The sequence below is a fragment of the Pteropus medius genome, unplaced genomic scaffold (genome assembly GCF_902729225.1).
Source record: "Pteropus medius unplaced genomic scaffold, Ma_sr-lr_union100, whole genome shotgun sequence".
Classification (NCBI taxonomy): Eukaryota; Metazoa; Chordata; class Mammalia; order Chiroptera; family Pteropodidae; genus Pteropus; species Pteropus medius.
Window position 1 is genome coordinate 23412013 of NW_024349802.1, and position 288358 is coordinate 23700370.

Here is a 288358-nt window from a genome sequence, read left to right on the forward strand (position 1 = left end):
TGATGATCTGAGGTGGAGCTGAGGCGGTGATGCTAGCGCTGGGGAGCGGCTGCAAGTACAGATGAAGTTTGGCTCACTGGCCTGCTGCTCACTTCTTGCTGTATGGCTCAGTTCCTAACAGGCCATGGACTGGTACTGGTCCATGGCCCAGAAATCGAGGCTAGAGAATCCTTCAGGTCCCTTTCAACCTCTAGTTTCTATCATTCTCTTACTGGAAGGAAGGAAAAAGTCAGAGCAGTGTTCGCAGAAAGGTTCAGGGAAAAAGAGAGGTAAGAAATGGGCCTTGAAAGGTCAACAGGATATGAACAAAGTGAAATAAAAAGCACTGCAAATGGAGCAAGGGGGTGGAAATATATACTGCAGAAACACTGCTTACAAGTAGGAAGTCTCGTAGTTGAAATTCCTCGACTTGGACACCACCCTTCCCTTCCTAGGGGCACAGGTGATGAATTTCAATGTGGATATAGATGTAGACATATATAATATGTAGACATATTAGCCATATCAGGAGAACATATTTCAGCTGGAATATCTGGTATGACAGGATCCAGCTGATCTTGCTTTTATACCCTCTTAGGAATCTCAAAATCAGCTCAATGGATAATGACAAAAGTGTTAACTTCTGTTACACCACTCTCTGAAGATGAGACTGGGATGTTATCAGGTGTGGCATTAAATGCCAAGCTGAAAAGAAAGTAGAAGAGACTGATGTGGTGGAATTCAATGCTACTGGACCCCTGAGAGAAGCCCATTGTCATTGCTCAGCATTTGTAACATCTGTAATTCATTAGCCATTCCTCAGCCGCAGAACCCCACGAACTAGATTTTTTTTTCTTTTAAATGAAGAAACAGGAAGAACATCAATGAATAAGCTCGAAATAACTAAAATATTTTTTCAGTAGTAATATAAACAAATATTACCATGGGTCTGAAAGCTAGAGTTCTATGGTGGGAAAAACCGTATAGACCCTGCTAATTCTAACCAGAACCTTGACTGTGTTTACAATAATAAAAATTAACGGTATCTATATTTTACAAAGTGCTTTCACGGATGCTACCTTATTCAAACTTCACAAAAACACAGGACGTAGATAAGGCAAAACTTAAATCCCTTTTTCATGGAGGAGGAAACTGAGGCTCATAGAGGGTAAGCCCTGAAAGTCACCTGGCTAGTGAGGGACTGAAGTCAAGCCTTTTAATGCAAATTCCCATTCTCTGTTTATTACGCCACCCTGCCATCTAGCTTACAGCTGCATGAAACGACTTGATGGCCAACTCTGGTTAGTCTTAGAGTGTCCAACATACAAGCCAATACATAGATATGTAATTTGTTAGAATCTCTATAGATAAAGTAATTCACTTACTCATTGAATAATTATTTACTCAATACCGACCATGAGTCAGGCTCAGTGCTTTGTGTAGTGGATCCAAAGGGAAGAAAAATGAAATGGTCGGCACATTGCAGCTGGGCTGGGATCACAATGGAGACTGAATATGGGTGTTGAGGCCTTGGCCTACTGCTGGTCAGTGGCCTATAGTCTGAGGATGGGATATAGAGTGGGGAAGACTGGGGCAAACTGGAGCCACAGGCACCTTCGGGTCTATTTCTCACCACTGTTGCTTCCCTGAGCGCTTTCATTCCTGCAGTATAAATTTCATTGGACTCCTTTTATCAAACAGTTAAAAATTTAACTAAAAGACAAATATTCACACATTTATATAAGCAAGGGTTCATTCAATATTATTCGTGAGCATAAAAACATGTTCCCTATTAAAAACAATTAAAACCATAGGCAAAAGTTACATAGTGTAGCCATCAAACTGTTGTTTTTAAGACTAATGTTAGTGAGGGAAAGATTATCATATAATATTAAATGGAAAAGCATGTTATTGTGTGAGTACACCAATGATGTAATTTTTATAAAAATGTTTACAGACACATGCAGAAAAATGACTGGAAGGAAATACACCAAAATTTAAGTGGGGGATTATGGATGATTTGTATTTTCTTCTTCCTATATTTTTCTCTGAATGATTGTATAGCAATAATTTTAAATTGTTTAGTGTGCTTTACTCATTCATATAGGCTTTTTAAATGTTTGTTGATGTGTGTGTATTCTAATACATAAGATACCTACAATTAAAATTCCTTGCCCTAAACTCTCTTTTAAAAAAGATTATGTTAATACTTATTAAAGAAATGAGGAGAAAAATTTCAAATTTTTATTCATCAACATTTCATGAACAGGGAACAGCTGGTCCCCTGTTCTTAACCTCAGTAATGCAGTAAAAGGGGCCAGGACAGTCCCCCCTCTAGAATGGTCAACTTTGATGCTCAGAGCCTCAACCTTTGGTAGGGAGCAGCACTGCCTTCTATTCCCCTCTCTCCTGCCACCCGCCCCTACATCTCCCTTCAATGCAAGAGTGAGTGGACCAAGCCAGTCTTGAGACTCTGAAGCATTAGACAACTGAAGATCCTCATCTTCTATTGGGGTCATGTTTGTGGGTGGCTTGGCACTAAATTTTTAGAGAATAAAGGATGGTGAACTATTTCTCTCACTCTCATTCTTGCTCTCTCCTGCTATCCTAAAATTCCACCTTGTTTCACCAGAAAGAATTCCCTATAATTTTCTAAGTCTGATGCCCATTATGCTAGTGGCCATGATAGAGTAGTTAGATGTGGAGCAGGAAGACATCCTGGAGGGACAGCCTAGTTATACAAACTGGGGAATTATCACTGGGCTGCTCTCGCATTGGTTCATTGGAAACCCTGACATGGGGAAGGTGCCCAGCAATGGGGAAAAGAAGGGCAAGAGATTCATGCAATCAAGCAGAGAAATTTATCAGTGGAAGTCACAGCCTCCCGTTTTTTACCCACTGATGCATACATGATAGGTAAGTGTGAGGAAGTCATGTGAAAGTGGTTTGGGCTTAGAACGGTTTCCCCTGTGGTTATAAGGTTCCTAAACATTTCACTGATGGGGAAATATTACGTTCTATATGTTTTAATTCCCCAGCAATAAGATCCTCATCCAATTTCAGAGTCTCTGCATAATGCCAGCTCAGTTTCTCGCTGGGTGTCTTGGAATAACACACATTTGGCACAATTGGCTAAATCATTTTCATCCTCTTACCAGCAGGTTCCAATCATGGCAACCTAATCAATCTTCTGGCCATCTACATTAATCCCCAAAATGACCCAGATAATCCGATTGGCTGCAGTGTGGCCCAGTCACGATTTACATCAGACCATCTGGTGACTCTGTCTCCTCCAAGGGTAGCCCAGAAGGACCATCTGCTTCGATGCTCCATATGTCCTGCTGAAGAGGCAAAGGTTGAGGCTGACCACACACCAGCAAGTCATTTTCCTCCTACCTTTGCATGAACCAAAGAAATCCTGAAATGCACTGTAATTTAGCTGTTCACATCCTGCAGAGCCTGCTTTGCATTCTCGGTGAACACATTGTAATATTCAGAATGCAAATTAAACTTTATGGGTGCCGTAACCTTGGCCATTTATTGCAGCAGATTCGGTAATTGCCTGATGCTGCTAATAAAGCCAAGACTACTTTCGCCTTTTTTTTTTTTTTTTTTTAACTTTTGCAGATAGAGCTGCCATGTTGATTAAGCAATCCGGGTGTTTCTTTGCACTGTTTCTTAGGCTAATGTATTAGTTAAGGTCCTTTTCATATAAGCAACCAGGGTCGGTCTCTGCTAGAGATGGACAGCAAAATTAAAAATAAAATATATTAGTACGCTCAAGTAGTACTTGAGAAATGAGTAGAGTTAACATTCTGAGAGAAAATAGGTTTGCACCAAAATACAAGAGTTAGTAAAAAAAGAGGTCAGTTTAAGACCAACTGGTGCCTGCAAGTTATACTAGAAGATAAAAGTTGGTTCTTTGAATAATTGGAACCATAAATGCATCTGTGGTTTACACTAATTAGGAAGAAAATCACCCAGCAATGGGTTATCACCGAAGAAGAATGAAGAAAGCCAGGGCTACTACTGGCTTACATGACATCTGCGTGTGAGTTAGAAAAAGGTCCCCGTTCCTCTGGACAGACAAAACTGGCCCCTGACATAGCATATTCCACTGTGATCTTCAGCCCGTGTGGAAGCCACCGCCAAAGAAAATGCCCCAGGACAGCAAGCCCCTACCCCCGTATTTTAATGATGTGGTGATATCAGGAGGTAGATGAAAGGCCTAATTTGGATATAGAAGTAGGGACAATTTCTAGAATGTTCTGGGCTATGGATTTCCCCAATGAAGGTAACAGGCAGAAACTTGGGTGGACTTAAAGGAGGAGTTTAGGAGTTTGAATAAAAACTGAACTCCAAGCATGTGTTTGGGGACATCCTGGATTACAAGACACTTGTTGCCCCTCCCCCCCATCCTAGTGGACTGCCAGTATAAATATATCAGAGTTGGGTTCATTGTCTTTTGCCTCTTCTACCCAGTGTCATGGCCATGAAAATTACATCTTAAACTAGGACACTGTCGAGCTCGTTCCTTTGGCACTGCTTACGGGCTGACTTGGGAGTGCGGCAATCTCAAACGTGCCTCTTGTTACTTCTGAGGTGAGGAAAAGAAGTAAATGTATGGAACAGATATGGGGGAATAAACAATCAATACAACCAATATTCTGCTAGAGTAGCATGGTAGATTGCATGAAAGGCCCCAATGCTTTATGTCTCTCTGTGTCATAAGAGTTTGTCATTCCTCTCACTAAAGAGGCAGAGTCTATTTCTCCACCTTTGTATCTATGCTCAGCCATCTAACTTGTTTGGGCCAAACAGAATGAGATAGAAATGACAGCGTATCTATCTATTCCAAGCCTATACTTCAAGAAACCTTGCATATTTCTGCTGTTCTCTTGCATTTGTGCCATTGCCATGAGAACACGCCTGAGCTAATTCCCTGTCCCATGAGTGGATAAGAGATGTGGAAAAGAGCTGTCCCGGCAAGATCAGAGCCCCAGCCAACCTTAAGATGCATGAGTGAGTCTAGCAGTGGTTAGACAACCTATAAATGTGTGCATTACACTAATAAATGATTGGTGTTTTAAGCCATAGGGTTCTGGGAGTAATTTGTTACATAGCAATAGCTAACTGATACACAAGAACTAGGCAGAGACTGGAGCCTCAGCATTTAAGTTTATGGACCTTTTCAAAAACAGCTTCCATTAACCTGCAGCAACTCCTAATTTCTGCTTCTCTGTTCCCAGTTCCAAATTCCTGAGAGGGACAAGTAGCCGGGAAGAATGTAGTCGAATCTCAAGGAACAGAAATTTCTTTGTGTTTAGTGGCCCGAAAACCTCCCCAAAGATGGCTGCCACAGCTGGCCCTCTTCCCAAGTCATACACTGTGAGTGATATCTCCTCCAACCTGTATCTCTTGCATTGCTGATTATTAAACTTCTCATTCAGTTCCAAACACAATGTCAGTAATCAAGAAAAGTAAATGATAACAAGAACAAAATGCTGTTGTCATCTCTGCTGCTTGTTCATCCATTACTGGAATTTCCTGTAACCTACTTTTTCCCCTCGGCACAGCCAGTTATCATTGATTTATCATGGCAAAATGTGATCACTGGGCATCTATGTCCTCTTATAAAAGGTTGCTTCCTGGACAAACTGGGACCTGGTCCTTTCTACCCAGAAAGACAGCTGCTCTGTGCCCTCTGTATGCTACTCAGCTTGTGCAGATTTGAACCCTGTCTGTGGGCCGCTTAAGCTCCTCCACAGGCTTCATTTGAAAGCCTTATCGCAACCTCTAAAAATCCAAGTAAATTACTTTTGCCAAGTCCTGTGAAATAGGATACAATTTTGGTTGACTCTTTCCCAGGATTTAATAACTAGAATGCTTTTCCTTCCAGAAGAGGGTCTATGTGCTTACCTCTTTATTCTTTCCCTACATTGTGTTATGAGGTCTTGAAATGATATCTGAAAAAAGCTTTCCTGGAGCCTGGAGGTAAAACTCACTGCTCTATCATTTTGGAGATCACCTTATTCTTTTTTTAAAATATAAAATTAATTTTGGCCTCGTGGTCATTTTAAGTAACATTTTTTTTTATAAGAATAAATGAGTATTTCCAACTTTGAATTCCCTGCCTTTGCACTTTAACTTAGTTCCTTTTCAGTAATAAATACATTTGAGACCAAAAGAAATTTTGATGGTTAATTTACAAAAATTAAGGACTTGCAGTTTAAAAAAAGGAACAATTCAGAAGTACACAAAATTATAAATGAAAGTCCATTTATCTTCTTACAAACTGGAAAGTAAATACACAAACTAACCTCACTTAAGCTGTTTAGTCGATAGCTCTTGAAAAACTACACTGCCTTTTAGCAATGGCTTCTCCTTATCCCACCTCCTGTTTTGGAAGCTCATAACAACTTTTCGCGTAAAATTACATGAATAGAATGTGCTCTAAGGAGTGATTATTTCAACCTTACCATTGCAAAGACATGCTAACTAATTAGCTAAACAAACAATTTCTGTTTATAGAAGATCATATGAAACACATTAAAATTGTGCATTATGTGTAGACAAAACCAAAGTGTTTTGCTTTCGCTCACAAGCTAAGGGACAATACAGTGGTGGCCTTGTTTACAACTTTTCAATCTGCTATGCATATGCACATCTTCCATGTGTTTTGACACACTCACATTTCCAGGCTTTATTTGGCCCGACGGTTTTTTTTCTATTCTATAATATTATTTTTAGGTTTAGTTTGACTTCGCAATAACCATGAATTCCCACGAGGTTGAAAACTTGGTAAGTCAAGATGCAGAAAAAAGAACGCATGTTCCAAAAATAATTTTCCCATTTCACTGCACCACCAAGGTGGGTGGGAAAAGGGACTGATGCTCCCTTTTAGACAACAGTCCCGGAGGTCACTGGGAAAGCCCATGACAGTTGAGAAATGAGCAATCTTCGCACTTGCACTTTAGGCAACAATTAGCCACCATCACCGATCAGCTCTGTAAATGTGCACTTGAAGTCGATGGGGCAGAGCGAGGCACACTGGTTCTGTATCCATCTCTAGTCACCGCCATTAGTATAGTTAGTAATCACTAAGACTTCAAATAACAAAGGAAAAAATGCAGAATTGGTAAATTATGTACACTGGATAACCCAGAGAGGTGGTATATGTAGTGTTGAAGGCCAGGGGCCCAGAGCCAGATTGAATTTGAACTCCTGCTCTAAAATCTCGGGCAAGTTACAGAACCTTTTTGTGTGTCAGTTCCCTCATCTTTAAAACATGGATGACAGCGGCACCTATCTCAGTGAGTGGCTGTGAGGATTAAATGTTTTATTAAAAGCTTACACACCTAGCACAGTGCCAGGCATATAGTGTTTAATAAATGTTAGCTGTTATCATTCATGTAAAGTGGAGTGTCAAAGCAAACAGACAATGAGTTTGAGTTTTAAACTCCGAGTAATTTAGGCCTTCAAATCGTCATTTGCATCAATCACAAACTTTGTTTTACTTGAGAAATTGCTTTAACAAACCCACTTAGAATAAAGCTCTTCTTGATTGCCCATCATAAACCTACAATGGTTGTTATTCTGAAATAAAATAGAATGTGTGTCAGAGTAGCAGATGCGTGTGTATCTCACATCACTTTGGTCCTGACTATCTCAGGCCATTCTGGTGTGTATGGAAGGCCAGAAGCATAGGGAGGTACATCCTCCAGAAGCAGCCCTTAGCCAATGACCAGTGGGTACTGGTAGATAAATACCCCAGCTTCCTTACCCGCTGGGTGGGAGAGCTCTGAGGTGTGTGCCCTATGCTGACTCCCAGAGTTCCTTCAGGACAAGTGAGCTCCAGCTGCCTGTAGTGGGAACTTACTGACAACACAGCTCTAGTGAACCCTGTCCTTTCCCTGTCTCACTTCTCACCCCGCTACCACTTTTTCTGGCACCACCTCCCAAATAAACCACTTGAGCCCAAATCTTGTCTGGTTCTGGAGGGAACCCCAACTAAGACACTCAGTAGTACACATATACAAACTAAGAAATGTGTTTTTAAACATATTTGTCTCCAAATCAAAAAATTATTAAAACGCACACCAAGCAAATTCAAGAAATTCCAATTTATTCTACTTAGTGGAGAATTTAATTTGGACTTTAGCTATTTAGTGGTCTTAACGGAACATTTTACTTTTTAAAATCTTTGGCTCACAAATGCTACCACACAGTGAACATTTCTATTCTTTATTTCAATCTCATTTGAGACAGGAAGAATGGCTTTGACCTTGTTTAGAATCACTTGAACTCTGTGGGCTCCAAGCTAACTTTTTCTCCGGCACCCCAAGCTCCATTTGGTGCCAACAAAACATGACTTTCTAGTTCAAATAAAAATTTCTTTGAAAAGGCTTATAAAAAACTTCATAAGATGTGTCAGTGTTTGAAATGGCTCCGAAATGTATAAATGAATCAGGAACACATATATTGGTTCCCTTGAAATACAGCGTTTCTGAAAGAAAGGAGTCCTTGGGGGAAATTTGTGAGGTTTTACTGCTTTCTTTTGTTTGTTTGTTGTTTTATTTTGTTTTACTTAAGATATCTGAAGGATTGTTGAAACTTTTTCTTCAATAAAATTACCCCTGAATTCTCTTAAAATTGCCATCAGGAGATAATCACTTCTCTGTAGAATGAATATTTAAAGTTTTTTCTACTTAGAGAACCAAATTTTCGAGTTTCTGATAATCTAAAAAAAAGTGTTTTGATGACTTTAAATCATATATCTTTAAGGATGGTACAATTTAATATGAATAGACTTCAGCATATATTTACTTTATGCCAAATTTATAAGGTCATCCGCATCATACCTCATGGAAAATAATTCTTAAGATTGAAATTTTGTAAATTCATTTGCTTGCTTTTGTAAATTCATTTGCTTGCTTTCCATCATTTAATATTTTTTGATAAATTCTTATTATATCCAAGTGTCCCCATGTTTTAACACTTCATATTAATTAAATATGCACCAAAGAAAGATTTTAAAAAATACCTTTCCTTATACATGACTAGGCTAACAAAAATATTCTGTAGAGATTTTAAAAACTCATTGTTTTCATAACCTATGCTATACAGTAGATGCATTTAGAGCTGAGAAAAATTATTATGATACTACACATGCCCGGTCCCCAAATATTTGAAATTAACTTGCTTTGATAAACGTATACAGTAGTACGTTTCCAGGTAAACTATTTATTAAGTGCATTTCTTTTTAGCTATTTTGCCTCACTATTTCAATGGCTTCTCATTTTTAAGAAGAAAAACACATAATTATTTTAGTACTAATCTTTTTTTAAAAAGAAATAATGTGTTCTTCCCTCCCATAAACAAATCCCAGACTTTATTTTTTATTTATTTTTATTATTTATTATTATTTATGCCTACAGCACCTGGTCTTGCTAAGTGGTCTCTCATCCAAGTACTAACCAGGCCCAACCCTGCTTAGATTCCAAGATCAGACATCAGGCTTATTCATGGTGGCATGGCCGTAGACCATGGACTGTGGCTCCACTGGGGCATGAACCCAGGACCTTCTGTGTATAAAGCAGACGTGCTAACCGTTATGCTATGCAACCAAGTCCCCAAACCCAGACTTTAAATAATTGTCTTTTTCCTTTCTGGTTATATCTCAGTGGTGATCTCCCTACACATGTACACACACACACACACACACACACACACACGTGCACACACTCAATAGGATTTTTCTCTTTGCATCTCTATTTCTGTATCTCTCTCTTTTTGGTTTTCTCTCTTTCATTCTTTCTCTCTACCCTACTCCCCAGCCCCCCATATCTCCCTCTCTCTGAAATCTACTCTTCAGAGTTAAAGCATAAATAAATTCATTCATTAATTTGCCAAGATTATGTTTATAAAGGGGAGTAAGCAAGAAAGAAAAGCAGTCCGCTTTAGAGCGAGAACGCCAGCTGCTGCCATAGGAGAACAATGCAGGAGCCCTTGTTCACATGATAGCTTAAAATGTTAAATGTGAGCTTGAGTTCTGTATTATATCCCTAAGAGGGGATTTTACCCATTAAAGTAAGGATAAACTTGTTTATCTGAGGTGAGATGCTGATTTAAAAATTAGAATGTCTATGAAATGGCAAACATGAACGATTTCATTTATTTATGATCACCAACATGCCGTAATCAAGGAGGAACTCATGATTCAGTGATCATTCGATTCATTGTGACATGTGTTTCTTTCGGCAAGAGAGGCAAAAGAGGTGAAATCCACAGCAGAGCATGACAGAACATTTAGGAAACAGAATTTTATTTGTTCTTCTGTTGGGAAAGCTAATTACTCATCGATTTGAGACCTTATGTCTTGATAAACATATATTGATTGAGCCTGATTATTTCCTGCAATGTCAGAAACATTTAAACATATTCGTGTTAGTACAAAAGCTATATAATTTATTGGTGGGCGCTAATGGCTTTAATGAAGTCAGAAAGCTTCAAGTGACAGAAGTAATGAAAGGAAGATTGCAATCAGTGCATTTTCTAATTCTTCATTCCAGCTACAAATATTAGCCTATTTTGACTCATTAGCCATGTTTATATGTTTATATAATGACTCATTTACATAAACAGATCTGTTTAAAGTAGACCAATATCTGGTGCCCTGTTCAAATTCAGAAAACAAGGCAGAGGGGTCTGAGTCACCAAGAGAGATTTAAATCTTGGAAAGTTGGACTTGTGGGAAACTAAATGATAGTTTAGTTTAGTTTAGAAGCTAAACTAGTGATAGCTTAAATAAATAGTGACCTCAGCCTTACCCATATTGGCTTTATTGAACGTGCCACACATTTCCAGTCTCATGGCATTGGAACTTGGGATGCTCTTTCCTAGATACCTGCACAGCTGTCTGCTCAAAAGTATCACTGGAGAAAGATTTCCTGACATTCTATATCATATATGACAAGGCATCCCCTATCTTTGTTGCATTTTTCTCCTTAGCTTCTTACCTTCAATGACCTAGTCCATACCTGTTTTCTAAATTACCGTATGTCTTATTCACTAGCATTTACTTTGCTCCTTTTTGTTTACTGCTTCCCTTAGCTCCTAGAAGAGTTATCTGGTAGGCATTAAGTGAATATCTGTTGATTTGACTGGAAGGTAATTGTGACACATTAACATCATTTATTTTGACTAATACTATCTCAATATCACTCAAGTCACTGTAAGAAATAAAAGATATGGTCCTTTTCTTCAAGATGCTTATAATCTATTAGTGAGATGAGCCTGTCACATATTATATTAGCTACCTATTGCTGTGTAACAAATTATCCCAAAACATTAGTAGCTTAAAAATATGAATATTTATGATCACATATGGTTTCTGTGGGTCAGGAATCTAGGAGTGGCTTATCGGAGTGGTTCTGGCTCAGGGTGTGTCGTGAAATTGTAGTCGAGATATTGGCCTGAGCTGCAGTCATCTGAAGGCTTGACTGGTGCTGGAGGGTCACTTCCAAAGAGCTCACTCACATGGCTGTCAAGTTAGTGCTGGTTGTTGGCAGGAGGCTTCTGTCTCTCACCATATGGACCTCTCTAGAGGGCTTCTTGAGAGTTCTCATGATGTTCAGCTGAATTCTTCCAGAGAAGTGATCCAAAAGAGAGTGAAGTGGAAGCCACAATGTCTTTAATGACATTGCCTCGGAGGTCACCCTCTGTCATGTTTACGATATCTTAATGGTTACACAGGTGAGCCCTTCTATATGTGGAAGGGGACCACACAAGAGTGTGAATACCAGAAGGTGAGAATCATCTTGGAGACTAGCTACCACACACATGAAAAGTAACAAAGCATGCATGCCCATGTGTAATTCAATGTTAAACTGTGAAAACATTCAAGGCTCAAAGTGGTTTGAGAACTTGGACTTATATAATTAGAAAGGCTAAGTTAGATGGCAAATTTAATCCTTATTTGGTCAAGAGTGTTTAATCCAGATATTTTTTAACATAAATTTCATCTGTTCGTTTGTTCAGCAAATATTTATTAAATAAATATTTATAAACAATATTTCTTAAGCCCTTTCTTGCTGTGTTAGGTCCAGGGATTATGAATAAAGCCCAGGCATTGGGAAGGAAGTACTCATAGTCTATCGTGTCTAAGGTCAAAATTTTGAAGCAATAATAGTTTTGAATAAATTTAAATACTTTGTGCAGGGCGGCAAGAACCATAATCCAAAGCTAGTTTTTTCTCTGGGCAATAACAAGAGAAATTACAGCTATACAAAATAATCACAAATGTGGATGGAAAATAAAATAGCCTTTATGCTATCATTATAAGCGACTTCAATTTAATACAAGAAAGGTGAATTTTGGAAATAATCAGCTAAGTATTCTAACATCAAAAAATTCTCCGATCATGATTACAAGAAGGAAAACCACATGACCACCTTACTAAAACGTATCGGTAGAAAGTAATCTTGTTCTCTAAAGCATCTCTACTTCCCTGCCCAAATTGCAATGTAGCTTCCTAGTTTTGTAAATTTATCAGTCCACCAAAACATTTTCCACGCCAATGACACTCCACTATTGTATGTCACAACAATGACTGACCAAAAGGACATTTAGCTTCTAAATCAAGTGACCATTCTTTCTTTTAACATTTCTCTTCTCCCTGTTCACTGCCTGATTTATTATTCTTATCTCTGTCACTTTCAGGCCCAAGTCTATGTCCTATGTCAATGCTTATGTTCATCCCCGTCTAAGGAATTAAGGAAAAAAACTACCATCTCATAATCATTTAGTCAATGTTCTTTAAGCCAGAGATTAACCCAATGCACTGTCATAAGTAACATGAAATTCAAGTAGAAACCAAACCCCAGTCTAGCAGAAAAACAGACACTCTCATACACCTCTGGTGGAAGATAATAAATGATAGACATAAAAAGGCTTTCAACGGTGCAGATGCTCTTACTTATTAATTTCTCCTCTAGGAATGTCATGAAAAAAATGAAGGTGCACAAAGATGGAATGATAAAGAAGTTCATGGCAAAATGGTTCGTAATTGTGAAAACATGAAAACAAATTCAGTGTTCATCAAGAGAGTATTTGATTGTATGAATAAAAATACAAAAAAATACTGAGCAATCATTAAAAATTATGTTGTAGAACAATATTTTTATGGCGCGAAAATGTTTATGATATTTAGTTAAGAGAAAAAAACAATGTAAACAACTATGTGATTGATACTCCATATGTGCTTTCAAAAGTACATATTTACTGCAACCACCACCTTAGGTTCAAACCGATGGTGACAAGAGAACTTGTCAGAAAATAATTTTGAATGGGGAAGATTGGAAGAAAGTTTAATATCAATATGAAAATAGAAGGGATGCTCTAACCTTTGCAAGGCACTATGCTGCGGTCTGGGTGGGTCACAGAGAGGAGGACACACAGCTCCTACGTCCCGGAACTCACATCACAATAGCAGGAATCCCTCTTGACACAGATACCACTCTGAGAGTTACCAACAATTGTATTAATATGCTGCAGCACCAAAGAGCTTTAAATTGCTGAAGTTGGTTAAAAATGCATTAGCTCTTCTCTAACATGATTCTGAGAGCACAGTAAAATCAAAAAGACTGCTCTAGCCGCCCGATGAACTTGAAGTAATGAGGTCTCTAAGTTGACTTGAACAGAAGAAAATGATATTAAGCTTTCATGGAGGACAAATGAAAGTATCTACCTGTAACCTTTCTGACAGCTAGAGATTCTTTGCCATTTAAGACTCTGCGGCTGTGGTGTATTATTTCCAGGCAGCCCAGAGTTTAATAAGACTTCGCGGAGACACCTAACCTTCCAGTCCCTGGCTGCCTGCTGGCAACCCTAAGGCGCTCATTGTGGAAGCTGACAACCTGAACTAACATCAGGGCACAGATTTCCTCAGACATAGGGGCACAGGTTGGCATAGTAATGTCTGCCTGCTGCCCTCCCCCACCTTCTCCATCCATGCAAATTGAAGAATAGTCTGATTCTAAGCCAGTCGCAGCACACAGCGCCCTTGGGTGTTTAAACCAGTAGATTCTGGGGATCGTTGTTCTTCTTTACTGTATAACCTGGCTCTCCTGCTGAATGAAGGGCTGCCCCCTTAGTGTGATATACAAGGCTTACTTTGGGCAAAGCCTAAGCTGCCTGGTCCAGCCTTAAACCCCACTGTTCTTCCCATCACAGTCTCTACCCGCTGTACTATGGTTATGCTGGTTAGGTGTTTGCTGTTCCTGCTTTTCTCACCTCTGTACTTTGTTCAGCCTGAGACTTTCATCCTTTCCAGCCAGCCCATGTTTTTATCTTCCAATTGTCATGTTGCTTCACAAGTCACTCTCTCTCCAGCTTGACTGTAAAAATAGTAATGATAGTTCCATAACATGCAATGTCTCAGGCACTTTGCTATGTGCTTTGCATGCCTTAACTCATTTTACTCTGCTCAACAACTATAGGATATTAGTATTGCTATGACTATTATTATCATTACCATCACCTTCGTCCTAATTTTCAGATAAGAAACGTGAGGCACGGAGAGGCTAAAGCAACGTGACGAAGTTGGTATCAGGTTTATGGGGTCGAAGGTCATGTATACCGTGTTCGCTGTTATATTACTAGTGTCTAGCACAAAACCTGGCTCATAGTACTGAATGAAGGAATTAATGACACGTCTCCATGAAGCTGTTCCTGCACTCAGAATTATACTCACTCTCCTTTGCTTTCATAGCTTCACTCTACTACTTAACGCATGAGTACTTAATCTAATAAGGTTAGACCGCAATTTCCAAAAAATTTTCACTTTTGCACATTGTCGCACATTCACACCCTGACCCTCCTTTGCTTGGAAGAAGTCTGGCTTTTGCAGATGAGGTAATTCCCAGCTCTGGTTCTGCCTGAGAGCAGCTGCTGCTGAGAGATGGGGCCAGGACTCCCTGAGAAGAGGTGAGAAGAAGCACTGTGGGCTGCAGTTGGCCAGCCCCCTACCCTGCAGCACAGCTCTGCCCCCTCTGTAGTGAAGGGGTTCCAAGAGCTTGCTGACTGACTCAGAACCACCACTCAAGATGAGCGTCCCTTACTAACCTCTCCGTTATGCCTCCCACATCTTTGCTTGGTCCACAGTAGTAGGGCAAATTGTGGAGGTCATGGAGAAACGGGGGGCAGTGGATTGCAGTCAGGCAACTAAGCAGGAAGCTAGAGAGGGGACATGGTGGTCTTATGGTATACCCGGGGTATGATCTAACTGTGCTGGTTAAAGCAATGAATCCCCTCAGTCCAAGACCTAGTGAAGTTTAAAGGTCAGATGTCATTGTCATTGGCCTTCTCCAAATCAAGAAGAACCAAAGGAAGGGTTTGGGAGGGGAGTCTTAGTTCTGCCTTGACTTCTTCCATGCATAGCTGTTGGCAGCCCAGGTCTAAGGCTATGTGTTGACCTCAGATTCTGTGATGTGGTTTCTTACCTCTGGCAGGGGACACCTGAGACTAAAGGAATTGCATTAATAGATTTTGTAACTACTGACTCTTAGCTAGCTGGGAAGAGAGCTCCCTTCTGCTTTCAGGCATTCAATATTCAAATGTACTTTCTGCTTTGAGGACTACCTGTATTTGTTTACATTCTCCCATCATTAGATTTTAAGCTCCAGAAGAGAGAGATGTGGCCACATTCACATTTGTCTCCTGTCTACTCCATTCTCTTTGGAAACTGTAAGAGAGCTGTTTCATAACATTTTAAATTCATGAAATGTAAGTGCATGTCAAAATAAGCAAGTGTCACTGCTAACATAGACTAATTTTGATCAAATATTTTTTGGTGAGCTTCCTGGCTTTCAAAAGATCTTTAGAGCCAGGGCCCAAATTCCAACTTGCTGACGGAAGGAATGCTTGAGCACAACACAGACTCCTTGTGAAAGGCAGTTATACATTTACTGGAATACATCCAAACGACACAGAATCCTGCCACTACCCATCAATATTAAGACTTTCCCCCCTTTCCTTTTCTAACTGAATGTCTGTGAAGAAAGCTAGGTGATTTAAAGCCATTGATAAAATTCAACAGTAAGCTGTCCCTTAAAAGATAGATGTTACTGTTAACATACCCATCAGAGAGAAGATCATAATACCGTTTACGATGGTTTCCAAAGATTAATTTTAAGAAAGAGAAACAAGGACTTCTGATGTTGACGACTAGTAGATGGAGTAAGAGTAAGACAAGTGATCATTTCAAACGTGTAATTACATTTTATCTTAGTAATTACTAATTGCATACTCAGTTTCCTTAAACACATACTTGGTTTCCTTCTAAAAGAATAAACAGAAGATACGGTTGATTTACAAAGCACTTAAAAAATCTCATTTACTCCTCAGGACAATGTTTTTCTTTAGATAGTTCCATTCCCATTTTATATATGAAGAAACTAAATGGCCATTCCACCACCCAGCTAGTAACCAGATCATTAAATGATATAGACAGTTATCAAGGGCATGGGATCTGGAACCAGACAGAAATATACTCAAATTCTGGCCCTTCCTTTTACTGGTTATATGATTTAGACAGGTTGGTTAGTGAGTAAAATCTGAACCCAAACTTAGATTTTGCAACTCAAAATCCTATGACACACAACACCAAAGTACTAAGAAAGGCATGGGAAACAGAAGGGTGGTGGAAATACATGCATACTTTAATTTGCCAAATGAGACATTCCACCATTATGGGTATATCTCCACTCTATGTGATTATTATAGAGTCTGAAAACACTTAAAAGAAGTGACCCACTCTTATGAGCCCTTAGTGATATGTTGTATGGTGTTGGTTTTCTATTTATTTATAATAAATATGTATGCTGCCTCCACAGAACTCACTACTGTGGACTGGGCAGGGAATGAGCTGAGCCCCATCAGTTGAGGGTCCAGTATGGGCAAGATCCAGACAAAGCTGAGAGGGTCATTCGGCAGAGGCCTGAGCTAGCACTCTGAGTCCAATTCAGAGTGCAGGACTGTTTTGATAGTAGTTCTGCCCTAAGGAGAAAACATCCTATGGGCCAAGTACAGCTGGAAAGCTGCCACCATAACTGGTCTGTGAACTTGTTGCTGGAACTCCGAAGCCAAGTACATCATTTAACTTTTGGCACAATCATGTTGTGTAATAAATCACCTCAAAACTCACTGGCTAAATACAACAACCTTTATTCTATGGATCTATAGATAACCTGGGGCAGCTCTCCCTCATTCTGAGGGTCTGTGGGTTTGAGTTTTCTCCATGGCCTTTCATCCTCCCTGAACCAGAGGGCTCGCTGGGGCATGTTCTTTTTAAGGCAATGGCAGAAGTACAAGAAGAAAAGAAGAAACACACAAAGTCTCTTAAGGCCTTGATGAAAAATTGGCACCATCAATTAATTCAGCTCTGTTTCACTGATAAAAGCAAGGGGCCTGGGCCAAAGTCACAAGGCAGGGAAGTATGTTATGCCCATGCCAAGGCCATGATAATGATACACTTCCGGAAGACAGAAAGAACTTCAGTCAATCAATCAATCAACTACTATCTACCTCCTTGGCCACATTTCACATCCCTCCAATCTGAAAACATTCCCATTCCCAACAGAAGACACTCAGAAGTCTCACCCAATCATGGTATCAGGCTGAACATTTAGGACTTCATGATCTACATCTGGTCCAGATGTGAATTGGACCTATGAACTAAAAAGACAAATTATTGGCCCATCCCTTCCCCCACATCCATACAATATTCAGTGGCACAACAGGGATGGAATTATCACAATAAACACTCCCATTTAAAAGAGGAAACCTGGTCCTTGGCAATTCTGAAATCCTTTTAGGAAAATGAGCCAAGTTCCCTTGCCATGGGAGTAAGACATGTTTCTTGATAAACCTTGGAAAAGGAGGCCAGCTAAGAGCTGTGGGATGAGGAGGATCCCTAGTTCCTTGTCCTGTACTGGTTCTGGCTCTATATTCTGAGACATTCTTTTCTATTACCTTCCTTATTTGCTTCTGAAGAGGATGTTCGAACTTATACCTTTTTTTCCTGATGGCTAAGTTTTCCCAGCCTGTTTCCTATCTCTAGAAAATTGGGGGCTCAGAGACCATTTTTCACTCCCAAACAGCTTCAGTCTCTTTTAGTTCAAGCTGGTAGTGCTTTGTCAATATCGCTTTCTCTACAACTGAGTGGATTTTCTATGTACTTGATTATAGTTCATTCCACGTGTCAAAATCACATTTTTTTTTTTCTTCAAGACCTGCTTCTCTCTCCACATTTAATTACTAGCTCTTTGGGCACATCAGATGGCTGGCTGTACTACCATGCCTTTAAGCTTTATAGGAGGTTTTGTTCAGCTGAAAGATCTACTAAAAGCCACTGTGTAATATTTTTCAGTGTTGTAGCCACACTTCTGATTGGATCTTTACCGTAAGACCATGATTTCCTGTAAAACATCTGGTCTTTGTCTCTCCTGCTATGATTCAACAACCATGCCTTGGACTTGATATTTGTCCACAGGCTATATCTTAACTTGAGAATATTTTTCTGGCTGGAGAGCATAAAGATAAGTTTTATTTTATAATCTGGTAACTTCCGGGCTGCTTGCGAACTGTATTTTGAGGGAGGTTCTTGTTTTTCTTTTTGGTGGTTTGTTTTTGAGCATATCTCTTGCAGTACCTTTCTATATGTATTTAGAAGCAAACTACACATCTCTCAACATTTTTCTTGGAAACCATTTTCTCTTCTCTCATTTGCCCTTTTATTTGATTATGTTGCTCACTCCTTTGAGTGTTTATACCACATAACAAATCAGTGAGTGTAAAAGTCCTGAAATTTAGATACGTGGACATAGAACGTCCCACTTGTACCTTAAGACCAAATTTATCTGTACTAACCAATTCTTCTAGAACTCTATTGAGAGTCATCAAGAGTTGGCTCAGCCCTAAAGAAGTGATAGAGCAGGATTTGGATACTTCTAGGATTTTCAAAATCTTACTTCGTCACTTGGAAGGGCCACAGGTATAAATTCTACTGGTCTAGAAGTATCTGGAATAAAACTCTACCATTTATCAGCCCCAGTAAATGGTGGAGTCATGGATTATCAGCTACTTAGTAGCAGTATTAGATAGCAGAATGGTTTGGTTCTATCAAAAGCATGACACAAGTCACCTCAGGTTCATGAATGAAAGGTTCCTCCAAAAAGAGCTGACTACCAATTTTTTTCCACAAAGGTTCTAGACCAATTTACAAAGTTTCTGATAGTTCCTAGGTCTATTAGTGGATGGATTAAAAATATCTGCAGCCCATTGCCCTCTACTGGGAACCAGTAAGTTCAAGGCTGTACACACTATAGGCTTTTGCAAGTACACATGAGTACTTCTCTATATATCCCACTGGTAGCAACAAGAGACTAACCTACCAAAGTACACAGCCTGTCTCCAATAAAGATAGAACTAAGCTGCTTACCACTGAAAATCTCTACATTAATTCAACTTCTAGGATGAGGCATATGGACCAAGACTATCTGGAATATAGAGTAATAGAGCTGGCTTTGGTGCTCAACTCTCCAGGGTCTGGAGATCTAACTGGAGACTCAGCTCCCAATGCACCCAGACCTTCCATAAGTTCATGGAGACTGCAAATAGGAAGGCCTGACCCAATTCATTCCAAGGAAGGATCTGCAAGCCACTCAAAATTGTCAAAGCAGAGCTCTTATTCCAACCCGATGGTTGGGCAGAAGGCCCTGACATATTGCCTTACACCTCACATATCAAACTTGGTACAGCTGGTGTATTTAGAATTTAACCTCCCTTGATGGGCAGACACAATTTCCTTCTGGTGTTCTCCTTTGGGCCTAGCAAGAGGTTCTAGCTATAAATGTATGGTACTGCCCATGTCTAGGCCTGACCTAGGAGTCAGCTAACCACACACAGTTCTTGGCCCCAGTCCCCCAGAAGCAGGTGTGTCACTTCAGGTCCATTGATAGGAGCATTTTAGTTCAATAGGCATAGAAGAGGTATGGCAGAGGCAGTCAGAAGAGAAATGCTCTGAGCCCACAATAATCAGTCATAACTTGCATAGTTTTCCACATGTTAGAATTGTCATATGCACGTTATATATATTGTTTCCTTTCACAGCAACCTCCACTTTCCAGAAAAAAATAAAATAAAAAAGGCCTTAGCTCAGAGAAGTTAAATAACTTGCCTCAGGTCTTCTAGCTGGGAGATGGTAGCACCAGGATCTGAGAGTAGGCATTCTGTTTCCACAGTCCCACTGCTATGCCCTGGTCTCTGTTATGCAGCTTGCCTTTGAACATGGGATTCCCAGGCATGATTCTTAGCCCTGAGGACAGAGATGTTAGCAGGCTGTTCCTTCATCCCTTTTTGTGGGCACAGTCTATCTGGAAATTTGAAAGCCTATATTCTCACATGGATAGAGGTTTCCGCAGCCTTTCCTTGGAAGGAGACTATAGTTCCCAACCCACATATTTATTCTCAGAACCATTCTGAGCTGCTCATGGACACAAAGTCTATGGTGAAAATTCCAGATTTCTACAACTCAAAACAAGGCGAAGATGAATTCAATCTGGAAATTTCAGTACCTGATCTGTGAAATCTGACTTGTGAGCATAGGCTGTGTACTAAAAGGAATTACTTGCAAGGGGTCTAACTGATATACTTAGATGGGAGTTTATGTCAAATACTTGAATTGTGGTTAAAGTCTTTCAAATACAATTGTAGTCATTTTTTTATAGTTGATTCTAAGCAGTAACAAAAAAAATGGGATTAATTGCTTCTCAAGACATCTTGTAGGCTGTGAATATAAAAATCTTATTGCCAAAAAAAAGAGGAAAACTTTTCCTGAAATGCTGTGGAGTCAATTCAGCTGGAAGGAAAAACAGGAAGCCTTAATCTTCACTGTTTTACATCACTTAGAATTTAAATATTGATATGTTGAGAGATTACTCTAGTCACTCTTGGTTCTTAGAGTGGCACTGAAATGCAGGCTTTGTCAAAGCATGAATAGCTTAGAATCTCTGTTGAACTCACATGGTTTGGTCCAAACTTGATATTTGTCCCACATTTCTAATCTGCATGTATTCCTGTCTCAGTGGACAGCACTGTGAATACTAGAGACCTGGAATCAGCCATGACTCCCATCACTGTCTCCTCCCTATATCCAATCTCTAAATCCTAATAATCCACTGATGTTAATAGCTTGAATCTATCCAATTCTCTCCATTGCAGCACCACCATAATTTGGGCCCTCAAAATCTCACATCTGAATTCCCAAAGTAATCTCCCAACTGGTTCCCTGACTCCCTCTCACTCCATTCTCCACACTGTTGTTCATGTGATCTTTCTGAACTGTAAAAGGAATTCCACTCTTCACTTGGTTCCTAGAGCTAAAAGCTCCTAGCCTGTGTACACAGTCCTCCCAATCTGCTGCGGGCGACCTTCCTGCCACCACACATCACTCCAGCTACTTCAACTAACAGTAGGTCCCGGATGTCTCTTGCTTTTTCTTCTCCCCTCAAGCTTTTTGTTTTGTTTTGTTGTTATGTGCTTAGAATGTCCTCTTTCCTCACCTCCTGTCTGCAGGGTGAGAGACAGACATGGAGAAGGGGAGCCAGAGCTGGAACTAGAGATGGATGTACATACACACACATTTTGATGTGTACAGAGCATGATCTAGACGGACACCACTAAAACTGTTCAGGGCAATCCCTAAAGAATGGGGTTTCAGGAGAGATGTTAAGAGAGTAGTATTGCATGATGTACTTTTTACTTTTCTATGTTGTTTAGATTTGTTTTATACTGAATATGTTTAAATTATCTCTCTATATTTTTAATTACATCAGCCCATCCTCCCCTCCAGAGATATTGATTCAATGGAAAAGGGTCCAGGATTCTGATCTTCTAAAGACTCCCACAGACTCTGTTGATCAGTTAGTTTGGGGAACTATGGTTAAAATGATTGTTTCCAATATAATAAAGCCATTGACTTTTTTTTTCTTCCTAAGGAAAGCTACAACTCTATTATGCAACCATTTTTTTCATATTTCTTTTTATTTTGTACTACCTTAATTCCACTACAAATACACATTTTCTAAGTATATTTAAATTATAAGAATTATAATAGCCTTGGCAACCATTTTAACAGCCACACTTGAGTACAGGGCTTAAATAATTATTGTAAAGCATGTGTTTGTATAGCAAGTTTCATAAACCATTTGAAAATTAGGGCGAACAAGAAAAAATCTACAATCAGGATTTCTTAAGTTCTAAATTTTAACACTAACTTAGATATCATTTGGTTGACTCTCAAAACACTAGATAGTCTCAAAATATGAAGTAGAATGTTATTACAAATATCAACTTTGGTATGATACATACCTATTTCACTAAACATTTTTTTTAAGTTTTTGATTTTGGAAAAATATGAAGACGTAAATGTTTTTATAATTAACATTTGAAGACATTTATAATGCTCTAAAATTCAGACATCAAAGCATCTATTTCTTTAAACTTGTTAGTTATACTCTCAATACATTCCCCAGCTTTTAATTTTATCCCATCAATTACAAGATAGTCTTCTTCACAGTGGTTTTCGAATGGACTGCATGCAGAAGCTTCAGGGCTGCATTTAGATAACTGTAAAAATAACCATACAATTCATCAGAACTACATATAATTTACTTCAAGATGAGGCTAAATTATTTGAACAAAACAGAGTAGTCAGTAACTCCTCGAGCCACAGCCGTTACACAAAGTTTTCTGTTAGGCCCGTGGTCAAAGAATGATACCCATATATAGTATAATGTATAGTTAATGTGTCAGCATAATAACTTTTATTTAGGTCTTATCTCTAGTTCCCAACATTAGACATTTTCAGTTTTAATTTTATGCTTTGAAAAAATTGTGATCATTTTAATGCTGTGAGTTTTCCATATTTATTTTTTAAATTATTGTTATAGAGAATACAACTTAAAACTGCTTTAGTCACATCTTCTGTGGTCATCTTCTCATAAGCATCTTACAAATAGTGATGGTTTTCTCTACCTTAGTGGGACAGGACACTGGTAAAAACAATGCAACCATACATATACACGTAGGAGATTTATAACTCTGAGGTTCATTAGAGGTAGAGTTAACTTCCCATGAAAAAAAAACATACACGTAGTTTATACAAGTATTTTCACATATCAAAAATGTACTTTTAAATACAAATAATTATTCAGTAAACTCTGTCTTATTTATATATGTATATCTAATTTTTGAGTTATTCAGATCAATTTTATTAAAATCTGAAATTAATTTCCTCCCATTGCTTGCCAAGTTAGGGCGTGCCAATCAATGTTAATATTAGCTAAAGAAGAACGTAATTAGGAAATTGACTCTAGTGAGCAAAATAATCTCATAAAGTATTTCAATGACAAATAGAAATAAATTTTGATTATCCATGTGTGTATGCTTTTTTTTTCCATGTTGCTACTCTCATCCCTTGATATAAATTCTTGAGAGAAATCAACTTGAAAACTGCTATGTGAAGTGAATAATGAAAACATTATCAAATTTACAACTTTGAAAATAGCTCAACACAATATCTGCTTCGAGAATAAACACACTCAGAATTTAAAATGATCAGGAGGCTCTTTAGTGTGTTACCTTATAAGAGGCAACTTTCTCCTAAAAACAAAATGCATCTCCTGTTTTAAGTGGAGTAACCTTTGGAAGCCATATTAATTTTTTCTACTAACTAAAAAAAAAAGAGAGAGAGAGAGGAAAGATATCCATGAGGTGATCATTTCTTTACTTTTAAACTGGAAATTGCTCCAGCTTTGAAAGTTGGCTTCATTGCTATTCTTTTCATTTAAAAGAGAACAAGGCCCTAAACATCGTGAACCTGGTGTGAATGCCAGACTTACAAAGCTGAGTATAGAGAGTGGCTTATAAACTAGTCAGCAGGAAGCACTCACCTGCCTGCCAGCAAGTTAAAATGGTCAATTTTTACAATTCCTAAATGTCTTTTGAAAGCATATAATATTACAAGAATTTAAAACAAAAAGCAAGCTCTTGCCTGGTGATATAATAAAACTACGTATTTTACCTTAAGAAATAAAAATCAGAAGTAATTTTCTGTTTTATCAAGTTACTAGTTGTAATGGCAAAATAGAAGCCAATTCTATGACTGTAAAAGCTCCAGGACATCTCTATAAAAATCAACCTGGCTGTATTTTTGAAAAGATGAACTGCAAAGACTGAAAAAACACTGCACAAAAAAACCATATGGTGCTCAAAACACACATTTGCTAGGAAAGAAAAATTTGTATGTTAATTATATCTATATATGACTTATGTCACCAATCTATAGATCTTGTTATACAAAAGATAAGACACGGATATAAAACAAATTAAAAAAAAAAAAAGAAAAACTCTAAATGGAAAAATGGCATTTACAACCCATGGAAATTCAGATACAAATTGGTATCACTGGTGCTGATTAAGAAAACTATCATGTTTTTCAACTCAGTAAGAGTTTTTAACATTAATTTTATTTTCTTTTGATCTCCTTAACTGTAAATTCTGCATATATTTTCTTGATTTCTAACTCAACAAAAGAGATGTTTAAGAATTATCTTTATTTTTGCTGAACTTCTGAAATGAAATCATGGAATTGGGTAGCCTGCCAAAGTGTGCAAACAACCTTATCCATTTACAAATCCATCTTTTTCTGCATCTGAGAACAGAAAGACTTACGGGTTGGGAAGTTGCTCAAAGTGAGAATGCGAAAAAAGAGATAAAGCAAGGAACTCTTAGCATTTACTCTCTCTAGTGATTGCCATCACCAATTCTCATCTGTAATAATAGCTAACTTTAGATGTTGGTTACTATGCAAAGAATTTTTCCTGGTTTGCCTTATTTAACCTTCAGAACAATTCTCTGAGGCAAATGATAAGCAATTTTGCTAAATTACACAAGTCTTCAGTGGCAGGACCAGGACTGGGACACAGGCATTACATTGCAGAGTCAGTGCTCCCAACCCCTGTGCTCTCTTAACTTCAGGCCCACTATATATCTACGTGAATGAATGACAGAATGAATGAGGCCTTAGGAATACATGACTCCTCCCTGCCATTTTTCTTCCTAACTACTCAGGGAACAGCTGTACCGCCTTGTGGAAGTGTCTGCCTAATGACTTATTTTTCTCACACCTATCACACTGCTGCTCTGTATTAACGACCTAGGCTTGTACTCTCATTTTATTTGCAGAAACATGGAGTTCATGTGCTACATAGTTTGCCAACCAATTTAAATTTTTGTTGTTAAATATAAGTATTGAATAGGGTAAGCACACACGGCCTTTCTCAGCCCAACACATTTGATCCTAAGGGGAAAAAAAGATAAATCTAGATACGAATGGCGAAACGCATTCCAATAAAAAAATTCTACCCCCAGTATTTTAACAATGGGGTTTGTCTTGGGAGAGCTTATATCTGTGCATGAAACAGGGCAGATTTCCCAGCTCTCTGTCTTACCCTGGCTTCTTCTCCAGGCTGTAAAGATTGGCGATAGCGGGGCGGCCTCTCTGCAGTGGTGCTTTCTCAACCACTGTGATCCTCTCCCCATCTGTCGTCATTCTAACCTCAAAGATCCAAAATTAAAGGAGCTCCTCTGCTAAAACACAGATATTTTTTCCAAGACCGATAGATGTATTCTGATTTCTCAACAGGCTACTAGTTTATTATTCAGCTCATGATAGACAAGAGCTCAAATTTCAGAAGTGAAAAAAGTTGTCCATATAATTAAAATGTATAACCAGAAACAATTTCTGCCATTTAAAGAATTTGAAGTTGCTATATATGTCTGATAATAACCAATAGTAACTATCAATACTACCTTTTCTCTTGCATTTATTTCCTCTCCACATTCCTCTTCAGACTCATCAGGTATTGCTGTGGGCTCTAGAGCTTGCTGTAGCATCTGCTCCAGCTCTTTTAGTAACAATTCTGTTTCAGAGACAACTAAAGAAACATCATTAATAGAGTAAAAAATGCTACATCTTAATTAATTCAATCTAGTTCATAATCTTAATCACCCTAAAAGAGAAAACCTTTTAAATGTTACAAGATAAAAAAATAAATATTTTGTATAATTTTCACATATGGCCTCTGTTCGATGCAAAATTATTATGGATTTCCCGGTGAATATTTTAAAATTAAACCTTAAAAAATGTCGGCGACATTCTTGCCATGTGTAGACCGTAAAGTATTCCCCAAAACAACAAAAGCACACTAGAATTTTTTTTTAAATCAGGAGCCAAAGGCACCAAACTATATTATTTATAAACCAGGGATCAGCAAATTTTTCTCTGTGAAAGGCAAAACAGGTTTTGTGGGCCAGATGGCTTCTGATACATCTACTTAATTCTGCTGTTGTAGTGGAAACCACAGATATGTACATAAACAAATGAGAGGGGCTATGTTCTAATAAAACTTTATTTACAAAAACAGGCAGTGTCTGGAAGGACGTGGGCCACAGTTTGCTAATCCCTGCAATAAACCATTAAAACTACTGTTTAAAGGGGGAAGCCATGTAAGTAAGTAGCTAGGCTAGACACAGGCTAGTCTATTCCTAATCCAATTATTGAGACATCTTAATTGCCTGATATTTTTTAAAAAATACAAAAATTTTATGCATATTTGCTACTGTGACAATAAATATATAAGTAAGCAAAAATGTGGTAATTCACTGAAGTTGCTGAGATAAAATAATACCCCCATCAAAGAAATAAACATTTATTATAACTCTATAGTCTCAAATACTGATTAACAATATGTAACTAAATTTTTTACTTAAACAAATATTTTCATTTGATATAGAGTTTTGTTGAAGTAAAGATCAAGGAAAGGAAGCCACGTGGGTTCTGCTATCCTACACAACGGACAGATGGAGCATCTGAGAAGTCCTTCCAAAGCAACATGATTCAAAGATAAAGACTATGAATACACATCCCATCACCTTCCAGCCTGGATACAAAAATCTGACATACTACCTCCTATTATCCACTCCCTGTTCGTTGGCAGGTAAACAAAAATCACATTAGGTAGAGCAGCTGAAAGTTCATGGAACATGAAAATAGACCAAGCAGGACACACACTTTAGAGCAAAAATGTTATCACTGAACACAGAAGCAAGGTGTTCTCAGCAGTAACATTAATTTTTAACCTAATTGTCGAACATATTTAAAATTTTTATGATTAATAACTTTTAAGAAGAATGCATATGATATACACACCTGTACACACACAGATACACACAGACAGGAATCCTTGTAAACTAAGCAAGTTATAAGTAAAAAACAGATTATTAATATAAAAAGTTTTCCTCTCCTGCAGTTCAAATGAATTCATATTTTATTACATCTTTTTTATAATTTTCTCTTACCTATTACTCATAAGAAGGAAATATAAAAATTCTGCTAAAACATCGTTTATTAACTAATAGTGTCAAATAAAGTCATGGGAGGTTATTAAATAGAAAGTTTTCCTTTTTTGGTTATCCCAACAGTACTAGATAAATGATTTTTAGTTGACATTTTTCACATTACAGTTTTGTCTACAAAAATAATTCTTCTGTTAATATTTATTGCCTGCCCCAAACAATGTTATATTCAATCAACAATTATATACTGTGTGCCTACTAGGGGCCAGAGACTCAAGAGAAGAGGCAAAGATCAATGAGCTTTCCTGGCCCTCATCTCTTCCCAGCGAATCTTACATATTTTCTATGGTAACTTTCAAAACAGTTTGGAAGTAGCTTTTTGATAAGCCATTCCACACTTAAGAACCAATTCTTATGTTCCAAAACAAACAAAAAAAAACACTATGACCATGCCACCCTGAACAAGCCTGATCCTATCTGATCTCGGAAGTTAAGCAGGGTCGGGCCTGGTTAGTACTTGGATGGGAGACCTAGTTAGTACTAGGAAGACCAGGTGCTGTAGGTGTAAAATATAAAAAATAAGAGATTGTAAGCTGACAAAGTTCTTGCAATCTGTGATGTCAACTAAGGATTGCCTCTCAAAAAAAAAAAAATTGGGTCAAAAACAAGAAAACAAAAACTGTAATTGACATGTTAGTTATATCCATGTAGATCTGCGCTCTATGGTCATTGCTAAAGCTTAAGAACACAGAGTATGAACTATTACTTTCTAGAACAATGGTATTCAAAATTCGATAGGAATAAAAATCACCTGGCAAGTTTATCTAAAAATATAAATGCAACTCTATGTTTACCGAATCAGGATTTCCTAGAGGAATGTATATTTTTGTTAAGTAATTTTTTGAATGAAATTAACCTCTCTGTTATGAGAGACTTCTTACTTAGTAACCTGTTATTTAACAGACAACTACTTGCGGCTATCTTCACAATGATTCCCCAGTCCCCCTCACTGATGTTGTGTTTTCCTACTTTACATTCTGAGTCTATGGATATTGATACTGACATTTAATGCACGGTTGAAAAGATAGATTTTGAGCTATGCTATAAAGGAAAAATGGCACACAAACATCTTTATATTTCTAAAGCTACGCTAAAATACAATCAATTTGTGATAATGAATGTCATTGTTGAATGGCATTGTAGGCTCTCTGTTTTCAAGTGATCTGGAAAAATATGTACACTGCTTTTTGATCAAAGGGTAGACAAAGTAATGGATGACTTCATAAATCAACCAGGGTTCATAAACACCAACTTGACTAATGTCAAATTCTGCTTCCAGAACAATGAGAGTTTTGCTTTTCTAAAAAGTTATTTCTATATTATAAACTGATAAGAGTTCAAAAATAATTCTCAAAAAAATAGCAGTTACTGTAATCTACAAACTAGGTTATCAAAATTGGTCAATGATATCTTCTGAAGATAGAGACAGAATGAATGCCTTTGTTGATTGCATGACCAATCATCTTCTATCAATACCGATTATCCTGCAGTTTTCCTGACTTCTCTGAATTCGTTGTTGAGAGTAAAGTGGTAGTATTACAGCTGTTCTATCACTCAGAGACAAAAAAAAAAATCTCATCCTAAAGTCCATATCTGGTGTTTAAAAATGAATTTTTGTAAATAAATCAGTGTTGTTTTTCCAAAATTCCTGATAAAAGCATTTAAAGCATTCACATGTATATTTATGGAGTTTTTCTTAAATTTTACTATTCTATTAAATGTTTAAAGAAGCTGTTTCCTCCCTTATATAAAGAGGTTGCTGGTTGGGTTATCCTAAAGCTGGCACTGAAAGACATTATCTTAGGTAAATTTGCAGGGCCTTTTCAATGTGGAAATTTTGAAGGCATTCTTATAGAGGAGGAAGAGGAGGATAAAAAGGGACTTGGTTCTGTTTTGTTTTTAGGTAACCACTAACACTCCTCTGTGTGCTTACAATTTAAGTGTAGAGATGAATTAAATATAGGCTGAAACATAATGAAGAAGAGAGCTCCATTCCTGAAGACATGAACAGATATAGTAGGCACAGGGCTTTGTAGGAAAGGGGTATGAAGGCCAACCACAGCTTTCATCCTAGAGGTGAAAGATAACTCCAAACCAAGAGTAGGTAGGCAAAGTTTGTCTTGAGTAGCGAGACATCACCTTTCTCCCTGCCACCCCTTCTATCTCTCAGACACAGGCACCAAAGACCTTCATGCTCCCTCTACGGCTCAGGCCATGATCCAGACCTTTCTTATATTAATCATTTTCTTCCATGCGTACATGTTCCAGGAGGTTGATGAACACATTCTTTGCTAATTTAATAATGAACGATAATAGATTATTAGTTTTTCTTGGGTTATATATCAACTTTTTATTTGATCAAACTTTTATAGACTATCTACTCCCCAAAAAGAAATTTGCTATTTACCAAATAGTGATACAATAAAACAAACGACAAAAACTCTTGAAGACTAAGAGAAACCAAAATCAATTCATTAAAGGGGATACTAAGGGCAATAATTACATTTAAAAAACATTTAGACCAGTGCTGTACAAAAAAACATAAATTTAGCTTTAGGCTTCCTGGTACTCAAAGCAACAAAAGAAATAGCTGCACACTTTGATTAATTTAAGAAGCTATGTGATCTTAGAAAAGTCATGTAACCTCTTAAGTGCCTCAGTTTACCCCTTGATAAAATGGGAAATATAATATCTACTTTATCTACCTCATACAGATCTTGTGAAGGTTAAAGAAACTAAAAAATATATGAAATACTTAAAGCAGTGAGGACACAGTAATTTTTATAGGTATTGGTTATCATCATTATTATTTCTATTACTTTACATTATCACAGATGAATTTTCTTGTCTCTAAATACTGGGAAAAATGAATTATAGGGACAATACAAATATAATACATGATATTCCTGGTAGCAGTTTTCCAAAAAATGAAAACATGTTCCACAAATAGTTATTTCTCAGATTAAATCTTTATATAGCCATGGGCATATAGTTTAAATTATTTAATGATTCCTCAAATTTTTCTATTAATTTCCAGAAATGGTCCTCTCCCTATTGGATAAGCAGGCTTCCATTGCATCTCTTTATTACAGAAGAGGAAACTGACACTTGGAAAGTAAAGTAGCTGCACTTTATTAGCTCTCTTCCTGATCTCTAAGATGGGGTAGCGGGGAGTGGGGGTGGGGAGAGAGAGAGAGAGAGAGAGAGAGAGAGAGAGAGAGAAGTGATCAGTAGAACAAACTTACGAAGAAACATCAAATCTGGGGCAGTAGACTAACAGGAGACTTTAGCACTGGAAATGTAGGGAAAGCAAGTCCAAACAGTAGGGCTTTCAGAGATTCAAGAAGATGTTATAATTTTCCTCTATTTCTTGATCTAGAGCTGATCCTACCTTCAGAGGAAATGAGATATCAGAGGCCTGGATCTAGGAATCCACAGAAATATGAGTCAGGGATAAAATATTTGACAACAAACCATTCTTTCAGGAAATAGTCAGCTCTTGCAAAGCATAGTGGACTTGATGTTTCTGCTCTTTAGGTGTTCAAACTGGGATAGAGTAGCAAAACACAGATTAGCTTAACTATTTGAACGATTAACGATTGAGACTTTTAGAGCCATAGAGAGTGCAAGACTCCTGAAAAGGCTTCCCTTTACATGGATAACTACCGAGATGTAGTCGACTGCTCATTTACATGGAAGAGTCATTTCCAGTCAGTGGACGCCCGGCTGCAATGGGTCTCTTCCACAGTATCCCTTGTAAGTTAGAGGGGAGAAGGATCACAGCATTGCAGCCCTCAGCTGCAGTGCCAGAGTCTCCTAGTAGAAACTTAGTCCAGGGATAAGTTGACTTTTGCCTTTTTACAGGAATATTTAAACTAATCTTGTAAGGCTAAGGGACTAAAGAGCCAAGAATAGGCACCTTAATTAGCAGGAAAGCAGCAGCAAAATAAGTTTAAGAAGGGGTAGAATCAAAAGGATTTTGTAGTGATTTAGGAGAGGAACAAAAGGATTAAAAAAAATAGCTACTCCATTCTTCTGTCTGTTCTTTTTATTAATGAGACTAGAAATAAATGGTTATTTAGCCAATTGAAACGCCGTGCCATAGGATCTGGGGGAGGCTACAAGGGAGAGCAAGTATGGCACGAATAACTTCTTGGGGCTTAATGTGCTTTAAAACCTTTTTGCATGGCTGCCAAAGTTCCATCCTGCAAATAAGCATTTGCTTGCTTTTCAAGACTAAGGAAAATGTAGAAAGAGTAAAGCACTTTTGAAAACTAAAACTTTCTCCCTGCATTCCACATTCACCCTACTGTGTTCTAATACCAATGGCAATTAATTCAGCTGGAAGCCCCAGGCTGCTGCTTTTCTTCCTTCTCTCTCTTTGGCACCCCTAGGACCCCAATAAATTTGGAATGGAGAGGTCTGGTTTGAAATGCACTGATGCTGGTATTTCTTCCCACAACTGCTGGTGCTTTATTTTTTTTAAAAAACTTCAATACATGACAAAGCCAGAGAAAATTTAATTCAAAGAAACAGAAATCTAAAGACAACTGAAAACTTCTAGTATGTAAATTTATACCAAAAATGACCCACTAATGTTTCTCAGATACATATATATGTACAACATTTTTTTCCTTTAAAGGACTAAAACTATATTTGGTAGAATTAAATATAGGTAAAAGAACTAAAAACAGGACAAACCTCCACATACCCATGTTTTCCTTTGATAAGGCATCATCTGAACAAACATTTTCAAAAGAGTATTTTAAAATAGCTTTCCTAGAAAAAGAATTTGACACATTTAGTTTCAAAAGGTCAATCATGTATATTTAAATAATCATCCATGTATATGCATTGGTAATTGTAAATTATGAATATTTATTTCTTTATCTTGAAGTACTTTTTCTTGGTTGTTTTATACTGTAAGGCAGCATGCTACTGTGAAAAACCAAAGGGAAATAACATTTATTTGAGCTCACACTAGGTGAAAAGCACTAATGATCTACACCAAACATCTAACACAGGCTTTTTTATGTAATCTTCCCCCCAAAAAGCTACTAAGTAATTGTTACTTCCATTTTATAAAGAAACTGAGGCTCTGAGAAATTGAGAAATTTGACCATAAAGGTAAACGGTTCAGCATGACATAACTAAATTCTGTCTGACTGCAAAATCCATGGTTTCCACTACACAATGTTGCGAATTTAGTCAGAAAACATTTGTTCAAGTGCGTTTTCTCTAACCATAAGATCTTGAGGAAGCCACTTAACTTCTCTAAGCCACAAATTCTTCATCCTTTAAATGAAGATGATTAAAATATACCCCCTATCTATTTGATGGGGTTACTGGGAAGCGTAACTGAGATAAGGCAGTGAAAGTCCTTTTTAAAAATTTAATTATTCATCTTCTGAAAAAGGACAAAGAAGGGATGGATTAACACATTAAAGTCAGTCTTTGTCTTTGAGTAGAACTCCTTTTAACACAGCACTGATTACCATTCATTAAAAATAAATAAACAAACAAACAAACAAACAAACTCTATGGCTGGTTCAATGATAAATACTAAAACTAGTCATTGGTGGCTTCTTAGATCATTTTAAAACTAAAAACCCACTTTTCATCTGGCTGCTCACATGATGTTAATCTTTGAAAATTCTGGTTCAACATATTTCTATAAATATAAAACTTTCTCCATACTTCTAAGACTATTACTTATTTTATTAATTCTTCTAGAAAATTTTAAATATAATGTTTCCCTAGAAAAACAGAACCAAGAATCAGGGGGAAATGTCATATAATAAGTACATCCAATACACATATTTCGATTTTATCATAATATTTTTTAATTTAAAAAAACATACCTCTTCTTTTTTCTAAATTTAGACCTTTTCTTTTCAGTATTATTTTTGGAAATTTGCATCTGTAAGATAAAAATAACAAAAAGATGAGTTAGTTCATATGGCACTAGATGAGCTCAGTACAATAGTAGATCGCATATGGTCCAAGTAAGTTAGCCTAGAAGAAAAACTCTGGACTATAGCCCCAAACAACACCTGTAACTCTAAGTCAACCACTTCACACTCACTGCAACTACACTGATTTGCTCACCTTCCAGGAACGGCAGGCTGATCCAGTATGAATGCCTATCCCCTATATCTACTACCCGTATCTTACCTTCACGAGTACATAAAAATGCTAAAACAACTTTTAAGTTTTAATACATATATGACCTCTAAAGAAAGTAAAAGAAATATTCAGATGCCCAAAACATGTGTGATGCAAAGCTTTATAGGTGGGCACTGACATGGTGAAGGCCCACAAGAAACTTATACCAGGCAATAGGGCTTGGGATTGGAGTGTTAATGTCTAAGCAAAGACAAGATGATGAATGTGGAGAAATTAGAACCCTCATACATTGTTGGTGGAAATGTGAAATGGTGGAACCATTTTGGAACACAGTTTGACACTTCCTCAAAACGTTAAATGTAGAGTTATCCTATAACCCAGCAGTCCGCCCCTAGGTATATATCCAAGAGGAACAAAAACATATATCCATGCAGAAGTTGTATATGAATGTTCATAACAAAACTTCCTTAATAGTTTCTACTTTCATAAAAAGTAGAAACAACCCAAAAGTCCATCAATAGATAGATAATAAGTGGTATATCCATACAGTGGAATATTATTGAGCCTTTTAAAATAATGAAGTACTGACACATACTGCTACATGGATGAATCTTGAAACCATTATGCTAAGTGAAATGTAAGAAAAGTCAGACACAAAAGGCCACATGATTCCATTTATCTGAAAGGTCTAGAAAAGGCAAACTCATAGAGACAGAAGTAAGACAGTGGTTGCCAGGGGCTAGGGAGAGATGAGAAATGGGAACTGACTGCTAATGGGTATGTGGTTTCCTTCCGGGGTGATAAAATTTTTTTTCTAAAAATACTGGTATTAGTTGAACAACTGTAAATATACTAAAATCCACTGAATTGTATACGTTAACAGAGTGAATAAATTATATCTCAATAAAGGTATAATTTTAAAAAATCTTAGTGACATGGATAATTGAAAGTAAGGCAATAGAATACAATATATCAACAAAAGAAACCTGATATAGCAATATTACTGTTAGAAAAAAGCAGATGTTAAGGCAAAATCCATAATCAGAGATTAAAAGCATTATAACAGTCCCGAATCAGTACACACCTAAAATCTTAACCTTAAAATACACTACGTGAAAAGGTTACTACAAGGGGAAATAAGATTAAGGTAACAAAGTGCAAACTACTTCATAGTTATTAACAGAAAGAAATACTGTTAAACAACTACTATAATCAGGAAGATTTGTATTGGAGATGGGTTCCTTTTCTACTTTGTTAAATATTCATATCGGCCAAAATGAACTCATAGGTATTGGCCAAAATGCCCTGACTTTCCTGCCCCAAGCTTTTGATAAAGTAGGATGTGGTGAAGAGCACCAAAGTAAGAATGACAGGATCACAATTTGAATGCTATTTCTGACACTTACCAGCTGTATCACTGTAAGTTACTGACTACTCTGATATCTAGCAAGAACCTGGTATAAAGTAGACGCTTAAATATCTTCTTACTAAATGACCCTTCTGCATTTCAAGGTCTTCTTTTGTTACACAATGCTAAAAAATTTAACTATCTCAGAGCATCTAGGGGAAGATTAAGTTAAATAACATGCCAAAAAATATCCAGTAGTGCCTGGCAATTAGTTGATGTTTGGTTATTGTTCAACCTGTAATACTAGTCCACTGGGCCAATGTCAGAATTCTATCGTTTTTTGCCTTAGAGCATATGACAGAGAACTTGGCACTGTGGTATGGATAGACTTTAGTAGTGTATTAGTTTCCCAAGGCTGCCATAACAAATAACCACAAACTTGGTAAAGCATAAGAAATTTATCATTTTACAATTTTGTAGGATAGAAGTCTGTCTCTTATAAAATACTCATCTTTTAATTTAGGGCCCACCTAATCCAGGATAATCTCATTTCAAGATCCTTTAATAATATCTACAAAGATCATGATTCCTACAAAGAATAAGGTCACATTCTTTTTTTAAATATTACAGGTGACATTCAATATTATATTAATTTCAGGTGTGCAGCATAGTGGTTAGACAGACATTTATATACCTTACGAAGTGATACCCCAATAAGTCTAGTACCCATCTGTTACCACACATAGTTAGCATATTGTTATTGACTATATTCCCTATGCTGTACTTCATATCCCCATGACTATTTTGTAACTGTCAATTTGTATTTCTTAACTTCTTCACCTTTTTCACTCAGCCCCTCAACCCCCTTCCAATCTGGCAAACATCAGTTTGTTCTCTATTATCTATGAGTCTGTTTCTGTTTTTTTCTATTTTGTTTTTTAGATTCCACATATAAGTGAAATTATATGGCATTTTTCTTTCTCTGTGTGACTTATCTCATTCAGCATATACCCTCTAGGTCAATCCATGGTAAGATTTGATAAGATTTATGGTAACAGTTGTCACAAATGGTAAAATTTCACTATTTTTTATGGCTAAGTAATATTTCATTATATACATGTACCATCTCTTCTTTATCCAACTGTCTATTGATGGACACTTAAGTTGCTTCCATATCTTGGTTATAGCAAAAAAAAAAAAAATGCTGCAATGGACATAGAGATGCATATGTCTTTTTGAATTAGTGTTTTGGATTTCTTCAGATAGACATCCAAAAGTAGAATTGCTGAGTCATAAGGTAGTTCTATTTTTAATTTTTTGAGTAATCTCTATGCTCTTTTCCATAGTGACTGTACCAATTTGTAATTCCACCAACAGTGCACAAGGATTCTCTTTTTTCCACATTCATGACACTTGCTGTTTGTTGATTTATAAATGATAGCTGTTCCGACAGGTGTGAAGTGATATAGCTCATTGTGGGTTTAATTTGCATTTCTCTGATGATTAGTGATGGTGAGCATCTTTTCATATATCCATTGGCCAACTGTTTGTCCTCTCTGGAGAAATGTCTATTCAAGTCTTCTGCCCATTTTTTAATTAGATTGTTTGGTTTTTTTTGGTGGTGTTGTATGAATTTATACATTTTGGATATTAACCACTTATTGAATGTATCATTGGCGAATATCTTCTCCCATTTGGTAGGTTGTTTTTTCATTTTGCTCGTTTCCTTTGCTGTGCAAAAACTTTTTAGTTTGATGTAATCCCATTTGTTTACTTTTTCTGTTTCCCTTCTCCAAGAAGATATATCCAAAAAATATTACTAAGAGCAATGTCAAAGAATTTACTGCCTATGTTTTCTTCTAGGAGTTTTATGGTTTGGGGTCTTCAATTTAAGTCTTTAATCCATTTTGAGTTTATTCTCATATATGGTGTAAGAAAGTGGTCTAGTTTCATTTTTTGCATGTATCTGTCCCGTTTTCCGGACACCATTTACTGAAGAGACTATCTACCCCATTGTATATTCTTGCCTTCTTTGTCATAGATTAATTGACTATGTAGATTTATTTCTGGGTTCTCTATTCCATTTCATTAATCTATGTATCTGTTTTTATGCCAGTACCATGCTGTTTCAATTACTATAGCCTTTAGTATAGTTTGATATCAGTAAGCATGATACCTTCAATTTTATTCTTTTTAATTCTCAAGATTGCTATGGTTATTTGGAGTCTTTTTGTGGTTCCATGTAAATTTTGATTATTTATTCTAGTTCTGTGAAAAATGTCATTAGTATTTTGATAAGGATTGCACTGAATCTATAGATTGCCTTGGATAGTATGGACATTGTAGCAATGTTAATTCTTTCTATTTATGAGCAAGGTATATGCTTCCATTTATTTGTATCTTCAATTTCTTTCTTTAATGTTTTATAATTTTCTGAGTACAGGTCTTTTTCCTCCTCGATTAAATTTATTTTGAGGTATTTTTTAATGTGATTATATTAGAATCATTTTCCTAATTTTTCTTTCTGACAGTTCATTATCAATGCATAAAAATGCAACCGATTTCTGAATATTGATTTCGTATCCTGCTACTTTACTGAGTTCATTTATTGGTTCTAATTTTTTTTTTTTTTTGGTAGAATCTTTAGAGTTCTCTATATATAGTATCAAGCTATCTGCAACTAAGGACAGTTTTACTTCTTCCTTTCCAATTTGGATGCCTTTTATTTCTTTTTCTTGTCTGATGGCTGTGGCTAGAATTTCCAATACTATGTTGAATGAAAGTGGTGAAAACAGACATTATTGTCTTGTTCCAAATAAGGTTACATTCTGAGGTTCCTGAGGACCTATCTTTTGGGGGCTACTACTCAGCATACTGTAAGTAGATATTATAATCTTTATCTATGCCATCCTTTCTACTTTCCTTCCTATGTTGCACAGCTGATTCTCCTATGTTGTCTAGCCCCATGCTACTCAGAGAGAGTGCACAATGTGACAGAATCACCAATACCTGAGAGTTTGTTAGATATATAATTTATCATGGCCACCCTAGGCCTACTGAATCAGAAACTGGGACTGAGGCCCAGGAATCCGTATTTAAATAAGCTCTTCAGGTGACTTTTAAGCAAACTAAAGTTTTCCAGGGACTTAGAGGTCTACCCTACATCCATCTACACAAATACAATGCTTTATAAGTGTCATTGATTTTAAAGAAACCAAAGCAAGCATTAATTCTTGTTGAATGTAAAAAAACAAAGATGTATATGTATAGAGTGCATTTGCCATTTACTGGAAAAAAAATATATATATATACACACATATATATTTAGTTATAATTAAGATTGCTGACTACGATGGAAAATAATAGAATTGACTTTAATTGCAAAGAACAGAAAATCCATAAGAATTGTATTTACATCAGATTCATATAATCTACATAAACTGACTTGACATTGCTCATTTCCTTAAGTCACTATTCATATAAATGAAAATCTTTTTATTGTTAAGCAAGAAGTTTGTTAGCTGTGTTAAATCTGAAGGTGTAAAATTCTGATTCATCATTTTATGCTCATAGAAGACAGAAACACATTTTGTAACCTTCTTTTGAGAGTAATTGTCAGTCAATAATCACTAAAGAACTGCCTACTTTGACAGAATTTCCAAAACCTGCGCCTGTGCCCTGAATAATGGACACACATTCCCTGTCAAAAGTTATCATATAGAAGTAAAAGCCAATATTCTTATTTCCTTTTGGAAAATCTGCGGGGAAAATATGCTTGGAATAAAGATGAAAACTAGATTCACAGAGTACTGTAAGTGATAGTCATTACTTAAGCTAAGTATCTGGAGAGTACAAATAATAAAATTAAGTCTTCAAGCCTAGATAATAATTGTTTTTAAAAACTATTTGAAAAAGGAGGAAGGCTGAACGATCATTTTCTAGCCCTATTTTAAACGTGATTTCAAAAGATGATATATATATATATATATATATATATATATATATATATATATATATATATGCATAAATATCAGTCAATTACCATATGCTCCAATCTAGTCAATCTTTAGTAGAGTCCTGTGAGATTTGGACAGTATCAAAGATCAGTCCCTGGCAATTTGACCTATAAATATCTTGCTGTCCCCTGCCCAATTTCTTCAGCCATGTGTAAGTTCACACCAAAGCACTATAGATTTCTATTCTTTGAGGGGCTTACCAGAGAAAACACTGGCACGTGTTTTGAAGCAGTGAGCTGAGACACAGGAGAGTATGTTTCCTAAAAATAGAAATTGACCACTAGACTGCCAGAAAGAGAAGGCACAAAATCCTTCTATTAACAACTGCCAATTCTGACTGAGTATAGAAGTAACAGGACATTTCAAGAAGCTCTACGATTATGTACTTCACTGATAATTTTTAAAGCCTAGGACTTAATTTTTTTAATGATCTATGACTATCAATTTATAACAGGGAGAGAACAGAAATTCAGGAAGTTTTTGTTGTTGTTGTTATTGTTTTACGGCACAAATTTCATCTATAAAGAGCTTAAGAATACTATGAACTAATCAAAACAGGATGTCCTGGGAGGAAAGATTCCCAATAAAAGAACTAATATTGCAGTTGTTTATCTAACTGAATGGAGCCAGTAAATTAGATTATTTGACCTCTAATTAGAAACTCTCTAAAAATCCAAGTCTATTGAAAACAATTCTTATTTGTGTATAGTTTTTCCTAAAGTCTCTGGATATTTCAGCAAGATGAATGTTGGAAGAAGATAACATTTTTAATAAAGACTTCCTAAAATTTATGTATTTCAATTATATTTTAAAAACTTGATGCACATAGAACACTTAATTTTTATAGTACTTATACTTTTTTTTCTGGAAAAAAGAATGAACATTGAGAATTTCATTACCTGTTTTACCATTTTTCTCTCCATCAACCTGAGTAGTAAGGATAACAGGCCTGATTCTTCAACCCATGAATCATTGTCAAATGTTCTGAGCATTTATTGTCAGCATTGTGTAAAAGAAGATGATCTCTCTCCTACATATAAATAGACAGACTCTACACAATAGCACATGCACACAAAAAAAGATTATTCTTTTAAAAAATGTATCTGGATACAAGTCTTTATATCAATTCTCTGATGATTCTAAAGGTTGAAATGGAGGATATCTACTCTTGCACCTTGATTCATGGAGGCTGTGAAAGATATACCTCCTTTTGTATGATCAGAATGATTGTGTTCCCCGAGTATGTAACAGAGTATACACATTTAAGAAAAACTCATCAAACTCTATGTTTGAGACCTATGCATTTCATGTGTTTAAATTGGACCTCAATAAAAATTTAAGAAAAAGGAAAGTCAAATCAAAGACAACTATAGTAACTAACAATATAGAAATTGGCAAAATGGTGATGGAATATTTGACTGACTCAAGTTTTGAAAGGTAAATGAAAGTAAATGATGTCCACAAAGTAGAATACAAAAGGAAACTGAATGAGTGTTGAAGCCTGACTGACACTCTTCCCAATGGGTTCCTCTGCTTATTATTCTTTTCTGAGATTTCTCTCTGTCTGGGGCTAGAAACCAGCAGTAGAGATCTATTATAATGTTCATCTTTGGGGAAAGATGCATATAAAGCTAAGTGAATCAAGTGAATTGCAGTATATGAATTCCATATTAGTAAGCAAGCTTATGAATTAAAACAAATATTCAGACATCTAGTCATAAAATGTAAGCAATTTATCTTGCTATTGGGCTAATGAAAATGTCCTGATTTTGAAGAATTTTTGCAATATTTTTTTATCTGAAAATATAATAGCCTAAATTTCTCATATGTAAATGTATAAATCAAAAGAGTGGTCATTAATTTTGTCTTTCAAAGTATATGTTAAATTATTGGCATTAATAAAAGTGTTAGAAAAAAGATACCCATGAATACACACATAAATTCTATATGTAAGCCAGAATGAAAAAGAGGTCCTTTTACCATTAGTAATAAATAATTGGGATAGTCTTATTTAGAAATATGTAAAATTCTACATTAAAAAATTTAAAGCAAAATGAACAGAGACAATCCTGGCTCTATCACCCGACTCGTCTTTTTTACTTATTTTGCTTCAGTTTTTTCACCGACGTATTACGAATAGCAACAGGAGAAAGGTTAAGTGAATCATAACATATTTTGTTTTAATGAAAAAGTAGTCATTTAAAGCATGTTACAAAAGCTCTGAAGCCCCCAAAGAAAAGTTTTACTATATAAGTACAGCAAAAGGACTACAAAAAATTTAAAAGGAACTGAAAAAAATGTTTGTAACATATTGACAAAGTATTAACTTTGAAAGAGAAGTGTTAAATGGCTAGAACTGGCAAGCTAAGGCAGTCTAGACATTTCCTTTAATTAATGATGAGACTGTAATTTGTACAATGTTGGGAGATTTTTTTGGTGGGGGATGTTCAGCAAAGAGGTAAAATTTTAAATGTGCTTATTCTTTGAACCAGCAAGCCTACTTCTGGTAATTTTTCCTATAGAAATATTTACACAAACATTTATTACGATCTATGTACAATGATATTGCTGCTTTTTTATTTGTAATTTTGCAAATCAAATCAACCTAAATGTCCACAACATGGTTCAATAAGTTAAGACATTTCCATAAAATAAAATGCTATGCAACCACTGTAGATCTTTGACTTGAGAAGACGTCGACAAAATGTTTATTAAGTGAAAAAGGAGAGTTTAAATTCATTCCATTTATGTTAATAAAGTACATATACTTATACATGTTTTATATAAACATACATCTCTAAAGATATGCAAAAAAAATGACATCAAACAAATGCATCATATTAATAAAAATTGGCTTAATTAATGTGATGGATTATGGATGATTTTAAAAATTCTATCCTCCAAATACAATGCTGTTGTTTTGAAAAAAAAAATCGTGATTAAAATATGGGACTTACTTAAAAAAAAGACTTTTAATCTAATCTTAACTACCTAATAGAACTACAATACTATTACAAGTCTGAGAATTTTTAAGTGTTCTTAAATTCTTACTTCCTACCTCTTTCTGAGAAATTGGGGGAAAAGTGTTGGCATTTATTACACAAGCACCTACTAAAATATAGCAACTATATGCTATTATAATTGCTTTTCATATTAATCTTTATAATAATCATACAAGGTAATTATTATTGCTCCCAACGCAGAGATTAATTCAATGAGATGCAGGGGTGTTAATTTGCCTAAGGTCATACAACTACATAGCACAACTAGCTCTTGAAGGCAGATCTGGCTCACTCATAAGTCTGTATTCTATCCACCACAATTTACTGTTTCCTGAATATTTATATATATTCAAATATTTTTCAGAGTCTATAGCAGGCAACACTGTCAGCTATTCCACCCAACTTTCTGACACACTACTGTTTTTATTCTTTTTTAAATTAATTAATTGATTTCTTTTTTGGCTAACTGACTCAGATACTTACTCTGATCTGCACAAGACTTTTTGACATCTGAAAATACTTACTGAGCTGTTATAATAGTATATACATATATATTCATGGATTATTAGAGCAGGAAGGGGCTGAGAGCAATCTAGATCTTCCCCTTCTTTTTAAAAATAAAAAATAATCAAGCGGGACTCAAAGAAATTGGTGTGAACTTACTCAGTCTCTTTCATTCCGACTGTTGGTACTGAGCAGAGACATAGGTCAGGCAGGTGCACCTATCCTACTCACATCTATCTTAACAGGTAGCCAAATGGATGAAGAGCTGAAGGAGAGGGACTATAAGAATGGCAGAGGCTTGTAAGTTAGAGATCTCAGTAATTGCACTTCTACCTTTTATAGCTAAATATATCGTTGAAAATGTTAAAATATGTTGAGTAGAGAATAAGTAAGTTATTCAAAAACTTCAAGAACAGTACATTTACTTCATTTCAGTTTCCTTCTGCCTTCTAAATTCTTTGGCTTTTTATCTAATGTGTTTCTGAATTATTTTGCATTATGTCACTGTACAAAGATATTTGTAATTCATTGAGGCCGGCAGTGTATTCGAAAGTCATGACAACTGTTGGGCAGTTCTTGTTATACAGTTTGTTCCATGCATTGCAAGATATATAGTATCCTTAACCTTTGCTCCTCAAGATTCCTGATAGTCACCCAAATTACTATAACCCAAAACATTTTCACAAATTTCTAAAACATCCCAGAGGGCAATGTCTCACAAACTACCTGTGGTAAAGTACCATTTGTCCCCTCTAATATGTTTAAGATGTAAACTTTTAAAAAATTACAAAAAAAAGCCACTAGGAAAAATAAGGACATAAGAAAGACATACAAAATACAAGTTCCATTTTACTGTTACATTTAAAAGACAAAAATTATGTCAAATTACTAAACAAGTTTCTAAATAGTTACTCTCATTTTTTTGTTCCTATCTTGTTGCAGACCAAAAATAAATAGTTCGCAGACCAACTCTGGTCCATGGACCACATTGAATAGCACTGTCCTAGGAAAGGACTCCCTTTCTTGAGTATCACTGGTAAAAATAAAGCAATATATCGTAATGTTAGTTATTACTGTCTTTATCATTTTTGATTCTAAATATCCTTTAGTAGAGACTGAAATAATTCCATCCACATTAACAATCTTGAATTACATTACATATTCCTATCCAAATCTTCAGGCATACACACAAGTCCTATTCCCTTTCTTTTTTAAAGGGCAACATTATCTTCTATAATATTGAATTCCTCTCTGCAAAGGTTCATCAACATTATTTAGCCAGTGAAAAGCCAAAAAGCAAAAGGATAAAACGAAAACTGATTTTAAAAGAACTCATAAAATATACGTATTCCGAATACAAAAATAATGCGCACTTCATTACTTATTCTTCTATAGGTTCACGCCCAACGTCGTTTTCTGTTCCCCCAGGTTACATTCGACCTTCCCTGGATGCACCTGCACCAACCCCACCACTCAACACAGGAAATACCACAAGTGTAGGCTTTCCTTTCAATCACAATTCTTTTTCTTATGACACCAATGTCTTATTTGTCCAGAAGAATTTAAGCATTGACTATTTCTTTTTTTCAATAGTCTTGTTAAGAATATTGTCACCTGAGGAGAATGTCAAGGTTAATCCTATCCCACTCATAGTTTGACAGTAAGTAGAGTTAAATATCTCTCTGCATACAATATACAGAATGATGTGTTAAATTTTAAATTCTTTAAAAATGCTATTGGCTTTATAAATTATGATTAAAAAGATTCTAGGTTTAGATTCATTCAAAAGGCTTATGTTGTTCTCTACTTAAATTTAAGGTTCTAGTTTTTGATAATTCTGTAACATTGACATAAATAACCATAAATATTAAATTTCTAGTGTCAATCTAAAAAAGGAAACATATACTCAAATAACATTTATAAGAAAAAAATGACTATATGTTATTTCGCTTTTAAATATTCATTTAATTTTCTTTTGAAAATAGCATTAATCAAATAGAATTTGATGTTTGTATACTTTATATGATAAACATGATCTTACCCTTTTCTTGGCCACCACTGCAACTCTGCCATCTGTTTTGGATTTATCTGTAAGATAATAAAATATAACTGCTTCAAAAAAGTACCTACACTCCTGTTCAAATAAATGAAAATTTACACAATCAAAATTTCCTGTTTTTTCATACTGTGATATGTTTTCAGTGGTTCTTTTGATCAAAATGCTAATAAACTCAGTTTACCAGAATTGACCAGAACAAAGTAATACAAAAGTAGTAATAATAATGTGAAGGATTAGTATACTTATTTAACAAAACTCCTTCCTTAAATCTGACTAGTTAGTTGGACATACCCTAGCCTCAAGTATATCTTATTTCTAGATTCCGGTTGGCTTGTGTTCTCTGGAGTATATAGGATCTGGAATTAAATCTCAGCTATCTCAACTTCTGGCCAAGATGGCAGAAAAGGTAAACACTGTGCCCGATTCTTCCCACAATCACATCAAAATCACAACTAAACTACAGAACAACCATCATTGAGAATGGCCTAAAGACAAGCTGAACAGAAGTCCTACAACTAAGGATATATTGAGAAAGCCACATTGTGAAACTGGTCTCAGAGGTGGAGACATGGAATAGGTTGGTCCCACACCCATGATGTGGCAGTTAAGGAACAGGAGGGTATCTTAACTATGGAAGTCCTCCTCTGAGGAGCAAGGGGTCCCAGCCCTAATTAAGCTCCGCAGCCCTACATTAGGCATCCCAGCCCAAGACTCCAGTAAGGGAAAAAGATGTCCCCATAATTTCTGGCTGTGAAAACCAGCTGGAATTGTGGCTGAGTGAAACAGAGGGCCGCTGGAGTCCCAGGCGCTCCTCTTAAAGGGCCCATGCATGAATTAACTCACCGATGAGTCACTCATTCTGAGCTCCAGCACTGGGGCAGTAGCTTGAAAAGCACCAGGTATATATGGTGAAGAAATGAATTGTCTGACTTCAGGGTTAGAGTTGGAGGGATAGTTTTCTCCCAGACAGAAGTGCCGGCAGAAGCCATTATTCCTCTGTTGAGCCCTGCCCCCACCCACTTTGCAGACATAGGCAGGCACCCAGGCTGCGTCTCCATCACCTGGCCCTGTTGATTTCCTGAGATTCCACCCCACCCAACTTGTGGGCCCACCTAAACTTCAAGTGGCTTTTCAATACAAACAGTATGTCTTGTATTGAGCTATGGCCTTTCCTAAAATCTCTCAAAGGTTCATAAATCCCAAACAAGCAGTACCTGGCCTCAGCATGACCCTCAGAATGTACCTCTTGCTAAGTGGCCCCAAGCCTAGTGGTAGCCAGTCTCAATTTGCAGCATAGCCTCTCCCAGATGCCTCCAAGCCCAGCACAAGTGGCAACCATCTGCAGATCACTCTGTAGCTCATACTAGGTGGCCACAGGCAGGGCACCGGCAGTGGCTGGACTTGGCCTGTACTGGAGCTTCTCCCAAGAGGCCCAAACCCAACATACCCTGTGGCCAGCTCTAGACTACCACTTTCACAAATGACACACCCAAAGGACAGACTATGCAGGCACCAGAGCCCTGCTAAAGTGAATCCTGCTCTGTGGGATCAGCCCCTGCACACAGCTTCTCCACTATAGTCATGGCCATCCCTAACAGCAGTCAACCTGAGAATCACTCTCTCCCACTGAAGTGCCAACACCAATCAAGACTCAACAACAACAGGAGGGCACACACAACCCACACAAGGGACACACCTGGAGCACCCAGCTCAAGTGACCAGGGAGACTGCGCCACTAAGCCCCACCTGCTATATAAGGCCACTCTACCAAGACAAGGAGATGTAGCAGATCTACCTAATACATAGAAACAAACACAGGGAGTCAGCCACAATGAGGAGATGAAGAAACATGTCCCAAATGAAAGAACAGAACAAAATTCTGTTCTAAACTAAACAAAATGGAGATAATATATCACATGCAGTTCAAGAATGCTTAGTGAACTTAGGAGAAGAGCAGATGAACTCAGTGAGAATATTAACAAAGAAACAGAAAACATAAAAATAAAGATAGAAAAGAAATAGGAACTAGTTAGAAATGAAGAATACAATAACTGAAATGTTAAGAGGAAATTCACAGCAGATTAGATGGAGCAGAAGATGAAACCAGAAATTTGGAAGACAAGGCAGCAGAAAACACCCAATCAGAACAGAAAAATCAAAGAGAATTAAAAAAAAAATGAGGATAGTTTAAGGGGACTCTGGGACAACATCAAGCATACTAATGTTTCCATCATAGGGGTACCAGAGGGAGAAGATAGAGAGCAGAGAATTGAAAACCTACTTGAAGAAATTATGATGGAAAACTTCCCTAATGTGATGAAAAAAAATAAACATATAAGTCCAGAAAACTTAGAAAGTCCCAAATAAGATGAACCCAAAGAGGCCAAAATATATCATAATTAAAATACCAAAGGTTAAAGACAAAGAGAGAATCTTAAAAGCAGCAAGAGGAAAGCTGTTAGTTACCTACAAGAAAGGTAGGTAAGCTGCCATTAGACTCAGTAGATTTCTCAATAGAAACTATGCAGGCCAGAGGAGATTGGCATAAAATACTCAAAGTGATGTAAAGCAAGGACCTACAATCAAGATTACTCTACCTAGCAGGGCTATCATTTAGAATCAAAGGATGGATAAAAAGCTTGCCAGATATAAAAAACCTAAAGGAGTTCATCACCACCAAACCAGTATTACAAAAAAAGTCAAAGGAAATGCTTTTTAAAAAAAAGAAAAACAAGATTAAAAATATAAATAATAAAATGGCAATAACTACATGCCTATCAATTACTTTAACTGTAAATGGATTAAATGCTTCAATCAAAAGACATAGGGTGGCTGAATGGATAAGAAAACATACATACGCTGTCTATAAGAGACTCACTTCAGATTAAAAGACACACAGAGACTTAAAGTAAAGGGATGGAAAAAGATATTTCATGAAAACAAAAACAAAAACGAAAACAAAAAAAAAGAAAAGCTGGGGTAGCAATACTTATATCAGACAAAATAGACTTTAAAACAAAGACTATAACAAGAGACAAAGAAGGATCAAGCAATTTCATTTCTGTGTATTTAGCCGAAGAAACCCAAAACACTAAAACAAAGAGACATATGCATCTCTACATACATGGCAGCATTCTTTACAACAGCCAAGATACAGAAGCAACCTAAGTGTCCATCAACAGACAAATAGATAAAGAAGAGGTGGTGCATATGGAATATTACTCAACCATAAAACAGTAAAATCTTGCCATTTGCAACAACATGGATGGTCCTAGAGGGTACTATGCTGGCTAAAACAAGTCAGACAGAGAAAGACAAAATACCATATGATTTCACTCATATGTAGAATTTAAAAATATAAATCCAGGCTATCTCTACTTGTACATCTACTACATGTCTACTACAGACATATAGCCATTATTTTATTTAATACTCATGATAATCTTGCAAGATATCTAGTTCATCCTCACCTCACAGTTAAAGAAGTTGAGGCTAAGTTAAATACCCTGCTTAAGGTCATACAGTGGGGCCAGACCCATCTGACTACAAGTCCTCAATCTTTCCGAGATGTCTGCTGCCTCCATTTGGGACCCTTGAGCTGCCAACAGTACCTCAGAGAAAGACTCAGCAAGAATGAGAACTATCAGTGCCTTTACTTATTCTACTGCTCCTAAAACCAGAACAATTAGTAACCAAATAGAATATAGAAAATTATTTCAAGACACTACTTTGACACATGCAAAATTATGTGTGTGTGTGTGGGTGGGTTTGCACATCTATGTGTATGTGTATTTATAAAAATTATTGGTATCTGGTGGATTAAAAAAATGTTTAATCTATAATTCTATAGCTAAATAGGTTATATAAAAATATTTATTCATAAATACATTTTTAAAACATTAATATTGTAGTAATGAAAGACAGAACAAGCTATGGATATTAACAATAAAGTTTTAGGGTTACATTTAACATTAAAGAAAAATACATCAAAATCTAGAGCTAAAATTCACAATGAATATGTAAAACAAAAAATAAATATCCATGAATATAAAAGTAAATGTTTGTTATCTAAAAGCAAATTTTGTAATTATATATATACACATATATATGTATGTATATATGTGTATATATATATACACATATATATATACACATATATACATACATATACATGTATGTATATGTAATATATATGTAAAATATACATGCATATATGTATATTTATGCACATATGTACACACATACATATAGGTTTAAATAATACACACACACACACACACACACACACACACACACACACACACACACACACACATATATATATATATATATATATATATATATATATATATATATGCATAAAACAGAAATCCAGAGGCACAGGTTATTATATTTATACCTACAATTGACTGGATATATATAAACTGCCCTCTTTCCTATGTTCAACTGTGTGCTTGAAATAATCCCTTCTTCTAGAATAGCCTTTTTCACCATTGATGAATGTACAAGACATCCACTGTCACAGATGTTTCCTCCAAGAAGTAATGCCCACCTCTTTTGTAAATCCACAGTCATCTTAGGTCAAAGAATTTTCTACTTTGTACTATGCTGACTTCTACATATGTCTAAGTACTCTGCAAGATTACAATGTCCCTTAAAGGCAGGGAGCATGTTTTATATGCAATATGTGCTCAATATTTTTTATAATTAATAAATGTATATGTATTTTATTTTAAATCTTATGTGGATCTGAAATATACATTTTACCTGAACAAATTAATGTAAATTAGACTGTAAGATATAAAACAGTATGTTCTCAGAATTTCAGTTTCTTTATTGATAAACCAGTAGTAATAATTATTACTTTATTGGTATGTTGTGAGATTTAAATAATATAATCCATGTGAATAAAACTTCTAAAACAATGTTTGGCAGATAATATTTAATCAACAATGTTCTCTTCCATTTTAGTTAATAAAGACATTTTGGTTAGTGTGTGCATGAGAAAGAGTGAGAAAGAGAGAGAGACTCTTAACCCCTGGAATACCAGGAAAAATAGTTTAGTCAGGATATAATTCACTATTGGATCATCTTTTTAAGCGATTGCGTCATTCAGCATTTAAATAAATAATTATTTTCATTTTTTTAACATATGGGGAACAACTGATAAGTAATGATAAAACAGCAAAATATTTCAAGATATAGGGAAAAAATTAAGAGCATTGAAATCCCACGATATATTTTAGATGCATAAAAGGGCCCAGTAGAACTTGATAGTAATTACAAGATAAAATAAATTTTATTGTACCAAATTTTTTTCTCCTTGTTTTTTAAAGATCTCTAATAACAATAAGTCATGATGAAATATTAATCATTACAAATAGTTAAAACTGCATGCAAAAAAATTCAAAAACTAAAATTAGATTTAATAGACCCCGATTGTATGCTGTCAATGAAAATAGAAATTTGTTATGCTTCTCCTCAAAATGTATGCCATTCTTATGTAAAATTTTCAGTAGGGAGATTAATTGGGAACAGAAATATCCAAACTGTTATTCAAAGGACATTTTGTGATCAAAAGTTGCAGAACCATCTCCCAATGCTACAAGGGAGTGTTTTCGGGAGTATCAACAACCTGATTTTCAAATGCTAAAGGAAAATTCTGATGTAATACTTTAAAATATTACAATTACTAGCGATTACCCTATTAATAACAGTAGGTCCGTGTTCAACTTCAGCAACACCAACCACTTTCTAAAGGCTGAATTTTCCCTAGTGAGAAAGGTTTAATTTCCTCCTATCTCAGCATGTAGGGACCCTCACATACAGAGTGAAAAGCAGTTACCAGGAAATGTAGATTTGGATAATTAAAAGGGCCTTTATTCCTCTTCAGAGCTATATCCACATCACGTTTTTAAAGTGTAAAAAAGGAACTATACGTAGAAAATGAAAATGTTCTAAATGAGTAGAGGTGGTTATGCTTCATGACACATAAGGACAAATGTTTTTTTATTTACAACCTTATAATAGAGGAGAACAAATATTATCATGAATCAAATTCTCTTCTTGAAATAATTTTTTTAAAGCCTGTTCATTCATGGCCTCCTCAGAAAAACCATCAGTATGTGCTTCTTTAAAAGTGACAGCTGAGAGCATTTTCTTAAAAAGATGGAGGCAGTCTAGTTTCCAGTCTGGCATGGAAGGAGCTTAGAAGTCACCACTCTGCCTTAACGACAAATAAAAGCTAAACAAACTGAAAATCAATAATTCTTCTTAGATCCTGCTAAGAAGTAAGGCCACAGGGAAGACTACTGCCCCAAAATTTGGAGGGACAGACGGGAGAATACAAAGAATCAAAACTTATATGAGCAGAAACTTCCAAAAGAACCAGTGCTAGAGTAGGAAATCACTAGTGTAACTGATGAATTTCTGGAGCCTCAGTGTGAACAAGCCTGAGAGATAAAATTCTAGCAGAATCTAGTCTTAGGGTAAGGAGATGAATTTTTGTGAGTACCTCCAGGAGTTCTACCAGATTCTCACACTAAAGACTGGAAGAAAATCCCCTTTTGCTCAGGCAGTAGGAGAAAAAAAAATAATAACCATTTGAAATATGCCAGAGCATTTGGTTTTTCTCAAGATAAACTATTTTACTTGTACCTAACCTATTGTGTTTTTTTCAAAATCTAACCAACCTGGGTGAAAGGAAATACCCAAATCCAGCCTGCTCTAGTCTTCTGTGAGTGAAAGGAAACACACAACCCCAACCCCCTTTAGTCATCCTTTACTACCTAAAGGGGCAATAAAAAAAAAAGAGAGAGAGAGAGAGAGAGAAGTAGTTGTGAAGTTCAAAGATCAGGATTGAGACCTAATCACAGGACTACAGAATCCCTCTCCTACTCTACACGCCTTACCACTACACTACTAAAGGACTATTTACTATACAGTTCCTTTTGCCCAGTACATCATGTTCGCCTTTCCACCAAAACTTGTAAGGCATACCGAAGGCAAAAAAAAAAAACAGCTCAAAGTGACAGAGCATCAAAAGCAGATACAGGTAAGTCAGAGGTGTTGGAATTATCAAATTGTGAATTTAAAACAATTATCATTAATATACTAAGGGCTCTAATGTTATAAGTAGACCACATGCAAGAACAGATGGCTAATATAAGTAGAGAGATGGAAATTCTAAGATAAAATAAAAAAGAAACACTAGAGATCAAAACACTATAACAAAAATGAAGAATGCCTTTGATGAGCTTATCAGTAGACTGGACACAGATGAGAAAAGAATCTCTGAGCTTGAGGATATAGCACTAGAAGCTTCTAAAACTAAAAAGCAAAGAGAAAAAGACTGAAAAAAAAAAACCAACTAGAATATCCAAGATCTATGGTACAACTACAGAAATGTAACATGTGTGTAACAAGAATACCAAAAGGAAGAGAGAATGAAACAGAAGAAATATTTGAAGCAATAATAATCAAGAACTTCCCCAAAATTAATCTCAGATATTAAACCATAGATCCAGGAAACTGAGAGAATACCAAGCATGATAAATGCCAATAAAAATATACCTAGGCATATCATATTTAAACTACAGAAAATCAAAGATAAAGAAAAAATCTTGAAAGAAGAGAGAGGAGGAAACATACATTACCTATAGAACAGCAAAGAAAAGAATTTTATCCAAATTGTCCTCAGAAACCACACAAGCAAGAGCAGAATAGAGTGAAATATTTAAAGTACTGAGAAGGGAAAAATCACCAAATTAGAATTCTGTACCCTGTCAAATTATCCATCAAAAGTAAAGGAATATGCACTTTGTCAGACAGAGAAAAATAAAGCAATTTGTTGTCAATAGATCTGCCTTGCAACAAATGTTAAAAGAGAGAAGGAAAATGATATAGGTCGGAAACTCAAATCTAAGTAAGAAGAGATTAGAGAATGACTAAGTGAAGGTAAAATAAAAACTTTTATTTTTCATATTCTTAAAGTATCTAACAGAAAACAATTTGTTCAAAATAATAGCAACAATATATTCATATACATATATAGAGAATGAATGATAACAATGATACACAAGGGATTGAAGGATGAATTAGGAAAATTTTGTTATTTTAAGGTATATGCATTACTCATGGAGCAGTATGGTGTTATTTGAAAGTGAGCTTAGATAACTTGCAAATGAATTTTCTAAACTCTAGGAAAACTACTTAAAAATGTTAAAAAGAAAGTAAAATTGATATTCTAAGAAAGGAAAGATAATAGAATTATATAAAATGTTCAATTAAAACCACGGAAGGGAGAAAGAATGGAAGAAAAAAATAGAAACAAAGAACAAGGGAAACAAATAGAAAATAGTAACAAATATGATAGTTATTAATTCAACTATATTAATAATTGCTTTAAATGACAATGGTCTAAATACACCAAATTAAGACAGAGACTGTCAGAGTGAATTGACAAACAGGACCTAATTATTTGTTGTCTACAAAAACTCACTTTAAATATAGGTTAAAAGTAAAGGGACAGAGAAAAATATACCATGTTAACACTAATCAAAAGAAAACAGAAGTTGCTATATTAATTTCAGACATAGCGGACTTCAGAGGAAGGGAAGTTATCAGGAAATAAAGAGGAGCATTACATAATGATAAAATGGTCTATAGTCCAAGAAGACATAATGATCATTAACATGAATGTTCTAACAGAAGAGTGTCAAAATATGTGAGGCAAAATTGATAGAACATAAGGAGAAACAGATGAATTCACTATTATAACTGGAGACTTTAATACCTCTCTACCAGAAATGAACAGTTCCAGCAAGCAGAAAATCAGTAAGGACATAGTTGAACTCAATACCATCAATCAACTGGACATAATTGACATCTACAGACTATTTTATTCAACAACAGCAGAATACGCATTCTTCTCAAGCTCACGTGGAATATTCACCAAGACAGACTACATTCTGGGACATAAAATACACCTATAAAAAATAGATACTACACAATAGTCTGCTCTTAGGGTACAATGGAATTCAACTAGAAATCAAAAATATTTTGAACTAAATAAAAAATGAAAATACAGCTTATAAAAATTTGTGAGATACAGCAAAAGTAGTGTTTAGAGGAGAATTTATAGCATTGAATACATATTATGAAAGAACAAAGATCTAAAAATTAATAATCTAAGCTTCCACCTTAGGACACTAGAAAAAGAAGAGCAAGTTAAATCTAAAGTAAGCACCAGAAAATAAATAAAAATTAGAGCAGAAACCAATGCAATTAAAAACAGGAAATCAATAGAGAAAATAAACAAGACCAAAGTCATTTCTTTGAAACTATCAGTAGAATCAATAGGGCAATATAGCTAGATAAAGAAAAAAAGAAAGAAAACATAAATTATACTAATATTAAAAATGAAAGTGAGGAAATCACTATTGATCCCATGGATATTAAAAGAATAAAAAAGAAATGCTATAAGTAATTCTATGCCCACAAAGTTGATAACCTATATAAAATGGACCAATTCCTTGAGAGACACAATGTGCCAAAGGTCTCACAAGAACAGACGATCTGAAGAGGCTAATATCTATTTTAAAAATTGAATCAGTATAATAACCTTCCAAATAGAAAGCATCATGCCCAGATGGGTTTACTGGTAAATTCTACAAAATATTTAGGGAAGAAATTAGAGCAATTCTCTTCAAACTCTTCCAGAAGACAGAAGCAGAGGGAATACTTCCTAATTCATTCAATGAGGCCAGTATTATCCTAATTCCAAAACCAAATAAAGACATTTCAGGAGAACTACAGACCAATACTTCTCATGAACATAGATGCAAAATCCTCAACAAAATATTAGCAAATCAAATCCAACCATGTATAAAAAGAATTACATATCACAGCCAAATGAGATTTATCCCAGTTATACAAGGCTGGTTCAACAGTCAAAATCAACAGGCTAAAGAAGAAAAGTCACATGATCATATTAATAGATGCAGATAAAGCACTTGAAAAAAATCCAACACCCATTCATGATAAAAACTCTAAGCAAGCTAGAAATAGGGTGAAATTTCCTCAACTTGATAAAGAAAATCTACAAAAAAGCTCCCTATAGTTAACATCATACTCAATGGTAAGAAACTCAAAGCTTTCCCACTAAGATCAGGAATAAGTCAAGGATGCTTCCCCTCACTACTCTTTCAATACTGTACTGGAACTCCTAGCTAATGCAATAAGGAAAGGAAAGTTACACAGTGGAAAAAATGAAATAAAACTGACTTTGTTCGCAGGGTACAAGGTTAATACATAAAAGTCAATCACTTTCCTATTTACCAGTGATGAACAAGCAGAAATTGAGATTAAAAACACATTACCATTTACATTAACATACTCAAAAATGAAATAATTAGGCATAACTCTAACAAAATATGAACAAGATCTACATGAGGAAAACTAAAAATTCTGATGAACAAAATCAAAGAACTAAATAAATATAGATATATTCTATGTTCATGGATAGGTAAGCCTCAATACTGTCAAGATGTCCATTCTTCCCAACTTGAACTACAGATTCAATGCAGTAAAAATCAAAAGCCCCGTGATATGGGATGTTGATAGTAGTGGAGCTGGGTGTGGAAAGGGAGCATGTGGGAAATCTATACTTCTGCTTAATTTTGCTGAGAATCTAAAACTGCTCTAAAAAAAGTCTGTTTTTAAAAAAATAATTCTGAAAAAAAGTAGGAATAGTCACTCTAAAATTTATAGCACGTAAGAAAATATTAATCCTAAAAATAATACAAAATCCTAAAGCTGAATTATGAGGAGACTATTCAAAAATACAATTTTAATAAATATTTCTATATAAGAAAAAGCTTTCTATCCTCAGCTGAAAAATCACTCATGTGGCGTAATAGTTAATACAACAAAAACAGGACAACCAAATCATGTGGACAGGACTAAAATTTGTCAGAGTATGACTGTGTCTGTAGTTACGTATCTTTTACTGACCCTACAGATTTCAACAAAGAGTTGCGTCAAACATAATAGTATGCCAATTTTTGCAGGGTAGGAAGAATTGAGGCCAAAAAAATTAGTAGTACTTATTTCTAGGTTGGAAGAAATTCTGGGGTAAAGAAATCCTCCAAGTTGCTGCAATGAAATAAATGGGTTGCCTCTAAATTTTGTAAAATATCTGAATAATGACTAATTATCTCTCAAAACCACTTTGAACACAGTAAAAAGCTGAATTCGTACTAGAATTCATTTTGGAAGCTAAGCAAATATAGGATTAAATTATCTATTCTGGAGATAGTGAAGAGTGCCTATGAAGTGAGTGAGATTGCTACAGCAAAGACTGAACTACTGAAGGCCTCTTCACTCCCATTCATTTTGGCTACTTCAGAGAAAATGAAAGTCTTTAGGCATAAGGCTTTCAATAATTAGGCTGAATTACATCAAATTGTGCATGTAAAAATCACCAGACTTGTCACAAGAAAATGGTCTGTTGCTGCAAAACTGATGAGAAAGAACCCTTCTCCAGAGTCTCTTGACAGTCCAGCATGCCAAAGGACCCAGACATAAATACTTGGCATACAAAACAATGGCAAAGGCATAGTTCAATAACTTATGAAGAGTGGATCTCCTGCTAGTGTGAAATAGTTGCAATATAACTTTAAACAGTAAATGACTATATTACTTCAAAGTATCAATGTTTAAAAGAACTAAATATTTCAAAGTTTATTTTGGTTACACAGAGAAATGTATAGCTCATGCAAAGTATAAAACTGTATTCGTGACAACAAAATGAGTTCAACCTTTACTGCTGATAACGAAGACATTATATTTTTAACACAAGGAATAAAATTGCATTTATGGTAATAAATGTCTCCTTTCCCGGTCTCAGAGTAAACTAGAGTAGTGTTCTTGTCATTCGTTTACTACTCTTTTCAAACCTACTTATTTGCTTTAAAATCTAAATTTAGGTAGTTGGGTTAATATTTAAACTTTTTCTCAAATAAAATGTTTTCACATATAAGTTTTTAATTATTTTTAAATTAGTAATTAATAAGTTTAAAATACATTAAACTTTCCATAGGTAAAAAAAAAAAAAATTACTGTTACTTAAATTCAGTCAGCAGCAAAGGTCAGATCATCCTACAGCGTAATCTGTTTTAGAACTTAAAGTGTTAAAGTGAAAAAGGGCTTCATAAGATAGAAAATTATTATGATCACTAAGCAGTGATCATAAAAACATATTTATTGAAAAATCATCATTTTTATGTGATAATCGTTTTTAGTTTTAAAATTTTATATCTACTATAATCCTTATAATGAATTCATTTAAAAAGCTGTCTATAAACCATAATATTTATGAGCCAAGAGAACTTTCTTTGAAAATGACCTAAAATATTCTCATTTGTTTCACCTAATTAAAAAGAAAGTTGAAGATTATCTTTTATCTCTGCTTTGAATTTATTTAAAAATAAAACATTTTGAAAAATACTTTTTCTGAGATAATAGAGCGTATCCAAGTGAAAGTTTCACCCCAGGGATACATTTTTAAGCTGTGGCTTCTAATTTTTGAAATACATGCTTTGAAATACACGAGAGGACCTATGTAGATAATCTAAGAGCACAGAAGATGACAGAAGCGCTAATTAAAACCCCTGTATTTAAATAGAGTGGATGTGTATTAATCGAAAATAGTTTCAGAGAGTAAAATATATACTGTCAATCCATACAAAATTGATTTATCAGTGGACAAAGATGTGAAGAGAAAGATTTTTTAAACTGCAAACATATTTTGGAAAGCACACATCTGAATAAATCCGTATTTTGGGGTGACAAAAAGTTAAAAATTCATATACCCTCTTTTGATAGGTAGCACATTTCCAGTCTTTGCTCAGGAGAATATCCATAAAGTAGGTATGCTTCTTGTAGTGCACTTTTATACCACTTCTTTTTATTCTTACATTTTTCTGGCTAAAGAAACACAGAAAAATAATAGGATGCATTATAAATATATAATTTTGTTTTAACATTCATTTGATTTAGCTGTTGAGCTGGAACTAAATCTAATTTAAACATTGTACGATATATTACTTAGACTTTAGTATCTGATTATTAGTGCATTATTATTTTAGAATTTAGCAAAGTTGTAGTAATTTTGCATATCAATAGCCATAGGGTCAGATTCTTGACTCACTAAGATAATATTTTAATATGATTCATATCATACTTATAAAGTTATAAAAAGTTAAGACTACTAATGTAACAAAGTAGTCAATATTAATACATTAGAATAATGCTGAGTCCCTTTTTAGTAACATAGCAATGATACAGAAGTAGTAGAAATTGAAAAGCCAAGTTTCTAATTGTAAGGAAAGAAATTCAAATCACATCTAATTTTGGTGTTATGGCTGACAGTCAAAATATTCATACAAGTTCCTTAAACTTTCCGTGTCTCAATTTCTTTATCTGTGCAATGTAGATAGGAGTACAAACCCCTAAAGGTTTCATGAGTCTAAATGAAATAACAGATGTCAGTTTTCTGGAATAGAAAGAAAGCACTCAATAAATGTTATTCTGCTTGAATATAGCACTTTCTCTAAATGCTTAAGTTTTTTAAAGAATATATTTTGAAAAAGAAAATCAGAATCAAAGAACCTTTAGATTAAAAATGGCTATAAAAATTATCTAGACCAATGTCATTTCAGAACTTGCTCAAAAAAGGTTTTAATAATATTTTTAAATGGTACGATTTATAAATGCATGCCACTATTTTCTTTTTTCAAAAAGTTTACTATCAAAAAGAATAGAGGTGCTTATTCTACAATTTACGCTTACCACTTGCATATGATGATCATATCTTTATCTCAGATATATAATTTGCCCTTTACCCAGAAATGTAAATCTATATAACACCAATATTCAATTCATTCAGGGAATGAAACTATATATTTAAAGCTCTTCTCCAATACCACCTTATTCTTGGAATCCCCAAATTAATATGAACTATCTGGTTCCCATTACACTTTATATTTTAATTTAATTATTTACTATATTCTGACTTGTATTATAGTTATTTGCATTCATGACTGTCTCCACCCATAAAATGAAAGGTCCCTGAAGACAGAGGCAATAAATAATATTTCATTTTTGTATCCTTCGCAGTATCCATTTGCCTAATCTCTGCATATTATATTAGCATTGAGAACACGGTTGTTAAATTGCATGTGGTCCTGGACATTGATTTATTTTGGTATGAAAGCAGTGAAACAAAATAATCAAATAAATCTACTTTTATATACAGAATCTTTAAATTCCATTCATTAAGCGATTTCATAGGGAAAAAGACAAAAAGATAGGCAGACACAATTCAATAAACATTAGAAAATTTACCCGAATATAAGGATATCTAATCTAGAAAGCATTTGCAGATTTAAGCCATTTCTGCAACTCAAATGCTATAATGATGCTAAGAATTACAGATAGTGAATAATCACCTGAAAGCTGATATAGCCCTAAACAACTGAAGTTAAGAAAATTTTTTAGAAAAAAAAAATGCAATATATAGCTAAAGTAAACTTTGGTGAGTTTGGGAACTGAAGAGCTTTTTTTAAAAACCTGTGTCTGAGGGTCTTTAAGAATCTATCGGTAAGTATGTGCCACCTAGTGGTAAGACATTAAATATCTAAGAAACTCAAAAAGTTAAGACTCTAGAAAAGAATTTTGAATTCCAGATTTAAGCTCAGCTGTGCATTGCATTTTTCAACTAGTTTGTTTTTTAATTGAAGAAGTGATAGGTGTACATTCTCAAAGTATAGAATATGCCTCCCTACCCAACCCTGGTACTGTTTCCCCCAAAAGACACCATTATTACCTGTTTCTTTCACAGTCTTCTAGCAATATTGTATCCATCCACAAGCATTTACATCATTTATATAAATATATTTATTTTTAAAGGATGTTATGAATATACACTTTGAGTTTTTCAATTTGTCTTGAAGATTGCTTTATTTATTTATTTATTTATTTATTTATTTACTGATTCAACATATTCTAGACCCTCAAGATCTATCATTGAAGAAAACAGACAAAGCTTACATTCTAGCCAGTGAAACAGACAATCTACAATAAGCATAACAAATAAGGCCACAGCATGTTCTAAGAGGTCATAAGTACTGTGTAATAAAGAAGATGTAAGAAATAAAGTGGTCAGGGTAAATCTCATTAAAAAGTTTACATGTGAGCAAAGACTGAAGGAAGTCAGTGAGTTAGCCTTGCAGATATACAAGGAAAGAGCATTGTGGGAAAAGAAAAATGCTATATGGTAGGAGAATACAAGTATATTCAAGAAGCATCAAAGAAGCCAACATGGCTGAGGCTGAATGAGGAAGAAGGAAAGTAACAGAGAATGATGTCAGAAAATTGACAGGGACCAGATCTTGGAGGTTCTTTCAGGCCATTGGAGGGACTTTGGCTTTTACTCTGAGTACAATGGGAACCACTGCAGAGTTCTGAGCAGAAGAGTAATATCTGATTTAATTTCATATTTTAAAATAATCATTCTGGTTGCTTTGACGAGAACAGATTATACAGAGACAAGTGTAGATGTAGGACGATGAGCTATTGCAATAATCCAGGCAAGAAATGATTGTTGTTGCAGACCAGGGTAGTAGCATCCACTGTGGTGAAAAGTGGTAGGTTTCTAAATATAATTTGAAAGTAGAGCAAAAAGAATTTCCTGACCAAGTGAAAATTGGTTGTGAAGAAAAGCGATGATGGCTCTAAGGCTTTTGGACTGAGCAAATACAAGGCTGGAATTTGCCATCTACTGAGATAGGAAAGTCTGTCAAGGAAGTGATATTTGAGGGAAAGATATGGTGTCAATAATATTGTGATAACTATGCATTGTGCGAGGTGGGTATTAGACTCATTGGGGATATCATTTCTTGTTATATAAATGTCTAACCACTATTCTGTATACCCGAAACTAATATTCAATGTCAACTGTAATTAAAAAAAAAAGAAAAAAAGTAATTCAGATATGTTGAGTATCAGATGTCTATTATGACATCCAAGTGGAGATTCTGAGTCACAGTTTGGTAAGGGATTCAGGGGAGAGAACTGAACTGCAGATAAAACTTAGGAATCATGAATATGCACAGTATTTAAATCCAAGGAGCTGGATGAGAGAATCAAGGGAATATTTATCACGTATTTATTTGACAAATCCCCTAATTTGACGGACATTTAGGTTGTTTATATGTAATTTGAAACTGCTGCAGTAAAAAATTTTTGTCATTTTGTCCATGTGAAAGTGTACTGAAGAATAAATTCCAGACATTAAATTACCAGATATAATGTATGTATATTTTAAATTTTGGAAGTTACTGTAAAATCATTACTGAATGAGGTAGTCACAGTTTACAATGCCACAAACAATGTGTTTCTTTGCACCCTGGGTAACACTTCTGTTACCAAACTTTTAGATTTCTGAATATTTTTAAGAGAAAAATGGTATTTCTTTTTAAGTATCATTTCTACTTCTTGAGTTCAGTAATTGTGAGCAGTTTTTCATATTTTTCCAGCTTTATTGAGATACAACTGACATATAACATTGTTTAAATTTAAAGCGTACAACATAATGATTTGATACACATATATATTGAGAAATAATTACCTCAATAAGGTTAGTTAGCACTTCCATCAACCTTAGTTAGCATTTCATCACTAACCTTTGCGTGTGTGTGTGTGTGTGTGTGTGTGTGTGTGTGTGTGTGGTAAGAACATTTAAGACCTACTCTCTTAGGAACTTTCAAGTACATATCACAATATTGTTAACTATAGTCACCACGCTGTACATTAGATCCCCAGAACTTATTCATCATATTTTCATATTTTTAAAAGCCATTTATATTTTTTCTTTGGAATTATTATTCAAGTCCTATGTTAATATTGCTATTGGTCTTTTTCCTATTGATGTATAAGAAATTTTTATATATTGAGAAAGTAGTCTTTTGCTATATGTCATAAAAATCATTTCCTGTTTATAGTTTATCTTTTAGCATATTTATATTTTCTTTTCTGTTCATTTAAATCTTTCATCCTTCTAGAATTAATTTGGATGTGCAGTATGAGTTACAGCTTCCACCTCACTTTTTTCAAAGTAGCTAGCCATTTGTACCCATACAATTTATTAAATAATACAACTTTTCTTTAAGCATTTGAATACAACTTTAATCACTAACTATATTTCCAAGTACGTTTGAGTCTAATTTTGAATCTTACATTGTTCTATTATTCTGTGAAATCATTGTTAATACCAAACTGCTTTAACTAATGGAGCTTTATTGTAATTTTATATTTTATAGGCCGAAATCCATTTTCTATGTTTAATTTTCCTAAAAATTGTATTATTTTAAATCCTATTTAAAAATCAAGAATGCATTAAAATAAAAAAAAAGTTAATTTAGGAAGAAATAGCATTTTTCTATGAAATCTTCCAAACTAAGAAGTGTTTTATATCTTCCCATTTATTTACATTTTATTTTCTGTCTCTTAGTACCATTGTAAATTTTATTAATATAGATTTTGCACATGCTTCTTAAGCTTACTCCAGTATATTATATATGGTTTGTTGCTATTATAATTGGGAACTTTTATCCTTTTATATTTCCACACCGGGTACCTCTGTATAGTAATTTTATAACTGCAGCATAACTGAATTTCTTATTGTTCAGTTTTCTATTCTTTATAATAGTTTTATTTATAATAGTTTTTCCATTTGAGTTCTATGGGTTTTCCAGGTAAATAATCAGCTATTAATAATAATTTTGCTTTTTCCTTTCCTATATGTGTACTTTTGCTTCTTTCTCTGGCTATTTATATTAACCAATTCTGCCAGGACAATTAAATAATAGTAGTAGTTCCACAGACTTTTTTAAAAAACCTACAATTTCCTACCTTAACAATAAATTTCTTTTCTGATTAAAAATAAGATTTTCAGTTGACTGAGTTCATGTATTTTTTAAGACATGTTGAAGTGACTCACATGTATTTAAATTAAATTCTTCTGCAGAAGCTACCAATGAAATGTTTACTTGTAATCACCTTCATAAACTAAGCTCTTTGAGACATTATCATAATCTTTCAACTGGAATCTGCCAAGAAAAGGTTTTTGATTGACAAGAAAGAAACGTGATAGATTTATTCTATATACTAATTACTAGGGTAAAGTTTGTGAAGAATGAATGAATATCAAGCTTAAATGAATTGTAGAATAATACTGTGATTAAGTTAAATTTTATTTATTTATTTATTTATTTATTTATTTTAATTTTAAAATACTATAGTATTTAAAGAGATGTTCAACTTGAAGATTTACATTTTGGAAAAAAGTTGGCAAAGGAAACATTGTTGTTTTGAATAAACCCAAACTAAGGGAAAAATTATTTAAAGGCATGAAAACGTTTATACTTACCTTTTTAGAGAGAAGTCAAATAGATAATTAACTTCAGATTTATAAAGAATTATTCAAAGCCAAATACTGTTCAAAATAGGATTCAAATTCAAGCAAACAGTAACTGCAATTCAAATTCACTCTTTCAACTTGAATCTAGATATTTCTTAACCCTTAGATGAATCTACAGCAGACTCTATAACTTTCCTGATAACTCTCATATAATAAAACATCCTACAGTTACTTATTTAGTAGCCCATAATTCAAAAACTAAAATGTCTACTTGCATTAAGAGACACAGTTCCAAATTTTACTTCAAATTAAAGCTTCTGTGCTCCACAAGCTGGATCATATTTCAGGCCACAGCCTCCTTTTCCTCTACATGCTTCTCCTTCTCTCCCCATATACACTAGGTTCTCTGGGATTGAAAGCGTTAGGTGTGAAGAATAGAAAAGAAATTGCAGAAAATGTTTTCACTTGACTGCTATCATGGTGATCTGGGGTTGGTGCTTCCTGGGCTTGAAATGTTTTTTATTATGAAGCGCTTTGTGGGTTTTTTGGAGAATGTTACCTCCCCACTAGAAATGGCTCCCTTGACAGAAGCAAGGTCTTTCTTTTAGATAGTTTCTTTCAGCCACCATCCCATTACCATTTTTCTGCATCTTCTGCTTAGATTTCGTGGGAACCGGAAGCTGCCTTGGATGGGGACCCATCTAAAATGACTCCTGACCTTTCTCTCACGTTGCCTGTATCGCTGCTTCAGAAAACTGTGAGAATGCTGGTCATTCCCAGTGCCTCTGGCTCTCTTCACTCTGCTGTCAGACCTAATAACCAGAAACTCTCACTCTCTAGATTTCTCAGGGGGAAGGTGGACACCAGTACACCGTGTTGCTCACACTCCAGGGTACACACATCAAGCTCTCAAAAAATCGCTCATACACGAAAATGACCATCCTTCATTTTTCCATGATGGGGAGGGAGAAGGTGTAAGGGAAATGCCACAGTACACCATTCTTTCCTCCCATGAAATTTCTGTACGTTCAATCTCAAACCTTTTATATCCTTATGTAAATTGGGTTATGTGGTGCCAAGCCAGTTTTGGCACCTCCTTTGTAAGTCCTGCAAACATAGTCTTGTACCTCAGTTTGAGTTGCAAAAATAATTACTGTCTTCAGATTTTGTAGTTTTAAAGACACGTCTTTCACTAAATCTTGAATATATCTAATAATTTTAGAACTTTGAAATCACCCCAAAACAAAACAAAATACAGACAAGTTTAAACATACTTGTTTAAGAAGGACATTTTCAAGGCAACTCTTTAGCAAATTATCAAGGAGCAAAAAGCTTATAAAGTCAAGGATTAAGGTCAATGACTTTGGATGAGATTATAGAAAAGGCTGGGCATCTTCAAATTCCGGTAAATTCCATGATCCCAAGAGGGAATATCATATCCTTCATTAATTTTATATTACTTTGGCAACTTGAGTTTTCTCGGTTTTATTAAATTGGAGTAAAAGGAAAAATAAGTAATCACCATGGAGAGAGAAGGAAAATATACTCTAAAAATTTGTGTGAATTTCTGAGTGTAAATAAAATAATTCTTTAATTCTTGCCAGATGTATTCTTGATAGATGAATAAGCATGTAAATATTTGAAGTAAGGATGAGGTTTGAGACTAAACAAATGGTTAGACAGGGAACAATAATATCCTACGTCTGAGAAAATTCCTGGCTATGCCCCAAATTGAAAAGTTTGTAAACGACTGTCCTATGTGATCTTGTTTCAATCAACTGTTACTGGCTGATGGAAGGCCTTGATATCATCTTTACATTTCCCAAGAAGTTGAACATTCCACCTCAGTATCTTTTGACTCACTGAATAAGGCTGTTTCTACTATCATATACTAACACAGAGTGGCAAATTCAAGGAAAGAATACATGCGTTTGTCCACTCAGTAGAGCCAGTGGAGAGAAATCTGCAATGTGGCAGAAATTCATATCTTTCATTGCTTTGAATTTTAAGATTGCTTCTCCACATGAGAATTAATCAAGATATAATAGCCTGGAGTTGTAGCTGCATAAATTTTACTCTACAAACTTGAAAGTGTAAGCAATGTCATGTTACCTTATTTTCGTTACATAAAACTGAATGAGACAGCCTTCATCTATCAAGGATGAGTAATCTCAGTTATTTTGAGGACTACCCCTAACTCTCCATTGGTTCACATAAATTGTAAAAAATATATGGTGCCTGAAGACTGAGGGCAAAGCATTACTCTTCAACCTGTAACGGTTCCATGAATAACATCTTTATTCAAGTCTCTTGAAGTCAGGCAATCTAACAGCTTCTTTACCAGACCTGGACAAAAGAGTCTTTTTAGAGGTTGGGAACCCTGATGGTATGGATTCAATCTCCCTGGGTGCACCTGCTATCCTTCTCTGAGGTACTGCTACTACCCAGGGCACTGACAGACTTGTCCTCTTCTAAGTCTGGCAGAATCTCTTCTCTGCCTGGCTGCTCCTGCCTGCCACTCTCGGAGGCACTGGCCTCTCCATTCCCAGTCCACTCTTCTCATCCTGATGGAACATGGAAACACTAGGGGTCTGACTACTTTTTGAAATAAGTGAGAGAAAAAAAATATAATCAAAACAAAGTATTATTAACCAACCATTGGCATTTGGTTGACTGCAGAGAAGAATGACCTAGCTAGGGGACCCTGAATATTACAGTAACAGGCAGGTAGTGGTCTTTCTTTGCCACCCCTTGGCATCCTACTCCTTTACTCTAACTATTGCTCTTCCTTAAGTTTTCCCTGTAGTTCTCAGCAACAACTAACGTACCATATCTTTATTTATTTATTTGCTTGTGTACTATATAGTCTTATCCCACTAATTTAAGTCTCATGAAGGCATTTAAATTTTCTCTGTTTTATTCACTTGTGAGCCAGAAAGAGTCACAGATAATGGGAGCTCAGTCAATATTTATTGAGTAAAGGCATAAATAGGCTGTTTAATATTTTTGTCAGGCTGTCATGGGTAAAACCCAGTCAGGAATTGGTGATGAAAATAAAAGGCTGCTATATTTTAAACCTTAAATTATGTGATTACCCCTAGAAAGGTAAAAGAAAAATTTATAAATATGATGACCATCTGGCATTATTACATAGTGATATTACTTTTAAGATAATATAGAACTTATTTTTTTTTAATAGAATTCAGATCTATAAAGTACTTCGTGGGTCACTGATTTATTCTATTATATTAGTAGTATTTTTTCTTGAAAAAAAAAAGTGTGTCTAATTTTAAGGACTTTAAATGGTATGTAAAAAATAGAAACTAATTTTAAAACTAAATTAATTCAATCAAATGCTCCTTCATATGCCCTATTGGGGGAACGGTACAGCCTCACTACAGTCTCTTAGGTATAATGATAGCATATACAACCCAAAATAACCAATTCAAATTTAGATTATATCAATATTAAAGTTAACTGCAAAAGAAGTACTTACAATTTAGAAAATTTATCTTTAGACACAATGGTGAGCATATGTTAAAAATCTAGAAAACCAGAATCATAAGTACTTAGCTTGCTTTATTGAGCTTCATAAATTCATTGAAATGACTTCAAATATTGACCATTACTTTAAGTTATTTCTTATATAATGTGCCTTTTAAAATATGGGGATATAAGCCATGGATTTCATAATCTAAAGAAATATATATTAATTTTCTTTTGGAATGCATCCCCACTAAGTGAGGATCGACACTACCGCCTATTATAAAGTACTCTGCTTGGTGATTTATGTCTACTGCTCCTACTTATACATTCAAACTTGCAGTGTAGCTCTCTGGCTAACCATGTATCGCCCTGATGCATCATTCTATTTACTATCATGCCAAAGCTATCGCTCTACTCCTCTGTTGAGCAGATCGTTTTCACTTAGAGCAATTGAGTAGAAAGTTAATCGCAAAGATATCTTGTCTTCCTTGTATTGGATTTCTGCAACAGCAACCAATAATCTAGACAGTAAAAGCACTCCCGTTCTTTTGATGCAAACCAGAAGATAGTCACATCACACCCATGCGTACCGCACACTCCCTGGCTTCCCAATATCTGCCTCTCCTTCCATCTGTCATCTTTAACATAGGTTTGTAAAAGCTTCAATAATCAACTCTGGATTATTTAGACATCTTATTCAAATTATTGAATACTTGAAGCAAATATTGCTTTAAAACACTTACTTCTTACTCTTTTTTTAGGTTTCCTTAGACATAAACATGGATCCTGCTCACTCCAAGTCAGCAAGATTTTAAGGTCAAAATAACTTCTGAGCCCCACTCCCACACCACTAGAAAGTGTGAACCAGCTAACCTGACACAAACACACAAACGTTCTGGCTCTATTTAGTCAGATCCTTTACATCTGTCTGAGAGATAATACCGAGAATGCAATAAGTATTAGGGGAGAAATAAGGCAGACAAGAAAGAATAAGGAAATTTGAGAGCGGAATATTTACAGTGTGATTCCATTACTTGGCTTGAAATACTGGAATTTTGTATTCAAATTCTAGACAAAAATTACCACTATAGGGATTGAGTACTCCCTGCAATACTGGGGGTGACAGGAAGAGTAGGAAGCCGAGCCATTTAATATAAAACAGCCCCAATGGACAAATCAGAAAAATCACAGGCTATGAGACAAGATTTTATTAACCTAGACTTTAACGTATATTTATTAAGCATTTTGAATACCTAAACTCTCCTATCAAGATGGAACAGACAACTGCTATATGCTGTGGTTGTTTTGTTTCAAAGAAGATATATTTGACATTTTAGGTTGTTCTAGTATCTGGATTGGCATCCTTTAGAAAACAATTTTTATAAAACCAATACATCAGTCATGTAGTGTGATAGACCTGAAATCAAATTTTGAGAGAAGGAGAGAGAAAGTAAGAGATCTCTAGTTGTCACAGCAGTGGGAAAATTAGCCATCCCCAATGAGAAAGTATTTTAAAGGGCCAACAGAGTCTAACATCACAATTTCATTGAAGATTTGCCTAGCTTCTTTAGCACCAAAAACTCATAGATTCGTACAGTCCACAAAATAAAAACAATATACATTTTCATAAATATTGTCTTTAGCTAATTCTAGTAAACACAGAATATAGGTATTTATGGGAAAATAATTTGTTATACAGTGGTTTTTGAGATTCACTGAGAAATTAAATAGATCCTCATAACAATCCTCAGTATATAGGTTCAGGAATGTGTGTGTGTGTGTGTGTATCCAGTTTTATTGAGAAAAATTGATATACATCACTGTATAAGTTTAAGCCATACAACATTATGGTTTAATTTAAATGTATTGTGAAATGATTACCATAATAGGTTCAGCTAACATCTATCATCTCATGTAGATACAATAAACAGGAGAAAAAGGAAAATACTTTTTTCCTTGTGATGAAAACTCTTAGAATGAACTGTCTCAGCAACCTTCCCATATATCATACAGTAGTGTTAAAAATAGTCATCACATTGTGCATTACCTCCCTAGGACTTATTTATCTTATAACTAGAAGTTTGTACCTTTTGACCACCTTCCTCTAATTACCCCCTGCCCCCAGTAGCCACAGTCTGATCTCTTTTTCTATGAGTTTGAATTTTTTTTTTTTAGATTCCACATATAAGTGAGATCACACAGTATTTGCCTTTGTCTGAATTACTTCACTTGGCATAATGCCTTCAAGGTCCATCTATGTTGTCGCAAATAGTAGAATTTTCTCATTTTTTTATGGCTGAATAATAAGGAATAGATATTTTTAAAGAGCTCCATGAGAGAATGTGATAATGAGCAAGTTTGAGAACCAATAGTAAAGTAAAACAAAAACAAAACAAAACAAAAATATAAACCTTGGCATCTGTATACCAATGCTGTATTAATAATAACCAATTACTTGCTAAGGTGACAAGGTAATGAAATAAATACTAGTTTTAATGACAGGCATGAAGAGGCCCTAAATCTATGGTTAAGAATCAATATCCTAAATGTAAAGAAGAGAGCTTTCACACCTTTGTCCAACTTTGAAAAGTCATGGTTAAAGGTTAATTAATCAAGTTGGCTGAATTAACAACAGGAGATCAATAAGAAGGATTTTGCAATTTTCCAGTTTACAGATGATAGCTTATGAATTTGGTATGCTTATGAAGATTTGAAGCAGATGGCCCAATGTAAATTTCAAAGAGGATGACATATTTGTAATCCAAAGACCTGGGCTTGAGTCCCACTTCTGCTACAGTGTGAGCACAGGCAAGTTATTTAACCTGAACTTTAACTTTCTCAACAATAAATGAGGATCGCATGAGATAATATATGTAAAAGTACTTTAAAAATTTAAAGTATTTTTCAAATGTTAGCTTTTAATATCATAAATGATCAGAACATAAACACTTATCATTTGGTCTCTGTAGGCCAAGAAAATGTTTTAAGAATTCTATTCACAGTCTATGGCCATGCCACCCTGAACAACCTAGAAACCGACTGATCTCGAAAGCTAAGCAGGGTTGGGCCTGGTTAGTACTTGGATGGGAGACCACCTAGGAAGACCAGATGCTGTAGGTGTTAAAAATGAAAAATAAGGGATTGTAAGCTGACAAGGTCCTTGCAATCTGTGAGGTCAACCAAAGGTTGTCTCGTCTAAATAAATAAATAAATAAATAAATGATTCTACTCACAATAGGGAGGAGTTGACTGAATACATATTTTATTTCCATAGGAGTTCTACTATTAAAGATTCCATTGCATTTTTAAATTTAATAATTTACCAAATGTTTATATAGTAGTAAGTATTGGATACAGTCTTATGCACTCTACAAACAATTTGTTTTAACTTCCTAACAAGATTATGAGGTAAGTATGATTATTACCTTCATTTTACAGGTGAGAAAACCGAGTTACTGAGTTTAGAACTTACCCAAGTTCACATAGCTAATTAGTGATAGAGGTGAAATTCGTACATAGGTAATCTAGCTCCAGAACTCGTGGGCTGAATCACTATACAGGCATACCTCAGAAATACTAAAGGTTCAGTTCCAGACCACCACAATAAAGCAAACTGCATTAAAGCAGCCATACAAATTTTTTATTTTCCAGTGCATATAAAACTTATGTTTACACTTATGTGTACTGTAGTCTAAGTGTGCAATAGTATTATATCTAAAAAGTATACATACCTTAATTAAAAAATTATTTAAAAATGCTAACTATCATCTGAGTCATAATCAGTGAGTCATAATCTTTTTGCTAGTGGAGGGTGTTGCCTTGATGTTGATAGCTGCTGACTAATCAAGGTGGTGGTTGCTGAATGCTGGGGTGGCTCCAGAAATTTCTTAAAATAAGACAATAAAGTTTGTCTCATTGATTAACTCTTTTATTCCTGAATGATTTCTTTGTAGAATGTGATACTACTGTTTGATAGCATTTTACCTACAATAGAATATCTTTTGAAATTGGAGTCAGTCCTCTAAAACCCTGCTGCTGCTTTATCAGCTAAGTATATGCAATATTCTAAATTCTATGTTGTTACTTCAACAATCTTCATAGCATCTTCACCAGGAGTTGATTCTATCTCAAGAATCCACTTTCTTTCCTCATCCATAAGAAGCAAATCCTGATCCATTAAAGTTTTATCATGAGATAACAGCAATTCTTCAGGATCCACTTCTAATACTAGTTCTCTTGCTATTTCTACATCTGTGGTTACTTCTTCCACTGAAGTTTTGAACTTCTCAAAGTCATCCATGAGGGTTGAAATCAACTTCTTCCAAACCCATCGATATTTTTACCTCTTCCCATGAATCACAAATGTTCTTAATGGTATCTAGAATGGTGAATCATTTCTAGAAGGCTTTCAATTTACTTTACTCAGATTTGGCAGAGGAATCACTATTTATGGCAGTTACAGCCTTATGAAATGTATTTCTTAAATAATAAGACTTGCAAGTTAAAATTACTCCTTGATCCATGGCTGCACCATGGACGTTGTGCTAGCCGGCATGAAGACAACACGAATCTCCTTGCACACCTCCATCAGAACTCTTAGGTGACCAGGTGGATTGTCAATGGGCAGTCAGATTTTGAAAGGAATCATTTTCTCTGAGGAATAGGTCTCAACAGTGGGCTTAAAATATTCAGTAAACCATGTTATAAACAGATGTGCTGTCATCCAGGCTTTGTTGTTCTATTTATAGAGTATAGGCAGAGCATATTTAGCATAATTCTTAAGAGCCTTAGGATTTTCTGAATGGTAAATGAGCACTGGCTTCAACTTAAAAGTCACCAGCTGCACTTGCCCCTAATGAGAGTGTCAGTTGAGCCTCTGAAGCTTTGAAGCCAAGCACTGACTTCTCTCTAGCTATGAAAGTCCTAGACGGCATCTTCTTCTAATATAAGGCTGTTTTGTCTACATTGAAAATCTGTTGTTTGGTGTAGCCGCCTTCATCAATTATCTTAGCTAGATCTTCTGGATAACTTGCTGCAGCAGGTACATCAGCACTTGCTGCTTCATCATATACTTTTATGTTATGGAGATGGCTTTTCTCTTTAAACCACATGAACCAACCTTTGCAAGCACCAAACTTTTCTTCTGCAGCTTCCTTGCCTCTCTTAGCCTTGACAGAATTGAAGAGTTATGACCTTGCTCTGGGTTAGGCTTTAGTTTAAGGGGGAATATTGTGGCTGGTTTGATCGTCTATCCAGACCACTAAAACTTTCTCTGAATCAGCAATAAGTGCTTTCTTATAATTCATGTATTCACTGGAGTAGCATTTTTAATCTCCTTCAAAAACTTTTCCTTTGCATTCAAGACTTGGCTAACTGATGCTAGAGGCCTAGCTTTCAACTTATCTCTGCTTTCAACATTCCTTCCTCACTAAACTTAATCATTTCTAGCTTTTGATTTAAAATGAGAGATGTGCAACTCTTCTTTTCATTTAAACACTTAGAGGCCATTGTAAGTTCTTAACTGGCTTAATTTCAATATTATTATGTCTCAGGGAATTGGGAAGCCTGAGGAGAGGGAAAGAGACAGGACAACAACCGTGGAGCAATCAGAACACTCACATTTATCAATTAGGTTCACAGCTTTATACAGTGTGGTTCATGGCAGCCTAAAACAATTACATTAGTAACACTGAAGATCACTGATCACAGATCACCATAACAAATATAATAACAATAATAAAGTTTGGAATATTGCAATAATGACCAAAATGTGACACAGAAACAGAAAGTGAACAAATGTTGAAAAAATGGCACCAGTATATCTTCAAATCATAGTAAAGCAAAGTGCAATAAAATGAGGTATGCCTGTAAAATATTATTTCACTAAAGTAGGTAATTTTGTTGCACAAATTTCAAATATGCTGTTATGAAGAGCTCATAGCCTATATCATAAGAAATAAACTGTGTTAAAAATGATAGGAAACTGCCATCTGACATTTTCTATATTGAGTCATATTCATATAGCTTAGGAAAATTTTTTTCTAGGATTATTAATCAGTAGTTAAAAACTTAAATCACTGCTGAATATATGGTTAAAATGGCAAATTATGTTACATATATTTTATTGCAATTTAAAAAAAAAGAATCGAAATCTAAAATCTTATTTACTTATTGTGTACAGCTTAAACTATTTTACATATTCTGATTTCGAGTTGTAGAATTTTTAGTTTGCAAAACTGAACATATCATTAAATGTATAGCAAAGCAGTTGTAAACATCACTGTGTAAAATGATTGTGAAGTATTAGTAATATATTGATAAAATAAAGTGCAAGAAGCAATTGAGCACTGAGTCAATAGATAATTGTTAAGGCCTTATCTAAAGTGCTTATCTAAAGTGCTGCTATCTCCCACCACCCTAGCCAGACTGACTGCTATAGCTGGGGGCATTAAATAGAACTGGGAGAAGGGGTTTAAATCAGCCAGGATGATAAGCATGTGCTCATCTGTTTGGAGCCTTTAAAAAAGTCAGGATTGGCTTAAAGGATTTTAAGCAACAGTACAAATTTGCTTGTTTTTGATGGAATATGTGTTCATGGAAAAACAATGGCTATATTTATTACAGAGAGATGCTCAGATTCAGTTTAACAATAGATTCATAAGAGCAGGTGGGAGATCTAGGAGAAGAGGACAGTTAAAAATATGTGACAGAGAATCTGTACATATTCTGTGAGATAAGCAAAATGATAAGGAAGTGTTAATTCTGAAATTTATTTTCAAAGTTTAATCAGAATTGTTTAGAGTTTATAGATAATGGGTTTTGCCTAAGTCATAGCTTTGCCCTTGGTCATAAGATACTAAAACAAAACAAAACAAAACAAAAATGGTGGGAGAATTAAAAAAAGGAAATGAAAAAGAAGTTAATATATCAATTATAGACTTTCAGTTATATGATTATGAGTTTTAGATGTCACCATTCCCTAATGGAAAAATGTACCAAAAAACTCTACATCTATTTATTTATTTAAGAACCCCAGTATAAAAAATAATTATAAGGCAGCCTTATTCATACAGGGTATGACTCTGAAGGCAATTTAGTGAGCCTAGTATTTTGGCTTAAGAACAATGATCTGACACCGGTTTAGGAGAAAATAAACACTTCTAGAAAACAGAGAAAGCTATATATTGGAATTTCATAGAAGAGATTATTGCTATTCTACTGAAGAGTCAATATGGGAAAACTAGTTGAAACTTTATACATTTTTCATGCATTTGATGATGTGAAAGGTGGTCACCTTTGCATCCTTAAAAAACTGTGCTAAATTGGTCATCTTATTTGGATTTGGACGTTTAACTTCACTACAAGTTCACTGCTGTCTAAATTTGTTAAGAGATGAAGTTGGGAGATGACAGAGGTGAATTCAAGAACATATTTGGAGAAGCAAAGTCAGCATATATAAATGTGAGTGAATCAAAAAAGCAGAATAGAGATAGGGAAAGAAACTTTTCATTCAGTTCTAAAGAACATGAAAGATAATATCTCCTATTCCCCTTCCAAATTCCATCGAACAAATGAAAAGTATTCTTGAGGCATTGTTGATATTACGGATTATTCATTCACCAAGGAGTCAGATTAAAAAGGCTCTAACCTATCTCCTGCTTTCAAGTTCTTAGCACTCCCGTTCCCCTTAAACTAGAAAAGCACTGCAGCAATGGCCTCTTTCAGTCATGCACTGAAGAATCAAAGGACAAAATGATCAATTAGCTCTATTTCCCACAATTTCTGGGAGAATTGTGTTGGTTGATAATAAGCCACTAAAATCATGTCACTTTCATATATGATCTTAGTCAAAAGAAAAAATACTATTCTTCACCTTATTTTTCTTGGTATATTTTTGGTACTCCCTTCTGTAGTTATAGGTTTCTAGGTAAAGTAAATGAACACTTTAACTGTATATTTCACCTGCATTTCTAATGAGTAATATCAACTAATGTTTATTAAGAGCCTACTATATGACAAGCCATATGCTAAATGCTTTACATTTATTATCTCAGTTAACCCCTACAACTTTATGAAGCAGAAACTATTACAGCCTCCATTTTAAGATGACATATGTGGAATTTGCAAAGGGTAAGTGATTCCCCTGAGGTCAAATGTCTAGTAAATAGCATAGCCAACCATCAAATTCAAAAGAATCTGGCTCTAGGGATTGCCTTTTTAACCACTATGACAACTTCTTTCTTTTCCTAATATACATTACTAAAAAAGTATCCTTTGGCAGATTATTCACAAATAGGTCACAGTCATAGAAATTTCCTTATTCTAATTATCTTAACCTTTCCCCAGGCCAAAAACTAAAGGAAGCAAACAAACAAAAAGTCTTAAACTAATAATATCAAAATTATAGCAAATTTTATATCAAATATGAAATCTGTATGATAAAAATTTACTGAGAGTTTGGCAGGAGAAACATGGTGCAAGAATATCTTTGAATCCTGAATCCAGTTTAAGCAAAACACTGCCTGATAATGTAGTTTACAAACTAATTTGTTAGACCTTATTATAGACTACATTCTTAAAATTTGTATTCTAATGAATATTAGAAGCAAAACATTTGCTCAAATAGATGTTAATCCAGATGCACTTGTCAAATGACTACTGAAAATGTAATTGGAAAAACTCAAGAGTTTTGCTTGGTCACCAGTTCTCCAGAGGAGAACATCAAGTTGCAAATAAAGAGCAAGTCTACCAAAGACTGTCGTCACTCAACATGTATATCAGAATTGAAAGGTGAAAATTTTCCTTATTTTGTAGGTACAAGTGTGGGAAAATATTCAACAATAAATTAGACAACTGCTTATGTGTATATAAATTGGCATGGTATAGAAAGAGAAAAGAATTTGGACTAAAGTTAGACATCTCGATCTAATCATTGTCCCATCACTCAGTAGATGACTGACCTTGGGCTAGATAAATAGACTGAATCTCAGTTTCTTCTACATGTCAACTCACGGCTTCCTTTATGGGGTTGCTGTGAAACTTTAAATATTACATGAAAAGGATTTACCCAATCCTTGGCCTGTGACAAAGACTCAGTATATGGCTGCTATTTGTGGGCTAGTTATTAGAGTCATCATAGTGCATGCTGACACCAGAGCTCATTGTTGCAGGATATTTACTAGACCAAATTTATATTCAGTGTATGAGGGATCAGTTGGCAAATTCTATTCATAAATTTATCATTATACAGAAAAGAAATAAACATTTGATAAATTACCATAAGATAACAAATTGTGTTATTTTTATTTACATACTAGAGAAATAAGAGTAATGTGATTTCAGTCATTTAGCCATATTCTGAAGAGTGCTGAAATTTTAGGAATGGCCCTTCTAACAATACAGGTTACAGAGAACTGTGACATCTTCTGTGTTATCATTAGAATATGTTAGAGTAATCCCAGGGGCTTAACATAAGGCCTATAGCTTCTTCACATTGCATATCTGTTAGTTTTTGGTTGGGAATTGGGGAGGAAAGCCTTTGCTAAGAGTAGTCACTCAGGGATCTGGGCTGAGAGCGTAGCAAACCAATATTTTAAATATCATGGTGCTACAGGGAGAAAAAAGAACTCTTGAGGATGTTGCTCTAGATGCAGTTACATGCTCAAAGAGGTGACATTCATCACCTTCACTCACAACTCACTGGCCCCACCCCACCACAAGAGTATCAAATGTGCAATTCTACTTTGTAACAGGAAGGCAGAGACCTGGACAATTTTGGTAAATAGTTTTAATGACTATGCCAATTAGGAAGCAGAATTCTAGGAGTTGCAGAGCTCAAATTTAGCAATATAGACTCTTCCCTTTTCATCTTCCTGAAAAATACAAGAATTCCAAAATACAATGGGTAAATATCCAAAGGACATCTGATACCCAAAGAAATGGTTGCATATATACAGGTATATCCTACATACAGTAGTAATGCAGACTACTAAAATATATAGCTAAAAAAAAAATCCATTCATATCATGGACCAAAAAAATCTAAATTTTACCCTAGGAGTATCATAGCATTAGGAGTGAATAACCTACATTTTTCGGTGATATAAATAACTAGAAAAGTGTAGATCAAAAAATCATTGGTTGGAGTACATTATTTATGTCCAAGAAAAACTATAATGACTCTATATAACCTATAAGACAGATAATCAACTTAAACTATAATAGTTAAGTTCAAATTATCAGCTTTATCAGCAAAATCTATAAATTATGTACCTTACGAGAAGACAAACATGACCTTAAAGCTGTGTTCAATGAAACTGATTACTATTGGGATAGACATGTGAACCTATGGCAGTAAGTATAATTTCCAGGTAAATGAAAGTAAAAGATTAACAAAAGAATTAGAAGTAACAGGAAACAGTGGATGTAACCAAAGTTATATTACTATACTAATAGAGATAAAACCAGGAAAACTCTGATGCTTCAAGTTGAGAAAACTTAGTCAGCAGTTCTCTCTCGCTTTCTCTCTCTGGACTACATATTAGATGCATCTGAGAAACTTAAAAATGCTGAGGCCTGGCCCTATTCTAAGAGATTTTGAAGTAACTGATCCAGTAGAGTGAAGCCCAGGCATTGCTATGTTTTTGTTGTTACTGTTTTGTAAAGCTCTCTAATGCACATCCAGGCTTAAGAAATGCTAAATTAAGTCATGAGGTAGTCTAGCAAGCTAAAAAATAAACTTGCAAATCATGAGTTCTGCAGACATATACCCACTAAACACAAAAGAAACATTTGTGCCGATGGGGAAAGAATTGTATTCCATGCATTTACACTTAAAAAAATAGCCATCTAGCGCATGTTCATGTCTATTTTCTCTAATTAACAGAATAATATATACTTTAAATACAACTTTTATGAGAATCCAGGATTCTTTAAAAAGAGGGGGGAACTTCAGCTTTCTTTACAGGTACTGATTTTATAGTAAATGAAAAAATGTATGAGTAAACCAATGTAAATTACAAATATGCAATCTAAATAATGCCTTCGACTTTTTTCTAAAGTATATATGCCAGTGTATCTATGAGTAGCTTTACTTATTGGAGAAAACCCCATCATCTATATGAACAGAGGTCTGTTGTGCTTTCAACAATAAAATAAGTCAGTGGTCTTATAAACATATCAGCCAGGGGGAACTGACTACTCGGAAAAAAAAACCCAAAAAATAAAAAAACAAACAAAAAAAACCCTAGACAGGCATGAACTAAAGGAGAACAGTTAAAATTTTTATAACCTATAACTAAAAAATATTTTGTTTTCTTATAAGTGCATAGAATATCTTTCTAGTAGAGCTTATTTATCTCCCGCCTTAACAAACACTGCAAAACATATAGAGAGCATATTCAGTGAAAACTCTGAAATATTATTTAGTCACTTGTTAAACCAAGCTTATACAAATTAGGAGAAAATGATGTTGAAATAACGTATGAAGTAAGATTTAGTCAGTTTAAGCCAGTAAGTGACATAAGATTATCATTCTTTGCCTAATTTTAGAAAATCAGACAATTTGTGCACTCTGCATTCCTTCTCTACTTCTAGAAAAAAAACTTTAAGAAAGTCTACATTGTCTATTATATATTATTTTTTGTGCAAGTGACTTTTTATGAAGGCAGGGGTGTGAATTTAATATCTGGACCAATGTGGTACAGTGTAGAGACAGCATTTGAGGATGTAGGAACTCCAGTGCAGAGAGGATCATAGAAAACTAAATTTCTGGAAATCTAGGTAATAAAACTATAGGTTGGAATCAATATTATTTCCATCTCCAAGCACCAGGAAATCTCAGGTACCCCATACAATACATAGTTTGGAATTATTCATTTTCAATTCAATTTCTCATATGTATCATTTTTGATCATTTTTCTACCATGGTTGTCAAGCTCCTTGCTTTCTGTTTCTTAAGTAGATTGGGGCAAGGAGGATTCAATCATCTGTTAGTCTCCCTTCCCTGGCATGTCCTTAGAGAGCCCAGAGTGGGGAATCAGAGCACAGCAGAATAGTCTTATGTATGCCAGCTAAACTGAGGTAAAAGGAAACTAAAGTTTCAGCGTTGAATTATGAGACCCACAGAGAAAGGCACCTCTGTTAGACCAGCGTCAAAAGAATAAGCAAAGAAAAAGTCACAGACAAGAAGGAAAGCATAAGCGACAAGAACAGAGCCTGTATGTAAGTACCCTGAATGACAGTAGAAGAGAGAGCCTGTCCCAGAGCCTGTGGGTACCCACTGAGTTATCCACCCAGGGCACCTGGCTAGTTGAGAGAGTCGGGGAAGGAAGAGGAGAAACACACATACTTTTATTTTTTTCTGATTTCATCCTTTCATTAGGGGCCTGCTTAATTAAAGCAGTCCTGAATTCCTGGTCTTTGTAAGAATTTCTAAGTTTTGTTTTAATGCTTTCAGAAGGTTAAAAACTTATGGCCTCTGATTCTTGAGTTTGGCTTTGTTTTGCATCAGATTTATTCCTTATCCCAGGCACTAACAGTATGCTGATACCAGACTACTCCAGCTAACCCTGACAGAACTCAAATCTGCAAGTAATACTAGTTCAGACAATTTTAAAATACACTGATTTTTTACTTATATTTAAATATAATTTCTCAAGAATGCCTCACTCTTTATTACATTGTCAAATATCTCAGATTGTAAGGTCTGCTTCATGAGAAGATAGAAGGTTTCCCCATCCTTTAGAAAAGGGGAGAGGGGAATAGAAGAGAGAACATTCCTTTCTGTCTTTTGTGGTTGCCAGAAGCGTCTAGGAACACATCCAAAATGCCACAGCAGAGAAGGTGATTCATAGTCAAACGACTGGTTTGCAACTACCATGAAGTGAATACAAGTGATGTTATTCCAAACGTAAATATTTTTACTAAAACAGCCTTCTCTTCTAGCTGCTTTCGAGCTGAATGGGATAAAGATTGTTTATGCCAAAGATAGAGTAAAAAACCCATGTTAAAGTATCTTGAATTTCTACAGATTTACTTATACTGTAGATTAAATGGCACACCTTAAATGTCCATACTTACATGCATATTTGAATATATACATCTCACTGTAAAGTAGAAACCATCCGGATTGAGTAAAATGCATCCACATTACTGACATTTACTTTTCAATCAGATTTCTAATGAAAGCATGCTTTGCTATTAGACTATAGACACAGATAACTGAATTAATGCTGATGATTAAACCAGACTCATGGAAATGGGTCCAGTTTGCCTATTTTCATCAACTGAGAGTTCAGTCCATTCATTAATTGTATCGTGTGATTTACAAGTTTGAAAAGAGTCAAAAAGATACTGAAGGAGTTAGTATAATAAAATATTCTGTTTGAAATTTGAAAATCTGGTTGAATTCTATCATTAATTTTCCCTGTGAGCTGGTGCTACAACTTAGAATCTTCTCAAGAGAATTAAAAAATTACCAAATGATAATCTTAAAGTTATTTCAAAAGGTAATTATGTGAAGTCCTCAGTTGATTTATACTATATTGCCATTAGAAAAATAAAAATTTAAAATACCCTAAGGCTATTTTTATATCCATACTTCTTTTGAAAAACTGCTTTAAAAATACAAATATTTATGTTTAAACAAAGAGAATATACTATTTTGTTTATATAAATATATATTCTAGGATTTGAGACAAAAATGGCCACACTTAAAAACAAATACAAGAAGAATAAATGTTTGAAGTTACTGTACCTACCTTTAATGTGATACTATAATATTCAACAAATGTTGCATTTATCCATGATCTTGAATGGGGATCACCCAGGAATTCTATGTGATACTGTTCAACATTTCCATCCAGGTCATAGGTCACATATTTCCCTTTAAAAGGATCAGGGCAAAGTATCCCTGGCCAACTTTCAAAAGAAAACATTTTTAATTATTTTGATGCTTCAAAAAAGGCAGACCTCAACACATCTGTCACAATCATGTATATACCAAACTTTCTTCTTTGAATTTTAATAGCTTATTCATAAAACTTAAACATGTTCATACTTGTATCTTTTAAAAGTAAGATATTCATTTGATACAAGTCATCAGTTGTACGTTTGCAGATATAGAAAGCTTTGAAATAGTCATATACTTAAGATACATGTCAGATATAAGGAGAAAGAATTAAAAGACAAAAGAGTGATCTCCAGGGTCTATAAGAGACATTTAGGTACAGCTAATAAGAACAATAAGAGAACAAAGATTCCTCAGATTCATGGCAGGGTTGAATCAACTTTAACCAACCAGAATGATTAATTACTAAAATGTTAAACCATTGACAGAGCCGGTATTTCTAGAGTCAGGGCTGCCAAAGGAGTGTTGGTAGTTCAGGCAAAGATAACACTGGAGATTATAATGACTGGGGTTAAAGCAGAAATAGAGCTCGGCAGTCCTATAGAGTCCCTTTTTCCCCCTATCAGCTCCCTTGGCAGGTGACCAAACTGCTAAAAATTCTCAGTGCTGGAAATAACTTTTATCCTTTACTAAAAATAAATCTTTAGGGGTGTGTTTTTTATGACATAAGCCTCTAGAAATTCCTTGATATGCTTTATTTTTCCATTTGGAAATTAAGTTTTAATTATTTTACCAATCTTTCTAGACTCTGTCCTACTCGTTAGAGAATAAAGCAGGAAGGGAAGGCAGTAAGGTCAGGAAGTTGTTACTAAGTAATGTGTAATAGAAACCTGACTAAATTTTATAGATCATGACCCAAAATATGCATATCTAATATACCCATTCAAAAATCTCTTAAACTGTCAAGTTCAACTTCAGTTTGTAGCAATACAGAGTGAAAAGACAGTGAGGTCCAAATCAGGAGACCCAGGCTCTAATTCTGCTTTCTACTAGACAAGAGACCTCAAACAAGTAACTAAGCCACACTGTAGATATAGTTCCTTGCTGGGCTATGACAAAGTTCACACAAACACGTGTCACACATTTTTTGCTTTTGACAAAGTAAAATATTGCAAAGTGTTAGCTTTATGGCCTGAATTGTGTTACACCCCCACCCTCATCATTATTTATATGATAAAGTCCTAACCCCCAGTACTTCAGAATGTGTTTGGAGATAGGGTCTTTAGGGAAGTAACTAAAAGGTGGATCCTAATCCAATCCAATATGACCAATCTCCTTACACAAAGAGAAGATTAGGCATGCACAAAGGAAAGACCAGGTGAAGACACAGAGAGACTATATACAAGGCAAAGACAGAGACTCAGAAGAAATCGACCTTGCCGAAACCTTGACCTTAGATTCTTAGCCCTCAGAATTGTGAGAAAACAGATTTTTGTTATTTTTAAGCCACCCAGTTTATGATACTTTGGCAGTCTTAGCAAACAATGCATATACAGGCAAGATAATTGGTACAACTGAAAAGTAGAAAGAATATTAAAAACAGTATTTTTGCCATGTTTAGATAATTATTTCAAAACTAGATAAATGAGATAACTTTAAACCTAAAGGAAGCATACAAATCCTACTGTAAAAAACCTGAAATGACAAAAGGACAAAATCTATAAATTGTTTGGATTTGAAATCTATAGATTGTTGATATTCTACAAAATTATCAACTGATATTAAATTTATGAAGTCACAAATATAGAAATGTATCTAAGGTAGCCAACTATAAAAAAAGTTTTTACAGATCATAAATTAATAACACAATGTAAACTAATGAAAATAGTTCATGGTTAGATTATTAATGTAAAAAATCTGATCCCAGGTAGTTGACATCTCAAGTTGATGTCCTGAGAGCTGTCAGGAGATGGTGATTTAGATGCACCAGTCACCAGGGATGGTGGAGAGTGAGAATGGAACAGCTGTCTGGATCCTCCCTGGATGCTGAGCAGAGTCCAGTGGCTCTTGGTCCTCTCTGAGTTAAGGGAAAGGGAGGTGGAAAGCTACCTGGCAACCCTAGATCATGGAAGAGGAAGAGATAGAGGATTAAAAATTGAGTCAGACTGTCTGGAACCTAAAGAAGCCTAATACTTTGGAAGAATTGGAAATGATAATGAAAAGCCAAGTAGAGGGTCTGGACCTAAATGAAGAAGACTATCTGGTTATTATCATGTTCATGTCACAATTTGGCAACCCTTACTGGGCTGAGCTTAAGAGTAAAACTCAAATGGACTTTATCTTTTAAATCTAAGTTGGATATCTACATTTCTGAAGGAAACCACTCAAAAGAAGACTTCAATAGGCAGATAACAACTAAGAACAGTGGCAACTGCAATGAAGACCACTCCCCAACATAACAAAAATCAAGAAACAAGTGAGTCCTTCAAACTGATTAATAGCTATTTTTAAAAAAAGATTATTACATTATATTTGTTTAAACATTTTGTAAAATATAAGGGGCTCATGTTAATACTACTGATTTGCACCTCACAATAATTTTAAAAAGATTATTACCAGGTAATATCAAACTATAAGTATCACCTACTCCATTAGTGTCAAACAGTCTCGGGATTTCTAACACTTAGGACATGAAAGAAAGAAATATTTTGCAGTTATTATGTGTAAGATGAGTTGCTTTATTTCTCATGCAAATTCTAACTACTTTTACATCAAACTTATTGGGTCCAAGAGTATTCAGTTTAAATCACTCTATAAAATATAAATAAAAATGGTGATGACTCCCCAGAAGACTTAGATGACAATAAAAGAACGAAGCTTCTGTTCATTATTTAAAACATGTTATATTATAGAAAATGTTGCATGTTGACTTAAAGATGAATTATGAAAAGTATTGTCAAATGTTTAAATAACTGGTGCACTTTTGTATTTCTTCAGGTGGTGCAAAGAAATTGTGACTCTTAGTCTGTATATCTTGGCTAAATGGAATGTACCTAACTGTAGGAAAAGCGGAGCAGAGGCAATAGATGTAGAAAACATGATTACTTCCCTCCAGCTGCTACATCTATCATCTTCTCTGACTTGCTGTGATCGAAAAAAGCTGATGTCCAATTTTGCCCTCACTCTGACCTCAATTTGAGTTCCAAAACTGTCAATGATGATAGCACATTGTGCACTTACTTCTACTTCCCAATTTTTCACTTTCATATTGATGAGAAATTCTGAAGCATTGTCTGGGGCTTAAAGGTAGAGAGGGAGAGTATGAGTAGGCAACCCAAAGGAAGGGTATCAGGATTAAAAAGGTAGTGTATCATCAATTTTGGAATCTGTGGGTGGTGGGAGGTTAAATGTACAAAGACAACAAAATCAAATAAATACCAGATACTAGAATCCCATTGTGGGGGAAGGGAACATTTGGGCATGACAAGTAGCAACTTGAAAGGAAGTACAAATATACCATGAAGAAACTGATGTCTTATACATTTATTAACCAGTGGAAATTATCTTTAACATGATAGTTGTTGCCATCAATAGAAGGTGAAGCTTAAGCATGTAATTATTTATACCCAATGAGAAGTACATGATTGTTACTTTCACACTGTGGTTTGGATGTTTAAGAGGAGAGCAAATTTTACTTTGTCCTCATTCCTAATCTGAGGGAAACACAATGGATGAGTTAAAATCATCACTAAATGTTGTATTTGTCAAAAAAATCTCTGGGCTGTGCAGAAGCTGTTGGGAAGGGGAAATTTTCCATACACACATACTACATTATAAGTATATTAATCCATAGGCAAAACAACGCAAATAAAAAGTGACTATGTAATATGTTATAATACTGAAAAGATCTAGTAGAAATCTCAATTTATAAATTTATATACTATTATCACTGGATTAGTTTGTTAACTTAATAATATTTTATTATTAAACTGTTTTCCTGCAGTACATTACAATGCAAATATATTTTCTATGAATTAATTTTCATATTCATGAGAGCTGTATGTCTGTATACATATGCCCAAGGTAGTTACCCTAAATAGAGCCTAGTTTCTACTTGAAAATATATCTTCCTATACTAAATGATATATGCACTATTATTTTTTACTTTTAATTTCTATGCTCTTTCTAGCTGAATACAACGTTATCTGCAATTTAAAAAAATCAAGGAGGCTTAAACATTGTGGAGATAGCTTTTCTCTTCCTAGTACCTGCAGTTATCCCTACCCGCAAGCACAGAGAGACAATCCGAAGGCAAGAGGCTGCACATGTATTTTTACAAGAATATAAGTGTGTGCTATCTCACAATATGTATGTAAATGTAACTACTATAATTTGATATTCTATAGAACTTGCCGATAGACAAAGTGCTATTCTCTTAACTATTACTTGTTTTAATTTTATAAAAACAGACATTTCTAGATTCTGTACATTATATAAAGATGAAATAGGCATTTCTAGATTCTGCATCAGTCTCTCTTTAGGTTTATTAGAGAGGGTCAACACATCTGAGAAAGAATAACTCTGAGATGTTGATAAGATTGAGTTTCTGAGCCTTCAAAGCTAGGTGTAAGGCCATGGCCTAAGGATAATTGACCCAGATAATGCTACACTGCTATGTGTCTCTGCAGCCAGTTAGCTGGTCTTTCCACATAAAACTTCAACATCTATACATTGCTTAATTAAGAAATGATGCTTGACTGTTTTAGTAGGTTAATTCTAGCTTTATATTTTACTATTGCAATTTATCTTGTTATCATGTTTCCAATAAGGAAGAAGGTAGTTACAGCTATATTTTCCAGGCATTTTAATGATACCAATCATAGATCAGAGATAATTTAGGGACTGGAGTTTCATTTGTATTTCAAATCCTAACCCTCAGTTACAAGCACAAAACTGCAAAGGAAATTCCTAATCAAATTTCTAACATAATATATCAGATATAGTGACAAGAAACATATCCATTTCATGAATTAGGTTATTGAACCTTCAGAATTTCCATTAGAAAATACAAACTTTCTACTTTCAAAATGTTAATTTTAGATATGAAAAATAACAAGGGACTACAAATACCTTCATAAGTAACCTGATCAAATCAGTGTTCATAGTCATGTCTTTTAAAGTATTTGCTTTTGTCTAAGGCCATGCTACCCTGAACAAGCCCGATCCCATCTGATCCCAGAAGCTAAGCGGGGTCGGGCCTGGTCAGTACTTGGATGGGAGACCATGTAGGAAGACCAGGTGCTGTAGGCATAAAAATAAAAAAATAAGAGATTGTAAACTGACAAGGTCCTTGCAATCTGTGAGGTCAATCGAGGGTTGCCTCATCTAAACATAAATTAATTAATTAAAATATATATTTTTATCTAACTATTTAGTTCTTCATGTCCATTCTAATTACTACATAGAAGTCAAATACAAAATACACAATAATATATACACATATACATCTGATCCCTAGAAAAGCCCTCAGTAAAAGGTAAAAATCTCAGAGTGATTTCCACATTTGCAAAGACATTAAATGTATTAGTTTGCTAGGATGGCTATTGGAAAATACCACAAACTGGGTGGCTTAAACACCAGAAATTAATTTTCTCACAGTTTTGCAGGCTGGAAGTCCAAGATCAATGTGTTCGCAGGGTTGGTTTCTCTTGAGGCCTCTCCGTTTGCAGATGGCTGCCTTCTTGCTCTGTCTTCAAATGGTCTTTGCTCTGTGCATCCCTAGTAACTCTTTGTGTGTTCAAATTTCCCCCTTTTATAAGAACACCAGTGAGATTGCATTAGGGCCTACCCTAATGACCTGTTTTAACATAAACGCCTTTTCGAAGACCCTAACTCCAAATACAATTACGTTCTGAGGTTAGAGCTTTAACATGTGCTTTTTGGGGAACATAATTCAACTCCTGAGAGTAAGTGATAAGGCAAGAACACAAATCTAAGTATATTGACTTGGAGGCCTCTTGTGTGTGTGTGTGTGCGTGTGTGTGTTAAAATAAGCCCATCACAGTCTCTCTGTGAAAGCAAACATCTTATATTCTTCATAGAGAATAGTTCAATATGAATGAAAACAAGGTGACATGAGCCCAGTATTCCAGCTTTGAGAATGTTATGTGGGAGAATGTAATGTAAAATAGCAAGAGATTCTGGGAAGACAGCAGAAATGGTATAGTTTTAGAATCTCCTGATTTCCCCATAAGTATAGGTAGAGCAACCTAAATAGTAAAGGCAAAACCCGACATACAACATCTATAACAAAACTAAGTGCTAAGCGATGCACATGAACACCAAAACTGGAGCAGGCAGATACAAACTACTGACAGTTATAAGACTCACACATTATCAGCATCTGTGGTGTGAGAAAACAAGGCAGGAGGGGGAAAGCAACCAGAAGTCTGATGGGTTTGTTAAATAACTTAAAAACCACAAGAAGTATGCTTCGGAAAGTCAAACTGAGGGGGCTGCAACAAAATTGAAAGCGTTGGAATAGTCAGGGCCCTATGAACACTTAAAACCAACCAACAAAGCTCTTTTGCAGAGCAAAAGCTCACACTGAAACTGCTGGAAGTATAATCCAAACTGAAGAGGTCAGGATCAATAAGAATAAAGGAAAGAGATGGTACAAATAAAAGTGGGGCTATAATACCAAAGGTACCCTCCATGAAAGAAAAAATTGATAAGTTCGACTTCATTAAATTAAAAATGTCTGCTTTGTGAAAGGCACTATCAAGAGCATGAGAAGACAAGCCACAGAGTGGTAGAAAATACTTGCAAAAGACATAGCTGATAAAGGACATATCCAAAATATGCAAAGAACCCTAAAACTATAAAATAAGAAAATGAACAACTTGATTTTAAAAAGTGGGCAAAAGATGTGAACAAACATCTCACCAAAAAAAAGATAAAGAGATAGCAAAAAAGCATATGAAAAGATGCTTCACATCATATATTATCAGGGAAATGCAAATTAAAGCAACAATAAGATACATCTACACACCCAACAGAATGCCCCAAATCCAGAACACTGACAACGCCCAATGCCAGTGAGGATGCAGAACAGCAGGAACTCTCACTCTTTACTGGTGGGAGTACAAAATGGTACAACCACTTTGGAAGTCAGTTTGGCAGTTTCTCACAAAACTAAACATACTCTTACCATTTGACCCAGCAATCACACACCTTGGTATTTACTCAAGAAGTTGAAAACTTATGTCCACACAAAAACTTGCACATGGATGTTTGCTGCTTTATTCATAACTGTCAAAACTTGGAAGCAACAAGATATCCTTAAGTAGGTAAATGGATATATAAACTGTGGTACGCCCAAACAACAGAATATTATTCAGTGATTAAAAGAAATGAGCTATTTAGGTTCAATTCCAAGAAAACACAGAGGAAACTTAAATGCATATTACTAAGTGAAAGAAGTCAATCTGAAAAGGCTACATACTATATGATTTCAACAATATGGCATTCTCAAAAAGGTAAAACTATGAAGAGAGTGAAAAAATCCATGGTTGCCAGGGGGTAGTGGGAAGGAGGGATGAAGAAGTAAACACAGTAGGTTTTTAGGCCAGTGAAACCATTCAGTATGACACGATAATGGTGAATATATTATATATACATATATGTGATCATACATATGTCATTATACATTTGTCGAAACCCACATACAATACAAAGAATGAACCCTAATATAAACTGTGGACTTGGCTGACAATGATGTGTCAATTCTGGTTCATAGATTATAAGAAATGTACCACCCTTATATGGGATGCTGATGGTGGGTGAGGTTATGTGGGGAAGCGGTAGAGATATTTGGAAAAGCTAAATATAAATAATCTATTCTGCAAATTCCAGTTCTGGATAAGCTGAACTAGACCATTTTTATATGTCTTTCACTATATACACCTAAAAATCCTAAGTATTATATGTCAAATAAACATAAGCAAGCAGATTCTAAAAGGTAAAGAGAAGAAGCTAAACCAGATAGGGCCCTTGGGACCTAAAGAATGAATGGCGTAGTAGTGAGTTCCCTGAGCTTTCTTTATGACTCATATCACCTAGACTAGGTGCTGAAAACCTGCAACCCAGAAACACCAATGGCTGCAAACAAAAATGGCCCATATGAAGCCTGTTCTTTCTAATCAAAGGACCAAGAGAGTAGCAGCTTAGCAAAACCTAAGAGAGGCAACTTAGCAAAACAGAAAATGGTTAAGCAATAACTGCTTTTTCCCAACCAAATACCAAAGAATAAATATGCACACCCCCCATCTGTACCCCCACCAGCAACGGCCAAGAGGTAAGCCTGGACTTCAACACAACCAGCATAAGGAAGGGCCCTGTCCCTCCCTGCTCAGGAGGTAGCAGAAGAGGATAACCGGGAGGCTGGGATTTTTAAATACCTTCTAGCATTAACAAGGCCTCCGCCCATGGTATCAGTGGAAGTCACCTGGGCTTCCAGTCAGGGGGGTGAGTGAGGAGCCTGAACTCTTATCTCTGTCTAGCAGGAACTCTTATCTCTCCCTCCCCAACATGTCAGTAGGGGCTGATTGGTGAACTGGGACTTCTACTCCTACCTGGCAGGAACAAAGATGCACCTTCATATCCCTCCAATGCAGTAGCAGAAGGAGCTTGCTAAAACAGATTTAAATAAGATCCAAAGAGAAAAAAAAAGAAATAGAAAGTATAGCGAATAAATAGAAGATATAAAGAAAACCAAATGGAATTTTAGAACTGAAAATACAATAACCAAAATAAAAAGTTCATTAGATAGTCTCAACATCAGAATATGACAAAGAATCAGTAAACTTAAAGATGGAATAATAGAAATGATCCAATTTGAACAACAGAAAGAAAACAGACTTGAAAAAAAAACCTATTCTGACTTTCTTTTCTCTCCTCAAAGAACAGGAACTCATTTCATAGAAAAGATCATAGTAGATTCTACTATAAAGTTATTATGGTAAAAATAGCTATCATCCCTATAAAAAATGAAAGCATGTGAGAGACGCATACCCTTAAAGAGATCAAAATTGTACTTGAGACTTCGAGCTGAGTTAACAGAAATTAAAAAAATAATGTAGGTCGTGAAAAAAATATAAATTAGAATTTAAAAAACTAAAAGAAATAAGTCATTAGAGAAAAGGAATATTTGAAGAGAGAGGTGAGAAAACTCATAAACGAATTTATAAATTTTTCAAAAAAGGCTAACACAAAAGACAATAAGCTCAATTGGAAATACCTTCAGAAAAATAAAAGATGGAAAGGGAAAAATATTTAAATTTTAAAAAATGAAAAGATGAAAAGAATTGCTTATAATTTTAAAGAACTTAACTGAAATACTGAAGACTCAAAACTGTATATTGAAAGTACACATCACATACTTGGGAAAATCAACCCAGAATGGGAAACACTGAGCTAGACAACAGGTAATATACCAAAAAAAAAAAAAAAAAATTAGGCTTCTGGGCAACAATTACAGAATACACATTCTATTCAAGATAGGCCATTCAATGAAACTGACTGTAATAGATTTAAATTAGAAATCAATAACAATGACATTTTAAAATCCCCAAATATTTGGTAATTTAGAAATATACTTTTAACAACTCGTTTCAAAGAAGAAATCACAAAGAAAATTACTACATATTTCAAACTAAATGGTAATAAAACACAACATATTAAAATTTATGAGGAGCTAAAGCAGTGCTTAAATAGAAATTTATAGCTTTAATTGCCTACCTATATCAGAAAGAAAAAAGACTTGAATTGGTTACCTTAATTTCCAATTTAAAAAACTAGAAGAAGGAGAATTAAACCCAAAAAAGTCAGGGAAAGAATAATGATGAAATCAGAAAACAATAAATAAAGTATTAGACAAACAATAGAGAAAAAGTTGATTCTTTGCAAAGTTTTGGAAATTCATAAACTTAGCAAGACTATTTAATAGTTTATTATAAAACAACAACAAAAACTTACCTTGGCCAATTCTGTAATTTTACCAAAACAAGGCTTCCAACAGGTAGCTGTGAATAGACAATCTTAAAACCACTTTGATGAAGCTGAGACTCCTCAGGAAAGTCTTCTTCAGAAATAGAGCACTTATTATATCTTGAATCAGTGTTCATGAAGCAATACCATGGTTCATTGTGATCAACTTTGACTGCATCTCCACTTGTCAACAATCTCCATTTCAAACAACTTTCATTCTCACATTGAACCCACACTTTGTTTACAAACATGTTGTTTTCCACTGAGGAAGCCACTGCAGTGTTACAACATTCTACTGTTATCTTACCATCCAATTTTTCTTTTTCCATAAATGCATTTAATCTGGAAAATAAATAAGAGAATATTAAAAAATAAGGATTCAAAAATATAGAAAGTTCAAACCAAAATCAAGAGAAACAGCTCTTTGATACCCTCTTTGCCCACCTCCTCTCTATCCTATAAAGACTATACATGTTGAACATATTATATTTCCACCTACCCAGAAACAAAGGAAGAAAATAGAAGTATCAATCACTCTGGGCACAAAATACTCCAAATTTAAAAATAAGGAAAGTATGATAGAGTAGAAGAGGAGTAGAGGTTAACTATAGTATCTATTATATCTGGTAGCTATCCAATACTTTTGCCATAATAACAGCTAAATCTTCTTGAATGCTGACTATGATCCAGGTATTATTCTAAGTGCTTATTTACACGCTTTATATAGTCTTCCCAACAACCTTAATTTGACCACTTTTAAAGAGAAAACTGAAGTGAGGAAAAGTAATTTGTTGAAGGTTCTAAAGTTAGTATATGATAGAGTGCGATTTAAATGTAGGTAGTTTGGTTCCAAAATCTGTGATCTTACCTACTAGTTGGTACTGCCTCTGGGTATATATATTCATATTTATAGTATGACTTGATCCCATTCTTTTTCTAATTATGAGGAAACTAAAATACAGCAAAATATTTCACCATATGAAAATTTAAAATTTGTTTTAAAAAATTAAAGAAACCATTTGTTTATATAATTTTGCCTTTTATCCATTAATTCAAGTAATTTGAAAAAACATTTCTCAGAGCATTTTTATTATGAAAAATTTAAAACATAAAACATTAGCATTGTATGATTGAGCCCTCAATTTTAGCTTTAACAATAGTTATATGTATACTAAAAAATAATTAATATAACCAAAATACAAGTAAAACTAATTACTAGCAGCTTATTTACAATGTAAAACCTATTTTTAATAAAAAGACTTAGATATACTATATTGAGGTAGGAGAACACTACTATCCAAATGTAAGCACCATTTAAAGAAGCTCTTAACCTGTGAGTTAATTATATATTTAGAAATTCACTAATTTATTGTATACCTTCCAGGATAACTAGAAATTGCTTTAGGAAAAAAATGCCTATATTTCAATAGCCATGGTTCACAATCTTTGACCTATTAATCTCACTTACGTGAATGTATCAAAAGGAAATAAACTTTAAAAAGACTAATCTACACATACAAAGATCAACAATATTCACTGTGCTCTGTTTATCATACTACAAGTGTGGAAAAATCTACAAACAGAAAGAACTAAATCTAGCATATTTGTTCTTTTTTTGTTTGGTCACATTTAGTGTAACTTCCTCCTGTGTGTGTGTACATGTATGTGTGTAGAACAGCTTCATTTCTTTTTATTTCTTTATTTCTAATCCTTATATCTTTGTTACTGTGCAGCTATGACAGGTATAGTATTGAACAGAAACCATGAATTAAATATCTTTTTATAATTTTAAAGAGAATGCTTCTACTATTTGATTATAAAGTCAAATACATATGTATGTCTTTTGCAGAGACCATTAAAAGTTTACAAAAAGTTGTTTTCCTTCAATTACAAGTTTACTAAGAGAATTTTATTGTTAATCATGAAGTGGTGTTGAAATTTATCAACTGCTTTTCTGTATATACTAAGGTGAACATAAGGGTTTTTGTTTTAAATCTGTGAATTGGGTAGATTTTAATAATGTATTTATTAATAATTATCCATACTTGCATTCTTGGTAAATCCTACATGGTCGTGTATCAGATTTTTTTTCTTTAACATATATTGCTGTATTGTTTATTATTTAAGATTTGTTTATATGTATCTTTATGGATGAAATTCATCTATTATTTTCATTTCTCCTTTTGCCTTTGTATGCTTTTGATATCAAGATTAAAATAGCCTCATAAAAAGAAGTATAGAATATCCTCCTTTTTAAGAAAATTTGCTTGAATTTTCAATTTTGTCATATATTTAAGAATTCTAGCATATCTACTCATATCTCTCATGTTTCTATCTTTCACTATGAATTTGTTTATACCTTCTCCTCTTTTTCTTCATTTATTTTGCCAGAGCTTTTTAACAACCAGAATTTGAGTCTCTTCACTTATATTTTGGAAATCCATTGAATTAATAGCTAAGCTGTATTTTCCCTTCTACTTTTTTGGAATATTCTTTATTGATCTTATCTTTCTCTTCTTGCTTAATTTATTTTCAGCCTTTTTTACTAATTTTACTTTACTATGGCAAAAACATTTAACATGAGATATTTCCTCTTAATGAATTTTAAGTGCATAACACACTATTGTTGACTATAGTACAATGTTGTATAGAAGGTCTCTATAACTTATTCATCTTGCTTACTCAAAACTTTATGCCTGTTAATTAGTAACTCCCAATTTCATCCTTCCTCTTGCCCCTGCAAACCACTATTCCACTCTGATTCTATAAATCTGATGATTTTAGATGCCACACATCAATAGAATCATAAAGTATTTGTCTTTCTGTGCCTGGCTTATTTCACTTAGCAAAAGTCCTCCAAGTCCATCCATGTTGTTGCATATTGCAATATTTCCTTCTTGCTTAAGGCTGAATAATGTTCTATTGTATGTTTTCTTTATCCATTCATCCATTGACGTACACTTAGGTTGTTTCCATATCTTGGCTATGTGAATAGTGCTGCTTTGAACATAAGAGTGCTGACATGTCTTTGAGATCCTGATTTAAATTATCTTGGATATATATCCAGAAGTGGGATTTCTAAATTTTTTTAGAAATCTCCATATTGGTTTTCATAGCAGCTGCATCATTTTGCATTCCCACCAAGAGTGTACAAGGTTCCATTTCTCCACATTCTCAATATTATTTACTATCTTTTAACTTTTTTAAATAGTCATCCTAACAGGTATAAAGTGATATCTAATTGTGGTTTTGATGTGCATTTCTTTAATGAATAGTTGAGGATCTTTTCACATATCTGATGGCCATATATGTCTTTTTTGGGGAAAAATGTCTGTTCAGGTCTTCTGCCCATTTTTCAACTACATTTTGAATATCAACTCCTTATTGGATATATAGTCTACAAATATTTTCTCCCATTCCATCGGCTGCTTTTTCATTTTTTTTTATTTTTATTTTGGTTGTTTCCTTTGCTATAGAGAAATGGTTTGGTTTAATGTAGTCTTACTAATCTATTTCTGGTTTTGCTGCCTATGCTAATGATGTCAGATCCAAAATTCATTGGCAAGATCAATCTCAAGGAACTTTTCCCCTAAGTTTTCTTCTAGTAGTTTACAGTTTCGGGTCTTCCATTTAAGTCTTCAATCCATTTCAAGTTTATTTTTGCATATAGTGTAAGATAAGGGTCCAATTCATTCTTTATCATGTGGATATCCAGTTTTCCAATCCCATTTATTGAAGAGACTATCCTTTCCCATGGTGTATTTTCTTGGTGCCTTTGGAGAAAATTAGTCGACCATATGTATATGGGTTTATTTTTGGGGTCTCTATTCTGTTCCACTGATCTGTGTCTATCTTTATGCCAACACCATACTGTTTTGATTAACATGGTTTTGTAATATAGTTTGAAATCAGGATGTATGATCCCTCTGTCTTTGTTCTTCTTGCTCAAGTTTGCATTTAGAGACTTTTATGGTTCCATACAAATTTTAGGATTGTTTTTCACTATTTCTGTAAAAAATGGCATTGGAATTTAGATAGAGGTTGCATTAAATTGGTAGATTGCTTTGGCCAGTATGGATAAATTAACAATATTAATTATTCCAATCCATAAACATGGAATATCTTTCCATTTACTTGTGTCTTCAATTTCTTTCATCAATGTTTTATACTTTTCAGTATACAGATCTTTCACCTCCTTGGTTAAGTTTATTCCTAAACATTTTATTCTTTTTGATGTAATTGTAAATGGAATCATTTTCTTAATTTCTTTTTTGGATAGTTCCTTGTTAGTGTATAGAAATGCAACTGATTTTGTTTGTTGATTTTGTAGCCAGCAACTTTACTGAGTTCATTATTAGTTTTAACAATTTTTTGATGGAGTCTTCAGCATTTTCTATATATGACATCATACATTCTGCAAAGAGACAATTTTACTTCTTCATATTTGATGTAGATGACTTTTACTCCTTTTTCTTGACAAATTGCTTTGGCTAGGACTTCTAGTGCTATGCTGAATAAAAGTGGTGAGAGCAAGCACCCTTGTCTTGTTCCTGATCTTAGATAAAAAGCTTTCAGTTTTTCAATAGTGATTATGTTAGCTGTGGGCCTGTTGTACATAGCCTCTATGTTATTAAAGAATACTGCTACTACATTTAATTTGTTGAGAGTTTTTAATCATTAAAATGTTGAGTTTTGTCACATACTTTCTCTGTACCTATGAGATGATCACATAATCTGTTATACTTCATTGTGGTGTATTATGTTGATTTGAATATGCTGAACCATTCACGAATCGCAGGAATAAATCCCACTTGATGATGGTGTATGATCTTTTTAATGTGCTGTTGAATTATGTTTGCTAGTATTGTGTTAAGGATTTTTGCATATATGTTCATCAGAGATAATGGCTTATTATTTTCTTGTAACATCCTCATCTGGCATAAGGGTAAGGCTACCCTCATAAAATTAGTTTGTAAATGTTCTCTACCCTTCACATTTTGGGAACAATTTGAAAAAGACTGCCACTAAAACTTCTTTAAATGCTTGATAGATTTCACCAGTAAAGCCCTCTGGCCCTGGACATTTCTTTGTTGGGAGAATTTTTTTATCCCTGAGTCAATCACTTTACTTGTTCTTGGTCTGTTCAAATTTTTTATTTCTTCGTGATTCAGACTTGGTAGAATGTATGTTTCTAGGCATTTTCCATTCTTTTAAGTTATCCAATTTTTTGGCATATATTGTTCATAGTAATCTCTTACGATCCTTTGTATCTCTGTGGCATCGGTCATAATATCTCCTGTTTCATTTCTGATTTTATATATTTGAGTATTTTTTTTCTTTTTTTCCTTTTAATCTAGACAAAGGTTTGCCAATTTTGTTTCTTTTCAAAAAACAACTCTCAGTTTCATTGATCTTTTTAGTCTCTCATTTATTTCTGCTCTGATCTTTGTTATTTCATCTGTCTACTAAATTTAGGTTTAGTATTTCCTCTTTTCTTAGTGCCTTCTGGTATAATATTAGGTTGTTTGAGATCTTTTTTCTTAATTTAGACAATTGTTGCTATAAACTTCCCTCTTAGAACTGATTTTGTAAAAATCTCATAATTTTAGTATGTTGTGTTTCCATTTTCATTTGTCTCAAGGTATCTTTTATTGCTCTTTTGATTTCTTCTTTGACTACTGGTTGGTCAGGAGCTGGCTGTTTAATTTCCATATATTTGTAAATTTTCCAGTTTTTCTTCTGTAGATTTCTGGTTTCATACCATTGTGGTCAGTAAAGACGCTTGATATGATGTCAATCTCCTTATATTTGTTAAGGCTGGTTTTTGTATGATCTACCTCGGAAAATGCTGCATGTACACTTGAGAAGAACATGTATTTTGCTGCTTTTGGATAGAATGTTCTGTATGTGTCTGTTAGATTCTTTTCATCTAAAGTGTAGTTTAAGTCCAATGTTTTCTTACTGATTTTCTATGAATAATTTATCCATTTTTGAAAGTGGTTTTGAAATCCCTATTATTGTGTTACTGTCTATGTTTTCCTTTGATCTGTTAATATTTGCTTTATGTGTTTAGATGCTCTAATATTGGGTGTATAAATATTAATTCCTCCTGATGAACTGACTTTATCATTATATAATAACTTTCATCTCTTTTTTCAGGTTTTGACTTAAAGTCTATTTTGTCTGGTATAAGAATAGCAACACCTGCTCCTTGGTTCCACTTGTATGAAATATCCTTTTCCATCCCTTCACTTTTGGTCTATAGTTACAGAATCAGTCCATTAACATTTAAAGTAATTTCTGATAAAGGCTTACTATTGCCCTTTTAAAATTCTTTTCTGGGTATTTTGTAGGCTCTTTGTTCCCTCCTTCCTCTCTTGCTCTCATCTTCTGAGATTTGATGATTTTCTGCTTTGATTCCTTCGCTATTATCTTTTGTATATCTACTATAAGTTGTTGCTTTGTAGTTAACATGAGGCACACATAAAACATTCTATAGTTATAGCAGTCCATTTTAAGCTAATAACTCAACTTCAATAGCATACATGGTTACTCTCTGCCCCTTCCCATTTTAGGTTTCAGATCTCACGACTTACATATTTTTATACTGTGTATCCATTAAAAATTCTTTGTAGCTAGTCATTTTTAATAGTTTTGTCTTTTAACATTTATACTAGAATTATATGTGACTTATACACCACCATTACATATTATTCTAAATTTGACTTTACATTTACCTTTACCAGTGAGTTTTATAGTTTTATGTTTTCATATTACTAATTAGCATTCTTTAATTTCAGCTTGAAGAACTTTTAGCATTTCTTATAAGCCAAGTCTACTGGTGATGAATTCCTTTAGCTTGTTTGTGTGGGAATAGCTTTACCTCTCCTTTAATTCTGAAGGACAACTTTGCCTGGCAAAGTATTCTTGGTTGACAGTTTTTTCTTTCAGAACTAATAACATCCTGCTCCCTCTGGCCTACAAGGCTTCTGCTGAAAAACTGGCTTATAGTCTTATGGAGGTTCCTTTGTATGTAACAAGTTGCTTTTCTCTTACTCCTTTCAATTCTCTTGTCTTTAACTTTTGGCAATTTGATTATAATGTGTCCTAATGTGGATCTCTTTGAGTTATCTCGTTCAGTGCTATTTAGGCTTTCTAGATCTAGATGTCTATTTTTATCCCAGATTTTAAAAGTTTTTGGCAATTATTTCATTGAATAATTTTTCTATGTCTTTTTCTCTTTTTCTGGAATTCTTATAATGAGTTTATTCATCCACTTAATGGTGTCCCATAAGTCCTTTAAGCTGTGTTCAATTTTTTTCTTTTTTCTTTTTGTTCCTCTGATTGGTTGGTTTCCACTGATCTGTTTTAAAGTTCATTGATCTTTTCTTCTGTTTGATCTTGTCGGTTGTTGAACCTCTCTATTGAGCTTTTCAGTTCACTTGTATTCTATAGCTCTATGATTTCTTTGTAGACTTTCTTGTATTTTTTCTCTTTGTTGAAATTCTCACTTAGTTCATGCATTGCTCTCTTGACCTCAGTAAGCATCTTTATGAGCATTAATTTGAATTGTCTGACAAGTAAATCACTTATCTTCATTAGTTTTATCACTGGAGCAAGCCAGGGGTAGAAAACATGGGAAGCTCCCACATGCCATAATTTTTAGAGTCCCATGGGACTACAAATTATATGACCCACTGGGTCCCAGATTCAGGCTAACTAAAGCCCAACACTTGGGCAGCAAGTGGAAACGTACATAGTCAAAGCCCTTCCAGGAAGAAACTGGGAGCCTTGTGTTTTTGCCTGCTCCCTTTGTGTTAAGGCTGGGGACCAGGAGTAGCAGTGAGAAGTACTCACACATGAGTTTAAAAGCACCTATTTGTATTCTATGGTGAAGGGGGACTTGCAAATGCCAAGCCCTTCTGGTGGTTTGAGGTGGGTGTTTTGAGAGCCAGTCTCTCGAGTGGCAGCCGTAAAAGTTGGAGTGCTAGATGCGTGGGCAAACTCCTTCTAGGGAGAAGCTGGATACTTGCTTTAATCATTGGAGTAAGTGAGTGGGGAGAAGGTGAGGGAAGTGTTCATAAGCCCTTTCAAGCTACTTGAGGAGCCCAGGCAACTTTCAGATGCAGGATGATTAGATGCCTGACTCTTGGGCAGCAGCTAGAAAAGTATGCAATCCAACCTCTTCCAGGGAGAAACTGGTATCCTTGTGTTTTTGCCTGTTTCCTCTGTGCTGAGCCCAGGGCTACAGCCAATATAAGTGCTCATATTTCTGTTTCACACCAACTCTTTGTTTAATGTGGTCCTGGGAGCCTCACAAATGCTGAGCCCCGCTGGCTGTCCAAGCTAAGTGATTTGGGAGCCAGTCCCTTGGGTAGCAGCCATAAAAGTTAGGGAGCTATATGTGTGATCTCATATAGCTCCTCAGGGAGGAGCTATATGAGATCACACATATAGCTCCCTAACTTCTCAGGGAGAAGCTGGCAGCTGGGGGTTCCCTCCTATGATAAAATTCTACACCAAGGACTATGGCATGTGTGTGTCTCAGCTTTTTCTACTCATTTCAATGTGAGTATTTTCTCAGTCACCCAATGTGTAGGAGTCACTCAACTAGTTTTTGTATTTCTCTTCGAAGGAATTGATTTGCATGTAACTATTTATTCAGGGCATCTGTAGGATTAAGGAAAGTCCAGAGCCTCCTACTCCACCATCTTGCTGACATATTTTGTATTTTTTTCTTTATTTTTACATTAACTCCAGAAAAATATTAAACAGTAGTAGTAATAGCAGACATCTTTATCTTGTGACTTTGATAATTTTGAAGCATAAATCTGGACATTACAAAATAAAAGAAACTAAAGTTATTTTTGTCAAGGCTTTCCTCTAGCTATTTATATTCCAGGACACTAACATCCATCCTACACACGTCTCCACAATGAGCTGTGAACAAAGCAGTAGGAGGAGGACATGACCCTGGCTGCTGAATTAAGGTCTACCAACCTAAAAATCAAATGTAAAGACAGATGCAAAAGAATCTAAGTCTAAGACAGGTAGTCTGTGTGAACAAATAAGCTGAAACAATGGTATTATTCATTACAAGTTCATTTAAGGATATTCTCTTTATATTTACTTTTACTTAATAAGAAAAATAGACCTTATTAATATTTAATATCAAGTTGATACCAGAATCCTCACTCAGATCATATATAAGCAGATCATATGTCCTAAATGGGATGTGAGGCCTCCTGCTGGAAAGATGGAAGGTACTACAACTCAGAGTTTTACAGAAGTACTCATCAGTTATCCCTTACTTTTACCATATTATTTTACATATTACAATATATTGGAGTTATATTTAGTTAAACAGGTTTATAGATTATATTATACACATTAAACTGTTCCTCATAAAATGACGTGACTTTAAAATATTTCTACAAAGAAACAACATATTGAAGAGAATACTAATAATGCAAATAATTAAAGTGTAATATATATTTTAAAAAGCAGAAAACGATTACTGTCACTCAACTGCCTAATATTTTGTCCACCTCACAACCATTGGACTGCTATAAAGGAGAAAGCACTCTAAGTTTATGGAACCACATCAATAGAAAGCTTAGGAAAATCCATTATGATAGCCTATTATAAATGTTAAGGGGATTAAAAGATTACTTTTAAATGGTAGATAAAGTTTTCTGATTTTCTTAGGAAATTGGCTTTCACAGTGGATAATACTGATAAGATAAATTAACACTAAGAAAATGTCATTATTACTTAAATACTGATACTCATTTTCAATTGCATCTAACTTAAACCTCCTGGTATTTTAGATTTTACACAATTTATCCAGTCTAATAGAATTTATAATACAGATTATAAAATACTTCTTTTCAAACTAGTCTCACTATTTCTATTGCTTTCTGTCTAAAATATCCCTCTCACTTTGTTGTTTTTCAAAATCACTGCCACATAAAGAAGATGCAAGTGAAGAGGAGAGTGCTAGAGTCTTTGAAGGAGTCCTATAAAATCATGCCTATGTAGTCCACACTTTAGTATATAAGACACCATGCTGATAAATGCAAAGCTATGGTAAACACAACACTTACTTGACTTGTTTTTATTTTTTTATTTCATAACTTAGCTAACATATTGAACTACAGAATTCAGAGCAAATTCAAAAATTAAATTTTGGAAAATGGAAAGTATAGAATGACTTTTCAAAATTATACAGCCATAAATTCAGGCTATACATTAGTTTATTTATTCATTCAAAGCAATACTTATAAATGGTTACTGACACTCAATTTTCAGTCAGTTCTACCACTTTTTACTAGGTAAGTTAGTTAACTACTCTAAATATCTGGTTCCTTATCTGAGGGTAACAGGAGTACAATCTCTCTGGAGTCTCTTTTATAAAGCTACTAATCCATCCTGAAGGCTCTGCCCTTATGACTTAATCACTTCCCACAAGCTCTAACTCCTAAGACCATCACATTAGGAGTTAGGTTTTAATATGAATTTGGAGAAATATAAATATTTAGTCTAGAGCATTCTATCCTTGCCTCCCCCCAAAAAATTCATGACTCACATAAAAAAAAATACATTTATTCCATCCCAACAACCCCAAAAAGTCTAAATCCTTCCAACATCACCTCACAAATATAAAGGCCAAAGTCTCATCTAAATATTATCTATTCCAGACAAGAAAAAGCTAATGAAATCCTTTACCACCAAACCAATATTGCAAGAAATGTTAAAGGGAATTCTTTAAAAAGAAGAAAAAGAAGATAAAAATATGAATAATAAAATGGCAATAACTACGTATCTATCAATAATTACTTTAAATGTAAATAAATACTCCAATCAAAAGACATAGGGTGGCTGAATGAATAACAAATCAAGACCCAACAACCCCGACTCCCATAGTAACCATAATTAATGATTTTTCCCTTAGATAACCTAGCCACTAGAGGTCATAGGGGAGCCAGGTTTTTGAGAGCACTAGCTCACCTTTGTCTCCAGGCTTGGTGCCAATTCCTTAAATAAAATTTTACTTTCTTTATTACAATCTCCTTTCATGTCTTATTTGGCTTGGATGCATGCAGGCAAGTGGACTTTTTGAGTCTGTGGTAACAATGAGTACTAGACTTGTTGGGGTGATCACTTTGTAAGTTATATAAATGTCTAATCACTATATTGTACACCTGAAATTAATATAGTGTACGTCAACTGTAATTTAAAAAATAAAAAATCCATTATTATAATAAATAGACTACTAAATAAATAAATATTATCTAAATCAGATATGGGTGAGACCTAAGGTAGGACCCATCTTGAGGTAAATTCGTTTCTAGCTGTGAATCCCTGAAATCAAACATGTTAAGCATTTCCAAAATACAGTGGTGGGACAGGCATAGGATTAAAGATTCCCCTTCTGAAGGAAGAAATAGGAAAGGAAGGAGTGACAGGTCCCAAGCAAGACTAAAATTCTAAGGCTGGAGAATAATCTTCTTTGGCTCTATAATCTGCCAAGTACAGTGGGGCTGTAGTCCTGCCTTCTAGACTCACTGAGGTAGGAGTCCCAATCCCAAAGTTTTGCCAAGTAGGGGTTGGGCCCCAAAAGCTATAGGTGGCCTTGACCCCATAGCTTTGAGCAGCCCACCCCAATGACTTTGTTTGGCACAGCCCGCACTGCAGCTCTCAAGAGTTAAGCATATGCCTGCAGTTCACCTGGGCTGGAATCACTTAAAGCTGGCTCTACTGGCCTGGGATCATAAGGGCAGCCCCAACCTCAGAGCTCCACTAGTGAGAACCCTCCGTGGTGGCTCTGCTTGTGTTGTATGACAGAAAAATCTAGGTGGAAGTAGTTGTGCTCTTATGGCTCGTGCACTCTGTGTTCTGGCAGACAGCACCACATGGACGGCAGCAGTCTGCTGCCTGTGCCTTCTAGAGGGGAGATTCCTGTGGCATGTACCTTGAGCCTCAACCGGAGCAATCAAGGAGCTCCACATTAATGCAGAGAGTAGAAGCCTTGAGGCAAGGCAGAGCAGCATGTGCCAAGGTACCACGAGTGCCTGTGGCCCCTCATTTGAAATCCAGGACTTTGCACTCTGGGCTTATAATGGGCATAGCAGCCTTGATGATCTCTTAAACATCTTCTTCCATTGTCTTGAACAATGGTGCCTAACTTTAGTATAGATGGATGACTAATCTCCTTATGGGATGGTTGTTAGACCATATGTTTCATGTTTTCTCTCAAACCAGTTCTCTCATTCTGTTTAATATGGATAGGCTAAAAATTTCCAAATATTTTAAGTTCTGCTTCTTTTCTGATGAACAAGTCCATATTTAAGTCTTTTCTATCTTCTTGCTATAAGCAGTCAAGAGAAGCTAAGCTGTACTCTCAAACCCTCTGCTTAGATTCATTTCCTCAGCCAAATATCGTTACACTGCTCACAAGTTCTACTTTCCATGAAAATACTAAACACAAACACAATTCAGCCAAATTCTTCTTCACTTATAACAAGGATCACCTTTCCTCCCTTGTCCAATAACATATTCATTTCCATTTGAGACCTCATCAAATGGCCTTTATCACCGATATTTCTATCAACATTATGTTTAAAACCACTCAGGTATTCTCTAAGAAGATTGGAGCTTTCTCTAGAGATATCATTTTTTTTTGGTCCCTTACCAGAATCACCCTTTATGGTCCATTCATGGTATTGTAGACTTTTTCTAGCATGCACCTCCAAACTCTTCCAGTTCCAAAACTGCTTCCACATTACCCAGTTCCAAAACTGCTTCCACATTTTTAGGTATTTATTACAGCAACACTGCCATTTCTCAGTACCAATTTGTCACTTAGTCTATTTGGGCTGCTATAACTGGGTGACTTAAAAACAACAGAAATTTATTTCTCACAGGCATGGAAGCTAGGAAGTCCAAGATCAAGCCAAGAGCAGATTTGGTGACTGGTGAGAGCCCACTTCCTGGTTCATTGATGACAGCCTTTTTGTGGTAAGCTCATTTGGTGGACGGGGCAAAGCATCTCTCTGAGATCTCTTTTATAAGGGATATTTAATTCTATTCATGAGGGTTCTGCCCTCGTGACATAGTCACTTCCCAAAGGTTCCACTTCCTATAGCATCATATTTTTGGGGGGACACAAACATTTGGTCTATAGCAATAATGGATCAAATATATGCTGGCTTTAAAAGGGAGAAGATGGTTCCCAGTGATAAGGGAGGAAAGATGGTGGCAGACGAATCTAAGATATCCATTTCGGGCAAATGAGTGAACAGTGGAGTTAATAACCAAATAGAGGACAAAAACATGGTGCAAATTTAAGGTTTGGGGAACAGGAATAATGTAATCTTTTTGTTTTTGAGTTTAAGATTCCTGTAAGTCTGCTAGATAGGCAATTTGAAGTATGGCTCTGTTCCTCTAAAGAAAAGGTCTAGAGTCACACAATAGAAAGACTATGAACTGGTTGCCAGAAATCCTAAGCATCCATTCACTCTTAAATGCCTGACCATCTATCTATCTGGCTTTTATCAAAGGTTTCATTTAAAGGAGTCCAAAGATCTAATCATCTAGTACGTAGACTTATTCTTAAACCTCTAACTACTACTGAATCCTTTACTAGTTTCTCTTTCTCCCTCTAGTCTCTAAATGTAGGCCTTTCCGAAGGGTCTGTCTTCAAATTTCCTTCTTCCTTTCTTCCTTAGGGATTCCACTTAAATAGCTTCGACACTCTCTCCCATACAAATAGCTGCGAAATTTCCATCTCAAGCTTCCTAACCTCCATCTTAAGTCTTACCTGTACATGGACATTCTCAATAATTTTGACACTATCACCTGTATGTTCCTCAAGATCTGAATTTGGGCCAAACTGTTTTTTCTTCAAAACAGTTTCTCTTCTCCATTACTGTTACCTAGGCTCAGATTTCACCCAATGTCAAATTTCACCCAAATTTCACCCAATGAAACTGCCTACTTCCTCACGCCTCCATTTAAATAGTTATTTTGTTAAAACTTAAAAAATTAACAAGGTTTCTGTGTGTGTGTGTGTGTTCTCACCTTTTCAAGTCTACTGCTACAAACCCAGCTCAGTTCCTCATTAGTTCAATTAGAATGCTCATAACAGACTACTAACCGGTCAGTCTACTTTTTCTCTCTCCCCACATTAATTCTTTCAACTCACTGATAACGGGTTAGTCATAAACTCTTGATAATTGGTCTTCTTGCAAAAAAAAAAAAAAAGCTATATTTTTTCCATTGCTAATATAATTGGAAATAAGGTCCCCATTTCTGTAATTGAAATCTCTGCAATATAACTCTACGGTGTAGTGGTTAGGAGTATGGGTTCTATTTACCAGTCAGAACTAGATTAAGAACTAAGAACATCTACTTAATAGCCATGTGACCTTGGGTAAATCATTTCATTTCTTTTCATCTAGAAAGTGGGAATAATACTAGCACCTACCTCATAGTGTTCTGAAAGTCCAATAAAATAAGGTATGTAGGGTATGAAACAAAAATCACGGCACCTAGTAGATGTCTATTAAATAGGTGCTAGCATTACTTTCTTCTATTTGTTTTTCAAATTGCATCAACTTACATTATTTGATATTTCCCACATATATCCAATGTGCGTCTCTATACCTTTGCTATTTTCCTTCCCTCTATCATAATCTGTAAGTTGCCTGCTTTCAAGGCCCAGTTCAAATACCATCTCTTTCAGGAAGTCTTACTGGATATCTCCAACCAGCTGTAATTTCTCATGCTTGACTTTCACATCCTCTTAATGTCTGGTATCTGTAACATTCTGCTTCATATTATAGTGATGTGTACTGCCTATTCCCTACCACTAGACTATAAGCTCACTGAAGGCAGAGACATTATTTTTCTACTGCCAGCAATGAATGAGTTGATGATGGAAACACTGTTCCCTGTGTGTTGATCCCAAAATACCTTAAAAGGGCTTTACATGCAGAAATTTTTTACATCACTTCACTAATGTTGCTCAATTTTTCCTATATTTTTGTGAAGCATCTGGAACTGGCTAAATAATCTAACAGATGGGAAAGGGATTACTGAGCGATGTTTTATTTCTAACAATGCAATACTGGTTAAATTGAATTTATTAAAGAAACCACCAAGGTCTGTGGAACTCCACTAAACAGTTATAAACAACTTAATGCGGCATAATCATTATAGGTATTTGTAGCATTAATGTGAAATTCATAAGCTAAAGGAAAGAAAATAAGAAAATTCCATTAAATTCTCCAAAGATTTCATGAATGTTATTTTAGAATATTATAGAAGAGTCTGAAAAAAAATAGAAAATAAGATAAATTCTTCTCGAATTGAAATATTACACAGTTTCATTATTCAATAGAACAAAGGCCTTTAAATGGTGAATGGCCAATGTGAATTCTTGTGAAGCATTAATTTTTATTACAATGTATATGTATTTTGTGACTGATGTATCCTAGATGGTAAAATTACAACATATCCAAGGAATTCTGAACACTATTAAAATTTTATAAGACAGTGTGAATAAATACATACAGAAGAGGAATGAAGATAAATGGTTGCTTATAATAGAAATAGTCTTTATTGTTTGTATGTGAATGATAAAAATGATTGTTCCTCCAGACAAAAAGAAAACTCATTATTATTCTGTTCTCAAATATTGTTATTATAGGAAGTGTATCTATTTTAACCACAGGCTACCCAAGATGATGCAACTCTTCTAGGTTTGAGAAAAGTTAATAGTATCAGTATCACTGTCTTCAGAATTAGGGCATTTCAGCATTATAATTTCAATTTTCATCACGTCTATTTTCTAGATAATATCTGACTTGTAACCAATGATTATAAGACTGCAATACTGAACCTGCCTATTTTCAAATAGAACTTGAAGTGATTAATAAGTTAATTTTCATGTTATGGATTGAAATTTCATATTTCAAGAGACATAGAAAAAGATCAGGAGTTGGAATAAAAAATGTAGTTTCTAATTTTGGTTATGCAACTTTCTATCTGTGTAATCTTGAAAGGGCCTCAGTTACCTCTTATCTGTAAAGTAAGGAGAGTAAGGCTAGATGATCTCTAAAAAGTTGTCCTGCGTTAATGTTTTCTGGTTTATCCATTCTGGCCGTTCTTCCTCAAAAATCCTCTACTCTCCCTGCTAGATTATCATCAGCTCCTCTACCTTCCTTTTAGCCATGTATCAGAGTCCAAATTTCACCAGCCACCCTTTCATCACTGTGTTATTCAGTCTTGTCAGCTTTGAAGGCTTGCTAAACTTGCTGGTTTTCAGTGTTTATTCTGTCTTTAGCTCATATGCAATCTTCCTTAATTAGGCAATCACATTATTCTAAAAGGTGTATTTCTCAGTCATTAAAAACCAGCACTCCTCATCACCTTCAATTCTCATCTAGAGCCTTCAGTCTGTTATCTTCCAACGTCTCTCATAAAAGATGTTTTATCACAATCTTCAAGACAATTAAAGATAGCAGATAAAAATTCCTTTTGGCAAATGTTAATAGACTTTTTCACTGAACTTCCCATCTAACCAGCCTAATATGATGTTATAAGCTCTGAAATCAGAAAGTCTAAGAGGAATACAGAATCTTCCAATTACTGTTTGAATAACTTTGGGAAAGTCATTTAACCTCTTCTAATTGCATCTGCAAAATTATTATTTCAGAGAAATTGTAAAGATAATTAAAAAAAATAAGTAAATACAACAGAGAACAGAGTAAGAATAAAAATGATTTCGTACTAGGAACAGTCAAGTTTGAAAGTTTTCCCGGTACTCCCGGAATGGGAATTTTTAAATCATTATTCTTAGGAAGATTCTATGAAGAAAAAGAAAAAACAAAATACAGAGAAGTGAGGTGAGGTCTGTATAGCAAAAAGAGATAGGGGGTTCCACTGCGATGAATCTGAAGAAGTTGCATATCATTCTAGAAAAAGTTTAAAAAATATATCTACAATTTTAAAGTAGTAAAGAACTATGTGGCATTCTCATACACAACAGACATAACTGTAAATTGGTGGAAATTCTGCAATATGTAACAAGGGTCTTTAAAATGTACCTATATGGTAATAGCGTTTCTTCAAATACTGTTAGTTAAATTGTATGTAATTTAACACCTATGTGCATATCTTACTCTTAAGATAGTAAGTTATTAGTATCAGTTAAGTTGCTGATTTTGACAACCACGTTATAGTAACAATAATAAAAATAATTCTTCATTTTTGGAAATACACACTAAAGTATCAAGTGGTAGAGACGGGGCATGTCTGCGACTTAATCTTTGTAAAGATTGTATTCTTTGCTCTATTTGGTCAACCCCTCTGGCACCAGCAACCTGCACCAGGAATGTGAGCTGCCATCTTCATGGTTATCTGTGCGCTGAAGAATGGAGGATAGTAGGTGGATGTGATGATTAATTTTGTGTGTCCGCCTGGCTGGACGAGGGTGCCTAGATTTTTGGTCAAATATTAGTCTCAATGTTTCTGTAAAGGTGTTTTTAAAATTCAGACATTTAAAATTTGACCACTGAAATTTAAAACATCAAAATAGTGAAATTTAAATCGATGGGCTTTATAATCTGAGTGGGCTTGATCTAATCAGTTGAAGGCCTTAATAGAAGAAAGACTGACCTTACCCAAGCAAGAACAAATTTTTCCAGCTGACTGCCTTTTGACTTGAAATGCAACTCTTCCCTGAGTCACCAGCCTGTTGGCCTACTCCATCAGATTTTAGACTCACTAAGCCTCTGCAATCATGTCGGTCAATTCCTTAAAATAAACATCTCGATAGATAGATAGATAGATAGATAGATAGATAGATAGATAGATAGATAGATAGATTGACTGACAGACAGACAGACAGACAGACAGACAGACAATCTTGGTTCTGTTTCTCAGGAAAACCCTGACTAATAAAGTGGGTAAGTAAAAAATATCACATAGATTACTTTAGATTACTTACTGAAATTTAGCAGCTTCTTTCTTTAAGAACTCTTTAGGGTATTGTCAAGTAGATTCCAGAGTTCCAAAAAAGGTTAATTCTAACAGTTTTTTTCTGTTTAATCATTGCTTTAGTGGAGGGATATATATATATTTTTTTGGAGTTCCCTATTCTGTCATTTTCAGTGATATCACTACAACTTACTCTTAAATGCTTCATTATATATGTACAATGTGCATACATACATACACACAAAAGACAAAGCAAAATGTAATAAAATGTCAAGATTTGGGAAATATGGGTGTAGCATAACTGGGAATTCTTTCTCCTATTCTGAAACTTCTATAAGTCAGAAATTATATAAAAATAAAACAATTTTTTAAATGTCAGCTATCTTGGTGACTGGTTCAAGATGGAAGACTGAACACATGCAGAGCCCTCATTCCACCCCAAATGCAAGGAAATTACAGAAGAGTACGTCATATATTCTAAAAGACATAATAATTAAAAAAAAAAAAAAAAAGCAATACCCTCAGTCTCAGAAATTATGAGGAATCCTTCCATGAAAGAAGATAGATGGGAACAAAGAGAAGGAAGCCACAGTCTAAAACATACACAGAAGAAAACTCCTACAAAGACAGGAGTTGGTCCAAGAGTGTGCTAAGCATACATGTGCCAGATAATAAATACAGGAAGGGTCTGGAACAACCAAGAGAGTGAGTGATTAAAATATTAGAGTAGAGCATATAGGTAATCCTATTTGGGGCCAGAAGTAAACAATAGACATGTCTGTCATCAGGTAAAGCAGAGATAGCTGATGCAGGGGCAAAGGGGTAGGACAGGAGCTTCAGGAGGCTGGCAACACCCAAGAAGAATGGAGAGTTCTCACTACCCAGAAGAAGCTACTGGCTCACCCTATCCAGGTGTTTTGTTTCAACACTTCTCCTTTCGCATTTGGAGAAAAGCTAAACTAAACAGAGAATTTTTAAACAATCTCAAATACATACTTCAGCACTCAATCACAATAAAAAAGAAAAGTCAATAATGAAAGAGAGGAAACAAATCCAACAAAAGGATGCATAAACTATAAAATATAGGCTTAATAAACAGACAGCATTTTAGAATATCTACTAATGTCAGAAAGATGAGAAAGAATATTCATTTTTAAAAAAGAATCAATAGAATGTCATGGAAATTTAAAATTTGACCACTGAAATTTAAAAAAATCAAAATGGTCAAAAACGAAAGTAATGAACTCTAAGACTGAGCTAAGGGTTTTTCACAAAATGCACCCCAAACTTTAATTGGAAACAAATTTATTTTCTCAAAGTTTTGGAGGCTGGAAGTCCAAGATCAAGGTTCTGGCCAAACAGGTTTCTGATGCGAGCTTTCTTTCTGGCCTATAGATGGCCACCTTCTTACTATGTCCCCTCCCTCACATGGCCTTTCCTCAATGATTGCTCCAAGAAAAAGAGAGGGAAGAGGGCTTTCTGGTGTCTTTTCTTATAAGGACACTAATCCTATCAGATCAAGGCCCCATTTTATGACCTTATTTAAATTGAATTACTTCCTTAGAGGCCCCATCTCCAAATATAGACACAATAGGCCTTCATATGTGAATTTAGGGGTATACACGGACATTCGGTACATAACAATCAGTAAAACCAAAAGCTAGTTCTCTAAAAAGAGAAAATTCAGAAATAAAGCATATTAGAAATATAACTATAGAAATATAGTTATATTATAGGTTATAAATATAACCTTAGAAATCTTTAAGTTACTAGAGCACACTTTATAAATATTTAAAAGGAAGTTTTAAAAGCCAGAAAAGGAGAGCATAAGAAAACATTATGTTAATCTCATTTACGAAAGTAGATTTTAAAAATCCTAGCTAAAGCAGATCAGATATGTAAAGTAAATCAGATCTGTTAGAATATTAAGAGACAAATTAACCATGGCCAAATATGCAATGAGAGGTAAGAATTAATTAGTCCAAGACTGGTCCCTGGCAAAATGGCTTCCCCAAATTGTGGCATCCTGCAAAGCTCCATGGAAACCGATTATGCCATCAAATCTAGTCAACCACAATACTGGACCTCAAAAGTTTCACCTCCAACCCCCATTATGCCAGCAAGGGGGTTGGTGCTAGCCCAATCATGTATACTGACGTGGCCAATGGGTGTTGCAATCCTATCACTAACTTGCAGCATCTTAAAACTAGCTATAACCACAAGGCTTAGATTTCAGGTGGGCTGCGACTACCCATCAACTTTGAATGCCATGTTCTCAGAATTACACTGGAATTGAAGTTCTGCCATATTACTATTATATCCTGGTCCCTGATCACTCTAGGGGGAGGATCTGCTGTTTCTCTAATTATTCATTAAAAGCTCCATAGCTCACAGTCAAAGTTCTTCTAATGGAAGTGTGTCATAGGCCTTATTAGAACGTTGTGCTCTCATTCAGAGTGGAATGAGGCAATGGAAACTTGCACACTGAGCTACTGATCCCTGTCCCTGTGAGCCTTCTCTAACAAACGCTGCTCCAGCAGGGCTGATACATGTGCTTCTTAACCACTTGCACTGTTTGCATGGCATGTCACAGAGTAAAGAGGGAAACCCATATAATTTTAATATCTGCCACCTCAAAAGCATTATGAGAAATTCAATATTCATTCATGATCTTTACAGCAAAAAATAAAGTTCGGTCCAAGGCTAGCACCATTTATAAAAAGAAACTTCAGACTGACTAAACGGTAATATAAAAAAGTATAAAATAACATTCATAACATTGAAATGGAAATGTATTTGCATGTAAAACATGAAAGTTGTAAAAGATTGATAAACATGAATATGTTGAGATTAAATTTCCTGTGTAAATAAAACTTTTAAAAACCACCAGAAAATAAGTTGAAAAGCAAGAAAGAAACAAAGATAAACACACAGACATATGGATTAATATTCAGAATACACAAAGTGTGAAGTGAATGTACTCAGTACAAGAGCTTCAAGAAAGCAGGAAAGCCTCAAGGTTACTCTTCTGTTTATATTGTTTTGTTTTGTTTTTTAATTTTGAAATAAGACTAAATCTATTTAATATTCTAGTAAAAGTCTGCTTATCAATAACAACATAAAAGTACAAAACAGACTGGTGATTTCAAGTATATTAATACATAGTCATGAAGTGTATGACTATATAATATATTCCATGAGCAATGACAGGTGGAAGGGGGAAAAGAAGACTATGGTTGGGTCTAGCAAAAAATCAATACAGATGTAGAGAGGATTCATATCGTATATTCTACCACTAATACCAGACGAAATTCAAAAAATAAAGTTCAAATATGACTCAGGAGAGAGATAATAATGGCTAAGACTTATATCTCAAAGGCTGTGGGAGAGCCTACCGAACTCACTACGTGGTTTGTGTACATAGTGGCATGTAGTATGTAGGTTTTTCCAAAAGGAAGAAGTATAGAATTTTAATTTTAGACTAACAACTATACAATTATAGGATACCGATAAAAATGGTTCATTGCTTATTATTTATACTACCCACCTTTTAAAATCCAGTTTTAAAAATAAGCACTGAGTCACATTTTTATAAGGTTGACAAAATGTTCTTCCCTCATTATAAGAAGTCTGAACTGGTCATTTTTTTTCTCTGAACTTTTAGAAAAATGTTAATGAGAGTACTTGGGTTTGGGCTCAAATGAGAGAGGCTTTTAATAAAAATTTCAGAGTTAAAGAACTCTATATTTTGGATTCATTAATCATCTAACATAGAAATGTCTCTAAAGCCTAACAGAAACAATCTAAAAACAAACCCACTCAGCATCAATAAATATCTCCTTTCTTCTAGAAGAATTCTTCTTTAATCTGAAATTTTAAAAAGTCCTAATAGCTTAAAATAAACCAAACGCTTACTTTACACAGGTAAATACTTCACGAGTCAAGTATGAATCCAAAGCTTAAACTGAATTGTGCAAGTTTTCAGTGAAATCGTCAGTCATATAATACAAACAAAAGCCAACTATTTAATACATGATGAACCCTCTAAGAAATGTACCCCAAGAAACATTAGCTTTTGCTATCTTGAAGATTTGCACATTTCATTTTTTAGATAATGTAACATTTTGTTAGAGTATATTAGCTACTGTGTGGTAATGCTTCATAAAGAATCCCTTATCTTAAAGATGTGAGTTTTCCCAAAGAGAAGCTTTGGTTCTGCTTTAGAAGTCTCATATAAATTAAACACCTCATCAAATATTAATATAGAAGGAGATAACACAGGATGCAATACAGACAGTCAAGTTACCTCTTTGTATATTTATGAATTACTTTCTCCTCCAAGGTATTTACACTAGAAAACTTAGTCTGTCCTGATTAATATTTCAGTAGTAAAGGTTTGAGTGATTAGAACCTTGGCAAAACCTTAATTCAAAATTGTTAACAAATACTTTCAGTGACCAGACTATGTGATTGAGTTATTACAAATTTATTACTATTAGGGAAAACAAGCATCGTCATCTTTGAAAAATGCCTCAATCACTACTTCTCAACCTAGGATAAAAATACATACGATTATCATATAATTATTTTTATCTCTATCTCCTGAAATTCCCCTAATTTCATTCATTAGAAGGGGATTTAAAGACTTAAGAACAGAATAGCAGCACTCAGGTTTCCTCTGAAATACTCAGTATCTTAAACAGTATGTACGCTCTTTATTCTGTTTTAGTAAGCTACATACAGTACTGGTTTCAGAGTTTGTGGAAAGGGAGAAAAGAAAAATTAATTCAAAACCATTCTAGAAAATGCTTTTTGGCACAATAGCAAAAATCAAAAACAGGAAAGCCACTATTATGGGCTGAATTGTAAATCTCCACTCCTCCCCAACCCACCCCCCACCCTCCCAAAAATTATATGTCTAAATCCCAAATCCCAAAACCTCAGAACTTTACTATATTTGGAGACAGGGTCTTCAAAGAGGTAATTAAATTAAAATAAAGTCATTAAAGTAGGTCCTAATCCATCTGACTGGTGATTTTAGCAGAAGAAGACATGTGGACACAGAAGCCTGCATAGGAAAGATGATGTGAAGACAAAGAGAGAAGAAAACCCTCTGCAAGCCAAGAGGAGAGGTCTGGAACAGATCCATGCTTCAAGGATCTCAGAAGGAACCAACTCTAAGGACACCATGATTTGGCTTCTAGCCTCCAGAACTGTGAGAAAATAAATTTCTGTTGTTCAAGTCACTTAGTCTATAGTACTTTGTTATGACAGCCCTAGCAAATTAATACAGTCATTTTTATCTTTCCAAAATTTAAATAGTTTTTGGTTGTTGTTGTTCAACTTCTACATAAACCTCAGTCATCACTCCTCAGTAGAAACAGGTAGAGGCTCTGGCCTCTGCTCCTTGAGCTTCTCAGATGCTGAGTCCTCATTGATGTAGCAAGGCTTAGATAGATATGTCAAGGACTTCCCCAAAATGCCTTTTATAGATAAATCCACAACATATTTTCTGCCTTTTCCAATGCATGAGATTAAAAAGAAAAAGACAGATGTTTTTGTTAGAACCAGAAGACATCTCTGTATCAGAGCCATCATCTGATTGGTAACTGCAATAAGAAGACTGGGCTGGAGAAGTATGTGAGGTGGTACCATGGGCATCAGAATACTGATGAAATTATTCCCAGAGTTTACACTGGGCCCTGCCCTTGTATCTACCATGATTCCAGTTGTTTTGTTTGGTTTCTTTTAATCCTGCCAGCAGCTTTTTCTATCTTTTCACAAGTAGTACTTGTGAATGTCTTCTGAAGGAGTCTGATCCTTCAGAGGTCCTTTCATTATTCACCGTCAGTAAACTGAGAATTAGAGAATCTACCTCTGCAAGGCTCATTCTTGGCTTGTAAAATCAAACATCTTTTCTTCTAGAAAAAGTATTCTAAAAGCAGTCATTCCACACTCAATAACATCCCTGAGATGTGGAGCGTACACCAGGCCATCTCCCTGACCCACATCCAGTCCTTCCCTCCTCAACAATCTTCTTATCTAGGAAGATTGTCACTGGCAGATCATATTTTTTGTTTTTGTTTTTAACGAAGAAAAAGCACACAGCAAAGTTTCAAAAGCCTAAGGAAGGGGCAGTATCCATGGTTGTTGATGAGGTAAATGGGCATTACAAGAATGAAGTATGTGTAATATCTAAATGCATTCTATACACTTGGTGGGACATATAGGATAGGGACATAAAGGTTAAAAATATAGCTTCATCTTTCCCTCCTTAGTTAATATTTCTGAGTTTTTATTTGCTCCTGGGGACTCAGTTGGCTAATAGGTAAAAATGCAGACCAGGAAAAACTAAGAATGCTTTTTATAGAAGAAAAAAACATGAAAATGTTGTAAGGCTAGATTTGGAAAAGTATTGGAGAAAGAAGGAATGAAGTAAGGAAGTGACAGGTCAATTTTATTAATGAGTTTTGAGGAAAAGGCAAACAATTATGCATAGTTTGAAACTCTGAGGATAGATTGGTAAAGAGAATTTTTAGAAGTTTACTTGGTAAATGAAGGACTTGCTCCTTTGCCATCTCTTCCAAAGACTTAATAAAGATTAAATCATTACCCTAAAACAAAGTGACAAATTATTCTTTGCCATAATGATCCAGGGGGTTAGGTACCAACCTTTGCAAGTTAAGTTTCTCTGAGAATTACTTTAAGGCATAAAGAAAATGAATTCTAGGTGAGAATTTAGGGCTCAAGATTAGATTTTTATAGATGGAAATCAGATTTAGGCAGCATTATATGATTTCACTAAGTGGCGATACTCTCTTGGGGAGTTACAAGCTAAAATTTTATTTTAATCCAGTCTTCAAAGACATCTAGCTGTTAAGAGATGATGTCTTTCTTGTTCTAAAAGAGGAGGTCTGTGGTGAAAATAATTAGACTAGTTTAGGGTTCATCTCTCTTTTCACTGGCTATGATGGAAACCATTGGAGATTGAGATATTATGCTACAGTCATCGAGCAGTCATTGGAACCACTAGTAGGGAGAGTTTGCTATCATAAACTAGAAACATTATTAAGGAACATTGCTAGGGATGGGAGATAAGGCACTTGAATTATAGTTGGAAAAAACCAATGCACTAATAGTGTCAGGCCCCAAATGAAAAATGCTGAAGATTAAGTGAGGATCTATCCATAGGATCTAGAATTTGGAATTCATAATGAACTCACAGCCACAAAGGACTACTTTTGTGGAAGTAATTCCATTTCTGTCTCCACACACCACCACAACCACCACCACCACCACCAAAGTAACTGTACACTGCAGAGAAGATTTGATGGGATTCTTAAACCAAGTTAGCATCCACATAGCAAACTAAAGGGAAAATAATCTATCCACAGACTCTGAAACTTTTGAAATGAGTCTTCCAGCAAGGTGTGGGGGAATTAAAATAAATAGAAATTTCTAATAGTAAGGTTAGTATAGGAGATATTTACGTAGACAAGAATTACTAAGCAAATTCATTCTTACTCCTAACAAAAAAGAACTCTTAAGAGAAGGTGGTAAGGAGTGTCTGAAGAAGTTAGGGCACAGAGATGATTCAGTCTCCTAAAATATGATCTTAACTAGCCAAGTCCCTGAGCATGGGCCAGGTCCTTCACTCACAATCAGTGAACTCCCAGAAGTAGCTGATAGGCCAAGTCATAAACTTGCAGCAGAATTAGCTTTTACTGTAATAGGGTTGCCCAGAAATAGAATTGCTGTGAGCATACACATATATTCCCCCAGCAGCTCACAAATGTTAAGTGTAGGAGGGATGTATGTAGTTGTAACCCTAGTATTGGTCAAGATCTTGTACCATAGATAGGTCCTCACTTTTGCTTTGATTATGGAAAAGTAGGGCATCTATCTGAAACTATCCCCAAAAGGGAAAGGGCTGGCTGAACATTCTATTTTCTTTGTTGTCAGAAGAAAACAGACCTTGAGTGTGTATGTGTAGGAAGGGGACAGAAGATATACCTTATAAATATTTTATACTTCAAAATTTTATCTTTGGCATAGGATATATGCTGATAGCAGATCCAGGTTTAGCCAGAGATCTTGACTCTGAACCTCTTTTGACTTTACCAAAGCAAAATCAAACACTAAAATTAAAGTATCTATAAATTTATACCTGAAATTACTCATATGACGGAAATGTAAACACTTTGTTCTCATCTAACATCCGGTCCTTAGTTCTCTGACCTTCTGACCTTTGACTCTACTTCTCTATTTCTACTTACTTCACCATAGGTACTTTCTCCCAGTTTTGTCATCCCCCAAATATCAATTACAAGCTTCTCTGATCCTCTTTATACATTTCCCTATTCTGGAAGTTTCATATAAATGAATCATACAATATGTGGTCTTTTGTAGTGTGTACAAACCCACACACATACACACATGTGCACATGCACACAAAATATTACCGACCCATAAAAAGGAACGAAGTATATTGATACATGCTACAATGTGATGAACCTTAAAAATGTCATACGAAGTGAAAGAAGCCAATTACAATGTGCTTATCCATTCATCAGCTGATAGACATTTGGGCTGTTTCCACTTTTTGGCTATTGTGAATAGTACTGCTATATATGTTCATGTAAACATTTTTGTGTGGACATATGTTTTCTCCTCTTGGATATGTATCTAGAGTAGAACTACTTGACCACAGGATAACTCTATGTTTAAGATTTTGAAGAACTGTTAAAATGTTTTCCAGAGTGGCTGTGCCATTTCACTTTCCTAATGGATGAGGTATACAGCGAGGTATGAGGTTCTAACTTCTACACATCATCACTAACTCCTGTTATCTTTTTATTACGGCCATCCTAGAGGGTAGAGGTGTTATCTCATTTTGGTTTTAATTCACATTTCTCTAATAGATAATGATGTTGAATATCTTTTCTTGTGCCTTTTGGTCATTTGTATATCTTTGAAGAAATATCTCTTTCTCAAAACAGAAATGTCCTTCGTAAATTTTTTAATTGGGTTATATGCTTTTTATTGTTGAGTTGTAAGATATACTTTAGATCCAGGTTCCTTATCAGATATATAATTTGAAAATATTTTGTCCATTCTGTCTGTGGGTTTTCATATTCTTGATGGTGTCATTTGAAGCATCAAGTTTTTAATTTTGAAGAAGTCAATTTATCTTTTTTCTTAGGTCACATAAGATTTTGGCATCATATCTAAGAAGGCTTTGCCTAACCCAGTTATAAAGATTTATTTGTTTTCTTCTGAGAGTTTTACACTTTAGCTCTTTAGGTCTATAATTTATTTGAAATTAATCTTTTAAAATGTTGTGGAGGGATCCAACTTAATTTTTTGTATGTGGTTATCTAGATGTCCCAGCAGCATTTGTTGAAAAGAATATTTTGCCCTATTGAACTGTCTCAGCACAACTGATAAACTTAATTGTAAATGTAGGTTTATTTCTGGATTCCCAATTCTACTCCATTGATCCATTATTCTATTTTTATGCCAGCACCATGTTGTCTTGATTACTATGATTTTATAGTCATTTTTGAAACTGAGAAGTGTGAGTCTTTCAAATTTTTTCTTCTTTTTCAAGATTGTTTTGGCTATTCTGGGTCCCTTCAATTTTCATATGAAATTTAAGATCAGCTTGTTAATTTCTGCAAAAAAAAAAAATTCAGAGAAAGGTTGATAGGAATTGCATCTGTAGATCAATTTAGAGTATTGCCATCTTAACAACATTAAGTATTCCAATCCATAAACTTAAAAATCTTTCCATTTATTTAGGTCTTCTTTTATTTCATTCAATGATGTTTTGTAATTTTCAGAATATAAATGTTTTGTACTTATTTTGGGATATCTATTCTTATTTTCTTTCATTGCTATTGTAAACAGAAATTTCTTAATTTCATTTTTGGATTGTTCATTGCTAGTGTATAGAAATATGACTGTATACTGGTCCTCTGGCAACACTGCTGAACTGGTTTACTAGTTCTAATAGTTTTTTTAGTGGATTCCTTAGGATTTTCTATATGCAAAATCATGTCATCTGCAAACAGAGATAATTTCATCTTTTCTTTTCCAATCTGGCTGCCTCTTATTTCATTTTCTTGCCTAATAGCCTTGGCTAGAACACTCAATGCAGTGTTAAACACAAGTGGGGAGAGTGGACACCCTTTTGTTGTTCCTTATTTAGGGAAACACTCATTTTTTTTACCATTAAATATGATGTTATCTGTGAGTTTTGTATAGATTCCCTTTCGGATTGAGGAAGTTGCCTTCTATTCCTAATTTGTTGAATTTCTTTATCATGAAAATGTGTTGGATTTTATCAAATGCTTTTTCTGCATCTACTGAGATGATGATGTGGTTTTCCTAGTTTATTTTATTGATATGGTATGCCACATTAATTAGTTTCAGATGTTAAACTAATTTAGATTCCTATGATAAACTTCCTTAGTCATGAAGTATAATCATTTTCATATGTTGCAGGATTCAGATTGCTAGTATTCTGTGGAAAATTTTATGTCTATATTTACCCAAGATAATAGTCCGTTCTTTTCTTTTAATGTCTAGTTTTGGTATCAGGGGAGACTTGTTTGATTTTAAATTCATGACCACAAACCTCAATAGGGCTCTCAACACTTCTTTATAATCCTATCACAGTTCACACAGATATTTACTGTGTACCTCTCATGTGTGACACAAAAGTTTGAGCTGCTAGAGAAATAGCAATGAAAAAAAAAAAAACAAAACCAAAAACAGACAGCAAAAATGAGTTAACATTCCAGTAAAAGGGGAAGTAGACAGTATATATAAACAAACCAATAAAGAAAACAAGATAATTTCAGATGTTAATAAATGAAAAAGAAATAAACAGGATGGTATGATAGGAAGAGGTGTATGTGGAGAAGGTGAGGAGATGATCAAGGAAAGTTTATACAGAAAGAAGACATTTGAACTCAGACTTGAAAACTGAAGACACAGCTAAAACACCTTGAAAAGAAAAAAATTTTGGCCTATTTGAAGGAAAAAAAATGAGATTAGTGTGACAGGTAATAAGTGGAAGGAATATTTCTTATCCAGACCTATTACCAACTAGAAAAAAAAAAAAAAGAGAGAGAGAAAATTCAATAAAAAATATCCAAGAACTTGAACAGGTACTTTGCAAAAGAGACAATCCAAATGACCAATAAATATGAAAAGGTCCTCCAACCACTGTACACTTACGAGCAAAGCCAATGTTAAAAAGACTGACGATGCCAAGTGATGGCAAGGATATAAACAAACTGGAACTGTCATACACAGCTGGTTGGGTTGCCAACTGGTATGACCATGGGTAAATTTGCTTTTCATTATCTACTAAATTTGAACATACTCACTCCTAGGTATATACATATCTATTCCTAATATCTCTCTATATATTTCTATCAATAAATATGTACAGAAACGTTCATTGTCAAAAATTGTAAACTACTCAGATATCTATAAACTTTTCTTTAGAAGAATGGGATGTGGTATGCTCACATAGTGAAGTACTATATAGCAATAAAAATGAACAAACGCCTGCTACACACTACTTGAGTGAATCTCAGAAACATGTTGCATGAAAGAAACTAGATATAAAAAAAATACATACTATATGATTCCATTTATATAAAGTTTTATAACAAGTGGAATTAATTTGTCACATTAAAAGTTAGAATAGTAGTTAAGTTTGGGTCAAAGCAACATAGTGATCGAGAAAGTGTACAAGGTAGGTTCTGTGGGGCTGGCAATGTGCTTCTAAAGTCCTGACAACTGTGACAAGTAATGAGTGAGGGGAAGAGATTCATCCTTCCCCTGAATGTGGTTACACAAGTGTATTTACTTTTTGATAATTTGTGAGCTGTTCATCTATAATGTTTGCAGTTTTTGTATGTATGGCATAGTTCAATATATCATATATTTTAAAATAGATATTATATTACAGCCTAAAGAATAGATTTGAGTAAAGAGATGATGTTTTGGCTTTAGGTAGGAATAGAACTGTTAAGAAAATTAGACTGATTCCATACATGGTTTAGAGGAAGAATGGGTAGGAATCACTAATGTACTTCATATAGGGAATGAATAGAAAAAGGTAAGAATCGAGATTGATTGCTAAATTCTCAGCCTAAGTAATTCAATCAAAGCTGGTGACATTTATGTTTTCTAAAAGATAGCATGGTTGATTGTGTTAGAAGTTGCTCAGAATTTCCATAACGAGGACAAAGCAGTTGCCCTTAGATTTAAACACAGAAGTCACTGATGATCTGAGCAATATTAGGTTAGTGGTGGAGATGAAATCCTGATCAGAGCATGTGGAAGTAAAATTATGAAGTAAGGAAATGGAGAAAACAATTTTAGGTAACTCTTTGAGTATTTTTTGATTTTTTTTCTTGTGAATGGGGAGGGGAAAATGCAAAAAGAAAAAAAAAGCATTCTGGGATTAGGGCAAATTATGATATATATTATACAGGTGGTTGAGGAGAAGGTGCCTAGTATAAAAAAATAAACTTGACTTAATAATTTTGGCAGATTAGGCCTTAATCCATTACAATTCACCTTCCCTTCCCCACCCCCACAACCAGAAAGTCACTTTCTAAGATATTATTAACTTTCACTAAAGATATTATTCTTTAAGTTTTGCTGTGTTTGGGGGTTGGAGAACGTTCCCATTTTTCTCTTCGTTTTTTTTTTTTCCTTTAACAGCTTTAATGAGATATAATTCACATATCATGAAATTCACCCATTTAAAGTATACAATCATTTCTTTCTATGTCCTGGGTTCCTTAATGATGTTCGAGAGTTGTCTGGTATTAATAACATGCAGCATAAAACAAAAAAAAGTTTGGAAATAGAACAGATATTTTCCCTCCAAACTTTATCTCCATGATCAGCTTTAACATAAAAAGTATTTATTGTACAAAACAAGATTTCAGAAAAAACACAAAGATAAACCATTTCCCATTGTAGATATTCAGGAAATAACTCCTAATAACTTGAGGACTATTTTTGTTTCTGTTTGTTTGGTTTTTACTTTAGGAATCCTACCCTTATTCTATACATCTGCTCTTCTGGATATGAGAGAAAATGAACCTCTACTTGTTTCAACCACTATTTGGTGTCTTTCTATAATTACCTGAGGTGAAAAAGCATTCCTAGCAAATATAGGCTTAGTCTCTGATCTCTTACATCTAAGCTGCTGATTCTTGCAGGAAAATTACAGTCAGGCCTATTGGTACCACTACAAGTTCAGACTCCAAACTCAGATGAGCCCATGGCACATCTTTAAAGCTATCCTTTATATGTATTCTTTCTTTTTCCTCTTACATCCTTACAGTGATTATTCAAAACCTTTATAAGTCTCAGACCATCTTTCTCATTCTCAAAAGATAAATTTTCCTCCTACATCAAAGAAAACCTCCATCACTTCTCATCTCAATACCTAAACTAAATGCATTATCTAAAACTACTCACTTATTTGCTGCAGTTTCAGACTTTGATTCTATTTGTTCTGAATACTTCTTGAGTATTCTTGAGGGTTTATGATGACCGAGACATCATGCTAAGACAAAGACAAGATCCCTCTCTTCAAGTAATGGTTTAAGAACTATTATGAGACAAATAGAAAATGATATGGAAGCATATTAAGGCACACCTGAGACTTTCAGGTACAGAGTGTCTGGCTACTTAGGAAAGCTGATATCTAAGACAGTCTGAAAGATGATAAGTAGGAGTCAATGCCCCTATGATGTGCCCCAGCAGTCTCTGCTCCCTCTACACACCACTCAACACATTGTATAATAGTTTATTTAAAGAAATACTCTACAAGAAAATCCATTTAGGGAAAGGTTCATATTTATCTTAACGACTGGATCCTTAGCATCTAATGAATACTTGCTGAAGAGAAGCACTGAATGACTATTTACAATATTATAAGATAATGGAAATAATATGAACTTCAGAGTTAGACTGACCTAAGCAATACTGATATTCAGAATATGTAACAATCAGGATGACTATGTTCAGTCATTTACCTAATTAACATTGCCTATATGTCAACCTTAGATTATACTTAATGATGCAACAGAAATTTATTTAGAGCCTACTATCTGTGCAAAATTGTAATTCATCTTTATCACTCAGGGACTAGTTTATGTAGATATTGCTGAATAGCTTCTAGCTTAAATGCTCCAAGATGCTTAATGTATTTTTGTTTGTTTTAATTGAAGATAAATGATGGATTTGATCTAAAATCAGCAAAATAGAAATGAAATATCTTATTGGCATATTTAAAGGCTGGTATGTCTTGCAGCAACTATATTCTTCTGCTTTAAAATGTTTCGAGGGAAACATCAATAATTAAAAATCTGATAATTGTGCAAATGTCAACTTCAAAACAGTAATTAATCTATATGCTTTAGGTCTATATTAGATGGCTGTAAGTATCCCAGTTTATTCAGTATATTGAGATTTGTAGGAATAAAACAGATCCAACAAAGATAATTAATCTCTTCATCTGTCTACCAAATGCAATAGTGTTATAAATGAAATAGATACCTGTAGTTTGAACAAGGAGAGTATTAATTTCAGACTGGCTTAGTAATTTCTCCTTATATGTGCCCATTCTCAATTGACCTTTATCTAAGCTACATTGGCATGGAAGTCACATGATTGATTTGCTTAAAGATAAAACTTTGTTCCACTAATGTTGTGGAAGAACAGTCTTTAAGTTGACCACTTCCTTTAAATAACAAGAAACCAAAATAGAATCTCAAGTTAATACAATTAGAGCATTCCAACTTGTTAGTCAGATGACTTATACATTGTCATTTATTTTCCTCATTTTAGAAATGTGTCATAATTCTAATAAACAGTGATAAATTTCTTACTCTGAGTTCTAGTAATTACACAATTATTGTCTCAATAATCACTACCCAAAGGAAATGAACCTACCACTAAAGAGTTTTCAAATGAGAATGTGAAAAATGGAAGTAATTTTGAACTGCAAATACAAAACTGAAAGCACGCCTCTTCAACCTATCACACCTAAATTTGCAAAGTAAACATGACACACTGAGAATAGGAGTAAGTTGAAATTCTTACCCTGGAAAGAAAAAACTAAAGGTTTTCCCCAAGTTGTCCAATTATCTTTTTAATTTCTTTAGAGAGGATTCGCTCCTCTTTTGGCCTGGGAGGAAACTCCGGTATGCCTATCTTTCCACATGATGAAATGGGGAAAACAAGGTGGCACACTGGTTTCATAAAAGACCTACGAAAATCTCATGTTCATCCTCCACCTTTCATTTAGAGCTTTCAAAGCCTCCCCACAATCTTTCTGGGAAGACTGAGACCCATCTTCAGTGTAGACACGTCTTCAGCATATTTTGTGCTGAAGCTTCCTAGGCTCTATTTGACAACACATTCATATCCAGTTTCTCTCACAGTATTAGTTGAAATCCGTTGTCCACTGATGATTCTCCAACCCTTTCTTTTTTCTATGTGTACAATTCTGTTTCACTTTTTAACAGTAATTTTAATAGAAGAAAAAGATATAAATAAGTCTGAAATCTTGACCAGAACTTGACAATTTGCATTCTCAACAATATATTGCAAACATTTTCCCATGTCATTCAATGACTACACTATTTAAAACACCAGTATTTTAGTTTTGAAGCTGCATTTGTTATTTAATCAATTATGTATAGACAGTTCTAATGAAATTCAAAGATCACAATGTTTTTCCAATATTGAAGTCAGCAGTTAATAATTTTTTTTTTGTATTTTATTAGTTATGGGTTTAGAGACCTTTAGTTACCTATTTTTTGGTTATTGTTGCCTGTTCTTTTGGTGTCATATCCAAGAAATCATTGCCAAATCCAATGTCATGAAGCTTTCTCCCTATTTTTCTTCTAAGAGAGTTTTAGCTTGCATGTAGGTGTTTTATTCATTTTGACTTAATTTTTGTAGATGGTGTGAGGTGCAGATCCAACTTCGTTGTTTTGCATATGGACATTCAGTTTTCCCAGTATCATTTGTTGAAAAGATTGCCCTTTCCCCACTGAATGGTCTTGGCACCTTTGTTGAAAATCATTTGATCATATATAGGGGGTTTGTTGGAGCTATTTTATTCCATGGGTCTATATGTATGTCATTATACCAGAATACTGTTTTGATTCTGCAGCTTTGTAATATGTTTTATAGTCAGTTAATGTGAAGCTACCAGCTTTGTTTAATTTCAGCTTTGTTCTACTTTCTAAAGATTGTCATGGCTATTCAAGGTAGCTTCAGATTCCGTATTAATTTTAAGATGGATATTTTCCATTTTGTTTTTTGATAAAAGCTGTTCTGTGTGGTCAATAATTTTAATTCTCAAACTGATGTTGGAGAATTTTTCTGGGGTTTCCCAATTCTCTGAGAATTTTCATGTTTGTAGAAGATGTCAATAATAATCTAAGAATGTAAATATTATAAAATCATAATCAGGTTCAACTGAATGAAAACTTTATAAATGAGTAAAGATACCCAATTTCAGTGCCTAAGTTAGCAGTATTTATAGGAACTGGTGGAAAACTGGCTGGGCTAGCTCAAGAATGGCCTTTTACAAACATGCTAAGGCATCATTTCAGGCACTTAAGAAGAGAAATGTAATGGTAAGATTTACATTTTTAAAAGATCACTTAGATATCCTTACAAAGGATAAGTTGGAAGCCAAAAAAAAAAAAAGGAAAAAAACAAATTAGAGGAAACTATTATAACAGTACAGATAAGAAATTGTGGCACCATGGGGACTATGAAACAGGAATGGAAAGAGAGCTAAGGGGTAGAATTCATAAAACCAGATGAACAGATTGGCTATGGCTGAGAAGGAAGGGGTTATTAAAGCCAAAAGAGACTAATATAAAATGACCGTTGAAAAAACGATTAATAAAATACTATCAGCAAAATTAAAAAAGGCATGTCTTTTGTTTTGAGACTTTTAGGAATTGATTTGACTACATCACGAGTTATGCAATGGGTTTGAAAATTTTTCCTCTCCTTTGCTACATAATCTATTTATAAATCTAGCTTAATTTCTTTCTCTAGATCTTACTGAAGTTTAATGTCATCGTTTCATTATTGTTTATTTGGTAGCTTCCTCTGGAAAGCTAACTTTGTCTTCTTGGTTTTTACAGTGTAGATGTAAGTGTCAAAATAGGATTATTTCTTCCTCTCTTCCCATTTTACATAGGAAAAAAGTTTTCATAGGCACATGTAAAAATTGTCACAAAAAAATTAATGGGAGGGAATTTGTCATGTTGTTAAATTTCACATAGTTCTTTGTGAAATGTGATAGATTTCTGTGTAACAGATTTTGCTTCCTTATACATTAAAAAGCCATTTTGCCTATTTCATCTCAATGTCTAAAACAATGTCTGGAACATGGTGGGTGTTAATTAATTATTTGTTAAATATTGAATAAATTAATAAATTCATATCCCAAATACCAGAGTATAACTGTCAGTCCTCAGAGGAGAGCTGCTCTTACTTCATTTAATAAGTATAGGATTCCCTCTACTGGATCTTCTTTCTCTGCACAATCTACCAAACTCATCCTGGATTCTCCTGTTACCTGTTCTTATATTTCTTCTCCCTACTCCTCATATCAAGGCTCTCTAGGACTACTAATTTTTGTCTTCACCAACATGTTTCCAAAAGAAAATCACTGCATTTAGTTACTGAGCATACAATTATGACACTCATAGGGTTGTTTTGTTTGTTTTTAATGAAAGTTCTGTCTGAAGCTAATTCCTATTGACTGAGTACAAAGCACTTCTAGTCAAAAAGTTTTTATGAAGTACAGATTGTATGTCCAGGGCAAGGCTAGCTACTAGAGACAGTAGTATATATCTCTTTTATAAACAGAATGTAAATGCCATATTAATGTGACATGGACTATCACCTATCCATTTGAAAAGCACATGAACAAGCTCTTTCAGTTAGAAACTTGGTATCATTCCTTTTCTCCTTGAATTCATATTTTTATCTCATTTCCCCCACATAAGTTTATCCCATCATATTCTAGTTCTTGAATTTTTAATTGATCAGTCTATCCCATTTCCCTACGACAAAAATATATTTTAAAGTTCCAAGAACATAAATTTTAAAACATTTTTCTTAGTGATATTAAATTACTAGAACACTACTGATCAAACAACAAACGTAAAAGTATGATCATTTTAAAATATCAAAAGTCAGCTTTTATTGTAAATGAATGTCATGACGAAATGGATAGGGCCTTTCCTGCCTCCTCACCATCATTTAGGTCATGTATCCAGGAAGAATATTGTTGTTAGAAAGAAATAGGGTTAATTCTATTCTTATATTTTATATTCTTCCATTCCAAATATTGGGGAGTAGGATTTCTGGTTACACTAATAATCATTCTCGAACTAAGCTATGTACCAAAAATCACATAAGGGTATGTCATCAAAATAATTTTTAATGGTCAGCTGACAACTCAGTTGAGTCCTTCTGCAATATTTTTAAAAGTCATTGGAAATTTCCAGTCTTGCAAAAGAATCAGCTACCCAGCCATTAGAATTATTCACTTCCTAAACAAGATTTAGGTCAATTAAAAGTACTGCTTTATTATAGAGTATTAAAGGGACAATTATTAAAGAGGAAAGGAAAAGTGGTTCAGGTACACGCTGATACAGACCAAAAGTAACAAAAACATGCAAGTTAATAAACAGAATTAATATCCTTAAACTATTCATTGCATTAATTCTCTTGAAAGCCTTCACATACCTTAAGGTTAAGGGTTGGAGACATGTGTTGCCCACTTTGAAGACTGCTGCTTCAGGATACACGTGGATTTGGATACACACAGTGTAACAGAAGTTGTGAACTTTAAGTAGTTCACAACCTTCTGTGTGTGTTTTGGGGGATGGCGGTGTGTGTGTGATGAAGTATGGGAGAAAAAAGGTAAGATAATATATGCCTGGATACCAGGTTTTTCATTTTTGATAGTATTTTTAAATGTGCTCTTTATCTCTATCATCTGCCACTAAAACCATTTCTTTACCCTAATGCTCTTAACCTGGACATGTGATATGTGGGGGAGAAAAGAGAAATAATGCTTTTAAAACAATACTGATGAAACAACATTGAAGTTGGTATTAATATGAAATGACACTGCTATTTCAACTTAAAGATTCTGATATGTTAAGTCTATTCTGCTGACAATGAAGAGCCACACCTATCAAAGGTCTACCACAGAGCAGAGTACTCATAGACAGGGCAAAGAAATAGAAAACATGATCCCTAACCAGAAATTCACTTAAAATTTTCCCTCCAAAAGTGCATTCTTATTGATTCCTCTGTGTATGTTCATCATGGCTAAGGAATACATAGCTTTCATTTATAAATAAAACAAAACATTTTTTTTTCATTTTTTACTATGTTGCCTAATTAAACAAAAATAAGATTTGAAGTAGCTCTAAAAATGCAAGATTGCCTAAAAATAAGAGAAGAAAGCTGAACCAGTCAGAAGTTGTGCCAAGGCACATATTCTTTGTTCAGAGATTGGTTTGAAATAAAACCCACTAGTGAAAAAAGGGAACCTAGCCAAAACCAATATCATATTCTTCAGGAGCCCTGTCCCTGATGGAAAACATCAGGACCTTGGTAAGGGGATGGGTGGAGGTGGGAAAAGGAGGAGAAACTCTTTAAATACCTATCTCTGTTACGTACAACCTGTAAACAAGACACTTAAAAAAGTGCCTTGTGTTGAGTGTATTATTCAATCCAAAATGGCCATTCTGTAACAGGTATACATTTTTGAAGCAGTGATTTGTTTCAGACTGCAATTGTAGTTACAGAAAACAGTGGTTTAAAAAAAAAAATGTCCCAAACTTGGCCTGGGACAGAATTTTTTGAATGGCTAATTCACAACTTCCTCTTGGGATGAAATGAACATTCCTGAAAAAATTCCTAAGCAATATTCCAATAAACTTTAATGGAATTAAGACTTACTCTGGGAACCATTCATGCACCTAAGCAAATGACCATATTATTAGTTACAAATCTAGTAACCCCAAATTCTTTTCTTTCTGTTATCTAGTTTAACGATTATAAAACCATTTTCTTTTCCCACATGTCCCTACCAAGACTGTATCTTTTGACTTTCAGAGGCCTTTTCTTTTTCAATAAGATTGTAATAAAACTTTAACACATGCTTATAATGAAACTGTGTTAATAATTTATTTGCTAAAATTAAAGTAGATGCACATAAATGGAGAGGAAGTGACCATTTCCAGCTTAATGTAATGAATATCTAGATTATATTTTGTCATAACCTAGCAGAGGTACCAATCCCTCTACCACCCACAAAATTTTAAGATAGTTTACTTGATTAAATTATAGGCTTATGCATTCTGGACAAGCAATAATTTCGTAAGACCCATTTTTTTCGTAATTATAATAAGGAGGTGAGCATTTTAAAAGAAAAATAGACTCATCAGATAAACTTTAAAATAATATGCTAATATTTTCCTTTACTCCAAGAGAAAAGATAAAAATGAGTCTTCTTTTTCAAATCTCGAATTATTCTAAATTGTGAAGATTCAAAAATAGAAAACATTTCTATGTCTACAAGTTAGAAACCAAATTATTATTTTATTTCTGATGATTTGGGGTGCCTCAACCGATTTTGTTAACATTCTTCAAAACTGTACTAGCCGAAACACATCGCTTGGTGGTTATAGTTGAACTTCGGGGATTAACTAGGAGAAATTAACTAGGTTTGCTTTTAAATTTGTAAAGCGCTTTACTGAGGCTAAGAAAAAGGGCTGATTCTTGTCCAAAATATTCTAAACACTGCTCTCTGCCAAGATTCAGCCCAATAAATTGAAGCACATCGATCTAAATGATTACATTAATATAGATTTTTAAGTATTTCTAAAATATCTAAAATACCAAATTGTGGTCTTTGTTTATAACAACTGTGAGTTTTCACTTAAATATAAACAAGAAAGGGAGGCTTAACAATAAAAACATGATTTAAAATAAACCCATCCTTTGATGGGCTAACTTTGGGCCCATGAATAAAAACGCAATGCAAAAACATTTTCCAGCAGAACACCAACGTAAATAATATTTAAGTTGACAAAACACTACGTAAGAGGGCGGTGAGGAGCGTCATTATTGCCAATTGGCGGTTAACATGAGGATAAATTGCCTATATACCGTTTTCTGGTTTATACTTTTAACCAGAAATAGCCCTAGAATTTGAGTTTCATCTGGGTGCAACGCCAATATTAACGAATTCTACTACTGTAACTCGACAGTTCAGGAATGTCATCTACAAAAAACCAAGGGTCGTAGCAACTCCAGGTCAGCCTACTGCAATACCCAAATCCCAACGCTTTGCCGTGAAGTCAATAAATTTCACATTTTTTAAAAGAGCAGTGCGCTGAATAACTATGGGACCTTGAACGGTGCGCCGAGTTTGCTTCAAATGATCGCTCGAGGATTCGAAGCAGCGCCCAGAAAACAAAGTGAGGGGTTAAACGGCTCCCCTCGTCCTCCCCAGCCCCGCGCGTTGTTACAGGTTTCCCAGTTCCCAGCCACAGTAAGGCGACAGTTCTGTAAACCCTTAAGGGCGCTACCAAGCGGAGCAAACACACACCACACACGCTCGGGGACACCCAAATAGACGTTGAGTGAAGTGGACGCGCTGGACAACAGCCGTGAAGAAGGCCGTCAGCCCTACCGTCGCGGCGGTGGGGAACGCTCTTACCCAACTCCGGCTCCGCCTCCGCCTCCTACCGTCGCCGAGGCCCCGCCCCGCCCCACCGCAGAGACTCACGGGACATGTAGTACAGCGCGCCCACCTTCTCCTGCCCCTCAAATCACCAGCTCCCTCCCAGGTCCCTCGCGTCTGAGTTCCGGTATGTTAACACAGCCCCAGCGCCGAGACTGCGGACGGCGTCTGCCCGTTTTCCGGTTGCATGCTGCTCGTCCTCTCTTCCAGTACCCCTCGACAGCATTTCCCCTCCGCGGTGTGCGACGCTGAGGAGGCCAGCGCCTGCAGGCCTGGGTCTCGCGCGCGTGTTGCTGGGTAACGGGCCTTCTCCGGGCTCCAGCTCGGCCTCCAGCTCGGCCTCTCCTGTCTCGGCTTGCCACTCCTTCCAGAACCTCCGGAGTTCCAGCGAACGGGCAGGGCCGCGCCAATCCTGGCGCAGCCGAGTCAAAAGAAATGGGAATCCTTCCGCGGTGTACCCGGAGCGGCTGCCTTCGCTGGGGAAGCGGCGGTGTCTTCGAGGAAACCGGAAGCCCGTGGTGACCCCTGGCGACCCGGTTTGTTTTCGGTTCGTTTCCAAACACTGGGAAATCGAAACTCGGCGGCCCTACGTAGCCTGTCTTCGGGGTGAGTGACTCGTTTTGGCCGGGTTAGGGGCGCGGGCAGTGCCAGGACCAACCGCCGCTGCTGTTGCTGTTCCGAAGAGACACGTCATTTTCTCTCACAAACCAGGGCCCCCTCCTTTGACTAGGGAGCGGCCCATCCCTGCGCAGCCCTTATGCCTATCCTCCTCGCACCCTAGCTGTTCCAGGCCCTTCTTGCTCTTTCGCTCTGTTTATTCCTTTCTGTCTGTATTCTGATTTACTAGTGCGCCTTCAGTTTTATTTCATTCATTGAGACTGCATTTATATCTGAAACGGGAGGAAAATGTGGCTAAGACGGTACTGCCTGGTGTAACCGAGCAGTGGACCTAAACCCTCTGTACAGTAAGGTATTCGTCGTTTCTCCAGTCTAACCTGTATATTTAGTATGGTTTTCGATCTTCTGTTGAGTGACAACTACATGTAAGGTAGGCTAAGACCCCGTCCTTACAAACAGGGAACTCAAATACTCGCAAGTAAGATAAAATACTCATGAAAACTGTGATACCAATGAAAACATAAATTGCCCCAGGATATGGCGTTGGAAATATGCTAAGATGATAAAAGACAGCGACATATTAAGATTGAAATTGACCCTTGCCTCTTAAACATAGAAGACGCTTTCTCTTTATTGTTTTAATTTTAAATTGGATTGACAAGGCCTCGTGGTCTAATTTAAATTAGTTTCTAAACGCGCCATATCTAATTTCCCAACCTGTTGTGATCACTAACTACATCATTTGTAAATTAAGAATCGTGCATCCTTCACAGGGTTATTACAAAATTTTAATGCAATATTGTTCGTAAGATAGGAAGTTGTATACAAAATGTTTTTAATATTTAAAACACTTTAATATTAAAGACATTGTAGTGCAATGGGAAATGCACTGGGTTAAGTCAGAACATTAACTGAGTGCTGACTTCTCTTTATTCACTTGACACAGGATAAGAGATTAAATCTCTTCATTTTCCCTATTTCTAAAATGGTTGTAAGGCTTACTCTCCAAGCTACCAAAGCATAGTTTCTAAGAGGCAACTGCTTCTGGAGTCAACTAGCTGATTTTCATTCCTGACTCCCCTGCTTTCTAGTGTTTGCCTGTCTTAGTTGCTTTCCCGGCAATATGAGGAAATTCTTCCCACCTCAGAGGTCTTAATGTAGATTTAATGAATTGTTATAAAGAACAAATGAGATAATTGCTCTAAAAGCCAAAGTATATTGCCTGACATAAACACACAGTAAATATTAATTACCAACACATAATGTCATCACAATTGTTAAATAAAATGTTATGAAGTTTTTCATAATCCATGAAATAACAAGAGCCAATGTAACTTTTTTCCTTCTTTGTGGTACTAATATTCCAGATTAAAGTATAGCTGTGTTGTCACTCTTAGGGAATAATTATTGTTAATCCTAGTAAATGTATATAAGTGCTCAGTTGCATTGAAATGTATTTATTTATGAAGGAATGAAAGGAAGTAGACTGTTCTTCATACCTGTAGTAACCCTGAAAGACTTATGATTCCCTGGCCATACAAACTGATTTCTGGACTAATGCTTCATGATAACTCAGAATTATACAAATGAAAATGAAGTTCTTCATACTATGTATTTGATGCTAAGTACATTTTGGGGCACTCAATGAATTTTAGGACATTTGACTGTTGAGGTACATAGAGTGACAATATCTTGAAGGCACTTGATGATCCTTTTATAGTTAGGCTATAATTATTTCATTAAAAATATGGAGAGAGCAGTAACGTTGGTTTGTTTGCCTCCATAAAACTTAGTTCTTGCTCCTTAGTATCTTGACTGTATGAAGTGGGTACAGGGACATTCTGGCTTTTCAGAGGTAGAAAGGTGACAAATTCTAAGTCAGTTCAAGAGGCAGTGTAAAAGAGGAAAGAGCATACCAAATAGGTCTTGATTTAGACTATCACTTACTGCCAGTGCAGTGGATAGGGAAATTTACCTCATCCCTTTGAGCCTCAGTTTTATCTGTGGTGGTTTCTAGTCAAGTTTTCCAGCCAAGTTTGGTATGAACTTTAGGTAATGTATACACTATCTACCTTTTATTCACTTCCTGGCAAAATGTGAATTCTCTTCTATCTCTAGGTTGCCATTCTGTATTCAGATTAAAATTTTGCTTTACAATTTAGGAAGGCAGCATCTGAGTGATGTAGTCCAACTCTGTCATTTTAAAGCTAGGAAAATTTAGATCTGGAGAGGTAAACTAATCAATGATAAATTGTCAGATTATACACTTAAATCTGGGTTTCTGAATCTTGGACCAAGGTTCTTTCTACCACTGAGCTCTGCCTTATCAGGATTCTTTTGGGGAAAATCGGAATCCATGTTATGTTGCTTTTCAGAATATTATATTAGGAACACAGATTTGTAGACAGTTTATCTGGTTTCACATCTCCGATTTGTCACTGATTACTTATGTAGCCGTAAGTAAGGTACTTAATTTTTCTAAGTCTTTGTTTATAAATTAGGATAATATTACATATTAAGATGTAGAAAAATAAATGTGGAAGCACTAGTGCCGGGCATATGGTATGTGATCGATAAATGGTAGATATGATGATGAAATATGATAAAAGTCATATTTATTCATTAAAAAATGACTAGTCCAATGTCATAGGGTATTTCTGTGTTTTCTAGTGTATCACACCCCAGCATATATAACATATCTCAACTGAGGATCCTCTCAATGCTGATTGTAGTGAAGACTGAAATTTAAGTAGAATTGTGATTAATGTTTGAATCTTTGTTTTTCTTTATGTCTCTTTCCTAGCCTCAGGAGCTACTGTTCTCTTTTCTACCCAACTTATCTGGCAAATTGTGCCCTTCTTTCTACATTATCACTGTAATATTATGATTTATAAGAAATAACCAAAATGTATTTCTTATATATATTTGGTTAAAATCTATGGTTCCTATTTGGTTTTCATCCATGGTTCCTTGGCTCAAAGCTCCCAAAACCCTTGGAATTTCCTGAGGTATAAGAGCTATGGCAGAATCTTTTGTCATATTTGGTCTCTTTGCAGTTCCTGAAATCACTTCAGAGATGTAAAAGTGAAATGGGTGTTTTGTTATTTATAACAAGCCCCTTTATACCAGGACTGGGTTTATGTTAATGAGGTAACTTTTGGACAGCACCCAAGCAAGAATGGTGGCTGGTTCCCAGAGGAACCACCCATGTGATTAGAGGTTTAGAACTTTCAGTCTCACAGATCTGGGTGTAGTCAAGAGGGGCTGGAGGGTGAATCAGTTGTCAATGATTTAATCTTATGTATATGTAATGAAGCCTCCATAAAAACCCAAACAGGAGAGGGTTCAGAGAGCTTACTGGTTGGTAAACCAGAACACATCCATGTGCCACTGTGCCAGCCCCCAAATCCAGGAGAACAGAAGCTCCTTTTTTCAGGATTTCACCCTGTGTATCTCTTCATCTTGCTGTTGATTCATATCCTTTAATTTTTAGGACAGCTAAGCAATTTTCATGCTGTTTTCCAGCGCATTCCAAGTCATGTTTATAGTATGTAGAATAAATATATATAGAATAATGGTATAAAAATTGAAAGATTACTTTATACAAATGTTTTCTTATAGAGACCATCATATGCAACTTTATGTGATTTATAAAAAATAGGCAATATATATAACTATAAGCCAAGCTGACCATTCATTTTGTCCTAAAATTGACTAGTTATCATACTATATAAAATGTGACATGGTTACATCAGTATATCCTCTTCCATCTAAGGTATTTAAAAACCATTAATTTAAGTGCGTAAAAGTTTCATTGGAGAGGGAAAAATACTAATAGTCAGGTTCAGAAATCCACGTGCTTGTAGTACTTACTAATTATCTGGTCTTGGCTAAGCTTCATAACCTTTCCAGGTCCCAGTTATCTGTGAAATGGATGTAATAAGATTTTCTACCTCATAGGTTAGTCACGAAAATTAAATGGGATAACATTTCTTAAACACTTAGCACAATACTAAGTAACTCATATGGTTATGAATATATTTTAGAAATGTTTTATAAGTATTCTTCACATTTTTTGAATCATGTCATAGCCTGACTGAAATTCCACAGGATAAAGACCAAATTCTGTAGTCGTCTCCCTGTCTTAAAGGACCACCTCAGTTTGTCTCCATTCTGTTTTTCCAATTTTACCTCTTGCCATTGCCTTTCTCCCCACAGTCTTTCAGGACTTTGAACTTGTTCCTTCTGTTGGAAGTTAGCAAACTGTTAAGGTTTAAGTACAGTAAGTTCAATGAAAATAACCTCCTTCATCTAAAGAGTACAGCGTTAAAAGTCATTTGATCTTTTGTGGTACCTTCTTCGAAAACCACTCTTTCTATCCCTCCCTTAATCTCCATAGCATTCTGCATTGTTTCAAATGTATTAGCTTAAAGTGCACAAATTGTGGGGCATTTGTTTTGACTGTGTAGAGCAGTTTATGCTTATTTCCTGTTTTTCAGCTGTCTTTAGGGAAAAAAAAATTCAGTTGAACAAATTCTACCCATTTGATTGTATATTAAGAGATTATAAATCAGATGTCTAAGATGGGCACAATTTTACCTGTCCGTAAAGTAGACTGCATCCTAGTAAGGTAGCTATGTACTCTTATTTTACTTATTCTGCTTTTAAGATATTACGTGCGTGTGTGTCTTATATGGAGATACCTATACTACTTGCAGTTTGCAATATGGGGATAATACATATTTTACTTTTAGAAAGGAAAATATGAGTAGTTCAGCTAGCAGCAGCATGATTGGAATGATGTTTGCTGTTATTTTGCAATAGCATTGAATGCAGAGGAAAGAGTAAACTTTAGAGTAAGAACACTTAAACTTTTTTTTCCATCATTAGGAGAAAGTGCAACTTGAACCGGAAGCAGCAGGAATTAATTATGGTTATGAGGATCTGCCACTTTTGGGAGATATTGTAGGTAGCCTAGTCCTTTCTTGTTTTTTTTTTTGGACTTCATTGATAAACTGAGAAAGATTCTAGCTTAAGAGTAGTTGTCCTATATGATTATGATTAGAAATTTTTAAATCAGTGTTGGTGAAGATTGACTGAATGACAGTTCTACCTTCTCTGACTTGGTAGTATACACATTTATTTTTGCCTGCCTTTCCTATAATCCTAAATATAAACAAATCGCTAGACACTCCAAACTCTGACTTTAGTTGAAAGCAATTGGAAGCTTTCAGTTATAAAATCAGGAAAGCAAAAAACAGTGATAGAAAACAAGACCCAGAAAAACACAATACCTTTCCATAGTTTTCATGTTATCTGAAATATAAAGCAAACAAATTTTACAGGCAGTGATTGATACAGGGAGGGAGATCAGAAGTTGTGGAGAAAAGCAGGCATAATGAAACATGGATTCCGTACTGTAATCAGCTGTAAATCTGTTCAAAAGTAGATGTACAGAGCAAGTATACTGTTCACTAACTAATGAAGGAACTGGCTTCTCTTAGGTTTTGGACTCAGAGTTTAATTTGAATCCTACTCTATCTATTCTTCATTCAATAACCAGTATTTATTGAGCATCTTTCACACAGTGATAAGCAAAACAGATATAACTTCTGCCCTCACAGAGCTAACGTTCTATAAGCTTTTACTTGGGCAAGTTACTTTACCCTTCCTGTCCCTTCCAATCAAATGTAGTTGATGCCTACTTCATAGAATTGTGTGGATGAATTTAAATAAGATGATGTTAAGAGAATGTAGTACATCGTACTGGGACATAGCGGACACTCAAATGTTAATTGTTTTGTCTTCTATTGTGAATGTACAACAAATATAATCAGTTACTGGTATGAAAGAATATAGTGGAGTATGCATTAAAACATCTATAATAATATGTTGTAATGAATTATACTTAAAGTAGTTTTTTGAAATTTTATAATTTGGGAAGCTATAAAACTTGCTACTTATATCTAAGAGTGGAAATGTTAATGAGGAATAAATACATGGGTATAAAGAGTTTAAAATTTTTTTAGCTTTTGATTGAAAATGGCATTTCACAACTTTTTATAAAACTTAGTAGTAGCTTAGATTATAGTTTTAAATGCTTTATAGACATCAACTCATTTAATATTCTTAAGAACACTATGAAGTAGTTGCTATTATTTCTTATATTTTATAAATAAAGAAACTTAGGCAGAGAGGATAAGCACCTTGTCCAAAGTCACACAGACACTAAGTAGTAGAGCTTGGATCAAACTGTGATATAGTCTGGTTCTAGAGTTTATGCTCTTAACCATATACTATATACTATACTATCTCTAAAAGAAGTAGCAGTTTTTAAACATTGACTCTATATTCACATTATCCTAAATATGTTTTTTTTTTTGTTCACTTATTCAACGAGACATTTGTATTTAATATTTGTATTCTTTTAAATAGCTGTCATGGATACACTGGTAGAAGATGATATCTGCATTCTGAATCATGAAAAAGCCCATAGGAGAGATACAGTGACTCCAGTCTCAATATATTCAGGAGATGAATCTGTTGCTTCACATTTTGCCCTTGTCACTGCATATGAAGACATTAAAAAGCGGCTTAAGGATTCAGAGAAAGAGAACTCTTTCTTAAAGAAAAGAGTAAGATTTTTGGAAGAAAAGGTAATTGTTACCTTCATTATGTTTTATAACTTAAAAAATAATTCAGAATATTTGAAAATTTAAATATTTTTTTATCCTGTCTTCCATGGTTGTACTCTATTTCCAAGGATAACCTACTGCCAGTCTCAAAACTGTGGGCATTATACCATCGTACTGTGTTTTACATATTATGTGCTGGACGAATATTTGTAGAATAGGTTTAGCAACTTGGAGCATATGCCAAATATTTTTCTTACCTCTTTTTTTAGATTGCCTTACCTTCATAACTTTATGTATTTTTTCAGGATTTTAAAATCTGTGCAAAAGTTATGCCAACAAAGGATATTAAGTGTCAAGAAGATAGAAGCTCCTGGAATATGTTCTAATGTGTTTATTAATGTCTTCACCAGGACTTACATATTCTTTACCTCAGCATTCTCTTTTGCTTTAGAACACATATAATAGAATAATGCTTTTTAACTGATATATAATATCCTCTATCTTTTTCATGAACAAATCTGACATTCTTAAATGTTGTAGAATATATAAGGTAGTTGATTCATTTATAATCATCACATCTACGTGGCTTTGTATATTGAGAAAATCGTCCTCACTCATCTATTTATTTTTGAGTTTTAAAGTTTTAACTTAGTTTGTTTCTTCAGATCAGATCAGCATATTCATATTTTACAAACAGCAGCTTCTATGGGGGCGGGGAGGAAATGGATTCTTAGCAGCCAAGGAAATGAATTATCTTGTTATGAAAACTTGAGGATGGAGCTTGGTAGAGTTTAATTCATTTGGGAGAATAAAAGGGGAGTCAGTTATAAAAATAAATCATAATTTCTTTGTATTTATCTTGAGAAAGGTAATATTTTGGAGCTCGTAGCTGTGTGTATTTTAAATTTCAGAAGAAAAATGTGATTTGGTATATTAATGGGAAATATTTCTGTACTTTGTTACCAACATTCCTATTAATTCCTATTCTGGAATAATATAGACCTTAATGAATTAACCCATCTATTCCTTAAAAGTCAAGTACACCTTAACTTCATACTTTTTCTGATAATGGAAATTAAATACTACTGGCTTGGAAAACACCTAAACACTATAAAAGAATTGATGTACTAGTTTTAGTATAATGAATTAATATGTTATAAAACAGATACTACAAAGTTTAAAATAGTGATCAAGTAAAAGCATAAAATAGAAGACTTTTAAAAATATTCTGTACTGTTTTGCTGTCTTAATCAAGATTGTGTGGAAATGAAATGTTCAGTTAATTATAGCACAGGCTTTATCTCTGTATTATAATGATTAAGATGTGGAGCCATCAGAAGACTGACTTATTTTTTAATGTAGAATACCCTCTTAAGCTTTCTCTTCTGATTTTACACCATTAGCTTTTAGGAGCTCGATTAGATGAAGAAACAAGTTCGGTGGGACGAGAACAAGTAAATAAGGCCTATCATGCATATCGAGAGGTTTGCATTGACAGAGATAATTTGAAGAACAAATTGGATAAAATGGTAAGTTGGTTTGAAAAGAATATCTACAGAGAGCAAACTGATGGTTGCCAGATGGGAGGAGGATTGAGGAGCCGGGTGAAAAAAAGTGAAGGGATTAAGAAATACAAATTGGCAGTTAAAGAATAGTCATGGGCATGTAAAATAAAACATGGAGTATAGTCAATGATATTGTAATTATGTACGGTGCCAGATGGGTGCTAGACTTATCAGGGGATCACTTCTGAAATTACATAAATGTCTAACCACTATGCTATGTACCTGAAACTAATATAAAATAATATTGAATGTCAACTATAATTGAAAAAGTAATAATAAAAGAATGATAATCTGTATATTGCAAATGAGCTTTCTCATTCAAAGTTAAAATTAGAAATAGAAATATTTACAGTAAAAAATTGAAAATTTATATGCTCAAGGCAAAAATAGAAATTTTTAATAGTGATACTTTGCAAATTATTTCTGTACAAAATAAATACTTAGTATATAATGATGTTTGGTACTTAAATACATCCACCACCACTAACTTGTTCTGAAAAATCATGATAGGTAGAATTTGTCACTGTGTTTCAAAAAAAAAAAAAAAAAAAAAGTGAATAATATGTTCTAATTTAAAAAATGAAAAAAGAGAGATTAGTGAAAAACAGTTCATTCTCTCACCTTGCTTTTAGAAGCTAGAATCAGTTTTTTCAACATTTGCCTGAAAATAATTTATAATGCCAACCTATACATTTTATTGAATGTAATTTGGCATTTTCTTTACGTAACTAGAATAAAGACAACTCTGAATCTTTGAAAGTATTGAATGAACAACTACAGTCTAAAGAAGTAGAACTCCTCCAGCTAAGGACAGAGGTGGAAACTCAGCAAGGTATGCCACTTACTAGTTATAAATTCATGTGTTACATCCATGATCAATTTTCTATATCTGTATGCTTAAGCTTTAACTTATTTTTTAACTTTTAGGCTTCTATTAATATCTGTATTCTGCTTTCACAAAGTATCAACTCCTTTTAACTTTTCCTTAAATATAAATTGCACTTTTCCTAGAAAAAAGTGGTTTTTATTCAGCACTAGTTTGTGATGACATAGAAAGGAGTAGAACCCCACCCTGGTCAAAACCTCTTGCCTACTGCTGTCTTGGCTTTTCCTTCCTATTGAACTTTTGCCTCCTGTTAGACACATTGTCATAGAATAATTACAATTAACTTTTTTTTTTAATTTCTGAAGGTTATTAAAATGTGCAGATGATTTGCTAGAGTGAAAAGTTTTGTCTGGGAGAATATGATTATTAGCCTGTTGACATAAACATTCTGATGAGACAAGCTGAAAAGTAGGCCTCTGAGAGACTTTTTGATAGGAGATTGAGATAAGATCTCTTATAGTAGCTGGTTGGGGCTTTTGCTAGGTAGAGAATAGGGAACTAAGTCAAGGATAAGTCAGTATCCTGAGTGTCTACAGTGGAATGTTTATGCATAAAATTGTTTTGATATGTTGTAGGCTTGATGGTCAAACTTTACACTCTGAAGGGACTAGATAGATTAGCTGTGTGAGCCTCACTTGACTCACTTCATTTAGTTTTTAATCACTGTCTTAACCTTGACTTACATAGATTATTGATCTGTCTACAATTTTACCATATGCTTGATTAGTATTGTATCATTTAAAGTTCCAGACTGACCAGTTTATACTTTAACCTAAACAGAAAACCAGGGATGTAGTGATTGATAACATTCCAAAACAAGACTGCTAGATTTCTTATTCTCATTAGCATAGATCTTTGAAACTAATTACAATATTTTAAAAAACTATTGACCATGAATGTTTTATATTAGTTTTTCTATTATCTGCATTTTACTAGCGTAACCTTTTTGGAATTGCAACCAATATAGAAGGCAGAAATAACAATTTTAATGTCCATCTTTTTTGTAGTGATAAGGAATTTAAATCCACCTTCATCAAACTGGGAGGTAGAAAAGTTGAGCTGTGACCTGAAGATCCATGGTTTGGAACAAGAACTGGAACTGATGAGGAAAGAGTGTAACGATCTCAAAGTAGAGCTCCAAAAAGCCAAACAAACGGTATTGCAGAATTATTAAATTGAGAAATTTAGTATTCTGTGTTTTATATGTATGATTTATAGCTATTATAGAGTTCACATATTGTAGCTAGTTAGTTACTTTCTCTGAAAAATTCACTTTAACTTCCCTATTTTTGTTGAAATTTGAAATACTGTATACTTTTAGCATAATCCTAGAATTATATAATATTTTTATTTAGAACTAATTTTCAAAAAGCTTATTTACTAATTTATTAAAGCTGTTCTTTCAAACTCCCTTCCCTTCATTTTCTTTAGGTCACTTTTTCTCTGTAAAGTTTAAAGAGAACTCAGGTTTTAAATTTCATTTACCTTAATAATTTGACTAATTTAGACACCACAAGAGAGAACTTGATTTTTATAATTCTTAAAAAAGACTTTACAGAGTCCATTAATTTTCAGAAGTCTAATACTTTGCATTTGGTGCATTACTCTCACACTCCCCTGCTTCTCTACCATTTCTTTTTATCCTCAGCCCAGTTGCCAATATTCCTTAAGAGGCTTTTTAAAAAAAGATGTGCTTGCAAGTAAAGATTTGCACCTTGAAGCTCTGAATCATAAATTGTCAGTTTACTTGAAATAATTTGACAGCTTTTATACATAATGGTCACTTCCTTATAGAGTAGGAAGCAGTACCATGGAATAATAACTTGGCTCATAATTATGGTATTGCTTATTAACTACTTTTTTATAAAGTAGACATTAAATACCTATTTTTTCATGAAAGTTAGATTAGATAACATAAAGCAGTTAGCATAGTGTCTACTACATTCAATACATGAATGCTTTTCAAAAAACTTTAGGGTTACCCAGAAAAGTAGAGCATGTGTGCATGCGTGCATGTGTGTGAGAGGAGAGTTATAGTTCAGTTCTTATTACTGTTTTCCACTAGATGGTGCTAGGGGATAAATTTGCTTTTAGTTTAATTCATTTTTAATCATAAAAACAGACTTTTGAAGGTAAAAGAAACTTAGAAATCACTTTTCAAAACTGTTGATGAAATTGAATCAGACTAAAAATCTTAGAGTTGAAGGTAAGATGTGGGGGGGTATATTTAAAAAGTTTACTTCATGGTTCCCACCTTCATAGGAATGGGGGGTGCGGAGACCAATTAGAGTAAAAAATGCTCACAATATAAGGAAATGAACCAGGAAAAGAAAGCGAAATGCGTAAATCATCAAGGCTTCCAAGTTGAAATGTTGATGTTGTGAATGTGTACGTTTAAATCTGTTTCAAAGGTGCTGATCCGTGTCAGTGTCAGCAGAGAAACCAAAGAGCAGGCCAAGCAGAGCAGTTTATGTTCACATTGATGATCTTGTATATATCTGCTGTAGCCATATTCACAAATATTTTTATGATACTCTCTATGAAACATGTTAACAACTTCTGAAGTGAAATAGCATCCTACATGGATCATAATAGTGTTTATTTTAGTTTTTTAAAGTACTTATTGAACTCAGTTGATTAGTGAGTTCCAGAGTCAGTTCCACTACGGGCCCTTCACTTTCTGTATCCCCCAATATTCTAGCCCTTTATATCCAGAATAGTTGATCCTTTGAGAAAAACAGACACCACTACCAAAGAAGTATAGGAAACATTGGATCAGTAAAATGGAGTTGGTATAGGTGTCTAAGATACTTGATAATAGCCGATTCACAATGTACTGTAGTGTACTGAAGGTTCTGAGAAGACTTATCGTATAGGAATCTGTTTAACTTGAGCACTGTTTTCTAAGATTTTGTAGCAATGGGCCCGTTTATGGGAAACAACCATATCATATGGCACCTGTTAGGAAACAGATCCGTTACTTCCTTTAGAACATAGCAAACTGATACTGGGCCCAGAACTGGGTCTTTGAATGTTAGAGATAATTCTTTTGTGCTTAATGCTGGTTTACATTAGATTTTCTGAATTATTAGGTGGTAGCTGGAAAAATACTTTCCTAACCCAAACTGTCAGATTTTTAAAAATACATCATTGGCTTTAAAAAGTGAGGACCATTTCCATTGTACATATGTTTAAATATACACTAATTTACATATATATTTGTAATCAGTGATACCAAGAAACTAAAAGTGACCTTGATCTGATGGCTTCATTTCTTATGAAGAACAAGAAAGAAAAATGTCTATGGCCATGTGCTTTGTTAGTGGTCCCTTGACTTGTGGGCCACTTCTGTTTCTCCTCTCTGTGGGGCTCCCTAAGATGCAGCTTGTTACAGAATTTAGCTAGTATTTTCTGAACAGAGATCCAAAAATGCTTTAAAACCTATAACAGAAAACATTTTAATAATTTATTCTCCGAAGTTCAGAGTACTTACGAAGTCCTTATGCAGCTTTTTAATGTCCACTTTAAAACATATTAAATATGTAAATAAGAAATTGTAAAATTAAATTTCATTCTCTTAGTTTATACTGGCTGGCTACTTCTGCCAACTGAGTATCTGCACCCTTAAATAAGAGTGCATTGCAAACAAGTGTGTTAGAGTTCTTAAACATATTAAGTCTACCTTTTATTTTAATATCTTCTATAGTTTGTCATTTATAACCTATACTACTAAAACTTAAAAGTATATAAGGCACTTTATGAAGCCCTTGCCAAATCATTTTCTTATCTATGTTGAAGGAGGAAATTTATGCTGATCTTTTTAAGCAGCAACCTGTTAAATTGGGTACTTTTTTGTAATAATACCAAAAAGTGGAATACCAATAAAATTTCCATTTTCTCATGGAATTCATTCAGTTCTATCTTGAATAAATATTAATTTGTTATTTGTTACCCTTTTTTGAATACAGACTTCGGATTCATGTCTTCAGAAATATATTTTGTAAGACTTCAAGTTCTTTTACATGAGAGCAATTTTATTTTTTAAACTAAAACATTAATGACTTTAAATAATTGGCAGTGATTTAGAAATATAGGTTTGGAGGTAATTCATTAAAATTGAATATAAAACCTAGTTTTATGCTGTACAGTTATAGATGTATTCTATATATCCAAAGCATATCTCTGGTAATAACGAAGTACTGAGAATAAATAAAATGTAACAATTATAATTTTTAAACTTTTTTTTTAAACAAATGACAGGATCTATCTCAGGAAGACAGTCTGCAGAGCAGAGATTTCCAAAGACTAAGCATTTCAAGGTATGAACATTCTTCAGCATTCAAAAATAATATATTCTTCTTTCATAGGCCACTTTGGCTAGGGACCACCTAGATATCTGTTGATTTAATCTTAAAAACAAATGGATACTGTCTGGCATGTGATCTCTGATCACAACATATAAAAAACATTTAACTATTGTTTAACAATAGGCTTGAACTGGAGTAGCAGAAAGGTGCATATCGTGATACCTTAAAACAATTTTTTAACATTCGTTAATATTTTAGATTGGATTTTAGAGAGTTAGCTGTGTGAAAGTATTCTGTGATAAATCCTGATTCTGTACATGAAGAATTATGCATTTCCATATATAGTAATATCATTTTGTTTTAAGGATAAACTTGGACAGCCTTAGTCTTTGGTATAACATGAATGAATTTTAAGAGAACTTTTTCTTGGCATTGCTGTCAGTTCACTTAAGTAACCTTAAGTACTGTGTTTTAAATTACCTGCTAATTTTTGTTTCTGCTATGTTAGCATCCCCTCTCTTTATGGATACTTCTACCCAGTGAAGAATACTGATTTGACTTCACTATTAATCATTTGGTTTCCAAAGTTTACTGACCTAAAATAAAGCAAATAATGTGAATTCATGCCTTTGGGAGAAATGACCAATTAGGGAAAACAATTTGAATACCATGCACTCCATTAGATCCAGGGATAGGCAGACTTTTTCTGTAACAGGACAGCAGTAAGTATTCTAGGCTTTCTGGGCCATACAGTCTATGTTGCAACTACTCAGCTCTGCTATTCTAACAGTACTTCAATTATGCCTTGTTTTCTACTAAATTTACAGTAAGGAAGTCCCCACCCCCCCCTTTTTTTTAAACAATGTGTCTAGTACATTGTCCATGTAAATTATTTTTCAAAGTTATCTTCTTTGTCAAAGCTATCTCGCTCCCTAGTACTCAATTACACTTGTGTTTCTTTGCATATTGTTTCGCATTTATCTTATGTAAGCAATTTTGATTACAAAACTGATTAGGTTTCCCTCTTCTAGTTAACAACTAGAAAACTAAAAACCAGATTTGTAGCTTACCTTGGTAAACATGCATTTTTTGTTATTAACTGCATATTATCTTGTTTTACTTTTGCCTTATCATTTATACCTATTTCTCGTTTATTGTTCTATATTTTATTAATCGTTGTAAGTTACCTCATCCACTTTTAGCAGACCAGATGATAAATTTACTATAGAAGGGGAAAAGTTCATTGGAATGTTTCTATAAAACCATTAGAAGTTTAGATTTTTTAAGGATTGTTTTTCAGTTACTTGGAAAATTCCTTTTTGAAACACTCCTTTTTTCTATTTCTTCCTTTATATTGCCAGGCAATTGAGGTAGTGTATTGCTTCCCTAACACAGAATAAACCTTTTAATTACTGGTGGCCTTTTATCTGGTACTCATTGTATGCTGCATCATGTAACAATAGCAGCCCTAGTATCAGAAATTTGGCCAAAGTCCTGCCAGTGTACTGTTCTAGTGTTAGTTTTAGATTGTTGCCCTCCGTACTTAAACTTGATCTAGGTATACGGTAAACTTACATTATAGAACTTCCTAAAATGTAAATCCTCGGTTCAGAAAATATGGATTAGGTTAGTGTTTTTTAAACTGAGCTATGTTCCCTTAGTGTTCATGAAATTTTGTGAGTTAAAATGCAAGACAGGCATTTTAAAAGTAAAGAATAAAACAATACAGGCATACATTGGAGATATTGCAGGGTTGGTCCAGACCACTGCAATAAAGTAGATATCACAATAAAGCAAGTCACACAAATTGTTTGGTTTCCCAATGCATATAAAAGTTATGTTTACACCATACTGTAATAAGTGTACAATAGCAGTCATCTAAAAAAAAAAAACAGTATACATACCTTAATTTAAAAACTATTGCTAAAAAATGCTAAACATCATCTCAGCCTTCTGCGAGTTGTAATCTTTTTGCTGGTTGAGGGAGGGGCTTACATTCAATTTGTAAAAACCAGTTTCTGTGAAGTGCAATAAAGCAAAGCACAATAAAATGAGACATAACTATAGAACATACCAGAATATAATGTACGTATAATAAGGGGTGTGGTTTCTCGTAACTTGTTTTTATTGGGTTGCAGTGTAAAGTGATTGCTTTCTGTATCTTAGAGTCAAAAATGTATGAAAGACACTTGTTTCGGGGAATCGCAGTTGTCAAAAATAGACATTTCTAAGTCTCTAGCTCTTGGCTAAGACTATCCCATAATTTTATTATAGTTCTTCTGGGGATATAATAACTCAGTAAAATTTCAAAAGCTAAAGAAAAATATGTATGGCTAAAGTAAAAAACTCAAGTAGAATTTTCTTATACAAGGAATATTCATTTCAGTATAAGTTGAATATCTGTAGTGTCAAGAAAACTGAGGTTTTACAGTTTTACTTTGTAAGTAGAACATCTACCCCCTTCTTGAGGTGTAGATAAACAGTTTTCATTACATTTAAGATTCAGAAAGACTAAATTTTATAAGTTATATAGACAACCATCTATATTACTAGCATTTTGCTTGTATGACATTTTAAAGCAAAACTTAACTATGTTCACACCCCCAGCTGGGAAGGGGTGGGGTACAATTTATACAATCTCAAATATACTAGAGAAGTAAAGGTTAGTTAGAGCTCTTTTAAAGATTTGTGGATGACAGCTTGCCTTTTCCAGTCTCAAGTAATGATTTAAACATTTTATTTAAATATATAGAATTAAAAATAAATTTTTAACACACTTTGAAGACCATAGCACTTTAATATTGTGAAGTGTAAAGTGACTGCCATTACTTTGTTATCCACAAGAGGGAGAGCTTATACTTAGTAATAATTTTAGATTTTTATATCTGTAGTTTTCAATTCAGGTGACATAACTGCAAAAGAAAAAGACTAAATGTATGTTAAACTTGGTGGCCTAGTTTTTAGTTTAACCTGATTTATAAGCAGTCTTCATTAAACTGAATTGGGAAATGTGTATTAGACACTGCTTTTGACACCTCTATAATTTTTTATTTTACATGCTTAGCTATTTTGAATGATTAAATGTATTTGATATTCCAGTATCTAGATAGTCTTAAGTATTTGCTTTTCTTTTCTCCAAGTCAGATACTGATTTACCATCTCATGCCAATAATAAAATTATTTTTAAGCTGTATTACTCAAATCATGACTGACTGCATGAATTGGTACATAAACAGTGTTTATACTTACTGCTGAATTATTTTTAAGCTGTATTATTCATATCATGACTGACTGCATGAATTGGTACATAAACAGTGTTTATACTTACTGCTGTGTAAAAGTGAATAACTCTCTGGAAAGCATACTGAGTGCCCAGAATTGTACCAAGGAACCAACAACTCTCTTCACACTTAAGACAGGCTACTATGTGAAACATTCATTGTAGCACACATCTCAGATGTTTACTGGTGAAGTAGAGGTGGTTAACTAATTTTTGTGAATTATTTCACACCTATCAAAAACCTGCAAAGAGCCCTGTGATTTTTAATAGACTACTGGTTAACAAGTGATGTTTATAACAGACTAGAACAAGTAGATTTTTCTTGAAGCAATATAAAGTTTACTCTGCTGCCTTTATTGGAAGAATTATAGTCTGAGTAGAATGGGAAATTTTGAGAAAAATGTATGTAACCTAACACAAGTCAAAATAATTGTTTTTTAATATATCTGTTGCTTCCCTAATTAGAATAGGATATTAGATTTAGATATCAAGAGTGTTATCCTTAAAGGATTTTTTCTTAAAGGTTTTTGTTTATGGCTAGACAAAAATTGAAGTGGGAAGTGACATGTTTGTTTAATTTGATTTCATTATTACTAAAATTACACTAATATCTTTTAAAAGGCAATAACGGTCATGTGAACATTATGAGATCACTTGTTTCTTAAAGTAAAAATTTTATGTACTCTAGTACAAGAAAGAATATATGTTGAAGATTTCCATTTATTTAGTTGTCAGTTAAGAACCTAAAAAGAAAGAAAATCATGAGTATCCATAGAAGAATGTTTAATGGAAGATGAAACTTATAAAAATTAGGTTTAAAATAACAATTTCTCAAATAACTGAGGTAAAATATAGACTTAAAATAACTGAGGTAAAATACAGACTAAAACAAGTCTTTAATCATAAAAATGAAAGGCATTTGTGAAGTTTTATTTCTGTTTTATATAATCTTCTCTCTCTAGCTTCTTTTCACTTACCAGGAAATCATCTGGCTCTTCATGTCTTATGCTGTCATGTCACATTGGTTTAGAACCAACAATATGAGACAGCCCAGTCAAACATAAAAGAATGGAATACATGAAACCTAAATTTTATTTTAATGGGGCTTGGGTATACATTCAGCCATTGATACAGCATTTCAATTCACAACATCAAAACAGAATAATCACATAGTAAATACAAATTTAAAACCCATACATGAATGAATATCACTTTGGTCTTGATCAGATGTGCAAATGAAGAACATACTCCTTACTATTAAATGAATCAACATCACTGCACTGTAGACTATAATTAAATCTCCGTTCTGACATCAGAACTATAAGAAACTCTCATTGGTTAGACTTGTTTTTATAATACTCTTCTGTTTAGTATAGTTCAGTTAATTGCTAGAAATTAGGTCAGTGTTGTTATGAATGAGATCTTTTCACCTGTTACAATGCCTTTATTAAATATCTTTAAATTATTTAATGAGGATGTTTTAATTTATGTTTTCTCAAAACTAATTTGAGCAGAAATGCAGACAGTTTTGTTCTCTGACAATAAAGAGAATAAAAACCATTAACTTTTTTTAAATAAAATCTTGTATTTCAGTGACAATATGCAAAATGCATACTGGGAACTGAAGAGAGAAATGTCTAATTTACATCTGGTGACTCAAGTACAAGCTGAACTACTAAGAAAACTGAAAACCCCAACTGCAATCAAGAAAGGCAAGTCAATGTTTGCCGGAAACCACTAATTCCAGCTAAACTGCTTGAAGAGCAACTAGCTATCATATCTTATCAAAATCTCATCAAATGAGTTTGATAAGCCAAAGTATATATAGTATGTTCACAGCCTACCCATTCTCTGCTTTGGCTTCGGTCTCATACTGGTCAACTTCACACATAAAGGTGTTGCTGATGTGTTTTTTCTTCAGTACTGTATTCTTTTCCCCTTGTGGCTTTTTTCTCAGCCAAGTGTTGCTTATGTGTATAAGGCTGAGGTGTTAAGTTTGCTCTAGTTGACCTTTTACCACAACTACTTCATATATTTAAAAAAAAAAAAAAAGACACCAAAAGCTATTTTTCATTACAGAATACACCAAAGACCTAGCTCTTTAAATCGTTTTGAAAAAAGTCGCTTTGATTCATTATTTGGTGGTTTTCATTTTTTGTAAACTTAATTTTTCTTTTCATAAAGGCTACATTGTTTAGAAAAGATACTAGGTGCTCTCTTCTTATCCTTTTCAACCAAACAAAAATTTTCATTGTTTTGCCTTTCATATTTAACTGTGTGGCTCACTAAACTTTTTGAGTTTTGTGTTAACTAGTGGTGGTTACTTTGCCAAAGCTATTTTTATACCTCAAAGAAAAATCAGTGCATTTTTCCTTTTGTTAGATAATAGTTGTAGTTCTAAAAAGTTGTGTAATATAAATTTGAAAGCCCTAAAATTTCCTTTTTTAAAGTAATGAGATGTGACTTTTTATTAAAAAATAATCACCATCCAATTTAAAATTGTTTGCACCTCAGATTGTCCCTCAAAAGGGTTCAAGAGAACTGTATTTTATAAATAGTTCTCAGGAGTGTACACCAATGGGGGAAAATGTTGCATAATGAGAAGGAAAACTAAATTCAGAATTCCTTTCAGTTTCTAGAGAGTTAGTTATTTATGAATCAGGCAAAATAATGTGGTGCTTTGGCAGGCCCTAACTTAATTTATGGTTCATTTTGTCCTTGAGTTTTCCATTGGCCAGGGTTACCTATAAGGCAACTCTTAAGTTGATGGTAGAAATAAGACTTCTAAAAAGGACTTACAGAGTAATTTTGCAGTGAGTTTTCAGTGTGGCTCTTTGTTTATATAATAAATATCACTTCCAAATAATAATAAAGGAGAAATGCTCCTTCCACATTTAATATTGGCTCATTTTTATGTCCCTTCTGAGCTGGTAAGTGCTAAGTCTTTTAGTGCTTTGAACCATAAGTTTTCTAGAATATTCCCTATGACAGTGACAGGCTTGAGGCCCCCATTCCTCACTTAAAAAAAAAACTCATTGCTTTGAGGAGTGGACAGAGATGAGACTAGATCACCTCTTCCGGGCCTACATATTACCCTTGTCCAGAAGCTGAGCACTGTTACTTCCAATTCTTTCAAACTCTTATACCTCCGCCCAAGAAAAAAGGCTTATTTTATAATGTGGTTCAATTTATTTCTTCTAAACCTACATAGACTCAAGCCTTGTTACAGTTGGCATCTTTCATGGACTTAAATAAATTTATCTTTTCTGCCCTGGCTGAATTAAAGGGTGAAGGAAAGATCATACAACCACTGTGTTGGCTGTGGCTAAATAATAGCTTAGAGCAGTTTGTTTTCTAAGCCATTACATGTGTACTACAGACATTTTTTTTTTTTTTTTGCTATTTTTTTTACTTCACCTACACTGTGACCATAGCAGAATTTATATTTACCATTATATGTATTCTGTAAGAAACAGGATTATTTTCTAGCTTTTAAACTGTTTTATCCATAAAGCCTTTGAATATATATTATTTGGGTCTCATTTATTCATAATATAATTATTTCTGAAAAAAATTACTTTTGGATCACCTATGGAAAAAAAGATTTGAAAAGTAAAGGAATATTACATTTAACAAAAAAATTACCAAAACTTAAGAACAGCTTTCTTAGTCTCTACTGAATTAAATAGGCTGCAAGCCTTCTCTAGCCATGTTAAGAGCCAAGAACAGGATCTTTATTTGTATTTTAACTTTATTGGTCTCCAGCTTTTAAAAATATTAACTTCTTCATCTTTAATAGCTCGATGATACAGGAGGGACAGGATTACTATGCTCTGTCCATTTTGCAGATGAGAGAAGTGACCTGGAGCAGTGAAGTGACTTACTTAAAGTCACAATGTCAATAAATAGCTAATCCAGGATTAGAACTCATGATTTGTTATCTGTTTTTCAAATCACAGTGATCCAATGATCACATTAACTTGGAAATGTTATTTCCAGTTCTAAATATATTGTATGATCATAAATGCCATGACAACTGACATTTGGCCTGTGCTTTCTTTTTAGCCTGCACCCCAGTAGGATGCATGGAAGACCTTGAGAAAGACAGCACAAAACTGCACTTGACAAACTTTACTGCAGCGTACAAAAGACATCCCCCTCTGTCACCAGATGGCAAAACTCTTTGTCATAGCACGTCTTCCCCTTTGCCGGGAGATATAAAGGCTTTATCAGAGAAAGCAATTCTCCAATCATGGACAGATAACAAGCAACCCATTCCTCATGATGGTACAAACTTTCAGGAACACAACTCTTTTGGCAGAAATTCTCTGGAAGATAATTCTTGGGTATTCCCAAGCCCTCCTAAATCGAATGACACAGCATTTGGGGAAACTAAAAATAAAACTTTGCTTTTACCTAACCTGCCACCACTGCATTACTTGGATCAACATAATCAAAACTGCCTTTATAAGAATTAATTCCGAAGAGATTCATGATCTGGTCATGAGGTTGCTGTATCTCCTACTGTTCTCTTGAGAAATTATTTAAAGTGTTTTAATTAAACTTTTGCAGAGTTCTTCAGTATACACGTTTGCACATACTGTACCACATTATGTAGTTGATTTTTCCAATATGAGAGCAACCCTCGAGCTTCATAGTCTGGCTAAGAATCAGATATATGCTACTAATAAATAAATAAACTTAAGGTGTTTGAAAAAGACAATTCTACCTTTGATAATCATGGTAAATTTCTGCCTCACATAAAGAATGGTATTGAAAGTTTTTACACATGGTTTTACAAAATGTGTGAAATGTCTAAATAGTTATTAAAAATAGAGGCCATTAATATCAGAGAAAAATCGTATAAGTTACCTTAAGTTACATAAAGGAGCAAATGCAGTGTGAATAGGTTATATTTCTATTGACCTTTTAATGCATAAAGATATGAAAAATAGTGGAATAATAGTATGTAGGTTATTCCATCTCTCTACGCCATTGTTTCAAAGTTTAAGATTTAAAATCATTTTTTTAATCACAGTGTTGATAAAACTTAGAATTGCAATTTGAATTTTAAGACTTGAAGTAACCTGATCATTGACGCCAACTTTGTCGTGTTACATCCCTCAAGTCCTAATGGAAAAGTGATGAAATAGTTGAAAATCTACATGGTGTATGAATAAACTATTAAAATCTTACATCATCCAAGTAGAAGTAGAAAGAGCATCATAACGGTTTCAGTCTAATCTGTCCCTTCAGTGGTCCATAATGAAAATCTAAATGTGTGTGAAACTGTATAAAAGTCATTTTCTTCAAAGAGTCTACACCTTGTTATATAGAGCAGCTTATAAATTGTTAAACTTTGTTTTGAAATACAACATTTTACTCAGAGTGATTTCTAATTAGTTTAATTGGGAATTTTAATTCTAGAAACCAAATTCTGTGCTGTATTGATATAGTACAATCATGAAATGTCCCCAAACTCTTTGATTCTAAGTAGCCTTTCATTTGTAAACAAGTAAATAACAAGGATAGTGTCACATGGAAACTTACCTAAATTCTCCAAGGTTGCAGTATTAAAAATAATTAGTAATGTATTAATTCTTACATGTTTTGCCTGAGATAGTGTTTCATGGAAGAGGACTTTATCCTTTTTGATAGACAGTTTCAAATACCTTGAACTCAAAGGAATATCTCAAATCTCTTCTATATTAACTGAATAGCATACATACATAAACAATGTTCTTCGTTCACCAGATATTTTTGTCTTTCTATTATCTTACTCACTTATTCAAGCTTGTCTGTGATTAATGGAATTGGTGTCAGATGCTGGAATTTATTCTGACCAATGAACATGGCAGACTCAGGGGAGCAGAATCTCCTGCCAAGTAACAGAAACACAATATGCATAAAACAAACACAAGACTCCAGGCTTCAGCTGAGAGAAGCAACTACCTGTGTAATATCAAAGCAGTAGAAACTATTTCTCATGTGGCTGCAGAGTATATTATGTCTAATCTCTAACGTAGCTTAATGGTTTGCCTTTTAAAACCAAGATTTGAAATTTTACTTTGTAAAGAAAATAAGTTGTGTGGGATAATGTCTTGATGAATGTTTTGAACAATGCCAAGAAATCGTTTAATTAAATTATTTTTGTTTGAAATTGAAGTGGATGTGAAATTTTGTCCTTGCCTATATATTCCAAGGTCAGGTCCTAATTGTTAGTTGCTAATTTGATTCATATGACATATATTTGTCTTTTCTTTTAGTATATGTGCTGCCGAAGCGAGCACTGGCATTTGTCTTGTTAAACCACCTTTTTTGAGCGGAGAAAATGCTTTTCCATCTAAACCATAAGGTAGCTATCAAACAGATATGCTCCAAAGTCAGTGGTTGATAGTCTTCGTGATTTAAAGTACTAATTAAATGATGTGTAAGGCTCTAAAAAAGATATTAACCAAAATTTGTTTTTACCCAGCTGTAATTTTTTTAAATGTACAGTTTGTGATCATCTCTGTTCTGGTTAGATTCAAAGAGAAATGAGAGAATGGCCCATCTCTGTAGCTTATATACTTGCTTCAAAGGGCTTCTCTTGAAACTTCCTTTAATCTTTAGATTTTTATGATAATCCAATTCAGCACAGTAACTCAAAAAAATGAAGAGAACATAGCTAACAACAAAAAGGCCACCTATTCCTTCCTCTTGATCCTCTATTAGCTAAAATAAAATTTACATCTCTCAAAGGAAACAGGTCCTACCAAAATGGAACCTAATTCATAAGTAGAACAGGGACATACCTATGTGAAACATTAGAAAATCAAAATAGAGGGAAATTCAGACTTAGAGAATTAAAGGACTGAATTATGTGAAAATAAAGTAATGATCTTATCCAGAAAGGCTACTTGGAGAAGATAGATCTTACAAGGTAGAAAATCTTTGGGTTGTTACTTAACAAAATAATATCAGCAGAGGCACAAATGAGCAAGCAAGACAACAACTGAGGCAGATGAACCAGTTGGAAAAGCAGACTCGAGTGGATAGGCAAGGATATCCTGAAAGCTATGATGAATAGTTTGTTTTTGATGTAATAGAGATGAACTTACTTACAATATATAACTTATCTAGCACCTATAGGGAAAGTGACATCTACATAAATTTTCCACATAAAATTGAAGTTAGCCCCTCTCATTCTAATCAAAATTATAAAATAACTTTAGATTGTATATTTCAGTAGCTTTTAAAGTAAATGGTTTGCCTTTTCATTTGAGTCATCATAAATAAAAATTAAGGTCTTATGCTCTAGGAAATCCACAAATACCAGAAGGCCAACAGAGGGATATAGGCTTGTTTACCACTATGCAATGTGGCCTCTAGGTTTCTATACTTGCTTTGCTTTGTCTGCTCTAGTAATTTCCCTTGCTTTCATCTGTGGCCTGGGAAAAGGTAGTTTCTTTGAGTTTCAAATAAGAGTAAAGTAGTTCTTCTGAGTGGCTCACTCCAGAACACTGGAACCTGAACATGCCATTGGTTCTTAGGGTCCTATTTGCTACTTGTGTTAACTGAGTCCTTTAAAAACGTCTCTCAGATCTATTTCATGGGACTAGGGACAAAGTTAAATCTTGTCTGTGGGCAGTAATTTCTATTTGTGCTTTTAATGAGAACTATGTAAACAAAATTTACTTACCTAGAAACCAGTTGCAATGGCTGTAGAAGAAGAGTTAATAGCTCATGGGGGAAAAAAAACAACTTTTAATATAAAAGCTCAACATGGGACCAAATTATTGCATTGGAACAGAATTTTTTTACATTAGCTCCTGAATTACTATGTTACAGAATAGTTATTCATGCTTATAAAGAAGACTTTTTAAAAAAGATTATTTTCAGTAGCCAAATCAATGGGAAAAGGAACTTGTGTAATAACACACTTTAAGAAATTTTTCATCTAAGATGTTAAGTAAAATTAATTCATTTTTAAGTACTTATCTACAATCTGTATTTCCAAATAAGCCTTTAGTACTAATAATAACAATAACGATTAAAAAGCATTTACCATGTCCGAGGCATTGTCCTACATACTCTACTCATAATACTCAGTTAATCCTCACAATAACAGTATGAGATTTATTGCCAGTTGCATAGCTAGCAAGTGGAGAACCAGGAACAATTCTGGTTCATAACCATTCTGCTGTACTGCCTAGTCATTAATACCTTTGAAATAAATGAATGTTTTCCTTTAGGTACTTCTGGCCCCCACGATTAGCCATTAGTCTACACACTGAGAGAGAGTATTGTAAGATCTATATGGAACGCTTAAAAATCAGTGTCACTATTATAGAACTACGGTTATGGGAAAATGTATGAAAAATCCATTAATGACCAGGCAAACCATATCCCATTTCACTATTTACTACTATCCCATTAAATAAACTTTGTTTTTTTAAAAATCTTTATTTCAGATAAAATTAGTATTTCCATAATTTAGGATAAAGCAAACAAACTTCTTTGAGTCCATTATTTTAGGTAATTGTGATTTCCATGAAAAGAGTTACTGAGTATCATTTGAATATTTGCCTACATGCTTGTTGGAAGCTTCTGTAGCCTTTTCTTGGTAGGAATTCCAGTTTTTCTGAATTCTTCCCTTTCCTTCAGGTATTCCATTTTGCATTCTTCATAAAAGGTGGGATCATTATAGCTACAAGAAAGAAAGAAAAAAAACAACTACGGTGAATCACCTTGCAAATGTCTAACATAAGCTTACTTTAATAACATTTAAACATCCAGTTCATCTGGCACATAAATTCATTGTAAACATTAGACTACCCAACTAGCTAAAGAAAAGGAAAAAAAATAAAAAGACCTACTGGTTCTCTTTTGAATAGCACCATTCCAGGAGAGAGCAATGAGAAGCAAACCCTCAAAGAGCTCATGGTGTTACAGAACAGACAGGTAAAGACTGCATTACCATTAAGCATACAAAGTGCTGTGGTAGAGGCAGGGCCCGGTGCACCATGGAAACATGGGGAGGAAGTGGGGGAGATGGGGAGATGTCAAGGGCAAATGCTTGAGCTGCATTTTGAAGAACCAACAGAATCCCTACAGGAGGCACATGTGCAGAGGTTACATAAATGAGGAAAAACTGATACATGAAGAACTGCAAGTAAGTTGGTACCACCATAGCAGATTATGCACATAGGAGAAAGGGCCCAAGATGAAGCTGGAATGGCAAGAACCAAATCATGCCATACTAAGTTAAAAGCTATCCTGAAGACAATGGGCACTGTTAGCAGAGCAACTGTATGATCGCTGTCTTAGATGAAAAGGACAGCATATGGTAGATAGGCTAAAAGCAGGCAGCAAGGTTAGAGGCAGGATTTCCAATAAATAAACTATTATAACAATCCAGAAAAGAAATGATGAGGGCCTAGACCAACGGAGGAGCCATTATAATGAAAAGGAGGAAATGAATCTGTGGAAGATTTAAGAAAGAAAATCAAAAGGAAATAATCACTTAGAGTTAGGAGACAAGGAAAATTCTAGAAGTAACTGAATCCATGGGGGCAACCTAAACTTTCTCAGACTTCGGAATGAGAAGGGAACCAGTGAACCAATTTTAAGGAATAGGTTAAGGAAGAAAAGGCTGAGAAGTAGTACACAGACGTCGGGAAAATAGGAAAGCATTATAAGGGAAGCCAGATAGAAGAGAATTTTAAGTGATTTCCAGAGTCAAAGTAAAAGAAGGGACTGAAAATGTATTCAATGTGGCTACCATGAACCCATTAGAACCTGCAGGAAGAGCAGTTTCAGCGGAGTAAGGACAGAAGGCAGACTGCAGTTTATTGAATGAATGAAGATCAGACAGCTAGAAACAAAAGAGCACAAACCATTAACGTTTCAAGATGTCACTATGAAGAAATGAGAGGACATGGTTGTTACATTCATTTTATAGAATGTCCACAGCAAATAACACGAGCACTTTCTTATTCAAAGATGAAAATATACTATTTCTTAATACTTAAGGTCAAATAAAATCCTTCCTTCCTAACTCTCCATTTACTTTCAGCAAGTATCACATCCCTCTTTGCTTCACTGCTTGTCTCTCCTCCAAACAGAAGTAGCCTCCTCACACCCTTCCCAGATCCTCCCACAGAATGGACTAGAATCTGTTATTGTTCTCTAATTTCTAGGAGTGAGAGATGGAAGGCTATTCAAATGATTAATACTTAGATAACAAAAGCTAACAAATAGCAAATACAATAAAAAAAAAAAGAGCTAACATTTATTGAGTAGCTACTATGTGCCAGCACTGTGGTAAGGTGTTTACATATAGTACCTCACAATCACTCCATTAGGAATAATTATCCTATCTTATGGAAAGTAACCTGCCCAAGGTCACGTGACTAGCTACACCCCAGCTCACCCAGATAAAGCCTACGCCGCCCTTTCCACAGTCCTTGCTACTGTCAGCTCCGCTCTAAGTGCAGCCCTATCTAGAAGGAGGGAGATGTCAAACTAAGAATAACAAGTTACGATGATGACTAAAACTGAGGTGTAAAAATTCTGAACATAAAAACAACAACATCAATATATAAAAGAGATATTAAAAAGTAGTAAGCCACAGAATGAACTCCTCCTCCTTTAAAGTAAAATGCTTAGTGCAGGTTCCGGCCCATAAATAAGAGCTGCTATCAGAATTACTTTTATTTATTATTAACTCGAGACAAAAAAATGTGGACCTAGAATGTTTTTTTTATCTCCTTCTTCATGTAGAAATTAATCTCTCAAGTCTTCCAACCACAGCATTCTAAAATAAAGTCTATACATTTATGTGTACATTGTTATCAAAAAAGAACACAAATATAAGATTCAGATAATCACTACTTTTTATCTAATTCCCTAAGAAGTATCAAATCATATTGACATATATGCTTCACAGGCTAGAGGAGCAGAGTATACAATAAGGGCTTACCAAAACACTAAGATCTCAGTTACAACTATCAACTAATACGAAAGTATTCTTCAATACTGTCTGACAATAAATGGGTAATAAAACATATGGGGTGATTCAACAGAAAGCTCAAAGAACTTTGCATATTTTTACTTTAAGATTCAAGAAACTAAAACGAAATATCAGAAATATGTTATTTATGAATTATTTTAAAAAGTAATTTAATTAACTTTAAAAATCTAAATTTACCTGTGCTTTCCTTTGATTTATTAGAACTTACCTAGGAGTTAACGTATATTAATTTTTTAAAAAATCATAAGACTGGCAAAGGTCTAATTAGAGATAGTCTAATTCAGTACATTTTCATTAGGAGATATAAATATAAACCTACCTATAATATATTCTATAGATAAACCTGTTCATGAAAAGGAATTGGTTAAATCATAGGAAAAATCAAATATTTTTGTTTGCTGACCTCATCTTATTAATCAGATACAATGCTGACTGACCCACATAACTTGAAAAGACCCTTCATAAGGATGTTGCTTTTGGGGGGGAATAATCTTTAACAAACTGAAATTTTAGCCGTGGCCAACAATATGATGGATTTGGTGGGAGAAATACAGAATATATTACATTGAATGAGTTAAATAACATGCTCTTACCTACCAGATATTATACACATGCACACAGAGGAGAAGGTAGCTACTTACTAAGCTGTTAGACATTCTTTCAATGCAGAATTTTCTTTCCGGCATTTTACTACCATAAGGATTCCAGAATCCTTGCAACATTTGGTAAAATCTGAAATAAAAAAATTGGAAAGAAAAAAAATGACTTGTAATTACATCAATTCAATTTCTGATAGCTCTAAAACATTCATTCATTTCATATTTATTAACTGAGATTGTGCTTGGCACATAGCATATGCTCCACCAAAGACATGCACACAAATAAAAGGCAGAACAAGTGTTATTTACTTTGTAGAAATAATGAGATTTGAAAGGAGATAGGACCTGTGACACAGAGTGAGCAGGCTTCATGGAGACATGTGGTACGTAGAGAATAAACAGAATTTCTAATAGAGAAAAAAGTATATTCCATAAGAAATGAGTAAGAAGAATAAAAGGGGAGCTTTTTCCAGACATGGTCATGTAGTGTCCAGTCTGCATGCCTCCTGATGGCATCAAGGCACCCCCTTCTTTAAGACGACCTTGCCGTGGTGCCCTAATTTCTGGTAACAGGCTCCCATTCCATTCTCAAGTCAACTCTTAGATGCTCTAGAAAAGTCAAAAGGCTTTCTGTCAAATTTCCATTCTGGTAGTTTGCCTTTTAAACTGGCCTCTTTGGTATCTACCTTCCCTGGACTACAATCCAGAAAAGCCTGGCGCTATAATCCACCCACAGCTGGGCCACTAATATATTTCATGTTTGTTTTGCATCACACTCAGTCCTCCCTTATCCTTTGCACAGGACAGTGTGTGCTTTGCTTCCTACCTGTTACAGCTACTCTCCTGAACTAAACTGGTCCTTTCCTGACCACCGGCTGCTCTAGTTCCAGGCTTTACCAGCTCTAACCTTCTGTAAGTAATCAACCATTTCAGTATTAAATCTTAAATTATGATATCATCCTCACAAAGAAGCGGTAGGCAAAAAAAAAAAAAAAAAAAAGTTTCCTGAATATCTTCTATAACTCTTTTAATACAAAATTATAAAGACTTCCTTCTTTCCTTGAGCTATGTGTTACCCTTCTAGTTCCTAAGGAATATAGCTTATAACTATTTTAAAGAAACTGGATAATTTCAGGAGTCTCCATGAAGACACATACTTATAATATGTAACAAAAATATATTTAAACTATAAGCAAACTGGTAATGATTGAGATTTGTTAAAATGTATAAAAGACTCAGAGGGGCTTTGCTAGGACGAGGACCCTATAGCATAGATATCTATATGTACCTGCAGCATCATAGCATACTTTGAAGGATAAGTGGTAGAACATGGACAAGGACAAGAGATGTAGGAAATGACTTTAAATCAAATAATTTGATGTATGTGATCACATTAAGTTACAGGTGATATGTAATACTCCACTCCAAAGACACACAGGATTAGCTTCTTTCAGCTCCTTGTTCACTGCTTTCAGCAGTTCCACCATTTGCTCTCTGATTCCCGAGAGCAACTACAAATGTTCTTATTCCTCTCTGTGCAGATGAGCTGGACAAATGGGCCAAATCAGACCAAGGTAATTTCTTTGGTGTGCTTTGATGAAGGACTCCCTACAACTCAAAAAGACAAAGCAGACTTAATGATCATCTCATTATCAATAGAGATCATAAGGGGAGGCCACAGGGCCACCAAAAACTTTCTCTCTAGAATGTCAGTACCATTCCGACATGTTAATTTTTCTGCTTATAGCATGATATTAAAATCTACCGTTCTAGCAGCAAGGATCATGACCCCAAATAAAAATGAAAACATCAGCAATACTCAAAGAGAACACGTACATAAAGTTAATCCAGAAGTGACTAAACCTGGCTAAGGGTTTCTTTAAGGGAAATGCCATACAGTAGTGGTGACAACCATGGCCTGACTCCCCTGAGCCACCTTGTCCCTACTGTGACTTCACAGACCTAATCAGGCCAGCCCACTCGGATAATGTCTAGATCATTAACTTCACTAATTTGCCTAACGAAGTATGCTAGTGGACCAAACCCAGTCCTTCTCTGGAAAACATGAACACAATGGCTATTATCCGAAGTCCACTTTCTGATTTAACAAACCCAATACTTTTACAACTTGAAAAATTCACAGTAGCATGCTTAGGCATTGCATTATTTTAAGATTTGCCTTGCCTACTATAAACAGACTGATGCGAGGTGCCATTTATGTGTTCTGATGACAATAAAGACAGTCTATATGTTTTCACACTTGTCCAAATCTCTTCAGGAATAACTGTGACTGGCCTGAAGCCTCAAGCTGTTTGTAAGGTTTTGTCACTTGTTTAACAACAAGATTTTAATGAGGATCTTTCTTTCATACCACATTAGCATACATTCATATAATAATTATGCTAATACTGCCAACTTATTTCTAAAGTGGTACTGTCAAATGAATTCAATTTAAATCGCGTCTTTCAACATATGTAAATGTTAAAGAGCTTATATACCTGTAAATACATAATTTAATTTTAATTACCATTAAAGATTATGAGTAAAATTTTATTGACTTACGTATATCTTAAGGTAATGTAAATTAGTAGTAATAAACTGTGAGAGTAGAGAGATTACTAGTTATTCCAAAATTTACAGAAATATGCTTAAAGATAGCATTCAAAACTTTTTCTTTAAAATATCCAGGACAAGAGAGTCTATTGTTTTGTAAACTGTCATTTTTCTGAAAGAAGCCACTTAATACCATATAATAAACTACTGGTAAAAATATTCTTTATGTATAATAAAACTTGTATCAAATACATCTAGGAAAAACATCTACGGGATGCAGTTTTCTCTTAATTTTAGTCTAATTTAGATAATGGACAAAATAATCATATTTTAATTAAGTACGAGTATTCTATATAATTTCCAGTTTATATAAGAAAAACATGTTTGGGGAGTTCTGTATAAAATCAGTAAGAGAAATAAATGGTTTGGAATTGTTTTTAACTCATTTAACTTATAGAACTTTTGAATATATTTTAATATTTAAATAACACCTAATAATAAGGTTTCTTAATTAAACCAAGGATAAGTATTCATGGTACAACTATGCATGGAAATGGATATACTGGGAACTTACTCTTTTACACCTTTCATTTACTCAGTTTCAAGTAACATGTTATTTTGCAAATGCAGTCATCCAGTTAGAACTACAGCATTCAATGAGAGATGACACTTTAAAAACATACCAAATTAAAAGAAATAATCCCCAATGTTTCATGTCTCTGACTAGAACCACTCCATTTCTAGATCTACTAATTTATATATTCTTAAAAAAAAAAATCTGAAGCTTATAAACTTTTACATAACCACCTTTAGACACAGCCTTTATTTCTAACTTTCAGTACTTTCATTTCTTTAATCAGTAAAGTGTTTACAAAGTACCTATTTTTCCAGCATTACAAAAAGCACAGCTATATTTGGATACCAATATAATTTACAATTTTAACATATAAACTATGTGTAATATTCCTGTGTCTACACCACCATCTTACTGGTTTCCACTTTAAATCTAGAATTTTGATTTAATTTAAATGAAAAACAGTTCAGAAGTTGTGCTTATTAATGACATGTAGTAGGGCAGATTTTAAAATCACCCTAATATATATATCACCAAGTCTACAACTGGAAATCTTGAGCATTAAACTGCTTTTATAGAACTGGATAAGAATAACAGAGAAGTATTATAAACAATGTATAAAAGATCTTTTGACAAATTATTAAACCATAAGATTTTAAAAATATGAAACTGAAAATGCTACAATTTGGGGAGGGTCTAGGCAGGTGCCAACTTTGTAAGCTTTTTCTCAGACAAAGATGTCTGCAGTTTTAAAACCGTAACATAAATTTAAGCCCAAAACTAATTTTTCTCAAGAAAAGCTATCTTTTAAGTGAAGAGTTCTGTAGTGAACAATCTGTCAGGTCCCTGTGGACAATGCCTAAGTGCTGTGCTGCTCTCAGTAATCATCATCCCGTCTGAAAGCTGTGAAGGAAAAAGTGCCTGAAGACAACAGGAGGTCACCCTCCGTTCTGAGCTCACCAGCTTCAAATGCAGTGATGAACGCCTGAACCAAGGCAGAGACAATGATGATAGCAGTTTGTCCTCCTCCTTCTACTGACTGCCCAGCTGAAGGAAAGCAAGGCCACAAGGCCACGAAGCACATTTTTCGGTATAAATGACAGCATGAACAGTATTTCATGAAGTTCTTGTGAAAGATTTTGTAAACTGTTCTGACTCCATGTACATTCGTTTATAAAATTTAGTAATGAAACTGTAGATCTCCCTGTAGGCTTTGATAGCAGTAGTTTGACTTCTGGAAATAATTAAATCCAATCCAACCCAGAGATAAAGCCAAATATTATAGACTTCCAGACTGGATGAGAAGCTAATTAAGACAGCTAATAAGTTCAGTTTAGTTGAAAAAAGTGTATCTGAGTATTTGCCAGCAAACATTCTAACAACAACAGAATTCTAGGCAAATTTTCAAGGGATCTGCAAAATTAACCATTCAAATGGGGGGTGGTGGGGGGAGGATGGCGGGGGAACAACATGCAAAAACTATAACACCTTTTACAAGATACAAATATTGAAACAGTGGCTTCTTCACTGCACTCACACCTTAAAAATGTTTCCATTTCCAAAAGTAAATCTAAAATACTGTAGATGAGAAATTGCCAAATACTGTCACCTTAATGTTTAAGAAGAGCTTCAACTGCAAATATTTCATTTTTTTCATAAATTACCAAAGTAGATAGAAAAAGAAAAAGATCACTTACATTCCTGCCTTCACAGTAGTAACAACAATAATAACAGCTAACACTTGCTGTATCTACTATGTACCAGGCACTGTCCAATGAGTTAATTCAGGCATCACAGGTATTAACTGATTCAATAAATTAAAATTTTAATTTTTTATATATTCTTTCAATACTTATACACAAGCTCATAAAATAACATTCATTCATTCAACAAACATTTAAAAAGTATTTACTATGTGCTCAGCAATGTGCAAAGTTCTGAGGTCTCCATGCTGAACAAGACAGAGAGGGTTTCTGCCCTGGGGGAGCTAACAACAATCTCTGAGGAAAACAATTAAAAAGTACTAACAGTAGAGTCTGACATCTACTCTGGTAGAGGAAGGGGAGGGAGGTGCACAGAAGCAAAGAACTGGACTCCAAAAGTATTCAAGAGAAACTTCCCAGGAGGACTTCTAAGCTATGATCTATACCAACCTAGCTAAAGAGAAGGAAGAATGTTCTGGACAAATGGAAGGGTGCAGGGGAAGGTATGGAGGTGAACGGGAAGTACATAAGAGAGAGAGTAATTCAGAAGAGCTGGAACATCTCAAGTTATTTGGTTGTATGTGCATGCATGTGTCTGTGTGCCTGTGCATGTGTGTGTGTTTGATGAATGGGAGGTCGAGGAAGAATGGCATGCGCCAATTATGACTGGCAGGCAGTGTTAAGATGATTAGGCTTTCTCCTGAGGGCAATGGAAATATTCAGAAGGGTTTTAAATAGTGAAATGACACAATCAGACTTTCTTCAGAGAACAAGCAGAGCAGGCAGGGGAGGCAGGAGTGGAAATAATAGGAAAACTGGTTGGGAAGTTAGTACGATAATCCAAACAAAAGATGTCAAGGGGCTAAAAAGACAGAGGAAGTGGGAATGGAGAGTGGGATGACTACAACTGGAACTTGACAAGACCTGGGATATAGTTACGAAGGTAATAGATGAGGAGTCAAGGGATAATTCTTAAATTTCTTGCAGGATGAATGATGCAACAGTTAGATGACTTTAAAAAACACCAGGAAAAGAACAATATATGATGTCCTGTTTTGATGGGAGTCCGGGAAGGGAAATGGGGTTAAGATGACAAGTTTAAGACATGCTCAGCTTGGAGGCCTGTGAAGTATGTAAGTAGAGCTGTCCAGAGGGCAGTTAGCCGTATGAGTCTAAAGATACTATTTTGGTAGCAGTATCATATGAAAAATAATAAAAACAAAAAAGGCTGTGGGCAACCACCAAGGAATACCAATATTTATGCATCTAGCTAAGAGAGAGGAGATTGGAAAGAGGGAAGACTATGTGGCATGACGGAAGTCAAGGAAACCAAGTGAATGACCCTCTCTATATAATCAGGATCCACTGGACCCAATTGTATTTTTGAGAGTTTCTTTTATAAGTAGTTGTAACTATTATATGGAGGTATTTCATGACTTTTATTCTTTCTCAGAAGTCTTCCCCACAGCCCCCAAACAACAAAGAAAATTACATATTTTGTAACAATAAAACTCACTCTATCTTGCTATTATTATACAGGCTCACTGGATCTTTCTATAAGACTAAGATACAATATACACTCTTAATGAGCTTATTTTTCCTACATCTTGAAACTTTTTACTATAATATCCTAGGTATTATTTCATCATGACTCATCAATTATTCCCAGCTATACTAAAAATGACTCAAATAATAAGAAAACAAAATGATGGAATCACCTAGAAAAATAATGCAACAGTGAAATAAATTATCATTCTCACATCAGTTTTATCGTGTTGCCTAATGTATTACATCATTCTTCTTGAATATATAAAAGTAGTCTTTTTGGTTTTGTTTTTTGCTTTCCTTGAACACAGCTGAGATCTGAGATTTGTTTTTTCACTTTCTATGTTACTTAGTATAATAGTCCCCGAAGATGTTCAAATCCTAATCCCAGAAGTTGTGAATCTGTTAGGTTACAGGGCAAAGGAAAATTAAGGTTGCTCATCAGCTTGCCCTTAAAATAGGGAAATTATCCTGAATTATCTGGGTGGGCCCAAAGTAATCCTGAGGGAGCTTAAAAGTGGAAGAGAGAGGACAGAAGGAAAAAAGTAAGAGAAAGAGATGTGTTAATAGAAGCAGAGTCAGAGATGTTATCTTGCTGGCCTTAAAGACGGGAAAAGGGGAACACCTGCCAAAAGTGGGGGCCTTGTTATGGACTGAATGTCTAAGTCCCACAAAACCCCTAAAAACCTCTACTGCCTCCCACTTCCCACCACTTGATGGTACCGAGGAAGGGCCTTTGGGAGGTAATTAGGATTAGGCAGTCATGAGGGTGAAGCATGCATGAATGGGATTAGTGTCCTTGTAAGAGTTATGAGAGCTTGCTTCCTCTCTCTGCTGTCCACCACCTAAGAATACAAGAAGTCAGCAGCTGGCAACCAGAAAGAAGTCTCCCACCAGAACCCAATCATGCTGGCACCCTAATCTAGACCTTCCAGCATCCAGAACTGTAGTTCTGTTGTTTATTAGCCATCCCATTTCTGGTATTTTTGTTTTAGTTGCTTTTGGCTTCTAGAAGCTGAAAAAGGCAAAGAAACAGATTTTCCCGCAGAGCCTCCAGAATGGAATGCAGCTCTGCCGACATCTTGATTTTAGCCAAGTAAGACCTATGTCACAATTCTGAACTACAGAACAGTAAATACAATAAATTTGTGTTGTTTTAAGCTACTAAATTTGTATAATGTTACAGCAGCAATAGTAAACTAATACACTGCCTACTGTGGCAAAAATTCGACAAACAGATGTTACACAATTGTTAGATGAATCAGAAGATGAATGCAAAGAAACTGACTAGCGGCACTCTAGACCCTAATGATGAAATTGATTGTATAAGCATAATCAGACTATGTATCTTCAGATGACAATATCCAGATGAACTCTCTCAAAATCAGAAACTGATGAATAAATAATACATTTTGAAGGACAAAAGAGAAATATGGTATTCTCATCCCATCGGTCATTCAACAGGAGGGCTTTTTCATGCTGTATTATGTAACAAGAATCTGTACCATCCCATTCTGCTCAAGGATATATGGCAGTATATCAACAAAGATGACCAGAAGAAAATTGTATTTACTGCGCGTAAGTCTAAAAATGAAACTCTTAAAATTATGGAGCAAAAATGACGGCCATCTTCTTCAACAAAATTTGTAGCCATCGATGTTTTCAAAAATGTTGCATTTTAAGGATGCAAGTACAAGAAGAACCAGGATTAATGGTAAACCAGAACCTACTAGAGATGTGCCTGAAATCTAGAGCAAGTATTTATAAGATAGATATAGTTCAGGTTCATACAGTTTAGTTGCATTCAAAGGAAGGAACATTGACCATTTCAAGTATAAAACTTTCAAAACGAGTAAGAATAAAACTTTGAGCTTGCTATGTTTATTTCTTATTAATACTTTTAAGGTCTCTATCCCTTTGTCTGTAAAATTCTTAATCTAATGTTAAAATATAAAAATAAATAAATAAAAGGCATCCATCAGATGACTACCTGGGATAGTCTGGGTTAAAGAAGGAGTGGCAGTCAAATGCTGCTGAGGCATCTACTAAAATGAGTAACGAAAATCACCTATTAATTTTTATGTTAAGATTTTAAGTCATACTGTTGTCCAGAGATCTCTTTGATTCATATAATACCAGGGAGGAAATACGAGCAAACAAAAATCTTTACTCCTTATCTCTTATGCATTAAACATAGCTTTTATTTTCAACTCTCTAGGACAGTTATTTCTATAATCAAGTGTTCATTAAATACAAAATATGGTTCCTAACCAGTGTGTTTATAATATAGTGGCAGACACAGAAGGAATTCCATAATGATACCAAGTAGTTGTGTCGTCATTTGATCAACTTGAGTTTGTAACCCCTTAAACCTTGCACTGTGCAATGTGGCAGCCATTAGTTATGTGTGTTTACTGAGCACTAAAAATTTGAGTCTCAACACAGTATGTTGTAAGGGTAAAATACATACTAGATTATGAAAGCTTAGGATTAAAAAAGTAATGTAAAATATCTCAATAATTTTTATATGGATTGAAAGTTGAAAAGAGTATTTTGGATATAGTACACTAAATAAAATAAAATATTGAAATTAACTTTATGTTTTAAATTAACTTCATATTTTTAAAATGTAGCTGCTATAAATTAAAAATTATGAGTTACGTTATATTTCTATTGTCCAATAAAACTTTCTGCAGTGGTAAAATGTTCTTTGCACTTTCCAATAGTGTAGCCACTAGCCACATGTGAATACTGAGCACCTGAAATGTGGCTAATGCAACTGGGAAACTGAATTTTTCAATTTAATTTATTTTAATTAAATTAAATAGCCACATATGTCTAGTGGCTTTAATATTGGACAACACGACTCTAAGTATTTTTAGTTCTTTGTACCTCAGGTGAGATGCAAATTTGCAGCTAGTGATTAGTTGGTTATTGTTTCATGATTTGAAATTCATGATCATTTAGGCTCAGTAATCTTCCTTACGTTTCCTTAAGATATATTTTTCTACCCATTGATCCTTTTAAGCCTATGATAACAGCTAATCAAAAAAATATTTAAGGAAATAAACACTAAGTAAAAATAATCATTCAATGAACTTGACCTGCTATTCAACAAATAGCTAAATAAATAAATTCAATGAATGAGTGTCAAATTTATAATTCTGACTTCCTACAAGGCTTGAGTTGATTTAACTCAGCCTTATGTTTATAAATTTGGTGCTTTTAGATAATTTCTCCCATGGCATACACTGTAATCTAATTTCTTTGACATAGGTCTAAATTTTTGACACTTTTTATCATTTCTTGAGTTTAGTCAGTGTTGTAGTCCGAATCTATCCAAAAACAAAGTTCAAAAAAACAATACATAAAATTTAGGGGTTTAATAAAAATTTAAAAGTTTGAGAGGGATACACAGATTCATTATCTCTATTTATTAGAAAATAAACTTCATGAGAATAAAGTGTGACAAGGAGCACTTAGGAGATGGCACTTGGAACAGAGATGATTTCTATTTTTGGCAAACCAAAGGGCAATGATACATTTTTGTCTAAAATGATTATTAATTCATTTCTCCATTAGAAAAAACCTGTCTTATTTCAGGTGGCCTCCTTTTTGGTTTTACATTTTGCCACATCATAATTTTTTGCAAGGTTTTTAAAGGTGTTAATAATAGTAGCAATAAGAACTAAATGATAATGGTAATTAAAATACAATGAATATTTATTATGTACTGAAACCTATATACTGAGTACATTGTTTATTAGCTCACATGAATTCTACAAAAACACTATTAGATAAGTATTTATTATCTTTATTTGCCAGATGAGGAAACTGAACTTTATATAGGTTATATCACATTTCCAAGATAATACAGTGTGGCATAGACTGGCCTAGAAGCAGGCCTTTTTAATTCTAGAAACGTACTTGCACCTACTTGCAAATCCCACTTACTCTTGACCACACAGGAAAAACCTCCACATTTAACAGAAATTTCCATGCCAAAAGAACAGACCTCACCCAGGCCAGTTATCTCACATGAGGTCACAACTGAGACCTGGGAAATGACTGGGTATGGTGCTACACATCTCATCATTACCGCAGAAAAAAATAAGCTACAACTTATTGCTCTGATTTTAGGCTACTTAGCAATCATCTAAAATAGAATAACATCAGATACCTCACTCTCTGGTTACATACCAGTTTTCCAGAATTCCTATAAAATATATTTAAATATTCAAAATAAGAATTTTACACATTAGAAAGTGGCTTCTCAAGCAGTATATAACGAAATGCTCAATTTTGTGTTTCAGATTTTAAGTGCTACCAGAATTTGAAAGGTAGACATTAGCACAGGCCAGTGTAGCTGAGGAAAGCACCAAATCAACCTATCTTTTAAAAGACAGCATGTAAAATATGTTTTAAGTCTCCCCAAATAGTAGAATCCATGAGAATTATTAATAGTGACAGAGGGGAGGCTTTAGAAAGTGACAAAGCAAGAGAAATATAAGTGATGAGCATGGTTTATACCATACATTTTAAAATGTTCCCTCTTTGCTCACCCCACAGTCTCCGAATTAAAGGACCTATTTATTAATAGGTACTGAGCAAAGCAGCCAACAAAGAAACTGGCACATTTGTGAACATGAGCCTTCTGGGCTTCCTTGCCATCTCCTGAGGGTGCTGTACCCTCTCCCAACACTTAACAACAAGCAGGATTACACAAAAGTAGGATCGATGCTTTTAATAACACAAGTAATGCCAGCAATAAACTAACCTGCTGCACTTTTTCATTCTTGGAAGTGCTTTTTGCAGCCTATTCTGGGGATGAGTACGGGCCAACAGTGACCATTAACTACCACTAATGAAGAACCAACCACCTGTCTTGTTCGAGACTTCTGGGATGGAAATGGTTCAAGTGAGAAAGACCTTAGAGGTCAATTAATTTAAACTCTTACTTAATTCGGAAAATCCTTTGTAATCCATCGCACTATTTAACACTTGTAGTGACAAAAAACTCCTTATCACACAAGGTAGCCAGTTTGTGTGTATATGTGTTGGGTGGGGATAGGGGGTTTACAGCCTGAAAAAAAAACTAGGTTAGTCTAATGCTGCCTCCTCATCAAATACTATAGGAAATAACATTCCTAGTTTTTCCTTCTCCTGGTCCAGAGCCAGTGTAAACGCTGCTCCCTTTTCCTTATTGGATGTGGTTTCCAGACTACTGAGGAAACCTGGTCACCCTCCTTGCAATCTGCTGGTGTGCAAATTTATTTATGTATTTAACACCTTGCTCTTCTCCAAAAAGGATTTGAAACAGCTTGGCATCACCCTTAACAAATACCCTCCATAAAGACGTTAAGCTATTCTCAAATAACTACGGCTATGTCTTTCTTAAGAAAAATAAATACATAGATAAATACATAAATATATACCCAAAAATCATTTGTGGTGAATTATTAAGAGAATGACATATCTCTAGCCATTCCTCATCCTGTCTTCTCTTAGCTGAAACAAAGAATATTTTTACATAAGTAAAAAATAGCCTTTCACACCATTAAAAGCCACTTATCAGCTTTCTTTTAATCTAGCAGTCACGCCAACAGCCAAAGTAGAAATTCTATACCACAGAATACTATGCGGTCCCTGAAAAAAAGTGCACTGATAGGAAATGATCTCCAAGACTTAGACTGAAAATAGCAAAGTGTAGAAGAGTACAGTGCGTTCCCATTTCTGTTTAGAATACGCACATACACACACGAGCACAAATGGCTGTGGAAGAAACGGGTAACTGTGGTTGTCTCAGAGGAAGAAAACTGGGTTCTGGGGAACAGGAATTGAAGAGATATGTCTATATATGTATCAACTTTACAAAATGTAATTTTTAAAAAGTTAAAGAAAGTAATAGCTTTGGGTGGAGGAGAGAGTAAAGTGGAGTCCGCGTCTCTTGTTTTTTTTCCTTAAACAAGTCCTTTTCCCTGAATCACTGCTCAGCAACGACTGGGGGTAGGGGGGACATCTAATCTCACTAAGAACACTCATTCGTCACACTCTAGGGGTATTTCTGCATGTATGGTTTAATTTCATTAAATGTTAACTGTTCTCAAATACAAATTTGGACATTCTTTTTCACTAAATATAAAACTACAGAGATTCTACTATTCCCATTTTACCCAGGCCAGATGAAAAGCACTATTCCAAGGTGAAATGACACCATCAAAAGTCACACTACTGGCTTTCTTTTCATTTAACATGGTCACACGAACTGCCAACATGGAGGAAATCTGACAATGATAACATGTCCTTGGTAATAAACAGGTCCAAATTTTCAGTTTTAAAGAGGAAAAGAAAAGAGAATTAAAAAAAGAGATGTTATGCTAAAGTTAATTAGACATTTATTAAGTGTAGTATCCCTACTTAACAGGGCAAATCGATCCTTTCAGTTCTGGCTGCAGTTTATTTAAAGACTTTACAATTTTACTACTTAAGAGCAAGTCCTATGGAGGTGTTATCTCACCATTTATATTTTCACAACACTTATGATATTGCTATCACACTCTTAAAATAAATGAAAAGCCCATGCCACATTTCAGACCAATATAATGCTACAGACTCTATTTTTATTTCTGGAAATAAACATTAAAATAATTCTGTATTGTTCACTTTATTCTTCCAACATTGAATATAAAAAAAAAGTAAAACTAAGATTTTTTAAAGTCCCAGGTATATTTGAAAAGCAGAGGTTTTAATCATTTGCTTTTAAAATTAGGCACTAAAAATATATCATTATAAAATTCCAACAATTGCATTTTATGACAAAATTACTGTGCTTTTAATTTTCTATTAAAGTGTGATTAGCTTGCTACTTTAAAGATTAGTCTGTGTACAGAATGAATTTAGTGGTGCACATAATGAGACAAGAAGGTACAGGATGAACATGAAAAGATTATTTTACATAGTAGTGCATGAGCTATTTGATAATTCCAACATAGTACAAAAGAAAGCTTCTCTCTAGATTGATCATGGTTCAGTTAACATCACTGAATATCTAATACCTCCAACTCAATTAATTCTCACCTGATTAAGATCAGACTGATATTCAAACTAAATCATCTCTCCAGTCAAGTAGAAATCAATATTTCTGATTTTACTTTTAAATTACAATAGAAAATAAAATGCACACATCTTCAATATGCCAAGAGTAGCTTTTCTATTCTAGTCTACCATGGCATGGATAACACAGTTGATTAAAGAATTATTCTAATTTGAGCACCAATATGTAGCAGAATATGATTAATTTGAACACAGAGATGGAATAAAGTAATTAAATATATCTTATACAGGGTAAACAGAAAATTGACATAAAATAAACTTGACTTCTTTAAAACAAACCTCACTATTTATCAGCTCAACTAGTTAGGAATACGGTTTTATTAAAGACTGATTACTCTCAAAAAGAGTCTTGTTTCAGGCACAGATAGATATTTATAAGGTGGGCAAAGAAATGGTTCTTTTAAGATCATACTCTTTCTACCACCACCACCTCCAAAATGCATGCACATAACCTAAAACGAACAAATTATTTCTATATGACTTTTCCAGAAAAAAGCAAGACACAATGACCCATCCTTGCTGAGTGGAGTAAAAATCAGTGAATCCTAAAATAACAAAATGCTTACATATTTGTGACTCTTACTACCAAAGGGAACATGAAATAGATTTTCCTCCTCTTTCATGCCTCAATTCCCTTCAAATTTAAAATTGAGAAGAGTAAAGTTAAATTATTTGTTGGAGTAATTGAAAAGCAATATTATTTTGCTTGTTGACAAACTCAATAATTCAGAAGAAAATCACTTATCTATATACATAATATATACATAATGTATATACATTATATATACATAATGTCTATAATTATATAAAATGCATTTTATATAATTATAGACATTATGTATATATAATATACAAAATACTTTAAAGATATAATTTAATATAAAATATATGAAATACATATTTATTATAGGTTACTACTATGTACTAAATAATTCATAGGTGTTACTTACCTTATAGAAAAAAATATGAGAAACCAAGAATTATGCAATTAACCTAAAAATAAAGATTTCCAAAATTTCTGTCCCGTAAGAAACAGCCATAGAAGTTAGCTACAGACCATAACTAAGGGCACGAAAATCAAAATTTGTTAAGATATGACTCTCTCCAAAGACGTAGAATCTGAGTCTGGGGCTGCCCATGCAACTTGGAAGGTGGGCTACCTGCGTGTGAGCACAAAGGGATTCTCTACTTTTATGAAAGACTCCATCCTATTTTTCTTGAGCAACACAGACATCTCAGTTTGTTTTTGTTAATTATTATCACTGAAGCATATCTTCAGAGAAATATTTCTACTTTTGTTCTATATTACTAACTTTAATTAAAATAATAAAAACTAAATTAGAATATAAAATATTTAAAATATAAAAATAAAAAAGGATTTGAAAATTTTCGATCATAAGAACAGAAAAAAGTAGAGAAAGTAGCTGCCAGAGTCTTATTTGTTAGATTCCGCAAAGAATATTATTAATTTTAAAATAGAATGTCGACAGGGTTGATTGAAATAAAGAGAAATAAATTAATGCTAAGTAATTACTAAGGAAGTTTTGTTTATGGAAATGAATAATTCAGTGTTTTACAAAGTAAATTCAAACAGCAGCTGCTTTGCTGACATTAAGCTAAAAAGAGCTTTCTCAAAAATATACAAACTTTAAAACTAGAGAATCATCATATTTTTTATGCCAAATAGAAAGAAGTTATTTCCTATGTCTTCTGTTATTAGTATAAAAAATTATATGGTTACAATAGTAATTACCCAACCATTTAAGGAGTCATAACATTATATTTTTCATGGGAAGTATCTGTCACATTCTAGTTAATTGACTATATGCATAATTCCTGGTCTGTTAAGTCTTATAACAGCTGGGGGGAGAGATGAATTCAGATTTCTAACAATCTGTTCCCAACCCATTTGGTTCTGAATTTTATTCAGATCTCAAAATGAATCCTATGGCTGTCTTTTAACTCCACTGCAGCTCCATTTGTCTCCTAACTACTTGCTCCCATATATTAGGAAAGAGCTCTTCCTCCATCAAAAAGAAATGAATCCAAGCTTTAAAAAACGAATAACATGAGAGAAACTGCACATATTACAAATTAAGTTCATTTTTACTAAAAAATTAATCCATAGGTTTTGAAAGAATTAGTTTCTCGTAATAGCAGCTAACAGATACAGAAACTTGAAAAATAAATGTTGCAAGTACTCCTCAAAGATCAATCTGAAATTAAAATAAAACACTTCCAAACAGTCACATAAGATAAGGGAAAACCAGGTTCTACTTACACAAAAATTTTTTTATGGTTTACCTATTGCTTAAAGCAAACTGCAGCCTGCAACTCTTTAGCGACTCATTAAAATTTAGACTGCAAACAGCATGTTTTTAAAAATGAAAGAGAATAGGAAATATCAAAGTACACTGTGCATTCACCTATATAAATGCATACATACACACGAAAATGCTTATGTATGTGGACACTGGGTTTTACTTGAAAATATTTCTTACCATAGGCCAGGTGAAAAGAATTTGTGAAAGCCACTGGGCCTACCGCATGCTAATTCTTACCCTCAACAAGAGTAGGAAAACAACTCAAACAACACATTTGTAATTCATTCTTTTGTTAAATATTTATTGAGTATTTCTCTATATCTGGTCCTGTTCTAGATACTTGGGATAAATGAGTAAAACAAACCAGGATCTCTGTCCTTCTGAAGCTTATTGAAAAGGAAGAGACAGACAAGAAACACAATATTGTACGGTAGGTTACAATGTAGTAAGAGTTTATAGGAAAAAGGAGAGAGGTAAGGAGAATTATGGGAGTGTGGAGACAGTGGGTTATATTTTGTGCAGGGTTGTCAGGGAGGTCCCTCTGAGGACAAATTTGGGGAAAAACTTGAAGGAATCGATAACATAATTTATATACTTGCATAGCATAATACAAATACTGTTTCCAATTCTACACATGACTGATCAAAAAATATTTATAAGAAAAATGGACTTGAAGGAAATATAACTGTAGATAAGACTAAATTTCTAGAACTGGATACCTGAACACAACAAACATGGCTACTCCACCAACCACCAAGGAGAAGGCACAGCTACTAAGACCAACCAAGTCACTCTCGTGGGAATCTGGCAGGGCTTAAGTTTAAGATGTCACTAAAATGGAAGAGAAAGGACAAATACATAAAATTTGATTTAAAATCTTAAAGCAAAATGAGCTCAGATTAAAATGAATCTATTGAAAAACATTACTCAATAACGGTATTGCTATGGTAGCAAAGTGTGAAAACAGCATTCTCCACTCCTAAAGTCTACAGATTCATTTGTTTTTCTAAGAAATCAGTAACATAAATTAAGCATTTCTGCAACTTCTACTTGGGTAACAAAAAAAAAAAAATGAAGAAATAAGTTTATTTAACTAACCCAAGATCCATTTATAATCTAACTAGTTTCCTGAATAATAGGAAACATGAGTATTGGCTGAGGTTTTGGAATGATAAATCTAAAAGTCACCCTGTTGGCATGTGCTAAGAACCTGGGTTCTGTATTTTATGTAAGCCAATGAACACAAACATTTTTTCCTAAAGAGAAGATGGGGAAAATTTTTTTAAAGGATCTCATGTTCAAATACTTTTTTTAATTCATAAAAATGATTGAAATAGCATGAGCAAATTTAGAATTTTTAGTAGTAGTACTTTATGACGACTTTAACTTAGTTTCTATTAGATTTTTAACTGGCAATTAAAGACTTTTATTTCTTTTTATGAAATAAAGCAGTTTAGAAGTTAATTTCTGGTACTCATTAATGTCCACGTAACTATTCAAGTTCTTTATCTTATTTATTTTGTAAAATCTTATGAAAAATTCTTCCATTTTCGTCTGATATCAGAAATGGTTAATAAAAAGTTTACTTGTCCTATAGTGTCGAAGAGAGGAATTTAGTTCATCAGACAAAAAGGAAATACTGAACCCAAATTTTGCTATTTAACTACATAATCTGCAGTTTTAGAAAGCTATTCTGCAAGAAAATAACATAACTACAGAAAATTTTTGCATATTAATGGGAAAAAAGCTTGTCTCTGTTTTGCATACATAACAACTGAGTAAAGCTCTCATAATTGCAATGCCAGTTTTATACCTTTTTTTTTGATGAAATCTGTTTATGTAATTGCCCCAGTGGTGGCACTGACAAGTATAATCAATGGGCAGTTCCTGTAATAGCAATTTCTACATAACTGAGCATTAATATTTTATAGGCCTCTTTACAAAGTAAATTCACATTTATTTTATTTACTAACTTCACATTTATTTTACCCAATTAAAATGGGTTCCTCCGAAAAAATAACAATTATCCTCTTCCCTTATTTGAAATGTATACAGTTCAAATTTAATCATCCATCCAAAATATAAAAGGTCTTAGGAAGGAAATTAACACAGGATTTACAGTACTAATGGGTTTTTGAGTTAAAAGGAAAATATTTTTAAAGGTATATGTTTTGTTTTAAAACCTTGTTGTAATATCTTGTATTAGAAATCTCGAAGCAAATTTTTGTTAAAAGCTGGATATCTTCTTGGACATTTTACAACCATTTGCCTCAAACTTAATGTGTCTAGGCTCCCTACTTCTTGAAAATCATTTGCAATCAAACTTTTGACATCATCATGGATCTCTTCGATGGTCATCTCTCAATCACTAAGTCCCACTAATGTTTCCTTTGATGCGTCCCATTCTCACTGTCATCTCCCCAGAAACAGGTCTTGTACTTGCATCTTAATCAAAGGAACAGCTTCCCCTTTCTCTAGTTATCACCTACTCCAGCCTCAGCCCACATATGGATTACCATTTTTATCTCTCATGTCACCAGAGATGTGAAGAAGAAAAAAGCTGGATGAGATTAAGAGGATACAAAAATAATGGAACTACTGCATTTACCTTCCCACAAAACTCGTGTTTCTGTTAGAGGCTTATAGGAAATCACAAAAGGCATGATGAGCAGCATATGCAGATATAACAACATTGTAGGTACACACCATTTTATGTATTAAACATCTGGGAAATTTACCCAGGGTATGTAGGAAAAATAAAAAAATATTTAAATTTATACAGAAATGAGGCTTAAGAAAGGGAATAAGACTATGATTAGTAAAGTGGGCTTAAGTAAAATCCTAGAAGACCTTAAATGTAGGAGTTTAGACTTGATCCTATTGGCAGTGGAGAATGACATGAACTAAACTGTACACTTCAGAAAGCTTTATTTAGCAATAACACTTAAGGTAAAATTAGGGAAGAGGAAGGAAAAGAGATTTCTAGATAGAGAAAGCTAGTCTATACACTAATAAAACAATTCTAGCAACAGATATTGAGGATAGTTCTGGGTAAAAACTACAGGATATTGCAAGCTCATAAACCTTTCCTCAATAAGATGAACAAAAGGAGTTTTAAAAAGGAATAAAATTGATTAGCTACCATAATACAAGAAAAGAGGTATAGTGTCATACCATAAACTTCAAAAAGTAATAGTTAAGAAACAAAGACTCTGGCAAGGCTCGATCAGTATGGCGAGGCTCCTAGTCCCAATGCCACCCCTAAAACACACTGAGGAAAAACATGAGTTTAAAAACTAAGAATTCCTATAATTGCACTCTTCATTCTTTAGAGAAACAGCCTGAGGACATAAATATGAATCCTACAGAAAAGCAAAAACCAAAACAAAAACCCTTAGAATAAAGCTTTTATCTAACTTCAGAGGATCCCAGCAGAGGTAGAAAAGCCACCAGTATATGCCATTTTTCAGGGCTCCACACTGAAAAATAATAAAGAGGACAATGCAAAGGTAACCCCACGGGAAAAGAGGAAACATTCCTGAAGGCTATTTAACAAAAACACTGCATTGACCAGTGTGCTCCCTCTGCTCCCTCTGTGTACAGAAAAGTACACAGAAGAATACCTCAGTCCTCACACTGTAGCCCACATGGGAGGACAAACATGTCAGGAAAAGGTGGCAGGAGTATTAAGGAGAATCCACCTACAATTTTTCAGAGAAACTGCAAACACATCCTAAGGAAACGAAGATTCATCTCAAATGTCACACTATAAAACAACTTAAAAACATTAATTCAAGAAAGCTAGACTTCAAGGAATAGTTGATAAAAGAGTAAGATGAAAGAGAAGATAAAAATATAAACTGAAGACCAAAACAAATCCATAACAGTGCTAAGTAAATACATTACATGTCTATAAGAAATAAGATAGATAAGCTAAAATTCAAATGAGAGCTTTTATAAAAATGACTTAATATAATCACAGTGAATACAGGGGGTAATTTTTTAAAAGATTAATGCGAACCCAGAGAAAACTAAGGTATGGTAGGCCAGGGGTTCCCAACCCCCAGGGCCACAGACCAGTACTGGTCTGTAGCCTGTTAGGAACTGGGTCGCACAGCAGAAGGTGAGCAGCAGGTGGGCAAGCGAGCCAATGAGCCAACAGAGCTTTACCTGTATCTGCAGCCACTCCCCAGTGCTAGCATCAATGCCTCAGCTCCATCTCAGATCATCAGGCATTAGGTTCTCATAGGACCACGGGTCTCTGGTGCTCCCAACAGTTGGGGACTACTGATATAGACAGACACCAAACACTAGTTCTTATATCTTGGTACTAAAAAGGTTGGGGACACCTGTGGTAGGCAACTACTGTAGTAGGCAGCTTCTAGGATGGCCTCAAATGATCCCAGCCACCAAGGATCCATGTCCTTGTGTAAAGCACTCCCTATGAATGTAGGCTAAACCTAGAGATTTCTAATTTGAGAATATGGCAATGTGGATGGGATATCACTGCCATGATTAGGTTACAAAAGTCCATGACTTTTGTCTTGTCAACAGATGTTCTCTATTGTCTTTCTGGCTTTCATGCTTTGACGAAGAAAACTGCCATGTGGGAGAGGCTCATGTGGCAAGGAACAGAGCATGGCCTCTAGACAATAGTCAGCAAAGAACTGAAACTGTCAGCACAACACCCCATGGGGGAAGTGCTGCCAACAAGCACGGAGAGCACTTGGAAGCAGATCCTTCCCCAGTCGGGGCTTCAGATGAGACTGCAGACTCAGCTGACACCTTAAATGTGGCCTTGTGAGAGACTGAAGCAGAGGGCCCAGCTACATCATGTTGAATTCCTGACCCACAGAAATGGCGATATAATAAATGTGTGCTGTTTACCACTAAGTTTTGAGGTAATTTGTTATGTAGGAAATAACAAGGATGGTCAGTATCTTTGAGGTATAGAATTCAAAAAAGGAAAAGAAAAAAATTGTAATGATTTAAGAAAAGTTTTCTGACATGAAGAACTGAATCAATGAAGCAGAGAACACAGTATGTTCTAGAAAGAACCAATACAGAATAATCAATACCCAACATATATCCTAGTTTAGTAAACTCGAGGAATTTTTCTAGTATCCAAGCAGAAAAATCAAATCACCTATGGCAGGGTAGTTGCGAGTTGGGACAGGATGAAAATTCGGCTGGTCACAGACTTCTCAGAGCAACATTCAATGTCATAAAATACTAACACAGTATGTTCAAAGTTCTGTGGGAAAGAAAATATGACCTGACAATTTTATGCCCACCTTATATGTCATACATGTATAAGGCAACGAAGAGTCATTTCCATATATAACAGATATCTAGGATTCTAGAACCCAAAGACTCTTCTTAAATAAACTATTTAACAATGAAATCTAGCCAAACAATGGATCAAAACAAAAAAATAAGAGAATTCAGGAGAGAAGATGTAGTAAGCACTGAATTTACAGTTATAGAAAGAATATAAATATCATAAATTTTAATAGTGTAAAAATACAACTTATAAAACCTGGGACATTAAAGACAGGATGTGGGGAAAGTATAATACTTTCAAAGCAGAGAATCGATCAATACTGTCCAAAATTAAAATGTGAAGAATATGTTTCTTACATTATATAATTTTTATTAAAAGAATGACGTTTTTTAAAACCTAACAAAAAATGTAGGGGGAAGTAGATAATAAGAGCCTGAATTGAAGAAGAGGTCTCACACACACTGTTGGAAAGATTCCTAAACTGGGGCTAGTTAACCTCAAAGGCTCCAAATAACACTAAGTTTCTAAGATCACAGGGTTTCCCCTAAATAAACATCTGCTACAAGGAAATCCTTGCTTTCTATTATATACCAAGTCTAGACTTCTTTGCTTGGCTCTTAAGGAGCACCGAAACATGACCCAAAACCGCAACTAGTCTTACATTATTAAGCTACTCTGCTTGCTGTTCCACAAATATCTTGCGCTATATTCAGCTTTCACGTTTTAACTCCTACTTGGGATATCTTCTAAATAAATAGGTAATTTAGATGCTACCAATTTAAAGGCTATTTATTCCCCAATGCTTACAAATAGGATAAAAAACTGAGTTAAAAAAAAAAAAAGCTATCTAAATCTAACATTGCTGAAGAATCTACTTGCTGCACAAAATTCTTCCTAAACTCTTAGAATTTAACTAAAATATTCTTTCATATTCCTAGAGTATTCAGACTTTTCTATATAGAAACTTAACTCTAAACTAATATTGCTTTATAAATTTTATTAGTCTTAACTCAAAAAAGTCCTAAAATAAAAATTAAAAAATATTAAGTTGTAAAACTTTAAAATATTTTAATTAAAAATGTTTTTAATTGAAAAGAAAATGAAATAATGGTTATGAATAAATTTGATCTGAAATACAGTCTTAAACCTTTGATATTCATATTAGGTATTTTTAAAACATAATTTTATGCATTTATATAGATTGCTACACTTTACAAAGAACTTTCATGCTCATTTTTTATTTCCAAAAATAATTTTACAATTATAATCATCCATAAAAGAATTGTGAGCACATTCAAAAACCAGAAATTAAAAAATAAGCACAACAGAGATATCGTTTGTCAGGTTGCTTATGTCCATACAGAAGGATATGATAGTTTGTGCAGCTTATGCTCATGAACTCCCAAAGTATGATGCACAAGTTGGCCTGACATACTATGCTACAGCATATTGTACTGGCCTGCTGCTGACCCACAGGCTTTTCCACAGGTTTGGTGTGGACAAGATCTATGAAAGCCAAGTGGAAGTGCCTGGAGATAAATACAATGTGGAAAGCATTGATGGTCAACCTGGTGCCTTCACCTACATTTTGGATGTAGGGCTTGCCAGAACTACTAATGGAAATAAAGTCTGGGGGCCCTGAAGGGAGCTGTGGATGGAGGCTTATCTGTTCCTCACAGTACCAAATGAGTCACTAGTTATGACTCCGAAAGCAAGGAATTCAATGCAGAAGGACACTAGAAGCACATTATAGGTCAAAACGTTGCAGATTACATACGTTACTCAATGGAAGATGCTTATGAAAAAACAATTCTCTCAATACATAAAGAACGTAATTCCAGACACGTAATCTAAACATGAAAAAGGTATATAAGAAATTTCATGCTGCTATACAAGAGAATCTAGTCTATGAGATGCCCAAGAAAGAAGTTAAAAAGAAAGAGTCCCTTCCTTGCCCAGAAGAAAGATAGGATCGTTCGGAAGAAGGCAAGCTTTCTCAGAGCTTGGGAAGGGGTAGGGAGGGAACTGAGAGCTAATAAACCAAACTGCAATTTTCTATGAAGATATTTCATATAAAGAAAACAGTAAACTTACTGACCAAGGGAAAAAATAAACATTTAACACTTAATGTTACATTTACGGTAATGGGAAAGAACAGGATATGTCATTATAGTGTAACTATATTCATAAGAAAAGGATTTCAATGTATTTCTACCATAAGATGGAGATAAAGTGGATGTATTTACATATTTAAAAAATGTATAATTTTTATTAAAACATTTGATATCACTTACTTCATAATCAGAAATATATGATCTTTATGATAAATAGGTAAAAAACTATTTTGCATGTGATCAGTTTCAATTAGTTATTTCTAAAAATATTCTTTTGATAAAAGAGAAGAAAAAATAAAGATATATAATATTTTCACATTTTAATTCACTTTACAGAGGGAACTACCAGTATTAAAATGATTTAAAAATACACTTAAAAAAGATGATTCATGTGTCTATTACCAGTGCTGTCTAACAGAACATTCTGCAGTGATGAAAATGATCAATATCTGCATTATCCAACATAGAAGCATGTGGCTATCAGGCACCAGAGATGTGGCCAGTGCTACTAAAAAATATTAAGTAGCTAATGTGACTAGTGGCTGATACACAGGACAGCACAAATCTATTTCATAGTCAATTTAATATTTTCATATATATCAAAATCCAATAGGGTTTTTTCAGATATTAAGTAATAGATAAAACTTGAACTTTAAAAATAAGATAATTATAAATTAACGATAAAAAATAGGTTATGACAATTTCAGTAGAGGTTTTTTGGTAACCATGGGGAAATATTAAAAAGCTCAATATAATTATAGAGGTAACAAAAACGTTATATATTAAAAGGAATATAAGAGCACTATTAAAGTATATACACATAAATCACAGAAATCTTTTAAAAATACATCAATATGTGAATTTTCATATTTGATACTGACATTTGCTCAAATATTCAAAACATTTAAATATCTTCAGACAAAATAAACTCCAAATTTACCCAATTTAGTTAACGCTTTCAGTAATGAAAAAAAAATTCTTCCCTCTTACCAAACAGTAAGAGTCTAATTCTACAATTACAAAGTAGAGCACTTTGAACCAGACACAGATTCCAAAAAGAATCGCCTGGACCTCAATCAATTCAAAGTTGGGTACTATTTAGGCTAGAAAGCCAAGAGCAAACATGTTTCAAACTAGAAATAGTCTCATCGATCCAAAGATACTAATCGAAGGTGCTGAATCCAAAAGAACAAAATTTCATGATCATTTTTTGAAAGCATAAAGATTCATGATTAAACTACTTTGCTGAATTTACTGAGGTCTGTACTGAATTTTGGCAGAAAGGGAGGGAGCTGACCTAAAAATACTATAGACATGACACTGAGGAGACGAGAAAGTGTTAGAAATGAATTTATGAATTGGTTCACCAAATAATTCTTGAAAATACGTTGATAGTTGGACTATTCTGGCACAGGTGCTCCGACTTTTAACACAAACCTCAAAAAACTTAAAAAAGATGTTTAATTATTTTGTCTGTAGGTTACAAAAGTGAGATGTTCTCTTTTGCAATACAGTCAAAATCAGCTTGCTGTTGACAGTCACACTGTAACAGAAAATAAAAAAATAGAGCTCCCTATCCAGCAGATCTACCCCTCCCTGAACAAATCTCATTAAATTACTTCTACATGTGCTGTGTTAAAACTTAACCCCTAGAGGGCAACTGAGCTTCAATTTTTCCTTCACAATATACTTCAGTTCCTAACCAGTTTATAATACCATGACCTATTTCCTTATATCTTGGAACTTTTCCTTCAAAACAAAAGGGAAATGGAAAGAAGAAAACATATTCCACCCACTAATAAAAAATATCATTATGGAACATATTCTTTAACAGTGATAATTCAAAGATCAAAAATATGGTATATTCTTATAGGCATATTCCTGAATAACACATATCATAAAGGAGTATCTGAATATCAACACTCTCAGTAGGAACCATGTAGCAGATAACAAAGACATACTTAACAAATCTATTTAATATAAATGCTTTGCATAACTTTACATTCATTAAATGGCATGTTAAAATGTACAGGGGGAAAAAAGGGTGAAGAATCCAGGCTCAGTAACAATTAACCCTATACAAACTACCCAATATAACCCACCATAAGAAAAACCAACGATCCTTCAAGGTAAAAAATATGAAGAAGTTTTGTAACTGTCCATCTAAGCTAACTAAATCATGAAGCAGAAGTGTTGATAGTCAGTTAGGTCCACTCAAAATACTGATGTAGCAAAAAAAAGTTTTTGTACCAATGTGAAATAATACTAGCTTGCAAGGCCACAAACCTATACAACTCGGCCTTTTCTTAGTGAAATTCAGAAACTGGGCAGATGTAAGCCTAATATGTACGTAATCAAATAAGCTGAGAATTTACTTGGAAAATATACAGGATTATAATAATAAATTGATAACTTGATAAATCATGTGGTTTTCTTTTAATGCAAGATTTTTAAAAATATTTTCATAATTGTATACACACTCCATAACACGTACACGCTAACTGACAAAATTCTAACTCAATCTATAAGCAGTTTCCGAATGTAAATAAATGTGTCACCACACAAGGCCTTCCTTCCCAGCAGGGCATGTCACCAGCGGCTCTTTATCTACTGCGCTCAACACCAGAACCACCATCTCGGTGGGAGAAGAGAATACACGCACGTGCTGGTTAAAGTCTTTTTCACCAAGTCACAATAATTTTCTTCACTCAATTTGTAAACTAATTATTCACATTACATCCACTGGGCTCAGGGATCTAAAATGATCACAAACCAGTATCTGCTCATTTAGATAAGAATCTATACATGAAATTTGACAAACCAAAGAATGTTATGATGGAACACAGAGGAGAGAAAGGCTACTGAGGAGAGTGAAGTTTGTGTGCTCTGAGGTTAGTAATTTTCAGAACAGGAAAGAAGAACAAGGAAGAGACATATAATTCATAGGATGAAAAGGGGATCCAGGCTGAAAACTACAAGAGTTTATTTGGGTTCACCATTTCCTAAAAGTTTACTAAGAATCTCCGGTGCACTGGAAAAGAACTTGAATGCCGGCATAATCTGGGGCTCAACTTCCATGATGAAAGTAAGGGAAATAAAGGTTCAAGAAACAGAAATACACACAAAAACTAAGAATAGCAACAACAACAGAAATACACACACACAGAAATACACACAAAAACTAAGAATAGCAACGACAACAAAACAACCCAAAATTGATAGTTTTTATGAAAAAGAGTGCTCTAGGTAGTGAAGTATGTAATTTTAAAATATACAAAATGACTAAGTACAAACATCAAGTTATAAAATAAGTCAGTGATGGGGTTGTAATATACAGAATAGGAATATAGTCGATAATAACGTAAGAACTTTGTACAGTGACGGATGGTTACTAAACTTATTGTGGTGATCACTTCATAGGCTATGCAAATGTCAAATCACTATGTTGTATACCTGACACAAATACAGCATTCTCAGCTATACTTTCAATTTAAAAAAAAAAAAAGGATGATGTTGATTGGGGGACCCCCTTGACAATGTGAACTTGCAGATTATGTTTGCAGAAGTCAACTGCTGTTAAATTAAAAGAATAAATTGCTGTTTAGCTATTCAGCCATTCTTAGACCAAAGAGGTTTTTGTTCAGCTTAGGGAATTTAAAATAAAATAAAAAGTTAGATTTAAAAATCTGACAAACCTGACTAATCAATTTCTCTAAAAAAGATAATGAATAATAACGTGCCTAAGGACACCTGTAAGAATGAAAACAAGATGTCACTGTTAACTAAGTAGAAATACTATATTGTAGTTAATGCTCATCCTCACAGCAGCCTGACACTTTTCATAAATGCCAGGGGTTATGCTACAGCAGTTTGAGATGGATGTCCCTTTAGCTCTGGCAAACACACATCATTGCCTGTCACTTTCGCGAACAGCAGCTTCTAGTTTCTAAAGAAAAAATGCAGAAAGCCACCATTTAGCAAGGAAAGTAGTCAATGTATCTTCTGTTCTGCTACAGAATTTATCTTCTTTCAATTCTATTTGTATAAAGTCTTTTGCTTGGAAGAAAGAGAAGAGAGGAGAGAGGGAAGGAGAAAGGAGAGACGTCAGATGCTTTTAATTTCTTACCAGAAAACAGATCTAAACTTCTCTTTTAGATTTCTAAGGCACCCCTACTAGTAGAATTGCTAGGTCAAGGCATAGCACATCTATAAATTTTTGTTCATTTTTTTAAATACTCACAAATCCTTTTCATGACATTGTGCTAATCTCCTCTCCCAGCCAGCAGTATAAATATCTGCTTCTCCAAAACCTTGTCAACATTATATATTGTATTTTCTTGCCCACAAATATTTCATCATGCACATGATTAGAGTGCTGTATTTGTTTACTTTTTTCTTATCAGTTGAAATTTATATACAATGGAATAAACAAATCTGAAACACAGCACTCAATGAAACAAAAGTATACATCTGTGCAACACAAATCAACAAAATACAGACTATTAGTATCACTCCAGAAAGTTCCTTTAATGTTCCTTTCCAATCAATACCTGTCCCATTCCCACTCCAATGGTTAGCCTATTCTAGAACACCATAAAAATGTTATCTGTTCCACATATTTTTAAAAGTGTGAACTCTTTCATATTTGTTTTATATTTTACATTTCTTTCAGAATAGTTTTGAGATTCATCTCTGCTATTGTGTATAATAGTTTATTCAATTTTACTACTGAATAGTATTCTACTGTATTAGTACAGACAATCCATTCTCCTCTTGAGAGGTATGTAAGCTGTTTTCAATTTTTGGCTATTATAAATAAGCTAACGTAAGTATTATTGTACAGATATGTTTCATTTCTCCTGAGCAGTTTCTGGGTCACTGGGCAAGTGTGTATTTAGAGAATACTGTCGGTGTTTTAATTGTAACCATTCTGGCAGGTATGCAATTCCAGTTACATAAAGGTTATTCATATGATGCTGTCCTAAAGGTCCCTGAGATTCTGTTCTTCAATTTTTATCTTTTTTTTTTTTTCCTGTTCCCTGGATTGGATATTTCTCTTGATCTATCTTTAGGTTCATGATTCCTGCCATTTTCATTCTGAAGTTTTTACATCAAATACTATATTTTTTCAGTCCTAGAACTTCAATTTGGCTCTTTTTTTTTTTATTGTTTTGAAATCTGTTAAGATTCCTTGTCTTTTTATTCATTGCAATCATATTTTCCTTTACATTCTAAAGCAATTATAACAGTCGATTTAAAATCCTTACCTGCTAATTCTAACATCTTAGTTATCCTGAAGATACCTTCCCTTGGTTTTTATTGAGAATGGGTCAGATTTTCCTGTTTCTGTGCACACAGAATAATTTAGCATTGTATCATGAATACTGTCAGTGATATGTAAAAAGTTTGGCTTCTATTCTGTTTCTCTAAAGAACTTTTTTTCTTTATCATTTAAGCAGTCAATTTTCTTCTCTGAACTCAAACTGCAGAACTGTCTCCCCTTCAATGTACAGTAGGTAACAGCTCAAATTTTTGTTCAGTTCTTTTAGCCTTAACTGAACTCCCTGGAATTCGACCCCATCTGTAGTTCAGAAATGAGACAGAGATATAGGCAAAATTTATGTACAGAATTTGAGGCTGCTCCTCTCTGGTTCTCTCCGTGTTAAGATTTATGCTCTTCTCCTCCCCGTCATCCCAGCATACATAAATACAAATTTTCCAGGGCCTGCAGTTACGCCAAACCCTGTGCTTGGTTCTTTACACTAGCAAGACTGAAGCTTTTTTGTCTTTGTTTTGGTCAGAGTCTCAGCCACTCAACAGGGCAGCGACTCACCCTGTGCTATTCCTATCCTTCAGTGTTTGATTCCCCTCTGATTTCCATCTGCTCTTGTTTACTCTTCAATGCCTTCAGGTAGTTGTTTTTAAATTTTCTTCATAGTTTATAGTTGTTTTCTGCAGAAGGACAGGTGTGATAAGAGCTATTAGGCCATGGTAGAAGCTCAACTTCTCCACTATGAATTTTCAAATAATATCAAGTTTATAGGTTACATACGGTAGTATAGGGTGTGGTTTGTAATTAACCCACAGAAGTCAGTCCAAGTATTTTTCATTTTTAATAACATATAATTTATCAAAAAGAAACTTTGTGACCTTTGCTTATTTGTTAAATTGGATATTTATCAATTCTTTACTGATAGTAAATCTTGATATACAAAAGATATCAAACCTTTGTCGCATACATTAGAAATATATTTCCCATTTGGTAATGGAAGGAAATGTAACATTGGGTGGTGAACACACAATGCAATATATATATATATATGACGTATTATTTAATTGTACACTTGAAACCTATTTGATTTTATTAACCGAGCCAACCAATAATTTTCATTTAAAAAAGAAATATAATTTCCTATTTTGTGATCTTTCTATTATGTTTATAGATATGACATAAAGAAAAATTTTTTTTCTATGCTCAGAGTTTTTGTATTGTAAAATATAATACTTGATTCTTTATAGTTTTGTTTTTTAAAGAAATATATATTCATTATGGAGAAATTTTAAAAAACCTATAGAAATCACCCATAATCATTCCTCCTTCTATATTCTTTTATGGTTTTTTTTAAAACTTGGCTATATTTCCAGTCTTTTGGAAGATAATTTAACATTATCTACTGAAGTTGAAATTATATATGTCATATGATACCCAGAAATCTCCTATGGAATATGGGTACCGAAGGACATACTCAAGAATGTTTATAGTGGCATTATTTGAATAAAAGCTGGAAAAGACCTAAATATCCATCCCAGTAGAATGAGTAAACAGATTATAGCACTTTATATAATGGTACTATATGACAACGAAAATTATTACATGCAAAAACATGGAGAAATCAAAAATAATGATGAATAAAAGACGTCAGACACAAAAGAGCACATACTATATGACTCCATTTAAATTAAAAAGGATCTATGCAGTTTGCAGTCAAAATGGTGGCTACCTTTAGCGGGAAGGAGGAAAAGGATGGTGATTGGGAGGTGACTGGAAAGAAGGCTGGCTTCTGGTAATTTCTATTGCCTGACCTCAATAGTGGTTACACAGATATGTTTACTCTGTCATAATTCGTCAAGCTATGCACTTATAATTTGTGCATACAGGATATAAAAAAGTTTATTTAAAGAAAGTGATGTTTTCATTTTGGAGAATATGAAAAAACTACACACGGAAAAAGAAAAAAACCTATGATCTACCTTCTTCCATCCCATATTTCCAGATATTTATTATTAAATTTTGAATGAACTTCTTTTTTCCTGCATATAATTATCATTTTGTTATCACTGGAATTATACCATGTATGTAATTTTATATCATGCTTTTTAAAAATAGCATATGAATATGTTCACATTTCTTAATGATCCTTCATAAAATTAACTTAATTACCACATAATATTTTATTGAATGATATTTTTCATAAGAAGATATAAGGTAATGAAAATCAAGAAAAGAGTTTCATTTCAGTAAAAACTAAACATCAAAGAAGTAGATATTGTTAATTATAAATTATAAAAATAAAGAAAACATTTAAGTTCAACACATAAGTCTAATTATTATGCTATGTAGGTATGATTGACTGCATTTTTAATGAGGAAATGGTCTGTAGTTTGCATATGTAGGGCTACAGCCCCAAAAAGAGTGCTTCAAGAAGCAATATTACAAGTGTTCCCAGAAAATAAAATTAAAATTAAAAATTACTTAAGCTATAGGAAGAAAATAACTTTTCCATCTTGGTGAAGTCTGGAATAAATAACACAGAGCAAGCGCAATTCGGCAACTAAAAGGTACCAACTAGAAATAAACTGGCACGTAGGCCAGTAAGAACAAATACCAGGCAAAACATATCATCACCTACTAAATCTACTGCTCTTGACAGACACAGCTAATTGATCTAATGACACTCTTTCTGATTGATCCCATTCATAGTGCGTTAGACAGTCACTTTCAACTGATTATAGTGAACACAAATAAACTGTATTTGCTATCTTTGACTTAGTCAAATGCTACACTATAATGGAAAGAGCACTAGACTGGGAATTAGGATACCTGGATTCTAATATCAACTCTGATATATTAACAGGTCAGATGATACTGAATAGGTAAGTTCTTTATTGTGGTATGACCCCATGTCCTTGTATTCTCCACAGTAATTAGCACCATAAATTGCACAAAGTATTATTGAACTATATAGTTTGTTGAATTAACAAATCAGTGTATTTATGACTTGTCCTGAGAGGGAACTGGCCTATGCAGAATCTTAAAAGGAAAATCAAGAAATAAAAATGTCAGTTTTTAATTTATCACTGTCCAAACTAAAAATTTATGCCAAATGAACACTGAGAAAAGTTGCACTATTTATACAACTATATTAGAAAAACACCAGAACCATCCCAACTGGATAAACATTCTACTCCTTTGTTTCCCTTTATGAGAGTGATTTTTACCACTAATACAATGATTTCAAACTTAGATGTCTCCTAGATACCTCAAAGTTAACACATCTAAAACTAAACTCCTGATTTTTCAATAACCAAAAACTAAAATGAAATAATAAAATTTCTATATACAGTCTTTCTCATCTCTGTTAACCACAACTCCATCCTTTTATTTGTTCAGGACAAATGATAGGGAGTCATTTCTTTCTCTCTTGCTTCTATCTTCAAAATATATCCTGGATGTGCCCATTCTCATCATCTTCATTGCTACCTCCCTTCTAATCCACTATCATCTGTCACTTGCATTATCATACTTGCATCCTTAATGTGGTGTCCCTGATTCTGCCCTTACCCCATTTCGTCTATTCTCAACATAGCAGTAAGTGATGCTATTAAGTTATAAATCAGACCCTATCTAAGGGTCCACTGCTTTAAGCCATCGATATCTTTCCATTTCTCCTTAGTACCTCCAAAACCCAAAATGATTTTGCCTCCAATCATTGCTGAACTCCTCACTTCCCACTCTCTTCCTCTCTTACCTCACTCTAACCACAGTAACCTTTTTGGTGTTCCCCAAACAGGCCAGCTTCACCTAGTGCTTTAGAGTCTTTTCACGTGCTATTCCTTCTGTTTACATCATTCTTCCCAGAGATATCTCCATGCATCACTCCTTCACCTTCTTGAAAACTTTTGTCCAAATGTCACTTTCTCAGTAAGACCTGTACTAACCACCTATTAACAATCGCAGCCCCACTGTAACATTGGCATCCCCCATTACTTCTACTCAAGTTTATTTTTCTCTAGATCATTTATGTTTGCTTCTAATAACATAATGTTGTCTCCTTCCTTCATTGATGTGTAAGAGCTATAATGGTAAAGATTTTTGTCTGTTTAATTCACTGTTCATATAATAGTGACTGGCATACAGGAAATAGTCAGTAAATATTTTTGACTGAGTATGTTTCATATAACCCTAAAGTTCCATTCAAGTGCTTAAAAGAACCTGAAAATCCTGTTTTTGCTTTGTAAAAATAAATTTTTAGTGATGTAATAATTGACTAACACTAAAACATATGCAAATAGTGTTACCAAATGCTGACACATTGGAGACAACCAATATATTAAAATATGATGCCAGATAAAAACTTGTTTATGGATCTGAGAACAAAATTTCTCTAATATCTATTTAATTGAACAATATTCTGAAATTATGAGTAAACATAAGAAATCACTACTATTTAGAACTACTTCTTTATATAATTTAGGATTTACTCTGTATTTTAAAACCATAAAAAAGTAAACTACAAAAATGAACTGGAAGAGGAGTTACATATAAGGCTACAACTGTGATCTATAATACCCAATTTAAAATCCACTTCATAAAAAACACAGTTTTCATGTGATTTACACTGTAAATGTAAATGTATTCTGTAATGTAATGAAATTAAACATAATGAAATAAAACCGCTTTTACCTGTTTTATACATTACAGTTTGAAGCAAGTTCTACCTCCCCATCCTCCCAAAAAAGAACTAATTATTTTTTAAATAGTTCTAAATCTACCAGTCCAATATATTCCAGAATTTTATACAAGGCAGGAGTCCCCTTTATATCTTTCCAACAGACACATAAGATTCCTATAAGACTGTATTTCAGTCAAAATATAATCATAAGATGAAAGAATTTAAATCTCTTACACCAAAATAATTGAAAGTTGATGTCTATGAAAACTAAGAAAATAATAACTTGTTAATGAAGTATTGGCAGAACAGTTATAACTCAATGTTAATAATATTTATTCATTTTAACAATATTTTCAACTTTCAAGCTATGTGATTCACTGCTTTCGTGTTCAAATGTAGACATTTCATACCTGCACGTTCAAAGATAAGTTGTAAAATTGGTTGTTTAAAATATTAAATTCATCTGCCCTGACAAAATTCCCTACTAATTTAGTCATTTAAAGACTTAGAATTTAAAAATTTAACTTACTCCTAAAACTAAAACATCCTGCACGTTTCTCAGCGAGTAGAAAACAACTAGCCATTTTATCCAAAATTATTTGTGTCCAATTAATTTATTACAAAATTACCTTGTTATTCAGAAATGAGACAATACTAAGCCATTAAGTCCTACAATAGAGGTCTGAGTTCACAAATGTAACTAAGAACACCTAAATTAATGAGTAATGGCCAATATCCACTTTGTTCAGTTGTTTTAAAAATAATTCAGCTGTATTTGTGATCGATGTAGGTCTGTTACTCATGATGCCATTGGCATGAATAAGGCCTGATAGGCGCACACAAATACTTATTGCTAATTAACTTTCACTAACTTTTATTATGTCATGTGCAGAAAAAAGTTAACATGGGAAGCCTAATACTGCTATCCTTAGAAAGGCCTGCTTGCAAGGTTGGCCATTAGCTGGTGTCTGAGAACTTGGGTATTGGGAGTATTCCCACCAATAACAGTGGCTCACTGTGCCCAAACTGTTTGAGCAAACCATATGGTTTATGCTGAACACCTGCTTTCCTTCTGGAAGTTTGAAATATTGTTTTCTGAACAAAAGTGGCTGCCCATATGACCAATTCCCAGTAAAAACTCTGAGGACTGAGTCTCTAATGAGTTTTCCTGGCAAACAACATCGCACACGTGCAGTCACAATTTGATGCTAGCAGAATTAGGGATATCCTGAGTGACTCTACTGGAAGAGAACTCTGGAAGCCTGCGCCTGGTTTCCTCTGGACTTCATCCCATGTGCCTCTTCCCTTTGCTGGTTTTGCTTGTATCCTTCTGCTGGAATAAATCTTAGCCATGAGTATGACTACATGCTGAGTCCTATGAGTCTTCCTAGCAAACTACCAAATCCAAGGCTGGTCTTGGGGACACCTGACACAGTCCTGTGTAGGTCCAAAGGAGAGGGATTGTGCCTTATATCTCTTGATATTTCTCAGCATACATAACATACTCTTATAAATAACAGATATTCATCATATTTGATGATTTTATATATTATCCTCCTGATACATCCAAACCAGTCAAAAGATAGGTGACATCTCCACTATAGAGTTAGTTTACATTGGTGAACTGGTTAAATGGCAAAAATATATTTGATAATGGCACAATTCAAACAACAAATGAAAAGTTCTTGGCAGGTTCAAGTAACCCAGTTGGACAGAAGACTGATTACTTTGATCATTTATAGTCTCCAATTTGTTTTAGTGATGTTTTGATAGTTCTCTGCCTGTAAACCTCCTAACGACTATCCTAAGCATTCTTAATTTGATTTTCTTTTTTGTCTATTCACCTATCTTTGGAATTTAGCAAAATGTAACATATTTCAGTTGTGTATAATTGATAGAAGAGGACAGGCATTTTATTAATCTTCTATGTTATTTAACTACAGCTTTATAATATTTCTAAGAAACAATGCTTCCTTATTTTTTATATAATTCCTTTAGAACTAAACCCCACCTACTGGCCAAAAGATCATAAAGACTGCGACAGAAGACAATGATACAAAAGAAACATTAAAACAGTGTAAAAGAAGGCACAAAGGATGAAAGAAGTGAGTAGGAGAATCTAGCTAGGTTAATGAAAGTTCCAGACCATCCCTGATGACACATGACTTTTTTGGTCTTGATCTGTCATAGCAGAAGAAAAATAAAAGAAATAAAAGATTCTTATTATTTTTAAAGCAAACTTCATTATTCAACATAGAGACTTGATACCAAATGTCAACTATGCAATTCAAAAAGGCAAAGAAATATAATGACAGATTTTTACAAAGCACAGCAGTTCCAGGACTCTTCTTCTTATGCTCTATTTCTAGAAGAGAAATGTATAGTACTAGAATGCATACTTTACCAATACATATGACAAAAAAAATTTTTAAAATATTACTAACATAGAAAGTGTAAATCATTAAGTTAGCAAAGAGTCAAACACATGGAAAATGTCACAGAGTGGAAAGCAACTTCCAGAGATCATCGACCAATTTCCTAAAACACCACAAGCTGATAACTCTCAGATCTGAGAAAAAGTAATGATTCCTATCATCACACCTGGTGAAGGGATTTCTGTTTTGGCTTTTGGCAGGAGGGAAAGTGGGAGGGAGTAAGAGAGACACTGGCCATTCTAGAATTTTCCTTCAGTTCTATTCTCAAAGTACTCAGTGTTCATTGTGTTAATGTCTGCCAATATACTTTGGTTATTTATTTTAGTGTCTCTATTCACTGAAAATGATATCCCTGGCAAAAGAAGAATAATATAAATTTGAATTTTCTATTTAAATCAATTGTTCGATAGCTTTTCTTAATGAAGTTTATAATCCTGTCAAAGTTTATAAAAGATCAGGCTTCTCAATTCTGTATCTAATCTGTAGGTCAGGTCACCTTTACTCATCAAAAAAAAGTTAAGGTGATGGCTGCTATTTTTCTCTTCCAAAAAAAAAACTATATATATTTTATAAAGAAAAAATTTTCAAGTTGACTCTAGTTTAATATGAATTGCTTAATTGACATCCAAAAACTAAGATTTTCTTGTTTCAGGTTGTTTCACTGTATTGAAATGGCAGGGTTACTGTGACTTTATAAAAATTCACTGTAGAATTAGAATCATGTAATTGTATATAAAAGCTAAATTTTAGTACTGGGGTATATAACGATGAAGTATTCTAAATGCTATCTCCTACTTAAGATGAATTTTAATTATGTTTAAAACATAAGATGAAATGTGAAACTTAGACTAAATCAGTGTATAGTAAAAGCCAACAGTATATATGTAGACAATGAAAATACCATGGAAGCTGGCTAAAATTTATCACGAAAAGAGAACTAGTAAGAATATAGCAACCTGGCTGAAATTGATATTCATTAGGGTACTCTTCACATCAATAGGGAGCATTTGGACTTCTGTGGTCTTTATCAGTGTCCCAGCTGGTAATGGTTGAAGGTTAATGCCTTACCCCATTCTGTTCAATTTTCTATCCTAATTAGCCCTCCAAATCTATAGCTGTGAGCACCAAGTGTCTGTGCTCAAAAGAAACTAATTAATGCTAGCAAATTAGATCAAGTCCAAAGATCCAACAGCCAAACTCTTAGTTAAATGCTCCTTGTTAATAGGAAGTGTAGCTGTCAATAACTGCTGTTGGTGAGTATAATGAGGCATCTTTCTTTCATTGAAAGTGATTTCATTTCTCTTTGTCCCTAGAAAAGCTGTTCCATTCCCTTCACAAACCTAAGTTGCTGGCAGTCTGACCCAATTCTTATGATCAACTGGGATGAAATGACATGGAAAAAAATATAGAGGAAAATGCATAAAAGCTTTCCTACATAATCATGTTTCAGGCATTTAGCAAAAAGTCAGATCACTTATTAAAATTCCTATGTCTTTATCTAAGAACTATACAATTAGCATGCATAATGCTTTTATATAAAATTCTATACTTATTTAATAAAGCAAAGCCTATAAATAGCAAATAAACTACAATGGAAATTACATTTACTGTTCAGTTTAAATGTAGCTGTTGTTCTGCTGCTTGAGCAATACCAGTGCATGTTTTTTCCTAATCCACATGGTTAATCTTTTTTAAAATAATCAATTTTAGATTCTAAAACACTGTTTTTGGACCATATGGCCAAAAAAAGTCAATATATGGTTATATATAAAAATTCAAATGTTCAAAAATCAATCGTTAATAACATGTTCTAATAATTACAAATGCATTGAGATAACACAAGTGGATCTCAAAATTTGAGATGCTTTTAAATTTTTAAGTGTATTAATTAAACAGAACTTAACCATGTCAACATCTTAAACAACTTAACTTTTGATAAAGAAACAGCAATTAAACATTTTCTTTCTGTACCATTACAAAGTAGTATTTGTGGAACATAAACAAATATTTTAAAGTTATACTCTATTTCTCTCATTTCCAAAACCAAAGTTTCACCGTCAGAGCGTAAGCAAAGACAGCGCTGAAACTCAAAGCCATATAATCATTTGCATCTTCATCTGAATCATGTGAATAAAAACTCAATCTGTAATTGAGTTACCTAGTTTTCTTTCATTCTAGATATCAGAATAACGTGTTACAAAACGGCATAAATAGAATTCATATTTAAAACTTCAGGCCAATATATCAGTAGTAAGTTAACTTTTCCTAGTACCCTATAACTTTATTATCCATTTTTAGGTTTTATCCTCTCCCATCTAAATCAGGACATATCCATATTTTAAAGTTCTATGAGGCAGGTGGAAGATTATCTCTGGAGACTATCAGCATGACACTTGCCAATGCCAGATGTGCACTGAACCCTGTCTGCAGGTGCCAATGGGTTAATTTCTCCTGACACCTGGGGAGTGTGTGTGGAAGGAAAGTGCTTTGCTTAAACAACTAATTCATAGTGAAAGCAAGAGTAATACCATAGAATGATACTAATATATTATTAATAAATTTATTTACAGTTAGATTTAAAACTAGAATATGTCATAAGTCATTTAAGAAACAGAAATGACCATCACACAATGTCACTTCTAAGGAACTATTCTTCTTTTTCACTGCCTCCATCTATCGGTCACCAAGGTCATACTCTAAGGAGACAGGTATCAGGGCAACAGAAATGTTCCAGCATCCAAACCTACTGACACAATCTCAGAACTATAGCTGACACAGCCTGACTCCCTGTAGAGAAATCTGCAGTGGAGCTGCAGCCCATCACTCTAAGAATTACTGTGGTCCCTCAATGAAGACGACTACAGGGGAAAGAGAAGAAGGGAGCCAGAAAATAGTCTTCGCCAGCAAAATTTTACTACTACTTCTTTTAGATGGCCATTCCAAGAGGTAGATTTTTTTTAAAAAGATCTTTCCACAGTAATACTGCCATCTGCTTTTACCTATCACTTAGAGTATCATTTTTCACCTTTCACTGCTTTACATTTTTCACTCTAACATTACATATTAATCAACAATACATCTCTAGATTTATAGAACAGAGGAGTATTCTTAAAAAAAAAAAATATTAAAGCATTTTCCAAAGAAAACATGCAAATGTGGGTGCTTACTGCAGGCATCTACATAAGTATCTTCCACTTAGAAACATAAAACATTAAAAAAAAAAAAGACTCATTGTAAGTACTACTGGAATTCTATTAACAATTCAGTAAGACAATGACATCAAAATAAAAGAATCATCTTAGAAAATATGTATTTATTCCAATGAAAAACGAGTACAGGTTAGAGTTGATGTTTCTTCTTTCTCTATCAAAATCACCAGATTAACTTGTTTCTCCAAAATACTCATATCAAGATTTTCTCTATATGTACTACATTCCTGGGGAAAGAAATGTTTTTACTAATAATTTGAGAGAATATTTTTAAATTGTAAATGAACTGAATACCGCCTGGAAGTTCTGAAAGCTGAAATACTGGTATCTCAGTGAAAGGGTGAGAAGCCATTCATACATATTAATCCATCGACTACTTGACTCTAAGGCTAAGGATTAAATTCAGATCATATTATAAAAAATGTATTTGATCTTTATATGAATATTTGAATCTTACCTTGAACTTGTTCAGAACATCTCTCTCGGGCCTTTTCTCTCATTATTTTAGGAATCAAAACATCTTTTTCGACATGTCTGAGATGCTGCTCTGAAAATAAAAAAAAAAATCTTTCATTAATATAGTCTCAAGTAAATGACCAGGTTAGGGGGAAAATGAGCACTCTGGTTTACTTAAATAAAAGCCTATGTAAATATATTAAAAACTGACTCTTTTGTAAGCTCATAAAATTGTGATTATTTTAGTCACTGAAAACCATTCTAAATTATTTCATATACAACAGAAAAAATGGGAGGGACATAGACAACATCGAAAAATTTCTGCAAACTATATTGCAGCATTTTTGATAATATACTCCATCCATGTAATAGTGTCAAAATTGAGTCATACATTAAAAGAAAAATTATAACTTTTCTTAGTAATATAATCCACAAGAGTCTTATTAACACTAAGATCCAAGGATAGATGATTTTTATTGATACTGAGATGCAATATTAAGAGACACACGAATAGTTTATTTAGTATTAAGAGTAGCCTAAGAAAGAAAGAACAAGCAGAAGAAAAAGTGGAACTATGTATACATATAAAAACAAAGCATGTGAGATTTCTGTGCATTTTAAATACAACTACCACAATTAGACTAAAATGGTAGACTGAGCACCTGCTCCAGAGTCCCACCTGCTCCTTAAATTCCTAGACAGCCTTGAAAAACAAAGGCGTAAGTGTCCTTAGGGAACCAAAATGATCAGGAATCTCTGAAAGACAAAAGGCAGATGAGACCAGATCATAGGAATCTTAGCTCCATAGTTTTTCTGCAGGAAAAAAACATATCAAAAGTGGGTGTTACTCCATGCTCTGAAGCAGCAAAAATGGGGAGCAAGAGACTTCCCTGGAGGAAACTAAAGCCTTATTGGTTGAAATACCTGAGTAGGAGCCAAGTGGGTCACCTCTTCTGCTGCCTTCAAACCATGGGTAAAAGAAGCAAAAAACAGGTAATTTTCCCCAAAAGATGATCGAGAAGTTTCCCAGTATCTAGTAATACCTAGGAGGACCAGGAACCCCTATACTTTTCCCGATATTACATGGTTCCCAACAACTTATGGATGCAGGCAGCTATGAACTGATATAGTATCTGCAGAGGATAAAAGGGCATCTCTAAACGCAAATGAAAGCAACAACGAAATAGCCAAGAATCACCTTAATTGGATGGACAACACAGTAAAATGTAGAAACCAACTGTAATTAATAAAGAAGTAACTAACTCGTAAGAGCTAAGAATAAGGAAAATAAAATTTTAGAATATGTATAAAAAAGATACTGAAGCCAATAAAAAGACATGAGTACTTGGAAAGAAATGGATCATGCACTTAGATGAAATGTCTGAAGCTCAAATATTCTAAAAGCTTCAAAAGGGAAAATACGTTACCCACACAAAAGAATGAGAATCAGATTTATATGTTTCCCAGGCAATACGATGAAAGAAGACAACAGAGAAGAAATAACTTCAAAGTTCTGGGAGAGAATTATTTTACTTACAAGAATTTTAGAGCCAATTAAGAGTGAAGTTAAAGATATTTTCAGATATGTAGGGACTGAAAAGTTTACCTCTTTCAAACTCTACAGAAAAAAAGAACTGATGTGCATTGTTATGCGACTGCCACTAATCAAACCTAATGATGTAAAATCATAAACATTTTATAGGGATCCTACAGGTCAAGAACTCAGAAAGGTAACGCAGACTCTCCCCTGCTTCACAATGTCTTAGGCCTCATCTGGGTAGATGCAAATGACGGGTGTTGACTTCAGAGCTGGGGCTGGAGGATTTACTTCCAGGATGACTTTCTTCACTTAGGTATCTGATATCTGGGCTAGAATGGCTGAAGGACAGGCTCAGTGAGGACTATAAACCAGAGTATCGCCACTCCATCTGGTTTGGGTTCACAGTACAGCGGGCAGGTCATGAGAAGGAGCCACTGAGAAGGAATGTCTAGAGAGCAAGCATTCTAAGATAACGGAGTGAAAGCGGTATGGCCTTTTCTGACCCTGTCACGGAAGCATGCAGCATCATTCCTTCTACATTATACTGATCTCAAGTCACTAAGGAGAGCCTTACTCAGGTAGGGAACTAAGACTATTCTTTGTGGCAAGGCCACAGTACAGAAGAACATGAGAAATGGAAGATAATGTTGTGACATTCTAAAATAAAATCTGCCACAAAGACAGAGAATACACTCTGATAAAATAAAAATAAACCAATGATATACAAATGTGAAATATATAAAGCATATAAGAAAAACAGATACTTAAATTTACATGTTGGAACTGTAAATTAATTGAATATCAACTTACTTTACCTAACATTTATAGAATACTCCACTCAATAACAGCTGAATATTTACCAAAATAAACCAAAGGCTGAGCTAAGAAATAAATCTCAATAAATGTAAAAGAATTTACCATAGGACACAACAAACACACTCCTGAGGATTTATCCTAGAGGAATGAAAACTTATGTTCACAAATCTGTGTACAAATATTCACTGCAGCTTTATTTGTAATAGCCAAAACATGGAAATAATACAAATGTCTTTCGACCACTGGATAAACAATGGTTCATCCAGATAATGGAATATTACTCAGCAATAAAACAGAAAACTTTGATATACAACAGCAGCAGCTACTTGCACAGATCTCAAGGGCATTATGCCGAATGAAGAAAAAGACATCTCAAAGGGTTACTTACCGTATGATTCCATTTGCATAACATTCCATTTGCATGACAAAATTAGAGTGATAGAAAACAAATCACTGGTTGCCTGTAGTTAGAGGTGAGGAAGCAGTGTGACTTATTAGGGGGTCACCTGAGGGGTTTTCTTCGTGGTGACGTAACAGTTCCGCGTGCTGATTACGATCACGGTTACTGTAATCTTCACATGTGATAAAATGTCATATAAGTACACACACACACGCACATAAAGTACATGTAAAAAAATGGTAAAACTCAACTAAGATATGTAATTGAGTGAACAGTATTATATTAATGTCGATTCCTGGTTTCCTCAGTTCCAATGAATTATAGCAGTGTGTCCCAACCTTTTTTTCTTTTTTGCCCCTAAAGAAGCCTTTTTAGACATTATTTCCTAATGCCCGCACTAACGAAATGTTAATATCACAGATATACTATCTGTTTATGTACTGTACGTATAACAGTGCTTTATACATTCAAATACTATGATTACTTTCTCCCCCAATACCAATTTTTGCCCCTTTAAGGGCAACATCACACTCATTAAAGACATGTACAATGGTTATGTAAGATAGTATCATTAAAGAAAGCTGAGGAAAAGGTATGTGGAAATTGCACTAATTTGCAGCTTGATGCATTAAACTATTTCAAAATAAAATTAAAATAAAAAAGTTTAAAATGTGTAAGGAAGAGCAAAGGACCTAGAATACCCAAAACAACATTTAAATAGTAGAACAAATTTGGATGACTTGCACTACCTGATTTCAAGTCTTACTACAAAGCTACAGAAATCACAGAAGTGGAGTATCAGCATATTTAGGATAAGCAAATTGATTAATAACAAAATAAAGTGCAGAAATACTTCTGCGTATATACAGCTAATTTATTTTGACAAATGCACCAGGGCTAGTCAATGAAAAGAATAAAAGTATTTTCAATAAAGACTTGGATAAATATGAAAAAAAAAAAAATCAGCCTGAACCCTCTGACCCCCCAACTTCATAGATCTCACAAAAATGAATTTTCCACAAGTCATAAACCTAAATGTAAAAAATCAAACTATTAAGCAAACAAAAATAATACCTTCAATTTCTTAGAGTAGCCAGGTTTCTAAAAGAGGACACAAAGGCACTAAACAACAAAAAAAAATGATAAATTCACATGATCAAATATAAAATCTGCTGTTCATCAAGACACCATTAAGAAAATTAAAAGGAAAGCCAACGAGAAGTGTTCACTACAGATAGACAAATGATAGATAGATAATAGATAGATAGATAGACAGACAGACAGACAGACATAGAGATATAGACATACATCTGAAGACAAAGGACTTGAATATATAATAAAGAACTACATATCAATAACAAAAATACAAACAACGCAATAATAGGGGCAGAAGTCTTGAATGGATGCTTCAAAAAGATATACAAATTGTAAATACATACATGAAAAGGTGCTCAAAATCATTAGTCATTAAGAAAATGCAAATGAACCCATGATATCATTTACACTCACCAGAATGACTAAAATTAAAAACACTGAGAACACCAAAAGTTAGGGAGAATGTGGAGAAATTGGAACTTTCATATATTGCTGGTGGGAGTGTGAAATGATAAACTTTGGAAAACTTCTTGATAAGTTAGAAAGTTAAATACACACCCAACCTATTTTCCACTCCTAGATATTCACTTACCCAAGACAAATGAAAATTTATGTCCAGAAAACAATTTGTACAACTCTGTTTAAAAACTAGAAACAACCAAAATGCCGAACTGAATACTACTTAGCAATAAAAAAGAATAAAGTACTGATACCTTTGATATGGTTGAATCTTAAAAATTTTGTTGAGAAAAAGAAGCCAGACACAATAGTACATACTTAACGATTCAAGAATGTGCAGAATTAATCTATTGTGATAAAAATTAGAAGGGTATTCTGAGAGTTGTCTTGAGTGGGGTACACATATTTATTAAAACTCAAGATTTGTAAATTTCACTTTATGTTTTACCTCAATTTATCATGTTAGCTCTAAAACGTGATATAAATCTGCACTCACCGTGGGTGATTTTAACACATAACTACCAGAAATTAGATAATCAAATAGACAAAAAGCTTTATAATTTTCTCCTTAAAAATATTGTCCATCTTTTATTAGACATAATCGTATTCGTAAAGGTATCTTCTCATAAATAGCAATGTAATTGTGGCTGGTATACAGGTTCAACTGAATTTTTTATATTATCCTTATAACCAAGACAATCTTACATCACTCTTTAATTCCGATATTATGCCAATAGATTCTTTCATTTTCTACGTAGACAATTATAGGAACAGCATTGCATCTTTTTTTTTCTTACTATGTCTTTTAGAGAAACTTAGTAACTAGCAGCACTTCTGTGTGGGGACGCAAATTTTGTTTAGAATTTTTGTAGTTACCTTCATGTTTAGATATGCCTATGGCTTTCCTCTCTTTGTATTATTTTGGTATCAAAGTTAACACTATTTAAATAAGAAATTAGAGGACTTGCTCTTCCTTTGTGTTCTCCAGAACACTTTGTATGAAATATAGGTTTTTGTTAGTTCCTGAAAGTTTGGTAGAAATCACCTGTGATGGTCAATTTGATGGCTATAGTCCACATTTATTCAAACACTATTCCAGGTGTTGCAGTGAAGGTATTTTGCAGATGTGATTAAAGCTTATAATCAGCTGACTTTAAATAAAGGAAATAATCCCAGATAATCAGACTCTGGTTGGGCCTGATTCAATTGGTTGAAAAGCCTTAAGAGAGAACTGATACTTTCCTAGAGAATTCCACCTCTAGACTGCAGCTTCGGCTCAAGACCAAGAGTTCCAAGGCTGCCCTTCCTGATAGCCTGTCCTGCCCACACTTTCAGACTGCCTAACTAGTTCCCACAGTCACAGAAGCCAATTATCTTGCCATGTACGTGTGTGTGTGTGTGTGTGTGTGTGTGTGTGTGTGTATCCATCCTATTGGTTGTTTCTCTGGTGAAACACTGACACACCACCTCTCAGGGACTGGGTTTTGGAAAGTGTACGTGTGTGTATATGTCTGTATGAGAGAGGCAGACGCAAACCAATTCCATTTTCTGAGTTTTTTATTTATTCCTGAATCTGCTGCAGTTTTACTAAGTTTATATTTCTCAAGGAAACTATTTCATCTAAAACTTTCAAAATAATGATATGAAGATGTTCACATGACTTTTTTCTCTTAACCACACCTATAGTTGTATCTCAATTTTCCTTGCCTATGCCAGGGGTCGACAAACTTCTGTTAAGGAATAGAGTACACATGTTTTAAGCTTTACAGGCTATACCTACACACACACACACACACACTCCTTTTTCCAAAAACAAAAAACAAAAAACCTTTTAAAAATGTAACTGTTTGTAGCTTGCTTGCCAGATTTTTCTCAGGCCATAGTTTGCTAAACTCTAGCTTATACTATTTATTTATGCCTTTTTTTCCTTAGCTTTGCCAAAGCTGCTGTAAAATGAGAAAAAGAACACTGAGCTTACAGAAGGAACAGGAAGTAAGGACAGAGAGAAAAGGACACATAGTTAGGGAGCCTCTACAAGATTGGTGAGGCCTGAAGGGATTAAGAGAAAGGAGTGGTTCAAGGAGGGCTTCCAGGTTTCTGGCTCCAAGTGAAAAGATGCGACCACTCGTTGGGATGGGGAATACAGAAGAAACACCAGGTGGGAGAGGAATTCAGTTGTGGACATGCCTGTGAGACATCTTGTTAAGTGGAAAGCTGATGTCTACTTGAGAAAATAAAACCCCACATACCTCTTTTCTCCTTGTCTATAGCATAAATCATCATTGGGCACCCGTAATTAACAGTATAATTACTGAATAGAAGAAATATTGTGATATATTATTTTTAAGTCAACTTCAAAATATTACCTCTTTATCTATATAGTTTTAATCTATACAACGTGTACTCATGAATTCACTCTTTGCTCTATAAATCTTGCAGTGGTCTTAGATAACTAAAGAACTTATTTTGGGGATCTGTTTCCTAAATACAGATATAGCTTTGTAGTACTGAACCATTTTTCCATAAGTAAATTATAACAGCTATTTACCTACATTATGACTTGTCGGTTATAATATTCCTATATATTTTTCAGTGATGTGCAAGAACTCCTTCTGATTTTTCTTCTAAAACTCCTAGAGCAAAGAAACAATTCTAGAATCAAATCACATTAATATTTAGATTTTCCAAACTCTTTAGTGTTAAATCAGAAATAACAGACCTAAAAATATATAAATTTTGATAAAGATTTTCCAATTTGGTAGCATACCAACCACCAAATATCAATTATTAGTTAATTATGATTTTATACATATTTCAGAGTTATCTTCAACATTACAAATATTATAGATATGGCACTTTTCATAAAATTACAGAGTGATTCTCTCAAGGTCAATGTGATGCATATATGTTATACATTTGCACAAGAGCCTGCAAAAAAAAAAAATCAAATTTTGAGTTTACTACTATATACTCACATGAATTTATACTGAGATAAAGAATTAGGATAATGCCACCAGGAAAAATTTTCAAAGCTCTAACTTTTCAACCTTCTATCATCACCTGAAAGTCAATTTTCACCTTTTTTGCTAGCTGAATTTGTTAGCTCAGATTTTGCTTTGGGGCTCACGTGTTCATGCAATATGGCAGCACCAGATTATAAGACTACTGACAATAGTACTTGCTGTGAATCCACAAAGATAACAGTGAAGCAAATCAAAATATTACTGAGTCTTTCACTGGAAAGAAGTGATACTTGCCTTTTCAATAATGAAAATGTTTTAATTTAACTACTTTGATTCTTATTTAGAAAATGCCATTTTTTAAAATTTTAACTTCCTAGTTTCATCTATTTGCTCCTGAGGACATTTTCATGCTACTGTTTACTTTGGAGGAACAAGAAAGACATTTGTAGTAAATCTGCAACAGCGTTCTCATTAGCAACAGTTTCTACATAGGTCCCTCTTCTTTACCAGCTGCCAAGAGTCTCAAAATGAAGGGCCTCCAAGTACACTACAAGACCAGAGTTCTCAATCACTACCTTCACACTAAGTGCTTCACACCAGGAAACTAGGTAGACTCCAGTTCTTGACAGCACAGATATGAATGCTCCTGAGCAGATTTTCATATACTTGCCAGCCTGTTCATACCTTCTTGCTATAATGATAAAGTAAAGAAGGTGGTTGGGGTGGGCAGAGGAACTTAAACTTGGAAAATTAAGAGTGTGATCAGTGTTCCTTTCACCTCTTTCCTTCAAGTTCTACAACAAAAACCAAAACGCAAATCAATAGTAGGCGAGATTACACACCCCCCAAATATTCCAGTCTGCCTCTGTTTACAAAACCTTACGATGAAGGTAATAAATGCCCTATAGTCTTCATAACAGCCCTCTCAGATAAGTATTTGATTCTATTTTGCAGCTGAAGAAGTGAATGTTCACAGTGGTGAAATAACCCAAGTCTCTAATAAAATGGCAAGGTCATGGACATGTAATGCAGTTCCCACATCTTCCACGACTATTACACACCTGAGGTGGTGGCCTATTTAAGGGGATTTCAGCAAGCAAGGTTATGTGAATTTTTGCAGTTATGTTGAAACATGGAAACAATACTTAGATGATAGGACTATTTGTTTCAGAAACATCATTTTGAATGAGCAAACATCACAATTTCGCAGTTCTCATTTTTTGATAGGAAAGTAAAGCTAAATGGAATCTTGATTCTCTGGTTCATACCTTTTTTAAAAAAAAAGCAAGAGGAGTGATTTGTCAGTTGGCTGAAAAATACATTCAAAGAGTAAACATCAAATATTAGGTCAATCAGCAACAATTTAATTTTTTTAATAAGCTCAAACTCTTACAAAACACAGAAAGCACATCAATGAGGTAAATGTGCTTATTTCTCCTTAGCTTCTGGCTCAAATACCACCTAAATCCTACAATAGTACGCCTCATTTAAACTTTGTCCTATCAGCTTTCATTGTTAATAAACACCTAGTTCACAGAAGATGTGCCCATTTCCCAAAAGCACTTATTTCTTGGACCTCAGATTCTGCAGATCACTAGGTGTGAAAACATCCTCTTCCACCCACATACTTTAATAAAGATGAGACCAGAAAAAGACAACAAATCTAAAAGTATACCAAAGCAGGAAATCAACTTATGCAATAAGACATGCCAATTTTAGAAATGTGCTACAATCTCCATTGTGGCCATAATTTCTTAAATGAAAAGGTTTCACATTTACCTTATTTGGCAAAACTTCAAGATTATCTTTTCCTACAAGCACAGTTTCCCATTGATGTCTAATAGAAAATTAGCGGTGTCATCGGAGACAGAAGTGATATGTGAGAAAGGAATAAATGATGTTATGGCTATAACTTCTCAGCAATAAACACCTGATTATTTTTTCTCTGATGTACATCTGGAACATGGTAAACTATTCTTAAACCTATAATGTTCCCCAATGCCTTTAGCCACCTCATCTCCACTTGTTCTTCTTTTCCATCTTACAAAATTTCACTAAATTTGTACAAAGAAACATGCATCACTTTGATAATGGAGTAGGGAAATTATTTTTATATTGAGAAGTTATTCATTTATTACAAAGATTTAACCTTTGCTCAATAACTCACAATATCTTTCCTGGCATGGCCTTCAGAGCCAGTTTGAATTAACATGAAAACCAGCTCCATAATACTTTTTTGTAGGGGTAGCATTTCCCAGGGTGAGCATCTATTACCTCAACCAGACTGCTTTTGGCTAACCTTGGCTGAAATTCAAATTCACCTTCTGAACAAAAATTTGCCAAAAAGAGGACATTAAGATGAATGTACTGTAGATGCCGCAGGCAAATTTTAAAGGCATGTTAAAACTATTCCGAACAATGGTAATAATACTAGAAAAAATATGAGTAGTTAAAAGTATGAATAGTTCCAAGGTAAAGCTCTGCTCCTCTATCTTTTGTGGCAATTCCGCAAACTTCTATCTTTAAAAATGGAGTTTATTAAGCTGAGTTCTCAGTGCTGGTCTCCATCTCCATATCTCTCTGCCCACATTTTTGAGCATCTATTGGTAATTTCCAAGTTCCACTAACACCGAGATTTCAACTTAAAACTTCTGCAATTTAAATCTTCATTCTGCCATCGCAGTGGTTATGTTAACCATCTTACCCCTCCCAAAAAAAAGAAAAAAAAAAAGCTTTCATTTATATAGTATGCAGAAGAAGCACAATAAATATTTGCAGAAGAAAAGAAGGAAGGGGTGGTAGAAGGAATTGTTTTACAAACACCCTCACATGCAGGAACAGGTATTATGAAGAAGCTGAGGTTCAGAAAGCTCAAAGCAATACTGCAACATGACCCAGTAAATAATTGGTAAAGTCATACTCCAGCTCAATTTTCTGTCTTTATTTTCTATCTTCTACTTCTTCTTTTCTTATCAAGGTTTACTTATTTAAAATTGAACTCAATATGTTCCATCCCAAAGTTTTCCTTGACCTCAGCACCTGAAAGTGATTTCTGCTTCCTCTAACCCCAAGATTTTGCATGCACCAATGCTATGGCTCTGATCACATCTGGACTTAGAACACATCGCATCATACTATCCATGCAATCTTCTCTTGATAGATCAGTGGTTGCTATGGACTGAATTGTGCACCCCCCCCGCACCCCCGAAATTCATGTTGAAGCCCTAAACCCCAACATGACTGTATTTAGAGATATGGTTTTGGGGAGGTTAAGGTTAAAAGAGGTCATATAGGTGGGACCCTAATCAGATAAGTGGCCTTAGAAGAAGGAGAAGCCCAGCAACGGAATCAATCAGCACCTTGATCTTGGACTTCCCAGCCTCCCAAGCTGTGAAAAAGAAATTTATGTTGTTTCAGTCATCCAGTCTATGGTATGGCAGCCCAAACAGACTAAGACAGATTCTGGTAATGTAAGTTTTCAATCCTGGCTGCATCTAACAACCACCTAGAGGGCTTTATAAGATTCTGATGCCTGAGCCCCAACAGTTAAATCAGAAATGCTGGGGAAAAGTCATGCGTTGGTATTTCAAATGCTCCCTGAATAATTATAATATGCAGCTAGATTCAGAACCACTGCATGAAGCTTACATTTAATGAGGTAAGAGACCATGTTTAATTCATCTCCATGATTCCTTCTAACTTCTAGCATTTGTTAATTATGAAATAAAACTGTTTAATAAATGACACATATATTTAAAGAATTGAAATATTTGAGAATTATGGATATTCATTTTATTAACAAATAGTTATTAGCCATATATATACAATAATGTGTAAGACAGGCAAGGTCTTTATTCTGCAGCATAAACATTTGAAACACTATATTTCGATTAGTCATGCTTGGTTAATGAACATATCCTTTGATCTGTAAAAACTCCCAAGTAACAGTTCTTTAGCAAAAATACAATGAGGAACAGTAAACATCATATTCTTAAAATTTTCCCCCTCAATCTCCTCACTTAAAAATATAATTGAAAATGGTGGAGGAGATGGTTACTTTGGGAATCGACATTCTTATTCGGAATCAGTTTTGTTTGGTCCACTTATACCAAGTACAAGGTAGTATTTCTTGCATACCTGACATCTATAAACTTAGAGATTTTTGCAAATATGCTATTAACACCTCTATACAAAAATGGTGATACTAATCCAGTAAGTGAAATATAAATTCGAAGCTATTTTTTCCTGTGGTAAACTTTCTGTGATGAGTCAAAAACTTAAGACCAATAGCAAGCATCTACAGTCACAAAAGTTTAAGGCTTAAAGCTGTCTTAGCAGTTGTCTGATATATCTCACTCTCTATATCTCTTCCTCAAACCTCAAAGTATACCATTTGAAATACTCTAAGGGCCTCAGGTTAATGGCAAGGCCTGAAACAAGAAGTCAGTCCTGCTACGTGTAAATCTCAATTTGGTGCTTTTTTCCATAACAGTGCAGCGCCTCCCTGGGGTTGGTGGGCAATCTCTTCCTGTCTAGGTGTAATTAACTTGCCTAACTTTTCTAATCACCTAGTCTCTAAAATTTTAAAGAGGTGAAATCATGTGAAAAATATTTACTGTTTACTACACAAGTAGAATATTCCCATTTTCCACATCATGCATTTCTTCACTTCTCAAATTATTTGATATAGACACAGCCCATCTGTAGGTTTCATTCTATTTCTCAAGGAAAAAACTCTATACCCAGGCTCTTTGATATTTTGATGGTGTTTTTAATTATTTTTTAAAATATTTTTGAAAGATTATAGGTGGTGACAATCAGGAAAAGCCTCCTATAAAACTGAATTTAAAGCAAGGTATGAAAAATGAACAAGAACTAGACAAATCTGGACATGGGGAAGAGAGAGAAAATTCCACAAAGTAGGAACAGTATGTCAATTGGCCTAGAAGCAAACAAACAAACAAAGCACAGTTTGGTATATGTTAAGCGTATCTTAGGCCAATGTTATTCAAACTGTTTTATCAAACCCCACAATATTTTATATCTGGATGCAAGGACCCCTTCCTACCTGGCTGGCATCACTATCTGAACTCTCACTACCCAAACCAAGCTTCCTAACAGATTCAGATAAATTAGTTTTAGGATAAAGCTAGTATGTCAGCTATGGAAGAGGATGCTGGTGCCTCCTGTAGGAGAGGCTGGTTAAGTAGTCACACCTGCAAGCTTTTCAAGCCTACCCATGGGCATGGTAGCACTGTGAAGTTTTCCTTGCTGCCACTCCTCCTCCTCAACTCCTGCAGTGGGCAGTGACTGACAGATGGCACAAAACCCTGCCGCCTTGCCTTCAAAGCAAGACAAACCTTGTACTTTGCTCTGCATCAGAACTGAGTAGGCCGAGAGAAGCATTCCCTGAAAACGCATCCTTGCTCAGTTTCTTCTCCTTCCCTCTCCTGTGTCCCTCACTCCCTCACAGGGTTTTTTTCCTAAGGGCACTCCATTAATTAATCGCTTGCTTGTGAAACACGCAACGGTACCCAGATGTTGTTCTCTACTATCGTGCACAAATAAAGGAACCAGGGCTTGTCAGAGAAATGAGTAATTCTATGGATAAGCCAAGGACATCTTGTGTGGAAGAAAAAAAAGGAAATGCTCCCCCAAAATGATGGCAGCATATCACAAGGACCCAGAAGCTAGTTTGAAGGAATTCACTGGCCAAATCTGGAAAAAACATATGCAAAAAAATAATTATAAAGTTATAAATTAAAAAACATTGAAAAAATAGGAATTCATGAGTCCACACCAATAATAAATCTATAAACAAAAAACAAAGTCATCTCTTGCTTACAGAATAATGTCAACAATCATCTAATAAATATGGAGAAACTGCTATAGATAGAAACTCATTATTTTGCAACCATCATAGGAAAGACTGAATAAGACATCAATGGATGCTAAATCGAAGGGGAATTTTTGATGAGGAACAGACATTTTGATGAGGAATGGACATTTGCAGGGTCTTAAATGGTATCGCCACAGATTACTTATTAATCGCAAGAGAGGAAAAACGTGGCAAAAAAAATGAAACAAGGCCTGACTGCACGATCAAAATTAATATCACCTATGACAGAGACACATCATGTGCCTCCAGATATGATACCCTTAGACGCACCACTACTTATGCAATATTTGGCTGATAATGCATAACTTCAACCTAATCAAAAGTTCTACATGTCACTCCCTTACCTGAAAACTTGCACTGTCTTCCCATTGTTGTTAGAATAAAATTCAAACTCCCTGAAACAGTTTACAGGGTATTTCATGATTCATAACTCAAACCCCTCTGCTGCCACAGCAAACGCAACTCTTCTATTTCAACCCTTCTCTCTTACGCTCTTTGCTCAAGCCAGTGTTTTTCAAATTTCAGAGAACCATCAAAGCATTGTTAAATTTATCTAATGAACAAAAACAATGTATTTTCTAGTGCAAGCATACTTTGAGTTTAGACATATATAAACTGTAGACATTAAACAGGTTTTTAGCTTTGCACTATCAATACAATTTATGCCTAAGATCCTATAGAGATAGGGAAGCAATAATAAAATCAATAACTTTCTAATCAACTATATAACCTTTTACATATTAACCACACAATGCTCAGGAAAAAAAAAAAGATTCTTCAAATTTGTTCAGGTGTCTAACTTAAAAAGTAAAAATTTCCAGTAATATAAGTGCTAGTACTAAGTGCTAGTACTGCTAAAACTAACCTACATTCTCACAGGAACCACTAAAAAGAAACCCTAGAACCCAAAAACTCCAAGAGCTACCATAATGATATCTTTCCAGGACACATATACCTTAAACATCTACTCGTGCAATGCCAAAAATTCCTGACCCCACTCTCCACCCCCTGAGCCCCATCACTGTCCCGTATTCCTCCCTTAAGTAGATTTCTGGAAAACACTGATGGAAGGACAGGACAAACATCTTCTCTGTCTCTCTCTCTCTCTCTCTCTCTCTCTCTCTCTCTCTCTCTCTCTCTCTCTCTCACACACACACACGATTTAAGGAAACCTCTCATGCTGCCATTGCCCCACTGCACAAAAGTAGAGAACAAATCCACAGGGAAACTTCCCACTCTGCAGAAAGAGGGAAAGATAGGGGAAAAAAAAAAAAAGGAGAAAGGAATCTCTTCTAGTTATTAAAGTCAGAAATCAAAATGACCAGGCCTAGATTCCTGTGAGTTCTCATCTGAGAATATGTGTCAGAAAATTTATCTGGAATCTGGAAATAGCAAAGGCCTAACTCGCTGTTTTTTCAGAATGAGCGCTGGGCTTGACTTTCCGTTACTGGCCTACTTTACAACCTGTTATATGCGGTTTAACGTCTAGAATTTTGTTGAACAGAGACAGAAACAATTTCTGACCAGTGGAAAAGATGGCCCCAAAGATTACAGTTTATTGTCCTGTTGTAAATTATCCAGTTTCTACCTAAGCCAGCGATGTAAGCCAACTGTCTATGTAAGTAGCTTCTCAAATGGTTTTTGAACTGTTTTTACATTTTACTGGTTAAAGTTGAAGAAAATCTTCAACACATGCTCACTTTGTATTTGCAGGAGTAATAATTTTACCTTTTAGAAAATTCTACTTTAACAAGCACCACTTTTAACACTGTTTCTATAGACGATCATAGGTTAAAGTTCAAAATAAACCATCTTTTAAATTTTCAATCACTGTGCTTGACTGGACTTTTAAAATACAACTTTGTAGAAAGCGTTATAAATTGGTAAAGAAACTATAACTTAGAATAAGATTCATTGTGCTCAAGTCTTGTGATAGGAGAATGGGCTACACTGTATATTCCTCAATCATTACTACGCAATCACAGATATAGAGAATTTCCTATGGGAACAAGAAGATTAGACCGATAAGAAAACAAAGCTTAAAGTCAATAAAAGGAGAGTTCAGAACAGTGGTTCTCTGAAAGTCAATAAAAGGAGAGTTCAGAACAATGGTTCTCCTCTACTCTGTGTAGAGATATGTTAAAATGTCAGACTTGGAAAAATTAAACCTGAATATCTGGGACTATAACCCAGGCACTCGTATTTTTTTTTTTTTAATTTAATCTCTCTCCACACTTTTCCTGGGTTGTTTTAGACCCTCCAGCTTTTTCTCTCTGCAATCAAAGAGTAAGAGAAAATAATGAACATAATATGGCTGATAAACTTACAAAGAGTGCTGTTGTTACCTCTATGTTAACAAAAACGGAAATATTTTTAAATAAAACTACATATAACTATGTAATCTGCATTTTATTGCTGGATTCAGTTTGAGAAAAATGGACCCTACAGTTACCTAAAAGCTACTGCCAAATGAAGATCAAATGTATATAGAGATCTCAAAAAAATGTGATATAAACCAATAAAACAAATTTTGCTATATAAACCTCATTTGGTATAACTATCTACTCAGTAGGGGCACATGATATGTGGGCTGTAAAAAGCAAAAGAAGTATCTACTTCTTCAACTTATGCTTCAACTTATGAACCAAACAAAAATAAAGTTAAAAAAAAAGATGTCTTCAATACATCTGTATTCTGGAATTTAAACAAAGAATTTTTTCTAAAATCTTCCTACTTGCTGATTCCACTTTCTTATTTTCCATTCTGATCTTGCTTCTATCTCTGCTTTTGTGAAAGTTTCCAATGATCATGCTGTCAGATGTGACCATTACCATACACTCCGTTGAAGTAAAATGCCTAGGAGTTATCCTTAATGCCTCTTTCCTTCGCCACCCTATTCAGTGCAATCCTGTCAATTTCTACCATCTCAGTCTGTCTCCCTGCTTCCACTCAAGACCCCTCTACAATGCATGTTACCACTGCAGCCAGGGTAGTAAAGATACAAATTATGTCATAATTTAAAAATTATGTTGTCTCTTTAAGAGCCTCCAAAAGCTTTTGATAACATCAAGAAAGCATCCGAATGCTTTCTAGCATAGCCTTTAAGCACTTAGCGCCTGCCTACTTTTCCAACATCTTTCCTTTAGTATCTCCTCCACACTCTGGTCCTCATTCAAGTCAAATATTTTAAGTGTCTGTGACATTGACTGCCTAGCATATTCTTTCCCTACCTCTTCACATGACTGCTTCCTCTTGTCCTTCAGATTCCAATTCCAATGACACTTCTTCATAGAGCTCTTCATTGACTACTTTATTTAAGGTAGTCCTCTCTTCGCCATCTACCACAGGACACTGCCTATCTTCTTCATCTTTATCACAATCTGTAAAAGCGTGTTTCTATGGGGAGGGAGGGTATGTCTATCAGTAGATACAAGCTCTCAGGAGCAGTGAGGCAGGGATCTTGTTTGTCCTGTATACCTGTTTCCTAGGGCCTACAATATATGACATATAATGGGCACACAACGAATAGTTGTTTAATCAATGAATACTCAAATGGTGGCAGAGTCTACATCTATGGTGCTGGACTGGAAGTTATCTGAGTTCTATCCAGATTTGGCTCTACCAGCAATTAGCTGTGTGGCTTTGGGCACACCACAACAGACTGGAGTGGGTAAAGAGTCACTAGACAGTAAGAAAGTATGAAGATGTTTTCCTAAATTTCGTCTAAATTCAAGAACATAAACATATGAAAGCCTTTAACCTGAGTCTGTTTTCTCATCTGTATGAGATCACTTTGAATGTCACTTCCAGCTCAGAAATACTAGAATTATATAGGCCTCAATCTTTCCAATCTGAACTTTCCTTACCACCCTTCACTGCCGCCCCTGCTCCCCTCAACAACCAAATCAAGGTATTAACCCTGCAACCAAACATCACACAGCGCACTTTACTGCCTATACATTTGCTCATTCTGCCACATCTTCTCTCTCACCGTTAGAAATTCTATCCTTTAATGCCCAGATATATTGTTAACTGCTTCATAAAACCTGGCCCAATACTGGTATGATCTTTAAGTGTTCCTGAAATACTTTTATACTTCAAATTCTTTCATCCTCGCTCAGCCTGTTTCCTAATCTGTAAAATGGAGGTCATAGTATCTACCATACCACATGCTATTGTGGGATAATTAAGAATTTTTAACTTGATAATAAAGTGTTCAATAAATATATTATTTGACAGCTACACATATTTTTCTTTCTCCTGGAGGTCCACCAAAGTGACTTTTTCATTTCTGAATCTGCAAAGGTTTGAAGTCATTTCTCCTCACAATGCCTTGAGTTTTCATATCCGTAAAATGAAGGGAATTGGACTACACCAATTAACATTCCCTCTGAAAATTACTTTCTCTTACATAAATAACCTAAAGCAAAAATAATTCAGCTGAGCTTCGGTAAGGACGGGAATTCGAGGTAAACTGGTACTACTGCTGCAAATGGAAGTGGAGTGGAAGCATTTAAGTTAAAGTAACACTGATGAAGATTTGGGTGAATCCTATCCAAAGAAACTGACTCCTGCCTCAGTGATGGATCTTTTGTATAGTTTTTAAGTTGGATTACAGCTATTCGAAGGATATTTATGCCTCAAGGGTGAGAAACAGGGTGACCATAAAGAAACCGGTATCGTTACGGAGGAAAATGTTTGTGTGCCACAAATGGACAAGAGCTTAGACATGAAATCAATGCCTTTCACCTAGCCCTAACCCCAAGGGGCAGGAAGATAACCTATGGCCGCAGGGAAGCTGGGACTGGCCATAAACGCTAAAGCAGCCAGCGAGGCGGGAGGAGACGTCTGCGGAAGTAGTGTAACCTCAGAGTTCGGCACCTTCCCCAGGCGGGTCCACAGCCCGCAGGCCCGCGGTTACAGACCCGAGCAGCAACCCCCGCTTCCCGCCCTCGTACCTGCCGGGTCGAGCGCCATCTCGGCGACACAGGAAAGCAGCCGCGTGGCCGCGCCCGGGCAGGGGGCGGGAAGGGGCGGAGCCTGAGCTCAGCAGCACGTGCGGCCGCTCGGAGATTCCCGCGGAGGAAGAATAGCAGGGGGAGGAATAGGAGGAGCACGGTGCCCTTGGCAAAGCTCAGCGGGTCCCTTTCCCTCTTTCCCGCTCGCTACTTCCGCCGCGCACAGCGCCTGCGCCCTGCAGGCCCCGCCTCTAATCCTGCAAAGAGTGGAGCGGACTCCAGAGTGGGAAAGACGGGGAAGGGGGCGTGGCTGCGCGCGCGCCTAGGGGCGGAGCTGTGTCAGAACCGCGCAGCCTCGCTGGGGTGGAGCGCGGGACACTCGCTTGCAGATCAGGCTCTGAAGTGACGTGAGCAGAAGCTGTGGGCCTTTGGGACTGTCCCTCCCGTAGTGACTCGGTACAAGTACAAGCCCCTCCCTCCACACCTGCTTTCGGAGAATCATCCTTTTTATTTTTTTCTTCGTTAACGTTCATTCATTTATAAATGTCTATTTCATGCTTGCCAGGTCCCAGCCATGGTTTTGACTACTAGGGGGAATTAATTAAATAAAAATAAGGTACCCAATTCTCGAGGAGCACCCCGTTGGCAGAGGAGTCAGATAGAAGCAACACACTGTTAAAGGTGATAAATGCCCCATGAGCGAGATAGGCACAGCTTGTGCCAACCACGAAGGTGGTCTAGTGTGTGCAGTATCATTATTTCTCTTCCAAATCAGCAGTCTGTGGCTCCATTGGAGGTTAAAATTAAAAATTGGTAGTAACAAAATCATCATGGGGATGTAGAATACAGCATAGGGAATATAGTCAATAATATTATAATAACCATGTACAGTGCCAGGTGGGTACTAGACTTATTGGGGGACCACTTCGTAAATTCTATAAATGTCTAACCACTATACTGTACATCTTAAACTAACATAAAATAATATTGAACTTCAACTAAAACTGAGAAATAAAATTAAAAAATGGATGCTAGTGGTACCTTTGTTTTGTGAAATAATATCCTCAGGGAGTTCAGTCCTATTTGGGTGATATAATAAATCCCAAGTCTGTCAATTAAATCTGTACGTTTTGTGAAGAAAATGAAGTAAGGTGATAACCATCCTTAAGAACCCCAACTGCCCTCTTCTCAATAGAAGACACTTTCTGGGGGGCAATTATGCTCATTTCTACTCACCAACCAGCCTTCAGAAATTCTTCCTTGTCGTATTCATGTTTAGCTAGCTCAGGCCTCCAAAGGGTGATGTGCAGCCAGGGACAGATGGGACAGATGTTAGAAAAACAAGGAGCAGCTGCTTCTTCCCTGCAAGGGATTTAAGGCTTTCAAAATGATCCCCTCCCTACCTACCTGCAGTCCTTCCTCCCCTGCTGCTGCTTCCGCCTGGTCAGTTGGCAGAAAAGCTGACGCAGTTGAGCAGGGCTGGGAAAGTGGGTCTCTGCTCAGCATGTCTTCCGTTTAAGGGCCTATTTGGGCATAACAGCCCTTATTACAGCTGTAGGTTGAGGTGCCAAGGTGAAGAATTAATGTTTCACTCAGCCAGGCAGGAAATTGGGTCCTTTACCTTGTATGTCTTATAAATGTGCTTAGAAACACACCAAATTCATTCTAGTACTCTTTTTATTTTTCTAGAGGTGAAGAATTTAGAAAGTAAATCTTTTTGAGGACGTGAAGTGGGGTACAAAAACAAAGTCAGACACACATTGAAGCAATTAAACTAAATCTTCCTATATGCAAAAGACCATCTTGGTAAAGAGAGAAACTTAGGGAGCTTTGGTCAGAGACCTAGCTAGGTACTTCCACCTGAACCTGAATCACAACCTATTCTCTTTCTGACTTGAATTAGTTCCAATGTTTCTCTAGACTTTAGTTTCTCATTTTCAAGGTTGTTTTGAGGAATAAGTGTGGTATCATATAACAATTTTAATAATTCAAGGACCACTTCTATAATTTTTGCCATAACCGAGAATCACTTGAACCATTATTATTTTTTTAAATGAATTAAAAAAAAAGGCACTATATACTTTAGCCTTATCCTAAGAAATAATATCTGTAAAATCATGTGTTTGTATGCCCCATAAAATGGACTGCTAGACATATTACACCATGAGAAGCACTAGTAAAAATAGCACCTCAGTGCCTGGTATGTAATAATGTATCCCTCGCCTCTGTCATATTAAACTACATCATTTGAAGGCAAAGCCTTTACAATCTAACTGGGAAACATAAGTCATTTTTTAAAAAGTTAATTCATAGAAATGTAATTGGCAATTCAAAACAGAAGACATTTCCTAAAATATCACATTGTTAACAGATAAGTCTTAGAGCAGTAAGTTAAATAGGCACATAAAGAGGAAAGAGAGCACATTGTCTTGGAAATTAGAAACTATGTATTATCCAGCCATGATCCCTAGAGCTTGGACAATATCTGTCACCTAAAGGCCTTGCAGTAGCCTTTCACAAGGATTAAATGCCAGAATGGTTGGGAATGATTTCGAAGATGAAATAGAAATTATGGTTGGCCTTGAATGATACATAGCATGAGTAGGCAGAGAAGATGGCACGTCACGCTAGAAGAAAAGAATAAAAGCATCTGGGATTCAAGATGTTATTGAAGGATAGGTGGAGCAAAGAAAAAGGGGCAGGTAAAGAATGGAAGAATATGAGTAGTAGAGCAGGGGTGTGGAAAGCAGAGGGGTGCATGGCAGGCATGTGGAGGGCAATGCCCTGAACCAATTAAATGTGTATTGAGGATTTGGGGAGCTAGGATAGATGAAAATGAGACTGAAATATGTTAGAGGAGGCCAGATTCCCAAAGCCTTACACACGAGGCTGAGGAGCGTTTAAATTTGCTGCTGTAGGCAGTCAGGAGCTATTGAAGGTTAACAAGTAGAAAAATGGCATTGTGGTCAAAGTGATGTTTTCTAAAGATTTTTCTGCAGGAGAGATTTAGGTAGTGAGGAAAGAGCCAGAAGGTAAGCAGAATGGCAAGGAAGCTATTGCAGTAGTTCAGGCAGGATCTCAAAAAGAGCCTGAACTAAGATATGCAGAAATGTAGGAAGAAAGAATGGGTGTGAGAGTAATTACAAAGGAAAAAAATCTATCTAATTAAACTTTGGAGACTAGAACAAAGAATCATAGAATTTCTAGGCAATTCCATTCCTTGGCAAATGGAATCATTTGAAGCATCCATTCATGCTTCAAATGATCTGCCCTTGGTTCTCATTACTGGGGAACAATACTGAGACTAGGAAGGAGGAAGTTGCAGTAACATAAGGGAGCAAAGATAGTGGTTGATCCACAGTAGAGGATATAAGTGAAGGCAAAGTGAGGTATTTAGTATGTAGAATAGACATTTGTGTGTATATCAAGTCAATTCTTGTTTATCAAGTCAATTCTGACTATACCTAGCATTTGTTTTTGTTCTTTGTTGATATCCAGTTGGTTATTTTAAAAAATTGAGATGGTCAATCAGCTCCCACTTGCTTCCGACTCTGCCCAGCATCAGAATTAAAGACTTTCCACCTGCAGTTCTGCCCTGCCCTATCATTGAGCCAATGAGAATTAAATTTGGAAGAATATTAGAAACTCCATCTCTACCAATAGACAGAGTCAGAACTAGTTCCTAGATAGGAAATCACTATCCAAGGGGCACTGGTGGCACTGTCTGCTTTCTGAGCTGCATGCTTTAGCTCCCAGACCCCCATGGCCTGTGCCCTCTCTGATTTAAAAGGGCTTAGGTACAGGTGAACAATTATATGAGTTTGCTATATTAGGCTACCATAACAAAGTGCCACAGACTGGGTGGCTTCAACAACAGAAATTTATCTTCTCACTATTGGAGGCTAGGAGTCTAAAGTCAAGGTGTCCGTAGGTTTGGTTTCTTCTGAGTCCCTCTCTCCTTGGCTTGTAGGTAGACAAATTCTCCTTGTCTCTTCATATGATCTTCTCTCTGTGTATGTCTGTGTCCAATTTCCATTTTTTATAAGGAGACAAGTCATATTGGGTTAGGGCCTACCCTAAATACTTTATTTTAACTTAATTACCTCTTTTAAAGACCCTATTTCTAAATAGTCACTTTCTCAGGTACTGGGCTTAGGATTTCAACATATGGATTTTCTGAGGTACTATTCAGCCTATAATCACAGTCTAGTTTTTTATTTGTTTTACAAAGACTAGAACTCTTCCTTTAATCCCAAATCGCTTGGCTAACATTATTGCTCTCCCCAGAACAAGATACATTGTCCCTGTTTTCCTGGTTTTGAATAGGGCCTGTTTCACTATGGATCAGTCCACCTGGCCACTTCAGTTAGCAACTATCTGTCCCTCATTGTCCACATCCAATTGATCACAATACATTCTCCGTTCTTCCATAACATATCTTTATTTCATCTACCAACCACGCTGTTCTAACTCTTAGTCCAAGATCTATCTGCTTTTGTAGAGATGATTACAACAGCCTCCAAACTTGCTCTTTACTCCCAGGATTTTTCTCCTCCCATCGTTCTTTCAAATCCATTTCACCCACAACAGCAAATATAATCATAAAATTTCTTACATAAAATCCCTCAGTGGTTCCCAATATAAATAAAACTCAAACCTTTCCCTTTAATAAGGTTCACAAAACTCTTTATAAACTAGTCCCAGTTTACTACATCCTTTCATAACCAGCCTCCTGTACTCTGCAATTTCCACTACATGAACCTACTTGCAATAGTTTGTTAAAGAATCTATGGAGACTTTACTGTGCACTATCCCAGAAAAATGGGTAAAATTCTGTTTAAACACTTGAGACATTGTAGAAAGAGTATGTAGTGGAATGAGAGGGTCTTTGAAACTAAAGAGAGCTAAATTCTAATTCCTTTTCCCTTCTTTTACTTTTTAGCTTTTATTTATTAAGATATGACCTATATTCAGAAAAGAGCACAAATCTTTGTGTAGCTGAATGAGTTTTTACATATGTATACATTTTTGAACTACCATCCATATCAAGATATAGAACATTTCTAGTTATCCAGAATCTTCTTTGATATCCCCCACTTAGTCAAACCCCATTCAACAAAAGTAACTATTCCCCTGACTTCTATGAGAATTGATTACTTTTACCTGTCTTTGAACTTTATATAAATGTAATCATACAATGTGTAGTCTTTCATATCTAGCTTCTTTTCTTCAACTCAAGAGCTATGAGACTCATTCACATTGTTGTATATACCTACATATCTACCCTTCTACTTTAATTTGTATTTGGTAAGTCATTTCTCCTCCTCAGCCTCGCTTTCCTCAATAACACCATCCCTGCATGACTGAGATTGACAAACACTGAGAGTGGTTTCTGGCAAATAGTAGGCCGTTCATAAATTCTAGCTATTGTTACTGTGATGAATATCTTTTGTTTTTAGAAAACTGTTCTTTTGAACTATTGTTGCACTATATTCAGGTTTTTTGGAGGTTTTTTTGATGTAACAGTTGAGAGCTACTCTGCCTTCAGGACTGAAATGTAGATAACAATGTGTTTAAATCAGGATTATGTGAAACACCCTTCAAATGAACAAAGGAGATTTAAGTGTGACCTATCACTTATCAGGTGAGAAAAAAAAAGTGTGAAAAAATCACCTCTCACCTCTGCAGAGGCTTTCTATATTTCATGTTTTGTTTTTACTGCGTATCATCTTTTGGGTGGCCTCCTTTGAGACAGACCACAATTTTCTCTGGGGTCAGAGACTTTTATTCCTAAACAATGCAATAATAATAAAGATAATGATAATACTATGACATGACTTATATTGGAGTTCTCTTACCTTGGTGCAGATGCTATGATCTTTTGTAGAATTTCTCCTAGGAGATGAAAACATGACAAAAAAAAAAAAAAAACCAACAGTGCTTTTTGTTGTACCTGAGTCTGAAATATCAATGACATTGTAGTTAGATGGCCAGCTACACTGAAAACAGATCTAAGAAGAAAGAAAGGGTGATGGTGATGCCCAACCAAAGAGAAACAGAGATTCAGGACTGAGGAAATCCAGAGGAATTTTGAAACTTTGGTTATAGGTGCTCAGAGGCTCAGCTCTATTCCTGCCTTTCTGGGTCTTTGCTCTTCTTTGAACCACCAAAGACTTGTACACCAATCCAAATCTTCTCAACAACAATTCCTATATGTGATCACTAGTTCTTTGTAGGCTTCACCTATCATCATGTTAGGTACAACTGGCAGCACTTTGTACTTCCCACATGCTTCTCTGACGCTACTGCATGAAACATCCACAGGGAAACTCTCAGCTGCCACATATATACAACCCAGAAGGGCAGGGAAATCAAACAATGCCTGTGGGGCCACCTTGATGAATAGTGAAAGGAATCCAGTGGATAAATGTGTCCTGCTTTTTATTCCCCGAGAAGACAGTTCTAAAGCACATTTTGTAAGACATCTCCAAAGGTCTCATGATATCCAACACCAGTCACCAGAGAAGTGGAAAACTCAACAAAACAGCCATATATTATCTTTCCTTCCTCCCTTGTTTCACTCTTCTTTATCCTTCACTCCTGCTCCTTGGGACTATAGTCCAAGACAATCCACTTGCACACAACCTAGACTAAAAGAGCACTTGCTCATTGTTACCCATTTTTTGTTTAAACTGATTTAAATTGGCTCTTGTTCCTTGCTACTCAAAGACACCATCCTTGCTACTCAAAGATGCTATCCTAATTAATACAAAGACCTGCAATGATTCCCTCATTGCCCATAGAATAAGATCATACAAGTAACAGAATGAATGGGGACACATGGAAATCAGATCCAGAGTTTATGTTCTTAACTTCTCTGGTGCTGTGTAAATGTCTGTCACCTTTTCCACAACTATCAAGTTCTCTCTAACTATGCAGCATGCCATTGGGAATACATTAAAAATCCAAGCAAAACAAAACAAAACATACCCCTGCCTCCCCCAAAAAAGCCTACTGTCTCCAGGATCAGGCCAGTCCACTGTTTGTCTGTTCTTGTCCTATTGTAAGCTGTGTTCAGATACCACAATTATTTTACTATTTATCTATTGTTGAATTTTAAGATTGTTCCTAATTTTCCTTTTAAAATTAACACTGAGATAAATACTCTAAAAATTAAACTTTCATCTCTATCTTTGTTTATTTCTGAAAGATAATTCCTAGAAGTGGAATTATTGTGCTTACTGTAGGTAAATTATCAACAATAGGTAAAGAAATTTTAAATATATTTTCTAAATTGATACAAAAAGGCATATGATTACAACTTATTAATTTTATTAGAAATGATAAATATTTTGCATGCTTAGTAGACTTTTTATCATCCTATGAATTGTCTACCATATTCTTTGCCATTTTGAATTAGATTATTATTATTTTTCTTACTGATTTATATATTGTTTTTCTTTATGAAACCATCTTCTATCCTGTTTGTGACATTTATTGTAATTGTTCTTTTCTTTTACTTTTATTAATAATAACCTGACATACATATAGAGTATTTTTCTTAGTTATTTATTCCATTATTTAATACCTAGTAAGAGATAACCCATTCTATCCTCTATCTTCCTTCTGCTTTCTGTTGTTTTTTTTTTAATAGATTGCTATTTTACATCTATTTTTCTTTCTTCCTCTTTGTTTTATTTTGGTGGGAATTGAATATCTAACTTTTTTTTTTCAGATAACTAATTTTTCTAACACTATATTTCCAGAAGTATTTAACGAATAACCTACCTTTTACTTTTCAGTCTTTTATCTTAGATCTATTTCTAGGCTATTAATCCTGTCCATCTCCCTTGCCATTTCTGTGACATTGTCATAGTCTTGTCATTTTCAGCTGATTCCTAAGCTCTGAATTGGTAAAATGAAGGTACAAATGATGGTTTCGCCTCTGCCAATTTCTGGCCATCGGACTTATTTAAGTTTCAAGACAAGATCTATGATAGGTCAGTGTTAGGACACTATGCAATGTCACCTGCCCTGTTCATCCTGGTTCTGTTACTGCTGGCTCCTAGTTTATGAGCAGACAGAGAAGGGATGGGCTTTGGGGAGCCCATATCCCATTCCCAGGTTCAGCTACAGAATCTTGATTAACTTTTCTTGATTGCAAAGCATGTTTACATTTATTCCATACAAACCTGCTATTTCAGCTTGGGTTCCTGGGAAGTAGACTTTGAGGTGGAGTTAGCACACAGAAAGTTTATTAGGAGTGCTCTGGTGGTCAATACTTTGGGGAAAGTAGGGAAAGAAACAGGGTTAAGCAGATGGAGAATCTGAGCTGTGGTGTAGTCATAACAACAACTTAGCCAACTCCACAAGGCACTCTGAAGCTGGGATGGCCCTTCAGAATTATCCTAAATTGGAGCAAGGGGGCTAAGCTTTATACTTCTGCACTGACCACTCATTGAGAGAAGGCTATCCTAGGAAGGAGCATGTACTTTGAGTGAGGCACATCTCTTTAGCAGAAGCTGTAGCACTAATCTTAACTACAAATTAACATAAATTTTTGAAATTTGTTTATTATTGTCTATCCATCTCTATACCATAAGCTCTAGGAGGTAAAGGACCATGTCTGTTTTTAATCACTAATGTAGCCTCGGAGCATAGCAATTTTTTGTTGAGTACCTGACACATGCAAAGCACTCAATAAATAATTGGTGAATACATAAATGACTGGAAGAGGTAATATAATCCTCATTATCTATACTTTGCCATGAAGGGACTGAGGCACAAAGATACAGCTAATAAATGGCAGAGCTGGTATTTAAATCCACATCTGTTTGGTTCCAGAGGCCATGCTCTTTCCACTATGATAGTGTCTTAGTCAGCTCTGGCTGCCAAAACAAAATACCACGGACTGTGTGGTTCATATAGAAGAAATTTATATTCTCATGGTTCAGCAAGGTGGAAGTCTAAGATCAAAGTGCCATCACGGTTGGTTTCTGCTGAAACCTCTCTTCCTGGCTTGCAGAGACGCCTTCTCACTTTGTCCTCTTCTCTGTGCGCATGTGCGCGCGCACACACACACACACACACATACACACACAAGAGAGAGAGAGAGAGAGAGAGAGAGAGAGAGAGAGAGAGAGAAAGAGAGAGAGAAAGAGAGAGAGAGAGAAAGTCATCTAGTGTCTCTTCCTTTTATAAGGACACCAATTCTATCAGATTAAGCCCTCACACTATGATCTCATTTAACATATATTACCTCTTTAAAGGCCCTACCTCCAAATGCAGTCACACTGGGGGGTAGGGCTTCAACATATTAATTTAGGAGGGATGCAATTCCGTCCATAACAGAAAGAATTTTAGGGTTTATTATAAAGACACAAAGATTTAAAGAAGTCTACCCTGAGAAGTACTGCGAGGCTCTCCAGGGCCTTCTGTACATCTGCTATAAAGTAATGCTGCCATTCATGCCAAATTATGTCAGAAATAAGAGAAATAGAAAAATATCAAAATGAAAGGTATGAGAAACTTTAAAAACAGACAGTAGTTCTTCATCGCCGGGGTTATTTAGTCCTCTCCTAATTAGTGACTCCAAATTGTTACCACTTTCTTAATCACCACACCAAATTCTGACTCATATTTTCTCATTAAAGATATTTGACTTTCAGCCTCTCTTTCTTATATTTTGCAATAGCCGTGGTGTTCAGCCATTAGTCTAGTCTACGCTTCATCCCTGGGCTAGTTTTCATCCCAAGAAGAAAATAAGACCTTGTTTCTCTCTTGCTAAACTATTCCCTGCAGTCTCACTTTTCCCTGCGGCAGTGGGTCTAAAACGTCACTGGGCATCAGAATCACCTGCAGGACTTATTAAAGCACAGATTACTGGGCCCCACCCCCTCTCCCAGAATTTCTCATTCTAGGTAAGACCTGAGAATTGGCATTTCTAACTCATTCCCAGACAATAATGCAACTGATCCTGGGACCCCCATCTTGAGAATCACTACCGTACACAGGTAAGACTTACCACAGCTCTTGCCTCTATCTGGCTCTCGTTTGCTTATCACTCTCCCTCTCATCGTTCTGCAGCCCCCCCCACCCCCCCACCCCTGCTCCTAATTCCAATACTACAGTATACTCATATAGTTTCACTATACCTGGAACACTTTAGACGCTGTCATTAATCCATACCTTCACACCCTGGCAAAGTCTATTTCCTTCCCAGGTCACATATCCCTCCTCCGTTCAGCCTTCCCTTACTCTCCCAGTATTGTAATGATGATTACACACACTGTTCATATTTCTTTTGTGGTTTCTTTTGATTGTTTTCAAGCCTTTCTCCTTTGCTAGACTATGGAGTTTGGCCTTACAGGGGCCATATCTTACTTCCTTTTGTATTTTAGATCATTCACACAGTGTCTGAGAAGAATGGCTGCTGGCTGTATATTGAATTTGTGTTTAATTTAAAGTTAATTCAATTAATTATTCAGAAAGGTTTAAAGCATTTGTGAGATATGATAACTTAGGCATTTCATGAGATTTCTTTCATCCCATTAGGATCTGAAATACCAGGAAGCATTTCAACCCCTTTCAGCTACTGCTCATAGCTTCCCTTACTCGTTAGTTCTTATATTCACATGTCTATGTAGTTCACCTTCATTCCAGGCTTTGCTGACCATGTTCTGGTCTGGCACTCTTTGGCATTCTCTCTGGCTTATACATTTACTTCTTGTGGTTCAGATTAGGTTATCCAGCTCTCAGCTCACTGGCCTCCCTGGCCTCTACTTTCTACCAGAATAGCACAGCCACTTTGTTTGATCTGATTTGGCTCACTGAAACTGGTTATAACTACTAGACTGATGGCCCATCCAGATGCAGTTACTATAATCTGGAGAGAGGCACCCGATTAAATTTCCTTCCATATCTTCCCTTTTACCCAGTGCTCACCCATCAACTTTTCCACTGACCTTGATTCGTTATTTAACCATTCTTCAATTCATTCTTTGCCTGAGGGCTTGCATGAGACAAAGGGTTTGACATTATCTACTATACTTCTGCTTCAAACTATTTATTATTATACTCTGAAATCATAAAAGAGAAAAAAAACCCTGAGTTGGAAAAGAAAAAAATTAAAAAAATTTTTAATCACAACCTACCTATGAAATATTGCTAATGACAGCTTCTTCAATTTGCCATTAAGAGGGCAACATAAGCTGGATTTTGAGAAGATATGAATAATCCAACTCTTCATTAATTATGCTGGAAGTATATAGTATCCCAATTATAAAAATTATTAGCCATGAAAAATTGTATACCCTGTTTACTTTCAGGGTGAAATACACTCCTCAAATTTGTAGATTATTTTTACTTTGCGGTTTGGGCTTAAGTATAAATAATAGTGTATTTCTCCGATAAGTTTAAATAGGTTTAAAAAAAGAAGAAGAAACTGTCAATTTCTATAAACTAGATGCAAGAGATGATAGCTAAGCCACTATGTCAAGTTTTAAATTAAAAGTTTTATCTGTAATTGGCCCAAATAAATTGACTTAGTGAAAAATTCTTTACTCTCAGAAATTGTGGTATTTCTCTGTAATATAAGGAGCTTGATTTTATCTCTACTAGATGAAATTCCCTGAAATTTGTAATATTAAATAATTATTGGTAACAGAATAGGTGATATATGGCCTTATAAACATTATTCTCCAGTGCCGAAATGCTTTTCTAATTTTGATTCTTTGATCTCTGGGTCCAAAGGGGATCATTTTCTCAGTTTTCAAAGGTATAGAGATATTGCCTTCCACCACAAGGGGACTAAAACAATTTTGGGATGCTACTCCAAAAAAAATTAGGAACAATAATTCCAATAATGACCAACTTTCAGTGTTGTTGCTGATATTAAATAAGTAAATAATTATGCAAATATTAGCCAATGCATGGCATACAATTGAGGGTCAATAAATGTTAGATGCCTTACAATAGTACTTTTGCAATTTGAATTCCAGAAATACCTTAAGGCATCGATGAACTTCGTCTTAGGAAATAAAATGTTCATAAATGTCCATTGAAGCACATAAGTGCCCAATGGGACACATCTCATGTCCTTTAAAGCTATTGGAGAGGAGCTGGAGAAGTTCTGCACCTTGGAGGATGTGCATTCTTCCACCACGCAAAACAGGATCGCATTCACTAAGAGGAGGTATATTGTTAAGAGATAAGACAAGTAGGAAATCATTTAAATTGTTGCTTCCATAAATGCATTCTGAAGCTAAATGCATTCAGACCTCTCCTCAGGTCTCTCTGTGGTATCCAACACTGCTGCCCATATCCCTAATCCCCTTCTATCGTTTTTGAAAGACTTTTTTTTCTCTGGACCAGACTGAAACTATACTCACCTACGAATTATGGGTTTTTTGTTTGTTTGTTTTTTGTTTTTTCAGTCTCTGCTTATCCCTCTTCCATTTTTAAATCCTTTACTTTACCATTATGTTCAATCTTGAGAGCTCTGGCCTTCTCTGTGGCCTTTTTCTTGGAAAATTGATTCATTCTTGGGGATGCAACTGTTACATTTTATGTGGAGGGTTTCCAAATATTATTCGAATTCTGATTTCTCAAGTTTCAGGTTTGCATGTCCAGCTCTCTTCTGAATAATTTTGATGCAATGTTGATACCTCAAACTCAGCACATGAGAAAAGACTGAACTTCTGTCATCCTACATCTATATTCTCAGATCTCAGCCCATGCTTAACACTTAATCATCTTTGAATCTAAGTTCTGCATTTCATTCCCTGAACCTAAATTATGTTATGTAAATTTCTGTAATACCATATATTTTTCTTACCTCACAGTCAATACATCGTCTCCCACCTACACTATAGGTTTGTAGCCTCCCAACTACTTCAGACCCCAGGCTTTCTTCTCTCCAATTCATCCTACGCACCTCAGCAAGACTGTGCCTTTTAAAATCCTTTTCAAACTCATCATGTCATTGCTTCTTAAAAGCCCTCCAGATTTTCCACAGGTTAATTTCCAACCTCCAAGACCTACCAGGTCTACATCTGGCCTAACCTTGTATTATGATCCCACTTCTTCTCACTTATCACTATCTTTCTGGAGCCCCAATTCATTCCATTTATAGGGAGTTTCAGAAAGGCGGTGGTTCTTTAAAGGAAAGGTAAAACAGAGGCCTAAAATCTTTCTGAGATACTTTGTTTTCTGTTCTGATAACTTCCTCATTATTTCAAATCCCTTCTTTAGAGACTCAACTTGATTCCACAAATATAAAGTGGCACTATGATTCTAGAAGGTACTCCTAATAAGCTTTTTTTTTTGTCATTACCCACATAATTTAAACATTGGTACCTGGCAAATGTCCCAAGATTTTTCTTTGTTCATATAAAAATCATAAAAAGAAATAGACCTTTCAATGTTTGCATTTTTTTACATAATGCAATTTTTATAACTTTAGGAATTTACATTTATTTGTTATTATTGAATATTTTAAATAAAAAATATAATAGGTACCCCTGTACCTATCACCAGATTTAATAAATGAGAAAGGTCAAAAAAGTCATATTTATTGCAGGTCACTTTAAAAAATGTTTTTTACTTTAGTTCATTCAATTAATGATGTTTTGCTCACTGATAACTATTAATGTTTGGATATTATGACTTTAATATGTTGATTAAAAAGCAAATAAACTTCTTGCATTAATTTCTTTGGCAGTGTCTAAGGGAATAACAACATGTAATATGTTCTGTGACCCAAACTTCCTGTTTACCTAAAGCTCCATGAATTTAATAGTGTCAGAAGATATAAAATATATTGAGAATTTAAAATTTGTATTAGATTTTATCTAGGATTTGATGGAAATGGAAAAAGGTCTATCTTGGAAGAAACAAATCTGTAGATGTCCTCTCATTAGACTCAGAACTGAGTTACCTAATGAATTTCCCATTTTATCTTAGCTGCCAGGAAACTTGCAGTACTTTAATTGCTAAGCTTCATAAATTAACTTATCCCAAGTCCCTGATACATCTGTTATTCTCTTTTTCTTTAACGGGTTTTGTATTTACAATTCTTAATTGTCTTATTTATATGTTTTAAAAGATTAATTTATCATTTATTGAACATGTGGGGTTTTAAAAAAACATACTATTGTGATATACTGATGAAATCATCAGAGAATTCCAAGATAGAGTTTTCCAAAGAATTTAATCATGTTCATTATAAATATGATAATAATGGCTACTTGTCTTAAATGGGAATAATAAAACCTAATTTTCATGAAGTCTACAGTAATCTAAAAGTTTCAATTTCCTTTTAGTGTCTTTCTCATCTCCAGCACCAAACTTTTTACCAGAACTACTAAATCATAAACAAAGAATAAATAAATAATAAACAAAAATCTCTATCATGATTTATCAACTTTTCTCATCATTTTGATAAAATTGTCAAAGGCTCAAATTCAAATGAGTTTTAAAAATGGAAGGATAAATAAGATACTTGATTAATTTATAAATTTGCTATGTTGCCCACTAAAGTATCTCATTGTACAAGTGAGGCATCTCAGTCTCTGTTCATGACCCATAGATGAGTTGGGTGACTGTATTTATTAAAGTAAAACCAGTAGGAAGAAGCTACAGAGCTTTGAAGTAAAGTAGATATTAAATGACTTGCCCAATGGAAAATGAGTCCATGGCAAAGTCCAACCTAGAACCCAGTGGTCTCAATAGGCATTCCTGGATCACTGTTTTGTGTAATGTTTCATGTCGAGGAATTTCTAATTGTGTTGAGCAATGGAATAATCTGATGGCTGGCTAAAGTTACCATTTTTTTGGTCAGGAGTTTTTTGAATGTGTAAATTCTCTCATGTCTGTTGAATCATAGACTTCAATGGAATCATAGGCTAGGCACTGACATAGGTGTCAACGATACAGTAGTGAACAAAACAGTGCTGATAGCCCTCAAGATGCTATGTCTATAAGAAAGCTTTTAATTATTATAATAAAGTTGAGAGGCATGTGAGGCCTTATGGGGACTGGGCCATATGTGTATAAGGAGTAGTCCTGAATCCAGCCCTGAGTAAAGGAGGATGGAGGTGGGCAGTCCAGAAAGGCTTTTGAAAGAAGCTGACATTTAAAATATGAGATCGATAGAAGTAATTCAAGCTAAAATACAGGAGAGGAGAGAGATAAATGATAGGTTGAGGAAAACATGCACAAAAACTCTGAAGGAAATAAATCCTGGTAGGTTTGAAAAACTTAAGGAAGCCCAGTCTGGTTGATGCTTAAGCGTAAGGATGGCAGACACAGCTCTATCACCTTTTAGGTAACTTTAACCGAGTTGGCCTTGATCCTGAGAGCAAAGAGAGGCCACTTAAAAGTTGAACAGTGAAAAGGTATGAGATTATGTTTTTGAACAAAAGATTTCAAACAGAGTAGGCTTATTCACTGGGGCTCATAGGGTCACTGACATGAACGTTTTTAAAAAATCAGGTGTAAGGTCCTCAACTCCCTTTTGTACTCTTTCTTAAAGCCTATCTACTTGAGAATGCGTGCCCTTGTGGTGAAGACATCATGCAGTTTTCTTTTCCATCTTACCTTATCACAATTGTTCTTATCCCTCTTTACAAAAAAGAGACATATCACTCACCCATTCTTGATCTTGTTCTGATGGGCATCAAGTAAACGGACAATTCAAAATATTAATATTGGTGAAGACTTCTCTCATCAAGACACAATAAACTCATTTGTAGATTTGAGATTTTCTCTTGTTTCAAAACCATTTTTATTAAGGGCAAATGTGGTATCAGAAATGGGGTGTTGGAATGTTTTGAAATCAGATATATTACAGAGTGATGATACAGGAATAATTAATTCTTAAGTAAGTTTACTTAAGAATTTTGTCCCTTTCATGCCTAAATTAATATCAAAGAATGCAATCCTCCTGAGAAGAGTTTGAAAGAGCATTTTGGTCAAAAACATGGATGAGGGAGACACTTTATTTCATCTCAACAACTCCAGGCAAAGTTCCCTGCTTTATCTACTTATCTTAGAATGGAAACATTCCAAATTGTAAAATGTATGTTAGGAAATAAGAATCTACAACAAAGCATGCCTTCTGAACATTTTCATCCTCCTTAGTAGGAAGAAATAGCTTACCAAGACCAGTGAGAGAACTCTCATTTACCTGTATTTCAGCTGCATAATTTGTGTCATTTTAAGGAGAAAAAAATGGAAGATGATTTATTTACAACAGATTTTACAACTTCAGTAAAAGGAACATATAACAAAATTAAGTTCATATTTATATTTTTATAAATATGGTTGTGGAGAAACAATTTCATTAGTTTTTATAAGGGATTATTGAATACAGTAAACACATATTCACTTTTTTTCTTGGACCAAGTCTTCTGCTCTCTATCTCTTGTCAACATCTCTAGTCATCTGTTTATTCCTCTCAAGTATTTATTATGAGAATAATGTAAAAGAAATATGTTGTGTATTCTACTCTAAACAATGCATGTATAGCATTCATTGATAGATGGCAATATCTTCTCTTTCATTTGTTATTAGTTTTTGCACAGTATATCAATCTAATGCCCTGAACTTAAATTTAGCATCAGTTTATGATTAAATCCACTGCTTCAAATGTGAATTTGCTGCTCTAATTCTGTGTTCATTTCCACCATAAAATGATATTACTATACTATCTATACATTGTAATCTCAAGAGCTCATTTTTACATCTACCTGTCATGATTTTAAAGCATCATGAAATGGCCTAGAAAATGGAACTTTGGCACAAGTGTAAAGATCTTTTTTTCAAGAGATGACAGAAAATATCCTAACGTGTGTTATATTATTATATATTGTTATATATTAATATATGTATATAATATATGTAAATATTTATATATTTACACACATATATACATATGTACATACATACACACACGTGTGTATTTAAAGCCTGGCTTTCACTAATTTTGGAGCCATAAATAAGGCACCTCTAAGTGAAAGAGTAAAATTAATTGTTATATGATAAGTTTTGATAAAGCTTTTTTTGTATACTTAGACATGGAGCAAGTAAATAACTCTAATAACTGGTGAAAGATCCTTTCACAAGATAGAGAGTATTAGTTGCTTTTTGTAAGATTTAGAGAGGATCTAATCAAGTTGTCAACTGATACATCATTGTAAAATAATTGTTAATAATATATCATGATTTTTGTTATATTACTCAGAAGGAGTTTAAAGAAATAACTGTCATTGCTAAAATAAAATTTTGTCTTAGCCCCCACAGTTATTTGTGGAATCAAAACTTCTCAAACATTATATTCATAAGGCCTAATATGGACATAGAATTTATTCTAAATACTGTCTCATTCTAGAAATAAGTAATGTTTACCTATGGACACATAAACTCATAGAAAATAAGACATCTACCACATTATGAGATGGTTTTCTTATAAAATTTTACTTTTTATGTTTAATAAGTATTTTTCTGAATGTTTAATATATTTATATTATTTTCATCAACTACATTGTAAGATAAGTATAACAGTAACTCAATCTTGTAAGAAATTAATACTTAGAGCATTAGTCACAGGGAATAGACAAAAATGTCAGTGTGTGCATATACTTTTCTGCTGCATGATAGGATAATCAACAAAAGATTAAAATTAATCTTTAAAATAAAATCTGTGAGGAAAGTAGAATGGAAATACAAGTTCAAGGAAAAAAAATAAAATTTCCAGTTGTTAAAGAACTTGTTCATGTATTTTTTAAGAAGACGATGACACATATCAAATCTTATTCAGATTCATTTGTATACATTCAAAAGAGGATGCAATTCTTTTGTATCATCGTTATATTACACCAAATATTCCACCATTTGTAATACTTTAAACTGATAGTAAAATAATTTTATGCTAACTTAACAGTCTATAAGAGGGTAAATATATCTTTTAAAATTTCTATAGGAGGTGTTGTAAACAAAAAAATTTTAATGACCACTGTTAGAAAAATCTCCTTGAATATAGTATAAGAATGAACAGGAAGGAGCAAGGCTGGAAGCAAGAAGTCTAGCTAATAGGGTATTGCAATACGTGAAGCAGGACAATGGTTTCCTAGACTGGGGTGGGCAATGGTGATAGAAACAGTGAATCTGAGAAATATTTGGGAGATAGAATTAATAGGATATGGTGAGAGATTAGATGTGGGGGAATTTAAGAGGGAAGAGTAAAAGATGACACCTGGGTTTCTGCTTGGGTAACTAAAAGAATAGCTCCTCATTCACTAAAAGAAGGAAACATAGTGAAGGAGCAGGCTTGGGGGACAGAGAGTGATTCCCCAAGTGTGTGTGTGTGTGTGTGTGTGTGTGTGTGTGTGTGTGTGTGTGTGTGTGTATTAATATACATATATGGGACTGAAGGTAAGAAGCGAGATTTGGAATAGGGCTTTAAACATGGCAGGCATAAGAATCTATACATAGAGATTGAATCTAAGGAGTAAATGAGATCTTCCCAAGAAAAGATGTGAGAGGAAAATTAGGAGCATGAGATGGCATGGAAACCAAAAGAAAGTAATGTTTCAAAAAGGAAGGCATATTCAGTGGTGTCAAATGTTACTGAGAAGTCAAGGTAAAGAAAGATTGGAAACACCTTACCCAGAGTGGTTTCAGTAAAGACATAGAGACAGAAGCCAGAGAGGGGAGAATAGGTGTATACATACTTGCACCCATACACACATTCAAGATGGGGCAATAGCAACTACAGTGTGGAATAGATGACAGCGTATTCACTTGGTGCTGATAAACTATTGTAAATTAATGGAATTTTTATTTTCTGTGTAACATAGAAATGTGTGTCTAATTTATGAATTGAAAAAATCACGTTTTTTATAATTTAAATAATCAAGTTTTTCTATGAAAATGCACCTTATTATAATTTGTCTCATCATTTACTATTGAGCATTGATTCAATAGACAAGGATGTCTACTTGTATAAAGCACTGGGATAATTTGGATTTGGGTAATGAGTGATATATGTAGCCAGATTTCAAGATATTATAGGGGAGTTACTGTATCTTTAAAATATCACAGTATAAGGCAATAAGCGATATGTGCCACGAATATATCCTTTGGCTTTAAAATATAAATATAAATACATATTTTTATCTAAAGGCTTTTATTACAATGTACGTGGAATACTGCATTCCTTCAACACAATAGCTGCCTTTTCCCAATTATTATTTTAAGAGAGCATACAGGTAAACTTAGAAAATTAACAAAATAATGAAGATGGAGCCTATCTCCCAATTTGGAATTTTATATATCAAACTATCAAAAGAGAACTTGCTGTGATAGACTGAATATTCGATTACCTATTCAGATTGGTCTGCATTTTAAATGAAAATGACAAAGTCCAGAGGAAAAAATAACTGACTATTCACTCAAATGTGATTCTCCTTTCTTCTTTGTTCCTCCCTCCCTGCCTATGGTCTTGAGCTATATCTCTCTTTTTCTTCTTAACCTTTTGTATTTAAAAATGCTTAATTAGGGGAGAATCTGAATTTTCTTCATTTTTTTGAGGAGTCACGCAATTAAAAAGTTGAGAATCTGTTTAGATGTTTGAGGAGCATAGATTACACTGAACAACCCACCCTTAAAAATTAAATAGAATGTTATAATCATAAATAGCTCTGCCTTGCAGTCATTTCTGTAATTCTGTCTAACATTCATATTGTCATTTGATTAGTTAATCATCCATTTTCAAAGGTGTGAATGTGTTTTCACACTTCTGCTAAGACAGTGTTAACTATGAAACTATAGATAGCAATAGAGATTAATTATCTATTGCACAAGTTTCCACACCTTGTGCTTACCAGATAGAGAAAGAGAGTACATATCTTAACACAGGTGTTATTTCAAAAAATGGCGAAAAAAATACTTGGTCAAATGAGTTCAAGGAGTACTCTCAATTGACATATCTTTAAAATGTTAACCACATTTACACTTTTAATTTTATTTCACAAAACAGTTGATCTCCCATGAATAACCAGATTTGTTTCCTGAGCAAATTGATACATATCTTCAGTTATAAATGAGTGAATAAGGTGGAGGCATTTTACAAATGAATTAGTCTTTCATGGAATGAAAAAATAGAACAGAAAATGTTTATCAGATTTTTAACAATAGCTATAACTTCGGTAGGAAAGGTAGAAATTTTAGACTTGTCATCTGAATGGTTAACTCAATACATTTAACTGTCTGAGCACTCTAATAAATCAAAATAATTATAACTATTATTATAATTATAATGGTAATAAATTCTCAGTTGGCTTTTGATTTTTCTGTCGCTCTCTGACCCTAATGGTTAAATCTGTTTATTTAAAATCTGACTCACCACCTCTTTGGGCACTTGATTTTTCTATCTAAGTGAGTTGCTAGCTTTGATGTGCAGGGTATTACGACTGAAAAGAGAAACTAAGGGATAGAAGTTGTCTGTAACTCCATTCTTTTTTTAAATAAAGACATGCTCACATTTTAATCCATCATGAAAGATAATAATTTCTCAATTCTAGAGCAGTATTAGCTTTGTTCCCACACTAAAGTGGTACAACTGCTCATTAATATCCTAATAGTCTTCTTTAGGTTGTAAACTAAGTACTAAAAGTGAACAAAAATTTACTTATCTCACTCAGAAATGTCTGTTACATCTTATATGCCTTCTTTCTTTAGACATGTGGGTGAAAGCTTTCTCCCAGGCATGGTTCTATGTGAACACTCAGACAAGCTTACAGACCTCTGAGCAACAAACTTGTTCTTTACGTTCTTCCTATTGTAAATACATAGCCTCCAATTGCTTCTTCTTTCTTGGTTTGGGTATGACACAGGGCAGGCAAATGCCAAGCCATTAGGGGGTTTGGTAACAGAAAAATAAAATAAAAAATAAATAACCTTGGTTTGTTGGACAACGGAGCATTATATTCCAATATTTCTAACCAGTCTACTAGTAACGTACTGTTTTGCATCATTGCAAATGGGCTGGCCAATTTATATTTAGTTTCTCCTTTCTAATCTATATTCCCAGCTCCACACTACTGCACTCTCCATTCAATGAATCAGAATGGCCATCATTTGTCATCATGGCCCCACTTAGATTTAGGACACTTTTGTTCTCAGGCTTATTTTGACCTTCCTGAAAGTCCTGGGTTAACCAGATACATCCTGAGAAAGTTTAGCCCTAGCAGCATCACTGATTAGTTTGCAACCCTACAACAGCAATACTTGAGAGAAAATTGGTTGGAAAAAAAATAGAGAGTGAAATGTGACCAAGGCCAGAGACTTGTTCTTATAAAAGAGAGTTCAGGAAAGTAACTTTCATCTTCTTTGGGCATGCCTCCGGAAGAAGTGTGCTACGCTTTCATAGGCTTATTCCAACCCTAATATTTGGCTATCTGCAGACCTTGAGAGAGAAAACACAAATTGTTTGAAAAGGAGGGAGCATTTGGGGCCTGGAAACTTCAGATATTGAGGTTTAAAATTTTGAATGCTTTGACCAGCTCCAAAAATAGAACATGTTTGCCTAAGAGCGCCACACACATTTTAAAATATGCTCATTAGAACCATACATTGGTTGGCCTTCTATAGGCACTATAATTTGGGGCAAAAAATACAATAATGTTGAAGTTTCTCTTAAATTCAGAATTGGTTCTGAAACAGGGTATGAAGCAAATGACCGTTCTCATTCTTTGGAGTAGTCTAAGCCAGAGAAGATCCTGTGGATGACATTAATCTCTTTATCCCTATGCTTGGGGACAGTCATCAGAATAATCTTAAGATGTGTTGGACACATCTTGATACTTAGGAGTATAAGACAGTTTTGACATGTATCAATGCCTTTCTAGTTTTCTGCTCCCCATTTATAAATATCATTAGAATCTGGCTTACTGACTTTATATTTATACTTATAAAATATCACTTATAATTATGTAAGGTTCAAAAATAAAATGATTCCAGTTAATAGATCATAATGCTTGCTCTATGTGCATATATTTATTTTTTTGTTTATTACATGTTACAAATAATGCCTTTGCAATAAGATTTTTATCAGAACATGAATGAATAATATTAAATATTTATATTGTTATGCCTAATATTTACTATGTGCTAGATGCTCAACTAAGCAGTTTATAACTTCAATTAAATCATCACAACAAATGTATGAAGTATAACAAATAAGAAAAATAAAGTACAGAAATGTTAAAAAACTTACCCAAGATTACATAACACAAAGAAGATAACTAAAAGGTAGAACAAGGTTATTTAGTGGTTGGATAAGTAACAGTGGCATTGCAATGCTTCTCATTAGCCTTCAAGTGACCTACTGCTTTCGTACCATAACTACTATAAAGTGTCCAAAGATGATCCTCCAATGAACCATATCTCTTGGTTCTTTCCCAGGTCCTGTGACTCACTCATAGCTATTAGACTGTGACAGAAGTGTGTGTCTTTTAAGACTAAGTCAGAAGAAGCATAGTAGCTTCTGCTTTGGTCCCTTGGAACACACTCTCTGAGAGTGCTGGTGTACTTTTAAGACACCATATACCCTGAGACCATCATGCTGGAGAGGCCATGTGTAGGCACTCCAATTAAGCCCAGACTTTCAGCCATCCCACCAAAGAGCTTCAGACATGTGTGAAGGCTGTCTTGGACTCCCCAAACCAATCCATTTGCCATAGCTGATTACCACTGAGTGACCTCATCAATGTCACACAGAACAGAAGAATCACTCTGCTAAACCCTGCTCAATTTCCTGATCCACAAATAATGAGGTATAATTAAATGGCTATTGTTCAAAGCCATTACATTTTGGTATGATTTCTTGTCCAGAAAATAGTACCTAGAAAGGAGATGCTTCACGACAAAAATTTTAAATATGTGATATTGACTTTGGAACTGGGCAGTGGGTAGATGCTGGTAGGGCTTGAAAAATATTGTCAATGTAAACTCAAAGGGCTTTCTTTAGAGGCCACAACTGATGGCTCCGATGACAATTAGGAAAAATGGGGGAAAAGGAATCCTTGTTATGTAGTGGCAGAGAGTTTGGCAATATGGTTGTCCATTGTGACTTGGAAAATAAAAAGGGCTTGGCTATGGAGTTTTCCAGGCAGAAAATGAAGCAAGTGCCAGCTGGCTTCTTCTATTGATTATAAGTGCTGATGTGCTTTGTAACTTATAAGAAGGGAGATGAAATAAAGAAGAAACATGTTTTTGAGTCACAGCTAGAGGGATTATAGTGTTTTCAGGACTTGCTGGGATTGAAAACAAAACTATTTTCCACCTCTAGTGTCTCCCAGTAAAACATTTCAAAGTAATGGCAAGATCAAATCCAGAACCATCAGGAGAACATGACCTCGGGGTAAATATCTCAAGTAAGTAGCTGTAAGACCCTTTGTTAGAATCTTAGAAAGATTTAAGGAGACTTTTACAGACCCTCTTATCTAAACAATAAGGCTTTTAAGAAATTAAAAAATTTTTGTGTTGTCTGATAGCAGCCTTACACATGGCCCAGATATAGAAGAACCTGTCTCAGAAAGAAATGTGGATGTGACTTTATTTATTGGAGTTTATTATAAAATGATATAAGAAAACTATAATGAAACAACTTGGAATGAAAGAGATAGAGATAGTACATAATTGATTTCTATGGGCAAGAAGCAGGCTTGAAAACTTATCTAGTTGCAAACAGACATTTTTGATGATTGATGGTTCAGAGGGAGGAGCCAACTGCCCATAAGTCAAAGCCAAGAGCCAAGAATAGTCATTCACAGGGTGCAGAATTGGGCTTAATGAAGGGACTGGCAGCACATGCCTGAATGGATTTCAGAATTTCTATGGATCTATGACTACTGTTCACCTTCTTCTGTTCCTTCCCTTTTTGGTTGGGACTGTCTATTATGATCATCCAACCTCTGTCTCACCATTTTAGTTTGAGGAAACTTTCTCTTTAATTCACAGGTCTTATGATAAACAGGAACTCTACTCAGATGAAAACATACACATCAAAAGATTTTTAAAGAACACCTATTGTAGCTTCATTCATTATGATCTCAAGATGGAAAGAATGCAAATGTCATTCAACAATGAAAGAAACCAAACACAAAAGACTATATACTGTATGATTGCATTTATATTAAGCTGAAGAATATGTAAAAATACACTATTATGATAGGGGTTGCAGGAGAGGCTGGCTACCTCCAGGGGAAGAGAAATTGATTGAAAAGGATCATAAGAAAATCTTCTAAGGTGATGGAATATTTTAAACTTTGATTTGGGTAATGGTAACATGGATGGATATATATGTAAAAATTAACTGCGCTACACAATTATGTTTATGAATTTTTGCTGGTTCAGTTATATCACAATTAAAAATAAATAAATAAATAAATAAATAAATAGGCATTGTACTGGAAAATTTAGTTTTAGCTTCCTAAATTTTGGATATCCTCCCTACTAGTTAGGTAAGCGCACACATGCACCAAGAGAATTCCCTTATTGTTTCATTAGTCTTCAGGTCGACCAGCCATTAGGAGGGTCTAATAGGGCTTCCCTCTCTTCCTTTTCTCTGTATATTAGCTAAGAAACTTCATTTTAGCATCAGTGAATCCTTATACCAATCACGTGTTTTAATCAGTGCTATTGTATTTCTTGTTTTCTGTTAGAATATCCTTTCATTTTTTTCATCATTCTCTTTGGAGGTTTTACAGTAATTTTGCTGCTGATATTTCACTTTTGACTTATCTTTATTTTGGAATTTATCACTTTTCATTATCACGTTTATTTTATACTCTTTCAAGGTCAGTATTTCCCAAATCAAGCTTCAAATCACAGTCTAACAATTCATAAACAATTAGGCTATGTTTATTTATGACACTCATTGCCATAATGCAAATTAACTCCATTTATAGCAAAATAACTTTTATAAGTAGAAAAAAATAACATTACTTTATATATTAAAATTATATTTTGTTTTCAATGGGTAATTTCAAGTTTTGTTTTTTCCCTTTTTTTTCCTTCCTTTGTCTGAGATAAATTCGTTGCATATTGCACGTTCCAAATTTAAACCTGACACCTAGAAAGAAAACTGACAAACAGGAAACTACTAAAGGAAGAGGCTCTTCCTACCATGTTTGATACCATCAAAACAGACGCTTTTTGTAAAATCTTCTTTTCTTTTTTTGGGGCCCAAAGGGGTGGGATGGTAACAGTGTCAGTTTATACACTTATCCCTTTGTGCCTATGTTAATTTTTAAAAAGTGATTTATAATTAGTACAGTTTCTTCTAGTACTTGCTTTATAATTTGTTCTGGATCAAATTCTTGTCTAAAGTTTGGTTCAGATTATTTAGTTCTTATACTCTTTGCCTGAAGAGTTACAAACCAATAATGATAATGAAATGTAATGTGTTTCTTTTAGGGTACTTTCTCTAACCCTTAGAGAAGAATAATTGCATATTCTTATTTCCTTCAATCCTAATGAAGCAGGCCAGTCAGTGCACACGTGCACTAAAGAGGCTGTTGTCTACTGATTGAATGTATGAACTTCAAGTCAATCCTTGAGATACAAATGCTTCCATCTTTTAAAAAAAGTAAGAGCCAGAAATAGTCCATGGTTTAGGTGTAAAATTCAGAATGATTCATAACTAGCCATGTAGGCTACTCCTGGAATTAACTTTTTATAATTATATTTTTAATGATAAGAGTAGCACTTGCTCATTATAAACACTACAGAAGTATATTTTTTTAAAAAGTGAGTCTCCCCTGCCCTCTCTTTCTCTCACCTTAACTCCCTTCTTCCACAAACTAACCATCACTAACAATATAGGGATCTTTCCATTTCTATGTATTTCCCAGTAAAATACAACCTGTGTCTATATAATACTCTTTCTCTCTCTTTACTGAAATGAAGTTATACTATAAATAATGACCTAAAATTTGTTTTGTTTACTTAAAAATATAATGCAAATATTTCATCTTAATACTAATAGTCATCTATCTCTCCAATAATTTTAAAATAAAAAAATTGGGGTTAATTTTAAAAATTACTGTTACTTTTTACAAATATTATCTTGATACAAATTAAAATAGTACAAACTCATTTTAATCCAGATTCTGCTTTGATTTCTGCTCCCACCCTCAGTACTTTATTAGGATACCACTATTAGCAGGTTTGTAAATGTCTTTCCAGACCTTATGCTTTACATTTTTATGTTATTATTTATAAAATCATAATAATTTATAGTACCGTTTGTGTGTATTTGTTTAACTTAAATAATTTTCCACTGTATATTATGTTTTGCCATTTTTTTTTTACTTAATAACTTATTCTGTAGACCAGTCCACGTTAATACACATAAATCTACCCATTCTTTTAACTGAGACTATAGTACATTTTGTTTAGCACCTCCATTATTGATGATTACTTGTTTGTTTTGTTTTTATGCTTACAAATAATGCTATAAACTTTTGTAACTTTAAATGTAGTTCCTTATATAATAATTGCACAAATCATGTAAATACATTAAAAATGATACCTGCCTACCTAAAATTTGTAGGTTATGGCTAGTAACCTGGGCATTTTATTGAACTGATAATTTTAAAAATATAGTAAAATAAATGACTATATCAATGATTTTGACAATATCAAAATGCTTCATTTTGTACAAGAACAAGGGAAGTTAATGAGAGTGGAAATAGTGAGTCACTGTAGGTACACATTTTTTTGTTTCAATAACTACCAAAGAATTCGCCTCCAAACTGTCTGTACCAATTTCAGTTCCACCAGCAGTTCCCAATTCTACACATTATTGCTAACACTTGATATTGTCAAGTTTTTAAATTGTTATCAATCTTATCAGTGAAGAATGCTATTTGATCGATTGTAATTTGCAACTCCCTGATTACTAGTAAGTTTTAACATCTTTTCTTAGTTATTTGTATTTTTATTTCTGCGAAAGATGTGTTTATATCCCTGTCCATTTTTCTCTCATGTTGTTTATCTTTTTCTATTGATTTGTAGGAATTCTTCGTATAATTTGGATACCAATCCATGTTCTATCTATATATGTTACAAAATTTATTTAAATTTTTATATTGTCAAATTTGTTGACAAGGTCATGGGCAAATTCTGCTAAATTTTCTGTACCAGCAGTTAAGTAAAGCACCAGAGTTAGTAGCTGTGATGGTTAATTTTATGTGTCAACTTGACTGGACCGTGAGATGCCCAGACAGTTGGGTAAATATTATTTCTGGGTGAATTTGTAAAAGTGTTTCTGGAAGAGATTAGCAGTTAAATTAGTGAACTGAGTAAAATGAATCGCCCTCTCCAATTCATCTGAGAGCCTAAATAGAACAAAAGGGTGTAGGGAGCTTGAGTTAACTAGGCTTAACTGCTTGAGCTGGGACATTGATCTTCTCTTGTCCTTGGTGCTCCTGGTTCTCAGGCCTTCAGATCTGGACTACAATCTATACCATCAGCTCTCTGACTCTCAAGCTTTCAAAGTCCATCAGTTTTCCTAGGTCTCCAGCTTACATATGACAGATACTGGGGCTTCTCAGCCTCCATAATCACACAAGCCAATATCTTATAATAAATCTCTTCATATATCATATATAAATATATATATAATTTTTATATAAATATCTTTGAAGATTTATAAGGAAAGAGATTTGTTCTTTGAAAAATAAATGAAGAGATTTATACATATAAATTATGTATTTCTAGGCAATTTTGTAGACAGATGACATTTTTTGGTGTACTGATGCAATTAACATATTTTTGTACAACTATTATATACCAAGACTGAGCGAAACATTGCAAGGTTTACATAGAGGAGAAAGCATAGCATAGTGAGAGTTTACGAGAAAGATTTGGTCTTGCTGTTTGTGGTGGCAGTGCTGTATTTGGGGAAGAGCAGAATTACAGAAGGTCCTTAAGGAGCACTGCTGGCATTTAAAATTTGGGCCTACCTTTTTAGAAAACTGGCAGCTTTAGCTTTGGTTTCTATGAAATGTGAGGTGCCATGTAACAGACTACCTTGCTGGAGAGTATGAGAGGGGTCAAGGTGAGCCTAGCTCTCTAGCATTCCCTTCCAAAGTACTAAGATGTAAATAAAGCCATTTTAGATCTTCCAGATGAGCTAAGCATGTTGATACCACTCAGCAACTCTATTTGATTCCATGTGCCTGAATTCTTGACCCCCCGCCCCCAATTAGAAAATGTTGTAAACTACTATAGTTCATGTTTTAAGTCGTGGAGTTTATAGGTGATTTGTTATGTAGCAATAGATAATTGGAATAAAAGTTAATATAAAAACATGATTTAAAAAGAAAGAAAATACTGCAGTTATAGAAGATTAACTCTCAAGACTACAAAGCTTACAATGTGAATTTCTTACAATGTGAATCTTTCACATATTTTACAATAACAGAGCATCTTTCTTTTATACGTATTTTATTCATATGCTATAACCAAATACTTCTTACAGAACAAACATAAATCCTAACAAAATCACCTAGAAAAAAATTATAATATTCTGCTCTTAAAACAATTAGGTATTCTTAGGGACTTCAATCTAATACAGAGAATAAGGGTCATGACTTGACTCAGTTTGGGATTTGCATTCTAAATATTAGAACAGGGGAGAATCTGGGAGATCAGCTGGTGCAATTTCCTTATTTTACATTTGATAAACTGTGTCTAAGAGACATCAAGCAATTTGGCTAATGACTCATGTCTGATTAGTGGCAGAATCTAGACTAGACCTTTGGTATCCTGACCCTTCCTCCTGCAGCCTTTTACTGTACGGCATTGCCAGCCATGAGCATACGCACATGGGCATGTGCACAGACACATTGGGTACAAAAACGAATTTGATTTTAAAACTTTATAACTCAATCATTTTAATACTATGTTACAATCTGATTTCTAGGACCAAACAGTCATTTTAACTGCCAGTATATACAGTGCTGTCCTAGTAAATGTTTAACAACTGGCTCTCTGGAAAATGAAAAAAGTTCTGATTTGTAGCATTTGCCAATTTCTATGGTGTAGATAATCCTACTGTGGCCAAATTCAAGCTACCGCTATGATGTCACCTAACATAAATTTGGGAGTTAGGAAGCGATATGCAAAATCAGTTTCCTGAGCTAGTGTGAGCTGACTCTAGCACACCAATGATTATATTAGTTTAAGAAAGGCCAACATAAACATATCTGTCTTTATTTTAAAAAGCCATATTTGAAATGACTATTCACAAAAGACTCTTTACAAAATGAGCCACTGTACTTGTTTCTTTGAAGACCTGGAAACTTTAAGTGCATTAAAATACTTAGAAAACAACATTTCAATTTACTTACAGCTTTTAAGTAATAAACCATTACCAAAACAACATTTATAGTCATTTTAGACAATACGGTGGTACTCATCAAATATTTCCCATGCCCCTTACATTTCCCAGACTCCTTTGTAGTTGGGTTGGGCTCAGCTGACGAGTTGAGACCATTGATTTATGAGTGGAAGTGATATGTGTCACTTATGAATCAAGATTAATTAAAGAATGTGAGTTTGTCATGCTTTGTCCTGACACAATAGTGTTAGAAGCCACAGGTTAAAGTGGCAGCATAGGACGATGAAGGGAGCCTGAATTCTTGAATCGTTACCTTCTTCAAACTTTCCAAGAACAAGAAATCATTTTATCTTTGTCTGAAACCACTGAGATTTGGGGGTTTGTTACTACATCACAGCAGGTATAGTAATAGAGTTATAAAAGGAATGACTAATAGAGTTATAAAAGAAACTTCAAAGCTAACTTCCTTTTCTAGGTAGTTTCCATGTATTTGAACTGATGGAAACAAAAAAAGACATAACTTAGAAACAGAAGAATGAAAATAAGATAGGGAAAAATGAGAAGGGAGCTTCTAATTTCTTACTAACCAGCAACTGTTTCTGACTATAAACTTCTGATACCTTTTTAATATAGGATTAAGACTTCATAGACTATTATATATTATCTTTTATATATAGCATTGATTCTCATTTGGAGGCCTAACAGGTTAAAATTTTACAATAATATTTATATGTCTCCTATAGAACTGTCAAATTATTTTCATATACTATTTAATTAATCACTTCATTTATTTATTCATTAAACAACTCTTTATTGAGTTCTTGTGATATTATGGTGTGAAATACTGGGAATATAATGGTAAAAAATTAGCATAGACTCTGTTTTTATGGAAGTTGTAATCTGGGGGTAAAGAGTTACACAGATAATAATCAAATAATCTAACAGTGTTAAGTGCCACAAAGGAAAAATATGGAAGCTGTGAAAATGGGGCAATTCTTTGAAGAATTTGTGGTCAAAGTAGTAAAGGAAGTGGTATTTCCTTCCTTGAGGAAGTGAAATTTAAATCAAAATCTCAGGGATCAACAAGAATTAAAATGAAGAGGGAAGTAGGTGGGAAAAGAGTATTGAGTTTCTTATTGCTGCTGTAACAAATTACCACAAACAGTGGCATAAATGAATGCAATTTATTATCTTACCATCTCAGAGTTTAGAATTTTAAAATGCATCAGCAGGACTTCATTCCTTCTGGAGGCTCTAGAGCAGAATCTGTTTAAGAAAAAGATTGTGTTTTCCAGATTCTAGAGACTGCCACAAGGCTTGGCTCATAGCTCTCTTCCAACAATGGCATCACTCTGAGCTCTGCTTCTGCAATCATATCTCCTTCCCTCTGACTGAACTTCCTATCTCCCTCTTATAAGCACCCACATGATTACATTGGGCCCACCTGAATAATTCAAGATAATCTTCCCATCTCAGGATTCTTAATTTAATCACATTTACAAAGTCTCTTTGTCATGTAAAGTAACATATTTACAAGTTTGGGGTGTTAGGACATGGACACCTTTAGGGACCATTGTTTTGTCTACCACAGAGTACAAGCCCCAAAATAGAGGGAGCTTGTCTCATTGGACAAACAGAATGAAGCTACTGTGACTGGAGTGTCAGAACAAGGAGGGGACAATGACGTGAGTTTGGCCTGGAGAGAGAGACTGGGGACACACCCTGCAGAAACCTTGTCTTAGTCACCACAGGTTGTCAACAAAAATACCATCGACTGGTAGCTTAAACAACAGACATTTATTTCTCACAGTCCTTCAGGCTGGGGAGTCTAAGATCAAAGTCCCAGTCAATTTGGTTTCTGGTGAGACCTATCTTCCTGGCTTTCAGATGACCATCTTCTTGCTGTGCCTTCATATAGTGGAAAGAGAGCAAGAGCAAGTTCTATGGTCTCTTCTTATTATAGGGGCACTAATTTCATCATGAGGGCCTCATCCTCATGATCTCACTTAAACCAAATTACCTCCCCAAAGCCCCACCTCCAAATACTATTGCATTAGCATTTAGAGCTTCAACATATAAATTTGTGGGTGGTGTGGGATACAAGTACATTCATAGAATCTGTAAACTATTTCCAAGTTTCTATAATTATCCTGAGCACTTGAAAACATCTCTATTTATCAAGAAAATATCACCTCATGAACTTTCGAGGTTGTTTTTAGCCCTGAGGTACTGTGAAATTCAAAATATACCAATTAAAATTTATGATAATTTAATCTTGTAAAACAGAGCCGATAATAGTTGATGTGAAGAATATGTAACTCATGTAAAGCACTTATAACAGCATCTGGCACATATGAACCACTATGTAAGTATTAGCTATCATTCTCTAACTATACAAAATGAAAACTTATGATGTTAGGAAAGGAGAAGGATCTATATTATAGTTACTCATCTCTGTGAGATTTTAAATGAAAGATGAGAGAGGTTAGGTGGGTGGAGGATGAGAAAGCAACACAATAATTCAGACTAAAAAAGAAATGTCAAGCTAGAGAGTGTAAAAATGGAAAAAAAAATAAAGTGGCTATCTAATTGTATTCCCTGGTGAATTCAGTTCAAATGGGCAAGACAGATTGAGTGCATAATAGAACAAATGAAGCACAGTTTGAAAATCTCTGGGAATTCTGAGATGTCTTTGGCTTCCCTTGATGGAGCTGAAAATTGTAGTGAGCTGAAGCTGGATCCATGGTGTATTATCAAAGGACAGGGAACCACTTATTCAAGCTAAACACTTAGTGCTGTCACACTGATGTGACAGAGAATGACACTCAAGTATAGATATGTGGCCATGTTAGTCAGGATAAATACTCCACTGTGTTATATTCTGGGTTAAAATCTGCTAAGGCATATGCAGACATTAAAGTTAGTCTGGAATGTCAACTTTTCTATGCAATTTGTAAGAAGTACTGTATTACTAACTAGTAGGTAGAGTTTAGTCAAAATTACTTGAATTTGTACTGCTTTGGTTTGTTTTCCCCAGAACAGACATTGGGACAAGAATTTCATTATAAGTAGCTTATTTGGGTGGTTATCCCAGGAAGACTTAACCCTGCAGGGGAAGAGAAAAGTGAAACAGGGAAGAGAAATCAGCCAGTACAGGGTGAACTAATGAGCAGATTACTGCTATGGCAACTGGGGCCCAGTTCCACTGGAGACTTTAGGACATCGCTTAGAAAACTCCTTAGAGTAGCCCTCTCACCAAGGGTGAAGAAGCTGGAATACTTGTACTCTAACTCCCATCTGGCATTGACTGAAGATGCTTGAGAGAGGAGAGGCCAACATTTTTGGACCAAACCTGCTCTTCCAGTCATAGGAAACCCTCAGGTTATGCTTGAAGTAGAAGCTGCAAGCATTTACGAGACAGAGAGTGCCAAGAGGATATGGGCATTTGCTGTTTCCATCTCCAACTTAACGCTCTTGGAATCTATGAAATATGTTGAGATGTACACATCATGATTCGAATGTCATGATCAATTCTTTTTGCTCACCGAAGCAAGGATATCACTTTAACAAATTTCTCCTCTCTGTTCTGCATCAACAAAATTTCCCTCTGACATGGATTTGTTGTTGCATCATTAGAAAAACATGTTCTGCAATTTTTTTCCCATTGTGATTTCACTTCTCCCTCTTCGATGCCTGATTTTTCTCTTTATTTACAATTATTTTCTTCCTTTGTTTCTGGAATCTATTAGAAACCTATTTTTGCCCCAGTCATTCTACAAATAGATAATGTCAAGGTCATCAGTAACTTCCATGGTAATAAACCCAATGATCAATTTTCAGTCCTTACTTGATTTATTGACAGTGTTTGACACAGTTGTATACATTTTCTTTTTATGATAAACTTTTTTTTTCTCCCCACTTGGACATCATATTCTCTTGGTTTTCCTCCTACCTGACTGTTCCTTATATGTTTCTTTTGGTGAAACTTTGCTGGTTCCTCCTTATCTTTCTGACTTTCAAATGTTTGACTCCTCCTTCTACCCTCCAATCTCAGCCTTTGGACGTTTTCTCTTTTCCATTTTTTAGTGGTATCTGTTGGTCTAATGACTTCAAATATCTTTATGGTGATGACTCCAAGATTTACATCTTCAGCCCAGATTTCTTTTTATAACTCCATTCTATTCCAGTGGTTATTATGTCAGGACAATTATGCTCCCTACCCCTACCATGGAGACATTTTTGGTTGTCACCCCTGGGGGAACAGGTATTAACTGCATCTAGTGATAGAGGTCAAGGATGCTACTAAACACTTAACAATGCACAAGACAGCTACCCACAACAAAGAATATACACCATATAAGGTCAATAGTGCTGAAGTTGAAACCCTGCTCCATTCTTATATATAAAACTGCACATTCATGTCCATGTGGATGTCTAATAGACATTGCAAACTTAATATCCCCCAAACTCAACTCTGACCAACCTCCTTTCAAATCTGCCCTTTTTCATTCTTTTCCAGATCAGTTAAAGGCAACTCTAGTCTTACAGTTGTTACAGCTGTTCTCCGCAGGTCTTCTATAGTTTGTCCACAACTCAGCTGTCAGTGATCTACTGAAAATAGATATCGAGTTATGTCACACTTTTGCTCAACAGCTTACACTGACTTCCTGTCACTTAGAGTGAAAGTCAATGTTCTTTCAATGACCTAAATGCCCTACTTGATCTGCATCTCCCTTTTACAGATCTTAACCCAATTACTCTTGTCCTCATTCAGACCTTTGCCTCACCTCTTCGTTCTCTGAACATAACAGATGTGCCCCCATTTCCAGGTTGCTGCACATCTTTAGGTTGCCTGACATGTTCTTCCCATAGATTTCTCATGGCCCCTTCTTTACCTCCTTGCAGGTTTCTACTCGAATGTCCTCTTCTCAGGGAGGCCTTCCCTGGCCAAACAACTTAAAATGCATCCCTTTCCTCACAGCAGACCCCATCCTTCTTGTGTAAGATTTTTTCTTCACTAAATTGATCAGTTTCCAATATGTTATATGTTTTGCCTATTTTTCTCATTTAATCTGGCTCCTTCTTATAGAATGTATGTTCCATGAGGTCAAGAATTTTGTTTTGTTTACTGCTCTATCACCAGTGCCTAGAACAGTGTCTGATATGAAGTAATCTTTCAACAAATATTTGTTGAATAGATAAATTAATGGACAAAGAAAATATAATTATTTTCTTTGTCCATTAATTTATCTATTCATTTTTTTTATAATTAATATAATTTACAAACTACTAAATGATTTCATTTTTTTTTATAATTAATATAATTTACAAACTACTAAATGATTTCACCATCTGTTTCCTCCTATCTGTGGCATTGCATAAATGTGATCGAATTACTTCTCGGGGCTCATTTTTGGTAGTTCAATCTTGCCATTAATGTTTAATAAGATTCTAGGTTGCATAGAGAAATGTGGTAATTTTCAAGAGTTCTGAAAAACAAGAGGTAAATTGTCAGTTTTTAGCCAGTAGATTCTAGGAGCACACAAGCTTCCGGTCAATGCAATTACCATGAATTCTGTCATGAATCTGAACCACCTGGCATCTTTGACAGATCTCGCTCCATTTATTGGTGAGGCCATAAGTGCCCCAGGAAAATGTCTCTGATTCTAATTCAGCATCCTGACACTCTCTCTGGACTCTGCCTCTTAACTGCTAGAACCTTAACTGTCTCTTTGTCTCAGTCATGACTTTCCTCTTGAGTCTTTGGGTCTTGAATAACCTCCATTTTTATCCCTTTACTTGATTCATACAACTAGGCTCTGGGTCAACCATGCTCCATTCCAGTGCTCATTCTTGAGTTTCAGAACTCTAATTCTTGGAAATGAAGCCTCATGTAGAGCCCCACAGCTCCATGTGGCTGGCATGAATACTGAGATGATGTGGAATAGAATCAGATCACCTGGCTTTAGAACTCCCTGGGTAAAAAGGCTCTTCAAGACTCTTTGACTTTTGTCATTCTTCGTCCATGGTTCCCAAGAAAACTGCTGATGGGTTTTATAAGTCTTTTGAGATTGGGAATGGTGACATAAGGATTTTGGTCATAAATAACTAATTGACTTACCGGTATACATTTCTGTTTCTTTTGAGATACTTAATTTAAGTCAGTTTCCAGGGCCTGATTAGGTCTAAGAAAAATGATCAAGCAGAATTTCAGAATCTAAACTGCTGATCAGAGTTTGCCCCTTAGATTCCAGTGCTTTCTGAGTATTAGTTTGCCAACTTAACCTACACCTGTCATTAATCTTTGCACATTTGCACATTCATGGGGGCTTATCTTAGTTTGTAACTTGCTGTCATCAAGTCCTCTCTTTTTCTAACTTGTTGACTTTGATGATGTGATATTCTGTTCTTTGCATCATAGAAGATAGGGGTGTTCAGGTAGTATAAATGACTTATATCATAAATGAAAGATGTATTTCAGGTTGATGTGGCAGTAGAAATCAAATCACACCTGTCATGATACAGTATTGGAATTCTGCATTCAGAATTGGAAAGCAATCACACTTTGATAGGAAAAAAACATAAAGCAGATATTGTAGAGGAATTGGTTTTCTGTCCTAAAGTGATAAAGCCTCCGATAGTTGAAAGCAGTGCTTTACTAGATGCACCTCTCAGACACCAATTGGAACAAAAAGATGGGGCTTAGGTTTTCAACCTACTTTCTTGCCAGTGAGAATTTGCTTATACCAAGCAGCACTGACTAAAGAATACTTTCCTTGCTATTTATAAGCTTCTTTGGTTATTGGCCTCTCATAATTTCCAAAGGTTTTCATATGCTCTCTTAATCACTTTTATTTCATATTTTCCATTCTATGAATTTCACATATCTGAATCTAGCCTTGCTGCAACTCTGCTTTTGCCCCCCAAAACCCATGTCTAACCAAAGCTCTTGTTTTTTGACTCTTCTTTTCTTCTTTCTTTCTCTCTCTTTTTTTTTTTTTTTTGCTAGCTTGTATTGATTATTTATACCTTGGTGCTAATAACTCATGGTTAACTGGCTCTATGATAAGGAATAGTTGAAAAGTAGGTTCTACTAACAGACTTACAGTAATAAATTTAGGTTTCAGCCCAGTGTTCTAGCATCTAACAGGTATTCCACATATATTTGTCATACAAATGAATAGATAAATAAATCAAAAATCATCTTTATGCTTCTACAACATGTACAAAAACAATATTTTAACAATAATTATTAATTTTTATTATAATTATCAGCTGTATTACCTTGAAAATAGAGCATACATGTGTATATGTGGATATTTTTGATATGTTTAAAAATAAAGGAGAGCATATACAAAGTGGAACATCAATAGGTAACACAGCCATCTGCAAGTCAGTGCAAAAAAAAAAAAGGTGTTACGAGATTTAATCTACAAATGATAAACATTCAGTAAAACATTTTGAGTAAATCTCAGAGGCTCATAAATAATAAAGCATAATCTACATTTAAATTGTATAAGTAATATTACACTTTACGCTTAAGAGACATTTGGGTTGATTTATAGCTCAACACGATATCCAAGATTCACAGTTTATATAGCATAAATTTGATCCCGAAAAGAGAAACAAGTATAGTTTCACATTTTGGCTCTGTTCTACTTTTGATTAAGAAATAATTTCTCCCAAAGGGATAGAGAGGAGTAAAGACTGCCCTTCTTCCAAGTTTTTCTGCAATTAGGCTACAGCAAATGAGTATCTGAGTAGTTACCATCCTTTCTATGCCCATGGCAGGTATCACAGTATATTCTTTTTCCTTACTGAGCATGGACTTATCAACATAGATTTCCAGATAGTTTTTCAGTTTATTTTACCTGACATACCGAACCTAGGTAACTGCTTACCTGAGGTTTCTTTTTTGGGAGTAGCTTAGTCGCTAATAGTGTTGTCTGAGGTCAGAAGTCATTCTTGGTTTCTTTGAGGCCCGGAGAGAGCATTTCCATATGTTGTAGGAGGGAGAAGCAGAAATAGCATTGGCTGCCTTGACAGTTTCATCTGGACCTATACATGGGCCCACCTTCCTTTTCTTGCTCCAAAATGCACTGTAGGCTCTAATTTGTCTGATTCTCTTGCATATAAACTTCCCAAGGGCTATGGCATGTCAGTCCTGTATACCATTGAACGCTCCATTCCCAGAACAGTCTGGAATAAAGTATGTCCTCAACAGATGACAGCTGAAAGAAGGAAAAAAAAAAGAAAACAAGCTAGCAGATTATCTACTCTTGGTGCCCTACTTTTTTGGTGTGTACATTCTAGCTTTGTTTGCCATTATTACTTGGTAAACATGATTCCATATCCCCTTCCCCTACTCCTAAATTGTTTGTCCTGATGTCTGTTTGACTCCTTTTGTCTCTTAATTTCTGCTTTAGTGGCCATATCCAGTCTCTTGACATTTTAAGAAACTGAGTTTTTTCCAAGGGTTTTTTTTCCCCTTCTAGTCATAAATGTTTATTAGTTAGATGCTTTCTGCATGGGATAATAAAAATCAACTGACTCAACTGCTTTAAACAATAAGAATTATTTCACTTAACAAGAACTCCAAAGTCAGGGAAGGTCCAGACATAGTATAATTAGAGCTCTGACTCTGTCACTTAGGGGTTCTCGTGGTCTGCCATCCTCTGTGTTGACTCTGTTCTCCCAATATCTCCCCTTGTGATCATAAGGTGGCTGCACCAGTTCCTGCATCTCATCTCTACATGGCAAAATACAGGGGCTGAAAATAAACTGGCTCTTCTTACCTCACAAGTCCCCCAGCTGACTTTCCTTCACATCTAATTGATCATAACTGAATCAACTGCTTGAATGGGCACAACACAATCGCTCTAGACCAATCATGGCCCCTTTCCTTGGCAGGAGTAGGCCAGACTCCCTTGAAGCCCATGAAACCGGGAAGGAGGGTAGGAACTTCAAGAAAATTGAAGTTGTGTTAATAAGGAAGGAAGGACGTAACTACTAGGAAGAAAATGGCCTTAGTAGTCTGGGTTACCCCAGAATTGAATCCTAAAACCATGTGTAAATAGTTTATTTAGGAGCTGAACCAGGAAACTGGGGAAGTAGAAAAGTGAGAGAAGGAAGGGAAGGGAGTGAATGAAGGGTGCATTCTAAATCAAGTTACAAGAATAGGCAACTGAAGATTAATCCAGCTGGAGAATGCTGGGAATCAGTGCAGGCATTTCTTAGAGTTATCTCAACCAAGTGCTTTGGCGGCTGGGGCATTCGACCACAAACTCCCATCTGCCATTGGCTGAGGCTTCCTCTCAGTGGTGTTAACTTCCAAGCACTTCCTGCCTATGCCCCATGCAGGCCTAAAGACAGCCCTCTGGTAGAGTCACAGGTGCTTTTGGTAGTACAAACCCTGTAGGATATGGGCGGAGCACTAAGAGCATCTGCTATAGCAAACAGCAGGCTTTGCTACTAACATGAACTGTTTAAATTTGTAATTTCATCTTCAGACTTTTAGAACAACACTGGCAGTCTCCAGACTAATCCAAAATAAATGTAATCTTCATCATACCATGTGCCTTATAAACACAAACAGTTGTTCCAACTGAGCAGCAGTAATTTTCAGAATGAATTTCATGTTCTTGATTACCCCTGAGACTTAAACGTCAACTTTGAGAACAAGTGGTGGCAGGGGTGGGCCTGTGGGATGTCTGCATCAGATTCTTTTCCATTTTTAACTCCATTTTATAATGCTGTATATTTTTTTAACAAGGCATAATATTTTCAAAGGAAATATCTTTTTAAAAATGGATGACTTAAATAGCTCTAAGATCTTTTAAAAAGAGTCATTCTTTTTTTAAATTAAGACTTCATTTTATAGAGCAACTTAAGGTTAACAGCAAAATTTAGGGGAAGGTACAGAGATTTCCCATATACTGTTGACCCTACACATGCATAGATTCCCCTATTGTAAGCATCCTCCTCTAGAGTGGTACATGGGTTATAATTGATGACCTACATTGACATGTTGCAGTCACACGAAGTCCATATTTTATATTGTTGTCTACTATTAGTGTTGTACATTCTATGGGATTGGACAAATGTATAGTAATGATATATATCAATCATTATGGTATCATACACAGTATTTTTACCATCTTAAAAATCTTCTGTTTATTCCACCCACCCTCACCAACTCCTGACAACCACTGATCTTTTTACTGTCTACATAGTTTTACCTTTTCCAGAATGTCATATAGGTGGAATTTTATAACGTATATCCTTTCAGATTACCTTCTTTCACTTAGTAATATGCATTTATGTTTCCTCTATGTCTTTTCATGGCTCAATAGCTCTTTTTTATTGCTGAAAAATATTCCATTGTCTGGATGTACCGCAGTTTATTTATTCATTCACCTACTGAAGGACATCTTGGTTGCTTCCAAGTTTGGGCAATTATGAATTAATCTGCTGTAAATATCCATGTATAGGTTTTGTGTGGATATGTTTTCACTTCTTTTGGTAAATGTCAAGGAGAATGATTGATTGTATGATTAGAGTATGCTTGAACAACTGTCAGACTGTCTCTTTAATTGGCTATTCCATTTTGCATTCACATCAGCAATGAATGAGAGTTCTTATTTTTTCACATCCTTTCCCGTATTTGATGTTATCAGTGTTCTCAGTTTGGCCCATTCCAATAAGTGTGTAGTCGCACCTCATTGTTTTAGTTTCCATTTTCCCAGTGACATAGATTGTGGAGCATCTTTTCATATGCTTATTTACCATCCATATATTTTCTTTGTTAAGGTCTTTGTCCCATTTTTAAATCAGATTTTTTTTATTATTGAGTTTTAAAAGGTCTTTGTATTTTGAATAATGGTTATTTATCAAATGAGTCTTTTGCAAGTATTTTTCTTAGTCTGTGGCTTGTCTTCTTATTCTTTCACAGAACAAAATTTTTAATTTTAATGAAGTCCAGGTTACTAATGATTTCTTTTATACATTGTGCCTTTGGAGGTGTATCTAAAAAGTCATTGCCATATCCAAGGTCATCTAGGTTTTCTCTTTTATATTCTAGGTGTTTTATAGTTTTGCATTTTACATTTAAGTCTATGTGTAACGTGTAAGGGTGTAAAATAAAGGTTTGTATCTAGATACACTTTTTTTTTTTTACATGTGGATGTCAAGTTGTTCCAGCACAATTTGTTGAGAAGATTATTTTTATACTGCCTTTGTTCCTTTGTCAAAGATCAGATGACTTTGTTTATATGAGTATATTTCTGGGCTCTCCATTCTGCATTCTGCTTCATTGATCTATTTGTCTATTTTTTCATCAAAACTACACTGTTTTGCTTATTGTAGGTTTATAGTAAGTCTTAAAGTTGGGTAGGGGCTGTCCTCCAACTTTGTATCCTTCAATATCATGTTGACTATTCTGAGACTTTTGCTTCTCCATACAAACTTTAGAGTCAATTGGTCAATCCATAAAATAAATGGCTGGGATTTTGAATGGGATTGCACTGAATCTGCAGATAAAGTTGACAAGAACTGACATGTTGACAATATTGAGTCTTCCTATCTATGAACAGAGAATATCTCGCCAATTATTTGGTTCTCTTTTGATTTTGTTTATCAGAGTTTTATAATTTTCCTTTTATAATTACTATATATGTCTTGCTAGATTTGTACCTAAGTATTTCATTTTAATATAAATTGTATTGTGTTTTAAATTTCAAATTTTACTTGTTCATTACTGGTATACAGAAAAGCGATTGACTATTGCATATTAAAATTATATTCTGCAACCTTGCTATAATCACTTAGTTCCAAGAGTTTATTTATTTTATTTTTGGTGAATCTTTTGGATTTTCTACATAGATAATCACATCATCTGTGAACAAAGTTTTATTTTTTATGTCCCATATTTATGCATTTTATCTTTTATTGTCTTATTGCATTGACAAATTTTCAGCACAATATTAGAAAGGAGTGGTGAGAGGGGACATCCTTGTCTTGTACCTGATCTTAGAGGGAAAGTGTCAAAGTTTTTCACCATTAAGTATATTAGTTGTAGATATTTTTTGTAGACATTCTTTAAGTTTAAGAAGTCCTCGTTCACATTTTTCTAACTAGAAAAGTTCAAAAGGAAACTTTGTGTGTGTGTGTGTAGGGGGGGCAGAACATAAATAAATGTAAAATAAAAATTATTCCTTTCAGTATTGTTAAGAGTTAAATCACATCTCCCCAAAATTCATACATAGAAGTCCTAACCCAGTACTTTAGAATGTGACCTTGTTTGGGAATAGAGTCATTGCAGATGTGATTTGTTAAGGTAAGGTGAGGTCATACTGGAGTAGGGTAGGCTCCTACCCCGATATGATTGGTATCCTAATAAAAAATACCGTGTGCACACATAGACATGTATACAGTGAGAATGCCATGTGAACATGAAGGCAGATTTGAGAGATGCATTTATAAGCCAAGGGATGCCACAGATTGTCAGTAAATTACTAAGACCTAGGAGAGAGGTATGAAACAAATATTCTTTCACAGCCTTCAGAAAGAACCAATCTTGCCAATACCTTGATCTTAGACTTCTGGCCTCCAGCTCTGTGAGATAAACTTTTGTTGTTTAAGCCACTCAGTTTGTCGTACTTGGTTATGACATTCTAGCAAACTAACACATTGTCTGTGATATCTTTATGACAACTTCTTTTCAGAGCTAGTCTAATTACATACTACTCAAGATTTCTGAGAAAAGTTGTCACTTTAGATATATTGAGGGGTCTTGTGGTCCAGTGATAAATCGCAAAGGTTTGGTCACTTTATTCTAGTTGCATGAGTGAAGCAAACAATGTGAGTGTATATTTCATGAACAGTCAGACTTGTCCTGTTTTTTTTTAGGACAAAAATTACTACAGAAAAACATTGCTGGAGACCTTCGATAATTTTCTTCTTTCCTTGTTATGAAACCGTATACTGCTTTTCTTTAGCGAGTCTGATAGTCCCTATAACCTATTCATTTGCTTGTGGGCCAGTTAGACTAGAGATAGAGAAGGAGTTTGATTAACTGGGGAGGAAAAGATTTTAAGTCACTTTGCCAAGAATGTTGGCATATTGAGGGTGGGGCTGAAATGGAATTACAGTTCTGTGGTCTCCAGCTCAGTTTCTGTTTTAAAAGGAGCCCACTGCAATTTTGCAAAAAAGTTGTCTCAGAGCCCCCCTCCAGTAAATGTTTACAAAATTTAATGTGCATATCTATGTGTACATTTCTCTGGGGGAGAGAATGTGTCATTTTCAATAGAGGTTCAAAATGAACCAGAAAAAGTGATGTCAGGAACAATTTGGAAATCACTTTGTCAGAATTGGCATTTTGAAATGGCATTGAAGAATCTTTATTGTTTAATTTCTTTTTATAATATTGAAATACTGTACAGCAGGCAGTGTTTTACATACTTATTTTTAATACTTTAAAGGCAGCCATGTAATTATTTTTATTTCTATTTTGCAGATAGAAAATGAAAGGCTCAGAGAGGTTGTTATTTGCCTAAAGTCACAAAGCTTATAAAGGGTCAGGACTCATATCTGGCTCTGTCTTGCTCCAAAAACTGTATTTTTTTATTCTAAGTCCCCTGGCTCTTTATTCAATGGTAGTCTTCTCAATAAAAACTGGCTTTTGTTTCCATTTCACTAAGGCCAGTTATAAACATCAACTATTGTAGAAAACATTTTATATGCCTTAGGAGGATAAACATGGTAAACTCCAAGATTCTTTCCAAATTCCAAGATTCTGGAGTACTGTGAGAAACCCAAGAAGTTCTTTGAGTATCAAGGCCTTAAGCAGTATAAATGGAAGTGTGAGGCCTCCTGACTGGACTCTCTGCTGTATTCTCTCCCTCCAAGAACTTTAAATTGCTGCCAGGGCAGCTTTTCTAAGGCATGAATCAGATTGTGTCCTGTGAAATCTAAGTTCCTTGTCATACTCTATACCCCTTAGAGAGTGAACAGGGGCATTATTAATAATTAAACTGGGCTAAATAGAAGTACCTAGGGTTTTCTTTGGCCAAACTAGTTGTTTGATCACTCTTCCTTTAAAGTTCTACCTGATCTGCCCTCTACTCACATCTTTAAAATTGTCTCCCTTAAACCTCCCTTTATTCCCTCTGTTTGGTCACATGGGACTAATTTCTGGACCTTGACACGCACCTGCTTGTTTCTGCCTAAGGCGTTGGCGCTTCCTTCTGCTTGGAATGCTTCCCCAGGCCTTCACATGCTTCCTCCACTCTCATTGTTCAGCCTTTCATTCAAATATTTTCCTCATAAGAGAAGTCTTTCTTGTCCACCACAGTTAAAGCGTCTTCTGGCCCTTCACTCACTCTTTCCCCTAACACTTTACTTCATCTTCTTCCTAGCAACTGGCAGGTATTTGTATTTATTCTTTTCTGAATTTCTTGTCTGAATTCCTCCACTGATAGATAAGCTCGTTGAGGGCAGGAACCTTATCTTGTTCACTACATGGTACATAGCAATTTCTCAAAATATAAATGTTAGCTGGCTGCTTTTAAAAAAGTGGTGGCTATTAAAATAACTTTCATGTCTATAAGAATAGAGATGCTTGTGCATCGAACATAAACATTGGCCTTGTCAACCTCTCCATTTTCACTAGTCAACCCCAGCTCCTAACCTTCTTATATGTTCATGTCCCTATTTATAAGACTTTCCTCCCTGTTTGTATTATTCCTTCTTGTCCTGGAGCTGCACCTCCACTGGAATTTCTTCATTTCTCTAGACCATGGCCCTCGTGTTATCCTATTTCTAGTATCCTAACACCTATCATACTTCATAATCTTTATCTGGTTATTTCTTTTCTGTTAAATCATGAGCTTCATCAGGAAAGAGCCATGTCTTTCTTGTTGATTTCTGTATTCTGAAACACAGGCTGCTACCAGTCACACTGTACTTGCTTAGTGAATGAGTGAATACACAAACATGCAGATCTCTCAACATATTTGCTTCACTCTGGCACTCTCTTGGATTTTTACATCTTTGCCTTTATCCTAAAAATATAACAGTTCCACACACCAGGCATCAGCACAGGATTTATCACCACCTCCTGATTCATTCTCAATTTCTAGATGTTAGGATATCCTGCTGTCCACAGCATCAATGCTAAGCTAAAAATCTTCAGCCTCTTATTAGCTCTCAACATCTAATGAGTCACCACATGTGGTACTTGTTTAAAATTGTCTTGCTTTTTTTCCCAGTGCCTGATGCCAGATATCTGCTCTCTTGTCCCTTTAACAGAAAGTCTCCTTATTGCTGTCATTATGGTCAAAATTGGTGAATACACCTGCTGTCAGATTTTAGTGGATCTCATGGTGTGCAATCAGCTGTTGTTTGAGCTCTCTAATTTCAGCATTAGAATATTGGTAGATCAGATTCTGCCTGGCACAGAGAATTCTTATGGCACAGAGAGACTGATATGTGGTTCTAGGAGCAAACTAGCTGCCCCAACTACCTCTGAATTAATGTGACACCAAAAATCAAGATTATGAGCATGAATGTATTCTTAACCTCAGCTAACTATACCCTAAATGATAATGGAAAATGGGTTTTAAATAGTGAAAACTTTTAGTTATTGTTCTTTCTAATTTGTATTAAGACTAAGGCTTCTAATTCTTTAAGGATGTTTGTATTCACACAGAGACCATCTATCATTATTCCCAAGGAGAAGCAGTATATGATGGGACCTCTAGAGGAACCTGGACTGCACAAGGTCAAATTTCAGCTACCCAAATACCTATTATTTGACATGGGGTAAGTGTCAGTTTCCTTGATTGTAAATGCAGATTATAGTAGTAGACAATTTATATGGCTCAATGTGATGTGCTCAATACAGAGTTTGACAAGTATTGTGTACTATATTGTCATCTTCTTCATTATCATCATAGTTATTATGATTCCATTCTGGTTGCTGCCTAGTCCACAAAATCAGAGAAATTAAAATTCTTCTGGCATTTTTTTTGTATGCTAAAACAGATTAAATTTTAATTACTACTGAAATCACACATGCATTTTGCCTAGGACAAGTCACATTTAGAGGAGAAAGAAATTATGAAAGAAACTCTTCATGCTTTAAAGCTATTTAAAAAGTCATTACAATAAATTGTCCTGCCATGTATTATGTCCTTGCACTATTTTTCTTACCTGACACCCTTCCTTAGCACCCTGTTTTGGCAAACCACAATCAATATGTGGTTTATTGAAACTGTTTATGGGTCTGTACAATAAACTTAAGGAGATTTCTGAATACGTTTTCTTTTAGGAGAGACTATGGAGATAACGCTCACTAGCTGTAACAAATTTAGAGGCTGCAAAAGAGAAAATAAAAACAATGGTCCAAACCAAACAATGACAATAAAAAAAAATAAAACTCTTTCCATTCCAATTCTAATTCACAGTAATTATCACTGATAACAGTTTGGAGTGTGTTAGAGTATATCCTTTGAGAATGCTCTCTTTATCTATCTGTCTGTGTGTGCATGCATATGTATATGTATATATATTTATATACACACATATACACACACATATATCCATATGTATTATATGTACATTACCCATGCCTTTATGCGGTTCCTTCCCACACTGACAGTTAGCTTGGCCATGTGACTTTCTTTGACCAGTGGGACAGTAGAAGCTTGATAGGTACTTCCACGGTGGGGCTTGTCCTCTTGGAATACTGTCTCTTCTAAACCACCTGCTATGTAAGAAAGCTGACTTCCATGAGACCACCATGCTGTGTGGAAGCCCAAGCTAGCCATGTAAAGAGAGAGAGGTCAAATGAAGAACACTATGGCAACAAATGCAAGTGAAGCCTTTGCAACTTCCAGCCTGGACCAGCCACCAGCTGTTGTATGGGAATGGCCACAGTCAATACCACATAGTTCAGAAGAACCACCTATATTCCCACCCCATGGAATTGTAAGAAATAATAAATTATGTTGTGTTAAGGAATAAGGTTTGGGGTGGTTTGTTATATAGTAATAGATGAATGAACCACATAGATACACTATAATTAATTTTTCTAGTGTCCTTTCAATAAATATATAAATTAATACTGATTTTTTTTTTTACAATTTCAAACAAGGTTAAATAATCATTCTTTTATAGATATGTTTACACACTCATGCTAGTATTTCTATAGGATAGATTTCTTTTTCTGGATCATAGAATGTGTGGATTTAACATATTGTTACTGTCATGATATCCTTTCCTAAAGGCAATATCAATTTTTACTTTCACCAACAGTGAATTACATTGCCTATTTTCCTATATCCTTTATAATAGTCTTTATCATTAAGCTTCTAAATGTCTGCCACTGTATTTCAACGTTAGTTTACTGAGCACTTCTTTATTAGTGTGATTAAACATCTTTATATAAGTTTAACAACTACTTTTATCTCTTCTGGGGACATTTTAAATTGGATTGTTTACTTTTCTCATTGTCGATTTGTAAGAACAATTTATGTATTAAGGATATTAGTCCTTTGTTTTAGCTAAGTGTTCAGAATATTTTCTTCCAATCTATTGATTAAAACTACATACCTCTATATCTTTCAGTTTACAAAGGTAATGAGAGCCTGTGTACTCAGGTCTCACAAATTTTCCTTCATGATTCGTATATTTCTTGGAAATTTTATAATTATCTTCACCATAATAAGATTATAAAATTATCTTAACATAGTGTCTTCTGTAACATTTACAGTTTAAAAAAATAGATTTAAATATTTATTTACCTGTAGTTTGTTTTTGTGGATGGTGTGAAGTAAGGGTATAATATTATTTTTTTTCCAAGTAGATAGCCAATAGTCCAAAAACTAGTTATTAAACAATTTTCCCTTTTCTTGATTATTTAAAGTACCATTAATTTTCTGAATGTAATCTGGGTTTGTTTCTGGACACTATTTTTTCCATTTATTTTTTTTCTGTTTATACAGTAGCATGTTCCTTAAAATTATTATGAGTTTTTCTTAATAGCATAGTAAAATTAACTCCAGTTCACTCTGAAATTTGAAATGAGTAAATTCTAGTCATTAAAAATTAAATTCATACATATCCATCTAATTTACCAGTGCATGGTTAGAAATTTTGTAAAAAGGACTATAAGCAAATTACATTTCATTTTGGAACTACCGTAAGGGGAAGCACGAATAGCAAAACAATATCTGAAATCAATGGTAAATATAAGAGTTAACTTGAGAAAGCATTTTTGTCACATAAAAATAGCCATAAGTTTTATATTCTGAGGACTCCAATTCTGGCTTCTTTCAGCTGTATAAAAGCTAGTGAATACTACATATAACTAGAGGAAAAGAAATTTGTTTAAAAAGAAATTTATTGAGAAGATTAAAGCTGGTTGGGGAGGAAAGATGCCAAAAATTAGTTATCCAAATTCTGATTATAACCTATTCAAGATAATTGTAAAATAATGGTGTCTAAAATATCTGCAAGATAATGGAGGCTTTTTCTATATTTTCCAGGAGTGACAGAGGAGAGATGTCAACTTATGACAAGTTTAAATTCAACTTATGAATTTAAACCGGGGATAGGCTTTATGATATCTTAGTTTTGTAAAACATTTTGATTTTATTGTGTTAGTTAAAATGAATGGAGGCTGATATTTCACATTCAGTTTTACATAAATAAAATCAATTTCTATCTTATGTATAGAAAACACTCAAACTCTTTCTAATTTTTGATGTAGCACCATCACTTATGTAATCTGCATGAATTTTTCAGGTGTTGATGTTTTTTTTTTAAGCTCATGTAATTATATTGCTTGAGTTTTAAACTCTCTTTGATAAAACAGTGTACTAAAATCGAGTTTCCTAGAGCTACAGAAAAGTGTTGTAACAAGTTCTCTGACACATACGTTGATCTTGGGCAACCTGTAAAAATGTGTAAGTGGCATGAAGCTTAGAGTTGTGATGGTCTTAGCTAATTCTACCCTTGAAATTGTGGACATGCTTTTAAAAACTGTTGTTGACAAATAAATGTATCTTTAGTCATCAAATAATTCAAAACTAAGTGAATTAAAGTATTAACGTTTTTAAAACTTGACATAAATTGTGACCCTCCCCACTTTTTTGATAGTTTTTGGCATTTTCTCATTATTGTTTAAAAATTACATTTTCTCCTTATTTTCCAAAATGCAGTTTGGAAAATAGAAAAAGTACAAAAAAGACAAATGGTTCATAGTCCTAGTTTCAAAAGCTATGTAAGCATCATTAAGTAATTATTGTATATTCTTGGAGTCATATATATTTTTAAATGTTTGTATCCTTACTAACAATAAATTTTAACATGTTCCCCACTATATTATTCACTTCTCTTTCTTCATGAAGTACAAGCACACAAATACCACATCAGCCATCGCTGTCTGTGCCCTCACCCCTATAGAGCAACATGTCCACATTTTATCTATGATTTAAGGCCCAGTTCAAATAGCATCTTAATTTCCTTGATTGTTCAGATCATTACTTCTGTAAGTAAATCTGAACATTTTATTTATCTTTTAAAAATATCATTTCTAACTTTATATTTTGTTTTACTTATTCCATAACTTCCTTATTACATATAAACTTCTTGAAGATAATGTATTAGTCAAGACTCATCTTATTGTAAGAGATAAAATCACAGCTTACGTAAAATGGGTAATTTATTGTCTCAGAACCTTGACAAATCTAACTAGCTTCAGGCATGGCTGGATCCAAAAGCTCAGTCCTGAAGCTCTCCTTCTCAGTTCTGTTTATCTTGTTTTGGCTTTATCCTTCTCATGGGCTTTTCTTTTCACATCTTTTTACTAAACAATTCCTCCTGAAAGAGCAGCTCTTTTCTTGATACATGTGGCAGAGAAGTCCCATATAAGGCTCTTAAATGGTTTATCTTAAATAATTTATCTGTCCCGAACTTATCACACTAGAAGATAAAAGGGACATAGTGATTGGTAGGCCTGGGTCACATGCCCGATCTTATGACTGAATATGGGCAATAGAAGAAAGCAGAAAGGGACATAGGAAATCCAGAGATGTATGCTAGTGATGGGATTCTTATTTGATTTACCTTTGGGTACTCTGTGGTTCTTAGATGGTGCCTTTCACATGGTAAGTATTCGATAAATATTTGGTGAATGAATTGACCAAATCCAGTGATTACTTTCCACTCATTAGAAGGTGAAAGGTGAAGTGGGGGGGGGTGTCATTAACTTTTTTTTTTTTTTAGATATTTTGAGCTTTTGGAGATCTTTAACAATTTAGAGGACCAAGCTTGTTGTTTAGAATTGTTTCCTAAAAGACTTCCATTAAATAGATTTTATATAAAAGGAAAAGAAAGTTTAAGGGGAATAGATGCCTGTGTGTGTAGTAAAAAATTGGGAGAGCAAGAGGTACTCAGGCAGGACTTAAAAGAAAAATGGAGAGCTTCTATTTGCCTCTTCTGGTTTCCTGTCCATCTGCTCTGTGCCTTGGGAGGCTGATTTGTAGGATGGCATTAACAGCTTCCCTTGCCCTTTGCTTTCCAGCTGCGTTTAGCTAATGCGAGGCCTCTGCAGAAAATCAGAGGACAGGAAGAAAGAAGGGTTGGGTTTTTGTTCCTTTAATTTCTGCTTTGCCAGGTCATTGTGGTTTAGTTACAAATCTCTTCCAAAAGACATAAGTTTCACATAGTTACCTCTCTGGATTTTGATAATGGTTCCTTCTTTTTGCCACTTCAGGCCTACAGATGGTAGTGGCTATCAACACTACACCCTACTGGCTTTCCTAAACCCCTTTCCCATCTTTCTATACAGTTCATTTACTGAACTCTCCTTAAATTTGCCAGTTAGAGCATGCTCAAGGTTTCCTGCTGGGCCATTGATACTTGCCCAATCAAAATGAAGACAAACAAACAAAAAACAAAGCTTGTGTTCTGATAAACTTAAGGTGTTTACTTTATGGGGTGGAGTGAGGAGGAAAACTGAGGTTGGTTTCTTGAAAACTGTATCTGTGGAACCCTCAGTCTTCATACTTTATAACATTTGGCCCCATTAAGGTGGCTCTTGATGGTCATTCTCATGAAGTTTTATTAGTATCAAAACCTTTTTTTGAGGAACACTAGTTCAGGCACAATAGCCAGTGGGTATTTATGAATTTTAATATTTGAAAGCTATAGTTTTACTTCTTCAAACAAGAATAGCATAAATTTATTGGCCCTTTACTTAGACAGAGGTTTTAATTAAATAATTAATTAAGAAAAGAGAAGGCAGAAAAAAAAATTCCATTAATCATCACTGCATTAAAACCTTTCTATTGAACCCATTTTAAAGGAAATAGCTGAACAATTCAATTTGGTGTGTGGCTGGAATGACGAAGCACGGTTAGAGTTTGAAAAAAAAGAAGTGTCTCTTATTCCAATTAAAGTAAGTTAATTTTAAGACATTTCAAGTGGCTATCTGCAAGCATTGTTATCAGCTGCATAGTTTCATGATGTTCTTTGGTTTTAAAGAGAATTACTTTTGCAATAAAGGTAAAATGTATTATTCTCTTTTCATTGTGACATTTACTGCCAGTCTTTTTACACCAAGGCAGCTGCTATGTAAGTCAGTGCTTTTTCTTCTTTTTCTTTTCATTTTGAAGGCATATATGTGAGTCATCTGACCCAGGTTGTACATGAGCTATACAGCATATGCTTGGGGTAAAGAACATCGTATCTTTTGTTCAACAGTTTTTGTATTTCTTTCCAGTCTTTTGCTTTTCTGGTCCTCAAATAAGGCTAATTACAAAGAAGAAAAAAAAGGTGGAACTAGTGGAGAGGGAGCCTTTAAAACCATTCCTTTTGCAGCATGGAACAAAAGAAAGTACCAAGGGCATGGCTAGGCCTCAACGAAAAAGAAAAGAGAAAAACCACCTAATGAGGATGTCGAGATAAGTGCTTGTGAAGAAAACTGGCAAAAAAAAGAGCTTTTAGTCTAAAATCCATAAATAAGTGTGCATCAGATGGGTACTAGAACATTTTTAACAAGACAGGCCATGAAAACTATATCCTTCTATGCAAGAGCTACACGCTTAAAAAAAAACTCCTTTCTTTACAAGATTTTTTTTTCAAAATTAATTTAAAAAGAAATACTTGAAAATTAAGATGTTTTATTCATGCCTCTGAATCCATTATAGAGTGGATACCATATAAAGAGATGTTTCTGAGACATAATTATCAATGCTGCTGGTTTCTTGGGGGGGAGTCAAAGGTTTTTCATGAGAATATGAAGAAGTTGTTCATGGAGAAGAGCTGAACAGAGGATATCTTGACCTTGTAGACTTCTGTTGCATTTTTACTTTTAAAATGGGAGAAAAAGCAGATGTATTTGAAGTTTGTTAATTCTACATAGCTCTTCTTTCTGTCTTTCCTGATACATTTGAGCCTTACTACAGGCGCTGAAACAAAAGAGGTCAGAGGTTCGAGCCTCTATTAATTATAAAAATGCCAAAGATTTGTAGATTTTCAGTATTAGAAGAAATCTTAAATTATCTATGTCTATAAAATATAAGGGTAAAAAAAGGAGCCCAAGAAGAAAGGAACTCTTATGGCCTTAAGATTTAATTTTATTGTGTATTTGATTTGAATGTATCTACCTTTAGTTTATATAAAGAAGAATATAGGAATGTTTGCCATGATAACCTTGATACTATATAGTGCTGTACTAGTTTGAGAAATTAATTGGTTGATCTGAAGATTTTCTTCTTTTCTTTTCTTTTTTCTTTATTTTGCTACTTGGTCAGGTAAATATACATATACTCTGTATGTGAAAATTTACTTTTCCCTATTCCTTTCTAATCATTTCTCATTTTAATATGGCGATAATCAAAGATTATAATCAATTTCACTTTGTTTTTTCATGCCTCATGATTTTAAAATAGAAATGATGTTTTTATCTTTTATTTTATATTTTTATAAATAAAGACTTGACATTCTTCCATGGCGTTTATTAACTTCAAAGTCTTAAACCCTTCTCCTGCTGTTGCATGTTAAAGGTTGTCTTTGTTTTCTCAATATTATAACTATTGTTACTGTTGCTCTGCTCAGGACTCTACAGTGCCTCCAGGTGTCACTTAGAGTAAAAACCCAAGATAATCTCTACCTACCTCCTCCTACTCTCTTACCCTAAACACTGATCCTCCTTGCCCTCCTCTGCTTTTTCTTTTTTCTATAGCACTGATCACATTCTAACATATTATAAAATAACCTCATTGTGTTTATTATTTATTGTCTGGTTACCCTTGCGAAGCATAGTTCTTCACCCTTTTCACTCTCTGATACACCTACCCAGGCACCTACAATACCTCATATATTGACCACAAAAGTCACTCTGTAAACATTTGTTAAACTTAAATCCTAGATAAGAAAAGCTCTTTCTTTTGTGAATTGTTTTCTCAGGGTATAAAACCTTTGGTACTATAAAGAGCTTAGCATAGAAAGAATTTTTGGTCATATAGAGTATGAACATTTTCATGGTTTTTTAAACAAAGTTACCATATTATCCTACAAAATGATCACATTTATTTATGTCATAACCAGAAGTATATTAATATATGACTTTCCACAGTCTAACTAGCTTTAGATTAAAATGTAAATTTTTTTAGCTAGTATACTAGGAGCAAAATGATGGCCAATTACTTGTTTTAATATAATTTCTCAAATATTGTTTAAGATCTTTATATTTAATCTTGATCAATTTTATAATTTTATTATAGATGAAATTGTATATTGTCTAAGTTTAATATTTAATTATTCATATTTTTTCCATGTAAAATATCTGCTCATTTCTGGAGCTTATTACATTTTTTTTGCATTTTGTTGAGGTTCCTAGTTGTGCTTACCAGTTCCATGTTACATTCACTAACCTCTCTTATTTTTTCTAGTATTTTCTTATGTTTTTCTGTTACATTACAGTAATGCAGATTTTCATTTATGAAAAAGTTGCAAGTGTTGTATTTTTTATATTTGCATTTTTTCTGTTGTTTCAATTATATGGAAATTAACAATTTTCTATACCTAGGATACATTGATATTTTAAGCTTATTTTTAGGTCTCTGCTCCATAAAAAGTGGTCTGTAGACCAGCAGGAAACTACTGAATCAAAATCTGAATTTTAATAAGATTCCTAGATGAGTAAGCACACTAAAGTTTGAGAAGCACTATTTTAGGTTGCCTCTCTCCTATCCTAAAACTAAGAGACTGGTTTTGCTGCATTGGAAGCAATGATGGTTCAGACGTACAGCTATTACCTGATTGTTCCCTTAGCCAATTTAGTAATCCTTTTTAGATTGGTGGTTTAACTGGGTAATCAAGCACCCTGAATTTGAGCTCAGGTAGACTTGGATTCAAATGATGCCATATTATTATTGGCCAAATCAATTAAGCTCTGTATGCTCACTTGTAAAATAGAGATTAAAATAGTACCTAACTTAAGGGTGTATTGTGAGACTCAACACTGCTTAGCGTGTCGTAAGCATTCAGTAAATGGTAGCTATCATAATTGTGAGCTCATTGCAATCCTGAAAACCTATGCTGTGCTAAACACTGGTCCTCAATCCTCTCAGACTCAACGCCAGAAAAATTCTGTGAGTCTCCTGATATTCATAGATTTTCAAAACTCTATATAAAAAAAAACAAACTCTTATCTAGAAATAAATGAGAGATAAAAAGGAAGGTAGCTTATAATGAAATGATTATGAATGTTCAGCATGACTATGAGAGAAAACATAAAACATAGTCACATGATGACTTAAAATTGGAGTCTACACCAATGGGAGAGCTACAGTGCTGGCTGGTATTGGGGATTCCAGTACCATAACCAGCATTGCAGTTAGGAACACAATTTTTTGAAATGATGAACATGTCTTTGTAAAATTCTGAACACAACAAAGCACAATCTTCCATAGATTTACATGGTTGTTACATTTCTGGAAATGTCAGTGAACCTAAAATTGTGCAAAATATACTTTGAATTAATACATAAAACAGAGTTATGTTCTGGGCTCACTTAATGAAGTTATTTCATCTTCATGAATGTCAGCATGATGCTAAAGCTGTGTTTGCTGATGGAAAATCCTTCATTATGTGGACTGTTCTGCATATCATGGGATGTCTATCATCTCTGGCCACTGCCTACTAAGTGACAGTAATGCCTTCCAATAGTAGGGCCAACAAAATATGTGCCCACAAATTTCCAGAAGACCCTCAAGAAAGAGGGAGTGTTTATTGTTTCTGTTGAGACACACTGTCCGTCAATAAATGGTATTCTCTTCTGAGGATCTTATCTTTTTGTTTTTTTATCATTGAAATTGACAAGTAACACAACCTGGTATAATGTAATGTAAGAAAGGGACACCCAAGAAATAGTTACGCACTTGTAATTTTAGTTAAAAACAGACAGAACTATTATACAATAAAGTTAGGCATGGTCCTAGAAGTAAATGCCTTTCAGACTGAGTGACCCACAGTAGAAGGATTAAAACTTTCTTAATATAACTCTAAAGATACTTTCAGATACAACTTAGGACATTTTACACCGACACTGTGATACTACAAATTATAATTGACTTTCAGAGAACAGATTTCAGCTTTTCAATGCCCCGAGGTATGTGATCTTACATTAATATACTTTGTCGAATCTGATTGCTTAATTAGAACCTGGAGTTCCTGTGATAGTTGGAAATTTCTGGGTTTTTTTCCCCACCAAAAACTTTATAATACAACAGATCCACACAATTTCATGATGAACGGTTCATGATTGAAAAAATCATTAATGCATGTTTTCATGGTTACTGTTAACATATAATTAAACACCATGACAGATGTTCATCAGGCAAGTTTCCAACAGCTTATCTATTTGTTTATTTGTTTATTTATTTATTCATCCTCCTCTGAGATTACAGTAGTAAATTTAAGATAGAAAGTTTTGAGAAAACAACTAAATGATCTAATAAAAATAGTAAAATAAAGTTATACTAAAAAAGAAAAAAAAACCTATATTAAACTTTAGTTTGTGCCTATCTTTTCTTTTCTATTTTTAGTTTGAAAGAGCCTATGGGTTACATTCAGAGGGTTTGATATAGCCTACTAAAATTTCCAGTGAGCCCTTTTGTGACCAAAAATGTGAACTTCTGTGTTTGCTTTGATATGCTTGCTTTTTCAGAACTCAGATCTCACTCAAATATTTATGCATATCATTATTAATGGTGTCTCACCTTGACAGGAAAGTGTAGCAGAAGGGTCAACTGGCAAAAGTTCATGTTCATTTTTAATAGAATAAAATTGTTACAAGAAAGAAATTTCTATCCATAGACATCGCTGCTCAGCGTTCCTATACCTGGATGGGGCCACAAGGCTGAGTTCTGGCTGACAGAATTCAGAGAGAATTGAGGGACAGCCCTTCCAGTCTTGGCCCATAAAACCCCCGGACAATCTTCCATGCTCTCTTATCTATCATCTGCTAATTTAGCAACTTTTTGAAAGTCACATATAGAAGATTTTATCATCCTGGTCCTTGAAGTACTACATGGAGCAGAGTGCTCCCCTCCCTCCTCCCATGTGTTGGACTTCGCAGGAGCCAGAAATACAAGTTCATTGGTTCAAATCAATGGGATTGCAGCTAATATTACCCTAAGAAGTACTAATGCTCACTATTGTGCATTCAAATCTTAGAATAATATCTAGAACATAGTAAGCCATTAATGAACAAATAAATACATGCTCTCTATAAAAGAGCAAAGAAAAATTTCGTAGAAACACAATTCCTTGATCTTCCAGGAAAGTCATTGTCAAATAGACCAAATCAGAAATTATCTTAAAGGAAGAGTAGGAAAGAATGTGGAGCAAGTAATGTTACCTACTTGTCTAATTCCACAGGGCAAGTATTTTCTTGCATTAATTGGGGATCAAGAGAGAATCTAATAGTAATTCCAGGTCATTAAGGAGCCATAAAAATAATGGTAAGTCAGAAACAGTAGTATATTTCACTGAAAGGCTATGATGGAAACTGGTATTAAAATTAAAAAAAAAAAAGTCAAGTTGTCACTTCAGTGAGATAACTTTGGATAACCACCTGCCACGTGTCAGAAAAAAAAATACAATACTTTTAATTCTATGACTAGTTGAGGAAAAGCAATCCCATAAGACCATTTAGGTGTACTTTTACTGTAAGAATAATCACTATTATTTGTGAAGAGCTTACTCTGCCAATATCCATAATTATGACAAAACCCTTTCAGATAGATTTTTATAGTATTCCATTCAGCCTAGTCAAAGATATGTTTATTGGGTTATGCCAAACACTTTCACATACGTTTTCTTAATTAAGCTTTCAACATATTATTATACCCTACCTCACACATGAGGTTAATAGAGGCCTGAAGTTTTTGGTGAACAAATTTGCCCAAGGACACCTAGCTATGTGACCTCTCCACACTTCTATTCTCTGCTCATCACTTCCTAATATCCTTGGGTCTCATACTTCAATTGTGGCCCTGAGCATCAACCACTATGTCACCAAAAACACAGTTTAACATCAAAAACAAACTCTCAGGTAGTTCATTCAGGTGCAGCACACCACTTGCTACGACCTGGGCTGGGAATAATTTCCTTTGGATACTTGCTTCACGAGTTCAAACTTCCATCAGAGCATCTCTGCTGTTACTGCTGTTTTTCTAGTACTAAATTGTTTTCCCTTAGCATGCATTTTTACCCTGTGACACTACACTTAATTCTGTTCCCTACTTAACTAGAGGTCCACTAGATATTGCAAAGTGTTCACAAGCAATATCTTCCCTGGAGGTGGGCAGTGGGGTGGCAAATCACAAATCCTTTCTGTATAATTTTCTAAAAACTAACCTTTTATATCAGGGGCCAGCAAACTTATTCTGTAAAGAGACAGATAGTAAATATTTTAGGCTTTGTGGACCTGATGATCTCTGTCACAACTGCTTAACTTTGTCCTTATAGTGTGAAAGCAGCCAAAACCAATATGTGAATGGATGAAAGTGGCTGTGTTCCAATAAAACTTTACAAAAATAGTCTGTAGGCTAGATTCAGCCTGTGGGCTGCAATTTGCCAATACCTATTTTGTACATATATCGTTTTCTATGATTAAGCTTTTCCTCAAACATTTATTTTATAATTTTCCTATTTTGGAGGTTCGATATGGATATGTAAGGAACAGCAGACACTCATCAAAATATTTTAGGATTGTGAGAGTTCATGCATCTCTGAAAATAACTTGTGTAAGGGAAATTTGGATTTAAGAAATAATTTTTACCGAGGAAAGGAGAGAAAAAGATGGCCCCTGACCTGGAACAAAGGATGCACTAACATAAGAAGAAAACAAAAGTAATATTGGATAACTAATATTGGATAATTAATATAACATATAAATGAAATCTGAGAGATTTACTGAATTTCACTGAAAAATATTTATTTGGTCTCTGCTGTAAGCTCTGGCATCACAATGTGAAAAAGACAAATGTGGTCCCTACCATGTAGAATTGATGGTCTAGTATGGGAGATACACATTTAACAAGTAATTACTTACAATAGTTTACAATGGGTGAAGCAAGTACAGGGTGAAATGGGAGCTTAACTAGAAAGAAGGAACTAGGAAGTAAAAGGATAGAAGGAAAGTGATGTAAGTGAGAGGAAACTGACATATGGCTTTGGAATTTGAAGAAGAATGTTGAATATGTATCTATATGACTTCGAAAGACTAATGGCAGACATTGAGATAGGGAGTGACAATTTAAGGATTGTGGGGGTTGATTTTTTTAATTTTTAATGATCTTTCAGATTAACTATGGATAGAAGTGGAAAGTAAAGGGTAAAAACAGTAGGTGTTACTAGGTGGCAATTCTAAATGAGGAGTTTGGTTGTGTTCAGGAAACAATAAGTAGCCAATTTGCCCGGAGCATGGAATGCAGGAAAGAGAGTAGCTGGAGTTAAGGCCAGAAACAAAGGTTAGAGTCCAGATGGTGAAAGGCTTTTTTGAATTCCAGGATAAGGAACAGGATTGACTTGAACAGACTGCAGGGGACCTGAGTAGCCAAGAGCTGGGTGTGAGCTGGGCAAATTTTAGAAAAATATGAATTAGAGAGGGAAAGACTGGAGCCAAGGAAAACAGGTAAGAGAGACTATGAATAGTCCAAGTAATAAAAGGCCAGAAGATGAAATGAACAGGGTTATTTTGTATTGTGAAATTGCTTCCCTTCTCTGTAAACTCCTTTGAGTTAAATGCAGCATCTGTTCAGCTGCCTGTGGCACAGTTTTTTACTGGATGAAGAACAGCACTGCATTCACGGGCTGCTGACAATGTCTTTCCTTGTGCTCTGTTATGTTTTAATTATGTTTGACATTCATCGCAAACTATTATCCAGTGGCAATGAATTGAAGAAATACAGCTTCATTTGAAGTCAAACAAAAGTGAGGACACATAATTATATAATAATATATTACTATTTGGATGCTAGGAGATTTTTAGGTTTAATATACCTATAACTTCCTATTTACTACCCCACTCTCATATCTTGCTTTGATTCAATTGTAAGAAGCCTCATCCTACAATTTAATTATAAATATCTACCCTAGACCAGGAACAGTTTAAAAAGAACAAAGAATCCAGAAACTAGATTAGGAATCGAGAAAGGGTACCTTTATATTAGGGAGATTTTCAAACATATGCAAAAGTGGAGAGACTAGTATAATAAACCCCATGAACTCATTACTCAGTTTCTATAATTATCAACACATAGCCTAACTTTTTCATTTATAACCCTACCTATGTTTTGCCCTTGATCCTCAGCTTGAATTATTTTAAAGCAAATCTCAAGCACACTATTATTTCACCTACAGATACTTCAAAATGTATCTTTCAAAGAGAACTTTTTAAACATACACATATTACCATTATAATGCCTAAAATAAAAATAATAATTTGTAAATATCATTAACTTTACATTTCTCCATTGTCTTATATTTTTATTTAATAGTTGTTTTGCTTTATTATTGTTCAAATGAAGATGCAACAAGAGACATACATAGCATAGGTTGATCTATCTCTAAGTCTCGTTTAATTTAATTCTTCAACTTTTAATTTTTGCTTACTATTTATTTATTAAAGAAATCAGGTCATTTGTCACGTAGAAGTTCCCATTTCCTGGATTTACTTATTAGTTGCGTGTAACATGTTACTTTAGTCCCTGGGTTTAGTCCCTTATTAGTTGTGTGTAACATGTTACTTTAGTCCCTGGGTTTCCAATAAACTGATAATTACACTAGAAGCTAAATCAGATTATTTATTTATTTATTTATTTATTTATTTATTTATTTATTTATGCAACAATATTTTATGGATGGTCCTGAGTTTTAGTTCATCATATTAAGAGGCATTTAATGTATTTAATGTCTGGTTGTCTCTTTTTCTGGTGATGTTAGAGAAATGAATGTGTTCATGTGTTGTCACCAACTATTGTAAAGTTCTCCATTGGTTACTGTAAAGTGGCATTTTTTTTTAAAAAAAAAAAGAGAAATGTGTTGTGAGGTTTTTTAAAAATCTTGCTTATAATTAGGAACTCATAGATTTTTTTTTTAAAGCAATATGTTTTACTATATTGAAATAATATTTTTAAACGCACAAGTTATTCCATCTTTGCCCAAAGGGAGCCCCTTCAAGTTGCTTTATTATTCTTTTGATTTTTCTTCAGTATCTTTGATAGTTTTATTGCTTTCCGAAGCTCATGCATTCAGCAGCTCATGATAGGGGCTCATTTTATACTGTCTGAAATTAGCCACTTCTCCCACAAACTCTATTTCTTTTTAGTGGGAAATAGTATTTAAATACCACTATCTGGACATTAAGGGTGCTTATTGCCACGGTGTCAGTCATTGTTTCCAGGCCTTTTCAAAAGACAGAAGTAGCAAATTTTTTTTTCAAGGAAAAAATACATCATGAGTTTACACTAATAAATGTCTAATTTTTATTTAATATATTTTAATGGATAGTTTTATCTCTTTTCTTGTATGCTGAAAATCTTGGTTTCTAATGACAATTAATATAATTATTTCTTTGTTTGATCCTAACAATATACAATTTCAAAATAATCATACCAATATTATTACTAATAAGATTATTAAACATAGTTTGATTTCTTTGTAGTTCTTTTTGTCTTTAGGACATACTCCACTAATGCTGTATAATTAAATACATAATATGTAATTAATATGTATAATAAAGTTATATATAAAAATCATTTCTGTCTATGTGGTTAAGCCCACAACTATATTCTTATAAAAGTAATTGGTTATTTTTATTATTAAAATTTAGATATATTTAGATCATGTATAAAATTGCAATGCTTTTATAGACAGAGAAGGAAAAAAAATCCATTAAAATGAGGTACTTTTAGGCTAGAATTCTGGTAATATGTGAAGGAAAACACTTTGCTCACTTAATGATTAGATATTCCTCACTTACTATGTGTCAGGCATTGTTCTTAATCCTCATACCAACCTCATGAGGTAAGTGCTATTATTACCTCATTTTAGAAATGGAGAAACTAAGACAAGAGAGTTTAAGAAACTTGCCTGACATCTCCAGCTATTAAGCAACAGAGCTAGGATTTGAACTGAACATATTGGCTTTAAAAGCTAGGCTCTTAACTGCTTCATCATGCTGCCATCCACCAAGGTCAAATATTTACCTTGTATCCTTTTGTTTGCTATTATAAGCAGCATTGCAGTGAACATCCTTGATGATAGATAAATTTTAGTTTTCATCAATTTCATCGTTACTATCATAATTTATCTTGATGGGATTTCTGAGTTGAACGGTAAGTATATTTTAAATTAGCATTTTAGAATTTTTTATTATCTTTCTCTCAAAAAAATGAGGAGTTCTTTTGAGTATACTAGCAATGTGTCTCCATGAGCTTTTTAAAAACTTCAACTCTATTGAAGTATAATTTGCATACAATAAAATGTATTCAATTTAATTGTGCAGTTCAGTGATTTGACAAATGTATACACCCTTGTAACCACCACCACCGCAATCAAGAAATGGAACATACCTAGTGCTCCCAAAAGTTTCCTTGTGCTCATTTTTACTTCCCAAAGATTTTAAGAACTGATTCCTCTTACTTAAAATTTTCTGTTTAGATGGATAAATAAACTTTTTAAGATATAGGTCATCTCATTCCCAAATGAACTATCTTCAGGCAGAAATTAATTTTTATACTTGTTTGTTTTCTTTTCTGCTAGAATCCATGTCAGAAAGCATTGACTTGAAGCTATCAATATTAAATGCTGCTTTCACTATGTAAGCTGAAAGCTGACATCCTGTGTTGTTGATACCAAGCCTGAAACTCTCATGTCTCATGGGTTACTACCACCAGACAGCTCTGCCTTTTTGGATGTATATATTTGACATTTATTTAGATAAAGAAATACATTTAAATAGCTATAGCAGCCTCTTTCCCTGGGATGGGAAATTTCAGGTTTTGAATGATTAGGAAATTTCACTTCTAATCAAAAGCATAAAAGTGAGTTCTATAGATATGACCAACTATATTAGCATGTAATCATGAAATATTATAATTTTTAAATTGGCATCTATTTACAAGAAAACTAAAAGCCAAAGAGGGTAAATGGTTTACACAACTGTCACACCATTTAAAGGACAGTTGGGATAAAAACCTTTTTAATGGGATAAACTACCTCTTCTTCTCAAATCTCAGCCAGTTGTCCCAACTTCATGTTCTTTCACAGTATCATGCTGCCATTTCATATTGGCATTAGGCATGACTTCTCAGACAGAAATTAACAGATATTGTACTAACTATACCATAAGAAAATTCTCTTGGCCCACACTTTGTAGTATCATCCCAATATCAGCTTCAAATCAACCTTATTACACCCATGCTCACATTTACTTGTTATAACACACCTTCTCAAACAGCATGCTGTGCCAGGGTGGGGAGGCGGGGAGAACACATGTGCAACATCACTACAAAAGTCTAACTTTTGTTGCCGACAACCAGAGAAAAGAGTCACCCAACTGCCAATTGGAAAGGAAGCTGCTACATGCTTTATAGAATGATCCCATGCTTTGTAGTATCGAGAGTCCCGCAAGAAAGTCTGAACTATGTAATCTTAAAAACTAGTAACACTTTTTATTGCAAAAGAAAGCATGTCCATTTGGAAAAATGAATAATAAGACTAATAAAATAAGAAATAAAATAACTGCCAATATTTAAAAATTGATTTTCACTGTCAATATTTGGTGTATACTTTCCCTAATTTATAAAGAAAAAATTAGCTCTTTATTATCTTAGCTTTAATAACACAATCAATGCATGAGTAACATTTGCTTCCTATTAAACATAGTAGGGTATATTGGTTAAGAGGACACATCCAAGATTAGTAGGCTAGAATCTAGAAACTGCCACTTTTCAGTCACCTGACCCTGAGTGGGTTAATCTGCCCATGCTTCAGGTTTCTCATCTATAAATTAGAGATGATTTTAATGCTTACCTCCTAGGGTTGTTGTCAGAATTAAATAAATTAATAAAGTATTTAGAAAAGAACCTGATACTTATTATTGTTATTACAACATCATCATTACCATAAAATAATTTAATCAATATAGATTCATTGAATGTTTCTCTTGCTTACTATCTCTCTCCCCAATTCCAGTTCCCTCTGCAGAGATAACCCACATTTTGCATACAACAAAGAATCCAACTGTCCCAGGGATGTAATCTCTAAGGATAAATTTATGGTAGTGTTTTGGCTTCTGCTAGATTTAAGAGGGTTAAGAGAAGGAAACATTTCAAGTATCCCAGATAAGCTTTCTGAATGGAAGTAAATTGTGGCAGGAATTGTTGGACACAAGCTAAATGATTTCCCTTACTGTGGAAAAAGTGGCTTACTGTAAAATAGCCTAGTTTCTTTTACAGGTTTAGAGAGAGGGAAGCAAATGATCCAGGTGCTTCTCTGGCCAGTTCTGACTATTGCTGTTGAGGTTGGATACTACAGTTTTTACACATTTCTACCATAGCTGGTAAAAGTTTACACCTTTACTTGCATAACTGGGGAGAAATAGAACCAATTGTGTCTGAGTTCCATTTCTCTTTTTTTCAGAGATTTTTATCCTCTGAATCCCAACCACAAATATCTTCTGCCTTTGCTTTTCACTTCAAGTTGGTGTTATTTGTCTCTCTAACTATAGACTAGTTTTCTTCTGATGGTTGGAAACATCACTACTGACAGCTCACAGGTTTTCATCACCACCATTAGAGAAGGAATATCTCTTTATACTTAGTTCAAATTCTGGGAAAAATGGGTCCAGATTTGGTCAGGTGCTGATGTTCTGAAATAATCAACTATTGCCAGGGAAATTAGGACCCTGTAAAAAAATGACAGCCCCTGTTAAAAACTCATGCTGGGAATGGTGGAAGAGCATTTCTCGTAAGGAGGAGGTAGGAATGGGTGGGGTTCGCTTCTCTTGTATCGATGATGGGACCCAAGCAGTCCAAGGCACCTCCATGACCCTTTCTTAATTTCCTTCTGCTCTCTGCCTGTGCATCACCTCACTTTCATTACTCAGCAGCATGCTGTGGGTGTGACTTTTGCTCTTGTATGCCATTGGTGCCATCTGCTCCTGCCTTGTCTCCTTTGATGTCATTATACAGATGGCAAGGGCACAATGAAAAGTGGCACTTAGTTCAATATAGTAGCTCTGGATGCATCGAGCCTGCCCTTGAATCAGTGCTGCTGATAAGTAATCCAGCTCACGTGTAAGTCTAATAATGGAATTATTACATTTTGATTTAGCCTCTGAAATCTCATTATAAATTATTAGAACTATTTTTATCCATTCCAAAATATACATCTTCTACAGTATGGGAGTTCATACACATGATTGTTTTAATGGTAATTTTGTAAATTTCTAAGAAATGATGACAACTTGTTATTAACAACCTACCAAAGTTCAGAAATATTTCTGATATTATAAAAAGTGAAAATGTCTTACAAATGTGCTTGTTAATTTGACCATGTAGGTGTCAGAGCTAATCAGTCAACAGCTACAACTAAGGCAGAAAAGAAGAAAAATTAATATTCATTAAACTCTTGTTTACACTTTTGTTGTCAAGGTTAATCAGTTTGCTTTAAGCACAACGTTTTACTCTTATTAAAGTCATTAGTATCCTTCAGTACACAGAGAACACTTGGGTTTCACAAATGTGTTTGATTTACACATTACACACATTGCATAGGGATCTAGGCTTAGGCCATATTTTGCTGGGATTTATACATAAACATTTATTTAGACCAGCCAATTATTCTTCTTCACAATAGAATGATAGTTTAAAAATTCAGATATTCAGTAATATTTCTCAATTGCAGAAACTAACAAGTATTCAGCTTTTCAGCTTTAACACGAACGTTACATAGACTCATAGGCTCACTACCAAAACACTCACTACCAGGCCCTAATGATGCAAAAAGCATTTTTGGTATTTCTGTTTACTTTTGTATCAAAATTGTCACTGTAAACAACAAAACTGTGATTAGAAATTTTTACTGAAGAACAGTGTATGTAGCTAGTATTCCATGGATATGATCTTATCAGAGGGTCAGTTTTTCCTATTACAAATAAAAGAGCAATTTTGTGTACCCCTCCAGGTGTTGAACTATCAGTTTGATAGAAATTCTAGCTTAGGATTATTTGAATTTACTGCTCAACAAACAGCAATTCTGGGTTTCCCAGGCCAATAATTTATATAGAGGAAGCAAGTCCCTGGAATGGCTCTCTCACCACTGATCCCTTTTTTTTTTTTTGCTCTTTATCATTCCATGGAGAAACCTGACAGAAAGAATATAATGTGGTTTTCAATGTTTACCTATGTTTCCTTGGAGTTTAGTTCCAGAAACAGGAACTGTAATGAATTATTCAGCAGACTGGATATAGGCTCTAATGATGCTGAAACCTACACATTACTCACTAATTTGAGAATTAGAACCCACTGAAACAATGTGTTCTACTGAGGTTAAAATGGTTGTCTTTTCCTTTTCTTAAAAAATTAAAAAATATTTTTCAATTAGAGTTGACATACAATATTATATTAGTTTCAGGTGTACAACATAGTGATTAGACATTTATATAACTTAAGAAATAATCACCCCGGTTGTTTTTCCTTTTCTTAATCCTATATCCCAATGATTTAGTATGTTAATGAGTAGGATAGTCTAGATATATGCTTCTTGGCTATAATAAATAGAACAATAATCTTTTAATATGCAAATTATATGTTCTTATGATTGTGACTGTGGAGGGGCCTTAGAGGACAAAGGATTCTTGAATAATTGCCACAAGTGGATTTAATATTAATTATTCTCAAGCTAAAAACTTATTTTTAGCAAATTTCATCTAAATTTTAATAAATAGTGAATACATTCATACAGTAGGAGAGTTCGCTCATACTATGGTGGGGTGGGAGCCATTTGTAATCAATCAATTCTGTTAGTTTTTCTCCTGAAATTTCTTAAAAATATTGGACATTCCATTGGAGCACTCCATGTATGTAATAGACAACATGTAGAACTTCAAGCATAAACTAGTCTCCATAATACTGTAGAAGTGTAGAGTACAGTATAGTACTTTGGGAATTGCATTTATTATTTCTGAGTGAGAAAAAATTAAATCTATAGCCTGATTAGTGATGGCTGCCTGTCTATCCTGAGTCTTGGTTTGGCTTCTCACTTATTTCCTATCTAAAATTGCACTGTCCAATATAGTAGCCACTAGCCATATGTAGATATTAAAAAGTTTAAATTAATTAAAACTAAATAGAATTTAAAAAATTCCATTCCTTAGCCACATTTCAATGTTTAGTATCCACATGTGGCTAACAGTCACCATATTGAACAGTCCAGGATAGAATATTCTCATCATCTTGAAAATTTTTCTTGGACAGTGCTGACCTAAAACTTATGCAGTCCTCATCAGCCCCGCAAATGATCTATTTTTTTCATCACTTTTAGGAGATTTTTATTCCAAGGTTGCCTAAAAAATATACATATATTTGACCTCTTGCCTTCAAAAGTCATCCTCAAACAATAGGAAGAACAAGAAACAAACAAAAAAGAATTCCATTGCCAATGAAACTAGGAGATGTTTAATTCAAATAAAATATGAATATAGAACAAGATGGAAAAATCATGTGTAAAAAAAAGGAAGGTCATGTGTAAGTTATTGTGTGCACGTGTGTGCTGTGATAATCTGAAGCAAGCAGTTGTGCTCTATAGAACCTGAGAGAGGCTTAGGAATTGGAGGTAGATTTTAAAAGTAGGGCTCCTCTATTCTTTACTTCTAACCTATATGATCAGAGTGCTTCCTTTATTTTACTCTAGTACAAACTGAACATGTGTCATCTAGATTAATCAAAATAGAGGTTCCAGACTGGGGACAGCAGGCACAGAGGATAGTCAGTAGAAAAGGTGGCATACTGAAAACAGTGTTATCAAGTGAATACCAACATCCTGAATGGGGCAAACCCCTTTGGCTTCTTTCCTCATCTATATCCAAAACAGCAGCAGCCAGATTATTTATCCTCCCCTGTCATTACCTTATCTCTAAAATGGGAAACTTTCTCATTCTGAGGAGAAAACAAACAACTCTAGAGAAAAGACATACTGACGCCGACATAGACAGTCCACAGGTAAAAAGCAAATGGGTCTCTATTGCCCTGCAGTGCAGCCACCAGCACACAGTCCACCCTTATTCAGATGCCTGACACCTGCAGGTAATTTCTTAGCGCCTCACTCTTAAACATAGAGGAAGCTAATGATAGCCAAGCATTTGAAGATAATTTCCAACAAGATAAGATTTAAATAAGCAAAGAGGACAAAGTAGAAATCAGGAAAAAAAAAGAGAAAATATAAAAAGAGGAAAACCTCAAAGAAAACATTAAAGAGATAAAATATTGCACAAATAAGAATAGGATACCATTAAAGAAAATGAAAAGGGAAATTTAAAATATGAGAGTAAATATGATAAACTCAGTGGAAGCTTTGGAAGCTAAAGGTGAGGAAATCTCCCCAAAAACTGAAAAGAAAAAGAGATGACAATAGGAGAAAAGAAAATTTGAGGTCCAATATTTGATAAACAGAAGTTCCAAGGAAAAAAAGAATAGAGAAAATGGTGAAGAAACATAAGAATATTTCCCCAAATTGAAAAATATGAGTGCCAGCACAATGTATGAAAAAGAACCTACAGTACAGCACATTTTTGTGAAACATCAGAACATTAGGGACAAAAAAGATCCTAAGAAAAATGGGTCACATTAAAAAGAACAAGAATTAGAATGACATTGATTTTGTCAACAACAACTCCATCTGGTTTCTATTCAGAACTGGGAGAAAAAAGTTGTGATTATTATTTTTAAATATTGATGAAAATGCCAAAGGAGACAACAAAAAAAGCTGAAAATAATTTACCCTTGGCACAGGATTGAGAAATTGGGAAGAGAGGCATCAAGAGACTGTTTTATTTTTGTTAGAAGACTTTTAGCATTCTTCAATATCTAAAATTATTTGTATGTACTATCTACTAAAAATATATTATAAACAACAAAACAAATCTGATCCCAAGAAAATAATCCCAAACTAATATCCACGTCTTATCAAACTCCCAGGTTAGAGAATTAAAAAACAAATAACTGAAGCCTCTGGACCCAAATCTGGGTACCATCCAAATAAAAAATACATGTCTACAGGTTATGGTATGAAGTATGTAATGAATAAGTATATGAATTCCTTTTTAATGTGAGGATTTGAAGACATAAAATATATAGCTATTATTAATGCAGTACAACTGTGCCTTTTTAAAAGCAACTGTAACCATACTTCTAATCTTACCCTTAGAATTCACGATGACTCCTGAAATCATTCAGCAAGCAGAGAAAATATCCCAATTGACTAAGAAAGAATAGATTTTATGTTCAGTTTGTGTTATACTAGTTAAGCCTAACATCTTGACCATAACATTTTAATATGTCAGTGATTACATAAAGATTCTAAGAACACTCTTTCTCAGAATGACTTTTCTGGAAACTCAGATTTATGAAGAAAGATGACAAATATCCAAATATATTATCATGGAAATCTTAAAACTCCTGTGTTTCTTACCAGGTTTTTCATCAGAGAATTGGTAATATTTTAATACTTTCATTGTGCAAAAGATGTTAAGTTATTAGTGAGGCCAGATTTTAAAAAAGAAGTCCATGAGTGTGATTCTAAGTGTATTTTTCCTCCTTCATAACAAACTACTAAAATAGTAATCTGTCAATTACCTACTTAAGAATCTCCAGTGGCTTCCTTCTGCCTAGAATGTAAAACTTGAACTACCTACTCTTTTATTCAAAAACCTACATCAATTTTCTCTTCTTTCCTCATTTTTTTTATATTTTGTCAATTCAAGCCAGATCAAACTACTTGCCTTTTCTAAGTCTGGGTTTTTTTTTTCCAGTCCCACCTTTGTGCTTCATCTACATTGTCTGTCTTAAATGTCTTCATTTTCCCCTCTAGCAAATCCTTTTCTCCATCTTTCAGCTTTGGTTCAAAGTCCTACTCCAGGAAGCCCTTTGATTTTGAAACTTACTTTAACTCTTCTGTTGTTGTTATTGTTTGGTTGATTGATTGTTTTTAATTATTCTGGGCCTTTGTAAGAACCTTATAAATATTAGTCACTTTATTAATATTTTAATTTTCATCATGGACTGACAGACAGCAAATTACTGACCATCTTGTCTCTCTTGACAGTGGGCATGTATGCTTTCGGCTACTTACTGATATTTCAACTCTATAGTATCCTATGTAAAATTACTAAAACCCTCCTTTATTTCTTTATGAATATTATGCTCACATTAAGTTATGGCTCCACTGGTCCTATAAATCTGCTTTACATGCTCAGTATGCCTGTATTCTATAGTGACCGTACTCTTCAAGTATGAGGGCTTGTTCCCCTGAGGGTTTTGGCAACACCAGCTGGCATTGTATGGGAGTCCAGGCTTGGCCATGGTTGGTGCCCCTTCTTGTGAGTTTAGGCTGAAGGTAGGGTTGAGCTCCAAGGCAGAACATTCCAGGCCTCACAATTTACTACTAATGGGTCTAGGATTGTAATCCAACAGTTCTGCTGGTTTGGAGGAAAAGATGGTTGAGTGGATATCCTATTTCTGAATCTGTACATACTCTAGCAGTTTTTTGATGCCTTGATATTATGCCCAAACTAGCCATCTGAACTTCTTTTGTGGTGTTGATCTCAAAATGGTCATTAGACCTGCAATGATTGTTCTAAGGCAGTAGGGGTGAGAAGTAAAAGCAGAAAGTAAAATGTTTCTTTCATGGCTATAGTATAGGCCACCCTGCTCCCCATCATTATGTCCTTACTAAGCTTTCCTCTAGCTATTTAGTTTCTCCAGAGTTTTCTGTGGAGAGTAGAAACCTTAACTTAGTTACCTATCTTTTCAGGAAATGGTATATCCTTTTGGGATTTCTTAATCTTTTCTTTCCCATTGACCTTTTTGATAAAGCCTATAGATCTCCTCTCAGAATAACATTTCTAAATGAAGAAAAGGCATAACATTACAAAGGAAAATATCTATATTAAAATATAGTTAACAAAATGTTATTAAAATCCAATTTATGATCATTATATATGTGCTTCTTTATTAGTGTTCAATTTATTAACAACTATAATTTCTAATTGTGTTGAGCTTCTCAATTTTGAGATAGCTGAAACGACTGTAATATAATATGAAATGTGTGATTTCCATTGATAATAAAAGTCACAGATAATGTGAATAGGGCAATATATACAATTTTAAATTATTTTAAATTAGCAATACATAGACATGTTAAAAATATAAACTCTCATGTAGTGAAAAGTAATTCTTCCTTCCTTCCCTGTTCCTGATCCCTCAGTTTCCTTCTCTAGAAGCTACAGTCATCTGCATGTCTCCTTCCAGAGAAATTCAAAGCATATACAAGGGAGGGGGAGAAAGTTGTGGATTTTACTTGTTCACTGAATACATTTTGGAGATTATTTCATATCAAGTCATACTTTTTAAGGACATGTAGCATTCCACTGTGTGAATGTATCATAATTTATTTAACCAGTCCTCTGTTGACAGATATTTACAGTGTTTCCAATCTTTCATTCTTATAAATAGTTCACATACAATTTTTGAAAACATGGATTATATATGTTATATAGACTACTAAAAATAAAATTGCTCAAAGGGAATATACACTTTTAATCTAGAAGAATTTGGCCGAATCGTTCTCCAAAGAAGTTACATCAATTTCCACTCCCACCAAGAATATGTGAGAGTCGTGTGTAGCGAATGTGCATATTTTTCTTGGAACTTGGTGCTCTTTGGAAGACTGGGAGTAAATTCACAGTACTGTTCCCAATACCTTCCTCACTTTTTATTTTTCTTTACTACCACAAAAATTTAATAGAATGTGGTCATTTTCCTGACTCATTGGTAATTTTTTCACTTTTTGCCTGATTTTGGTTTTATATTCTTGGAAGTGGGATAGAATCTTTGATCAGAACCCTGGTAGCCTCAGTCAGATGTTAGCAATTGTTCTGATAAATAAGGTCTGGCAAATAGTTCATCCAAGTGATTGCCTCTCAGAGGATAGTGGAGTGGTGGGTCTTGTGATGAATCTCTTCACCTATCTCACACTGGAAGTTTAGCACCAACTTCAAAGCATATAAAAGTTGTCTTTTCTTAGATGTTTAACTCATAAAATGTGTCAAAGATAAGCAACACCAGTAATATTCTACAATGATGGAGTATCATTTTGTTTCCATAGTTACCTGGGTTCTATTAGCTTAAGACTTTAGATGTGTAGCTTCAAACTCTAGGTTCCTCTTCAACTAGGTCAATAGTAACACATTTTTCCTTCCTCCGAGGAAGTAAACCAAGTTGTTAATGTCACGTATGAAGAGGACCCCCAAACACTATAAAGCTCGATTAGATTAAATTCAGAGTAATATAATTTTTGAGTATGTTCTCAAATAAACTATTATCATCATTTTTCTTATTTGACATCATCTTCACCAGTTAAGAAACATACTTCAAATAATACTAACATTCTTTACAAGTTCATTATTTCCTGAATCTCTTCCTGGTTTTAGCTTTGACAAATTCTTTTGGTAACTCTAGAAACTTGAGAAATGCTTATCTCAGTCTTATTTAGAATTTTTGGCCAAAGCGTTT

At 34.6% G+C, this 288358-nt stretch overlaps 3 protein-coding genes and 3 pseudogenes across 9 annotated transcripts; 4 read left to right on the top strand and 2 right to left on the bottom strand.

Annotated features, from left to right (window-relative positions):
• Positions 1–10826: 10826 nt before the first annotated feature.
• ZCWPW2 (zinc finger CW-type and PWWP domain containing 2) lies at positions 10827–130475 on the bottom strand. 3 transcript variants are annotated; one of them, XM_039836704.1, is made up of 9 exons: positions 130351–130475; positions 90422–90775; positions 80298–80457; positions 57444–57558; positions 44554–44600; positions 33378–33436; positions 32228–32295; positions 25912–26036; positions 10827–22665 (listed from the first exon to the last, which is right to left on the bottom strand). In XM_039836704.1, the coding sequence occupies exons 2-9, from the start codon at positions 90760–90762 to the stop codon at positions 22504–22506; spliced, it is 1077 nt and encodes a 358-aa protein (XP_039692638.1). In that variant the 5' UTR covers positions 90763–90775; positions 130351–130475; the 3' UTR covers positions 10827–22503. The 3 variants fall into 3 exon arrangements, with proteins under 3 accessions (XP_039692638.1, XP_039692637.1, XP_039692636.1); XM_039836703.1 differs by lacking the exon at positions 130351–130475 and adding an exon at positions 130257–130292; XM_039836702.1 differs by lacking the exon at positions 130351–130475 and adding an exon at positions 130230–130283.
• LOC120581848 (uncharacterized) lies at positions 27896–28021 on the top strand (annotated as a pseudogene).
• Positions 69540–69658, top strand: LOC120581809 (uncharacterized; annotated as a pseudogene).
• Positions 85578–85696, top strand: LOC120581748 (uncharacterized; annotated as a pseudogene).
• A 189-nt stretch (positions 130476–130664) lies between the features above and the next one.
• AZI2 (5-azacytidine induced 2) lies at positions 130665–153731 on the top strand. 5 transcript variants are annotated; one of them, XM_039836698.1, is made up of 9 exons: positions 130749–130886; positions 135789–135863; positions 137334–137554; positions 138937–139062; positions 139831–139930; positions 140992–141140; positions 144245–144303; positions 149165–149283; positions 151637–153731. In XM_039836698.1, exons 3-9 carry the CDS (start codon positions 137339–137341, stop codon positions 152047–152049), a joined length of 1182 nt encoding a protein of 393 aa, XP_039692632.1. In that variant the 5' UTR covers positions 130749–130886; positions 135789–135863; positions 137334–137338; the 3' UTR covers positions 152050–153731. The 5 variants fall into 5 exon arrangements, with proteins under 5 accessions (XP_039692631.1, XP_039692635.1, XP_039692632.1 ...); XM_039836700.1 differs by lacking the exon at positions 130749–130886 and adding an exon at positions 131027–131250; XM_039836697.1 differs by lacking the exon at positions 135789–135863 and having other exon boundaries at positions 130665–130886.
• Positions 153732–155996: 2265 nt separating this feature from the next.
• Positions 155997–216790, bottom strand: CMC1 (C-X9-C motif containing 1). The gene is made up of 4 exons (XM_039836708.1): positions 216578–216790; positions 198449–198538; positions 159227–159317; positions 155997–156260 (listed from the first exon to the last, which is right to left on the bottom strand). Exons 1-4 carry the CDS (start codon positions 216594–216596, stop codon positions 156140–156142), a joined length of 321 nt encoding a protein of 106 aa, XP_039692642.1. The 5' UTR covers positions 216597–216790; the 3' UTR covers positions 155997–156139.
• Between the last annotated feature and the right edge of the window lie 71568 nt (positions 216791–288358).

Bases quoted from the DNA above. Each gene is read 5' to 3' on its own strand.
- ZCWPW2 (XM_039836704.1), bottom strand. From the start codon at position 90,762: ATGGAAAAAGAAAAATTGGATGGTAAGATAACAGTAGAATGTTGTAAC. The intron at 80,458-90,421 runs GTAAGTTTTTGT...TTCTTTTGAAAG, and splicing joins AAATTACAGAATTGGCCAAG to TTGGCCAGGGATACTTTGCC. The intron at 33,437-44,553 runs GTAAGATCATGT...TTTATCTTACAG, and splicing joins CAGTGGTGGCCAAGAAAAGG to ATGCAAATTTCCAAAAATAA.
- AZI2 (XM_039836697.1), top strand. From the start codon at position 137,339: ATGGATACACTGGTAGAAGATGATATCTGCATTCTGAATCATGAAAAA. The intron at 139,063-139,830 runs GTAAGTTGGTTT...TTACGTAACTAG, and splicing joins AGAACAAATTGGATAAAATG to AATAAAGACAACTCTGAATC. The intron at 149,284-151,636 runs GCAAGTCAATGT...CTTTCTTTTTAG, and splicing joins CCCAACTGCAATCAAGAAAG to CCTGCACCCCAGTAGGATGC.
- CMC1 (XM_039836708.1), bottom strand. The intron at 159,318-198,448 runs GTAAGATTCAAA...TTTTTATTTCAG, and splicing joins ATGTTCTGAACAAGTTCAAG to ATTTTACCAAATGTTGCAAG. The intron at 156,261-159,226 runs GTAAGTAGCTAC...TCTTTCTTGTAG, and splicing joins AAAGAATGTCTAACAGCTTA to CTATAATGATCCCACCTTTT.